Genomic DNA, 225,884 nt, shown 5'->3' on the forward strand with positions numbered 1-225,884 from the left:
AAGTTGTAGCGCTTTGACTGATTCATCTCCGTGAATCATACAGTGTCCTGAGTCAACTGTATCAAGATCACACTATAATTTGTCAAAGTCACATTAGTTGGATCCCTACAGCCACAGAAAGGAAAGCAAGCGCGTAGATTGAAAGACCAGACATAGTTTTCCAAGCAAGTAAAGCTTCCAAGGCAGAGTGCTGTTGCTAAAGAAAGCTGAGCAACACATGTGGAAACTGGTAGCCAGAGTGGAAACGGAAAGACACACACGTCCACAAAGAGTGGGCCAGAGGCTGCCAAATTTACCAGAGAACCTGGATGATGACATAAGCTGTAGCACTGGGTTCCTAACAGAAACGGACTTTGGTACAATTCTTGCCAATTCATGCCGTAGAGATGAGTTTCAGGGAATGAACGCAAGAGCCTTGCAAAGGATGTCTTGTAGGGGTCCACCCACTGCTACAGATTGCAAAATACAGTTGCTGCTAACTCAGCCTCCACCTCTTGGACCCTGTTTTCCACCACAGTGGAAGAGGGCTGTTTGAAGGGCAAAGATTGCGGCAACAATACAGCGGGAAGCAACTGGGCTTCTGCATGTGCAGGATGCACGTCTTCCTTGCTATATTGCTTTATCTATTGTTCTGTTGGTATGCATATGGACACAGTATGCTTTACTAATAGTTACAAGCACAATTTTTTAAAAGAAATTGAGTCATTGACTTCAATGTATGCATAGGCGATAAAGGGCTTGGATCTTGGGGAATATGCCAGCTACTTTTTAAACCATAAGCTTAAAACTATTAAGCAAAGATCATTGACTCCATACAAGCTAAGCGAAATATATCATGATGATCTGGATTACAGTCAAATCTTTAAAGCAAATTAAGACGCGGGAGGGGTAGACAAACTGCCTTCTGCATCTGGGTGTCAAAAAATGCTTCTCGGAAGCAGATATCAAGATATCTCCCTCTCTCTCCTTTTCTCTCTCTCTCTCTCTCTCTATCATGTGCACGCATGCATGCACGCACATATATACACACTGGCAAAATGGTGCATCATTTTTTGTGTTACTGATTACATTAAAATGTATTATTATGATTTGTTCTATAGATCTTGACCTCTGTACATTACCTAAATAGATTACTCTAATTTATGCATTTGTTGAATTTATTTTTTCATGTCTTAAATGCAGGCGTTCATGGTGGCCATATATGCCTCTCTCCCCCCATTTTTCCTCACAACAACAATCCTGGGAGGTAGGTTGGACTGACAGGGGAGAGTGACTGACCCAAACCCACCCAGTAAGTTTCTGTGGCTGGACTGGAACCTGGGTCTTTCCAATAAAGCCAGCATGCTTTATATATTATAGCATTGTTTAGCTATTCTGGGGAGCAGGAAGCTTTACTGATGCTACGTAAACATGCAATAGATTGTATAAGTCAGCAACAGTGCTTTGCAAGAATCAGCAAAAGTTTATTCTTTGGGGCATCAGCTGCTGACTCAAGCATCTTCCTATTTTACCTCCCATTAGCACATCTAAAAAGGCTTGTGACCATGATATGCAAAGCCTCCTTCTAAAACTCCAGCATATACCTGTGATCCATATGTGTGATCTGTTAGGCACATCATTTATATGCATTAAAGTATATTATAAGTGTGTATTGATATATATTGCATGTAGCACAAATATCAACACGTTAAGTTCAACATACATACATGCAATATGTATTGCATTCAATGATCCATACACAATAATATATAACAGTATATAAATAAGATATAAAATCATATATTAACCTCAACATACCCCACCTTTTTACATTATCTCATCAGTGACAGATAAAATGAACATGTCTGTGTAAGATCTGAGATAATAGGATAGTGAAAAAATGAAGACATACTATATTACTGGGAATAAATAAATAGATCACTGTACATATGCACTTGCTCGTATGACATTGAATATTTTCGGTAAAGAAGGAAAAGTAATTGCCACATTATAATTGATGGAATGTTAATTATCACGTTGACCATTATTCCTAGAACATAAATTAGTATATGATGTCTCAAAAAAAAAAAAAAATACAACACTGTTCTACTCTAACAGTATCTTATAGCTTATCTCCTAAACGTCAAACAATTCTTTCTTTAATTCTGGCACTGCCAAATTATCGGTGCAAACTATAAAGAACATTCTGTGGAAACACACAGGAAACACTGATTGCAATTAGACATCTATAAAAACTGCCATGTCTTTTTACAGAATGTGCTGTCAATATAGTTAATAAATTATTTGGCAGTATAATGTATGACTAGTAAAGGTTATCTATCACAGATATAGTTCACAGAAATACATTATTGCTCACCTATGCTGGTCTACGACTGTCATAAAGACCAAATGCCTGACTGATTAATATTTAGGTATCTATATCCACTGATATTTTTAATTTTAAGACTTATCTGCTATCATATGCCCATAATAAAGAGGCTCTGGAACAATGGTCCCTAATGTATTTTTTGCAAAGTACATAGCTGATTCAAAGTACAGTAATCAGCAGGGAAGTCTTGTTGGAAAAGTCAAAACTTTTCTAAGTCCTTATAGCCTCTTATTAGCCATTTAGAATGTGAAAAACATGCACAATGGAAATAGATTTTACCATGCGCGGTTTCTTTGCACTTTTATGTGTGTGGTTTCACATGGGGCCTTTGCACTATTCAAGAATGAGTTCCAGGCTTGTGTGCTGTCACATTGTCAGTCTCTTTCAGCAGCTGAGCCAAATCATTTCTGGTTCAGTGGTGGCGCATTTGAAGCTGAAGCTTTTCTTTGAAATCCTACCCTCTGTGGAGCTTAGAGACACTGCATTTCTCCAGTACAGTAGTGGAAAGTTTGGCTATATCCCAGCACCCATTTCCTGGGGTTTAGCCAGTCTCTGCAGTTTTGCAACTTCCCCTCATAGAAATTACTCTGCTTCCCCAAGTGAGAAGACTTGGACTGGCAAGGGCTATTTTCTGAGCAGTTTTAGGGAGTGTGAGTTGGGTGAGACTGCCCTTGTCTACTCCCCTCAGATACCTGCCATGCTCGCTGGGGGTGAGATTCCCTCTGCAGCTTGGGTGAGAGCAAAGGGGTTGGTGGGGAAGGCTAGGGATTGAATAGAGTGGAGTGGGGGGTTGGTAGTTTGGGTGATGTGGGAAGGAGAGGCTGCTGAAATTCAGACACTACCCAAACATAGGTGCTGAATGTCCACTGCTGTTTGTGTTTAGTAGGATGAGTCCCCTTGGTTTGCATAATGGGATATGAGAACAACCTTGAGGAACAGGAGGAAGAGCCGCAGCCAATACAAAGGTCAGATAAGAGAAATCTGAGTCTGGGACAGAAATGTAATTTCAGAAAGCATCTCAGACTTGACCCTCCCTAGTTCTCTTTCAGATTAAGACAGGGAGGAGAGAGGCGCTTTAAGACTTGCAAGATTCTGTTACTGTAACCCTATAATAAAAGTAGCTTTAGCATTCATGACTTTGGTTTCCTTGCCTGGTCTACCTCAAAGAGCTGGGGAGGATTTAGATGATGAAAGGGAAGAGAGGGCAGGGGAGAGTATTGCTGTGGTGACAGGCATGGAGAGATATGGTGGGAGATGGGATGACCGCCCTCAGGGAAGGCAGTGTCTAAGACAGATACCATGTTCTAGTCCCCTGTCCTCAGCCCCAAGACCCGGTCTCTGAAGTTTTGATAACGCTGGACTCTGGTTACTGCTACTTAGTGCTAGATTGGCCTGTAATAAAACTCACCTCACCCATGACTTGATTGTGGATGAGAGGGCTGACCTGGCATGTATCACCGAAACCTGGTCAGGTGCAGAGGTGGTGGTCCCCTCTCAGAAATGTGTCCTTCTGGGTTTCAGGCACCAGCTACGACACTGGAGCAGGAGTGAAGAAGTGGCTGTTGTCATCTGGGAGTCAATTTCAATTCAGTTCAGTATGTTTATTGTTTGATGGCTGGTCATAACAAATAAGATAAAATCTGCATAAAAGTGGCCAAACATTAATAATATAAAAATATGTAAAATCAGTAAGAACATTAAAACATTGTTATTATAGCAGATAAAGTAATGGAAAAACATTAGGAACTTTTGAGAAAATCATCTCTCTGGGTAGCAGCAGCCTGCAGAAAGCTTGCTAAACCTCCATAGTGTTGTTTCCTTATCTACTTTCATTAAATATTCAATTTTAAGTGAATCAGGCCAAATATCAAGAGGGGCTCCAAAACATTTTCACGTGCTGGAGTGGAAATAGGGTAGTACAACAGATAATGTGAAGAACCTTCTATGGTTTCCTTGGAACATGGGCAGAAGTGCATATTATATGGGATATTAAACAATTGTCTCTGGTGGCTTTTACATTCCTTGGTAAAAGAAATTATTACAAGTGGAAATTTGCCTTTTCTGCTCTTCAGCTCCTTGGCTTTAGGACAGAGAAAAAATCCAACATAACTAGAGATACTAAATATCCAGGATTTCAGACTTAAATAAGAGATTCCTGCTATTATATGGAGCGAGCTTTTTCCATTTGATTTTCCATTCCATTCTCCCCTTAGGGAGATATACTGTATGCAAAACGGAGGAGTGTTTTTCTTGGGATAAAGCCTGTTATTTGCCCAGGCAGTTTAGATTTTATTATATTGGTGATTATCTCTGTTGTTGAAGTTATCTACAGATTGTCTCTTATCAAACATTTTATGTATCGTTTATGCTATATTTTATTGTATTTTTATGTCATGTTCCTTGGACATTGCCATAGTACTTTGTGAACAAAGAGCAATTGCACAGTATCTTAAATTAAAAATAAGTGGCAGCAAATGAATTGTCTAAAACACAGGGGTACCATTGGGTGGTGTAGTGCAGCTGAGCCAGAAGGACACTGACTCAGCTGCCCCGGTCAGATGAAATTGGGGGAGCACAGCTGGGCAGACCAGTGTTGAGTGAGCTCAAATGCAGCATGCCAAGGAGACCTTAGATATAATTCAGCCATTCTTCCAGACATTATATAGAAAAATGTTTGCAATCCCTGAGATAATTTTTAAGTAACTGCTGCTGCCCAAGGAGCCAAGACTAAACAGCTACTGAAGATCTTTAAAATATACACTCTGAAAAGAAGTTAGTTAATTGTAATAGATCAGGCTTGATGTTCTAGTACATCTTGCTAAGAGAAAAAAGAGCTATCAGGGAATGGGGGTCGGGTGCTGCTGCCTAAATGGTTAGGTGTTTTTATGAGCTTTCCTTTGGACACCATCTTCTTTTTCAGCGAGTAAACCAGGAATCCAGAAAGATGTTTCTACCTGCAGCTAAAATTTTCAAGGTGGAAATCCAAGAAAGCTGTTGCTTAATATCAGCCATGGACTGGATGAAGACAAATGAACTGATACATAAGGCAGCTCATGCAGAGATACTTCTGGTAGTCAAAAACATATAAAGAAATTACTAACTGCTTTGAGGACTTTTTCAGAAGGAATTATTTATAATTGTTATTTCCTTCAACAATGCAATGCCTCTTGAGCCACCTTGCAGTTCACCTCTTGGCTCCAGTCTAGTAATCATCCTAAAGTGGATCAGGAACCTTCGCAATGGGGGGAAAGGGGGTTGACAAAAAAAGAGAAGACCCTAGTTTTTGAGGAGATATACTGTACTCCAAGGTCTACTTTAAGAGCGGAAGAGAGGCCCCACCCAAGAAGTAAGAAAAAGAAAAGCTTGCAGCCTTGTATAATGTTGTGCATAATTGCACCAGAAAACTCTCTAGCTCTAAATAAATTGCATTGTTATTACAATCAGCCTCAATTCCCTCGCTACATTTCCCTAGAAAGAAACAACAGCAACAGTTTTTAGGTCATCCAGAGTCAGAGTGTTTAAGTTCGGTGGCCATATAAATAAACAACAACAAAGCTAAGTGATTGAATAGCAAATATCAAGGTACACTGCAGGGCTTTTATACACCATTCTGTCCTTCAAAATGGGTGCAATTGTGAAAGTCCCACACAGTCAACCTGTACTCTTAAAGTCAACACTGGAGCACTTGTATTTGTCTCATCATGGAGACCATTATTAACAACCAGTCTGTCTTGGTCTACAGCAGAGCCAACATTATGGGATAAATTGCCACTGGAAGTGAAGCAAGCTTCCTCCTTACTACAGTTAGGAGGGAACCCACACTATATTTATGTTTCTTGTCTTCTAATACTATTAATTCTTATTTTAATTTATAACTGCTATGTTTGTTATTTTTATAGATGCTTCTGCTGTACTTTGTAAACTCTCTAGAACCATTAAGGGTTGTGGTAGCCTAGATATTTCCTAAATACATAAAGCTTTCCATCTTCATTCAGCCAGATAATGTGGAGGTAGAAGTTCTTGATGATTGAAGGTCTTTCTTGTCTATCTTCCTTCTCTTAAATTTTCCTTAAATTTCTTCTGAATGCTTTTCTTTTTCTTCTTTCTTTTTATACCTTCATTTGTTTTATCTACAGTCTCCATAAAGCAGCAGAGAAGCATTCTGATATCATCCCCCTCCATCAGTGGACCCTCCATTCCTCTTCTACTCTGTAGCTTCCAAAATTGGGGGAGTTTATTTTCTGTCTAAATCTTCCTTAACTGGTGGCATAATCAGGCCAGCAGGGCCATCAAGAATTGCCTTCTGGAAGACTGGTGTCACTCAAGATGCAGTTAGCCAGGTTTTAAGCTGAATGGCATTATTTATGCAACAACCCCTTCATAAATTATATAAGAAATACTGAGAGAATATCTCAAGACCTATAGCATAAAATATAGTCATCTCACTTTGGTTTTGGTTTTCATTTTAACCAAAGGAAGTGGTAATATCAAAGGCCTGTAACAAAATTAATGACTCAAGCAAACAGCCAAGGAAAGAGACACATAAGCTGTTGTAAAAAATAGGAAACCAAATCTGTTGGAAATGAAGATAACAGAAAAGCCTAACAGGTATGGTCTAGTAACTAATATAATAACAGATGCCAGATAAAATAAATAATTTGATGCACATGCAGCCGGGTTGAATTTATTTCTAACTGGTCGCTGCACTGAATTCCAGAGAAAGGTTTTAAGACTTTGTAGAAGTCTCTAATGCCCTCTTTGGATTCTCAGTTTTAAAAACAGTTAAATTTATCTTTGTTAAAAGAAGAAAGTTACTTAAGACAAGAATCAAATGTGAGGATAAATTCCAAAGTTTTCCATTAAATCATTGGTATGTGCATAAATATGCATACATATCTCCTTTATACCCTCCGTGCGTGTCTGTGTTTTAGCAGTGACAGCCAACATAACATAAAGTGCTTCTACTCTGAGACATTTAAATTCTATCATAGCTTAAGATAATGGAAAAGTTGTTTGAGTGAATATGAATTATAATAATTCAGTAAAATAGTGCATTCCTCTAGCTCTCAGAGGACTATTGCTGATCCTTGATCTTTTGATACAGTAGATAATGCTGCTTAATAATATCTGCTATTCAAGTTCTCTTTCAATTTCAGGCTAAATATAGAGTTAAGATTTTCGTTCTTTTAGATAGTTGCCTTTATGTATTCTTTAAAGAGTCTAATGCACTAAGGATGTTATGTGGACAACTAAATTCATCTTCATATGAAAGTTAAGAAATTGTCTTCATGAAAGGTAATGAATGTGAGACCTAAATATTCTGAATTACCCTCCATATATGGAAGTCCAATTCTCATGAATCTTCAGCATCATTAAGAGGGAGAATTTGCTCAACTTGCATACAAACGCCTCTAGTTCCTGTATCCTAATTAGCTCCTCTTTTAGCTCCCTGCTGCAAAGTATTTGAGCTTGGTGTGTGGTCCTGAAAGCAGATGACACACTTCTTAGGAAAAATCAGATCACTGGGCAAGCAACAGCACTTGAGCCAAGGCTGGGGAGGAAGGAGACAGAATGGTCCTCTTGTCTTAGGATCTTCTTACACCTCCCTTGTTTTGCTTGGCAAGGGAGAAGAAGAGGTAGCTCCTTTTTCCACCCCTCCTCCCTCCCTTCCAGCCTCTTGCATTCATTATTTGCAACAAAAAGTGACCAACATTACCTCCAACTCCATCCCCACCCCCATCCCTTTGCCTTCAGTGACACTTGTTTACCCAATTTGTCCACCTTCACTGCCATATTCTCAGCAAATATAAGGCACTCTTCTCATTTGAATGGTAAATGATTTAGGGAAGAGGAGTAAATATAGTAGACCCGTATCAGGATTCTACAGCAATTAGCCCCTGGCCATGGGAGCTGGCTATTGCCCTTATGTCCTGCCTATGGGCCTACAGAGACTGGGAGAAAAATGCTATATTTCCAGGAACAAGCCCACAGCCGCTAGTATTTAGTGGTCTGCTCCCTGGAGGTAGTACAGAACCTTCTTCCACAATCTTTTGGAAGAGCAGGGCAGTATTAGATTCTGCATTTAACCTGGCCCTATCATTTTTCACGGACTCCAGACTGGCCGTCCACGGGCAGCAATTCTGTGGGCAGGACATTTGCTCAGAAGGTAAATCTGCATTCCATGACTGCAGAAATTGGAAATGAGCAAGGACTTCTCATTACATTTTACTTTGAAGACAAGGGGGAAAGGAAGAGAAAGCTATTTTTATAACTGGCCTTTGGTAATACAGAGATACACCCACACCCACACCCCTTGTCAACTCAGAAAAGACATGTGTTTTCTCTTGCTCATCCTAAGACGGCAGCCTTTTTGGGTAAAACAGTCACAGGGAGTTGCCAGTGCCTGGGAATCCTCCTGCTACAGCATTTCACAAATGGAAACAGTGACTCATGTTTATTTGTATCACCTCTTTTCTTTTATCCTGTTTTGTCTCTGACCATTATTTTGGCTGATTTCAAAAATTTAAGCAGGGTCAGTGCTGATTAGTGCTGTAGGTTAGATTGGGAAGTTAAAAAAAAAATCCTAGAAGAAGGCAGGAACAAACTATTTCTGTACTATGGCTGGTGTGGGTCTTCCGGGCTGTGTGGCCGTGGTCTTGAAGTTTTGTTTCCTAACGTTTCGCCAGCACCTGTGACCGGCATCTTCAGAGTGCAGGAGCACAGACAGGAGCAGTTCTCCTGTCTGGGGGCACAGAGAGAATTGCTCCTGTCTGTGCTCCTGCACTCTGAAGATGCCGGTCACAGGTGCTGGCGAAACGTTAGGAAACAAAACTTCAAGACCACAGCCACACAGCCCGGAAGACCCACACCAGCCATCGTATGCCGGCCGTGAAAGCCTTCGACAATACATATTTCTGTACTGTTCGGAAGAAAAATTCAAGCTTGATTCAAGGGAGACTTTACCTTCACTGTATGGCAAGTGATATTTATGAACTCAGCAAAAGCTGATTGTGGACTGTGTTTTCTAAGCAACAGTTTATGGCTTAAAGATGTAATGCTGAATTGTGCAACTTAGACCCGCTTCTTGAGAAGGGCACGAGTACTTGAGGGAAGGTGTGGGTAATTTAATCTGAAGCAAGGTAAGGTGCAGATTGCCTTCTTCCAACATGTCATGCACAAGAACTCAGGGTAGCACTGGGATCCAGTGGCTCTGGACTGTCTCTGCCTAACTGAGTTAATGTCAGATCCTTTAGGCGAGAAGAGGCAGAAGAGGATTTGCTTGAGCCTTGCATGAGCAACATTTCTTAAGCTCTGGAGTGTTCCTCTACCTTCCTCATTCTTTGGACCCCCATCTGAGTTTATCCTTTGTTTTAGACCTTTTTTTTTTTTTTGTCAAGACTACTTTCATGTTGCTTTTGATGTCCTTCAGACCTCTGTTCCTGGGCTAACAACATTCCAAGTAGACATCTGTAGTATCTCTCCCAAAGGCAAAATGGGATCAATACTTTAGCCAGGACAGGCATGAAAAAATAGGGACTGTCCCTAAATAGACTCAACAGAAAATATAGGAACCTTCTGCAAGTTTGTTTTGTACCTCGTCTTCAACTGCATCTATAATACATCTGCTTCACTTCTTATCATTAGTTTTTACAAATAATCATATCCTGGTAGCTGCTACCTTTTTTCCTATTTGTAAAATATTAATGGATTTTTTTTCCTGGACTCCTTTAAAACTTTTACTAATTTGCTTCATTTTTCAGAATTACAGAAGCTTTTGTTAGTGGAAACTAAGCTCAAACATTTTTGTGGACCCTCATAATGACCTCCTTCTATATCTACCCCATCTTATCCCAGATATACAATCTTCTGAGTAACTGAAATTTCTGTTCTAAATCTGAAATTACAGTTTTCACCCTTCTGAAATCAAACCTTCAAACTTGAATCTTCTGATATTTCTCCAACTCATACCTTCTTGTTATTTGCCCATAACATATTGTAACATTCAGCGAGAAGACAAATCCTATGAACTTTGTTCATTGTTTACTAATTAGGAGGATGGACTAGCAATGGTATCATTTTGTTGATATTTTAATTTTATTCTAAAAGTGCAGTACATCTACACCACCCAGAGTCCATTGGAGTTGGGCGGCTAATAAATTTAAATAATAATAACAACAACAACAACAACAACAACATAAAAAAATCAAACAACTCATTTTAAAACTTAATTCTTTTCTGGTTTATTTAGTTAGTTATTTACCTACTGGGTTGCTTTGTTAATCCTTCGAGACAGGGCAGGTCAGGAAACAGAGCAAGAATTTCAAGAATGCTACTTTATTGTTGTAGCGCATAATGACAGAACCCTGAAAACCTGTCAGAATATCCCTCTACCCCATTTTATACCAAACAGACTCAAGGTGGGGTTATTCTGAGTTCCTTTCTCACACCTTTATTCCCAGGACTGAGTCGTCCTTTACTTAATGGCTCTTGCATTTCTTCTTTAAGATTATCTTCATACTCCTCTACAGGCTTACAAGTATTAAAACATAGAAAATCAACAGAACAAATGTCCAAATACTCATAGTATGCTTCATCCCTCTATCAACAGGGAGCAAAGGCTCAACAAAACAAAACTTTAGGTAGTTTACAGAAGGCTGACAGAATAGGGGCCATGCACACCCTAGGGTGAGGAGGGAATGTTCCACAGGGTAGGGATTACTAGAGAGAAGGCCTGCTCCCAAAGTCAATTAATCCTGCAAGTTTGTACTTAACAGACAAAGTAGGTGGCTTTGCTTCTGAACGGACATACTGTAAATAGTATTGCTATTAGGCCAAGAACTATTCATTATCTTTCTTGTTCTGTTCTAAATTTGGCTCCAACAAATCTCACATGATGTAGACAATAGGGACAGTATTGAATAATGACTATAAGTTATATACAGTGATTTTGGCTGAGGATCAATGTGGGTTTTAACCTAAAAGACAGTTAAAGGAAATGGAATACTTGGAGCAATGTCATGAAAAAGAAGTCACATCGATTTTTTTAGGCGCAGAGAAGGCCTTTGACAATTTGAACTGGGTTTTCCTGTTTAAAGTTTTGGAAGATATGAATTTTGGAGAGAATTTTATTAAATGGGTAAGACTGATTTACACTTCACAGAAAGCACAAATAATTGTCAATGGAGATCTAACAAAACCCTCTGAGATATAAAAAGGGGCAAGACAGGGTTGCCCATTGTCTCCTCTCCTGTTTATTTTAGTTCTTGAAATATTGAATAGAGATATAAGACAAGTTGAGAGAATTGTGGGAGTAAAGATTTAAAAAGAAATTTATAAGTTAAGGGCATTTGCTGATGACTTGGTGTTGGTTTTGGAGGATCTACTAAAGGGAATAGAAACATTAATGGGAAAATTAAAAGAATTTGGTACACTAGGAGGTTGTAAAATCACCAATCAGAAGATGTTAACAAAAACATGAAAATAGAGGGTCAAACAGAACTGATGAAGAAAATGGGTCTTAAGATTGAGAAAAAAGTAAAATACCTGGGTATCACTAGGACAAATATGATATTTGGATATGTTATTTCAAAAGAATGTTAAGATGTGGAATGAAGTTTAAAAAGATATGTTAAGATGGGAGGAGGTACAATTGTCATTGTTGGAGAGAATTTCTGTGATAAAGATGAATGTCTTGCCTAGAATGAAATTTTTGTTTCAGACAATACCTGCTTTGGCAATTGCTGTACCATTTAAATAGTGGCAAAAAGATACATCTAAGTTTGTATGGCAAGGGGAAAAGCCACGAGTTACATATAAGGTGTTACAAGATGCAAAGAAAAGAGGAGGATTGGATTTACCTTATTTGAAATTGTATTTTGCAACTTGCTTTTGGTTTGGATGAACGGATGGGTGTTGCTGAGAAATAAAAGACTTTTAAAGTTAGAAGAACATGACTTGAGATTTGGGTGGCATGGATATTTGTGGTACGATAAAATCAAGGTTAATGTAGATTTCAAAAATCATTATGTTAGACGTGCCATATTGAGAATATGGAATAGATACAAATTCAGACTGTGCCCAAAAACACCTTTGTGGCTCTCAGCACAAGCAGCATTCTATAGACGAGAAATAATAGGCAACACAAATGGTTAACATGTTGTGAGATACTAGAATTCTGTCAAGGGGAATATAAAATAAAATCAAGAGAACGACTGATGGCAGAGGGACATAGTTGTCAATGGTTCTCTTATTTATAGTTATCAGAAAGATTTAACTCAAATAAAAGAATTTATGGTATTGAACATTGTAAGACTGATTTTGAAACAGAATTGTGTACAAATGGTGAACATGTGATTGCTAAAATATATAGACTTTTATTGAAACTGGAAATAGAAGAAAAACAAGTTAAGGAATGTATGAGAAAGTAGGCTAAAATTTTGGATATAATACACAGATGGAACAATGGGAAAATATGTGGTTGAAAGGACTAAAATTTACATTATGTTATAATCTTAAAGATAATTTTTATTAAATGATGTACTGTTGATATATGACACCAGAAAAATTATCTAGAATGTATAAAGATACTTCAAATTTATGTTGGAAATGTGAACAATAAGAAGGGTCATTTTATCAGGCTTGGTGGGCCTGCAAAAAAGCTAGAAAATGTTGGGTTCAAATACATACTGTGATTCAGAAGATTTTAAAGATTAACACTCAGCTGAAATCAGAACTTTTCTTCTTGGGACTGATGAATAAGCTGTTGGAAAAAAAATCATGGAACACTGTTTATAAATATATGATAACTGCAGCAAGATTATTGTACACACAAAGATGGAAAGATTTGGCAATACCTACGACAGAGGAATGTTTGGTGAAGATGACCAAACTCGCTGAAATGGCCGAACTGACTTATTTGATTAGAGAAAAGGCAATATCTACGTTTATTGGTGACTGGAAACCCCTTATAGACTTTTTGCGTTAAAAAAAAAGAACTTATGATTTATGATTTTGATGATTAGATAGGATCGATTATAGAAAGAAGATATCGCAATGTAACTTGAGAGAGAGAGAGCTAAATTCATAATTGTACTTATAACTGCTCTAAAGAAGATTGGAAGCGACTTCTTTATATCTTTTTTCTTTCTTTTCTATTTTTCTGCTACTCTTTTTGCACCTTTAAGGTTTTGTTCTGTTTTTTTCCTTTTTTCCTTTTTTCCTTTTTTCTTTTTCGCTGTTTTACTTAGTATTAGTCTTACTCTTGTATTTAAAATGTACAATAAAATTATATGTAAAAAAAGATAGGGACGATAGGGACATAAGTATAAGGAAATAAATGCTCGTGAATCTTCTCAAGCATGATCTTCAATTTAGATTCCATTACCTTTTTCTCAAGGTAATAGAGCTATATAGAAGAGATACATTCTGTTCACCCTCGTCAATCTTCCTACCACCCAGCCCAATCAAACGGTCTGCCAGCATAGCCAAAATCTATTCTGTCATAAATTGCAGGATTTGCTGGAATCAACCACTTTGGCTACTGATGCAATTGCTTATTTGAGTATTTCTCCACTTAACAGCAAGAGCTGCTCAGCAACAGCAGGTATAAGAATCACTGGCAGCATTAGGGAAATCCTGCAGTCAAGGTTTTTATACCAAATACTGTTAAATGCAAAAAGATCTAATTCAGCCTCTACTTTTGGGGGCAGGGAGGAGAAAAGCAGCCTGTCAGGCTGCAATGTTGAAAAGAAGATGTGAAAAGGAGGTGCTTAACTCTTTTCAGCTGTTCAGGTTTGCACTCTAAATCTCTTCTTTCTCCATGGAATCCCAGATGCTACTTTACAAGAATTTGTAATCTTCTGGAACCTCGTGAGATGGGGAAGCAGCTGGAGGGGAATACAGTTTCTTTGAGTGATACCATCAGTGAGAAAAGAATTATAAATTTCAGCCTCCTAAAGCTGCTTTTCATTTTAGCAAGTCATCCCTTTGTTAGCCACTTTTCTCTGTAATGTGTAGAATACCTTGAACATAAAAAAAATATGCATGTGGTTGAGATATATGACCTCATACTTTCCAAAATTTCACATTTTTAAGTCCATCACCCACTTTTAAAAAAAAATTATACGGCTCTTTTCTTTTGTGATGCTGTGTCAAGCATGCTCCTCAAAGGTTGGTGAGGCCCATTGACAGTTGTACACCACTGGTACAGTCCCTATATAGTATACAAATATAACATAAAAATGAAGTGTAATTCTACTTTTTTCCATGTGTTTATATTGACTTAGTGGCATTATCTATTGACAGAATAGTAAGATTCACACAAATATGTGATTGTGATCATTTTTAAAGGGGGCATCGTAGAATACAAGAACACTAGCAAAGAAACTTTTTTCTACTCTTCTGAGAAAGAGGAAAATGTTCTTCCTCTTCAATCAACACATAAATCACTATTCCATAGAAATGGGAAGTGATTAACATTGTCCCTATACATATCTCTATAAATAGCAAATGTTTTGAAATGTCTTATAACATATTTAAAGAAAAATGTTTGAGGTTGTGGTTTAAGTATGGAGTTGAGATTCAAGAGGTCCAGATTCTATTTCTAGTTTTGCCCCAGGCTTCCTGTGAAAGCTGCACCAGCCAAAGAAACTTCCCTCTGCATTTCAGTCTTTAAATAGGGATAATTGTCAGTTATCATGTGCATAGCATTGCAAGTAGTGCTTGTACTGGGTATTTTTTTTAAAAAAATCTTCTGAAATGAGAACTGGGAATAAAGCATGTCCTGTTGTTTGGAAGATTATAAATACCGGTATGAAGCAATCTAAAACAATTCTAGATTGTAAGCCAAGACTGAAATTGTGAATGTCTTAAGTTACAACAGGCAATATTCTGGAGTAGATGGCCACATCTGGAATCTTATGACCATGTTCTGAGTGGGTGCTCACAAACTACTGCCATGGCAGTGTGGCTAATCACTGATCCATCGAAGGGGCTAAAGGAATTGTTGACGATAGAAATGACACTGAAGGCTGGTGCTCTGATCCATAGTATGCCAGTTTTGATTAAAAGAATATTCTGAAATACTAAAATCAGGTAGGACAGAAATCTGGCAGGCCATGGAAGATGTTCAGAGATATTGATCCTACTATCCTCACATTGCCTACTCCTTGCTTGTCTGTGAAATGATTATTGAAATTGCTTTCCCCAACCTTGTGTCTCCCAGATGTGTTAGGTCTAACATTCCTACATCTGGGGGGCTATGCCTCCCAGAATTCCCATGCTGACTGAACACACATGGAGAGCTTCAAATCTGCTATGGCCAATCAGCTGATTTATATGCATGTATGCACCCACCCACTCACCCAGACACATGCATAATGTTAGAGCTGGCTAACCTGGAAAACTAATATTAATTTTATTACAAGTAAGAACTGCATACTTTGAAAGGGATTTCTATAACAAAGAAAATTGGTCTAGAACTTAATATCAAAACCATCCTATTGCTGAAGTACAATTGTGTGGAGATAGCCTCCCAGGTGTTAACTTAAGGCAGCACACACATTAATTATTAGGGAATCTGATAAGTTGAAGTGGGCAGCAAAGTCATAGGACTATTGTTGCGAGGTCTGTCTTGATAGGAACAGCAAACAGTGAAGATTTTGCTATAGCTGAGATAAATAATTGGCAGTCCAAAGGCCCTACTATGTTGCAAAGCCTTTTTAAGCCAAGAACTATACTCGGCTTATGAGCAGCATGATGGCAGCTATGCTCCAACAAGTATTCAACAGTTCTTACGTTGACTCTTCATTTGGTGCAGAATACAAGGGTTCTGTCATTCAGAAATCCATATTGTTCAGTTGTGCAGACTTTACATCTACTCAGCTATAAGCCTGGCAGGGTTCAATGGGACTCTTGAAATTGTGTATTGGAACACAGTTTGAATCCCTTTTATTTAATTCAGATGCACTTTCCAAACAAGCAAACAATAAGCATTGCCTCTTATTATGTCTCTCTAAATGAAATGTCTCCCACAGCAGCACTGACCTCTCTGGCTTCTTATTTTTGCAGAGGTCCTGAATTTACTGTTGCTGTCTGTTGGCAACTGAACATTTCATCATTCATCTTGAGATTAATGCAAAAATAAATTGAGTGATTGTACAAACATTTGGCCAAGTTACAGGACTGCATTTTTTCACATCGCTTTTCTGTTTCCAAATAATATTCTTGTGAGATTTAAGGATATTGCCCTTTGGCTAATAATGACACACTATTCAGCTCTTATGGGAAAATACTGATAATCAATAAGAATGTGTACTTTTTATATAACAGCAAAATATTTTGTCACAAGAGCTGGCTGTTGTGAAATACACAATAGGACAACTAATCTGATAGAAAGTAGCCAAATATCCCCCCATCTAGCTAACGCTTATGGTCTGTTTGCTGCTGTGCTCTCATAGAAATGAGGATTTTCTCGGAGAATGACCCGAAGGATATTTAAACCTTTTTACCCTGAGCTACAAGTCATATCCAGGCCTAGGTCTTCCTGGGAAAACAAATGTTCCTTTAATCATGTTTACAACAGGATCAACTACTGAGGTGGTGAATCTTTTTGGGGGCTCTCCAGTGGTGGATGAAATGAAGCGAAATGAACCCGTATACACTGCCCAGAGTCACTTTGTGCAAGATGGGTAGCCATATAAATTTGATAGATAGATAGATAGATAGATAGATAGATAGATAGATAGATAGATAGATAGATAGATAGATAGATAGATAGATGGATGGATGGATGGATGGATGGATGGATGGATGGATGGATGGATGGATGGATGGATGGATGGATGGATAATCTGATAGATAAAAGTGGGTGGATGTTCCTCCAGCATTCTTTCTTTGTTGTTGTTGTTCAGTCGTTAAGTCATGTCCGACTCTTCGTGACCCCATGAACCATATTGCACCGGGCCTTTCTGTCCTTCACTGCCTCTCAAGTTTGCTCAGTTTCGTGCTCATTGCTTCAGTGATTAGAGTGATCTAATCATCTCATCCTCTGCCATCCTCTTCTCCTTTTGCCTTCAATCTTTCCCAGCATCAGGGTCTTTTCCAAAGAGTCCTCTCTTCGCATTAGGTGACCAAAGTATCTGAGCTTGAGCTTCATTATCAATCCTTCCAATGAGCAATCAGGGTTGATTTCCTTTAAGATTGACTGGTTTGACCTCCTAGCAGTCCAGGGGACTCTTAAGAGTCTTCTCCAGCACCACAGTTCAAAGGCATCAATTCTTTGGCGCTCAGCCTTCTTTATGGTCCAGCTCTCACAGCCATACATTACTACTGGAAAAACCATAGCTTTGACTATGCGGATCTTTGTCGGCAAGGTGACGTCTCTGCTTTTTAATATGCTATCTAGGTTTGCCATAGCTTTCCTCCCAAGGAGCACACGTCTTTTAATTTCATGGCTGCAGTCTCGTCTGCGGTGATCTTGGAGCCCAAATAAATGAAGTCTGTTACTGCTTCCATTTCTACACCTTCTACTTGCCAGGAATTGATGGGTCCAGATGCCATGATCTTAGTTTTTTTAATGTTGAGTTTCAAGCCAGCTTTCGCACTCTCCTCCTTCACCCTCATCAAGAGGCTCTTTAGTTCTTCTTCACTTTCTGCCATTAGGGTGGTATCGTCTGCATATCTGAGGTTTTGATGTTTCTCCCTGCAATCTTAATTCCGGCTTTTGATTCTTCCAGCCTGGCATTTCTCATGATGTACTCTGAATATAAGTTAAATAAGCAGGGTGACAGTATACAGCCTTGTCATACTCCTTTCCCTATTTTGAACCAATTGGTTGTTCCATGACTGGTTCTAACTGTTGCTTCTTGGCCCACATACAGATTTCTCAGGAGACAGGTAAGATGGTCTGGTACCCCCATCTCTTTAAGAATTGGCCACAGTGTTGTGATCCACACAATCAAAGGCTTTTGCATAGTCAATGAAGCAGAAGTAGATGTTTTTCTGGAACTCTCGTGCTTTCTCCATGATCCAGCGAATGTTGGCGATTTGATCTCTAGTTCCTCTGCCTCTTCGAAACCCAGCTTGTACATCCAGTAGTTCTCGGTTCACGTACTGCTGAAGCCTAGCTTGTAGGATTTTGAGCATAACCTTGCTAGCATGTGAAATGAGTGCAATTGTGCAATAGTTTGAGCATTCTTTGCCATTGCCCTTCTTTGGAATTGGAATGTAAACTGACCTTTTCCAATCCCATGGCCACTGTTGCGTTTTCCAAACTTGCTGGCATATTGAGTGCAGCGCTTTAACAGCATCATCTTTTAGTATTTTAAATAACTCAGCTGGAATACTGTCATCTCCACTAGCTTTGTTGTTAGTAATGCTTCCTAAGGGCCACTTGACTTCACTCTCTAGGATGTCTGGCTCAAGGTCAGTGACCACACCAGCATGGACATCAGGGACATTAAGATCTTTCTTGTATAGTTCTTCTGTGTATTCTTGCCACTTCTTCTTAATCTCTTCTGCTTCTGTTAGGTCCCTGCCTTTTTTGTCCTTTATCATGCCCATCTTTGCATTAAATGTTCCTTTGATATCTCCAATTTTCTTGAAGAGATCTCTAGTCTTCCCCATTCTATTGTTTTCCTCGATTTCTTTGCATTGTTCATTTAAGAAGGCCTTCTTATCTCTCCTTGCTATTCTCTGGAAATCTACATTCAGTTGCTTATATCTTTCCCTTTCACCCTTGCTTTTCACATTCCTTCTTTCCACAGCTATTTGTAAAGCCTCATCAGACAGCCATTTTGCTTCCTTGCATTTCTTTTTCTTTGGGATGGTTTTAGTTGCTGCCTCCTGTACAATGTTACGGACCTCCGTCCATAGTTCTTCAGGCACTCTGTCTACCAAATCTAAACCCCTAAATCTATTCATCACCTTCACTGTCTACTCACAGGGAATATGATCTAAGTCATACCTGAGTGGTCTAGTGGTTTTCCCTACGTTCTTCAATTTAAGCCTAAATTTTGCAGTAAGAAACTCATGATCTGAGCCAGAGTCAGCTCCTGGTCTTGTTTTTGCTGTCTGTATAGAGCTTCTCCATCTTTGGCTGCAAAGTATATAATCAATCTGGTTTCGGTATTGACCGTCTGGTGATGTCTATGTGTACAGTCGTCTCTTGTGTTGTTGGAAAAGAGTGTTTGCTATGACTAGCTTGTTCTCTTGACAGAACTCTATTAGCCTTTGCCCTGCTTCATTTTGTACTCCAAGGCCAAACTTGCCTGTTATTCCGATTACTCCTTGACTTCCTACTTTAGCATTCCAATCCCCTATGATGAAAAGGACATCTTTTTTTGGTGCTAGTTCTAGAAGGTGTTGTAGGTCTTCATAGAACCGGTCAACTTCAGCTTCTTTGGCATCAGTGGTTGGGGCATAGACTTGGATGACTGTGAGGTTGAATGGTTTGCCTTGGATTCGCACTGAGATCATTCTGTCGTTTTTGAGGTTGTACCCCATTACTGCCTTTCCCACTCTCTTATTGACTATGAGTGCTACTCCATTTCTTCTAAGCATTTCTTGCCCACAGTAGTAGATATAATAGTCACCTGAATTAAATTCACCCATTTCCGTCCATTTCAATTCGCTGATTCCCAAGATGTCGATGTTCAATCTTGTCATCTCATGTTTGACCACATCCAGCTTGCCTTGGTTCATAGATCTTACATTCCAGGTACCTATACAATATTGTTCTTTACAGCATCGGACCTTCTTTTCGCTTCCAGATACATCCACAGCTGAACGTCCTTTCGGCTTTGGCCCAGCCGCTTCACTCTTTCTGGAGCTACTTGGAATTGCCCTCCGCTCTTCCCCAGTAGCATATTGGACACCTTCCGACCTGAGGGGCTCATCTTCCGGCGTCATATCTTTTAGCCTTCTAACATTGTCCATGGGGTTTTCTTGGCAAGGATACTGGAGTGGGTTGCCATTTCCTTCTCCAGTGGACCACATTTTGTCAGAACTCTCTGTCATGACCTGTCCGTCTTGGGTGGCCCTGCACGGTATAGCTCATGGCTTCACTGAGTTACACAAGCCCCTTCGCCACGACAAGGCAGTGATCCATGAAGGGGATACTTTCTTTACCATATAAAAAACAAAACATAAAGAAAGAGGCTAATCTTCTCCAGGGATTGCTGCTTTTTAAACTGCAGGAAATTATTCTGAATGAAAATGAGTGATTCATAGGAGCTTTTGGCTGCTGATAGCAAAAGCACAGGTTTAACTCCTGTTAGGTCCCAATCTCTCTTGAAAGGGACACAAGTTCTTTGCTAAGTAGATTCTTCATACAACAAGATGGAAATAAGTATTTTTACTAAGGCACTGTCCTTTGATTCACTCAGACTTTTAAGACACTTATAACTGGTGATACTTGCTTCAGTAAACTAGGTGAACAGGATGTAACCAAAAAAAATGTACATGTGAATACACAAGTTAAGACAGTGCTGTTCTCACGACAGCTCCCAAAATCCTTGATACCCTCTTGAACAGCTTCCCCCAGAATTACTTAACATAAGATATTCACTCAGCTTCTCCTTCAATACATAACTTGTTCAGACTTCAGAATTGCAGAGTAATTAAAACCAGGTGGTCCCTTCCCATACTTAACAATTTAAACCAGAGGTTTGCAACTGCGGGGTGGGGGTGGCGGGCAAGGGTCAGACTTAGCCTTTGATATTTCAGAAGATCATGGATGGGGTCAAGCAACAAGTGAGTGCGTTTTCGTTTTATTTTCATCTAAAGTTAATTAAAATTAAATACAACAGATTCAATCTCTTTCTGTCACCTTAAAAATTACAGTTTGACTGCAACTTTTGGAAGTCTGCAGTGCTGCGCCTAAGGCTTTTGGAGGCCATAAAAGCTGTGACCTAAAAGATGATGCACAGAGCTTATTAAGGAGCTAGATTCTCATCCTTTCCTGCCATTGCTCTGTTAGCACCTGGCTTTTATCTTACTAACCTGGCATCTCCAGTTAAAAGGATCAGGTAAAACAAGAAGAAGAGAGCCAATCTGGTGTAGTGGTTACGGCATCAGGCTAGAGACCGGAAGAGCGGGAGTTCTAGTCCCGCCTGAGGCACGAAGCCAGCTGGGAGACCTTAGGTGGGTCAGTCTCTCTCAGCCCTGGGAAGAAGCAGGCCAGGGCAAACCACTTCTGAAAAACCTGGCCAAGAAAACTGCAGGGGCTAGTCCAGGCAGTTGCCAGGAGTCAAAAACTGACTCAAAGGCACCAAAAAAACAAAAAATAAAAAACAAGATCTTGGCCTGAAATCTTAGGCAGCCAGGTCAGTCGGAGTGGTTTATTATTTATTTAAGCCATCTCTTTATTATCCACCTTATGTAACAATATGACCCATGGTATAATAGAGCCAGGAGGAACATCCCCTGCAGGCCAGGGATGAGAAGGAATAACTTACCATTTGTATCTCTCAGTTTTGGTCCTTCTCTAAGCTTCCTAGAAACAATCATTATTTCAAGGACATGGTGCTTAGCTTTCATGTGACTGGTGTTCCCTATTGCATCTGGATCCCTCACTCTCTCCCTCTGGCCATACCCCCTTTTTCTTCAGAAAGGAGAAGTGGGGAGGGCTCTGCTGAAAGAATGAGGACCTCCTTCTCTCTTGCCATTCATAATCTTACAATCCACCAACTTTTCCAGCAAGTTGTCACGGAAATTAAAATGATATATATTGCACATGACAAATGTTCTCTACATTTGGAGTTCCACAAGGAGCCACAGGGCAGAAAGGAAAAGCAGGTTCATGTTATAGCTTTATTTGCAAAGCAACATGTTCTCTGTACAGTGAAAGGACATGTGGCTTTATTCTTTTGAGAAAGCCAGTGGAATTCACAGATGTTACCACATTCATTTCCTCACATACCGAAAATGGCTTCAACATTGGATTTAAATATTGCTTTGTGATTCAAAATTCCTTTTTAAAAAACTGATGCTTGTGTGAGTTGACTGGTGTTCTATTTCCTTTTTTCAAAGTCTGACATGAGAAATTATAAGTTCCCATGACAAATATACGAGTGAATATTTTTTTCTTAGTGTTGATTAGATGTTTTAGCTATCACAGTGCATTGTTCTAGAATTTGTTCAGTTGCTATGACAACCCTTTTCTGCTTCCTCATACCTTCAGCAAACACTGGTGCTGGATATGTATACAGACTTAGCACCAGCAGTGAACTGTTAAAGGCCATATTAAAATAAAAACAAAATGAAAAGGATTCTCTTATTGTATATAGCCTGGACTGTGGTCTGATGCTATATGTCAGCCATACCAACCTGGTGCTCTGGAGCTATACTGGGGCTACAACTCGCAGAATTCATGGGCAACATAACTAGTTCCAATAGAAGAGAATATCTGTAGCTCAGGGTTGAAGTGTAGAGTCCTTGGTACTCTCTGAGCTCGGTTGTTTGCTTTCAGATGTTTCATTACCCAACTAGGTAACATCATCAGTGCAAGTGAGTGTGGGGTTTGCTCCCTATCTGTATACAGTAGCTTGCCCTGTCATTTCTGGTGCGGGTGTGGTTTTCTCCTTGGTAGTTAACTGTTTTCTGCTTGATTGTTGGTCTGGTGTTAATCCTTGCTTATCTGGGTATAGACTGCTGGAGAAGATATGTTTTGGCCTTTTTGTTTCCTTCTTAGCTTTTTATTGTCTCTTCTGAATGGTGTGTAAATGTGGTTTATCTCTATGTGTCTATTAATGCCTGATTTGTCTGAAGGCCAAGCTTCCAGGAATTCCCTAGCATTTTTAGATTTAGCTTGGTCTAGGATGCTCACAGTTTCCCAGTTGAAACTGTGGTTGAGTCTGTCCATGTATTGTGAGATTAAGGAGTTTTCATTGTGTCTTCTGACTGCTGGTTGGTGTTCATGGATGCACTCTGCTAGTCTTCTGCCTGTCTGTCCTACATAGTGGCTGTTACAGTCCTTACACTGTATGTTGTAGATGACTCCTGTTTTTTCTAATTGGGCTAGTGGGTCTTTTGGTTTATTTAAGATGTTTTGGAGGCCTTTAGTTGGTTTGTGTGCTGTGTAGTTGTAATAGTCTGTTGGTTGTTTCTGAGATGTTTTTGATGTATGGCAGTGTTATTCTTTTCATCGCTTGTGTTGATTGTGCTGTAGTGGGTTGAGTGGTCAGGCAGTTTTTGATAAAGTTGTGTGGGTATCCATTTTGTCTGAGGATGTTGTATAGGTGGTCTGTTTCCTTTTTCTGGTGTTCTGAGTTGCTGCAGTGCATTCGTGCTTGTCTGAATAATGTTCTTACGTAGCTCCTCTTGTGGGAGGTTGGGTTGTTACTTTGGTAATGGAGCACTTGGTCAGTGTGGGTTGTTTTTCGGTATACTTCCATTTCTAATTTGCCATTGAATAGTTGGTGTGCAAAAGTATGGCCAATAACTCTTATGAAAAAGTGACTGATAAATTCCAAATACTCATTTCTCAAAAAAACAAATCACATTTTTATCGGATCTGGAAATATTATATAAGTTTTGCTAATAATAATGACTCTTCTACTGATAAATTGAGTGTTATACAGCATGTAACCTATGATTGAATGTTGACATATATTGTTCTGCACTGTTATCTTGTATTCTTTTTTCTTTGCCTTACAGAATATTAAAAATTAAAATTAAAAAAATAAGTGAGAAGTTTAAAGAAAAGAAGGCCATTTATGAAGGATAAATGGATAAGGATATGGTGGAAGGATATGGTGAAAGTCAGAATGCTTTGCAGATAGAAAATACGGGGAGCTGTAATGAAATGGTGTTGATGTAAACTAGATTTAGCTGTGTTTCCTTTTTTTCTCTTTTGATACCTTGGTGTTTTGGCTTACTATTTCTTACTCCTCTTCTGTACTCTACAAAACGTTGCTTATCCTGAAAGGAAACCATATGATTGGTATGTAGGTATGTCTGTTACAAAGCAAATCTGAGTAAGTCTGCATAAAAGTAAGCATTTTGAGGGATTATGCCTGGCTGTATATAGGTTTGCAGATAAAACCAATACACCAATCAAATGCAAATACACAGACACCTGACTTTAGCTGGTCCCAAAAAGAATGACGAATGCAGTTTGAGGAGGTTTTTCCAGAAAAGAGATGGCACTCCTGAGAGCAACCTATATCTCTTAGTGGTAGAAGTATATTTTTTTGTTCTTCCTGATAAAGTGACACATATTCAGGGATGCTCCCTCAGAGTTCAGTAGCAAAAGTGCTAAGGTAATACAGGTCCACAGTTAGCAACCACTTGTTCAGCGACTGTTTAAAGTTATGACAGCAATGAACAAGTGGTACTTACAACCGGTCCTCGAAGTTCTGGCCATCCTAGTACCCCTGCAGACACATGATTGCAATCCGGGCATTTGGCAACTGGCTTGCACTTACGACAGTTGCAGCATCCTGTGGTCACATGATTGCCATTTGTGACCTTCCCTGCCAGCTTCCCACAAGCAAAGTCAATGGGGAAGGCACCAGAGAAGGTCACAAGTTGCTCCTGTAAGTCACTTATACTCCCGCAGCTTTTTCTCCTGAGGAGCCTGGCTATGGAGTACGAGAACCCAGGGATCTCATACTCCGAAGTGCATGCACACCTGCAACAAGCCCCTGCATACCCTCCCCCACCCGGTAGCAGCCACCCCTGGCCCCAACACACTTGCACGGTGCCACAGCAGCCGCTTACCCACCTGCTGGCCTGCTTGCGAGCCGCTTGGGACTTGCAACTTCCTGCCAGCTTTCCCACTGATTTTGCTTGTGGGAAGCTGGCAGGAAGTTGCCAGGAGGTTCTCGCTTAATGACCCGTGATCTTCACTTAACAATGGCAACGGGGACTGCTAGGATTGCTGCCGCTAAGCTATGTGGTCATGTGACGTCGCACTGTATGTCCACATTGCTTAGTGATGGAAATTCCAGTCCCAATTACCGACATTAAGTGAGGACTACCTGTATGTTTCTTTACCTTCCAGAGCAGGGAAAGGAGGGTATCACCCCTGGGAGGGTGGGAGGGTTCAAGATGAAGATAGGAAAATATATGGAATCTGAAACACTGAATAAAATCACAAAAGATTTTGATGCACATTTTTTTCTTTATGGGCACTGGGATTCTTTTACGAACCTTACTGGCTAAGGTGTTGGACTAGGAGAACGTTTAGGTCCACCTTCAGCCACAGAAGCTCAGGAGGGACTTTGGACCAATCCCTCTCCCAGCTGAACCCATTCTTCCAACCCAAATTGGAGGAAAGCTTCCAAATAAAGAGTGAAATATAAACCTAAGTAATGGAAATTTCTCTCTGATTTTCATCTAAGTAAACGCTATGTAATTAGTAAATTCTCATTTTTCTTATCTGCTCATTTGAAACAATGAGATTGTCCCCATTCCTTCTCCTCAACTCCCATGCCAAACATAATACATCTTGCATACACTATACATCTCTTCTTTCTCAAGAGGAATTGTGTAATTTATTAATGAATCTCCAAGGAACTAACTCCATACAGTAAATGTGAAACGTGTCATTATTTCCTGTTTTAAGCTTGTCTTTTAGGGAGGCTACATTTTGTTTATTCCTGTTTCACAACTTGATTGAAGAGATGGAGATACCTATTCAATAAAATTCAGTGAGAGCATTGTCAGGAAATATTTCCCACCACCTTTATTGACTCATTTGCTTCTCTTTCCTATTTGAAACCTACACTCACAACTGGGGGTAACATGAAATAGCACTAACTTTGGCTGGATACGCAACCTACGTGAGATCTGCCAGTGCAATTCTAATTCTTTCCTCCTCCTGCTGCTACTGCATTCATCATAAAATATTTATCATCATCATCATCATCATCATCATCATCATCATCATCGCTGTATTTAATTTGGGGTCTGTGTGGTTTTCTTTCCGAATATGCTATGTGAAATCCTTCATCCATTTCTGTGACTTGTCTTTTAATTTTCCTCATTTTGTCCATATATCAAGCCAAATTTAATACAGTATTAAAATATATTCAAGGGGCTAGGACTGGAAAGTGATAATGGAATGGACCATTCTATAGTGTGGATTCCATTGACTCGGATCTCTCACTTTGTATGGCCCTATTCACAACCTTATTTATCGTGGGAATGTCCCACTTACAGTTTAATCTGAGGCATGTTCATCTACCACCTTGTTTAAAAATGGAAAGAAGTTTCAGGACAAGTTAAAAATCTACTTCAGATTTTGTACGTGGACATGGTTCTGTACTGGAACAAGGATTTGGGTCCTCATCTCCAGCCTTCCAATCATTAGCAGTCACGGCCATTAAGGAAAAGATTGTAAGCAGTTCAAAGAACTTTCTGGCTGCCAAGATAGAGTGTGGTTGGGAAAACAAACAAACATTCATACAACCCTTTCCCAAAAAAGCTTACCCTATTTCACACAAACACCCATTGTTGACCCTCTTCTGGTCATTTGGATGGCTAGAGACTCTAAATAGGTTTTTGGTTTTCAGTGTTAAGAGAACTCAGTTATGATTCTGCTCCTGGAATTATTTTCCTAGTCTGGCTCAACTTTTTCCCAGCAATCTGACTGTAGTAACTCTGTCCTGGACTCAGAAATGTAGCCCCACACTGGGGCCTGGGCTTGAAATGCAGTTGTTTTTTTGAACAGGAAACTGGAATGGTTCTTTATTCTCAAGGGAATGACAAGACTAAGTAATTGGGGTTGGGGGGGTGGGGGAAGGAGCAGAATACCATGGAAACTTTTATATTGTTTCATGCTCCAAGTATCTCCAAGCAGAAGGAGAATCCGGGGACAGCTTTTCTGTCATTTACTGTTGAAGAGACATTGCTGAAGATACCTAGGTATTTACAGATACTAAATACAAAGCTGAACAAATACTGAATAGGTTGCCAGATATAATAACACTACTGTACCAATTTCCCAAAAGCAAGAGAATGCAGACCTCTTGGGCAGCTTTTTTTAACAGCCAGCTCAGCAGTTTAGAACTTCTTCACCATTTGCTGCCACTAGCCAGACTCCTATTTCCTCCACCCACAAAGCCAAGTTGAATTCCCATGGAACAGATAAATGGGACCCAACAGTATTCCCTAAACAATATGGGCTCTCGTAGACTAGTTATCCTGTATTTCGATTCCATTTGAAGAGAGGAAGAGAATTACTACAACTCTAATCATAGAAAAGCCATTGCAGCCTACACCCATTCAGCCCAATGGGGAAAAGCAAACACCAGCCGTCCAGAAACTCCAAAACAGCTTCAGAGCAGGTGCAGTACTTTCAATATCTGTAGTTAAACAGTCCAAGCCCACCCCACTCCTGTTCAAGTGCCACCTGCAACATGCAGAGGGGAGGAGTCATGCCCCCTTGTACCTCTCCTGCATCAGAACCTTTGTAACATGACACCAACTGAATGAGGTCCAGTGGCTCTGGCAACAAGCTGCAGCCACCAGCCCCTGGCGATCACAGCCACCTCTTTAAGCAGAACACCCAAGAGGTAGAAAGGGGAGCATCTCACAATTTGCCTGTTCTTGACAAACTGGCTTGAGATTTTCATTAAGCAGCATCAACTTATTTACAAAACTTAATGTACTGACCCCTGTTCCTACTAAAAAGCCTCATTTCCCACCTAACTCCTGCTTCTATTATTTCTGGCTTCTTAACTTGTTGTGCAAAATATTGGTTCCTCCTTCTTCTCTTCTCTGATTAACATCTCATTTTACTCCTGGACCCTGGGCAGATGGAGAGGACACCTACACCTCCTTCGGAAAAGGGATGAAGTTCCATCAAATAAGACTAAATACTTGGGCTGAGCAGTCAAAGAAGGTCCAGGACATGTCAGAGAACAAATACTCACTTCCAGTGTCTGACTAACATCCCAGTTGACCAAAGACATCTTACTGTGATTTGGAAGCTACTTCTACTGATGTAGCCTAAAATTGCATTTCTTTTTTTGGCATTTGTGTCATACTTCGCATTCATATTTTGAATATTTGGAGATATATGGCAAACACAGGGATTTTCTTGGCTTCCACCACTGCAATCCCCACAAAGCAGTTTCCAAACCCCTTAGCCTCAGCAGCACAAAAGAAAGAGATCCATCATAGAGCCTTCATCTTTTGCCAGCCTTGAGTGATAACTGTTGGCCCCGAGAAAATTGCTGGAGCATCCCTGCCACCAAATCACCAGGAGTAGGGATTCCTCTTTTATTTATTTTATTTATTAAATTTTTAAACCGCCCATCTCCCCCCAATGCTTCTTTATATCTAGCAGTCCTAGACCTGTTGGAATGTCTGCAAGAGACAAAGGTCAACAATGTGTTAAGTGTGTTCTAGCATTATACCCTTTGTGTATAAAATGTCTTTTTCCTTGGTTTTCCCTTAGGAGCTGAAAGCATAATAATATAGCCAAATGACATATGCCTTGAGCTGGATTCTTCCTACATGAGGGTACTATACTGGTGGTGGCAGTGAGCTGAGATTCATGCCACTTGCAATATTTAGCCAAGGGAGTGTAGGTAGACTGCTTAATGTGTCATTCTCGTTTTTCCCTTCCAGTGGCAAGAAATTGTTTATTCTGGACTTAAAGTCTGTCCATCCCTTGGAAATTGAATGGAGAAATTTTCTTCCAGAGCAATGACTCATTTTAATCATTCGTTTAGCTGAATTCCATGACTGGGGAAAGAGACGCATGATAAATCTGAGATGTTCCATTGGCAAATCCAGGGCTGCAATATGGTAGCGATGTCTGTTTCACATTGCTGACAGGGATGTGATCTGTCACATCCTGTAATGGAATGTGAGAATGACCTTGGAAGATGAGGGGAAGAGATGCTGCCTAGGGAATGATCAGGCAAAAGGGGGAGGAGTCCCCAACTGAGTAACAGACAAAGAAAGAAACATAGAAAGGATTCACCTTAACTTTCAGGTAGTAAAAAAAGACGAAAAGAGATTTGTACTTTCAGACTTGCAAGATTCTGTTTATGTAGCTTTACAATAAAGTAGAATTAGTTCATTTTGTCATATTTCCTGTCTGGTCTACTTGGGAGGCTGACGTATCCTGTATAGACCTTTAGCCAGCAGAATATAACTCCGGAACTGTTTTGTAATTTGTTATTGTTGATATTTTCTTATTGCTTGAAATCAGGAAAAGGTCTTTGCTTTAGATGCATTCTCTTCTAAAAGCCATATAATAGAAATCTTCCAGAGGAAATTCAAATTATAGGGCAACCCTGTCCACATAAGCATGAATTTTTCAGGATCAAGGCTAATTTATTTCTTGTATTATACCATAGAACAACATTAGGAAGTTAGTTGAAAAAGTGACTATCCATTATTAATGCTCTATCAGATAAAAATAGGCTTTTAAATATTGGAATATACATTAAACATTTATATTTTATCATCAGGCCACTTAAGTCAAGATTTAAACCATGAATGTTTATCATAGGAGTCCTTTATTGATCAGTATTTGCAAATATTTTGCGTGCTTTGGAGAAAAACAAATTCAGGAACATACTGCTTGTATCCATGAAGCCATTTCACCAATATTTCCAGTGAAAAGAAAAGGAAGGAGAAGTTGACATTTCAAAGCTTGTTATAATATTCTTCAAAGAATTGGATTCATGCAAAGATACAAACAGAAATAGGCTACTCTGATTTGTGGTTTCCCACTCACAACAATTCCTTACTATGTTTATTTTCCAATTATTTTATGCATTCTAGCTCACACTGAGTCTGCTGATAAATAGCAGAAAGACCTAGACTGTACCTTCCAGTTTGCAATTTATAATACTTACATACCTGGGTAATATAACTGTAGCCATGAACCAATGCTGTGCAAAAAAAAGGGACGATGTACCAATTCTGTAATAGCAAAGATAAAGACAACATACATTGTTAACTTTTATAAAATTCTCCAACTAATGTTTATTTGGGGAAAGAAAGATGTGAAGCTGTCATTTTGAGTACAATAAGAAAGAAGCACGTTAACATTTTAAAAGGTATGGAGGCTATTATGCCTTCTCATTAGTAGGAAGGGGCATCTTCAACTACTTTATTGTTCTGTTCTGTAATGTAGGGATAGGATTTTATCTCTTCTTTGTCTTTCCTGATCCCCTTATATTAGTCATTACATGCACAGCATCAGAAAGGTCTATCAGTGCCTATAAGAGATTCCAAGTTCAATCCACAGTATCTCCATGAATGTCTGGGAATAGCTTCCATTGGAATCCCAGAACAGTCTTTGCTGATTTCTGTAAACCAAGACTGAACTTGGCAGACCAATTTTCTGACGTGGTTTTCATTCTCTCAATTTAGCAATTTGCCTATTGTTCAATGAAAAAAATGGTCTTTGGGTAACATACATTGGAGAAAAAAAAAATTACATAAAAGCAGTCAATTAGTAGCAAAAAAAAAAAGATAAAAGCAGTATTTTAAAATAAAAATCAATGGATTATAGGATCCATTTAAATACCTGGAATTAATTAATTAATTAATTAATTAATTAATTAATTAAGTACACACACACACATATATATATACTGTATGTGTGTGCATATATATATATATATATATATAATTTATTAAAGATTTTTTTAAAAAAATATAAAAACTAACACAAACTAACATAAAGTGAGAAAAAGAAAAGAAGAAAGAAATCGAAAAGAAAGTTAAAAGTGCAAATAAAGAAAAAAGAAAAAGAAAAATAGAAAAGAAAGAAAAAAGATACAAAGAAGTAGCTTCCAATCTTCTTTTCAGCAGTTATAAGTACAGTTATTAACTTACCTCTTACTCTATGGTTACAACATAGCTCTCTTCTTTCTACAATCTATTCTGTCTAATCATCAAAACTATAAATCATAAGTTCATTTTTTTTCTGTTTCACACAAAAAGTCTATGAGGGGTTTTCAGTCAGCAATAAATGATATCAAATATTTTTAAACAAATAAGATTTAAAATATTCACCAAACTCAAAAATGCCACATTATATGAAGCTGGAAACACCATGGAAAGAATGATTCAAGTAGGGGTCAAGCAGGCTGATTCCTAGACTGTGCTGTGTTTCCAAACCCAGCTGTATCCATAGTATCTCTTTAGGCAACATCCTGCAGGCTTGATGCCATAATCTTGTAAGGAGAACCATAGACAGAAGCCTGTTTCTGACACAGACCTCTCAAACTGGATTGAACTAAGTATAAATTTGAAAAAGAGACTGCATTAGACTAATTCAGGAAGCCTCTCTTAGTGCCCCACATTTCTCTAACTGTCCTACTCTTGCAGAGTGCAGGTTCACCATCATTCAAGCTACTGCGGCCTTTAGGATCAGCACATGAATTATTTTTGGCTCAAACCACTTCCTAGTTCATCATGGAAATTAACTTTTGGCATATGGTGTCCACATGAGCAAAGGAAGAATGAATGGAATTTTTGCCCATGACCAAGAAAACAAGATTCATGTTCCAGCACTGAGGTGCTAACAGATGCTCTGCTAGTGCATGGGGACCTCTGAGTAACAAGTTTTATAACTACATTCCTGGATTGAACAAAGTTCCTAAATTTACTCTCTTCAACCTGCTTACAAAAGATGTGGCATGAGAATGCTATTCAGTGGCTTGGAGTGCCTACATAAACCTGATACACAAACTTCATCCTACAGCATTTCAACTGCTTTTTGGCAATCCCATGTACTCCAAGCCCGTGCTAAATTCCAAATATATGCACACAGTTACATATACACAAGGCAAACGGAATCTAATAACTCTAAAAGCAAAGCATATGGAAATACAGCAAGCAAAACAGTTGCAGCATTTCTGACTCAATGAAAAGGAGACAAGAATCACATGGGAATTGTCTGACTTCTTGATGATTGCCAGGCCCCAAAAACTGAAACCATTCTGATATGATATGCTATATGATTCATCCAAAGACTATCTCTTTCGAGCCCTATCTTTATTTGCTGGCAGCTTCCTTCAACCTTCATGTTGGAAATGGTTTTATGTGTGTAGGTTAAGGAGGACGTATGTTTCTTCCCCAAAAGGTAAAAAGGGTCTGCAGAATTCAAGCAGCTGCCTGAAACAACCAGGTACATTGTGACTGTGACTGCAAGAGATATTATTACAATCCTCAGCTCCTTGTCTAATTATACTATATTAATGCAAGCATTCCAAGCAAGGAAATTAAAATTTAGCAAAATTGCTAGAGCACATCCCTAGTTTTTAAGAGAGATTCCAAAGCTTAAGGACTGGCATATATTCATACAAGTCCTTGCCCAATATACAGTAAATTATTATCCATAGAGGATCTTGGACCAGCCGCTTTCCTGAATCTATTCTCTTCTTATCTACAGCTACCCTGTTAATTTGCAATGAAATCCAAATTAGCAAACAATGGCTAGTGCCTACTTTGCAGTCCAGAGTCAGAAGCCCACTGCAGTTTATTGCAAGAGCACACAATGCTTGCTGAGTCACAGATCAGAGCCACAGTGGTGAATGTTAAACAGGGAAAACATTTGCGATTGGAAAAAAGGAACATGAGTCCATCACTCAGTTCTTGTACTTAAGGATGTTGCAGACTGACTGACTTAATTCATTGTAATTAGAACATTTAAAAACCTGATCCCCAATATATAGTTGAAGGTCATATATTTTCCCCACACACATTACCACCATGGGTCAATCCATGTGAAGTTGCTGATAATGTGGACTGGTAGATTTCTGGCACTGTCGAAGGAAAGGTAGCTTGCCTCTCTATTTTTATGACGGGCAGCCTTCATTAGTAGAGCAATGAATGGGACAAGATTTCCACTCTACTAACATAGCTGATAAACATCTGGAAATCCTGCTTTCTGCAGATGAAATTGCCATTTGTTTTATTGTTTTCAGGAGTGAAGCACTGATAATAAGACAGAGATTAATTGTCAGAAAAGAAAAATATTGTTGCAAAGAGACCTGAAATAAACATAGCACTAATTACATGTCCCAAAATACCCAGCAGAGCCTTGCCTCAATACTGGGTTTCTTTTGAACTAGAAGTACACAGTATACTCCTGAGGTCTTAAGGCTTTTTGAAACTCAAGTCCTAGCTCAGTTACTCTTCAGAGCCTAACTTGGTCTAATGTATTCTATAATACTGAGGAAATTATTACATATAAATAAAATGGAGAGATCTATCCTATCATTCGTACATCAGAAGAATGGGAACATGCTTGTTCTTGGCCTTGTCTCCCACACCATTTGGTATATATTGAGGCTGAGCAATCCCACTTCATTCATTGCTTTCCCTGTCTGAGGCATGGGGAGGGTCAGTAGGAATAAGCAGAGGGGATAGTCAGTGACCTTCTTGTCTCCTATAGGGAAGTAACTGTAATGATAACAAGGGGAACGCCAAAGCGTCCTTCCCAGCACTTTCAACCATAACCTTTCTCCAGGATGTCCACCTTTTCTCTGCTGACCTAGTCTTCCTTTAGGGTTAGGCTTTCCCTTAAAGTAAAGAACTCATTTGACACAAACAGCTTTATGAAGGAAAATGCAACTCTTCATTCCCAATTCTAAATTATTTTACATATCAATTTTACATATCAACTGCACAATTTTGCTTGGCAGTGTTTCTCATCCCTTTCCAGCCTCTGACACACTTCGTTCCTGTGTTGCTTAGAAAGCCAGAGTCCAGCTATTTTAAAGGAAAACAACAAGCTCAAAACTCAAAGACATTCACATTCAGTAAACAGACAGGATGGATTTAAAGTTAAAATCTTCAGAGGATAATATTCTCTTGAATTACATACCCAATACAAGGAATTTGACAACTGGACCATGTAAATGGATTCTCCATGCCCTTACTCTGGCCAAAAGACTGATATTGCAACATTGGAAAGATAAATGTATGGCCCTCTTCACTCAATGCATTGAAGGCCTGATTACACTTGCCACCTATAAGTGGATTGCCTATAGGCGTAGACGTTGTATGGACGAGTATAAAGAAGTATGGGACTCATTTATACAAAATATAGTAGGTTTAAAAAAAAGCATAATATTTATATAAGAATATTATAAATACATTTATACTTGCATAATATTTGTATTAAATAAGCATATATAGAATTGGAACTGTTTACTGTTATAGTGATATATTATATTTTGTTACTTTTTTTTCTGTTGCTTTTTTCCCACTTTTTTTAAAAGCACTTGTTATGTATTTTTTCCTTTCCTTGACAACGAAAGTACTTCTATCATGATTATCATTGTGTCTTGTTCTCTCCCCCTCCCCCCACTTTTTCTGTTATTATTTTAAAAACAATAAAAAACAGATTTTCTCTGCCCACACCACTGAATTGACAGCAGAGGCACCCAAATTCTTCTGGGAACACTGTCACTGCTGGGGAATCCCACATGTCAGAAATGCGATAAAACACATTCCATGGTATTTAGGCTTTCTAGAAAATATTCTAAAAAGTGATCCAATTCAAAATTTTAAGATCCATTTTGCAAGTTTCTGAACGCATACCAAACACTGTTTTAAGAAGTGAGGCTAAGCTATTGAAGGTTAAGGAGAGGATCTGGGCTGCCATGTTGAACTTTTAGTTAAAGTTAGATCCAGCCACTTTCAGTCGTGGTCCTTTAGTGCTGATTGGTTCCTATCAGTCTCCCTGGGGCTGCCATTTACAGGTTAAACTCTGTCTGTATGGCTTTTCACCAGGATCACTCTTGGCTTTAAGGTTTAATCATGCTAAAGGAAGCATTAAAGTGAGAGCTAATGAACCCCAAATAGATGTTTCTTTGGTTGTAAACTATTAGAACCTGTACAGAAGAAATTGCTTGTTTAAATCAGTTAAGTATCTTTATAACTAAACAGTACCCACACCTGGAAGAGCGTGCCAATTAGCAAGACATAATACCGTACTCTCTGCAGTGCTATATGGAAAATACATTGAAAGTGGGTTTCTTAGTGGGAGTTTGGGGGCTCCAGCATAGGTGTTTGTGTTTTTACTGAGCCTTGATGCCATTTTAGTTGTTTTTTGTTTTACTGTAATTCTTCTTTTGCTTGCTTCCCAGAGTTTCTCAGGTTGGTAGGTGGGTATATAAATTGTATTAATCAATAAAATAAAAATAGCTACATTTCATGCAGTAATTTGTAAAGTCAGAGAACAAAGACAACACTGATTCTAAGATTTACACTCATTTTAATTTTGAGAGAGGTTTTCTATTATTGTTGTAATAACTTTGTGATATGACGACTTTGCATTTTATATATATTTATGTTTTCAGATTCATGTTTCTTTTGTTCTGGGTTTCTACAGATGACTTATAATTAAAATAAACAAAAAATCATAGTAATCATCAAGGGTTGCCAATGTGGGCATGGGAGAAAAAGTGTCATGTGCATGAAAGGTCCAGTGTCAGAACAAGGACAGATAACAGAGTTTAACCAACACTTCAGCTTTACCCAGCATGCACCTACACTAGATTACTCTGAATCTCAGCCCCTAGCAACTCCTTATATGCCTGCCTGGGTTCACTGGTTACATTCGGAAACTCCTCCAGATGGCACTTCCCAGTGAAGTGGGTCAGGTGGCTTTAAGGAAGAAAGCCTTCTCCATGATTGACCCCTGCTTGTGCGATGACTGAAGCCCACTCTGATGCCCTTTCAGCCCCAGGTTAAAACAATTATCTTCTCTCAAGGCAGCATTCATATAGTTTCATAGCGGTATCTTTATTATGATCATTGACCGGCATTTTGTATTATCTCTGAAAGAGGTTGCGGGGCTCACATTAAAATACAAAATCATTTTCTGAAATTTTAATAGAGGTAAATAAAATGGTTCAGACTACTCAACACTGCAAATACAAAAAAACAAAAAAAAAGTAAGTCCTTAAAACTAATGGTCTAAATTATAGGACTACTTTGCAAATGCTGAAATATTAATGCATGGAATTGCTTAACTACTACTACTGGCATTCTGGAAAGCCTTAAAAACTTTCCAGGGCTTTGGTCGTGGTGGATGGAACCTCTGTCGGATACGTTTGGGGGTGTTGGTGTTGTTAGCTGGACTTGCCATCAGTTCTTATTCTTCTTATTCCTTATCTTTTTATAACTCTATTAAATTGTCTTTTCTGTTTTGTTTGGTTTTATTGTAGACCGCCCAGAGTCAGTTTGAAGTCAGGGGTCCCTAAGTTGAATCAATTAAATTTATTTAATTAAAATCAAGTGAGTAAGTTTGTTTATGTAAATGTGTATACAATTTTCTTATGCTCAGTGACAAGAGAGGCACAGAAGAAAACATAAAACAGAAGGGAAAGCGTAGAAAAAATTGTGTATTGGTGAAGTCTTAAAATTAGAGGATTTCCTGGCATAGAGCAATGACAGCTGAAATAAATTTTGTGACTCTCCTGGAAATGTCAGTGTTCCTGTCGAACAGTAAAAAGCAAATGAGACTCTCTTGAGAACAGATGGAGCTTCTGTTAGCAATCGCTGTTATGAGGGTAGGGTGCAAATTGTAGAAAGCACAGTTCTGTTGTCATTTGATTTGAGGCACCCTATTGAAGATTACATCATTTCTTTGTATCTATAAGCCTATCTGATCACTAAGGTACCATTGGTGATGGGAGATAAATGAAGGGAAGGGTCTTCTCACACTGCCTATATGTCTGTTTCCCACCTGGGTTGTTATTAATTAAATGAGTATCTAAGAGATAAGGAAGCTTCTTGCCCCCCGCCTCTATCTATCTATCTATCTATCTATCTATCTATCTATCTATCTATCTATCTATCTATCTATGATGTAGATTATACAGAAATAAGCTTTTTCTTTCCATATGTATTTTTTAATAAAACTACATTTTACTTTCAATACAACTAATGTTTGTTAGCATTCACTGATAACTAAGTCCATACCTGCATCCAAGTCAGCTATATTATGAACCATTTTCTTTTTTAAAGAAAAAGTGACGTTTTGCTACCAAGTTAGCATTCTTTCACCACTCTGCTTAGGTTCAAGAGTACACTATATCCTGAAAAAGAGCCAAAAAGAACTCCTACTGAATTTAAATCTCTGACGTGTCCATCATGAACCAGAACAGTACTTTTGATATGTTTACATCATTTCCGTGCTGCTTATTCATGACTTGTTATTGTTTGTATCGTTTTGTTGTTTTAAAAATATTTTAGTTTCTTTTAATAACTTTATATTTCATGTAGAGAACTTTGGTTATTGAGTGTATGATAAGTATACTTAATCAATATAGCAATATCATACTCGATGCTCTGGGTCAACTCTCTGGTCTAGATAAATAGCATATGCATTCTCAGATCAACTGCCTGCCATTCTTCAAGATCTTAGGATGAAGTTTTTCCAGCCTTAAAATGTTTTAAAATGGGGGCAGGGTTCAGAAGCTTAAATAAGCAAGCCACATTCAGCTATTCACTGTGATTTGTTATCTATGAAGCAAACAGATGTGTTATCTACTGTTCATGCTATAAGAACCCCTCCTACTTTTGATAAAGCAAGGTCTTCTCAGAGTTAATGCCATAATATATTTATTTATACTGAAGTTATTATAGAAACACCTATTGTTCTTGTACTCAGATAATCTTGCACTTTATCAGAGCAATGAATGAGTCATACTTCCTGTCATTTTCAGAATTATGGGCAACAGAAGAGTGGCCATGTTTCTGGCTACCAATAGGACTGCTGATGTAGGCTCGGTGGCTACCATGTTTATTTGTTTAGTCCAATGTTTTATCTGCTCAGATTGGAATTACTATTCTTTCATGCATGTGCATTTTATATCGGTCTTTAAGAAAAAAAAAAACAATCCTGCTCACAAATCCCCTGGAAGAAGCAGAAATTGGGGCAACCCATGGATGTCTGTATGGGGGATCAAAATCCGCAGTATGGCAGGCACAGCTTTGTGATCTAAGCCTGCCTCTTTTGTACATGCATACAACCTCATGAAACATGCAAAAGGGCAAGGCTTCTGTTGCAATCCCATGTCCAATATCTTGCAAATTTTGGCATATAGACTTGGTTGCCACTGGGCATACTTTCTTCCCATTGTTATTTAAGAAATTTACAACTTGATTTTAGAACGACCCCAATTTGGTCCATTTCTTAATTCCATAGATGGTTTCCCAATGCCAGTAGATATTCTCTGACTTGATTTTTCCTGCATGTGTAAATGGTATGCTCTTTTCCCTATTTGCTATCCTTTAGGTAAAATTGATATTTGAAAATTGTATTAAACAATTGCACAGGCTCAATATGAGTTGTCAAGGGGAAAAGAGGGGATTTGTGAGGGAAATCAGTTTGGAAGAAGAGCTGGAGCGTATTGCAGGTCTTCCACGAGTGAGGAAGTCATCATAGTATGGCAACCAGGTTGTAACAACCAGGTTATGACATCAGCTCATGGTTGTCCGTAATACTGTCTTTTTTTTTTTTTTTTACATTGCTTATATATTCTTTGCATCTGATGACAGCAGAAAAAAGAAGCTATATTTACTTTAAGATATACTTAGAAGTCTGTTTCTATAAGGCAAATCCTGAGAAGCACACTTCCTATTAGGCAAGTAGGAAATTACAACATCGTTGGATTTTTAATAACTTGCATCCCTTTTCTTAGACAGTTCTGGATGTTTCTAATATTTTCAGTCAATCAGCTGTATTTGGAACTCTGACCAGCATAAGCTAGTATTTTCAGGGAATGGAAAATCATATATTGCAAGATTGTTTTAAATTTGAGGAATACACACACACACACACACACACACATATAGAGGGAGAGAAAAAAAACTGAGACATGTTGCTTAATAGCGTGGCTTAAAGACTGTGAGCTTTCATACCCTTTCCTCTTAAGTGAGAAGCCTTTTAGATACCATAGCAACAGCAGCATCACATGGTTTTCTGTGATGCCACCTATAAGCAAATGTGAACTATGATGTCTAATAAAGTCAAAGCAAGTGTCAGACAGAAAAAAAAAATGCTCAGCCAGAAGCCTGCATCGTTTTGGAATAATTCATTAGTAAATGGTTCCTCACCTCCCTTGTTTCACATAGGCGATCCCCAAGCCACACACTAAGTGAAATTTAATTACTATTCTGCCACCGAAAAAGAAGCTGGCAATGTCATTTACATTCTGCAAAAATTTTTTGTTTGTTTGTTTCCTTCCATCATCCCTTCTGCATTGCTCTAAAACAATGAACCTTGATTTTATGGTTATTAGGGTACAGACCTTATAACTGCAGGGCTTCCTTTTTCAAAAGGATTATGCAATACTAGCTATTCTCTCAACACAAGGGTTTCAGATTTATTCGGGGTTAACCCAAGCAGTCCAGTATTTATGGACAAACTTCCAAAAAGCAGTTTGCCCATCATGACCTAACATACAGACTGCAGAGGATATAGATGTTGATTGTAGTACATGGGAACTCTTTCAGTCCCTCTGGAAATGCTGAAGGCCCACAGTACTAGATGACATCATTCCAGTCTTCTTTCATCCCCATGCTCTCCAAATGTGTTGTCCTACAACCCCCACCATCAACCAGGCAGCATGGTTGGGAAAGGCTGTTCTATAATATGAGTGTACCCAGATAGTGAAAGTCATTGTTTTCTTGTGTTAGGAACATATCTATTTCAAATCCTCCGTTAGCCCAACCCAGGGGGGGAGGGGCAGGGGGGAGGGGAGGGGAGGGGAGGGGAGGGGAAAGGACTTGTGTGAGTCACCATCTCTTAGTCTAAACATCGGAGGGAACCACCCTGAGTTCCTTAGAGAATTATTGTAATGAGATTTGTGGTGATTGCAATGATTATGGTGATGATGTTGATGTTGATATTGATGAAGATGAAGATGAAGATAATGATCTTCTACAAAGTAACTGATTCTACTACAGGTAGAAAGAAGTTTCTCCATAAGCAAATAATGAAAGTAAGTTTGAAGTAAGTTATTCATATAAAAACACTGTCATCTTAATTTCTATTAAATTTGATTTCCAGAATACTACAATGAAGGATGTGAGAGCCAGTTTGGAGCAGTGTTTAAGGCATCGGGCTAGAAACCAGGAGACCAGAAGTTCTAGTCCCGCTTCAGAAACAAAGCCTGAACCTTGGGCCAGTCACTCTCTCTCAGCCCTAGGAAGGAGGCAAAGTACTTCTGAAATCTTGCCAAGAAAACTGTAGGGACTTGTCCAGGCAGTCACCAGGAGTCAACACTGACTTGAAGGCACACACACACACACACACACACACACACACTTAAATACATATTCCATGTGTTTGCCTTGCTGAGAAAGAAGAGTTAGAGTCATGATATTCCTTGGGTCAGAGAATGGAAGAGAAATACTGTTTTTAAAAGTTTTTTCCAGCTGCAAATAATATACATTCCGTCCTTGTGGTGTTGGTAACCTGAGATCAATAACCTCCTATTTGGAATGGTGACTGTGTATACTGCAAATACTATGTATTGTGAGAAAATGGTTTCTTGATTCCTGACAAAATCCTAAAACTTCCAGAAAAAGGGATTAATGATCTTCTTTGCAAAGCTACCTTCATCAGAAGAATGTTCCTTTCAATGTTGAGAGGGCAAAACAATATTTATTTATTTAATTAATTAATTTATTTACTTAAAACATTTATATAGCCACCCATCTTGTACCAAACTCTGGGTGGCTCACAGCCAAAAGATAAAACATCTTTGTACAATAAAAAAAATATTAAAACCACCAGTATTAAAACCAAAACCAAAACAAAACAAAACCTGGCACCATAGCTAAACTTTCACATGCAGCCCACAACATGTTCATGTCATCAATCTTACCCTATCCCAGCACTTTAGGGGAAAAGCCAGGTTTTAAGTGCTTTTTGGAAGGTTAAAAGACTGGGGGCCTGCCAAACCCTTCAGGGAGAAGAGTGTTCAATAGGGCAGGGGCTGCCACAGAAAAAGCACACTTCCTGTGTCCCATAAGATGGCAACACTGAAAGGAGGGACTAGGAGCGTGCCCGGCCTATCCAATCTGATAGGATGGGCAGATGACCTTAGGGAGAGGTGGTCCCCGAGATAACTTGGTCCCATGCCATATAGGGCTTTAAAGGTAATAACCAGCACCTTGAATTGCACCTGGAAGGAAACTGGGAGTCAGTGCAGCTCGCACAACAGGGGTGTAACATGGCTAAACCTAGGGGCACCCATCACTGTGCGTGCCACCGCATTCTGGGCCAGCTGTAACGTATGGGTGTTCTTCAAGGGCAGTCCCATGTACAGCATGTTGCAGTAATCCAAATGAGAAATGATCACGTCATGAATGACCACAAGCAAGGCCTCCCAGTCCGGGAAAGGGCACAATTGGCGCACAAGACGAATCTGTGCAAAGGCCCCCCTAGTCACAGCTGCCACCTCCTCCTCAAGCAGGAGCTGTGAGTCTAGGACCCCCAAATTGCACACCAGCTCAGTCTGGGGGAGGGCCAACCCAACCAGAGTCAAAGATGGGCTATCACCTGGGTCTGGGGGAGCCAAAAACTCAGAGACACTCTGTGCTGCCACTGTTGAGTCGAAGCTGGTTTCTCCCCATCCAGACCCTTATAGCCTCCAGGCCCTCAGCCAGCACCGCAAGAGCATCACCTGTCCATCTAGAGGTGGAGATGTATAACATGCTGATGATACCACACCCCATGCGGTCAGATGACCTCCCCCAGCGGTTTCATGTAGATGTTCAAGAGGAGAGGCAAACCACTGGATATGAGATCACTGCTTTGATCAATCATCAAAAATGCCACTTGAACATTTGTAAAAAGTTAGAGGCTAGCAGATCAAAGGGATGTCTTTAAGACGAAGTAAGAGCGCAAGGATTCAAGACTATCAGGACGTGAGTAATGAGTGGAATTTGTTATCATTTGCAGTATGGTTTGCTCTAGATTCATTCAGCTTACACGAAACAAGGTGCTCTTCCAAAGATAGCTCTGCCTGCATTCATGATAGCTCTCAGGAAAAGAAAATGTCCCTAGGGAAGGAGTTTATTCATGACATTCAAACCTCCTCATTCCTCTGCAATCATTCTCATTAATAGCACACATCTCTTTCTGCTTGCTTTTTTTTTTTTTTTTAATTCCTGGAATTTCATCATAGCAATTTGGGCAGTGCAGTAGGAGGACTGCATTTAGCAGATACATTTGAAGAATCTGCCTGCCTCTGCTTGTTCATTCACCCTCTCTCCCTCTCTGGTAAATATGTAGCCCAGGGATTGTAGGCAGCCCACTGGCATGCCAGGATTGCCCCCGCTCCCCCCATTTCAGCTTTACTTTTCTTGTAGCTTTGGAAGGAAGGATCAGGAGTAAAATGGGCACCTGGTGCAGCCCTCAAACTGAAAAAAGCCACACATTACTGTCATATGGGGTAGAGAAGCGGCAGCAAGAAGAAATGGTAGAAAAAAACAGTTGCACCTTGGAAGAATAGACACTAACACTGTACAGCCATCTTCTCAACCCCCACCATTGTGCCAGTCAAAGGGAATGGTTAGGGAGAGAGTGAAGCCATCAGGCAAAGACAGGTGATCATCCTCTGCCTCTGTCTCTGCAGCAGATGGGCCCCAAATCCTACCTGTTGCAATGCCAGCTGGACCCATTTGCACCCTCTCATTTACACTGCTTGAAGGGCAAAATGGCTCATTTTTAGCAGCATGATCATTTTTGTTTTTCATCAAAAATAGGGATGAAAATGGAAGCGGGAGTCTCGGGGGTGCAAAGCACTCCTCCAATGGCCTGCAACTTTCCTACAAAATGGCCTGAAACCAAATTCCACCAGTGTTTTTTAGGCAGTTTTTTATCTGATGGGGGTTTTTAAGTTATCCCTTTGCCTTCCAGTCCCAGAGGCTTCCTTCTCCAATTTTCATCCTTACCTCTTCAGTAACATCACCTGTGGTCCTCAAGCTGGTCAAAGGAGCAAGTTGTGGCATCTGACTTTGGGAAAGCTGTGTAGCGCTGAACTAGAAGCTTGACACTTGATCTGAAAAGGTTGTTGATGGCCTTTGACAACACATGAAGAAAGGAACAATCCTGTATTTCCTATGTGGCATTAGTGAGCAGTTCATATCAAATGTGTCACATCAGATTTCTCACTCAGTTTGTTGTGATGTAATTGATGTGCTCTCTCTGGAGTACCTTGGGAATTACCTGAAAGAAACAGGCCACAACTGGATTGGGCCTCTTGTATGCAAGTAGAATTTGCTGGAATGAATAATAAGGCAGACTTGCACTGTGGAACAATGAAAGGCTTTGCATTCACAGTTAATCAGATAAAAGGGGATACAAATGACAAGACTCTTTGTGAATATTTTACAACAGGGAATCATTTCAGAACCGAGGGATTAGAAAGAATTGCATGGAGAGTAAAAAATGTTTTTAAAAAACCTATCTCTAATCCATGATACTTATATTCACATGCTCATGTCATACTACATACATTTAAAGCATTAATTAAAACTTAAGAACTGTTATACAATACATTTATCAAGAGAAAGAGGTTTAGGGTACATTCTTAGTCCGTAGGCATATTTAGTCGTTTATAACATACTGTAAACTACTAAAGAATGTTGATTTAAGACCAAATTAGATGCTACAATTGCTTGATTGCAGTTAATGAACATAGTTTAAATGGACGGTTGAGATGATTTCTCACAATCATAATTGTTTGAGCTCAAAAATGACGCAACTGATACACCAAAGTGATGAAAAACATCAGTGGAAAGATTTGATAACTCAGCAACATTTGTAAAGAAACTATAATTGTAGGGAAATTGTTTTAATTGGCTATGTGGCAAAACTGCAAGTTCCTTTTTTCTTTCTTTAGAAGAATATAAGCAAGTCCTTTTCTACAGGCTAAGATGTCAGTTACCAAAGAACTTGTGATCAGCATTTCTGTGTTGAGAAAATCAAGTTTTAGTAGGATGCTGTCATTAGTGAGTTCGCTAGATCCCAGCAGATATTTTAATTTATTCAGAATTATAATTCTATAACTATTTATTATATTTTTTTCATTTGCATAACATGGTGTGTATGTGTGTGTGTATACACACACCACACACACGCAGATTAATGCATACCATATTTAGATAATGAAAACCATCTATTTCAGCAGACATTGAAGACGGGTTTATTGACAATTCAGCCCAGGTCAAGAACGACATACATCTCAATCTTTTGAATGCTTATATGGCCGCCCTGTACAGCACGATTTCTCAAATTGTGGATCATAACCTCTGGGGGAAGTCATACCAATTGATTCCAAAACATTTTAAAAGCTGATCAAGTTTCGGCAGACTGTCAATATGAAATGTGACTTGCTCCCACATTTCCTGGGCAAGCCTGCAACAGGCTTGCACAAAGCAGGGAACGAAGACTGGAATGAGTTTTGAGAGATAGTCAGAACCATGGGTCTAGCCATTTCTCAACACATTCACCAATCATCCAACAGCCGATGGTTTCCCACCAACTGGTGACTTACGCCGTGGCAGGTGGTACTATATTTGTAGTCCCTGGAGGGTCTGTAAAAATGAACATATTAATGAAGTTCCATATATTTTTCCATTATTTTAAATTTCTAACCCTTCAGAATGGAAAAGGATGATAAAAGCCTAAATCAAGTATGATGGAGTTTTAGTAAGTAGAGTAATAGAGTTCCATTGGTCAGCATGGACTATATAAATTTGTCAAATAAAGAAAAGTATATTTCTCGTCCAACCCTGATCCCAATGAAAATAATATTCATGAGGGTGGCCATACAAATTCATTTCTCATTATAGAGGGGTCACAGGATCCCAAAGCTTGAGAATCCCTGATGAATAAATAAGTGTGGAAACAGTTGAGGCATTGTGTGCAATCTTTGTATTGAACTTTCTCCTGCTAATAAAATGTCTCACTGATTCATCTTCAATGAAATACTTGCACGGATCATTCAGAATTTCTGAGAATAAGATCATTAGCTGTCCAGTTACTATAAAGACAGGAGAACCATCATTTTGGCTAAAGAATTTAATTTTACAGAGGAGCAGGATGAATACTGGTGGAAATCCCAGGATGCTTAGGACAAGCAAAGGAACTGAGGCTGAAGGAAAAGTAGAGAGTAAGCAGAGAAAGGGGTGCAAAAAAAAAAAAAAGTGAAGGAAGGTTTGTTGGAGACAATTCAGGGAACAAGGAATTAAGCGGAAAAAATTGCTAATCAAAAGGGGGCCTTAAAATTTACAATGCTTAAATTCAAGATAGGCTATGGAAATGAAGGAGAAGGCTTGAGGGATTAAATTACAGGATGGATGAACAAAGTAAACAAGAGCTTAAAAGCAGGTATCTGAGGGAACACTTGGTAGAGAAGTTCTGGAATTTAGGAAAAGAGAAGGCAAGGGGAAAGGACAGCACCATAATTCTATACTAATTCAGAAATAATTCCCACAGAGTTCAAGGGCATCTTTAATGGAAATAAGTTATAAGATCACTGCCTAACTCTACAGAGGAAAGGAGATTTTGGAGGACTATGGAGGAACCAGGAAATGCTTGGCGCATAGAGTAGCTAGATCTATGGCACTGAGAGACAAACGTTTTGTACCAATGTGGTAGGTACATTAGAAACCAAGTTGTGCGCCCAAAGTCCTGCTCTTAACTGTTCAGTCAGCCTACTCATTACAGCAGAGAGTGCGTATTTGAAATGCTCAGGCCATGAAATGTTCAGGCCAAAATGGATATACTAATGAGAATATTGTTGGTATCTATGTCCTCTCTTTCTTACACATTTTGTAAGCAATGCAAAGGGCTGCTTTTCTCTTTGTAAAAAACATCCATTGAAATAGGGCTTTTAGAGTCTGTTTTCTCAGGGCTAACAATCCTTTTGCAAAGTGCTGCACTTAGGGTTGCATTCACTACAAAAGCCTAAGGACAGACAACACAGGTCATGCACTTCTATGCATCATCGACAAGCTTTTTATTTGATATATAAAGTACCAGATATGCCCGGATCAGAGTGGCAGAAAATGCCAAGACAGACAGAAATGCTAAGTGTTATTCATTTTGGTGTACTAGGTACAACACAATTTTAATTCTTTCCTGTCTTTCTACAAAGGATATATATTCTATTTTTCAACTCAAAGTTTTCTCAGGTTTCCAGTTTAAACTTCAACAGAGGTCCCCAAGCTATCTCAGCCAGTGGACACATTTCATACTTTGCAGGTGTATTTTAGGCATTTTTTAGGCATTCATCCAAAATGATTACTAGCTCTGTAACAAAACATTGCAAAAGAGCTGGTTTGGTGTAGTGGTGAAGGCACCAGGCTAGAAACCAAGTTGTGCGCCCAAAGTCCTGCTCTTAACTGTTCAGTCAGCCTACTCATTACAGCAGAGAGTGCGTATTTGAAATGCTCAGGCCATGAAATGTTCAGGCCAAAATGGATATACTAATGAGAATATTGTTGGTATCTATGTCCTCTCTTTCTTACACATTTTGTAAGCAATGCAAAGGGCTGCTTTTCTCTTTGTAAAAAACATCCATTGAAATAGGGCTTTTAGAGTCTGTTTTCTCAGGGCTAACAATCCTTTTGCAAAGTGCTGCACTTAGGGTTGCATTCACTACAAAAGCCTAAGGACAGACAACACAGGTCATGCACTTCTATGCATCATCGACAAGCTTTTTATTTGATATATAAAGTACCAGATATGCCCGGATCAGAGTGGCAGAAAATGCCAAGACAGACAGAAATGCTAAGTGTTATTCATTTTGGTGTACTAGGTACAACACAATTTTAATTCTTTCCTGTCTTTCTACAAAGGATATATATTCTATTTTTCAACTCAAAGTTTTCTCAGGTTTCCAGTTTAAACTTCAACAGAGGTCCCCAAGCTATCTCAGCCAGTGGACACATTTCATACTTTGCAGGTGTATTTTAGGCATTTTTTAGGCATTCATCCAAAATGATTACTAGCTCTGTAACAAAACATTGCAAAAGAGCTGGTTTGGTGTAGTGGTGAAGGCACCAGGCTAGAAACCAAGTTGTGCGCCCAAAGTCCTGCTCTTAACTGTTCAGTCAGCCTACTCATTACAGCAGAGAGTGCGTATTTGAAATGCTCAGGCCATGAAATGTTCAGGCCAAAATGGATATACTAATGAGAATATTGTTGGTATCTATGTCCTCTCTTTCTTACACATTTTGTAAGCAATGCAAAGGGCTGCTTTTCTCTTTGTAAAAAACATCCATTGAAATAGGGCTTTTAGAGTCTGTTTTCTCAGGGCTAACAATCCTTTTGCAAAGTGCTGCACTTAGGGTTGCATTCACTACAAAAGCCTAAGGACAGACAACACAGGTCATGCACTTCTATGCATCATCGACAAGCTTTTTATTTGATATATAAAGTACCAGATATGCCCGGATCAGAGTGGCAGAAAATGCCAAGACAGACAGAAATGCTAAGTGTTATTCATTTTGGTGTACTAGGTACAACACAATTTTAATTCTTTCCTGTCTTTCTACAAAGGATATATATTCTATTTTTCAACTCCAAAGTTTTCTCAGGTTTCCAGTTTAAACTTCAACAGAGGTCCCCAAGCTATCTCAGCCAGTGGACACATTTCATACTTTGCAGGTGTATTTTAGGCATTTTTTAGGCATTCATCCAAAATGATTACTAGCTCTGTAACAAAACATTGCAAAAGAGCTGGTTTGGTGTAGTGGTGAAGGCACCAGGCTAGAAACCAAGTTGTGCGCCCAAAGTCCTGCTCTTAACTGTTCAGTCAGCCTACTCATTACAGCAGAGAGTGCGTATTTGAAATGCTCAGGCCATGAAATGTTCAGGCCAAAATGGATATACTAATGAGAATATTGTTGGTATCTATGTCCTCTCTTTCTTTACACATTTTGTAAGCAATGCAAAGGGCTGCTTTTCTCTTTGTAAAAAACATCCATTGAAATAGGGCTTTTAGAGTCTGTTTTCTCAGGGCTAACAATCCTTTTGCAAAGTGCTGCACTTAGGGTTGCATTCACTACAAAAGCCTAAGGACAGACAACACAGGTCATGCACTTCTATGCATCATCGACAAGCTTTTATTTGATATATAAAGTACCAGATATGCCCGGATCAGAGTGGCAGAAAATGCCAAGACAGACAGAAATGCTAAGTGTTATTCATTTTGGTGTACTAGGTACAACACAATTTTAATTCTTTCCTGTCTTTCTACAAAGGATATATATTCTATTTTTCAACTCAAAGTTTTCTCAGGTTTCCAGTTTAAACTTCAACAGAGGTCCCCAAGCTATCTCAGCCAGTGGACACATTTCATACTTTGCAGGTGTATTTTAGGCATTTTTTAGGCATTCATCCAAAATGATTACTAGCTCTGTAACAAAACATTGCAAAAGAGCTGGTTTGGTGTAGTGGTGAAGGCACCAGGCTAGAAACCGTGAGACTATAAGTTCTAGTCCTGCCTTAGGCACAAAGCCAGCTGGGTGACCTTGGGCCAGGCCCTCTCTCAGCCCTAGGAAGAAGAAGGCAAGGGCAAACCACCTCTGAAAAACTTTGCCAAGAAAACTCCAGGGACTACTAGTCCACGTAACCGCCTGTAATGGTATGTGGGAATGACCCTGGGAGACAGAGCAACAAGGCACAGCCAAGGGAACAGTCAGGTAAAAGGCAGCTTAGCCCACAGCAGGAATGTAGATGGGGCAAGAAGCTCAGAAGAGACCCTCTCTAGTTTTTTGGGCTGCAAAGGGGATGGGGAAAGAAGTACTTTCAGACTTGCAAGATTCTGTTAATGTAACTTTACAATAAAATACAATTAGTCTGGTCTACCTTGTAAAGCTGACACTACCAGGAGTCAAAACTGACTTGAAGGCATGCGCACACACACACACAACCTCACCAAAACATTAGTTACCAAATATGGCCTGCAAAACTCCAAACGACCACTAGATGGCAGCAGTGGTCTTTGCTCCCATCCAGTGATCCTTCAAAGTTTTGCAGGCCAGATTTGATAATCCCACAAAATATCCAATGACAAGAAGGCCAATTGGTGAGTCACCCCATTGCTCCCTCTAGTTTCCCAGGGAGCTGTTTCCATTTTCCTTTCTTCTTTTTTTCTAGGCAGCTTCCCAGATTTTTCTTTCCCTTTTTTTAATCTAATCAAATAAAAATCAGATGAGGCACGGAGCCTGGCAGATTGCCAAGGAAAAATGCATGCCAGCACATTGGTGTCACGGGCACCATTTAGGAAATCTCCAATATCTCAGAAGACACAACACAGAAGGAAAAGAGTTGTGGAAGGAAAAGGAAAACAAGATAACTCAGTTTTATGGTTCCTGTAATTGCCCACTCTGATGGAAATGAGCTGCTTACAATAACAGTGAGAGGAGATGAACATTCCTCAGTGCTTTATCGCTTCCCTCAAGGTTTGAGGTTATGCTCGAAAAACCACAGTCTGCCTTCTAAGACAGGGAGATATTCTGCTCTTTCTTCTTCAGAAACGATATTTGATTCTCTGTGCCTATGCCGAGAATACATCGAAGGAGAGGTGCTTTAGCTCTGGGACAGTGCAGGTGTTCTGCATACAACAAAGCTCCTAGGAGAGTGGGAATTAAAAAAAAACAACCTTCATATGCTAGAGCAGGGTTTTCCAAGCTGCAAGAACTTGATGGGGTTCTGTAAGAGACTGAGGACAAAAAAGGAAAATTCATTCAAATGCAGCCAATTTTCTGTCACTAGAAAATTGTGAAACTCTCTTGATCAGGGCTTCCAGGGATTTGGGTTATAAAAAACTAACAGGTCCCACAGCCTGGAGACATTTGAATATCCTGTTCTAGACAACCATTGATGACCATTTTCCCCAACCCTTCCCTCAACCATCTCCATTTGCACACATATTCCCATGCACACAAGCATTCTTCTTCTTCTTCTTTCTTTTTTTTTTTTTTTTGCCTCTCCCTTGTATGAAACAAAAAGAGGTATTTGGCGGTGTTCTCTTTTCCATTCACTGATCATTCCTCCAAGAGGTGAGGCTTTGGGGAGAATAAGGAGCTGCCACACAGGCAGAGGCTCCCTGCCTCCAGAGTTGGGGGGTGGGGGGGCAATGATCTCCGTCACAGAAGGACCCAACCATAGCTATGGTGGGAGGCAGCAAGAGGCGATGGCACTCCTAGCCCTTTTCAAGCACCATGGATGTTGCCTTGATGTTGTACATTGCTATGGTAGTGCCAAAGAAGCTTGGTTCATAACAGGGTTACTCATGAGTGGAATTCATTTGCTTGCAGGCCAAAGTCAGTTATCTGGGCATAGTGTCCAACAGAAAGCATTTCCTGAAGTCTGTCTGGCCAACAATAAGACGATTTCAATATTCTTCAATATTCATACCCTTTGGTCCTTTACTATCATTCAGGAGAGGAGAACGAGCAGGATGTTTGTAAGGCCCTGCCTCTTTCAGTGGCAAGCTGAGCGTGAGCAGAGCATGTGAATGAAGTGGAAGAAAGTTGCACTTTTGTAATAGTGTGAACCATTGCATGAGTGACTTGGCCTCTCTGGATTTCTCAGAGGTTCCAAAAACTCTTGGCCTAGTGCAGTGTTGTCCAAACTTGGCCACTTTAAGATGAGTGGACTTCAACCCCCAGAATTCTAGGAGTTGAAGTCCACTCATCTTAAAGTGGCCAAGTTTGGACAACACTGGCCTAGTGGGTAGGCTAATTCTTAGGTCTGCATCTGCCTTTTCGTTCTGTATTTTTCTGTCATAGCTGTCTTGGAAAATTGCATTGTTTGAGTTTCGGGAGTAAATCTGATTTGTGCTACTGCTGTCATATGCAGAATGGTTGTGACCATTTCCTTCCGTAGTTTGGTTGAGATCAGTCTATGATGCACTTTGGCCCCTGCCTACACAGCATGAACCAAGGTCCTTATTTACGCACGTTTGTGGTTAATCCTTCCCCTCACCCCCACTCCTTTGTATCAGACATCTGTCAAATAAATTGGTCTTTTTTTCTTTCTTCCTTTTTAGGACAAGGCTGTTTTATAACTTTCCAGAAATCGTAAATGACTTATCAGCATTTTCCTCCTTCTCTTAAACCAAAAAGCCAAGTCCGTATCTCAGTATATATTTTTGTACTGCATGATGTAGAACCATTATTGGTTTGAATGAGCTGCTGGAAACCGACTATAGAAGAAAAATTGTGACGCTTTGCAAAAAATATCATAAAGTAAACTGAGCAACATATATACTGAGGAAAATGATGGTGCAGGAGTAAATAATATCTTCAAACTATTTTTTTCCCCTCCTCTTCTCTTTAGATTGCTGCCTTCTACCCTGTGTGACTGTGTTTGCCAAAGGACATTGGATTAGCCATTTTATGCATTCTGGTAGCCTTTCCCCATCCAATTGCACCTAACCTAAGCACATGAGGTTATTATTATATTATTATATTTAATATTTATATATATTTATATATTATAATTTAGGTTATATTAGGACTATGCATGCTTGCTCAGAAGCCTGGAAAAAATAAAAAGTTGGCTGCTTCACCATATAACACTCATGCAAAGTCCAGAGTGCTTCTTCCAAATCATTTTCAAAGTGTGCGTGTCTGATACATATTTCATCGAGTAAATAAACTTCTTTTCTCATTAAACTGAACATTCTAGGGCATTTTATTAAGAAGAAACAGCAGGGCTTACTTCACTGCAAGTAACAGTGAATTCTCAACTTTCCTAATCCCTCTCTCACCCAGGGATGAGGAGCTGATGTAGATGAGCCATTCAGTTGGTCAGAATAAATTCACATTTCTTGGAATGGGATAGAAAGCTTTTTAAAAAATAACATCACGAAGAACGTGATGAAGAACTGTAACTGTCCTCAATCTCACCTCTACCTGACTAGCCTTAGGCAGAGCTTAGCATTTTGGCCATCAAAGCACTCCAACAAAGGATATGGATTGTTCTGCCCATATTTTATAGATACATAGATAGCATAAATAAAAACAGAAACACAAAAATAGACCTATCAATAAATAAATACATATATTGGAAACTTTCATAAATAATGTCTCTATCCTTTGTCTTTTCTAAACTCAACGTAATTTGCATTTTGCATCCACTTTTCTTAGGGACCTTTTCAAGGATATTGAAATGAAAAAATTAATCTTCTCTCTGCAATCTAAAAATCAGCATCTGAAAAATCACTGCCTTGCCCTCTTTAGGATCACAGGTTTTTTTATTAAAGTTCAGAGAGTATGCTTGAGTTTCTCTTTCTTATAAATTCTATTTCTGAAGTTGATAATAGGATAGCCTGGCCCAGAGACTGCCCACAGCTTTCCAAAGTCCTCCAAGATGGCACAGTCAAAATTCAGCAGCAAAGTGGAGATTTTTGACAGTACACTGTTTTTAAATTTTACAATTAACATTGTAAAAGTGGCACATTAATCCTCTAAAATACTTAAGTCCTCCATTTTTAAAAAAAATAAAGTAGGGTTTCCAGAGGGGAAAAAACAGCTCTTCCCTGCTTTAAGAGTGAGGAAAATGCCATCTCTTTATGACAATTTGTAATCATTGTGCAACACACTTAACACTATAATATGGAAAACACACTCGCTACTTTGTGTGGGAGCTTCCTTGACAAATATTTTCACATTGACAGGAAACCCAACCAAAGAGGTCTGAGTGTGATTCTACATTGATATATAATACCAAAGAAAATATTTGTAAGGATATTATTATGAAAGCAGGGAGGAAATACCCACTTATAATTTGTATAAGAAAGAAAAGAAATAGAGTCCTTTTCAAAAAGGAATTAATTGGTTAAGAGAAGCTGGGCAAAACACTATATCTCATATAGGTGGCCAATCAGAGTCAATCATGCCTCTGTAATGGCTGAACTTTTAGCATGGTACTTCAAAATCAAGTATCCTTGACCGATGCAAGTTAAATCCAGAAAGTTAGCTTTAAACCTGGAAGACATGGTTGACTTTATATTCAGCCTCCAGAATGAATAATAATGGCCATTATTATTATTATCAGCATCTATTCCCTTCTGAAAAATGAATAAAGGGTAAACCCATTCAAAGTGTCTTTAGTTGTTGTACATCCTAAGAGATCAGGAAAGATCATCTGCGTATGGTTTAAAAAGCAGGCTGAGCTATTTAAATGTAAGCTAAATAAATAAATCATGTATTAAAGTCAAATAAGATACAGAGATAGCTCTAATTCCTCGGGATAGTGATCAAAGAGAATGACAGATATGATTTTAATTAGTTCAGCAGTGCTCTGTATTGTGTTGCATTTCTTTTGTGTTTAAAAAGATTTGAATGTTCTGCATTTGGGCTACGCATGCTGCATCGCTTTAGACAAGGAACATAATGGTTAGAAATATTTGGTTTTTTTAAAAAGCTATCCTTACAGGAGAATTCTCCCTTATTTCCCACCCACAGTGGTTACTCTCCTTACTAAAGTTAAATATTGTACAAAGGCTGGATTGTTCGTGTTGCCACCTTAATGGACTCCAGAGGATAATATGTCACTGAGCTGAGTCAGTGCATTTACAACCACAACAAAGCTAATTCTGGGCAACATGTGCTTCTTTCTATAAACCAGGTATACACACACACACACACACCACTTGCTAAGTCCACATCTCCACATTCTCTCTGTGTGTTTGCGGGGGGGGGGGGGGGTGGATCTGATAGATGATAATTACCAGAAAAGTTGGGAGGTAGCAAGCAAGGTGAACAAATGTCATCCTCCGATCATTTTCTCACATTCCAGACTTCCTACTTGTGCAAGATATATGCCAACCTTGAAACCAGGAAGCACTTAGAATAAAGTATTTATTGGTGAGCGAGGAAGTGGGCATGAGAGAGCAAAAGAAAAAGAGATGTGACAAGTGCAGAGAAAGTAAAACTGAATGGTTCTGCAGGTGCTTCATACTAAGATTGCCTGAGGGTACTGAGTACAAGAACAATGGAGCATTTATCCTCAACGCCTCCTTCATTTAAAAGAGATTTGAGAGTAGAGTAGCAATGATACAGAAGAGTGAAGACGTTGACAGGGGCAAGGGAACAGGGAGCTCAAGACTGGCCAATCCAAACAGCTGTGAAGAAGCAGAATGGAAATATCTAGCAGACAAAGACAATTTTGAGAGATTGGATTGTATTTTTTGCCCACAAAAGAGCCCTGAGGTCCACCAAGTTAAGAATCAGATGCAAGATGGTAGTGCAGTGAAACATATATAGAATTCAGGGTATCTCTGAATCCAGGAGGAAGTTTGTATGAAGGATGCACAGAAACCTTTCACATTGCTATTTTAAACCAATGAGAACTGGAAATACTTTTGCTCTGCTGCTAATCTGTTGATACATGACCTCCTTTCACCTTCCCCTAACTTACACTATCCAAAGAAATATCTTTGAAGGGACTTAGCCCAGTTCCATCTCTTTAGCTCAGCAATTCTTGTTCTATAAACAGCCTGAATAGGAAACGGCTGCAGAGCTGTATCATAGTGGACAAGAATGGGATATACTTTAATTTAATGTATTCAGTATACTGCGCTTCAGAAATAAATTATAGGTATGTTTTTGTCTTCATTGTCTTTTAGCAGATGGAGAGAGGGAGTGCACAAGTGAGGGGGAGAGAGATCACTTGGAAGTTTATATACCAGCAAATTCATTTAGAGATGTGGAAGCTGCTGCCCTCCAGATGCTGCTGAACTAAAATTCCCAGAAGCCCACAGTATGGCAGTGGTGAGATACAATGGTAGTTGTAGTTCAGCAATATCTGGACGGCTACAGGTTTTGTATTCCTGACTTAAATAAACAAAAAGCCCTCCATTAATTATTCCCTTCTTACCATTCTCTCATGCTGGATTAAAGGCAATGAGCGTGACATAAAATAGTAATATACTTTATTCTAATCTAGTCAATATCCACCTGGGGAGTGCAAAGCTATTTCCACACAGTATTAAATTGAGCTCGGTTGCAGCCATTTGTGACAGATATACTGTCCTTCTTACACATGCAATGAACAGAAGACATAGCAACCTAATGGCTTTTTTCTGCTCGTGTAGCACATCTGTCAAGTAAATGTGGAACTGAAGCATAACACTGAAGAAAATTCATTTGGATGCTGAGAGGACTTAGAAGGGAAGGGACTTACATACTGGGAATAAGACACTCTTGCCTACATGAAATAGTTTAGATCACAGCTTTTAGGTATTTTACAGTAAGTGTGTCAGTACATAGCATATGCCCCCTACCTTGTGGCATTTGTACCCAATTGCGCCCATTCCTGGACCAGGAGGCCTTGCTCACAGTCACCCATGGCTTAGTCACCTCCCATTTGGATGCACTCTACATGGGGCTGCTCTTAAAGACCATCTGGAAACTGGTTCAGAATGCAGTGGCACATACAGTGTTCGGTGCCCCGAGTTCACCCAAGTAACACCACTGCTGCATGAGCTACACTGGCTTCCAGTTGCTTTCTGGGTACAGTTCAAGGTGCTGGTTATCACCTTTAAAGCCCTACATGGCACAGGGCCAGGTTAGTTGCACGACTGCCTCTCCCTGAGGGTATCTGCCTGTCCTACTAGGCTAGATAGGGTGGGTGCGCTCCAGGTCTCCTCCCTTAAATGTTGCCATCTGATGGGACCTCCGAGGCATGCTTTCTTGATGGCCACCCCAGTCCTTTGGAACAGCCTTCCACCTGTGCTCCGAGGGATCCCTACCCTTTTAGCCTTCCGAAGGGCCATGAAGACCTGGCTCTTCCCCCAGGCATTGGGCTAGAAGGGGGGTTGAGCTGGGAGGGTGATTGGTCTGGTGCCTGGAAGGAAGGGTACTTTTGTTTTTAGCCAAATTTTTATGGGTTGTTGTGAGCTGCCTAGAGTCATTACCTGAGATAGGTGGCCATATAAGTACTGTAAGTAAGTAAGTAAATAAGTAAGTAAATAAGTAAATAAATAAATAAATAAATAAATAAATAAATAAATGCAACAGTGCCCTTACAGGACAGTCTCTAGATTAGAGCCCCTAGCTTGCATAGAGCAGCACGAACATGGTTGGAATAAAATTGGATTTGGCTGCACTTGTGGTAAGCTGGCCAAAATGTGCGAAAACTGACCTGTGCTGTTCTTACCATCAGCAGGAAATGCTTCCTGTGGCACCGGTACAATTAAGACTGGTAACGTACTCTGTACCTTCTTTTTCTTAGTAGGAAGCGCATATTTGGTTTACTAAAGCCATGATGGGCAGCCAAGATCAATATCCAGAGGCCCTTCTGTTGATGGCCATGGCATCATCAAAAAACATAGACTGGAATGAAAGTGGAATAAAGAGTATGAATTAACAAATTAAATGTTTTAAAAGTTACAGTGTATGTCTGTGAAACTAAAGGGAAGCAGAAGGATGTAATAGATCTGGATGAAGGTGGTTCAAACTTATGGAGTGGAATTGATGAACACATATAGGGAACCATAGGTGTAGGTTTAATTAAAAATGAGAGCCATAAAATGTATGTCATAAAGTATGAACTGGTGTCATCTAAATTGTTGTGGGTATATATGAAAATAGGAATTCATAAGTTGGTGATAGTTAACAAGCAGTTAACAAGCAATTTCCGAAAGTGATTAGAAAAGGAAGTATGTGAACCCAGTGTCCTTTCAATGGCACCATCCATGGTTTAAGCAAGATGGCTATTCCTTTGTCTCCCAGAGCTCTAAACTTGCCAGAGACTGCTGTCTTGTGGTCTCCTTGCAAGGAGCAGCAGTCTGGAGCACTTGTGGGCAATCTCAAGTCCTCTCCTTGTCTGGACAGGAATTACGAAGAGCTGGTCTACTCGCCGGCTCTTCATTCTGCTGCAGTCATCAGCTCCACTTTTTGCAAAACTGTCTTTCTTCCCCAGAAGTCCAGACTCGACTCTTTGATTTTGATTGAATGGGTACAGAGGTGAACAATTAATAATTTTGGGAAGCCTAGCATCAATGTGTGCCTGACAGAGAAAATGGTAAGTCAAATGCAGTAGGAAGAGGTCACTGAAGAAGTGTTTGTTGTAATAAATGTAGATTGAAATCCTAAGTGAGCGAGGGGAAAAGCACGTTGAGATGGTTTAGTCATAGCAAGAATGAATGAATGAAGACCGAATCACAAAACAAACATACGAAGGAAGAGTGAATGGACTGAAAAGAAGGGAAAGACCCAGAAAGTCAGATTGGATGGAATGAATGAAATCCTCAAAAACAGAGAGGCGAGAAATTTAAAGAACAAAAGCTAGTACATCTTTCAGAGTCTGGATATGGCAGATAGTTTACTAGGACAGAAAGGTAGGGGAAGGTAGTGTGTTAGCTTTAGCTATGTTTTCTTTCCCTTTCTCTTCTTTAATGCCTGTTTATTCTTTTGTCCACTGCTTCTCATTCCATTTCTGTGCTTTGCATAATGTTCCTTACCCCAAAAGGGAACAGTGTGATGGAGACGTACGCACGTATGTATGTATAGTTTTCAGACTGAATGGAAATCCTTGGACTGAAATTGATATCGACCTCACTTACATTAACCATTTTAACTGGTTTATGAACCACACAGTTTCAAACATACTTTCTTAAATATCTTTTATGGGAAGGTAACTTGTAGGAGCAAAATTTAAAGACAAAGGACTACCACTGTTGCATCACAGCCTTGATTACACCTTGTAATGGTGAGCATGTTAAGGACATGAAACTCTCGCAGTGCACATTTTGCCTTTTCCCCCCTCTCTGGAGATGCTGCTTTTGGAATGACTCTGCTTATTGCTCAGAAGAGGAAGTTATCAAGCCTGCATTTCAAAGCTCTAGATAATGATAATTGGAAAACGAGAGCTCTGTCTCGTATTCCATTCTCCTGATAATCATTGACACGTTGGCCTTTGCTATGGTATACTGTAGATCTTTCTCTGTCCCATATACAGGGTGTATGTGGAAGCATTGTTTTTGAAAGAAGAACTGATTCTTTTCATTGATGGCAGTTCATAAACCAGTCAGTGGAAACACAATTGATAAAACTAGGACTATATGAAAATATGAGAGAGGAATCTCCTCTGAGGCAACACAAGAGTGTTGTTGTTTTGTTTGTTTCTGTTTATGGTCCTGAGTGAAACTTTCTCAATTAAAGCAGTTCCATAGTACTGAAATGTATATTCCTATTCTGGCTAGAAATGGAGACGAAAGTCACACAACCATAGTTGAGCCAAAGGGATCCCTGTGAAAACTTGTTGTCTAACACCTCTCAAGCCACAAAATGTTATCACACAGTGATGGATTCCATTCTCTGCTGCCATTGCTTTGAAGCCCCAAGCAGACGTCCAGCACTGTCTAAGGCCGTGATATTGACCATCTGTTTCCTACACTGAACCTGATGCAATTTACACTGCTTGACTGACAATCTCACTGAAATTAGTGAATCTAAGCATTACAATACAGTACACATGGGTCAGGCATACCTGCCCATTTATCATTTCTAGGGTAGGGTGACGTTCCCACAGGAAATCTGAGTGATGCTGTGACTACTCTTTCGTGGTGCCTGGAGGCTGTGGGGGTCTGGCTGGGGAACAACAGGCTTCAGCTGAATCCTGGCAAGATGGAGTGGCTGTGGGTTGGGGGCTCCTCTGTATCCGGCATTCTTGGTTCTGGATGGGGGTGGCACTGCCCCAGACAGACACGGTGCACAATCTGGGGGGTCCTCCTGGACTCATGACTCCTGCTCAAAGAGCAGGTGGCAGTCGTGGCCAGGAGGGCCTTGCTCAATCAGCTGTGGTGCATCAGTTACACCCTTTCCTGGATCAGAAGTCCAGTCAGCCACTCATGTCCTAGTCACCTCCTGTGTAGAATATTGCAATGCACTCTACCCTTGAAGAGTATCTGGAAGCTACAGCTGGTTCAAAATGCAGCTGCATGGGCAATCTTCCTTGTGAGATGGGCGGTGTCTAAATTAAATTAGATAGATAGATAGATAGATAGATAGATAGATAGATAGATAGATAGATAGATAGATGGATGGATGGATGGATGGATGGATGGATGGATGGGCGGGCGGACGGACAGACAGACAGACAGAGACAGATAGATAGATAGATAGATAGATAGATAGATAGATAGATAGATAGATAGATTGATTGATTTTGGGTGCCCCAAGATGGCACATGTCACACTTTTGCTGCGCACGCTGCATGGGGTCCTAGTTTGCTTCTGGGTCCAATTCAAGGTGTTGGTTATCACCTTTAAAGCCCTACATCGCATGGGCCCAGGTTACCTGAGGGACTGTCTCACCCCCATTATATCGACCTATCCCACCCGGTCAAGCAGAGAGGGTATGCGGCGGACCCCAGCAACGAAAGAATGTTGACTGGCAGGGCCCAGAAGGAGAGCCTTCTCTGCCGTTCCCCCCGCCTTTGGAACATTCTCCCCCCAGAGGTGCAGCAGGCCGTACCCTCCCAGCCTTCCAGAAAAAATTGAAGACCTGGCTCTGCCAACTTGCATGGGGTGAGAAAAGGAGCAACCAACCCTGGGGTGGCTAGCACCTTGAAAATGCTCCCATATGTTAATATATTTTCGATCACCAGCATCATGGAAGATATTATTATTTATGTATGTATTTGGTTTTATTGTATACTATTCATATTCTATTTTAACTAAATATTAACAACTAATATTTATTTGTTGTTTTTATTGTAAACCGCCCAGAGTCACTTCCTCGTGAGATGGGCAGTGTCTAAATTTGAAATAAATAATAAAATAATAAATAAACAAAAATAAAAATAAATTAATTAATTAATTAATTAAAAAAAAAATCTGGGGGGTTGTCTGTGATTTGTTGGAGGAAATAATTGTGACCTGGGCTCCAAGGTATGCTTTCCTAATTATTCAGCTTATATGGCTAGTCTGACTGTGCTTCTGATGGGCACCACCTCCTCAGATTCTCTGACCATGCTAAATATTCCCAGTGCTAAGAATAATTCAAAAAGGTGTCCCTCCCTGCTCTTTGTTGCCAAGGGTGGCAACACTTGAGTTCCTCCAGCTGTGCTTTAAGTATGTCTAGAATTCTAGGGAGGGTAAAATTTCAAGGTTCAGAATAGGACATATGAATGAGCTAATCTCCAGTGATTGTGAAATAACTTGTCTATTAACTAAGGAAGTGAGCAATGGCATGATACTCAAAATAAATTTAAAGTTCCTAATATAGTGCTAGAGGGTAGGGTTGCACAAAAATCCATTTTGACAGGACAGTTTGAGTGTTTTACACTTAACCTCCACCCCCAACCCTCCCCATCCCCTTTGCCAAACCAGATAAGGATGGAAATTGCATTTTTTAAAAAAATTATAAAGTAGTCAAAAGGTCTCTTCTAGCTGCATTTCATTGTTAAGAAGACTGCCACACCTACTGCAGCACTGGTCAATATATATAGAAGCTTCTTCCCTTCTCTGTCATTTCCTGGAATAGCCATGTGACATGCAACATTGCTTTGTCACATGGTCAGTCCAGGAAGTGCCAGAGAAAGTGGGGAGGGGACTATCTGAAGAGCCTGGAACTGTTGTAAAGACAGTGGGATTCTAATGGGTTAAACAGGTCTAGAATAAATCCTTATGCTACCATGCACATTTTTTAAAACGTGCAACCTCCAAAATCCCCACAATTGAGTTTATTTAATTTGGGGGACAAAGGAAGAATAAATAATCTGAATTCTGTTGTGGCTGATGTTAGTTTATCATTGGTTCTCCTGAGAGCAAAATCCTCAAATAAACCCCCAAAGAAATATGTAGCACAATTTCTTCACATCGGTACTTAGGACCATTGGAACCAGATGTTTAAGAAAATGGGTATGAAGCAATTATCCTGCGCTAATAAGTGGAGGGTAATGGCTTTAATGATCTAATTAATAAAAGTGACTGTCTTATTTATATGATGCCAGTCATGTTCATGATGTTTTAAAGAGAATGATATGACATTCCCTGTCAAAGAGGATTACAATAGATAAAAGGATTAAAGGGAATGAAGAGGAGGCAAATGGAAATGAGGAGAAGGTAGGTGTTTTGCACCCATATAGAAAAGTGGGTTATAAATTTATAGATAAAAAAGCCAGAGAAGAAGACATAATTATTTCAGTGACACATATTTAGGCTTAGCTGCAACAAGCCTAACTCACCTGGGGATGGGGACTGAGCAGAAATTATGATTGCAGTAATGAAGCAAAAGCACTTATTTAAAAACAATTTGGAAAGATCTTAAGTAATCATTCCTAAAGAAAATCATCCATTAAAGCAAGAGAATAACATGATAAGTTGTTTTTTTTTTTTTTGATAAGGCAGGGGTAGGTTATCGTTAACATGTAAATATATATGCTCATAGATTTGACACATATACACATGCACACACACATATACAGGCTGTACCAAAAGTCAAGCCCCATAGAAATTTATTATGTAAATTACATTAAATTTTCAAATTGGTTGCCATTTTCTTCTAAACACTGCTTTACTCATTTGATGCATGGTCTTTGAACAGTAACATTTTCTCTGAAAAAATAAAATAAAACATATGGCGATTGGCCTATGGGCCTGACTTTTGCTACATATTGTATTTAGGACATGTTTCCTCAGATGCCAGTAAATACATTTCATTGTTTTCCTTGCCTTCCCTATCCCCCATCTTTGGTGTAATCTCAGCCTCTTCAACTGTTCTTTCCCAGCTGCACGCTCACATCTTCATCCATTTCAGTGAATCAACGTTTCCTCAGTCTGTCCTACAGTAGTGGTCCTAGAGCAACAAGCTCTAATTTAGCTGTTGTAGGATGACAAGGATTTGTCTGGCTTCAGTTTGTTTTTCCTGACTGGCCTCACATTGAAATACAGACAACATCTGGCAACTTCACATCACTAGAGACTCCTGTGTGATTCCCTCAGGGAGACTGGACCATGATTCCATGTACACGATGCAGATGGATCATTCAGTGTATGAACTGCCATGTCTACGTGGGAACGTGGAGAGTTTCCATCTCTTTCCTCAAGGCTCTTTTTCGATACTGGGCAAGAAAAGAGCAGCAGACTCTATCAATTCCTGTCTTTCAACATGGATGCCTGTTGGGGAGTTTTGCAGCAAGGGAAAAATTTACCCTGGACCCCCTTCTGTGAATAAGGCATGAGGGTTGTTCCTTGAAATAGAGCTGTTGCCCAGTGACACGGGAGAAGGAATGCCTTGCAGTATCCAAAGGGTTCACAATGCGGTTGCGTGCCACACAATCAACTACAGAGGGATTAGCAAGAGAGGACAACGATGTGTTGAAACCGGCATGCGTACTTTCCCACTTAGAGCACTGCAGAGGCTTCCACAGCTCTCGACAATGTTTTTCTTCCTCTGTGCCTGGTAACCGCATGTAAGCCTGCATTTCTGCAAAGAAGCATACTGAAGTCATTAATTTTGCATCTTGGACCCCCGTTGATGCATATTGGAAAATAAAACAAATTCCTCGAGAACATTGTTCAAATCCCCTCCTGTCACAGCTCTTAGCAGAGCAGTTGGCTTTTGCCTAGTTCTTCACAAATTAATGCTCTGTGGGCTCCCTTCTAACCGGGTGTTGTTCTTCTTTTTTGTTTCCATCCCCTCCCAGCAGCTTCAGCCTTATTTCGGTCTGGCACAGCTGTCTTCCCATCACTGGTAGGCTAGCATGCTCTTGGAAGACTCAGGAAATATTCCTCAGGGTACTGTGGAAGCGCATTATCACAAAATCGAAGCCATTTGTAGCTGTTGCTGTGAATGGAAGCCTCAAATACTCCAAACAACCATTGTAGAAACAGTTAAGGGAAAATGGGATATCCATGGGAAATACCATTTGGAGAACTGGGCGGGAGGGGAGGGTGTTCTGTGTCTCTTAAATTATACAGGTTCTCTTGGGATGCCAACTGGGCATGGCAAATTATTTACAGAAATCACTTGGCTGGAGTACTGGAAAGTAGAGTGTTGTTTTAGAGCAGGTAGGTTATTTGCCACCTGTATCTGGGAAGAAAAGAAGAGTAAAAGCAGTATATAAGGGATCAAAAGCAGAATTGTATCTGCAGGTTCTGCAGAACTGGGATCTCTGGTGCTCGGGGCCATCATTATGTCTATAGGCATTTCCCTTGATGCTAGCTAGGACTGCTGCCTTTTCTGATTTATTTATTTATTTAAACAATTTATATGGCCACCCATTTTGCTACTGCAACATCTTTAAGTTCAACAATAACAAAAAATGAGAACTTGGCATGCTGCAAAGTATCAGCCTCCAGTATCACCTTTATCTCCATGAATTCCTCAACAACCCAAAAAGGAGATTGTTCCACAGGGCAGGCACCAAGGACACCCACCTGGCTTCATGCCTCATGGGCTCTTAGTGTCTAGCTTGATGGCTTAACCACTGCACCAAACTGGTGAGGGAGGGAGGGAGAGAGAGATATGGATGGAGAACCAGTTTGGTGTAGTAATTAAGGCATCAGCCTAGAAACCAGGAGACTGTGAGTTGTAGTCCTGTCTTAGGCATGAAAGGTGGCTGGGTGACTTTGGGCCAGTCTCTAAGTCCAACCCATCTCACAGGATTGTGGTGGTGGGAAAATAAGAGGCCAGAGTATTAGGTATGTTTGCCACCTTGAGTTAGATACAAAGAAGGCAGGATAAAAACATCTAATAACAACAACACTGGCTCTATTGTAAGACTTTTTCCACTGACCTAAATTTGTGTGACTGTTTTAATTGTGTATTTATTAAAAAGTAGAAAATAAATAACTTTTTAAATGTCCCCAGAGTTTCAGTTATTGTACAGATCAAAAATAGGATAAATAAATAACTGGAGGAGGAGGATTTTTGCCATTGTAACACTTGGGAATTCTTCCTCCTGAGATCCCATTTTCTACAATGAAGAATTCTAGATGAATGAAAAAAAATGTCCAGTCATGTTTTTGCCCACTTGCAATCTAAACCCTTTATCACCTTAGAATTAAAGTACATCTTACAGCAAAACCAGTGTGCTTAGAAGTGGTCCCATCTCAGCCCTCTGTGAAACTATGGTGTGTGCTTGGTCCCATCTTTGTGTACAGTGGAGAAGCAATGATCTCATTGACAGTTAACTGACCCCAGAAACATGGCACAACCCCAAACTTCAGAAAATTGCCCTCCCATAAAGCTGTTGTTTGACTTTGGGTCCAGTAACAGCTTTGTGGTTAGATTTCTGGTAGAAAAATTATGTGGAAAAAATGGTTACACTTCTCCTGTTACTGTGATCCCAGTCTCTGTGGCTATTTTTTTCTTTAACCCACCCCCCCCACAAAAAAAGTTGGGGTTCAAAACTCCAGATGAACCCTGAATAGCAGCAACAAGCTAGAGCTTCCTATATCTCTTTGCTGTTATCTAGTGGTCATCCAGATGTTTGCAGCAGCCCACTTCTGGAAGGCCTAGACATGTGACCACTGCTAAGGACATTACATTAAAACATCTTAAAATAGCATATACTTAACATATGACAAAACAAAGTCAACCCTGAGGGGATAGGTAATTATTACCCTTCTTAGACACCTTAATAATTACTCTTACTCTTCTGATTATTGGATTGGATCCTTTTTCCAGTTTCAGCTTGTGTTTTCTATTTTTATAGTTGCAAAAGTTGTGGCCTGTTGTGCAATATTGAGGGACTTTGGCCTCAGCAGTGGGGGAGGGAAAAAGCCCTGCATCCTTAACATTGTCTACTGTATTTTGGAAGCTGCATACAATACATTTTTCTCTAATTAGCCTGAGACCATGTGTTAAGAATGATTAATGCCAGCCACAGCAAACATTTCCTGTTTTCAAATGCTTTTAATAAACAAAACTGAACTAAAATGAACCAAACAGGCATTTTTCTTTATTATACCTAACCACTTAAAAAAATGAAATTCTTCTTCCTTCTTGGGAAAAAAAGCCACTGCTTCCTTCTTCCCAGGGACACAGTAGGCCACCATTCTGACTCTCCAGATGCTGTTTGTTTGCAATTCCCATTATCCCTCACAATCCAGCTAGGAGTCGTGGGAGTTGGAATCCAACAATGTCCAGAGAGTCAGAGGTTGCCCACTCGGAGGTTCATGAAATGTGCCATGGTGAGATTGATAGTGTTAAAGGCTGCTTTGTGAGCGTGCCTGAGAGCAGGAATCCAACCTGAACAAGGATTAGTGATGCAGGTTTTACAACTATAATAGAAAGGAGCGTTATTCACAGGAAATGCATTACAGGGATAGGCAAATGCTACACCTAGCTGGGAGAGGAGCGCCTAAGGGTGTGTGATCTGCGCAGGGTGCATGTGCCTGGGTCAAAAGGCAGAAGGAAGTGATCTCAAATTAGCAATCTCTTAGATAAAGAGCAGGGACAGAGTCAAAGATAAAAGAGGGATATAGAGTAAATCCTTAACTCTCTATCAACGCTGTGCTGCCCCCTTTTTGGTCAGTAGGTCATGAAGTGCTGGAGATTTATTGCATTGGAATTTGACCTTAAAAGATGGAGACTTGAGATGATGTTGGAGCAGAAGAATGAATTCAGCCTGATTTCAGGTAGCTGGTGAGCTGTCAGAAAAGCAAGGAAACAAACAAGCTTTTATACTAGCTTTCCTCCCTGCACTAAGGCTTGTACCCCAGTTTTGTCCTTGGATTATACCCAGGACATTTCCTTCTCCTCTTCCTCCTCTTCTTCCTCCTACTCCGACAAAAAACCAAACTGGTGGCTATTCCCTAGAATGCAGTGCAATGCTAGGCAAAAGATAAAGAACAAGGAAAATTACTGAAACCAGAAATAAAGGCTTATCAACTAAAAAAACAACAGTAAGGAATAAATCACATAATTTTACAGCAGACACCATTTTCTCAATGTGCACTTTAACATGACGTAAAAAACATGTCAGTGAATAATATTTTCAGTTGGTAGTTTGACAATGATCACATGGTAGACCTGGCTGTAAAAGAGGGAGATTAAAAGCACTAGAGTAATTATTAGCATGTGCTATTTGTTATTTTTTTAGTTCAAGAAATACATGCCAGGAAGTGAAAGGTACCTGGCCAGGAGGACCCTGCATATCGTGATAATGCTGGCACAGGAAGCAAGCCAATAAGAAGCAAGAAAACCATACTTCAATCCCATGGCTTGAGTTGAGGGTATCCACCCATTCTTGACTCTGCTCCCAGTCACCTGATTTCGCCCCAAGTTGCCCCCGCCACCCAGAACATTTTATACCTCTTGGGACTACCATTGGACAACATTAGAATAAGAGAGAAAGGACTGTTTAATATTAATACAGCTAAGGACCGTTTAAGTCTGATTAAACCACTGGCTGGGGATGAGTTGAAGGCAACATCATGGGAACATGACAAAAATAAGATCTTGCCAAGGCCTATTTGTACAGGTGCAGAAGGGGAAATGGTAAGATCAATCTGAAGATGGTAAATTTACTCTGCAGCACAGAAGTCCACCAACAGTTGTAAACACTGTTTGTCAGAATGGGAAGGCCTGATATGACCATCTAAATCAGCTGTTCCCAACCTGGCACCTGGCAGATTTCTTGGGATTATAGCTCCCACCTGCAGGCACAAATACCTAGAGAGATAAGTCATAATAGACTGTGACACTGCTGCCATTTTCTCTTACATTCTTTCCCCATGTAATTTTCTCTCATTTTATCTTTCTACTTCCCATGTTATATGTTCAGATTTTTCCTACAAGGTGGAACTTAGTCTTTTTACCCATCCTTCTGATACCTTCTTCATTCATACCTCCTTCTTCATTCTTCTTTTCCTGCAAATACATTTAGCCTGTTGTGTTTTTTTTCTTTTTGAACCGTTCATTCTTTCTCTCATTGTTCCTTTCATGACATCAGTCATTTTGCTTCAGAACTTGACCTAGGCTCATCTCAAATTACAATTCTGAAACATTTATTTTTGTAAGTTATATCCCAACTTTGAAATAGTGCTCCAGGCAAATATAAATTAAAATACAGAATAGACAATAACAAGTTTCAAAATATAAATTTAAATGAATGCTCAGATGAAAATCCTGAAGAAAGAGATGTATGCTGGCTGTTCTTCTAAAGGGAGAGAGAATGTCCTTCCACAGCCTGGGAAAATAGGAGAGGGCCCAACATTCTCCAGATAAAAGGACTGTGACAAAGGGGGTTCTCCTCCAGCAGATTTTAATGGCCAGACAGATTCATAATGGGAGAAACAGATCCTCAAGTAGTTACACTCTTAGCCATTTAGAGCTTGAAAGATTCACACCACCATCTTCAATTGGCAAGCAGTGCAAATATTTCAGTACAGGAAGCTGGTATCTTATACTATAGTACGTAGCATCATAGCTGCTCATTCTTTTTCTGACTTATTTATGAAGGTTTTGCTAAAGCTAACATCTAAATAAAATAACAGCCAAAATAAAGGTGGGACTGAGTATGCGTATGATAGAGAATGTGAATACTGGCAGAAGGCAGAGTTGAGTATTTTGAAATCCCTTCAGACTGCTGTTGAAAAAAAACGTAGTTTTAAAGGAAAAGTGGCTAGTGAAACAAAGAACTAATTTACACTGCCATTACATCACTTGATTCCTCTGCCTGGAATTATTACCAGCTGAATACGGAAACAGGATGTATGGTGAGGGGGGAGTGTTAGGAACGCAAGTTCTCTTCTTGGTATTATATTTGTTAGGCTCTTTCATATATGCTAGACTTCAAGTGATGAATGCACATATGTGAACAATGCCAAGAGATCTAGCTGAAAGTGTATGCTTATGACAGGCACTAACAATAGAGAAATGAGAAGGTGTATTTACTACAGAATGGAATGGTGATTTTTCTCACTTCTTCACAGAAGGGAAGATTTCCAGATTCAGCTGAAATTAGGCCTATACTATACAGTATATGTGAGCCAGTGTGGTGTAGTGGTGAAGGCATCAGGCTAGAAACCAGGAGACTGTGATTTTAGTGCCACCTGAGGTATGAAAGCCAGCTGGATGACTTTGGGCCAGTCACTTTCTCTCAGCCCTAGGAAGGAGGCAAGGGCAAACCACTTCCCAAAAAAAAACCTTGCCAAGAAAACAGCAAGGATTTGTCCAAGCAGTCTCTGAGAATAGAACGCGATTGCATGGATTAAAAAAAAATACTATATATAAGGGAGATGTACAGCAGGTGCTCTTTTTCCTGCCACTTCAATATTATGGCAAGCATGGTTTCCATAAACTAGGAACCTAGAGCTTTGCCTTAGTGCTGATTGCAATAGATCTCTCTGTGGATCTTCCTATCCTCTTCCTATTCCTTTGCTGCCTACATTGCATACTCGCTCCTTCCCGTCTATAATTCTCTCACCTGTTTCACTCATCCCTTACTGTAACAGTATGTGGGAATGACCCTGGGAGACAGGAGGAAGAGCCACAGACTGGACAACTGGTATGTAAAAGGTATCTCAGCCCACAGAAGGGAGGAATGGGTGGGAAATGTTTCAGAAGGGACCTTCCCTTGTTTTCTGGAGAGTTAAAGGAAAGGAGGGGAGAAATACTTTCTGTCTTGCAAAATTCTGTTAATGTAACCTTACAATAAAGATGGAGTTAGTACTCCTGGCTGCGCTCCTAGTCTGGACTACTTCGCAGGGCTAACACTAATTCCACCAACTCTCTCTCTCGTCTCATATCCTATGAACCAGATGATAAACTCGGGCCTAACTTTTTGCTTACTGTACTTTTTAAAGCACCAAGTATCTTGCTTTTCCCTCCATCACCATCTTGTTTCTATTTGTGGCCATTTCCTCCACTGTGATTTATCATGTCTTATAGTACCATCTGACCATTGCTGTGCCAGTATAACAAAAACAAAGACAGGCTTTTTATTGCTGGAATGATGGGTGAGTGATGCTATTAAAGGGTCATTGAGTCAAGCTTGACTCTGAGACTATATTGACAAATGTCTGCCATCTCAACTTGTCTCTGGTGATAATCCATAGCTCTTACAAGGACAGAGATCTCCTGTCTCCTTGATCCCATCAGTCTTCAAGTGATGAATGTATCTATGTGGGCAGTATAAACAGATCTAGCTGAAAGTGTATCACCAGCACTAACAATGGGAAAGTGTGTTCACTGCAATAAGAAATGGTCTCCTTCTTCTCTCAATATGCTAAGCTCAGTGCCCAAAATATGCCCAGTTTTGCTTGCTGCCTGATCATTCACAGCCTACTTCACCTGTATGGATGAGTCACCCTGAGATCAAGGACCAAGTGATTAGTTCCTGCAGTCCATGGCACTCTTTGTAGCTATAAATCCATATTTATAATCCAGAAATCCAAATCCATAAAAATGGTACTTATCATCTTTCTTTGGTTCTTTTTCAAGGTCCATCTTTCACATCCATACATTATTAACTGGAAAAGCTATTGCTTTAACTGTTCTGGTCTTTATTGTCATAGAAATAACTTCATGCTTCACAGTCTTGTCTGTCTTTTCCTTCTTCTCTAGAATTAATCTTCTCTTTACATCTCTAGCACACCCTCCATCTTCCTCTATTCTTGAGCAAGAAAACAAAATTATCACCAGTCTTAATTTCTTTGCTATCAACTATGAGACCAATAGCTGTGCTGATTGACATTACCTTTGTCATCTTACTATTTAACAGTAATATTTTTCACATTTACATTCAAAATCAGCTGTTCTAAGTCTTCTTTATCTTACACTAACAATGTTTGCATTCAGTTGTCGTATGTTATTCTACTTGCTCAAGGTTCTTTTCCTACATCTTTCCATGGTTATCATGAGAGCCTCTGCTGAAAGCTACTTCCTTTGAAATTTTGTATAAAACTATATAAAGTGTGTGTGTGTGTGTGTGGAGAGAGAGAGAGGGAGAGAGAATGAATCTGTCCCTTACTTTGATCTTACATTCAGATTGTGTGTTCTCCATATCTGATTTTGTTGGCATACCTACTTCCTTTAATTTTCTAATCTTAACACCTAGATTTTCCAATAATTCATGGTCTGTTTCACAGTCTGCACCTGGAAGTGTTCTGGTTGAGTGGACTGGATTTCTTCATTACCTCTTTTTTACTAGCAGTAGATTTGTTTTCAGTATTGTCCATCTAGTGATGTCTAGCTGTAAATTCTCTGTTTAAATTGCTTGAGACATGTTATTAATATATGCTCTGCTTTACTGAAATTCAAATCTTTCCTTAATTCCAGGCTCTTCCATTTCTTCACCTCCATTAGAAGTATTATGTCCTTTCCAAATACTGCATTTAGCATTTCTTGCAATTTGCTACAGAATTCCTTAATGACTTTCAGTATCAAAGGATACACTTGTGTAATACTGCTGTTTGCTGAATATCCACTAATTCTGATTGCTATGATCCTGTCATTTATCGGGTTCCAACAGAGCATATACTTAGTACTGCAAGGTCTTTCTTGTATATCATTGCCACTCTAGTTCTTCATATGGTCTTATACCCTGAATGATATTCTGTAATCATCATCATCATCATCAATCATCTAATAATCTGAATTATTCTGGCCAATCATTCTGGCCCAATCAATATCAGTTATTGTTAAAATATCATATGTTGTACATTTCATTTTCACTTTGATGATTCAAAGTTTTCCTTGGTTCATGCTTTTCACATTCCATGTTCCAAACTTATATATCCTTGTAAAATGAGGAATTCCTCTTTCAGCACAAGCACCATCAGTGACCAAACTTCCTTGCAGTTTGGGTGTGGCCAGATCATCACTTCTAGAATTATTTATGCAAATCTGATTCTTTTTTCCTGTACCTAAAGAGGTGCCTTCTGGTCTGTGGGTCTCATAACCTGGCACCAAAACTTGTCTAAATGTTACAGCTTGCCCATACTGTTTTCTTGGCAACAATATAGAAATTGTTTATCACTGACTAATTTCAGATTTAACCTTGGACTGTATTCTTCTGTCAGTGGTTCTTAAACGGGGGGTAATTACCCCCTTGGGTATATCCTGGGGGCAATGGATCAATTTGTAATTGCTTGTTTGAGAGTCGAGGATCCAGTTTGGGACTTCTGCTGCTGAGACACTTGTTTAAAACAACATTGTCTGGTTGTTGTTGTTGTTTTGTGGGAGTAATGACATTATTCAAGACCAGGAAAGGGGGTAATTAGGTCAAATAATTTAAGAAGCATTGTTCTATGTGGAATGACTTCTTTCACACTTGCAAAGTTTCATTTGCCTATGTGGGTTGCTCTTAGCTTTTAAGTTTACAGGTGAGGTAGACTGTACCAAGAACTCACACTCACACAAGTGTGCTTAGTAGTTAAGTATTGTTACTATGGCAAACTCAATCTATGACTTCTTAGAAAGAAGTCATGGATTGACTTCATCTCAAAAAATGAATCTCAATCTATGAAGAACTTTGGATATATTGAGTTTGAATGTTGCAAAAAAGGTAATCACATACTGCTAGAAGAAGATTTGTGTGCCAGACTCCAAAAGATGGCTTAATGACATTTGTCAACATTCAACCTTTGAATTAGCAAATTATCAAAAGACAGGCAAAACCAGAGAATAAGATTCTGCATGATCTGGATTTAATTCATTGTTTATTTATTTTTTCTTTTAGATATAAAATATTTGTTGTTTGCCATTATTTCTTTATGATCATGATATGTGTTTCTTTTCTTAATTTATCTTTTCTATTTTTTTCTTTTTATTTTAGGTAAATATGGGGTTTCCCCCCCCCTTTATAATAGTTATTTTTTCCTTCTAAAATATATAGACTTTATTTAATAGTTTACATATAATATTACATATTAACATATAATGCATTTTTAAGAAATTTTACAGAAAAAAAATACATTTTAACTGTAATTTTTAAAACATTATTTAAACAACACTCATGCAGGTGTCATTTTCAGGGTCACTTGAAGCTACTGAGGCTTCCACCACATCAGGTTTGTAATTCCCAGGGAAGGAGTCATAATATAATATAAAATTCTAGTGAAGAAATGGCTAGTATGTGTACTGCTGCCTATACAATAGAACTTCAAAAATAGATTGCTAAATTGACCTCAACATTTGCAAGAAACTTAACTCATCAGATTGTGATTGGAAAATCAAGTGATTGGAAAATCAACATCAGAGTTACAGAGAAGAGTAATCTTGTACGGGCAAGAATTGCTTAAACATGATTCAGTGGGTGAGATTATGGGAAAGTCAGCTCTGAATGACAAATGCACTCAACAGATATGACAAGTATGTTCCGCAGCAACTTTTTGGAAAGGAGAAGAAACTTTAAAAATCTGCCAAGGTGGCAGTTAACACTAAGCACTGTCCTCTTTATTCCTTAGCAAACATTCTTCCCCAAATGAAACAAAACTACCTGCTTGATAAAAAAAATTCTTCTTAATGGCTGAATCCCACTCCACCTCAGTAGCAATACAGAAGAATTAGATAGCCATGGCATCAAAGATTACATTTGCAGCTCTGAGTTTTAGAATAGAACAATGCAAGGGACAATCAGACAATCAGAACTGTATCAGCTGATTGTGGGTGAAGGCCCACCAGATAAATGTGCATTGCCCAATGCCGTAGGCATGGCAACAGGCTTCTAGCTGATCATCTCTTGGGAGAGCCTTCCACAACCAGATATCCTGGATTATAATACATTTGTGTATGACCCTGAATTTCATGGGAGTTACAAGTGACACCTATTTTTGTGGGTACATATTAAAAATGTACGCGAGGTGCCTTCTATCTTTATTTAATATGAGGGGATGGTTAAATAATTAAATAGACTGGAGCTTGGCTGGGGGATGCTCTGATCCTGCAAGATTATACAATTAATTGAGAAAAAGGAGAGAGAGAACACTAAAGTGGAATAAAGAAGCACAAGTTTCCACATTACAAGCAAAACAAGTTAAAATCCTGAGGTGAGGGGAGAAACATTAGTATTCAGAAATCAGTTCTTGAAGCTTTTCTACAGACTTGTGACTAGAGATAGGGCAGACAGCTCTGCTTTGCAAAGGTCAGCTCAGAACCGCTGATGAAGAAGAATGAAACAGCAAGAATGAAGACGGTGAAATTTAAAGGCCACAAATTTATTAATTTACACAAAGGTTTGCAGGAATCCAATGACTGGGCTCAGTTAAAGGCCCCTTCTGCACACACAGTTCCCATTTCTGTTCTTCTTAATTTCTTCAACCTCTGTCTTTCCTCAACAGGCAGGAAATGTTCTTAGATCATTAATCTGCAGTTCCCACCAAAAAAAACCCCCTTCATTCAGTCCTACCCTGAACCATCTCAGTTCTTACCAAAACAATAACTCTTTCAACAGAACTCCACATTTTGTAGTGCAGGTACGCATTTGGTATTTGCTGTGTGAGGACACTACCTGGGCGCCCTGCTGCCACTCCTCCTATGTCTAAAACTCCACTGACAACTATATTGATGAAGAGACAAGAACAAAAGGGAGGTGCATGGCATGGCTTCCATCTCCTTTTCAGTACATGTGAATTTGTCTGTTAATTTTCTAGGCAGTAACTACTTATCGTTGCTCCTTCATTTAAATGCAATTATCACAGTAAAATGCTGAGTCTTCAGTTCAGGCTTTAGTAGTGGGGGTTGAGGGCAAGTGCAGGGGCAGTGTGATGGAAGACCCTCAGCCTAGACAACTTTCTGGTAAGAGGCAGCTCAGTCTGTAGGTGGGGGGAAAGCACGGGAAGCACTTCAGAAGGGACCCTCCCTAGTTTTCCGGAGATTTAAAAGAGAGGAAGGGAGAAATATTTTCAGTCTTGCAAGTTTCTGTTTAATGTACCCTTTACAACAAAGATAGTGCTGATGCTCCTGGTTGTGCTTCTTGCCTGGAGTACCTCAAAGGGCTAACATCAGTCTTGCAAGACTGAAAGTACCTGCAGACTGAGCTGCCTCTTATCAGGCCGTGGCCTAGGCAGTGGATTTTCCTCCTGTCTCCCAAGGCCATTCCCACATACCATCACAGGCAATAAGGGTTCATCCTGGACCATATCCACAGAGCTATTATCAAACACCCAGCCATGGACCCACATACTGGGGGGACCTATAGATGGATGCGATGGCAAGCCTATTGCCACCGAAGTATTAGGGCGGGGGGAGTTGGCCATGACATGCAGCAAAACAAGGTGGCATTTGCCCACAGCTTCTGCTGATGAAGCTCCTCCCTCAGCTAGAATTTGGTTCCTCTGCCTCCATTGTCAGCTCATTCCATTTGCCCCATTTTTAGCCTCCTAGTTCCCTTACCATTCCCTAGTTAAGTTGCAGCAGACACTACGCAATGGCTTCCTTGTGCCTGCAAGTTAGAAAGTGCAGTTGTGCACAGCAACTACAAGCCAGTGTTGCAAAAAAAAAAAAAAAAAAAAGGTCCAACTTTGTTCTAGTTTCAAATATTGGAACAGAGTAAGAAAAAAATTAACTCCACTTTCCAAATGCACTGTGTTGTGGGTAGGCTACTCAAGAGCTGCCTCTGGAGTGCTGCAAAGAAATGATGTGCTGGGGCCCTAAGTGACCATTGATATCTGAATCTTATAAATTGAATAGAATCACAACCTCCTTCAATCCAGTCTTATTATGTTCCTTCAGTCCAGCCGATGAGATTGATACAACTGATACTTGACGAGATTACCTAATCTATGGAGGTTAGCCCACAGATTGATGAAAATGTCTACCTTGGCATGGTGCCATCTCCCTTCCTTCAAATTCTGTCCTGAAAATCCATCTTTCCTCTGGAGTCATTGGCGCAACCTCCTAGTACCTATGCCCTACTACTCTAATCCTTAGAATTGTGTCTGTAGGCAGGAATGCTCAACATCATTGTGGCTATCAAACTCCGTGACCTTCTGATTTACTTTCTCAGATCAGTTTAATGTTTTGTTTTTTGTAAAACAGGGAGGGCAGGATATCTTCCAGTTTGGGAGGGGTTTTTTCACTTTATTAGAAAATAAAAATGCTAAATGACTTCAAGGAGGGAGGGAGGACAGGCATTATATACTTTCTCTTTTTTTAATGGGCCTTAACTTTCTTCCCATTACCTTGCTGTTTCTCATGGCTATTAATGAAAATTCTGGGAGTTGAAATTCACATGTTTGGACATTCCCAGAATTGGAAGCAGCTGGAACAGATTACTATTAAAAACTGGCAATATAAGAATAATTCAAAAAGTATCAGTGATTTTTTTTTTTTTAACTACCTGCTGAGACTTCTTATAATCTGAATAAGTTGACAGCTTTACTCTCTTCCCAAATTTTTCATGCATGGACATATAACTTTACAACTTTCTGAAGCCTTTCTATTTGTGATGGTAATAAATTCAGGAATAGTGAAATAAACTGCTTCCAAAATATGCAAATAACTCTGCCTGCGATGGCTGGTGTGGGTCTTCCGGGCTGTGTGGCCGTGGTCTTCAAGTTTTGTTTCCTAACGTTTCACCAGCACCTGTGACCTGCATCTTCAGAGAGCAGGAGCACAGACAGGAGCAGTTCTCTCTGTGTCCAGGGTGAAGTGACCCTTCTGTGGGTACAACTCTGCCTGCCATTGACACTGGACAGCAACTCCTGGGCAGATGTCTAAGCAGGAGCTGAACAAAATCATGTAGAAGAGAGCTTTCTAGTGGATCAGCCTCTCATGAGACAGATCCATCTCTTCTGTCTCACACTTTGCCACTCTTAATGGAATGCTAAATCTTGAGATCAGGTTGACTCTTCATGACCTCTAAAGTGGCCGCAACTCTTTTGCTCGTGTCAGCCACTTTACTGAAACCCAATAGATAAATCAACAGCATTTTTATGAACCAGAATACCAGCTGTCTAAACAAAATGTCATTAGATTAGGGTGATATGTCTTGCCTTAATGGAACTGTATCTCATTGTTCTTCACCTCACTCTCCAAAATGTACTTCTTTTGCTCTAAAGTAGATGGTGAAAGTCTAAGCATGTGTTAAGAAAATAGGATTATTGATTTACATTGTAGCTGCTTTTCCAAGGCCTGTTTTTCTCCTTCCAGTATGTTTCAATCTGTTCTGTGTAGCAGTTAAAAAAGATTTTTAAAAATACATGCTTTTATTCCATAGCAGTCTTTAGTAGTTTGTTCTTAATGTAGCTAAATGTGTACTGAAAATGAATTACAATAGAGAAGTAATGCAATGGGATGAGGAGTTTGCTATGATAGCTAAGATCCTTAGGCAAAGTGGATGCAAGTGAACTTCCTTTATTGTGTGTTCTAGCATCTCTCAAGTGGTTGGATACAAATACAAGTCCCTGATTAAAAAAAAAAAGAACATCTTGAGGACCACAGATACAGATAGCTTTGTATGGATATGTACTGTATAGCAGTTTGCCAGTCCAGTTTACAAGACTGGTGGTCACACTGAAACTCTACACAACAATGTTGCTGGTCAGTAGGATTGATCCATTGAGCCAGTTCAATAGACCATTGGAACAAGTTTTTAAACTGTGTAGTTGAGTAATCACTGCAGTTTTTGGCCTTCCTTTTCTCTTCCCATCTCTTTTGCTTCATAAGAACTTTGTGTCCCACTTCTTGATCCATCCTATGGAGATAGAATAAATCACCCTTTAGAGCTGCACTGTAGCCCGTGCTAGTTAGATGGACAGCTTGCATTTCCCAATGGAACAATCATTGCACTGAATTCTACAGTGCAGGCATGATTGGTTCATAACACAAATTTAATTTCAGATTTCAATTTTAGTGCAAAGATTTCAAAAAGTCAAGATATATTGTAACATAGAGATATCTTAATGAACAAAAAATATCCTAGGATTTTATTTTAATGCAACTACTTTTGAGATACAGTGAGAACACTATTTTAAAAAATCCTGGAAAGTGAGGTCATTGTTTTTACAGCCTCATTTGTCTGATTTTTGTCAGATGCTCTTGACAAGAAATCATGGATGTCATAGCTTGGTTTTTTGAATAAGGCCAGCAGTTTAAGCAGCTGCAAAAATGGGGACAGATGTTTGGCCAAATTTAAATAAGCAGATGAAAACTAGCTTGCATGTTCAAATTGAAAAATACTGAGATTTCTATTTCTAAGACAATTAAAAATAGAATTCACAATGAAGCAGATGAAAAAGATATGCTGAAAAAAGTCCATTTGAGGGCTGTGAGAAAAAAAGAGATTTAAATCTACTTGAAAAGAACCTCATGAGAAAGCTGCCTTTGGGTCAAAACAACCTAGGTCAGTTTATCAACTTTAATATCAACCAGCTTTAAATTGTTAGAAAATATCCAGCAAGATTCAGCTGTTTTATATACTTGAATGCTGAATCCTAGGGTAATTTGATGTGTTTCTAATGAAATATGGGGTTTGTGCCTTTTAAAATATGCATTAGATTTATATTGCTAGATAAAGTATGACTTCCCTCCTCCCCCCCACCCCCATTCCACTGTTTCTACCAATATGATAAATACAGAACAAGTTGGAAAGAGTGTGTGGTTTCTTGTGACTGCTCCTTTCTATGGTAAGAAGCCACAAAAAACAAAAAAACATGTTATTATATGATTGACTGATTATGTGCCATCAAGTCAGTGTCAACTCTTAGCAACCACATAAATTTTCTCCATGCTAATCTAACCTGGTCCTTCAGGTCTTCCAATGGCTCTATAATTGAGTCTATCCATCTTGCTGCTGGTCATCTTCTCTTTCCTTCCACCTTTCCCATCATTAGAGACAGAGAATTTGGTCTTCACATAATGTGTCCAAAGTATGATCATTTGAGCTTGGTCATTTGTGACTTGAGTGAGAACTCTGGGTTGATTTGTTCAACAATTCATTTGTTGTTGTTTTTTCCTCTTGGCTATCCATGGTATTCTCAGGAAACTTCTCAGCGAAGTTCAAAAGCATCAATACTCTTTCTATCCTACTTCTTCAAAGTCCAACTTTCACTTCCATTGAGTGTCACAAGGAAAACCACTGCCTACTCTGTTCTGATCTTCATAGGTATAGACACATACCGGTATCTGAATTTCTTTTCCAAGGTCTTCATGACCCTACTACATCTTAGAGTGTGACATATTTATTGGCTGCTGGTTCCTCTACTGTTGAAAGTGGTTCCTAAAAGGTAGAAACTATGTTCAATGTCATTGTTCATTCAAGGCTGGTTGCTGTACCTGTTGTCATTAGTTTGGTCTTTTTTATATTTAAACTTAGTCTCATTTTTTCACTGTGCTCCTTGAACTTTCATTACTAGAGTTTGCAAATCATTTGTATTTTCAGTTGTCACAGTAGTGTCATCAGCATAATGCAGGTTATTGAAATTTCTCCCTCCAATTTTAAAACTACATTCATATTCTTCTAATCCAGCTTCCCACAATATGTATTCCACATATATGTGGAATAATTCCTTTGCCGACATGGAACAAATCTGTTTCACCATGTTCTATCTGGATTGTGGCTTCTTGACCTGTGTTTAGGTTTCACAGGAGGACAATGAGATGTTCTGGGTTTTCCATTGTTCCAAACACATCCCACAACTTGACATGATTAACACAAATACATTTCTATAATCAATGCACATAATTACTTCTTTTTGGTATTCTTTGGCTTTCTCAATTATCCAGCATGTTTCAGCAATAACATCTCTTCTTCCTCGGCCTTTTCAAAAGCCAGCTTGAACATCTGGAATCTTCCTTTCCATGTAGGGTTCTAATCTACCCTGGATGATCCTAAGCATTATTTTGCTAGCATGTGAGTTTAAGGCTATTTTATGCTAGTTTGCACACTCTGTTACATCTCCTTTCATTGATATTGGTGTGTAAATTGACCTCTTCCAATTTTTTGGTCATTGTGTCATTCTCCAGATTGGCTGGCATCGTTTGATTAGAACATTTACTGATTCTTCTTCTGTTGCTTGCCACATTTCTGTAGATAGTTCATCAATTTCTATAGCCTTCCAAGTTGGTAATGACACTAGTGCTGAGCTAACTACATCTTCTAGTACTAGAGGTTCTTATAAGCAGGGAATATCTTCTAAAGTATCTTGGATGTTGACATCTCTACTGTACAGAACTTCAGTATATTCCTTCTATCTTTGTTTGATCTTCTTTGAGTCAGTTACTATCTGTCCAATGGCATCCTTTAACATACCAGTTTGAGATTGGAACCTCCTTCTGAGTTTGGAGACCTTTTGAAAGACTTTCGTTTTTTCCCCATGTGTTTCCATCTTCAGTGTCTTTACAGATGTTATTGTAATACTGCTTCTTGCTCTTCTAACAGCTCTTTAAAATTCTTTGTTAAGTTCCATCCTGAGATCATTGTCTTTCTTGGCTTTGGCTTCTCTTCTTTTCTTGGCAATTTCCATTATCTTTTCTGACATCCAGAAAATGCTTTCTTCTGGTTCTTACTCTTTGGTAGTCTCTTTTTATCCTTAACAACTTCTTTGATTTTGTTGCACAGTTCTTCTGGTTCCCTATCAGTGAGGTTCAGGACTTCAAAGCGATTCCTGATGTTCTCCTTGAAAATGTTGGGTATATACTCAAAATCATATTATGGGAATTGGTTGGCTTTCTTCTTCCACTTTAACTTAATTTTGAACTTGCACACTTGCACTGTGATTTGTTCCACAGTCAATCCCTGGCCACATTTTTGCTGTTACAAATGAGCAAAATAAGAATTCATTGGATTGACAAAGGTGGATAAGTTATCCTATTTCATTTCGGTTTCTTAGGTTACACAGTCCAACTACATATTTCTAACTTTGGCATTCCAGCCTCCAACCAGAAACAGCACATCTTGCTTGAATGTTCTCTCAATTTCAAATTTAACTTGATTATAAAATTCATCAACCTCCTCTTCTTCTGCATTAGTGGTTGGAACATAAACCTGGATAATCTTCACATTAAAGGGTTGTCCATAAAGCCTAATTGATAGTATTTGGCCACTGATTGCAAAGTAGCCAAGTATTATTGTTGCTATATCTTTCCTGACTATGAAAGCCACACCGTTCCTTCTCTGGTTTTCATGCCTTGAATGGTAAACAGTATGATCTTCTGACTGCAAATATCTAATTCCAGTCTATTTTAATTTGCTAATGCCTAAAATGTCAATGTGTAGCCAAGTCATTTCACCTGTCACTATGTTGAGTTTTCCATGTTCATGCTTCTTAGATTCCACGTTCCTACTATGATTCTGTCTTTGCAGCCTTGGATTTTCTTTTACAGCATGGCAACATCAGCAATTACATGTCCCGAAGGCTTTAATCTAGCCACATCATAAACATATTACATATTCCAAAGGATCTTCAACTCTTCCTCAGTAGCATGTTGATCTGGCACTATATCATCAGGCAATGTATGTTTTCTATCCATGTGGTTTTCTTGTAAAAATACAGGAATGGTTTACCATTGCATTCACCCGTGCAGTATGAATTGATCCTTTTGCCATTGTTACCAAAGTGATCATCCACCTCCAGCATCTTCCTGTATCCCCGCTGCCCAGTATAGGTGCCTGCTTGCTTTAGTTGGCAGCTGGGATGTCCTTCATGCCTTGGGTGACCCTGCTGGCATACACCACAGCCTTTTTTGCTCACCCCTCCCAAGAACACACCCTCCTCCACCATGATGAGGCCATGCAGCAGAATTTGGGGGGCATTATATAATATCCAAGGCTAAATTTTATAGTACATAAACATCAGCTGAAGTACATTTCAAAAACAAAGACATTTTGTCAGAATTAACACATCACAAGTTCCACCAAACCAGGTCATACAATTGCCACAGAACTATATGTAATACATGCTCACATTTGCTAAATCCTACCCAAGATTCAGGAGGTGAACAATCATCAGTATTAAGAGCCATTGACTGCCAGATCCTCCACGAACTTGCCCTTGTAAAACCATCCCAATTGGCTGTCATTTCCATCACAGCAAATGCTACCATTTCATTAGGTACCATGTGAAGAAAATATTTATGCTGGTCTGGAATCTCTCTGCATTTAGCTTCGAGCAATGACCCCAAGTTCTAAAACTGTGAGACGGGGAGAAAATAGAGTATATGAAGCACCTTGAACACTCTAGTGCTTTAGGAATGCTAATCATTCTTATTTAGTCACCACCACAGCACAATTACATTTGCCTTCATTATCTGCTCAGCTACTTCACATTGACAAACAGTTGCTGTTGGGTGTGTCTGTGTCTGGGCTGAGGGTGGTTGGCTTTTTCCCTAGTCCTGCAGGATATTTATTCTTGCCTGGGCATTGCTCCACAGGCGCGCTCTCTCTTGGCCAGCAGGCAACTGGTTCTACAGGGGTGTGTCTCATGCGTTGGCGCTGCTGGGCAGACTGCCTCTGAGCTGGCTAGAGCTAGACAGGGAGCTGCTTTCTGCCAGACTAACAGGTTGGCTACGGCTAGAGGGTTTTCCTTTTTGGCATCTGAACAGTGTCTCTATGTCCTTTTTATTGGTGACTCAGTTGATCAATGCCATTGCACGAATGAATGGCCCATTAACATCAACCAATATCCATTACACATATTCTCAAGCTCACTTCCTGTAACCTGACTCAGTATACAGTATCTAGAACAGGCTGGATATTTAATCAGGACTCTAGTTCCAATTTTGCCTCTCTCAGGAACTTACTAAGTATTGCCCTTTGGCAAGGCATCCAAGTCTCCAAATCTGCAATAACAATATTGATTACTGATATTGATAAAAATATTGATTTAATGTACAGGGCTATTGTGTGGAACACAGCGATAACAGATGGGAAGCATTTGTTCATATTTTATAGTTTTAGGCAAATGTTGAGCCTCTTCCTCCAACTTAAAGTGTACAGTATAATCTTCTGTGCTGATCTTTTGGTGTTTATGTAACTTACTTGTCACTTTGATCTGCGATGACCCTCCTAAAAATCCCTATTCAGTTTGTCCATTCCCTGATCCACAGAGTCTTCTCATTTTTAGCTTTAAAACCACCAAAACCTTCTTCCTTCCATTCTAGTATACTTCTTTCTTTCTTTCTTTCTTTCTTTCTTTCTTTCTTTCTTTCTTTCTTTCTTTTTCTTTCTTTCTTTTCTTTCTTTCCTTCCTCCCCTCTCCTTTGCCCATCCAACCCACCCACTCAGTTGTTCATTCCCTGAAACAACTTCATCCTTTCTTCTCAACTCTCTCTTCTACCAAGAGCCTCTTCCCAGAATACTTCCATATGCCCATCTCTTTTTCCTCTACATAATTCATTTCTGGGAAATCTATGAAAAAGCTATATCCTGTTTTAACTAACCCAAAGCACATGTAATTAAAATAATCACATGTTCTTCTCATGTTTTACCCTCATCTCTCTCTCAAACAGAATTCTTATCTGTTTTGGCAGGGCAAATTCCTTAGCTTAAAGGTCCCTTAATGCATCTTGAGAGTGGATTCAGTTTTTCTTTCTTCCACAGATACATGGTGGAGTGTGGTATAGCCTCTTAACAGGTGAAGATTACTATGCTGTGGGAAAACACCCAGCAAAACCTGCTTAAAGCAAGAAAGTGAACTTGCGAGACTGTGCACATTCAGACAACCCATTCATTATGGCTTATGGTTTGTTAAGAATACATCCAACCGTTTGCACAAATTTCCCTATGCAACTTGCGAACTGCCACAAATGCTTGTTCAGCATTTGTATTAGAGCTTTTGTAATATCTGTCAGTGACTTCCACCTTAATTAACCAAGCAAACAAGTCTAAGAGCAGGCAAAAGTTGTGGGCAGACAAGAGTACTCTAACCAACCCAGGAGCAGCCATTGGCAAGCTGTGTGAAGTTGCAGGCAGAAGCCAGACGCCATACTGCCCAGAGACACTTCTTCGTGAGATGGGCGGTATCTAAATTTGAAATATAAATAAATAAAAATAAAAATACTGAATGAATTCACAACAGCTATAAACCACAATGATTGTGATGTCTGAACCCAGACTATGTCCAACTACTAAAGAAATAAAAAATTTCACACACCCTCCCAAAGCATGAGTTCTTCCTTCATTAGTATTTTCTTCCCTCCTGGCTCCTATGAACGTGGCAAAAAAGAAAAAGAAATCTTGGGAATGTTTAGTTCATTCCCAGAAGAAATGCTACCAGAACTTTCCCCTCCATTTGAGTTTAAAGTAATCAACAAAGCAAGATTGGAATGTTGTCAAAATATGTAACCCACTGTTGTCACAGAGTGCAGGAGGTGCCAATCTGCACGTTAGGCTTCAACACCACTAATTTTTGTACTGTACACACCAGAGATGCCAGAGAAATATTAGAATCTGAAATACCAGAACTCTTTCCCCACTGTTGTGATACTGAGTTAGCAATTTTTTAAGGGACTGCATACATTCAGAGGGGAAAATATGCAACAGCAGTAACAATCCTTTTCTTTTACAGCATCTAAATCATGTAACTCAGCTTCAGGCAAACAATGAAGACTTTAAAAGTCTGACATTTTGTTTTGTTTGTCATCCCTATTTTTCTCCTTAAATTATTTTATTTTGCTTTTCTTGTACGTAATAGTATTCGCTTTTTTAAAAAAATTGCACGTGAATATTTGGGGAGAATTTATTTTTTTAAAATGCTATTAGCGCATAATTCAGTTCATCATTTGGATCAGCTGATTAGATCAGAGCACCGCGGTCTAATTTACCCTCTTTGCTCTTTCCTCTTATCCATAGGTGTGCAACTTGCCCTCCCTCCCAAAGCCTTGGAGCTCCTAGCCACCTCCCAAAGCGCTAGCAAGCTGCAGTTTTAAATGTGTCTAAAATACTAAAACCAGAACTACATCCGCTGCATTTACTTAATATAATCATTTTTTTCGTTGTCCTGCTTCACATGCTTTTTTATCCTGCCCGTTTTTTGCACGCCACCCCAGATTGCCAAAGGTGGCCCTAGCCTTGAGTGGCTGCTAACCCGAAAGAGCTCTACACATGCCCAGAGACGCTCTTTTCTTCCCTTGCGCTTGCCCAGGGCTCGGGAACAGTCTTCTGGTGGCGGGAGAGAAGCCAGAGGGGCCGCAGGGCTTCGTTTGAATGGAGCTAGGCGGGAGCTGGCCGCTCTCCCTCCTGCAGCGGCGTGCAGGAGGAGGAGGAGGAGGAGGAGGGAGGCGCGGTGAGGCAGGCGAGGCCTGCGCGCCGGAAGTGAGCGCCGACTGCGGGGAGAGGAGAAACCCCGGCCGGTTGGGGCTCGCCGACGCTTGCGGTGGCTGCGGTTGCGCCGAGGGAGCGCGCGGCGGAGAGGCGTCTCTCGCGCGGAGGAACCTTCGTCTGGCTCCGCTTCCAGCGCGAGCGAGAGCAGCGCAGCCGCAGCGGGAAGGGAAGGGAAGGGAAGCCGCCTGCTCCGCCACTCAAGCCAGCGGCCGCCGGTAGCAACAAGGGCGTTGGGAGAGGAGGAGAAGGAGGAGCGCCGCCGCCGCCGCCGCCCCCGCCGCGGTGAGCACCCTCTTCCCTTCACCCCGGGAAAAGGAGGGGAGGGCAGGCCAAAGCACCCCGCCTTCCCCCACCATTTTCGCCCTTGGAGGCTCCGCGGAGGAGCCCCTGCCGTCTCCAGGCGGCTGAGCCCCGGGTGGGGTGCAGAAAGCCGAGCTTGGGTGGCTGCGCCGCCGCTTCGGACCGGGGAGGCTCCCCCAGACGGGCAACGAAGGTGTCGGCGTGAAATCGGCGCCTGGGGTCGGGCTGTTCTGTTTTTTCTGACTCGGAGATGGGGGGAAAACACCCATTTCCCCCCGATGGGGCTGGGCGTACATGTCCATTCATCCAGCTAAGCCTTGGGGGGGAGGGAATGCAAATGGCCCACCCCATCTCTCCCCGAAGTCTTGGTAATACACAATTTCAAGATACGCAGGAGCGGGGTTGAAGGCTAGTCGGCGTGCGGGGTCTTCTCTTTATATGAGGAGTGGGGCGAAGAGCGCTGGGGTAGTTACTGCGCATGTGCCTATGGAAATAGAAGCCCTAAGGACCCATAGGAGAGATACTTTACTGGGGGGGTAATTATTCCTTCACTCTGCACTGAGCTGGAAAGGATAGGCTTGAGGCGGAAGAAGCATTAGCTCCTTTTCTCATTTATGGGTGTATTAAACAGCTGCTTGTGGATCCAGCTTCCCCCCTTTCACAGCTTCCTTCTGGAATCAGTTATGTTAAATGGGTTGGTCTCCTCACTGCTTGGGCCTCCTCCCATCTGAAATCTCTTCCAGTGGCATTTCTGGTGATAGCTGTCAAATATGCAGAGATTCAAGCATAATAATAATCAGAAAGCAAATGCCACTTTCAAGGGGGATTGTCCCGCACTGAAGCAGAAAAAAGATTGTACAGTGCTGAGATACTGAGATGTTGTTAGCTCCAATGAGACTCCACCCTGTGGAGCTTGACTGAATATAGTTTCCATCTCCAGCTTCCAATAAGCATATGTAAATTTGCATGGAATTATTCAGGAATCCAACACCAGTTAAGTGATAAGAACTAATAAGTGTTGATTGCTATGCACCATGCCTTTTAGAATGTCTTCACATAGCTGTTTTTAAAAATAATGATGTGACAGGTCACTGAAGTATCTTGCAAGTGTAGCTAGTGACTTTTATTAAAACTAAAAGAGACTTTTAGTGATTAGTGAAAATTGCTGGTAGTGGTAGAGAAATAGATTATTGTCTCTTAATATTTGTCCTTGGCAGTGATGATTTTTGAAGTGTAGTAATATTGGCCTTATGTACAAAAAAGAATAAAATGAAGTTTTTTTAGGCAAGTTTAATGTAGATCAGTTTCTTGAATGCCGTTGAGTAACAGAATAACAGAACTCCCATAAATCTGTATACAGTTCTGATGATGGATCAGTAAAATAAGTTGACATTTATTTCTAAAATTGTTTAGTTTCCTAACAGTCTCTCTCAGCCAACACAGCTGAAATCAATACAGAATCATAGCAGAACAATAATTGTAACAGAATCTAAAGTAGCAGAGAAAATCCCCCCCTAAATAAGAGTACTGATTGCAGCAATAGTATAGGCAATTAAAAGGGAAAATTAAACATTTTTTGCCTGGGGCTGAAAAAAAATAGCACAGTTGGCTTTTCTCAGGAGCATATTACATAGCTGGGGGTTATGAGTGCAGGCCTTTGATGATGATCTCAGATAGAAAAATATGGGAAGAGATAGTCCTTGAAACATTGCAATGAAGGTTAGCACTACCATTTTGATTTTGGCTTAGAAGTTTACTAGGGGAAGTGAAGATACCATATTTTTCCAAAAGGAAGATGATCCTGTATTTATTCACTCCTCTACAAAAGGCAATATAGTCTGCCTCCATTGTCATATTTTCAACAAACCTAAGATGGTAATTCTATTTTAAAGTTACCGTAAATAATTTGGGGGAGGGGGGTGGACCAGCTTTCCTTTTAGTAAATATTATTAAAACTTAGTTCCAGACACTATGTAACATTTTCAGACCATCTTCAAGGGCAACCCTACACATAATGTGTTGTGATCATCTAAATGAGAAGTTGGAGATCACAATCGTGGATAACAAGCTGTTTCCATCTAGATAAAGTTGTAGCTGGTAAACCAGTCTAAGCTGTTAATGGCAGTCTACGCTACAGAAGACACTTCCACAACAGACTGACATCTACATAGATTGATGAACCACTCACTAACAGTATTGCAGTCTTGTCTGGATTAAACTTTAATTTATTGATCTTCAGGTCAGTGTAGTATCATAATGATTAGGTACTTCCACTGCCTCATCAGGAACTGATAAAAAAGAAAAGCTACTGGCACTGCATTTTAGATCTTTGAGCAATTTAACTTTCATTAGCTGTTAAATAACATGAGATAGAGCTCTGCAGAGCCCGAAAGAATAAACGCCATAAGCTTGACCAGAAATCTCCAGGCATAAGACAAACCTCACACAGCAATATTCCTATTGGACAAGTTTTCTAGAAGGGTACCATGGGTGATAATATTGAACGCTGTTCGGATTCCAAGGAAAATTAAGAGGATTGCATTCATCAGTCCCATATGATGATGAAAACAAAGGTGATTTCAAGACTGGGCCTAACATTAGTTGAAATGTATCAAGCAAATCGATTTAATTTTAGAGTGTCTGGATATTTTAAATGGTATTTGTTAAAAAATGGTGAAATACAAAAAAAAGTTTACGTTAAACAGTGAATGTACAGTAAAGGAAAAAAAACCTTCTAAATATGTTATAGTAATTAAAATGAGCTAAACATAACAAAATAACAGAAGGAATGATCCATATGATAAATATAAATACCTATGTCACTCTAAGGTTAGGATCAACTGTAGTGGGAACATCTGGTTGTGATCACCTACTCATGAATCTTGCCAAATAAAAAATCCAAACTAAAATTAACTTTAGACTTAAATAGCCATGATCACAGTCATGTATAGTTTGGTTGTACCAAACATTCTAAGTCAATATTAAAACACTACTTTAAGCCAACTTGAAAATCACAAAAATGTATAAGATCTCAAAATCTCTGAATCTCTTCATCAGTCAAGATGTTACAGAAAGCAGAATGGAGAAAAGCCAACTTGGTACTGAAGACATGATAAAATTAAGACTTGAAAAGGCTGTATGTTTGATAAGTAATTTATATGGATTTTTCTTGTAGTCCACACAGTTTCCTTTATTTTTCCTCTCAATATTCATACTTAAAACTTGTAATCACACAGCCAAAAATGGATACTATGGCTCAATTCAGTTAAGTGTGTGTGTGGATGGATATATGCATGTACGTGTGACAGAAATACTATATTTGTAAATGGTTTTGTTGTTCATTGTGTAGCCTTGTTCAACTATGGCCCTCTACTTGCTGAAAAAGTCTATATAAATGAAGGATGAAGAGAAGGATAAGAATGTGGAAAATGCTGAATCAGAATCTAGTGTCTCAAATGTTTTTTCCTCTTTCCAGTAACAACCAACAGTGTTGGCTGTTAATCTGCATATTTTCTCTTATGGTTTTGCATGCAGAATCGAGCACTAATGGTTTTGCTTGCTTCACTTAGCATGCCAAATTGGTTCCAAGCAGATATTCCAAGAATGATTACATTTGAAGAAAACAAAAGTAGGGAAAGGTTCCATTCTTTAAGCATGTGAATAGACAATATGGCTGAGAAGGACTGGGGCTACATTCCAGTGTATACTTTATTTGGTAGTAAGGTGTAAATTCCACTGGATACACATGCATAGGATCAGAATACAAATATATTGATTTTTTTATGACATTTTAAAATATTTAGAAAAGCATACAAATATTAGCTAATTTTATCTTTTGATAATTGATAAGAATACTAATACATTTCTGTTCTGTTTTAAGAAACTAGATATAGCTTTGTACCTTCAGCCAACATAATACTTAGGCTAAAATAGGCCATGTGTACGGTGCAGGATAGTGGCCTGTATGTGATACAAACAAGCGGGGTGAATGGTGACGGGTCAGAATGTTAGTCACAATTGGTTTAAAGGGATTCTGCAAAGCAAGGGGTGAAACTTAGAGAAAAGGGAGCAGAGGTAAACAATTCTGCCTTTAGCGTCAAATGCTGGCTGTCTGGCTATTGGTGTAGTTTACAGTGTCCCATCTGTGCTTCTGTCGTTAGAAGTTGAATTGTGACCAGAGGGACTTGCATCCAGGGGGTCTTCTGACAGATCCAGAGCTTGAGTCTGGAATCATGATACAAATGATCTAGAATAATACACATTTTCCTTCAAGAAAAAGACAAACATGGAAATTGCTGTAAGACAATTATAGAAAGCAAATCCCTTCCCAATCCACCTACATTTCTTGGAAGACATGAACAATTTGTTGAATATCAGTTCAGATATATGACTGCATTTGATTATGAGTTTGACTCTTAAAAAAGATTTTGAAATCAGAGGCTTGCCTTCTTTTATTCTCCATGTTACATCCTCTCTTTGTCGTATGTGAAAGTTCATAACTGATGTTCCCATGCTCTCATCATTACTTCCTTACATTCCCACCGCTCTTGCAGGACACAGCATTCTTCAGTCTTAGGGGCTTCCTGTACATTGGACTTGTCAGGCACAGAGTGTGAACTTAGATGTCACTTCCAGTGCATATTATACATTGTATCTAAGCATTATTTTTACTAACTCAAAATGTACCTTAATATGCAGTTTCATTAGTAGCATGACATAAACTTTATATCATGTATGCAAGGGCATTGGTTGATTAATTAGTTTGGTTGTCTTGTATAGATTTCAGGAGAAATTGCATTTGTTCTGTCAGGTATTTTGTACCATGAATCTGAATGTTTTTTCACCATTGGGTTATTTAGGATGATTTGTTTATTTTTACTTGTTGTGACAATTTCAGAGTACTCTCCCATGCACTTCTCTTGGCATATAATGTTTTTCACATCGGTAGAAACACATATATGTTGCAGCAACTCTGTATGTTCCTTCTGTTAAATCTTCCAGTAGGACTATAGAGATTTCTGTTTTATTTTGCTGATGCCAATTTTTCTTCCAGAGAATCTTCTTAGGCTCCTGTTGTTCCTGGAAGTATATGGTACGGACCAGTGGATTGTTTTGGATTGCCATCTCTGTGATCAGGGAGAGAGACCTAACCTTGGAAAGAGAAATCCGTGGTCATAAATCTCCTGCCAATCTGAGACTCCTTTGTCTCAAAAAGGGCAAAAGAGAAAGAGCAGAAATTGCAGATGTGCTCAGAAAGGCCAAAGGCCAAAGACCATATATGATCTTGATCCAGGGCTATCCCACCTCTGGCTGTGCTCCCAGCATGGGAAGAAATTTGTACCACTCTTCAAGCTGTTGCAGAAATGATCGGAAATCAATTATGTTCTGCTGGGCTCACAATGGCTTTAAATGCCTTTAGTTTTGCAATATCATACCACTCCAGAGCGAATGGTAGAATGGCTCTGTAAATTGAAAAGGCTCACTGTTTCGGGAGAAGCAAACTTGGTTTCCTAATAAACTGTGTCTTCACTGAGGACTTTCTGATTATATGAGGATGACCAAATTTCTCTAGACCTATTTTGCTATACAGTTTTAATGTTCATTTGATCTTGCTTACTATTTTTCTCTCATTCTTTCTCTGTTTGAAATTTTTTACCAAATCAGTATCCTCGAAAATGTTTCCAAGAGCCAATTTCCATGGAACACAAAGATCAGCTGCCCAAAGCAAAATGTGTAAATGTTGTGGATCAATTTGAAAGAAAGTACACTTCTTTATTCTGTGTATTTTTATGTTTGAGGTGCACACCTACACTGTGTTTCTCTTGTATATACCAATTTGATTCCTCCATTATGGTAGTGGCCCAGAATACTTACCAATCCCACAGTTCCTTGTTATTAACTAAGTAGATTAGGGCTAGTAAGAGTTGGTCCAAAATGTCAGGAGGGTATCAGGGTTACGTCTGCTATTTCCAACATATATTTATAAGCAAATAGATGTTGTGCAAATATTCGTACATGGAAAAAAACATGTAGGAATGATTTTAACTGCATCAGATGGTCTTATAGGCCATTGTGTGTGCATCTTTCTTTAGCAGATGCAGTCTTTGTTGCTTTTCTCTTGCAGTCTCTATCCAAACTTGATGTTGAGGTCGCATGTCCGCAATGCCATATACCTTTCTGCATTATATTATCTCCCTAATTTCTTTGATGTATAGCTTGAATTGAATATGTAGGAAGGGGGAAGGGAAGGAAGGAGGATTTTCTTTTAATTTTAAATTGTTCATATTTGTTTCAGGCACCATTACTCACTTAAACGATATGATACAAAACAGAAATATTACTGGCCCTGTAATTAATTTCTTCTTTGTATTATACTTACATTTACAGAGAAGTAAGTCAGATAAATTCTCCTCCTAGCTAAACCATTACTGATATTCTGGAAATAATAGCTGCATGTGCTGACATAGATATGATTCTATATATGGGTAAATAAAATCCTCTTAAGTTGCACCCAAAAAGAAGTTCTTCTGAAAAATTACAATGTTATTTAAAGTGTTAAAAATTTCTATAAGCATTTTTTTTAATCTGTAAAACCATAAGATGGAATTCATAAATAATTTGGCAATATTAAGGTCCACTATTCCAGCTTACAGCTGGCACTTAAAACCATACTGAGTCTAAACTTTGTAAGGTATGTGGGAATGGCCTTGGGAGACAGGGGAAGAGCTACAGCCAGAGGAATGGTCAGACAAGAGGCAGCTGAGCCCACAGAAGGAATGTGGGTGTGGCAAACGACTCAGAAGGGACCCTCTCTAATTTCTTGGCCTGTAAAGGCAAAGGGAGATAAATGTACTTTCAGACTTGCAAGAGTCTGTTAATGTAATCTTACAGTAAAGTAGAATTAGTCCATCTGGTCGTATTTCCTGTCTGGACTACCTTGCTAGGCTGACAAATGTATAGAAATCCTTGGGAGAAGAAGAACACCTTTGCATGATGCTGAAAACTGATATGGTGATGACCAGGCATGGCTCTGCGAGGGAGGGTATTCCATAAGTGCGATTTCATAACTCAAAAGGTCCTCTCCATTGTAGCTCCCCCACCCTTACTTGGTAAGGGCATCCAGAGGAGATTACTTTTTATTAGGCCAGACTGGATATCTGAGGGAGCATAGTCATAGGAAAATCACATCAGCCTGTCTTGAGTTACTAATCTTGTACATCTGTTTTGATCTAACTAAAGTTTACAAACAATTGTCAAAGGTTGTCCACATACAGTACATTGCAGTAGTCCAGCAAAGAGGTTACCAGGAGTGAAAAGGCACTCCTAGCTTCCAGTGTGAACAGTGTGAACCCCACTCACCTGGATAGATGGACCATTTATCAATGCTGTCTTTGTCTTGCCTGGACTGAGCATCTACAGCAGTGTTTCTCAACCTTGGCCTCTTGGAGATGTATGGACTTCAACTCCCAGAATTCCTCAGCCAGCCTTGCTGGCTAGGGAATTCTTGGAGTTGAAGTTCACACACCTTCAAGCTGCCAAGGTTGAGAAACACTGATCTACAGCATCCTCAACAGATGGTCTTTCAGTCTTTCTTAAATGCCTCCAGCACCTCCCAGCAGAGTGTTATACTAAGGAAGCAATACAGGTAGTTCTCTCTTAACAGTGGTAATTGGGACTGGAATTTCCATCACTAACTGATGCAGTCGTAAATCATGTCACATGACCACATGAAATACTGACAGTGCCTGTTGCCATCATTAAGTGAGGACCTCATGTGACCACAACTTGCAACTTCCTACCAACTTCCAACAAGCAAAATCAGTGGGGAAGCCTGCAGGAAGTTGCAAGTCCCAGTCACAACAAGCCTTTCCTTAGGTGGCTCACAAGCAGACTAGCAGGTGCATGAGGGCTACCGAGTGTGGGCGGGCCAGGGGAGGAGCAGTGTGGCAGTGTATGCAGGTGGGCGCTGCTTAGCTGTAACTTAGCTCTAAGTAATTCTTAGTTGAACTTAGAGTTGAGAAAATAATCACTACTCATTTAAAATTCAAATGAAAGCTCTACTTTATTAATATTATCTGTCAACTATGTTTATACTGCTGTGGTATTGGTGCCATCAATTGAAAATGAAACATCTGGGCTTCTTTGAATTTCTTCAAAGTAAATAGTAGTGATGGTAAAACTGATTTGTGAAAGCACTTCACACAGTTTTGAATTACGTTGCTGCATTCTGAAGGCCTTAATAATGGGATAAATATTACTGAAATTCAGTGCCCATCTTCTGCTGACAGAACTGCTTATGTCAGCAGAACAAGGGTAATAATAATTCTTTCCCTTTTGATGCTACGGAAATTGTGATTGTAGAGGGAGGTCATTCCGCTATGAATCCACTAGTAGAGGACTGGCAGGGAATTCCATATTTAGTCATGCTTAGACAGTCAAAATAAACAAGACTTAAGTCATGTTTTAGAATAAATCTGGATTGAACCCAATGTATCCCATGCTTTTACCTACCTTAAATTCTATGGAAATATGTTTTTGTGACAAAATGTAAAGGTCAAACTGTGCTATATATTAATAAAATTACTGTTCATCCACAGATTTGTAGAAGAAAGAAACTACAGATTAAAGCAATTAATATTCCCAGAGCATTTGTTTCTCATGTTATTTCCAAATTTCATTTATAAAACCTTTATTGCCTACTCAGTTTGGGGACACTGGAAGAACACTTAAAAATACAGCTTTGCAAATACTATCTGATTGTAACAATCATAAGGAAATTACAGCATTCATTTGTAGTTTTCAACTGCTTCCTTTTACAAATTCACATGATGCATGTTATATCCAATATTATATGTACGGATTTCCGCTCATACAATAGGACTTCCTTTTGCTCACCTCCCTTGTGTACCACCCTGTGTACTATTTCACCAGATCCCCTAACGTTCTGGATCGTATGTGGGTGATGATGGAGTGGAGTGATATGGATTTGTTCAGAATTACAGTCTGTCAATGGATAGGCATGGTTGGAATACAATCCATTAAATCTAAATCAAGACTGAATTAGGTACAATTCATTAAAAACCGTGATCAATAGAAACCGTGTTGTTTGCATAGGGAAAATATGGAACAGAACATGTAGGAAATATCTTGTCAGTCACATACTAACAAAAACATCTCTTAATAGTTGTAACAGTAGCAAGTTTTTAACATTCTGCTACCTTGAGAAGGTAGGCAAAAAAAGTTCATCACTTTTGTAGGTAAAACTATTAATTTTGTCCTCTTGATTGCTGAGCTTCTTTCTTTCCTTAGGTTTACAAAATTTAATTTTGTATAAAAACTGATTAACACTTAGATATTGGTTTAGAGAATTTACTTATTTTGGACGGAAGATGTTCTACAGCTCTTTCTTGAGAATGAATACTGTACTGCTCTGCAGATGATTGTTTCACAAGAGAAAATTGTTTGGCAGAAGTATTTCCCTTGTCATATAGGAAGATGTCTATTTTTAGCCTTGCTAGATAAAATCTTCCAGCTGTATTTAATTTAAATAAAACATGGATGTAATCCCTCATAGTGAAAAATTTCTATCAAGATCGGTCTTTTGTTGCCACTTCAGTGTGTTAGCAATTCATTCTAATGAAAAACTGCTTAAATTCCAATGATCACTGCACTCAATATAATTATGCTAGTGGCAGCTTGGTTCACAGAATATGGTAGTATGTATTTATATTATTAGATTTTCTACTCTTTTATTTATATTAGAGACTTTTCTTGACAGAGTTTAAAATGTTTTTTAAAAGTTGCTGACATGGAACATCCACCTAATATTTTTCAGTATTTTTCTTGATGTGTATTTGGCACATGTGAACTTTGAAGTGTGTTCTTCCTGAATAGCCTTAGAGATCCCAGAGGCACATAATGAACAGAAGAACCTTTTTAATGTGTAGTATGCAAGCTATATAAACCAAAAGCAGTATCTACCCCTCAGGAACAAATGGCTGTTTTGCATTTCTGTTGCTATTAGAATGGTTGAGCCAAAGAGCCTGTAGTATTTGTAATGTAAGTTTAATGAATGTGATGCTTACCTCAGGGTTAGATAGTCACTAGATTAAGTTGCACCATACAAAATTATCCTTGGACACTGACCATGATGACTAGGACTAATGAGAATTGGGACTTCAGCAACATCTGGAGGAGCATAGACTGTCACCCTCACTTAGCTCTAAATTCAGAATATGTCCTGTGGTAAATCTTTTGTTAGTCAATAGTGCAAAAGAGTTTCTCTTGTCAGTGTATATCCTCTGAATAGCAAATTGACTGGATTTTTTTTAACGAGCAGACCATTTTTTCCCAACTAGACAAGATGATGGAATATTTCAATTATTGTCAGATGGGTTTAGAAGACTCTAGAAGATAATGCAGGCAATGAAGAACTATTTCATATATTCTTTTTTGTGGAAGAAGAGAGTGTATGTGGTCTAACTGCCATATAGACAGTCATTTCTCATTGTTAGCCCTTTGAGGTAGGCAAGGTCAGGAAACAGGAGTTCCTAGGAGTCTTGGAAAGTAATGTCCTTAAGGTATGATAACAGAATCCCTGTCACAGTCCCTCTCTACTTCAACTTATACTGTACCTAATGCAGTTGAGGCAACATTATTTTGAATTTCATTCTCTTGCTTTCTACTTTCCCAAAACTCAAACATCTTTTCTGTAATGGCTTGGCAATATCCTCTCCTGCTCTGAGTCTACCCAAAATGCCATCACACTCATAGTTGACTGACTAGTCAGAAGAGCATGTAAGACCAGTAGAAAAGTTCGGATAACTTTAAAAATAAACAAATGGGCAGACACCTAATAATTTCCGCTTCCAGTTCTGTCTTTATGGACTTCATATGGAACTATTGGAACAATTTTAAAAAAGGGATTACCATATTGTGCATCTTCACTGTCATTTTTTAAAAAATAATGTCTTATGGATGGCGATAAAAATGCATGTGCAAATTATCTAAACTAATCTATAATAATTTGAAGCGTCTTCTTCTAAAGAAGATCTATTATATGTGTTATCATTTTATTAAGCCAACATATGCACCATTATGGCCATTCAGTTCAGCTTGGAGTTATGTACTTCATACTGTAGTTTTCAATGTTAAAACTAACCTGAATGTCTGTACAGCAGGTCTTAGAATTGGCTCATGTAATTCGTAGCACACCCATGTCTTCATGCCAAAGAAGATATTTTTGAAGAAAGGAAAATAATTGTTGTTTTGGGATGTTATTCACACACAGTGTCTGTTAACCATGCCAATATTTTGCACAGCTGCTAAAATGACATAATAGGCTTTTTGTTTAACCAAGAGTAAGAACTTCCTTCTTTTTTAGTATTTCTTTCAGCTAGATGTGGGATAAAGATTTTGGGATGAATCATTATGAAGTTACTGTCCACTATAAAACAGTTTTTGAAAAGCGTTGTAATTAGCATATCTTACTATACAGATACTGTTCTGTGTCACTGGGCAAAAATCTCTAATTTATGCATACTTGATTAGAGGCTAGGTAACTATATAGAGAAATAGAAACTGGACTAGGATAAAAAGAAATTGGAATTAAACTTGCTGGGGAAAACAACAACTTCACTTTGATGGTTGGAAGATTTAAGAAGTTTTTTGTTAAAGGTGAAAGAAGAGAGTGAAAAAGCTAGTCTGCTGTTCCGTATTTTAAAAACCATGTCAACAAGCCATGCTGTCCCAAAGCAAATAGGTGGAGAATTAGTTGAAGTAATAACAGACTTTATCTTCTAGGTGTAAACATTCACTGAGTTGATAATTGTAGTCAGGAAGCAGATATGTCTGCTACCTGGAAGAAAAACTATGACAAATGGACACACAAAAGACATTTTGCCAAGTCCATGGTTTTCCCAGTTTTAATGTATGGCTGTAAGATGGATCATCTGAAATGCTGACTAAAGAAAAATAGATGCCTTTGAATTGTGGTGCTGGTGGAAATTGTAGAGAATACTTTGGATCTCAAGAACAACAAATCATTCCAATTTTTTTAAAAATTTAAAGATTTTAAACAATTATCTGGATCTCAATGTACAATCAGGACTTTGCTTTTCTACTTCAAAGAGACAAAATATAATTTGATTTTTGGCTAGTCACACTACTGCATTGTAAACATTACCAACATTTTTGTTACTTTAGTAATCTATTAGCAATTGAAGTATGGACATCAGTGACAAATTATTTTTAAATAAGTACACTGTGGGATCTTGAAGTGAGTTCCAGTTATTGTTGATTTGTACTGCTGTAAATGAACCTTACACAGCACTAAGTATTTCCTTTCTATCTTGTCTCATGATATGCTCCATATTAGTTTTACATCTATATGATGTCAAGACTTTGCCTATCTACATAAAGATGTACCTGCTCTAGAGGTGTAGCTAACCCACACTGGAGTATTCAGTAGTATATACCAGGACATCAATAAGCACGTGAGCAAGAATCCACTTCTTGTTGGGATTGCATATCAAGTGAAGTCAAAACAGCGTGTGAACTAATACTTCATTACTCCATTGCTTTAATCGTGTCAAACAATTTTTTAATTCTTGAGCTAGCACAAGATTGGCATGATTAGGGCTGTGTTACGTTAAATGAAGAATTTAATTAAATATAATAAAGAATTCCCTTTGCCTCAAGCAGAATAGTTCAGTTGCAACATTATTATTGTTTAACGATTACCTAAGTAATTATGCAGAAAAGCTTATTAGCGCATTACAAGTGAGAATTCAAAATTATACGTGTTGTGTTCTAGCATCCTGATGTTTTTATTTGTTTATCAAATCAGGTGTTGTCAGTCAACCATATTTTGGATTTGCAGATCATATTATGTAATATATTTTTTCATTTCTTTACTAAGATCTCTACATATTCATTATTTTTATATGGAAATTGCTCATTCTGAAGAATCATCATCTTTGGCCTGGTCTAGGCAGTCCAGTACTAAAGGAACTTGTGAATACAGACACCAGTGCATTTTCTGCCTTCCTTGTCCCATCTAAAATATCAGTATGCTGGCAACTTAGTTGTGGAACAAGATATTTGTTCCAGATGCAATGCATAAGTATGTTTGGGACTGAAAAGCTGTATGCAGACTTGCACTAATGGTTAGGGTGAGGGTGTACACAAATATTTAATCCAGAAAATGTGTTCTTTCTTGATTCTAAAATGTGCATTTGTGTTCATATTTTTAGATTAAAACATATTCAGGCTGTGCAGCCTAGGGGCGATTTGTTTCCTTTCAAGAATGATTGTGAATGTTTTCACATATACATCTCCTATAATGTATATGTGAAAACATTATAAAATGTTGCACTGAATGAAATTGAAAGCTTTATCAGTTGCTCACATAGTTAATGTTCAAGCCTGCTTGTTCTCTAGTACTTAAAAATGCAGCAAGACCTAACTCACATTAAGGACTAAGGCTGAACTCAGTTCTGTTTATTTTCAAGTAAACATGCGTAGGACTGGGCTGTTAGTTTTATAACTGATGTCTGGTAACGGTAGAAATATTTTTTCCCATGGCTCATAGGATATAACAGAGATTCACATTCTTTGTCATAGTCTGGGAAATGCTTCATTTATCTCTTAGGGAAAAGGAAGGGTGAGTCTTCAAAAATTTCAGTGAAATATTTTTTTAGAAAATATTTCTAAATATCCTTAGCTGTATTACATTTCTTCATGTTGAAGAAATATATGTAAATTTAGAGAATTATTTCCTGGGCTTTAAGAATGTCTACTGGATCTGACCCTTTGACTTATATACTCTCTCCTTTTTCTCAATAATACCTAACTTCCTGGTTCTGATGAACCATAGCTTACTGTTATGCCAGAATTGGCAAGCTGTTTGGCCCTTGATGTTCAAACCAGAAGTGGTTTTTCTGTGCCTTTCAATTATGCTTGAAGAGCCAGTGTAACATACGGTTTGTCAGAGGAAACCAATAACATCTTAAGATGGCTCCACTATTGATATCTTCACTCTCTCTGTGCCCATGGTTTCTATATCTTGTTTTTAATATATTTAGATTTTAATAATTATTGTTTTATATTTTTATAATGATTGTATTTTAATTGTTTTTATTTGATTGTTGTGCACCGCTCAGAGTCACTTCATGTGAGATGGATGGCTATACAAATTAGATAGATAGATAGATAGATAGATAGATAGATAGATAGATAGATAGATAGATAGATAGATAGATAGTCCTGTAAGAAGAGGAATGGGTCCTTTGACTGAGGCTCAGATCCAGGGTGCATCTATTCCACTGGCAGTTTTTAGTCATAAAAGATTCTCAGTTAGCATTTTTACAATATTGGTACCTATGCTTGCCTTCAGGTAAGCAAAACATTGAGCTTATCATAGAGCTAAGCACTAGTTAAGTCAGTGTTGTCCAAACTTGGCCACTTTAAGATGAGTGGACTTCAATGCTGGCTGGGGAATTCTGGGAGTTGAAGTCCACTCATCTTAAAGTGGCCAAGTTTGGACAACACTGACTTAAGTGCTTAGAGGAATGGGCACACTGAATTATAGAGAGGAGAACCCAAAATCCACTTGTTCACATTGAGTTGGAGTAATCCTTTCCCTCCTTCCTTAAAATCTTATTACACACACGCACACACAGACACTTTACCAAAAGTCAGGCCCCATAGACATTTTATTATTATTGTTGGTCACATAGTCAGCCAGATGTTTAAACTGGATTTGACATTTTTATCCACCTATCAAGTCCTTGCCAAGGACCTGGGATAGGCAGATGTTGTCATTTGATGGTGTTAAAGGTATTGTCACAGGATATAAGCTGTTCCAAGAAAAGTTGCCTTTTGCAATTGACTGATGGTGTTTTTGTCAATGTCAGTGGTCTTCACATGGTGTTCCAGATGTTTTGGGATTGCACCCAAGGCACCTATAACTATTGGTACTATCTTTGCTTTCTTTTGCCACATTCGTCCTACTTCTATTTGCAGGTCTTTGTATTTTGTGATTTTCTCCAGTTCTTTCTCTTCTATTCTGCTGTCTCCAAGTATTGCAGTGTCCACTATTGTGACTTTTTTGTCTTTTTTATCAACAATTGTTAAGTCTGGGGTGTTATGTGGCAGGTGCTTTATTGTTGTTATTATAAAAATTGTTATTTTATTACATTAAATATTTAAATTAGTTGCCATTTTCTAAGCATTCCTTACTCGTTTGATGCATCACCTTTGAAGATTCCTAAGTACAATAATATTTTCTCTGCAAAAAAAAATGAATAAAATCTACTGTGATTAGCCTTTGGGGCCTGACCTTTTGTGCACCCTAGACATAGATACAGGTACAGACCCATACATTTGAATTCACTTCAGTAACTATGTATTGCAGATTATAAGATGTTATTAATTTTTTTTTCAAGTGTCAGACAATCCGGAAAGCCAGATTTATTAAGCCTCTGATAGGCCATCATACATGGTCAGTGGCCACAAATTGTGAAAGCCTTTTCCAAGAACTCTAGAAAAGTGTTGATTGAGAGAGTATTGCCTTCTGGTCTTTATAAAAGTGGAGATAGGCTAGGAAGTGGGATGATTCTTGAGAAGCAAGGATTTCAAAAGACTTGGGTCAAGTTAATATCTAGACATGCTGAAATATGAATGGCTGCAGGGAAAGAGATCTCAGACTGAGGGCTGAGAGTGAGAATCATTAGTAATGCAGTGTTCTTTGCCGTAATTTGTTAAAAATCCAATTAAGGGAGCCTATGCAAATACAAGCAGGCAGAGTCTACACTATTCTTTTTGCTAGTTCCTTGAAGCATTTGTTTTATAGAAATGTGTAATAGCTGTAACTCAGCAAAAATATGAACCGTTAATGAAACAAGAATTCTTAACTGGAATCAGAGCATCGTTGGCTTTAGCCTTAGTGGTAGTTGGTTGTAATTATATATACACTATGCATGGGGAAATGTTTTTACTGTAGCAGCTAGAAGACTGAATCTATCTTTATAAAAACAAAAAACAAGCCACAGTTGAAATGCTGATACTGAGTCCTTGTTGAAAGGAATTTGGCAGCTCCTCTGGAGTTTTACTGGATAAGTACCCACATTGTACAGTTCAACAATGTCTCTTATGGCAGAGAATCTAAAAACTGAGCACTAGCATAATTGCCACTTAAATCTTTATATAAAGAGTCCCTTCAGCAAGAATAAGGAAGTGTTTATTATTGCTGGCTTTTCAATAATGCTAAATCTTTATACATTTTTGTTTAATAGATTGAGGCCATGTTTCTTTAATACTATCATAAATAGATAACTTTTTTCCATCAAGGAATTAATCCAAACTATACCTTCTTAAAACAGAAGTTTATTTTTTTAAAAATACTGTGTCTGTGTCTTCATATTAGTGGCATCCGATAGGATAGAAAACAGTGCAGGTGTAAGCGATATAGTGTAACTGTGGGTGAAGTCTGTAGATAGATACAGGCACAAAGACAGAAATAGGAGGAAAAGTAACAAAGCCAGTTAATTCACTCCCTACCCTTTTCTTATTGCAAAGCCTCAAAAGACACTTGAAGCAATATAGTGCAATTACTCACTTCTTTCAGTTTAACTAGATCAGTGTTGTCCAAATGTGGCCACTTTAAGATGAGTGGACTTCAACTCCCAGAATTCTCCAGCCATGCAGGGGGGGGGGAATTCTGGGAGTTGAAGTCCACTCATCTTAAAGTGGCCAAGTTTGGACAACATTGAACTAGATACTACCTTACCTTGGTTTGGAATGGTTGCATACTGTTATACTTTTCTGAGTCAGGAGAAAAAACTTAATCTGTGGCCTTCTGTAAAAGAAAAGTATATGCTCTACTACTACTATACAGTTTCAAACTACAGCAAGAATATGCATCCCTATCATGAATGGATTTTTGCTCCTTCTATAAGATTTTTTTTCCCTTTAAAACTAGAATTCAGAACACTTGTATAAAATTGTTGGATAGTACATTCAGAAAGAAAAGAGAGAAGACTTTGCGTAACCAGAACCTACAGTATTTGTAAAATTTGCTCAGAAAGATATAGTCTGTACTGGCTATTTGGCTTAGAGAATTTTTAAAGCTATGGAAGAGTATTCTGTTAATATACAGTATCTTTGCTAAGGTTACTGTATAGATCTTCCAGATTCAGAGGCAACTTATTTATAATTATGATGAGAATGAAAGAGAATGAAAGAAAAATTAGGAAAAAGAATAGCCCTCAAAACCTTGCTTATGGACTTCCTGGGACTAGTTGGTCATCAGGGGAAAAAGATTGCTGGAGTTTTATTTGAGCCGGCATTTCTTAATTAAATATGGTTGATATAATTGAAATAGCTCTAAGAAAGAGCTGCTATAGAACATACCAGCTGGTAGATCAAGCACATGTGGAGCAACCAGAGATGGGGCTGCCCTTAGCTGAAATGAAGCAACTACCATGATTGGCAATCTGGGAAGGGCATGAACTGGAGACAAGTTTCACACATATTTTTCCCTGATCTATTGCCTAAAGAAGGTGGAACTCTAAGTGGCTAACTACTCCTTCAGTTCCCCTATAAGCATTGCTCTGAGGGCATGCATAAAGAAGAGGCTAGACTTTCTGTAGTCTTGCAGGACAAAAAAGCACTAAAGATATAAACAAAAATATATGAACATGTTACTAAAGGATTACTTTTAAAAACCAAAACAACCTAAAGGAAACAAACTCAAACCCTATATAGTAAAAAAAATTAGTCCTTATTAGAGAAAAGAAATATTATCTTGTAAGCAACATATTTTTGCTTAAAATTCATATTTTACCAAATTATGAAAGCATTAAAATAAAAGAGCAGGAAATAAAATCAAGAACTTAAAAAATTCAGAGGTAGCTACTATTGACTGCAGGCATCAAACGAGTGGAGAGGAATCTGAATTAAGAACCAAACCGCAAGGATGAAAATGTGGATCTAAAAGAGCCTAAGAAAACAGAAAGTTCACTTGGCTGAAGTTGAAGAATTGGTAAGTGGATGTCAGCCAGGTTTCCCTAAGAGAATTCCAAAGCCCATTGTGCAGTATATATGTATAGTAGGATGAGCATTACTGAGAAAGTCCTCTTTTATAAAGACAATCTCCAATTTTTTTATATAATAAAAAACAATACAAACTAAAAAAAGAAAAAGAAAAAATAGAAGGTGCAGAAAAGAAAAATAGAAAAAATAGAAAAAGAAAAAAGAAAGAAAAAATAAGAATATGGTAAAGAAAAAGAAAAAATATATAAAAAAGTGTCTTCCCACCTTCATCACAAGTATAAACAATTTTATCACCTTCTCTTAAAATACAACAAATGACCTCTTCTTCCCCATATCCCATCTCTTATCTATAAACAAATCCTTAAAGCCTCATCATTTCAGTCCTTATGTCAGCCATGACATAACCTTGATCAAATAAACCAATTTTATATTCATTTTACTTCTAACAATCTTGATCTTTAGTCCCTTCGAATAATGTCTTAGAACTTGTTTTATTTTCATTTTTTCTTTGTCCCTCCTCATGAGATTCTGCAAAAGTTTAACAAGTCTCTTTTGTAAATCCAATATAGGAAAATTATCCAGGTCACTCTCTTCATTTATTGTTTGTATATCCCTTCTAATTATTAAGACATCAGCTGGTTTCTTTTGTATGTCCAGTGTAACATCTTTTTCAATGTCATTCTTGTACCCTGTCATTTTAAAATCCACTTTCAAATCAATCTCAATCTTGTTCCTCTTCCATAACATCTTTTAAACACAGTCTGTCTATAGAGGCAGACGCTCTTAAAATTAACTTCTAGGTCCATTGTTCAAAACTACCCTTCAATATGTCCACTGTTAAAATATTTTGCTTCATTCTGTATTTGTAAGTCGAGTTTGGGTGTTCTTCTTCTTTAATTGTAATCTTTAGTTCCTTCTAGTTTCCTCTAGTGTCCAGTTTTTTAAATCTTATGATGTTTTTAAAAGAATGCGAAACAAAATCATTTTCCCACAGGAAGGATTCTTTATAATTAATTCCAAAATCTTATTTCAAATTTATCTGGACCCTAGCCCATTTGTAGCTTTATAAATTCAAAGTTTTAATCACCCTTTTGCTGTTTATTCCCCCCCCCAAAAATTTTAAGTCCTTAAACTTGTATTTAAAAATTCTTTTGCTAATGATTGAAGGAAACGCATGGTGGTTCCTGATAGCCGAAAAGCAGTTAACAAGCAATTTCCTAAAGTGATTAGAAAAGGAAGGATGCGAACCCAGTGTCCCTTCAAAGGTGCTGACTGAGGTTTCAGCAAGATGGCTATTCCCTCATGTCCCAGAGCTGAAAATCCACCAGAGACCACTATCTTGTAGTCTCCTTGCGAGGAGCAGCTTCCTGGAGCACTTGTGGGTGATCTCAAGACCTCTCCTTATCCAGAGAGGAATTATTGAAGAACCAGTCTCATTCCACCACGGTCATTGGCTTTGCTTTTCACCAAATCTTCAGTCTCCCCCATTTCTTCCTCCGGAAGCCAGGAAGGAACTACTTTTTACCATGGAAGAGAATTAAGGAGTAGTAGTATTTATTAAAACATAATTTTCAGCAAGCTGCTTCTTTACGAACCCTGCAAAACCATCCTCATGTGCTTATGCAATTCAAAGGAAAGTATCTTCTTTCTCTGGCCAACTATTAATACATATTCTACATTCAAAATGAATCAAACTCTATGGGAAATAATTATCCAGACTATCGCATGTAAGCAATCTTTCTGAACATGGAAGCTTCAATTAAAAATATTTAGAATGAGACTTAGACCATAAAGTTTCAATGCCTCTTGGGAAATTTTTATTATCCAACTACAGAAATAAGTGACAAATCATATTTTTAAATAATTTAAATAATAAATGTTACTAATATTCCAGGTTATCACTTGCCTGAATAGTAAATGAGGGGAGAGAGAATTAGTGTAGAACTAAACATCCCTTCTTAAAGAGTGTTTTGATGCTGAAACCCCAATCATCCTCTGTATTCCAAAATAATTTTTTAAAAATGCATGCATGTGTAAACAGGCACAGCACAATTCCACCCATAGAAGAAAGGGTGCCCTTTCTTGGTGTGGCAATCATTATTTTATTGCAGGGTGTACAGGTAATATGCATTGAAAGCTGGATTTAACAAACTCCATTTAGCAAACTTCAGATGCAACAGACTAATTTTCAGTCTGGAAATAAATATAATGGACAAGTTGATTGCACCTGAAGTAGTCTGGTTGAGACAGTTAAATTTACATTATCATTTGCATCAGTTTATGTCATTCAGTTAATGATGTCATCACGTGAATGATGCAGTTTGGGAGTAACAGTCACCCCTTCCTTCAGTCTGCTGAATTGAAGTTTCACTGTAATTCCTTTCTTGTTTTCTCAGACAGTGGACTGTATGGTCTCCAACGCCTTACATTCTGTTTTTTGGCCAAGTAGTGTCAGGTCTGTACCCAAAAGCATCTGTACTAGGATTGTTCTTGTATTAATTAGTAGTTAGAAGGAAGAAATAGTCATTGATTCTCCATGGAGTATGGGACCTGATATTAATGGGCAGCGAGAGTGCCTGTGATGATATTAAGAGTACTTTTTACCTCTTAAAGTATACTTTTATGTAAAGGCTTTCCAGACAGTTGGTCTCAGAAGTCTGATTGTGCTGATTTAACCAATGTTTTAAATTTATGTGTGCAGTATAATTTTCAAAATAATTCTTTGAAATGTTTGGCCCTATGTTCATTATATATTTTTGTACAATATTTTTATAAGTTTTTATATAAAGAAATATAAATACAGTATTAATGTGCTGGAATGTCAGATGTTTAAAACACGATGCATATAAGCAGCCTGTAATAACTTTTGTTCCACACTCCTAAAATTCTGCTGTTACAGTTATCCTGGTAACCTTTGGACAGAAACTTGCAAATCTAGCATAGTCCATTTTATTTGGCAGGCAGTGTTTTATTTGGCAGGCAGTGTTTTGGATGTCATTATTCAGAGCTACAGCTCCTGAATGTTAAGTTGGACCAAATGTAAAGCTGTATAGACTAATTTAAAGCTTGAATTAGAAAAGGGAAAATCCAGAAATTTGGTGACTGAGTCTGTGAGACTAATATGTAAGTCGAAAAGCATATTTTTTATTTTAGATTGCGTAACACACCTTGAATAGTCAAAGTTGTGTTTAAAGGGGAAGGTTATTTTTAAGACATTTAAATAGGTAGTCCCCAGTTTAAGAATGAGTTCTGTTCCCAAGATCTGTCCTCAAGTCAAATTTTTATGTAAGCCGTAAACTGTATAAGTAATATTGTGTAATGAACTCAAACCATTGTGCATTTAACTTGAATTTTGCTATAATAGGCTCCATTCTTAACTATGGGTCATCCTTAAACCGGGTGTTCTTAACCCAGGAACTACCTGTAAATATAAGTCTTCTAAGTGTTCTGATTAAGCAGTTCTGCGGCTTGGGTGAGTTGACCTCTTGGCCCCTCCTATCCCAGGTTGCTCTTTCAGCCTGTCAGAAGGCCTCTTCTGATAGTTTGGGGAAGATCCTTGAAATTCTGGTAGCACAAGGCATTGTTTATCCAAATAAGACCATCTTTCAGCAGTTGCTAAATAACCATGTTGTTTGGCTTTTGAATTAAAGCTCTCACTTAAAGATCTACTGTTTTCCTTTCGTATGGATAGTCTAGCTATCCCAGTTATCTGTCTCATTTTTCTAGTTAACTGAACGGCTTTTAGGAAAAGACTAAAAAGAAAATAAAATTTTTAAAAGAACATAAAAGATAACCTAAGAAATCCAGCATCCAAGTGCTACTGCACTCTTGTCATAAGTCAGCTTTCCTTTATAAAGCTTTCCCTTGTGTAAATTTAAAAGGTAATTAATTATTTTGTACAGTTACAGATTATACCAACTAGTATTTAACCTTCTGGGACTGAGTAATACTTTCTTTTTGTAAACTGGCATCAGGTAATTTTCAGTTCCATTTCCCCCAGCATGTTGGGTCTTCGGATAGCAAGATTATAGGCACAGTCTGCCTGGTTTTATTTCTGCTTAGCGTCCAGGTTGTAGCACTTAATAAAAAGTAGTCAGATTGAACGGAGCTGCTACTGTTTTATTTCCCAGGAGTAATGTCCTCAGAGTATTTTGGCCTTAGGTTTAACCTTTTTCTCCCCCCTGAGAAATTCTCATAGGCAGCCCTGCCTAGTAAGTACTGAAAGCTAACCATCCCTTCCCTCTCTCTATATGCCTTGGTACCCACAGAGAGTCCAAGAGGGTGCTAGAGAGAGGAAATGGAGATGGTAGTTGCTTGCCCAAGTCCTTCTCCAAGCCACTTTGCCAGGAGTCGTAACCAATTTCTCTCAAAGCAAAAGAGGAAAGGGCCTGCCTTCCACTATGTGAAATACTGGACTAGCTGCAGGGATTAGTGTATGTTTTAATGCAGACTGGCATTAAATGTTGGAATCTAGGAAGAAAATTATACCATTTTCTCAGAACGGATTCGTTGAATCTGGTATACTCATTTGATTATCCTATACCCATCAAGAGGCAGGGCTTGCATCATGGCTCCATGTCTGCCCTGTTGCCCATTTTGACCACTCCCCTGCAGATGCTGATACCGTGGGCAGCTGCAGCAAATGGTGCTTTTGTGAACGTGACAAAACTTGTGTCATGACATGTGCTTGCATGCAGCGTCCTAAGGCAAGAACAAAAGGGGCAAAGCAGGCATGGCAACACGTTTGACCATCCCCCCTTTGTGCAGTTGCCCATGGCTTCTGCTATGTGGCAAATATGTATTTTTTCAGAACATTAACACAATAGGTGAATGGTTATGTTGCTTGTTATATAGATATTAGATTTTTAACTTGGATGCAGAAGAAAATTAATGGTAATAAATTATCAGTAATAAGTATTAATTAACATTAGTCTAGGAAATAAAGCAGTGGAATAGGTGTTATTTACATGTCTAATCCCTTTTCTACAGCAGTCTCTCTCCTTTCCCTTCTCTTTTGTTTCCCTTCTCATTTGATGTATTATGTGTTTTAGGTATATTTATAGTTTTAATGTTTTCTGTAAGTCGCCCAGAGTCCCCTATTGTGGGGGAGATGGGCGGGGGAGAAATCCAATAAATAATAATAAATAATAGGTGAAAACAAGGGAAGCAAACACATTCAGCACACTGTTAGTAGCTTTCCAAGGAAGGCAACAGGATTCAAGCATGAACAGATTTGCCTAGGTTTTCTTATAATCAATGAGACTGGGCTTTGCTTCTTTCTCCTTTGCGTAATTAAAATAACTGTAGTGTATGCCTGTTGGGTCAGCTGCTTGGTGAAGTTTTTAGAGGCAAGAGTACAGTGATGGGATGTGGGGAATAGGGTCTCTGCCCTCCCCCCAACTTCAGGGCAGCTGGTGATGTATCCCAGCATGAGGTCCAATCTGGTACCATTTTGGGGGGGGGGGGAGTAAAAGTTTAGGTGTGCTAAAAGCTTTTATAAATGGTAGCCAAAATTAAATGTATGCTTTCCCCTGGACAAATATATTTGTAAATCCTTTGACCTTTAGAAAAACAGATTATGGACCTGGCCAGATAATATTAGTTTTGCAGCAGCCAGTATTGGCAACATGTGTGTCTCCTTCAGATTTTAAACCTGTTTACATATATTAAAAAGCCAAAGGAAAGGTTTTATTTAGTTATCTTTCTGTTAAAGAAATCTAGGACATTTTCGACCAGTTATATTAAGCTGCTTTGCCATTGTTCACTTGGTTATTACCTGCATTTTGAGTGCTCCCCATTCTTCCCTTTCATTAACCTAACACAAATTATTGAGGAAAAACTATTCATTTGGTTTTAAACATGTATTCCTTAAGACAATAATCATAATGTCCTGACAAGATAACACATCTGTCCTCAACTTGAAACAAAGTGAAATGCTCCCTTAAATACATGTCTTGCCTGAGCGTTTTTTGTTTTGTACCAAAAATAATACTCTTGGTGTATTTCTGTAAGAAATAGCTCTGTGGCTTATTAAAAAAAAAAGCAACGTATAGATGGATGTTCCCCTTAGAAAAGCAACAATTCATTTATATTAATGCCAGCAAAGACCCAATATGGTCTGGTGATTAAGACTGGAACAGGGAGACTGTGGGTTCTGGTCCCGCCTTAGGCACGAAGCCAGCTGGGTGACTTTGGGCCAGTCCCTCTCTCTCAGCTCTAGGAAGAAGAAGACAAGGGCAGACTACTTCCGAAAATGTTGCCAGGAAAACTGCATGAACTTGTCCAGGCAGTTGCCAAGAGTCAAGCCTGACTTGTAGGCAAAAAATAAAATAAAATCCAGCATGTTATTAGAATAACAGACACTTGGATTCTCTGGCTAAGAAATTTAGAACATTTTGGATTTGAAAGATGCAGGGGTGTATAAAGATGTATTGCGGACATGTGTAAATGTTTTCATAGAAGCTTAATTTTATTTGGTTGTGCGTTTTATCTGTTTTTATATTGGTTTATTTTATTTGCATCCTTTTTTCTTTGTAATTATGTATCAAAATAATTTTTAAAAGGAGCTAGCAAAGAACGCATTGGCTATTCTCTCAAATTGGGCATATTTGATTTTGTTAGAAAATAACTTGTTAGATTGTTTTGAATAGATCTGAAAATTGATATGCTTTAATAATCAGGTACAAAAACATACACTCCATCCTATTTTGTCTTAGAATAACTATATAAATATTGGTGTTATATATTCATAGTTTTACCCCAGTCTAGCATATGTTTAATGTTTTGCTTAGAAATTGACTTGGAAAATTTTGTATCTTACATTTATATGAATAACATGTGAAATACCTTAAAACAATTTTGAGTCCTTACAATTCAGCACATTTATTTAATTATTTAAAATATTTTACATGCTGGATTTAGGGCATGTTCTTGCAACAGTATATAACAGTGAGATCAAATATGTGAAGATGTTAATCCATTAGAAAACTATTCTGACAAAGCACAGAGAATCAAGAATCCATATTATCGCATATAGTCAAAAAACAGCAATCTAAAATTGATGAGTATTTGGTGTACATTTGAAGTTCTGTCCTATAGGGTCAGTTCTTAGTAACATACAAAGGGAGTCCCATAGCTGTGGAGCAACACTGGGAACATTCTTTCTAATATCCACAAACAAATTTTATCATTCTGAATGCAAAAAAACCCAGAAAGCTTAACTTAATCCAGGTAATAACTTCAGTAACTTTCACTCCATCAGTAGCTTGAACATAGAACAATCCATAGGATAATTTTCTGGACAATAGCGTGAAACCAAACAGAACCATATAGTCAATTGACTATTCCATACATTCACATGTCTCTACCATGTATATATGCCAAGTCCATACCTGTTCAGATCTAACAGTAGAGGCTCATAACTAATGGATTTAAATCCAGAATTTCTCAACAAATATCCACCAAATGACATAAAATAGATTAACAGGGGCATGCTGGTTTCCAGGAATAATCATCTATAAAACTAGCCTGGTGGGATGTTGTGGGGGAGGGAAATAACAATTGCTATCTGCTACTCCCAACTAGAATCACTCAACTGCATCATTCTGGACAATGACTCTTCTCTTTCATAAATGTTGTACAGTAGTCCTTAACTTGTTTACTGACAGCCACTTAATGTAAAACAGCCAACGGTTAAGAGAAAGAAGTGGGAACCATTCCAGTTTTTAATATGCCCTTCTGTTACTTTAGTTCTTATCATTTTAACCTGGGCTGTTCCTCATTTTCCCCAGGATTTTGGATATATTAGCATTTTAGTCCATTCAGTCTGATAAAGGCCATGCAAAATAAATAATTGATTCTCGTGTGTTACTCGTGTGACTTCTCAGCAGCATTTGTGCCCATTGCCCGTAGGGGCTGGTGCTGATAAGACTTTGCATGTAACAGCATTTGGAGGGAATGGATAGAAGAGAACACACATCCCAACATTTGGGAAAGCCAGGAAAAAAATAAACAGGAAATACTCAGTGAAGAGACAAGAATTCCAGGGAGGTAGCAGATTGTCCTGTTCTGGATGGAATTATACTGCTCCAGAAGGAACAAGCATGCACTCTGGAGATGCTTCTGGATCTTATTTCCTACACTAAGGTAACTGCCAGGTGTGCTTTCTATCAGCTAATATGCCAACTGTGACCTCCCCTGAAAGGAAATGTTAAAACAGTAATACACTGGTTTGTACTGTCCATACATGAGTAATGCAGTACACTCTATGTGCAGTTTATAAGGAATATTGGGAAAATACACATGAAGTATTTTGGATATTTGAATGTTTCATGTGTATCATTTAAACCATTGGTTCTCAACGGGGGCGGTACCGCCCCCGGGGGGCGGTGGGAGGATGCTGAGGGGCGGTGAACTTGTTTTGGGCGGTAGGGGGGCGGTGGGCATGTTTTGGGCGGTAGAGGGGCGATGAGCATATTTTGGCATTCGAACTTAATTTTAAAACTCCCCAAAAAATTTATTAAATCGATTATCCGGTTTACACCATTTGTACCAGCAATAAAACGAACTTATGCGACGGGTGCCCTCACACACTTCTAAGAATGGTGAGACGAATTTGTATTCTAGGTAGGCTGACCTTGAAGATCTCGACACTACGATTCTTCTCCGATCCCAACCAGCACAGCGCATGCGTCAGCTGTCTTCCCGCGCGATTAATCGCAGTGCGTGCGTTGAGCGTCCTTTCAACGCAGTGCGTGCGTTGAGCATTTTTTTTGCATTAGTCATTTTAATTTTAATAAAAGGAATGCAATTACCTTCCAGGGCAAAAGTATCGAGTTAAATCGAACAAATTTGGTGTGTAAGTCTACTGAAAAAAATTACTTAAAATGTTTGCCTTTTATAATTCAGTAACTCCCCCCCCCCCCATACCCTAAATTACAGGATTTTCACAAAGGGTGGCGTTGAAAAATTTTCCGCTCCTTAGGGGGGCGGCAGCTTCAAAAAGGTTGAGAATCACTGATTTAAACAGTGAATGCTGTTAAAAACACAGATGCATTAGTATTTGTATTTAAGAAATTTTTAAAATATGCCTATGAAGATGTGCATAGTCTCTGAAGATTTTTTACAATGTGGTTAAAAAAAAAAACCTCATTGTTTTAATGACAAAATATTTCTAACGTTAAGGTCTCCGTCATTTAGATTTATTAAGACCAGCAGCAGTTATTCCAGTGCCAATATTGGAAAATACAATTTTTTTTATTTTTTATTTTTTGCCAGTCTTTCTCTTTTGCCCAAGCCAAAGGGACATAAGGGTTTTCTTCAAGCTTACAAGGCATTTACTTGACAATCAGTAGCAGTGAAATGTTGTCAAACTCTAGCTGCATTGATAGGTTAATTTCCAGTCTCAAGTTCTCTTTAGTACTAAAGGCACACAGTAAGAAATATTTCTTTGAATGTGGAAGGGAATCCAAGCTAGTTTAATCTTTAAAAAGCAATATGTATTATTATCTAAACATCCAAAGAAATCCAAACTAGTTTAGCCTTTATATAAGGTTTTAAAAGGTGGTGGTAGGCAAACTCTGTACTAGAACATTGTTCTAACTAGCTTTGTATAGTGAAGGAGCGTCTGCAAGTCGAGTAGGGTTACTCGAGGTTCATGTTTCAGGAAAATTGACTTTAGTTAAGCAAATAAATCAGCTAGGAAAGTCAGAGAATAACAAGGAAACAATAAGGCACAAGGGCATTTTGCTAGATAGGGAGACTTCTGCTTTAGTGGGACAGCAGTTTATATGGGTAAAGTAAAGGACATTTAGCATTAATGAGAACAGGTGAGGAAATTGCAAACCTTTTCATTAGTTGTCCTGTGTATCTGAAAAATTGTATTAGATGGGACATCACTATGGAAAAGTAGGAAATGGAACTGCTACCCCAGCCATCACAAAAGAAGATTGAACTATCATGTGGCAATTCATCTAAAAACCTTATAGGAAGTGGATTATCCAGATCCCTTTTAGTCTAGTTTCTGAGCTGGGTATGGGACTGAGTCAGCATTGGTTGCTCTAGTTGATAACCTTTGTTGAGAAATGGATGGGAATGTGGGCCCTTCTTGGTCATTTTCAACCTCTCAGGAAGAGAAGTAGAAGATATTCTGCACCATTGAAACTTGGAAAGTGTTTGTTTATTTATTTATTTATCAAATTTATATGGCTGCCCATCTCACAAAAAGTGACTCTGGGTGGCATACAACAATTCAATAAAACAAATATATATAATATATAATCATTACACAAAATCATTATATAGTAATTATTAAAAATATTAAAAACTATAAAACAGAACTAAAACAGAAAAGAAAATAATAGGTGAAGGGATGTTAATAATAGAGCCACCTCACTAGTTCACCTATCCCCTGGGGTCCCCAGGCCTGCTGACATAACCAGGTTTTGAGGGGCTTTTGAATACTCAGGAGTGATGGGGCTGATCTCATCTCTGGGTGGAGAAGATTCCACAATGCGGGCGCCACAGCAGAAAAGGTCCGCCACCTAGGGCCCGCCAAATGTAGCTCCCTAGACAACAGAATCCATAACATACCCACTTTGCTAGAACTAGTGGGACAGGCAGATAAAATCGGGGAGAGGCGGTCCCTCAAAAAACCTGGAGAGGGTTCCGTCTTGTCTCTGGGGACTGGCTGAAAATGCCCTGTGCCAAAATCCTGCTTGGAATTTAGCATGGAGCTTTTTCAGCCAGCCAACAGAGATTTCGGTATGGAGCTTTTTCAGCCAGCCCCCAGAGATGAGAGGGAGTCCTCTCTGTAGGTGGCAGTGGCTTGCAGCCTTCCCTGCCAGCTTCCCCACTGATTTTCTGGGGAAGCCAGCAGGGAAGATTGGAAATGGTGTCACATGATCATGGGACGCTTGGCAACCGATCCTAAGTGCAGACCAATTGCCAAGGGCCCAGATTGTGATCAAGTGATCGCGGAGGTGCTGCAACGGCCGAAACTTCAGGCATGGGTCATAAAGTCCCTTTGTTCAGCAATGTCATAAATTTGAATGGTTGCTGAACGGATGGTCGTTAAGCGAGGACTATCTGTAGTCCCTGGCAGATGAAACAGGCTTTGAGCATTCAGAGAAGAAAAAGAGATATGGAAGAATGGGAAACAGAATGCTGGTTCCCTAAATTGCAGAGAGGAAGCAACTGTGCCATAAAGGAATACAAAGAGAAGGACAGTGGTAGTTTTGGCTTGCTATTGAAATAAATACATGCTGATTAGACTCATTGGCTCATGGAATGGGCAGTTTGCCAGGAGCAAAAATCAGGGATGAGCAGAACAACTTCTAAGACTTCTCAACTCCATTGATAGTTATCCATTCTTGCTAACTCATGTGGGAACAAATGATATGGCAGATAACAGCTAAAGCCTTTAAATTTCTAAAAATCATTTTCTCTTTTAGATGGAGCAGCTCTCAGATGAAGAACTTGATCATGGTGCAGAAGAAGATAGTGATAAAGAAGATCAGGACCTGGATAAGATGTTTGGAGCTTGGCTTGGAGAGTTGGATAAACTCACACAGGTTAAAGTTTGTTTATAATGTTATGAGATACAAACAGTAAAAGAGATTGCTCTTTCTTCCTATAACAGCTTTCTATAACTTGGTACCCTCAGAGTACAGTGGGGCAAAAAAGTAATTAGTCAGCCACCAATTGTGCAAGTTCTCCCACTTAAAAGATGAGAGAGGCCTGTAATTTTCATCATAGCTATACCTCAACTATGAGAGACAAAATGGGGAAAAAAATCCAGAAAATCACATTGTCTGATTTTTAAATAATTTATTTGCAAATCATGGTGGAAAATAAGTATTTGGTCAATATCAAAAGTTCATCTCAATACTTTGTTATATATCCTTTGTTGGCAATGACAGAGGTCAAACATTTTCTGTAAGTCTTCACAAGGTTTTCACACACTTGCTGGTATTTTGGCCCATTCCTCCATGCAGATCTCCTCTAGAGCAATGATGTTTTGGGGCTGTCGCTGGGCAACACGGACTTTCAACTCCCTCCAAAGGTTTTCCATGGGGTTGAGATCTGGAGACTGGCTAGGCCACTCCAGGACCTTGAAATGCTTCTTACGAAGCCACTCCTTCGTTGCCCGGGCGGTGTGTTTGGGATCATTGTCATGCTGAAAGACCCAGCCACGTTTCATCTTCAATGCCCTTGCTGATGGAAGGAGGTGTTCACTCAAAATCTCACGATACATGGCCCCATTCATTCTTTCCTTTACACGGATCAGTCGTCCTGGTCCCTTTGCAGAAAAACAGCCCCAAACCATGATGTTTCCACCCCCATGCTTCACAGTAGGTATGGTGTTCTTTGGATGCAACTCAGCATTCTCTCTCCTCCAAACACAACGAGTTGAGTTTAGACCAAAATGTTCTACTTTGGTTTCATCTGACCATATGACATTCTCCCAATCCTCTTCTGGATCATCCAAATGCTCTCTAGCAAACTTCAGACGGGCCCGGACATGTACTGGCTTAAGCAGGGGGACACGTCTGGCACTGCAGGATTTGAGTCCCTGGCGGCGTAGTGTGTTACTGATGGTAGCCTTTGTTACTTTGGTCCCAGCTCTCTGCAGGTCATTCACTAGGTCCCCCCATGTGGTTCTGCGATTTTTGCTCACCGTTCTTGTGATCATTTTGACCCCACGGGGTGAGATCTTGCATGGAGCCCCAGATCGAGGGAGATTATCAGTGGTCTTGTATGTCTTCCATTTTCTAATTATTGCTCCCACAGTTGAATTCTTCACACCAAGCCACTTGCCTATTGCAGATTCAGTCTTCCCAGCCTGGTGCAGGTCTACAATTTTGTTTCTGGTGTCCTTCAACAGCTCTTTGGTCTTGGCCATAGTGGAGTTTGGAGTGTGACTGTTTGAGGTTGTGGACAGGTGTCTTTTATACTGATAACAAGGTCAAACAGGTGCCATTCCTACAGGTAACGAGTGGAGGACAGAGGAGCCTCTTAAAGAAGTAGTTACAGGTCTGTGAGAGCCAGACATCTTGCTTGTTTGTAGGTGACCAAATACTTATTTTCCACCATGATTTGCAAATAAATTCTTTAAAAATCAGACAATGTGATTTTCTGGATTTTTTTTCCCCATTTTGTCTTTCATAGTTGAGGTATACCTATGATGAAAATTACAGGCCTCTCTCATCTTTTTAAGTGGGAGAACTTGCACAATTGGTGGCTGACTAAATACTTTTTTGCCCCACTGTATGTGCACGATAAAATTTCCCTCAGCTCCAGACAATGTGGCTGTTGTAATCCACTAGCAGATTGGTTTAGGCGACAAGGTAATGGACCAGAAGAGGAGATGGACAACAAATTCCTCATTTCCCTTCTCCAGTGGCTCGCCCAATTCCTCCCACCATACCTTCTCCAACCTGCCACCTCTGGAATGCATTTGTCTTCCAACTCCCTTTCAGATCGTCTCCACTCCTCCCCGGTCTTCCAAAGTAGCTCCTACTAGTCACTGCAGCTCCAGTCCTGCCCTCCCACAATTAATACACTTCCAACCACTAGGGCGGTATCTGGCCAAGCCACTTGTACCACTTTTCACTCCCTCCCCTTCCTCCTACCCTCTCTGTGAACCCCCACCCTGGCTCCCATGCTTATTTGAGGGCCTAGGCCACACACACAGAGCCATATTCTCGTTCTGGGGGGCAGGTAACCACCCATACTTCCCAACTTTTCTGGACCAAGACAGTCCCTAGTGCCAAATCACCAGTAACTATGGCCCTATATCATAGACATCTATATTGAATACATTTTTCCTTGCTTATATAGAGCTCCATAAAAATGTTTTATTTTGAGATAGATTACTTTAATTATTGGTAAGCATTAAACATTTTGTACATACAAACATTTCTAAGAAAAATTACCTGTGGATGTGAGTGGACTAGTAAATATTTCCTTATGTTCATTTATATATGATACAGTTCTTGATTATTTTCCCCAATTCATTTATTTAGAGTTTGGATACAGACAAGCCTATGGAACCAGTAAAAAGATCCCCTCTTCGCCAAGATGCTAATATTGCCAATTTCTCTTACCGGTTTTCCATGTACAACCTGAATGGTAAGATTGATTGCTAAATTACTTCAGCTAGAGAAAAAAAATTAATTCTGCTGCTATTACAAAATGAGAGATTTAAAAATTATTATGATACAATTAACATTAATTTTTTGTGTCACAGATTATCACACTGGATGTAAAATAAAAAGTTTCTTCCAGTTAATGAATGGAGATGAGTTGGTTGAACTTGATTCAGGGTTCTATTTAGAAAATACAGATGATGATAAGTGTAATGTGGGAATATGAGTCAACGTATTACGTGTTGTATGTTAGACAGTGTTATAGAGTCAGTGCTGTATAAGATGATCTTCACAGAGGAAGTAAATTGTGTTTATTCATTGAGCAAACAACTGTTTGATAGTAATAAGATATTGGGGATAAAGTTTTATAAGTTATAAGAAATCATACACTAGGCTTTCCATGGCAATTGAAGATATTCCTCAATAATTTTGAAAGTGCAATCCCTAAACTTGATTCGTAATTAATATTAATTTTAATAATATCAACCCTGACTCTTCTCATCCCATCTTAATTTAAAAAGAGAACTGAATTTTTAAAAATTGGTTATTTAAAGTAAAAATATTATGTATTTGAATACAAAACAAAGAAAAATCCTGCTAAAACCTATTACTTTTTCTGTAAGTATATAGTATGTATGATTTTTCTAAAGAAAGTGTTCATGTCAAAATTTTAAAAGTATTGATAGAACTTCATGCAGCAGAATTTTTTTAAACTCACATCAGATAAATCAGTAGTTTGACTTATACATAATCTAAGCCATAATGCGATTGATTTGTTTTTGGCTCAACATGATACATAAACTCGGCCCCAAAATAAACTATGGCTTATTCTTGGTAGCAAATTACTTTCCATAAGCATTGTTTATTGGCATATGAATTCTGACTTGTTCTAACTATGGCTTGATTTATGTTTGAATCCAGAATAATTAATTAATTTGTTCTCTGCCCATTTCTTCTGGGAAGTGGCAGAGATGGAGAAAACAAATTAGGACATGAGGAATTTATGATGACTTTGCTCATCTACAAAAATAGCATTAACTTGTTTATCAAACCATGGTTAAAACAAATTCATTCTTAGCATTATGTGTAAAAGCAGCCCATGTGGTAAAGATAGAAAGCCTGACAATAATTTCCATAAATTAATCAATAGCATCATTAAGGCAGCTACATCTCTTTCCAAACTGCTGCTGTCTTCACATGCATGTGTATGCACAACTACTTCATAATTTTTTCCCAACAGCATAAAGAGGCTGTGCATGCATGTGCCTTCAGAGACACCTGTGATCAGCTTCTGAACTTGCTGCATGAATCTAGAAAAAGCAGAGACAGCTGCTTTGAGAAAAAAATCCCAAAGAACCTCTTTTGAAGGATTTGCATGGTCCAAGTAATTCCAACGTCTGAACTAAAATATCTTTAATATAATGGAACTTAATAGAAATTGGAATATTGTTTATGTTCTTGTCATTCACTGCAGAAGCCTTGAATCAAGGTGAGACTGTAGATCTTGATGCTCTTATGGCAGATCTTTGTTCCATAGAGCAGGAGCTCAGCAGCATTGGATCACAGTCCGCAAACAGTACATCAATGAAATGTTTTCCCGCAGAAGGGAAAATGACTCAGAAACCGCCAGGTGGTAGCCGACTCCCTACCAAGCATGGTAGCATGAAAGGATTGTCTTCTTCATCTGGTCGAATAACAAAGCCTTCACATGCTATCTTCTCTCTGGATGACATTACTGCACAGTTAGAGAAAGCATCTCTGAGTATGGATGAAGCAGCTCAGCAACCGATAACTGAAGATAGCAAGCCCGTAGTTGCTACTCAGCACAGGAGGACGGCATCAGCTGGTACTGTGAGTGATGCTGAAGTCCGTTCTATCAGTAATTCCTCCCGATCTAGCATCACGTCTGCGGCATCCAGTATGGACTCCCTGGACATTGACAAGATGACACGACCTCAAGAGTTGGAGTTGACTTCACAGGGGCAGCCCATCAGTGAGGTAAACTATGATCGATTACTCGTAGCCATTGAGCTTTAAAAATACAATTTATTGGTTCATCTTGGGCCCTTTGTAGAATAAAAAGATGGTAGCTTTTTACAATTTTCCTGTTTCCCTCTTATAAGTTGCTATATAGGAGTTTTCTGGAGCGGGCAGCCATAACAAATTTAATGAATAATGATGATGGTGATGATGCACACTACGATAATAAAGGACTTGTTAAATGCTTAGATGTCTAAAATATAATAGCAAAGTGATATTTAATCTTGCAGTGACTTTTTAATAATACTGCTTATTTGCTTGCACAGCTAAGGATTTGAATATGGGCTTCCACAAGATATATAAGCATACATTTTTATGGTATGTTTATCTGAAACTGGAAAATATTTTGGTGTTACACTAATACACTCTACCTTGCACAGCCCTCTGGTAGTGGCTAAGCTATTCTTAGGGTACAGAACTTTCCAATGACTCAAGGATCAAAATTGCAAAGGAAAAGAACATAATCATTCAGCAAGGATGGATATTAATTGAGTTCATAACCTTGTATGAGTTCTGTTAAAATGGAACCATGTAGAGCAGATGAAGGATTGGTAAACTGAGTTGTGACTGCAAAGAGGAAAACTAAAGTATGGAAAGAAATAGAATAAATAATGGAGAATGAGATATTGTCTGAGGTAAAGTAGATTAAAAATTTGGAAGCCTGAAGAAGAGACTTAAGTATAAATGGCCTGGAATTTGAGAGTGATTAGGTTGCACTGAAGGAAAAATAATCCCAGTCCTGAAGGGGTCATTAAGAGGCAGTGAGGTTTTGGTATTCTGTATATGCTGAATTTGATATGCTATTTGATTACCAAACTTTTTTTTGGCTCCAAGCTGTTCTTAGGGAAAACAAAAAGGCCTGGGAAATGACATCACAAAGAAAAAAAATCCAAAAAGTTTGACCAAATAACTTGAAAGTCTACTTTTCTAAAATAACTTATTTCAAATGTTGACAACTAATACAGTGGGGCAAAAGAGTATTTAGTCAGCCACCAATTGTGCAAGTTCTCCCACTTAAAAAGATGAGAGAGGCCTGTAATTTTCATCATAGGTATACCTCAACTATGAGAGACAAAATGGGGGGGGAAATCCAGAAAATCACATTGTCTGACTTTTAAAGAATTTATTTGCAAATCATGGTGGAAAATAAGTATTTGGTCAATATCAAAAGTTCATCTTAATACTTTGTTATATATCCTTTGTTGGCAATGACAGAGGTCAAACGTTTTCTGTAAGTCTTCACAAGGTTTTCACACACTTGCTGGTATTTTGGCCCATTCCTCCATGCAGATCTCCTCTAGAGCAGTGATGTTTTGGGGCTGTCGTTGGGCAACATGGACTTTCAACTCCCTCCAAAGGTTTTCCATGGGGTTGAGATCTGGAGACTGGCTAGGCCACTCCAGGACCTTGAAATGCTTCTTACGAAGCCACTCCTTCGTTGCCCGGGCGGTGTGTTTGGGATCATTGTCATGCTGAAAGACCCAGCCACGTTTCATCTTCAATGCCCTTGCTGATGGAAGGAGGTGTTCACTCAAAATCTCACAATACATGGCCCCATTCATTCTTTCCTTTACACGGATCAGTTGTCCTGGTCCCTTTGCAGAAAAACAGCCACAAAGCATGATGTTTCCACCCCCATGCTTCACAGGTATGGTGTTCTTTGGATGCAACTCAGCATTCTCCCTCCTCCAAACACGACGAGTTGAGTTTAGACCAAAACGTTCTACTTTGGTTTCATCTGACCATATGACATTCTCCCAATCCTCTTCTGGATCATCCAAATGCTCTCTAGCAAACTTCAGATGGGCCCAGACATGTACTGGCTTAAGCAGGGGGACACGTCTGGCACTGCAGGATTTGAGTCCCTGGCGGCATAGTGTGTTACTGATGGTAGCCTTTGTTACTTTGGTCCCAGCTCTCTGCAGGTCATTCACTAGGTCCCCCCATGTGGTTCTGGGATTTTTGCTCACCGTTCTTGTGATCATTTTGACCCCACGGGGCGAGATCTTGCATGGAGCCCCAGATCAAGGGAGATTATCAGTGGTCTTGTATGTCTTCCATTTTCTAATTATTGCTCCCACAGTTGATTTCTTCACACCAAGCTGCTTGCCTATTACAGATTCAGTCTTCCCAGCCTGGTGCAGGTCTACAATTTTGTTTCTGGTGTCCTTCAACAGCCCTTTGGTCTTGGCCATAGTAGAGTTTGGAGTGTGACTGTTTGAGGTTGTGGACAGGTGTCTTTTATACTGATAACAAGGTCAAACAGGTGCCATTCCTACAGGTAACGAGTGGAGGACAGAGGAGCCTCTTAAAGAAGTAGTTACAGGTCTGTGAGAGCCAGACATCTTGCTTGTTTGTAGGTGACCAAATACTTATTTTCCACCATGATTTGCAAATAAATTCTTTAAAAATCAGACAATGTGATTTTCTGGATTTTTTTTCTCATTTTGTCTCTCATAGTTGAGGTATACCTATGATGAAAATTACAGGCCTCTCTCATCTTTTTAAGTGGGAGAACTTGCACAATTGGTGGCTGACTAAATACTTTTTTGCCCCACTGTATATATCAACAGTTCATTGCCACAAATGAAGTATAGATTTATTCTTCCAGGATTCAGTATTATGTGTCAGTCTGTCTGTCTATCCACCATTTCTTGTTTTGTTTTATAGATTCCAAGCCCTAAGATGCAATAAAGATAAACATATTACTTAATAAACGTATGCATTTTTGACATGCAACATGGTCTACAATAATGTTAACAATCCTATGGAATGCTATCCCAAATTGGTAATTCTAGGACAAGCCCACACTATATGAGTTCATGTTCCAATTTCTGATTTGCATTTCCAGTAGGACAGCAATGGCAGAGAATAAACATTCTCTGAATTGTCCTCTGTTACACAAACAAGATTTTAAATTGTACTGACCTCATTTTAAGATCAAAGAAAATTTCATATTCTTGCAAGAACAGGACAAACCTGTTATATCAGTGGTAACATGAATTATTAACATCAATTTCCTCAAATTCCTTCACCTATTTATAAACAGTGGTTACAGAATTAATCCTGATCACTGCACTGTGAGCTGAACCCACAAACATGGCCTTTTCCAGCTGACCTGGTGAATGAGTTGGATAATATTGTACATCCCATGCATGTTTTATTGTTTGTATTGATGGGTTAGTCTGTTTTAATTTTTCTTTGTAAGCTACAGTGAATCTGAATAGAGTTTGTGGTGTATAAATCTAATAAATAAATGGGCATTCCTCCATTCCCCACTTTCTCCATTTCCTGTTCCACATTTGGGGGGAACTGATAATTCCCCAACTTTCCAGAAAAGTATTGTGGTGGGGAATCTGAGAGCCTTAAGTTGCCTTGAGTTTACCAAAAGCCCTAATTCATGATTCTCCTCTCCATCTTTATGTGCTATCAGTACTCCATGGATCTCAGTGATTATACTGTCATTTAGATGCATTTGACCTAGTTTGCTAGGAAGAGAAAGTCATTCCAGATCCTTGTTTATTTTGTAATGTATACCATACTCTGTGTGTACATGCACACCTTTGAATCAGTCTTGATAGCTTTGTAGCTTTTAACCTTTTTTGATTCTCAGGTCTAATGACCATTTCTGATGCAGTGATTCTTTCATATAAAATAATAATAATCTCCTAATATGTCCTGTTTCTATTGTATTGGAATGTATTTTTCATTTTTTGAAAACACATATTTTAGAAATATATGCCCCAAATGAATTCACATACTTGTTTTCACAAAATTTTAAAATTGGGCAAGGCTACATTGACCAAGATGATACTTGGACTCATCGATATATAGACTTCTATTTAGAAAATAATATTTCCACTTTATTCTACATTCCTTCTTTCTTAATTAAAAATGTTCTTAAATTCCTAGGGCTAATATAGGTGATGTTATCAAAACTGCAGTGGCATTCAGTTCTCATACTTGGATTTTTGGTTTAGCTAAATATACTGCAGGTTTTGGAGAAAAATATGATTGATATGATATGATATGATATGATATGATATGATATGATATGATATGTATAGGTAGTCCTTGCTTAACAACCATTCATTTAGCGACCGTTTGAAGTTATGATGGCGCTTTCAAAAGCAATTTAAGACCAGTGCCCAAAGTTTCGACCGTCGCAGTGCCCCTGTGGTCATGTGATCGCGATCCAGGCACTTGGCAACCAGCTCACATTTATGACGGTTGCAGTGTCCCAGGGTCAGGTGATCACCATTTGTGACCTTCTCAGCCAGCTTCCGGCAAGCAAAATCAATGGGGAACCATGTGATTCACTTAATGACCATGGTGATTCACTTAACAACCACCACAAAAAAGTCATAAAATTGGATCAGGTCATGTGATGATTCACTTAACAACCACATTGCTTAGCAACTTAAATTCCGGTCCTAATTGTGGTCGTTAAGCAAGGACTACCTGTATATGTTACCATTTAAAAAAAAATACCTGCTTGCACAATAGATATTTTCCCTCTCCACTGCAAGCTCTCATGTTTCCCCTAATCCTATTTCTGAGGTTTCCGTAGTCCTTTGAAAGGAGATCCTTTCTACTGATGGAAGCAGTTCTATCTGCCCAATTGCTTGATTTGATTCTACTTCTTTGCCTTTTATTCATTTTTTAAGCTTTTATAGAGAGGGGTTTTGTCCCATTTATCCATCACTCCTAAATTACTAGATTTCCTTTGACCCAGAATCTAGGTCAGAAGAGGATACGGGAATTGTAAGATTTATGTTTTAATTGATTTTCTAAAAATTGAATTGCCATATGCAGTAATTTTGTTAATTTAGAAATAAAATGGAGAAATGTTATCATATTTGTAATTCATACTTGTATTAATGTTGGGAATATGATTATTAATATTACTTTGACCTACAGCATTTTTGGCAACATGAATGTCAGATGTTAGGATCTATTATTCATGCAACTCAAAAAGATAGATCTTTCACTCTTGGAGCAACTGCAGTGGAATTCAGAATTATCCAACAACGTGTAACGTAGAGATGGTTAATGAAGAAAATGTTCCTCAGAAGTGTGTGGTATCTTTTTTTGAACCTGTTATTCTACAGAAATAAAATTTTAGCAGAACTCTTACATGGAGAAAATTTGACATTTGATTCTTCTTAACAACAGGAGTTATATCCAATTATGCAAGCCCATCAACCAAATGGCCTCTCCTTTTCTACAGTCTCTAGATCTGCTTTCAAGATTTGAATTACCTTCTGGAGCAAATTTTAGCAGGGCTACAGAAGGGAAAGAGGGAAAGGGTAAAGAATATTCTGAGTGGCAGTCCACTTACATTGTGATGGATATTGCCTAGTATGTTTTAAACCTGTGATTTTATTTCTATATTCTCTCTAGTATTGTTGGTTCCTGATCAGAATTGCTCCCCTGCACTTTAAAAGACGTTAATGAGAGAAGATGTGATTCCTGTTTTCTTTTTCTTTGGAGAAAAATCATCTTAATTTCCTATTAGGAGTGGTGATAATGATGGAAGAGTACTTAATAATATGAGAGGGTCAGAAATATATTCTATATTTTCCAGTGTGTTAAATGATTTTGAATTGTAAAGGACCCTGGGAGAAAAAGGCAGCATATCAGTAAACAAAATAAGTAACTGAGGCAAAGAAGTAAAGGGAAATCAGTAGGAATGTCAGCCTAGCAAGTGAGAAGCATTCTTTACTTTCCTCAGTATGTAGTAGCTAAATAGTAGTAGTGGAAATCAGAACTGGGCAATTTGTCAAATGAGCAAGTAGGAAGAGGAAGATGAAAAGGAGGGAGGCACTGGAGGATTGAGTGTAGCTGAGAACTACGCTATGTCCTTTGAAGGACTATGTATATCCCTGGTTTGTAAGCACAAGAGAGTTGCATTGGGTAGGGAGGGGGAGAAGAATACCAAAAATGTCATGCCATCATAATACAAGCCCCACCTCTTTTGTCTGTATGTCATGACATCACACATACTCCTAAAATGGGCAGAGCTTGTGTAATACAAGTAGTCCCCAGGTTAAGTACGCCCGGTTTACGGACGGCCCATAGCTAAGAACAGAGCCTGTTGTATTCAGGTTAAATGCACAATGATTCGAGTTAATTACACAATACTACTTATACAGTATTACACAATAATAGCGTTCCAGCCTACATACAAATCTGACTTAAGGACAGACCTTGGGTAGGGAACTTGTTCTTAAACTCGGGACTACCTTTAGTTTAACACTGCTTTAGTCATTTGGATGAAATCGTTAAGTTTTTGTGGATGCCCATGAGTGCAAATGTACCAGGGAAAGAGGACTTCTATCCCATCTGTAATCTGTGTGAGGAAGGGATGGAATTGAATATAGCAAAGGTGTGTCAGGAAACAATCATCTGTGTATTCTCTTCTGTCTTTCTTTCAGAATTTCTAATTTCTGTGACTTTATTTGATAGACATTAATAAATTGTAGTATATCAAGGTATATAATGTCATTGTTGACCATTACTTGATTTACAACAATAATTCAAAATCTAATACAGAAGCAGCAAAATATAAAAAGAGCAGATTGGAAGAGAAACTACTAATACAGGATAAGACGTTTGCAAATTATTTAATAATACGACTTGTTATTTATTTCTGTAGTTGGATAATAAAAAGTTCCCAAGAGGCATTGAAACTTTATGGTCTAAGTCTCATTCTAAATATTTTTAATTGAAGCTTCCATGTTTAGAAAGATTGCTTACATCAGATAGTCTGGATAATGATTTTCCATAGGGTTTGACTCATTTTGAATGTAGAATATGTACTAATAGTTGGCCAGAGAAAGAAGATACTTTCCTTAGAATTGCGTAAGCACATGAAGATAGCTTTTCAGGGTTCGTAAAGAACCAGCTTGCTGAACATTATGTTTTAATAAATACTGCTACTTCTTAATTCTCTTCCATGGTAAAAAGTAGTTCCTTCCCAGCTTCTCAAGGAAGAAATGGTAGACTGAAGATGGCTCTGCGAAAAGAGGAACCGATGACCACGGTAGAATGAAGCCAGCTCTTCAGTAATTCTTCTCCAGACAAGGAGAGGACTTGAGATCACTCGCAAGTGCTCCAGATAGCTGCTCCTCCAGACAGTGGTCTCCAGCAGGTTTTGAGCACAGAGACGAGGGAATAGCTATCTTGTTCAAACCACAGACGGTGCCTTTGAAAGGACACTAAGTTCACATCCTTCCTTTTCTAAACTTTTCTAGGAAATTGCTTGTTAACTGCTTTTCAGCTATTAGAAATATCACTTTGGATCAACAAGTTTGACAGTACCGGATGAGTTTCCTTCAATCTTTAGTGAAAGAAAGTTTTAACTACAAATTTAAGAACTTTAAAAAAAAAAATTTTTTTTTTAATAAACAACAAGAGGATGATTAAAACTTTGACTTTAGAAAGTTACAAATGGACTAAGGGTCCAGATAAATTTGAAATAATATTTTGGAATTAATTATAAAGAATCCTTCCTGTGGGGAAATGATTTTGTTTTGCATTAAAAAAAATAAGTTTTTAAAAATTGGACACTAGAAGGAACTAAAGATCACAATTAAAGGAGAAGAACGCAAACTCAACTTACAATCACTGAATGGAACAAAATATTTTAACATTGGACATATTGAAGGATATTTTTGAACAGTGGACTCAGAAATTAATTTTAATAGTGTCAACAGAGACATCTGCCTCTATGGAGAGACTGTGTCTAGAAGATGTTATGGAAGAGGGACAAGTTCTACCTGACAAGATCGAGACTGAGTTGAAAGTAGATTTACTAATGACAGGCTACAAGAATGACAGGGAAAAAATGTTACACTGGATATACAAAAGAAACTGGCTGACGTTTTAATAATTAAAAGGGATATGCAAACAATAATCCAAGAGAATGACCTGGATAATTTTCCTATATTGGATTTATAAAAGAAGCTTGTTAAACTTTGAAGAATCTTGTAAGGAGGGACAAAGAAAAAATGAAAATAAAACACGTTCTAGGACTTTATTTGAAGGATCTAAAGATCAAGATTGTTAGAAGTAAAAGGAAGGGATTTAAAGTTGGTTTATTTGATCAAGGTTAAAAGAGATATGTTGTTATCTCTGGTAACCCTTAATGGACCTTTGTTGACACCAGGACTGAAATGACGATGCTCTATGGATTTGTTTATAGATAAGCAATATGGGAAGAAAAGATCAATTGTTGTATTTTAAGAGGAGGTAATAAGTTACGGAAATTGTTTATACTTGTGATGAATGTAGGAAGTCACTTCTTTATATATTTCTTTTCCTTTAGTATATTCTTTTCTCTTTCTCTTTTTTCTTTTCTGCATCTTCTACTCTTCCTTTTTATTCTCTTTTTTAGTTTGTATTAGTTTTTACTGTTGTAATTATAATCTTTAATAAAATTACTATCACAAAAAAAAGGAATTCCTTCCCTATTCATGTTTGTTTTCTCCTGCCCTGTCCTCTTCCTCAGACAGTCTAATAGCATATTGTTTCTGTGGAACATTCCAACATGCAAACTAAACATTTCATGGATTTTTAAGAAGTTTGGTTGGCTCTTGAGAGCTGTTAGTGAACATGGGGTGCATGTGTGTGGATATGGTGTGATTCCATAAATAAAGGAAGAAAAGTCTGTAACTGAACTGTATATTTAGAATTATGTGCTTGGCTACAGTTCAGGTATTACACAATAGAAATTATAGTACAGAAAACAGATCCATTTTTCATTTTTATTAGAAATACAAATTAAAGCTTTAGTTAAACATAACATAAAAATGTATTATACTAGCAATGGGAAATGTTTAAGGAACACACACGAACAATAGCTGTACGCCGCCCAGAGTTGCTTGGAAAAAGTGAGAAGGGCGGCTAATAAATTGTATAAATAAATAATAGGAACCCCACCTGAAGTTGTTGTGATAATATCTAATCAGCAGAAGCATCTGCATATACAATGAATAGTATTTCTAAGTTTTAACAAAAAGGAAAAGGAGGGTTTCTCTTTTGACTCCTGCAAAATATTTTAGCCGGAGGACTGACACAAATTTACATGTGCTTTCCAATGGAAACTGTCTTTCCAAAATCATATTATTTGCATATTTCTTCTAAATGCGAATTTATTGCTAAGTATCTCATAAATTAGGGCTTAATCTTAATTATAAAAAACTTGAGACCCTGTCTTTTAGAATCATTTGTTGCCACCATTAGGCCAAAAAACAGCAGGGTACACAGAGACACACACACACACTTAAGATGTAAATATAAAATAACAAAGTGTAAAATACAAAAAATACAAGATAAAAATGCAGTAATGATCATGTAAAATAACATAAAATTCAAGCAAATAGATGAATGTCCACATCTTTAGCTACAAGTAAGGTGAATAGAACAAATAGAGGCACAGAACTAGGCAACCTGGGAGGATATACTTGAGTTCTTATCAGGCAGGAAGAACAGCAAATAGAACTCATGCTCTCTGCCTGGAAATTCTTCAGGATGGGTAGATGAGGGACATTCAAGAGTCCTTGTGAAGGGAACAACAAAGGAGGAGATGGCTCAGAAATGCTATTGAGCCATCTCCACGGGGGCATAAGCACTGGCATACAGAGGTATCCTTATAGCATCCAAGGAAGACTGGTGAGGACATTGCCTTCACCCTAGCTAAGGTGTAAATGACCTATGAAATGTCAGTACTGTATTGTAGTGGATGATAGATAGGAGGCTGGCACAAACCCTTTTGGAAGAATCCCCCAAAATGTAGGACTAGACCCTAGCCTTAAATTGGTTTGAAGGTCAGTGTCCCAGATCCATTGCTTGAGAGTACTTCTGGCATTTTCAAAGCCTAATGACCAGAGGCTCTCCATAAGACACCCAATGAGTAGATATTGTCAATAACTTTTTTTAAGCCACCTTCAAACAGTGTTTAAAACAGTCTCTAAGGAGCAAAGGACCAAACCTAGGGGGAATCGGTTCCTGAGAAGACATCTCCTAACTTAAAATTTTTTATGTATGTTTTTGTTTTTGTTGACTTGCAGATAACAAGTTCTTATCGTGTTTATATTTTATATGCTTTTTGCTTGTTTGGTTATAAACAAAACATTTTAAGCAGTTTTGATTGTAGATAATAAGTAATCAAAATAATACAGCTCTAAAACTCTTTACTCCCGCATAATTTTTTCTGAAGCCTTTGCCTTTATTCCAGTATTTTGCTTTTAAATAATATCCAAGGAAACTCACTCATAGGGGTTTTTGGTCACATATTAACATGTCACTGTCAGACTTCCATGCAGACTTGAGAAGCTGAAAAAAGGCCAGAGAAGGATTGACTGCACCTTTTTTAATTCACCGACATATTATTTCCCATTAAATATTTTCAGTCTTAGCATTTCTTAACAAAGCACGTTCTTCAGAAAGCAAGTCAGCAGTTTCTCAATAACCTTTCTAGCAATTTCAGTATAACTGATTCAGCCTTTATTTTAAAATATGTGTCATCACCATTACAGGGTGCATTTAATGAAGTGGTAATTCAGAAGAAGGCATGTTCTGCTTTCTTTCTTAGAATTCATTATGAAACAATGAAATAAGCATTAAAAGAATCAAAGCAATGAGTTAAAAAGTTAACTCAAGCAAAAACCCAAATCCAATGTCAGCAATGGGTACTGTAATTAAATTTTTAAAATTTAACAGCAACATGTAAACCAGAAAATTGATTTAAAGGCCAAGGTGGATACCATGTTTATTTTGTCTGGTATATAAAGCTAAAGATGTAGATAGAGGTGCTCTAGAGCTAGAGTGCATCCCAGAAAAGGCCACTCTCAAAAAAATGGTCTCATAGATGAGGACGGTCTTGAGAAGAATCTCCCCAGATCTCAAATTGCAGGCAGGTTTTTATGGGAGCAAGCAAGCAAACTTGTAAAGCAGGGCGGCCAATTCCTTTGGTGGCTGGGCCTGTGGTTAACACTTTTGAGGGACAGAAGGATGGAGTGATAATTCATGGTGGTTGGAGAACACACGGGACAAGGATTTTCTGGTTCCCTTCCCTGCCCCTGGTTTGAGACGGGATGAATGTTTGGTTTTCTTTCATTTTTTAAAAAAATAATAAGCCTATTTATTTCATACGGGTTTCATACAGGTTTTGCCTGTTTCCTGTGTAGCATAATACTTTGCTGAATTTTTGGCAGCTATGGTCAGAGGGCTATCCAGGAGCTGCATGTGGCTTTGTACTGCCCACTCCTGCTATAAAATCTTAATTGGTTTAGGAGTACAATAACATTTGCCCTTCTCATCCTGTTGAACCACTTGAGCTGCTTAGATTGAGTAAAATTACGATAACTGACTTAAAATCTATAACGTGTGTAGATGGAAGTGCAGTTTCTCCACTACAGTTCATATCCCAAAAGGATTAAATTATAAAGTATGGGAATCTTACTTGGCAAGGTTCTGTTGGTGATGAACAAACTGGTGAAATCTGGCAATCTTTCAAGACATGTGTTGTGTTGTAAGTTAGCAGCGTTGCCATTTTCAGCCCAAACAGCATTTCAGACAGTGGTTCTCAGCAAATAGCCTCAGTAGCATGTGGCCACGCGCTGCCTGGCTTGGAAACTCAACCAGGAAGTCAAAAACACAACCTGGAAGAAAGCACTAGCAAAACAGTTCTGTACTGCGGCCAAGAAAATTGCCTCTTTGCTGATCCCTCAGCACAGGAGAGCACCTTGTTGCCTGGGCCAATCAGACAAATTAAGGATGGTCAGCCTTGTCTTGTTTTTGCCTGGGGGATGTCTTGGGAACTCCAGGTTTGTTAGCAGGACAAACTGCTTCTGTAATGCTGCCAAGAAAATAGCTGGGATGCAATACCCAAGGGTTGAGCTTGAGTTCAGCATGCCTTTAACTTTGCCTGCTTCAAATAGTAGTTTTGACAGGGAGGCCTTTTCCGCTTCAGCCAAAATAAGATCTAGTTGAGAAGCCGGCACTTTATTCTGTGCTTGAAAAGTTGCCGCTGACGTTTTATTTGTCACCATATGAAACAAGTATAGATTGTTCATTCTGAGGCTTGTGAATGTTTTGCAATGCAGGATTAGATTAAGCAATTGTGTCAGGAGTTTATTAATTATCCAAGGCACATTACTGCCATCTCCTGTCTAGAAAATAACCTGAATTTGTTGTCATCTAAAATTGGCTAGATAAATGTTTTAAAATAACATTTACGTGGTGGTGGTGGTGTTAGTAGCAATAGTACCTCTATTTATTGTGTATCTATAACTAAGCCCAATACAGACATAGCTAGCTGCATATTAAGGTACTTAATATTTTTACACTTTTAAAACTTTATTTTCAATTATTAAAGTAACATTTAGCACATCAGTGTCAGCAGTCTTTCGGTGCTATATGTAGGAGCAGTGTATTTAAGATACTGGTAAAACATTTCAAGGCATTTCTAATAGATGATATCTTCTAATAGAAGATATCATCCAAAAACATAAAAAGGCTAAGGGTTTTTTTAAATTAAAATCTTGAAGCGAGCATAGGCAAAAACATAAATTACTTAAGTATGCTTTTAAACATTTCCAGAAAAACAAGATTATAGTTATGGAACTTGGTTACTCTATTGAACTTTTTAGCACTTCCCCTTAAAATGTTTGCTTGCCCTCAATTGCTCTAGTTGGCATAATTTCACAACTAAATCTGGTTATTTAACACCGTGATTTTAATTAATTCATTGCCTGACTTGTTTACCTAAGAAAGAAGCAAAATGTAGGTTTAAAATGGTAACAACCATAATGAAAGCAAATATTTTAAATAGTCAATAATTAACATAAAATGCAGTAATATGCAATAATAAAAGAGGAAGACCTTGATTTCTGTCTTTCTGCATTTTATGCTCCTCCTTGCAATAGTACTGTACTCAATATATTGCCAGACAGAAGTATGCTACTTGCTATGTTATTTTGGAATCTTTGTCTCCAAGTAGATAATTTACATAAAAGTCATCCAGCATACCTGGAAATTTTGTGTTAAAAATGCTGTTGTTATCCCTTTAGAAGAGGCAGTAGACAAATATACACAGTGTGTTTCTTTTGCAGTTTCCCCACATGGGCATTTTTTCTCTGAGCAGAATGTTTATCTGCCCTTAAAAATTGCTGAAGGGAGTTTTTAAAAACATGCAAGGGTGCAGTGATCTGCAAAAATAAGCTGCTTAAGATATTGTGCCACCTGGAGATTATTTAACCCAGTGTTGTCCAAACTTGGCCACTTTAAGATGAGTGGACTTCATGCTGGCTGGGGAATTCTGGGAGTTGAAGTCCACTCATCTTAAAGTCGCCAAGTTTGGACAACAATGATTTAACCAAATCCTGTCAACCATGCTTGCAGAAATTCTACCCAGTCTTCGTCTATGGCCATATCTTTTAAGTGTCTACTTCAGCATCTCTCTCTCTTGGTCATTGCCCATTTCTACCAACATCTAGGAAAAACACCCACTCTGTGGCAGTTTGCTCTATCTTTGGTTTCTGGAATACATGGAAATAGTCAACCAGCCTTGTGATGAGAAATTCAGCTTTAACCAGAAGTTAAATATCCTCATCCAGGTCCTCGTTTCAGCCTTTTTTAGGCCTGCATCTAGTGCTGTGTTGAGAAAGCAAAACACTTTTTGAGGATACTTTCATCTTTACCCCTCTTCTACAGAGAGCAACAGTTGCGCCTAAACAGCAGTAAAACTAAAGTCATAATATTCTCAGAAAGTCTAAGAAGCCGGACTTAAATCATTAAAGGGCAGAAGTTCAAGTAGACTACTTGTTTTAACTCTCTATTTTCCATTCAACTGAAAATCAAATACCACTTTTTTTATATGCAACTCAGAAGACCCCAGGGAGCTTTGCAGCTATTTTGTCTGTCTTCTATACAAGGGGAGCTCAGTATATTCCCTCTGCTATTATTTTTGTGGATAAACGTCCAGCACACCATCCTTGTAGATGGAAAGTTAGAGTCTTCTATTAGCAACCATTCAGACAAAGTTTCTAAACAAAGGCTTCCAAGTGGTGTTTTGCAGGCCTAAGAAAGGCCAAAATGAGTACCTGGATGAGGATATTTAACTTTTGGTTGAAGCTGAATTTCTCATCATAAGGCTAGTTGATTATTTCCATGTATCCCGGAAACCAAAGGTAGAGCAAACATGCATTGCTGAATTGTCCTAGCTCTTGTGGAAGCCAGCCTGAGGTCCCTACCACAGACGCTGGCTCTGAGTGCCTAAGGGTCTGCTACAGTAACTATCATGAGAATAGCAGTAGGAACAGATTAAAGTTGAGCACTCTGTATAATAAATTCCTGAATGGAGTTATTAGATTAAATTGTTTTTCAATGGTTAAAATACTTGGTAAGCATGTGGGTGAATTTCTGGCTAAAAATTGTATGCTGGCATGGTCATAAATTCTAGAATATTTCTATAAAATTGTTAAGTAGCTCCTACAAGAATTTCAGGATTGGGGGGGGAAAGGAACTCATAGATGTTTTTAAAACTCAATTGCACTAGCATACATAGACTATCCTGACTGCTTGCTTATACTTGGCTTAAAATATACCTAGAACCCTATTTGAGCTTCAGATGAAAGAGAGAAGTTGCTCTTGTCTATTGCTCATGCTGATCATACACTATAAAATTACTGCACTGGCTTTCTTTTGACTTAATTTCTGTTCTTTTCTTTTCTTTTCTGCACAAGCACTCCTATTTGGACAGGGAAACCTCCCTCCTTCTGAGAAACATTGCAGGAAAGCCTTCTCATTTGCTGACCAAGGTGATATGCTACTTACTTCCCACCTGCATGTGACCATTTACTTCTAGATAGAAATGGAATTTGTGTAGTGTGTATCTGTGTAAAATTGGACTTTGTGTCTAGTAGTTTGTGTTTTATGAAAATGACTATTCCTCTGGTCAAAGATGAGCAAGGCTTCATGAAATACATTTGGTTGGTTGATAGTTGTTCAGATATTCTTTTGTAAATCAGCACTTTACAGACTAAGATATGCTAGAAAATATCCTCAGAGCAATAAGCCATGTCAGGTTATGCTGTTCATATTGACAGAAATTAGGACACAAAGATTTTAAAAAGCATTAAACTCATTTGTGGTAAAATAAAACAAAAGCCTTTCTACTTTTTTGTTCTGTGTCAAATAATAGTCTCTGACCTGTTCATAATCTGTGGCCTCAACCATGTCTCCCAAAATGCTGCAATCTGCCCCATTTCTCTCCCAGGAGTAAAATTATGAAAAGCAGGGTAAATTAAGTTAAATAATTTGGTATGAATTGTATTCATCACTTGGTTTTAATGAAGGCAGAATGTAATTGTTGCATGGCTTTATATGGCCAGAGGAGAGAGGTCATGAATTAGAGCTGCAAGTTAAGGACTAAATCTCTCCAGCAAATGAAAAAACTGTTTTTCAGTAGTAGGTACATTTCTCCTTTTGTACATCGAATTTATCACTGCAATAGAAAATTACTCTCTTTGTTAAATCAGGACATTATATTGCCTACAAATGCAGTTATTGTTGCCAGATTCAATAACATTTTATATTGGAATTACAGAAATCACATAGCTTTAAATAACATCAACATATACCTAAAGATCATTTAAGGAAATCTGTCTTTGTAATTAATGTTAATGCTTTCAATCAGTTCTCATTTTAAATCTTTGTGTGTGTAGTTATCATTATATAAAATTATAATCCATAAACTGCTGTCAGTCAACAAGAAAATAGATTATGAATGCAAGGTATAAAGTCATTGATTTCCAGTAGATAAATGAAGGCAACCATAGATCAGATCAAATCAAAACTTTATTATGGCTAAAGGCCAGCAAGAACAACCAGACAAGTAATTTATATGGAAGGAAATTAATCTTCAAGATGCATCATTTGGCACATTCTTGATGCTACACAACAAAGGCAACCATAGAGATTAGTCACTGATATATGAGAAGTTGAAAATCTTGTGTATCTTAAAATCGAATTCCTTTTATTAGAGCATAAGCCTTTCTGAATTGTAGCCTACCCATAGGTGGGAAGAAGATTAAATAGTAAAAGAGGGTTACAGGTAAATGAAATACTGTCAGTATATTCATTGCTGTTACTTGCCAATAGAATCTGTGCACATATTGGTTCACTGTGACACACATATTCTTGCACCATTGGGATAAAGTATTCATGAAGTTTGATCATCTTTGTCTCTGTTTAAGCAATGGAAATTTTGTCTCAACTATTTTATCATGAAATAAATTCTTATTTATTCATTAAACATTTGTCACCTTGAGGACAATTACAAAATATCCATTTTGAAGTTTGAGTATTCTGCTGTTGCTTTGGGGAAATTAAAATTTCTGATGTTAAATTTGCAGCTGTTTCCTATATTTTCGGTATCAGTTTGTTCTCTCTAGAGTTTGGTGGGGTATTAGTGAGAATGACGCCTACGTTGCAGTGGATGATAATCAGATCTGTGAATCCTTGCTATAGTTAATAACATTATTACGTAACTATTAAGGTTGTCAGAGTAGGTACAGGAACAAAGTTAGCATCTCAGTCTGTGGAAAGGTTTACTCCTCATGGTTGTATCACTATATCTATTGTCATAGACAGATAAGTCTTCCCCATGACTTATGGGGAAGGAAGTATCATAACTTCATGTGGACTATAATTCATAAAAGCTTACACTGCAATAAATACATTACCGTTGAAACAAGATTCTGCATGACATTTGTCATAGCAGATTAAGATGACTCCTTCCCTTCCCGGGAAAATTAAAATAGTAGTTTTTCTTTTAGCAGTGACTTTCCATTCTAGAGAGAAGCTGGCATTGCTTAGAACTCTGCTGAATGGCAACCCCGATAGAACATGAATAATTACTGCGTGATACATAGGCTTCCCTGGTGTTTGATGTTGATAACAAAAGTACATTCAGTAGATATTAACTTGTGCAAATAAAGACAGTTTTTAAAAGGTATAATTTATTTAAAATAAGTTGAAATAAAGAACACTCTAAACTTATATGTCTCTTCTGTTTTGCTATCATAAAAGCCCCATACAGGCATTTGCACCAAATGGGGAGAGAACAGCATACATAGGTTTTGCCCCTGTTTCTTTCTACTTATGCATGCTCAGTCTTAAGAGGAATCCACTTGGGTTTGCTTGAACATGAGGACAGCTGCCAGTGCCATCTGTGAACGTGCTATATAGCATTCCTGAAGTTCCAGAGAAATATCCCCACGTTTGAACAAACTTGAGTACATGTGTACACCCTCTATGATTCTCTCCACACATGGTAAATGCCTGAATGGAACTGCTGAAAGGGACAGTTCAAATATAATAGGAAAACGTGCTTCCCTGCCACATGAAAAAGCCATAGCACAAGAATGAGTCACAATCTACCGTGTTCCTCTTACATGCACTTGGAGTTGAGAACAGTCCAGGATAAAACTCTGATTTCAGAATTTTCCTTGTTGAACGTAATTTACCAAACCACAGTTTCCTGAGTTCAGCCATCACATCCTAGCTTCAAATCTGAAACAGAAGCTTCTGATGTCCTTGTAAAAGACGATAAAAGAGGAAAAGAGAATTTGCAATCGAGGCTTACTGTGTTTAATTTCAGCAGGCCTAACTGAATATTTGATTTAGTAAGTTAAGCTCCAAATCTGTTCATTTATTTTAACTTAAATTTGAGGAAAACTGATTCTCTGTGCTCTGGGTTTCTCCCTGTCAGTTGAAATGGATGGATGGAGTGCAATCCAGCAGCTGAACTTAGACCATCCTTGTGGTTAAGTATGCTGCTGCTTTGCCACATAACATTTCCACTAGGCTGCAGCAGTCTATAAAAGTTTCAGTTCCATACAGAAACAGTCATTATTACATAAAGTAAGTGACAGTATTTTTAGAGGCATAATTGATCAGATCTGTTCTTCAGCAGAAAGTATTAAGACAGTCTTGAGATTTTCTACTTTATGCAATCACAATTTTAATAAGAAGCTAATATGTTTACAATTAATTTGATTTTCAAAAAGTTCATTAAACTGTGTCAGTTTGATAAGTAATCTTGAAATCCACAATATATCCTTTTTATTTGGATGTTTATGGTCTGTGATGTTTTACCATATGGATCCCCCAGATGTAGACGCTTGCTAAAATATTATTTTTCTCATCATAAATACTTTGTAGCAAATAGAACCCGCATTCCAGAACAAAAGTCATTTTCTGCTATTTCACTGTCTCTGCTTTAAATATAATTCATCATTTGTGCAATTTAAATAGTGGCATGGTTTTAACATTTAGATGCACGTTTAGATGCATGGCTTTGGAATAAAAACTAAAATTTTAATCAAATGTGTTTCCAGTAAATACATAAGCTAATTTGTGAAAGCTTGCTATTTTAAAAAGTTTGCTTAGAAATAACACTATATTTTAGTGATAATTTTTATCTTATGCATTTGATTAATACTAAAAATAAAATGGGAAGATCCATATAACAGTATAACAAAATATTTGCTTTGTTTCATCTAAAAAATAGCATATGGTATCTAACAGTGTTTGGAGGAGTAACTTAAAAATCAACCTCCTGTTGTTGATTTACTTTTCAATAAATCTCAAAAACTCATGTGAAAATAATTGCCAGGATTCAAAAGAGTTCCTTAGGCTTATACCAAAGGACAAGATGAATATGAAATTTCCAATTTTGAAATCAGCTTGCACTTCAAGTGGGAAAAGTGGGAAAGAGAAGTATAAAACCAATTAATATAATTGCATCATTCTTTTAATACTGGCCCATGTTTAATAAAGGTGTTGATAACGAAAAATGCGTATAGAAGAACAAACTGGTATACTAGTAATCTGCACTATCTTAAATTATTTATTTTTCTGTAAGTAGCAAATATTTATATACATAATAAATTAAAACAACTTTTTCAGTCATCATAGTTTTTGTTCCAACAGTCTTGTAAACATGTTTCTAAAGAGGTGAATTTCATAACTAATAACCATAACTCTTTACAACAAATACTAGCTTCTTAACTTCAGCTTTTTTAAGAATATTGTTTATTTTACTAAAGTTTGAAATGTATTCTGTTGGTTAAATAACAAGTAAGCAAACTCCTATTTAATTAATGCTTTCAAAGAGTCAAAAGAATATTAGTCTAGAATGACAAATTAGAAGAGGAATTATTCTGAGTTTCTGAATTCTTGAAAAGAGTTTTTTTATTAAAAACCATGGATTACACATACCCCTTTAAGTGATATAAGGACTATAGGGAAGAAGCCATATGTCATACCAAACTGTAAACCCCCCAAAAGAAGTATGTGACTATATCAAGTTTTGTGTCCATCAGGTTTCTAAAATAATAAAAAGAATGAAAGAAACAGTCCTATTATGAAAAAGCAATTGCGCCAATATGTTTGAATTCACCATCTTCTCTTCCCACTTTTTTGAAGAACCAGGACTGGTCAATTCCGATTGGTTTATTTGAACAAGTATCATTTTTGGAGATGGTCTCGTTTTTATCTGCTAGGTTTCTGATAATCCTTCCTTCCTTCCTTCCTTCCTTCCTTCCTTCCTTCCTTCCTTCCTTCCTTCCTTCCTTCCTTCCTTCCTTCCAACTAGAGACAGGAAGAAACTTTTTTAAACATGCTTCACTCACTGCTACCTGCCATTTTACATTCCTTGTAACAGTCCATTAAAAGATCCAGAGAGCAACCACAAAATTGGCTTATATTGTTTACCATTATTGTTGCTTAGACTTAAGCAGTGTTTGAACAGGGAAAGCAATATTGCACTTGGAATTCTTATCAGTTGCATTCATTCATTAATTCTTTCATTTCTTGCAACTGTGTTGGACTCAGTTTATCAAACTATTTTGTAGGTGGGAGTGCGGGGGTGGGAGAAAATATGCATGTGTGCATTTTATCTGATCATGCAACTTAGCTGCTATAACCTTGCTTCATTCTGAGGGGCAAGGTCAGTTTGTTCAGAAAACAGACTGCCTATGATTTGTTTGCTCCTCATATTTTGTAGCGTACAGAATGTATAAGCAAATGTGTTAAAAATGGCTTAGGGGCTATTGTCAGTTGAAAAGGAGAAATGTAAAAATCTTGTTTTATTGACAAAGGGTTTTTTAATCCTTTTTTGTATGTTGCCTTGAGTTGCTTTGGATTATATAGTTTTTATTTATAGAATAAATACAGACTGAAAAACATATTCTTAGTGGTGAGATGCTGATTACATTTTTAGAAGCATATAGAATTTAAAGCAATTATTTACCCAATTTTTTTTCAGAATAATTTCCATCAAAAATGTAGTAATAATCTTAGTATCAAGCAAACAGGTATGTACTTATTAAGTCATTACAAGCTGATTCCTCTCCAATTTAGTAATTATAAATTTTGAAGAATATTTTTGCCATGCAGTGGTAGAATAGTTATCAACTTTTAAATTGGGCTAATATTCTTATTCTGGCTAGCTAGTTTTAATAATCAGTATTATTTTGAGGAAAAAATAGAACATTTTTTAATTAAATGTTTTGTTCATGAACAATTTTTTAAAAAGTCACAAATTAGCACAAGAAACTTAAAATATTGTGTAGGTGGTAAATTCAGTCTTCACACCTCACTTCTTTTTTATTCACAGTCCAACAACAACCATAACAAAAAGACAACTGTTCCTACTTTTTCATTCTAAATTATTTTTTCATTTTGAAGAAGTCACTCCAAAGTGAGAAGGGGAGGGGAGAGTCTTCATCTGAAGAAGCTATTCCTGTTAAAAATTGGATTGCTACTTCACTAAAGTCTGAATATAAATGTTTAAGTGACTTCCAACAATTGTATGACTTTCTTTGGAATGTCAGCAACAAACATGTATTACTTGAATGGCATAAAATGAATTATAGTAGATATTAATGGAGAAATGGTAGCTGGTATTGTTTCATATCCAATTCCTCTGCAGCAGTTAAGGATTGACCTTAATTCTGAGCATTGAAGAAATTGGAAGAAAATAAGCAGAGATATGCTGTTGCTTTGTTTTTAGTAATTAATTCTGTCATTGCCTCTTCCTTTCTTCAAAGTTATATTCAATTCTTTCAGACTAAAAGTATCAGAAATAAAGCATGTCTTTCACTGCACTTTGTTCAAGGCCACAGAAATAGGCTTTAGGAGAGTTATCTAATATTCAGTGGTTCTCTTTAACTACATGTTGAGACACTGGCTCTGACAGTTCCTTCTGTTTCTTTACAATTTTGCTATTTGCAGACCTATAATATTTTCTGAATTTCTTTCTCATCTTGGACAAACATACAATATTATCCATGATAAAGATCTATAATATAGATTTGAAATTCTTTTTATAGTTCATTATCATTTTTCCTGCTGCTTCTTAATATTTGTGAAAAAGCAACTGATTTCATATCCCCCCTAAATTTCCCTGTTCAAAGAACTCTTGGACGTTAACCTCTATAGCATTGTGGACTTGCATGTTAATAGCAAATTAGAGAACACGAAACACAAAGATTGGATATATTATAAAATGATATACTTATGATTTACAAACTATATCTAAGGTGGAGAGGATGAAACCAGTAGGTGCTATAGATTTTTTGTGTAAAGCTTGTCTGTTAAGTTCATGGCATTCTTCATGTGGCAACCAGCTTTATACTCACATACTTTTTCTTTGCATGTTTTATTTCTTTGAGTTATTTCATTGATTGATCAGGTTGTGATTTGCTGTTGGATCCAGACTGGTAACTTATGGCATGTGCCTATTCTGCAAACCATGTTCTTCAGCTGATTAAGTAACCTGTTTGGAAAGAGTTAACATAAACTATTGTTTATCAGTTTGGATTTAATAGTAAACTGTGGCTTGATTAAGCCAAGAAATAACGAAACTAAAGCAAATGCATAAAAAGTTGGGTACATTCTAAAACGAAATTAGTGCTTGCTACTTAATACCATCAGTCTTTTTATTTAAAAGTTAAATATTTTTAAAAATAGAGAACTTTAGGAAAAAATAGCTAGAACAACCCTTTCCTGTAGGCTTTCATTCCTATAGAGAGAACATAAATGAAAAAGGGAAATGAAGATAAAACAGGAGAACTAACAAACTGGGATAGCATATTGGATCTCTCTTCTGCAGGAAAAACAACCATTACAAAAGAAGTTGTTAGCAAGGCTTACACAAATTGTGGCCAGGTTTTATAGGGATACGGTCACTCTAACGTCTTCAATTATTCTGAAAGTAATCAAGACTTGTCTATTCTACAGTCAAAATGCATCATTTTAAAATATATCAGGAGACCTAAGATATTTGTGTTTGGGATTTAAAATAAGGTTGTAAAATTTCTGGACAGCTGTGAAATACTTTGAAGAGGCAGTTAATAAATAAAAATACTTTTATTTTAGCACCTTTTACAGAAATAAAAGTGGTTGTTATTGTAGGAATTGATCATAAAATTATCATGCTTGATGTATCAATAGTAAAAGTGTGGTTGATTCATAAATTAAAATATGATTGGGTGGGTAGTTTTGTCTCAAAATGTCAGATTAGAAAGAATATAATTTCCAAAAGATATGAATATGGTAAATATTAATATACTGATAAAATGGACTACAGTATGTTGAATTTAGATATACTTCAATTCAATGAATTCAAAGCTCAGAATGATAAATGTACACGGCTGACTCAGCCCTAATTCTCATGGCCAGCAAAATAAAATTAAACAAAAATCTGAGCAGTGTTGTCATAAGAGTCTCTTCTAAAAGAAAGTAGGAGAGATACCAATCAGATGTTCTTCCAGAAAACAGATCACTGAGATAATTTCTGTACATAAACCTGTGCATAAAGTCTGATCATCCCAAATGTAAAAAAAACCCTTCATTTGCGGCGTAAGATATTCTTATTTTGTATACTAAGTGCTCAGTTGTTTGGAATATTTTTCCCATTGAAGTCCATATGAAATTTGTACTACAGAATTATTTCTCTAATTTTTATTTTCAAGCTATACGAAACCATCTTTGTGTTTGATACGATGGGCTTTTATACCACCTTCAGAATGTTCTTTGTTTCTTGTGTAATTGATTATTCAGATAATGTTTCAGGCCTCATTTATCATTGCTCTTATCAATTTACTCATTACTTTCATTGAAGGTTATTATGTTTCTGATGAAGAAGGCCATTTCTTTTGCCAGCTGTTGCCTTTTTCACTATTAATTGTAACACAGACTGAACTTGATGAGGCAGGCGGTAGCTCCAGGGAGCTAGGAAAGTATCCAGAAGTCTTCATGAGGATGGGAAAAAGCAGCATAAATGTTACTATGCTGTAACATGCCTGTGCCCAAACAGGTGCATTTGAATAGCACGTGCTTTTTAAGTATAATATTTTAAAATGATGGGAAGTTTCCAGTAAATATTAGAGGAGCATGCAATGCTTTTTATATACTTTGGAAGTACTTTTATAGTAGAAATGCACTTAACGGAATTCTGTCTTTTGTTCTTACAATTCTGTTCTTTGAAGTACTCTGTTAGACGATATAATTGGGAAGGGGGGAGATGGGAGGAGCACATGATAGATTTTAAGGGAAAAAACAAAGTGTCTAGTGCTTTAAATGGTTTTGTCGTAGAAGAATATATATCAGTCCAGTCCAGTTATATGCCCAATGTTAAGCCAGAAATTATTTTCCCTAGGAGGAACAGGCTGCTAAGCTAAAGGCTGAAAAGATCAGGGTTGCTTTAGAGAAGATTAAAGAAGCACAAGTTAAAAAGGTAAGTTGTTCTTCTTTTACATTTTTTAAAGTCAATGCAAACAGTTCATTCCTACTGAGGAAAATGCAGCATTAAGACTCTCGTTTCTTAGGTTATATTCTAGTTCTATAGTTTCTGTCACATTGCAGTTCTAGTTATCAAGCAGTGTTAATATGTTCAGCTTGGGGTATGGAACAGAAAGTTCCTTTTTAATGACTCCAGGGTGTGGGTTGTATCCAGTTGTATCCATTCACCCTATCTCCCTTCCTCTCTAACTCCTCCACGGCTCCCAGTCTGCAGCATAGGCCTCAGGGAACCTTTGCAGGGCATCTAAAGGATACACAAAGATATGAGCTAGGGGAAAGTGTAGAATCATCTCGAACTAACAGGAGTTGGAAATGTTAAATTATACTTCATCCCATGTAAAAATCATATCAATGAAAATTCTTACAATCTAGTTCCAGTAGTCCTTGCTTAACAATGGTAATTGGAACTGGCAACTTTGTCACTAAGCAATGAGGTCATAAAGCATGATGTCAAGTGACCATACCAACTTACGATGGCAGTTGCAGCAGTCCCAGTTGCCCTCGTTAGGCGAATCCTGTATGGTTGTAGCATCCTGCGGTCCCGTGATCACCATTTGCAACCTCCTGCTGGCTTCCCCATTGACTTTGCTTGACAGAAGCTGGCAGTGAAGGTCACAAATGGCGATCACATAACCACAGTATGCCGCAACATCGTAATTGCAAGCCAGTTGCCAAGCGCCCAAATCGCAATTGTGTGACTGCAGGGACGCTATGACAACCACAACTATGAGGACCCATCGTAAATCCCCCTTGTTCAGCCCCATTATAACTTCGAACAGTTGCTGAATGAGTGGTCATTCAATGAGGACTATCTGTACCGGGGTGGTAATTCTGTTGTGAAATTTCGTCTGCCTTATGTTTAATGCTTTCTCCTTTATCTCTGCTACAGCTTGTGATAAGAGTCCACATGTCTGATGACAGCTCCAAGACAATGATGGTAGATGAAAGACAGACAGTAAGACAAGTGCTAGACAACTTGATGGACAAATCACATTGTGGATTTAGCTTAGACTGGTCCTTGGTAGAAACAATCTCAGAATTACAAATGGGTTAGTAATGCAGATTTCTTGATTGTATCAAACTGTTTCAGAATTTTTATGATGTATGATCTTGTCTGAGGGTTCTTTACTGATTTCTGAGTTCATATGCCACATTTTAAAAGACAGCTTATTTTGTCTGTCAATTGTGGGTGGGAAAATGGATCTTTTTTAGATTTCAGAGCAACATGCATTGTGTGTGCGTATGAATGATGAGAGCTAGGTTCTAGTCCTTCCTTAGGCGTGGAAGCCAGCTGGGTTACTTTGGGCCACCCTTTTCCTAGCTTAGCAGTTTTTGTAAAGATCTTTTTATAATTCTGGGAGTCCCAGGTTTGCTAAAACTTCTGTAATCTTTGGGTGTTACCACTTCAATTACATAAGCACAAGCTTTCAAAGGACCAAATCAGAAATACAATAATAGTTAAAGTAGTTGAGGCTTAGTTTTCCTTGGGAGTTGTAGCATATCAGACTGGATACAGACATATTTGCATGGTGTTTATACCATACTGCTTTTACCTATACAAGCTGTTATCCATATTTTTATTTAAAAGTCAGCAACATATTTATTACAAGTGGTTGATGTTAGACTTGCTACTTTTGACCTGTTAAAAATGCCTTGATATGGATAGAGCCTTTGGATTATAACTTCAGTATATAATTTGCTTTCATCATCATTTTGTATATAAAGAACATTTTTTGTATTTATTTAAATATTGGGATGCCTTCTGAATAGAGCAACATTTCAAATATGGTACAATCTATTGGTTTTATTTTTATTACAGTACATTTCACTCCACAGAATTAAAATATTATTTGTAATAAGAATAATTCCTGTTTCTGTACTCTTATATGTGAGTATTCTTCCCCCTTTTAAAAATGTTTCTTTGTATTTTTCATAATCGTGGAGTGATAGCTCATTCCACTGATACATGAAATCAAATCTATATTGATTTTAGATTGCAGGATAAAAGCAGACAAAATCAGGTTTCATACAAGAACCGTGCAGTTGGACTTCACTCGTGGTTGAAATCATAGCCTCCTAATTCCAGAAAGTGAATAGAATGTTTGATTACATACACACAGATTCATTTGTATGCAAAATAGATCTGTAGAATTTGTTCTTACAACAAAAAAACATATTTATGCATTACAAAAGCCATAATAATGGAGTGATAGTTCATAGTAGTAGTACTAGTAGTACTACATAGTACTAGTACTACTACTACATAGATAGTAGATAGTAATTGGAAAATAGACTTTTTCCTGTGTTTGGTAAGTATGGAAGATATATGTTCTTCTGTTTTATCATTTATCATATGCATCGTCATATGACATCAGGGAAAGGACTTCAGACTGTAAAATTAGACAACCTGACTTTGAATGTAAAATGTTTGTTATATTTCCTGTAATTATGCAGAGAGAATTTTTGAAGACCATGAAAACTTAGTTGAAAACCTCCTGAACTGGACAAGAGATAGTCAAAACAAGCTTATGTTTGTTGAACGTATAGAAAAATACGCACTTTTTAAAAATCCCCAAGTGAGTATAATGCTATTTTTTCTGCATTTGACCATCCATTGAAGCTTAAGCTCCCTTTGTGATGGTTGTTCTTACGTGCTTAATGCTCTAAAATTCATTGAATATAATTTATTGAAGTAAAAATTAACCATGTCCTGAAAGAGAGTTGAAGTATTTCTTAAATCTGTTTTGATGTTTCTGTTCCCCCTCCTCCCATTAAAATTCTGGGAAACATTAAAAATATATCTGCATTTAAATTTCTGGCCAGGTTTTTGTATCTGGTAATAAACATGCCTGCCAGTATTTCAGTGCTGAATGCATGTACTGTATATGCTTTGTATATAGTATAATACTCAGGGTAGGTCAAAAGACTTCATATTATTCTCATAAATTTATACTTTTTTCCCATATAGAAAAGCTCTTTATTAGCATCAAGAAAATATGAGAATTTTTTTTCTTCTTGATAGTGTCTTATTTTTGAGTTTTGTTTTTGTTTTTCTTTTGTTGTTGTTATTAATTAAAAAGCAATAAAATTTTATTTTAAAAAATTGAGACTAAGATTACTATTATTTTACATTCTTCAACTTTAGCCTCAATTTCTTTATTGCAGAATTATCTTCTAGGGAAAAGAGAAACCTCTGAAATGGCAGATAGGAACAAGGAAGTATTACTGGAGGTAAGTCTTTCTACAAAGTGATAAAATATAAGAAACGTTTCACTATTGCTTCTGTCCACAAAAGAGAAAGCTGCTGTGTGAATATCTTGAAATAGTCCAGGACCCACCCACAGAATTCAAAATTTAAATCTATCTGGCACATGAAATATAATGAAGAGTATTGTAATATTTATCTGCCATAATTGAGAACTTTTATGAGGAAGTGTCAGTTTACACAGGAATAGGACCAAGCAGAAATTTGGAAGGAAAATACTTGGAAATCTTAAAAAACAAATTATCCAACAAAAGTACGTCGTAATACTAAGGCCTGCTTAAACAACTGAGAGTCTTTTATACTAAACCAGGGGTAGGGAGCTAGATTTGTTTTCCCTGCTTGAGTCATCCACAGGCCAAAATAGCTGTCCTTTTGGGCTGAAGTTTCCCCATCCTCTCACTCTGAGAGACAGAAAAGGAAATGCTGAAGAGACAAGCAATACAAGAAATGTTCTTGTGAATACATAAAGTTCATTTTTCACATTTGCTTTACCCCTCTGTTCTAGGAGTGCTTTTGTGGAAGTTCAGTAACAGTGCCAGAAATTGAGGGAGTCCTGTGGCTGAAAGATGATGGTAAAAAATCCTGGAAGAAGCGCTACTTCCTTCTGCGAGCTTCGGGAATCTACTACGTTCCAAAAGGAAAAGCAAAGGTGACATCCCTCTCCGGTCTTATGTCATGGTCACCTTTTCAAACAGGCATGATTGTGACTTTTACTAGAAAAAGCACAGTAAAGCACGCTTTTATGATTCATTTACGAGGCAGGCCTCGAAATATCATACGACACTGGGAATGTTCATGGCCTGAGCCTTCACTAGCGTTCTGAAAAGCCTTCTGAGTTTGAAACTATGGGTTTCGGTTTTCCGTCACCAATGTTATAAAATGTTGTCCTGAGCCTGGACAAAACAAGCATGTTCATGTTCAAGCAACCACAATAGAAATTACAGCGGTAGGGAAAAAAATAGAACCCCAGGACTCACTTGGGGGAGTACACGTATACACATTTGCCAGTCTTCCCTTCTAGTTTACTTTCCTCTGTATAATCTCAGTTTTTTAGTATGTTTTTATATTTTGAGGTTTTTAGTAATTTTAAGTATTTCCCATCACCACCCTCAACAGAGTTTTCAGAGAACGAAAAGCATTTCTTTTTTCTTTGGGTAGCTATGATGTTTGTGCAAAAGAGTACAAGTGATAATTATTGATTTACTTATTTTCAAAGTGAAATTGCATCTTTGTGGGCCATTGTAAAAGATTTAACATAACGTTTCTGAAAGAACCTGTTCCCAAAGAAACAAATCTATGTTGATGCCTCTGCAAATTCAGCAGTGTCTGTCTAAAGCAAACACACACCATTGATAGAACAAATTCCTTCTCCCCCCACTGGAGACCCTTTGTGTGCCCCAAAGAGAACAGGAAGGCGAGATAAAACCTACTTGCAAGATGCTGGTCGTTGACCTTTTGAGCACCTTTGGGTATTTGAGTAAATGTAATCCAGTGAAGCCTTTCATCTTACTGGCCCTCCTATAAGACTTAAACTGAGAATGGAAATTTCTAATATATATTGATGAACTACTGTTTTAATATCAAGCAGTAGTTCATAAAGACACCGTTGTATCCCTTTCCTGTAACTGTTACGGTGAATTAATTCTGTTCTGGTTCATTTCCTGCTGATCTCTGTTGGCATATTGCCATATAAAATGTTATATACATGAAGGTAATTGTATAAAACTAATTGCACTTCCTTGCATATTTGACAGGTTCTAGTAAAATGCTTTATATTGGTCTTACAGTAATCCTCCCCCCACCCATCACACACCCATGGCATATAGTATTGATGATTTCTTCCAAAGCTGGATCTGAAAGTTAGGTGAATTCTTAACTCAGAGGGAATTAAGATATCGCTAAAAGTCGACAGCAGGCACTCTGATGGTACTGATTGGCAATTACTGTTTAGCAGGATACATCATTGGCGTGTGCTTAAAGAAACTCTTTTTAGGAGACTTCAGATGCACCTGACCAAATTTCTGCCCAAACCTCCTCCCAAAATAATGGACAAGTCTGTTGCATCCAAAGTAGTGCAAACAAGGCAGTTAAATTTATATTAATGGCATGTTATATTTATGTGATGATACCATAATGCAAATCGCTGTGAAGGATTGTCATTTGCATAATGGTATACTAGAGAAATAACAAACGTATGCAGATGATGTAATATGCAGCTCAGTGGACATTTGGGAATAATGGACAACCCATCCCCCCATATTTTGGAGTGCCAGGGTGAAGTAGTGGTTAAGACCGGGGAGAGCTAGGTTTTGCTCCACCATCCATCACAAAAGCTCACTGGACTGGTGACTTTGGGCCATCATTCACGCTCAGTCCAACCTACCTCACAGAGTTGTGGGGGGAAAAGGAGGCAATGCTTTATATGCTCCTAAACAAAAGGATACGATGTAAATTTAAAAATAAACAGATACAAATAATTGGTCTGTTATATCAAGATTTCACTATTCATTCAGTTAAGCATGTATAGAAGCAGTAGCCTTGACAGAATTATGTTAATGTGATTTGTAGATCTTTGTCCAAACCAAATGTGTCATTATTGATAGGTCTCCCGAGATCTTGTCTGCTTTCTTCAATTGGATCATGTTAATGTTTACTATGGACAAGATTATCGCAACAAGTACAAAGCTCCTACAGACTATTGTCTAGTACTAAAGGTAACTATTGATTAATACTTCTGATATGACAAATTAATCAACATCAGAGAAAACTGTCTATAAAAAGTAGTTGAAATGCAACTTGTTTCTATGTGCCATGGATTTCATAACATGGCAGGTATATCATCCAGTGCTGTTTCGTTTAGGGGGTTTTAATGTTCTTTTAAAATTAACCCAAGTACAGATTTTAGTTCCCTGTTAGAGAAGATGACAATATCTTCATTTTATTTGGAGGATTTACTCTAATCTTTATATAAAAACGTAACATTAAAGAATGTTTTAATGAAATTCCTTTTTTTGTAATTACAGACAATAGTATCAATTTTGAATATGCTTTAACTGGTCCCCATTATGATTCATTTTAGTTCTGAAATTACTTCTTTTTTTAATCCAATCAAAATAGATTAAATGTTTCTCTTTTCAGCATCCCCAAATTCAGAAGAAATCCCAATATATTAAGTATTTATGTTGTGATGATATCAGAACCCTTCATCAGTGGATAAACGGCATCCGTATTGCTAAGGTATTACCTCCTTCTGTTCATGTTTTTATTTAGCATTAATCCTATATCAGAATGACTATTAGTTTTATCCACTGCAGTTTTGGGAAACACTTGAACAGAATTTGTCATCTGCTCCTGGTTTGTCACCCTGTTGTTCCACTCTTAATAAGAACTGGTTAATATTAATTAAATCAAGCCAGTACCATGACAGAATATAATTTTCTCTGAAATATGCATCATTGAGAAACAGAAACAACCAAGGAATAAATATACTGTTGCTTTTTTTCCCCTTGGGTGAAGAGGCAGATAAAAGCCTGTATTTCTGTATTCTGGATGGCAATGAGTATCAATTTACAAGTGTTCCCACCTATGACCCATAGCAGTCTCACTCACAATAATAAACTCACAATAATAAAGAATCCAGGGTGTAAAACAGAATGAAATGAATATGATTAAAATCAACGTTGACAATAGATGTCTTACCAGCAACTGTCTTGGCCATAAAAAAAATCCCAGAAAGTTTAAATTGGCTAATCCATCTTTGTCCTCTAGACTTCCTGGCTATCAGCACACTTTCACTGCAGCTTCCCAGTATCTCTCTCCCTGCCCTTTGATGCTAAAATGCATCCCCCATTCTACCTCTAACGTCCCAAGGGACTTGAAAGAGATCACTTAAATAGCTAACTGTAACTTTATGATTAATGTCTTTCATGAATGATAAGTTTGCTATACTTATGCGGTGTATTTGTCTAGGAGCAGAATCTGAGGCATAATCACACTGCCCATATATCTTTTCTTTTTTAAATTTGCTGTTTTTCTTAACAGTGCAACTGTAAAATCAGAAGTCTGTTTGACTCAGCCTATACCTAGGCAAGATGAATTGAAGGCAGTGTCAGAATTCTGGAAGCAAAGGAGGGGGGAAATTCCTGTGGCAAATTTCAGGCAGCTTCCTGTACCCCATCATGCTGAAGCTAAGGACCACACGGCCCATTCTCTTCTGAGGATACTCATCTTTCAGATGAAGGGAAGGGTTGCTCAGGTTGCCTTCTGCTTGTGCAACCAATGGGTGGAACCCCTTTATTTATTCTCAAATATGTTCAGCTTCCTAACATTTTTATTTAATTGCTTCTTCTTAGTGACACTATTCAGTTGATCTGTAATTGTAACCCTCTTTTTAAAATCTTTGTCAGAATAAACAGTCCTAGGGGCCTGATGTGCATGTATATAGCCTTAGTTTTATTTTGTTAGCTAAATCCATTTTTGAAACCAACTGTTGCTGGTTTACTCTTCATGAATTTATTTATATTACTATGTTAATATATACCTACATAAGTCTAAGATAGGTGTCTAGAAAATTATCATTTGGTATGTCAGGAAAGAATTATTGCTTGGACCTAGTAACTTAACGTAAGTTATCAATTTTTGTTATAGTTTGTGTATGTCTGCCCATGTTACTGAGCCAGTTATTTTACAAAAAAGTTGTTTTTTTAGACTTTTAGCCAAATCAGAGTTTAAAAAAAAACATTCCAGTTCTTAATCCAAACCCAGACAGTCCTGCTACTGTTAAACGTGCTCTTGTAGAATTAGAGTATGCAATGTGATTGACGTGGCTAAGCTTGGATTTGAATCATACTGCTGGAAATGGTATAACCAAGCAGCATTCATATTTTGTGTAGTATGGGAAGCAATTGTATGTGAACTATCAAGAAGCTCTGAAAAGGACAGAATCGGCATATGACTGGACTTCTCTGTCCAGCTCCAGTATTAAGTCGGGATCCAGTTCATCTAGTCTGCCAGGTAAGCCCCAATAAACCAATTGATACAAATAGCTATTTCTGTGCGTAATGCGTATGTATTGATTCAGGGACTAGTTCAAATATATGCATTTCTTTTTCTCTCCCTCATCCCCTTTGGTATGAAAATTATGCCTACTGTCTAATGTGGAAGCAAAATAAATGCATTATTAAATGGAAAGGAATGAATTAAATTACAGACCAGTTATTGTGACATGAGTACCTGGGAACAGTCTAGAGCAGATAATAAAGTAATCAATCTGTAAGCATATTGAAAGCAGTTCAGTTATTAGGAGAAGTCCTAATAACTTTTTAAGAAAATGTTTTGCTAAAATAATCTTAATTTCATTTTTTTATTAGTTAATTGCCTTAGTAGATTTTGGGAATGCTGTAAGCATAAAATGTCCTGACTTCAGCAAAGCATTTGTCAGTTGACTTGGAAACCTACTGAAAGATATTCATCAGTTGTTCCACATCAAAGTGAAATGAGATATCAATAATATATTATCTGATATTTTCACTAATGACGTAGATGAAGAAGTAAAGAGAGTTCTTATTAGATTTGCCAATGACCAAAACTGGGTGGAACAGGTAATTGTTTAGAAGCCAGACACCAACCTTAAAAATAGCTCAATAGATGAGAGGAAAGGGATAAAAATACAGAATGGATTTAATAAAGACAATAAATTTATTTACAGTCGAAGACCAAACACAATGAAAGACCAACACATAACGCAATAACTATAAAAAGAAATTTTAAAATTCTGAGAAAATCCTAAAGCAATTAGCATCTAACAATTAATGCCATGAGGGAAGAATCAGACGATTTCTAACAACTATAGCTATTGATAAGAATTTTGCAACCTTCTTAGAGGTTTCTGAAGAGTGGTCAGCTAGGGGAAGAGTAACAGCTTCTTGGTCACAATGGCAATTAAAGTTATTAACAATTGGAAGTATTAAACTTGATTGCCATTGGGTATACATTTTGATAGTGCATGTGAAACAGATTCTACCTCTGAGTCTGAACAGGAACAAGTTCAGCTTTCATATGGGAGGCTTATATATCTACTAGTTGTTGCCCCAATTTAGGCCAAAGTAAATGATCTCCTATGTGGAACATATAAGATGTTAAAGAAATATCTAGAGACAGACCAGGGAGGAGGAGCAATTGTGCTATTAAAGGGATGGGAGAGTTTGGCTCTGTCATTTTGAATATCTAGATCTCAAATCCTCTGCTTTAGTTCGGCCAGGGTTTTATCAAGGTAGTGCTGACAAGGTAAGGCCACAACATGCCAAATCATCATTAATTTGTCTTCTTAGGTTGGAAGAGAACCTGTCCAGCAAGGTGAGATGAACTAAGGAAGTTCCTCAGTAGACTTGCTTCAGCCAGAATCTGAGAAAGTCTTAATCAGGCCCCAAGGGAAATGCAACCCAATTCTAGTCATGTTAGGGCATTAGAAGTTGAATAGAGAACTTGTAGTAAGATTTTCAAGAAAGTTGATTAGATTGCTTCTAAGCTAGAAGATTCCTTATAAGTACACAACTGAGCACCATATAGCATCAAACCCAGGCTTTAAACAGTTTAATAGCTGCTGGGACATAATTGTTACCAAATTAACATGCAAATTTAGCAATCACAAGGGAAGCTTAATAGAGAGAGATGTAGAAGTCCACCAAAGAAAAAATAATTTGCTCAGGTATAGGATGAAAGCTGACTGGCTTGGTAATGGTACAGTGGGGCAAAAAAGTATTTAGTCAGCCACCAGTTGTGCAAGTTCTCCCACTTAAAAAGATGAGAGAGGCCTGTAATTTTCATCATAGGTATACCTCAACTATGAGAGACAAAATGGGGGGAAAAATCCAGAAAGTCACATTGTCTGATTTTTAAAGAATTTATTTGCAAATCATGGTGGAAAATAAGTATTTGGTCAATATCAAAAGTTCATCTCAATACTTTGTTATATAAGCTTTGTTGGCAGTGACAGAGGTCAAACGTTTTCTGTAAGTCTTCACAAGGTTTTCACCCACTGTTGCTGGTATTTTGGCCCATTCCTCCATGCAGATCTCCTTTAGAACAGTGATGTTTTGGGGCTGTCGCTGGGCAACACGGACTTTCAACTCCCTCCAAAGGTTTTCCATGGGGTTGAGATCTGGAGACTGGCTAGGCCACTCCAGGACCTTGAAATGCTTCTTACGAAGCCACTCCTTCGTTGCCCGGGCGGTGTGTTTGGGATCGTTGTCATGCTGAAAGACCCAGCCACATTTCATCTTCAATGCCCTTGATGATGGAAGGAGGTGTTCACTCAAAATCTCACGATACATGGCCCCATTCATTCTTTCCTTTACACGGATCAGTTGTCCTGGTCCCTTTGCAGAAAAACAGCCCCAAAGCATGATGTTTCCACCCCCATGCTTCACAGTAGGTATGGTGTTCTTTGGATACAACTCAGCATTCTCTCTCCTCCAAACACAACGAGTTGAGTTTAGACCAAAACGTTCTACTTTGGTTTCATCTGATCATATGACATTCTCCCAATCCTCTTCTGGATCATCCAAATGCTCTCTAGCAAACTTCAGACGGGCCCGGACATGTACTGGCTTAAGCAGGGGGACACATCTGGCACTGCAGGATTTGAGTCCCTGGCAGCATAGTGTGTTACTGATGGTAGCCTTTGTTACTTTGGTCCCATCTCTCTGCAGGTCATTCACTAGGTCTCCCCATATGGTTCTGGGATTTTTGCTCACCATTCTTGTGATCATTTTGACCCCACAGGGTGAGATCTTGCATGGAGCCCCAGATCAAGGGAGATTATCAGTGGTCTTGTATGTCTTCCATTTTCTAATTATTGCTCCCACAGTTGATTTCTTCACACCAAGCTGCTTGCCTATTACAGATTCAGTCTTCCCAGCCTGGTGCAGGTCTACAATTTTGTTTCTGGTGTCCTTCAACAGCTCTTTGGTCTTGGCCATAGTGGAGCTTGGAGTGTGACTGTTTGAGGTTGTGGACAGGGGTCTTTTATACTGATAACAAGGTCAAACAGGTGCCATTCCTACAGGTAACGAGTGGAGGACAGAGGAGCCTCTTAAAGAAGTAGTTACAGGTCTGTGAGAGCCAGACATCTTGCTTGTTTGTAGGTGACCAAATACTTATTTTCCACCATGATTTGCAAATAAATTCTTTAAAAATCAGACAATGTGATTTTCTGGATTTTTTTCCCCCATTTTGTCTCTCCTAGTTGAGGTATACCTATGATGAAAATTACAGGCCTCTCTCATCTTTTTAAGTGGGAGAACTTGCACAATTGGTGGCTGACTAAATACTTTTTTGCCCCACTGTACATGTGAAAAGGTCTTGATTATTGTAGCTGATCACAAGCTGAATATGATTCAACAGAGTGACCTGTCTGCTAAAAAGGCAGATATAATTTAAAGCTACAAGAATTGAAGTATTCAAGTCATGGATATTCCACTAAGTTCTGCTTTGACTATATTCCAGCTTGGTTCTTCTGTTAGGTTCTAGGCACCAACTTTCATATTCAGAGAAATTAGAACTGTTTCAAATAAGGGCAGTGATGATTAGAAACTAGGTCTTATGAAGAGAAACTGAGGAAAGTAGAAAATTATAGTATTTTTCAAGAAACCTGAAGGGTGTCACATAGAAGAAAGTCAAGACGTGTTCTCTATCAACCTGGAATTCAGGACACTGATTAAATTACATTACAGGAAATCAGATTCCAGCTCGTTATTGGGGGGGGGGAGGAATCTAAAAACATTTTGAAAATAGAACCAATGGAGGAGGTAAGTTCCCAATAATGGATGAGTTTAAGCAAATGCTGGAGCAATTTCAATCAGAAATACTTTAATTTAGAATTCTGTGTTGACTTTGATGGCCTAAATGACCCCTTTTAGTTTGGTGATTAAGTGAAAAGAATCCGTAAATTGAAAATATGTTTATATGATTGGCATCAAAATAAGATTTGGCTTCTACTTTGTCTTGCACTCTTTTTTTCCCCCAAATTAGTAAGGTTTCATTATATGCCATCGGTTCACAGCCGCAGTGAAGCGTGAAAGTGCTCCATCTAAGCAGGTGTAGTTGTGAATTTTTTTAAAAGTAGAAAAATAGCAAACACTTTTCAATATTTCTTTCGACAGAATCTCAGTCCAATCATTCCAATCAATCTGACAGCGGAGTTTCAGACACCCAAACAGGACATGTCCGTTCCCAAAGTATTGTTAGCTCCATCTTTTCAGAAGCTTGGAAGCGGGGAACTCAGTTGGAAGAGTCCAGCAAGATTAGCGTAAGTATAATCATTGTTGGAAGGGAATTTTCTGTACAAAATCTGGCCTTGCTTGAAGGTCCTGATTTTTATTCATGTAAGAAGCCAAAGTGTAAAGTGTAAACCAGCAAAGCCTCCTGACTTCTGAAAATGTGTCATGGTGGGAAAAAGTTGCTTGAAGCCCCCCATTGGTTTCCCTGTCACTTGATCCCCTGTGTTTCATGCTGTGTTTTTGTTCTTGTTTTTCCCGTTGCCCTGCAGTCTCATGTGGCAAAAGCAAAACCTGGAACAGCTCTCAGCTCCACTGCAGTGATGGCTTAAGCAGGGGTAGCGTTAAGGTCAGGGGCTTTGTTTGAACTATTAACCTGGGGGAATGATGCAACCCAAATCATGCAGACTAACTTTTCCAGAGTTCTAATCCTTAGATATGTTGATCAGCTCACAAGTGCTTGAACCTGTAGTATTGCAATTTGACCATGTCATGCAGCCCACATTAATCTGTGTAGTTCTGGTTTAGCCTAGGTTCCTGGGACACATTGCCCAGAATGAAAGATCTCAAATAGTGCTACTGCTTGCCAAACCTCAGATCCTTTTTGCAATGGAATTCATGGCTTTATCATATTTAACTTAAAGCATTGCATAATCAGGAGGGCAAGGCATTCTTTAATGTGGATTTGCTTATTTTGGCTCCATACATTAATACAACCATACTGCAAAGTAAATTACCTTAGCACCTTGACCAGAACTCATAATACCTTCTGTTTTGTTACTCTCTTTGACTACTTGTTTTCCCCCACGAAATATTTGTGCATGCCTTTCCTATGCTGTGATATGGAGGTTTTGATAGTTTTCACTCTGCGCTCACTGTATTGATCATAATTGCTTGTTCACATGCTTTTTCAGTGATACCTTTCAGCTCTTACACATATTTTTCTTCTAGAATTGTGAAGGAATTACACTTTGAAATGTCCCAAAGGGAGATTTTTTCCAATACCCACGCTCCTTAATGGAATTGTGATCCCACACGAGATGCTGTGTAGTTTTTTCTGCCTATTACCCTTATTTGTTAGTTAAATGACACCTTTTCTTCAATATTTCATAGTTCAACTTAGTTATGTGTATTGAGCACACAGGATCATAATTGTCTAAAGAAATGATATTTGCATGAATCTGTTTTTTGAACATTTTGCTCTCATTTTTCCTTTAGGCTCGAATGGACTCAATAAACCGACCCTTCACTTCACTTGTACCGCCTTTATCTCCACAAACTAAAACAGCTACTCCATACACAGCATCACAGCCCTCCCCTCCCCTTCCACCTCCTCCGCCTCCCCCTCCTCCCCCGCCGCCTCCTCCACCCCCACCTCCTCCCCCTCTCCCTGGCCAGTCTGTGCCATCTGGAACTAGCTCAGCAACAGTATTTGTGAAATACAGCACTATAACAAGACTACAGAATGCCTCTCAGCATGGCGGGCTTCTCTTCAAATCACCTATCACGATACAGCAGCCGCCATCCCCACTTCCACCTCCAGGGAAACCTCAGAATTTAGTACCTCCTAATGGTGTAGTCCCTCCCCCGCCACCCCCTCCTCCTCCCCCTACCCCAGGATCCGCAATGGCTCAGCTCATGAAACCTGTGCCTTCCAACCCTTCGGTACCACAGTTCACACCCCCACCTCCTCCTGCTCCCCCTCTCAAAATTCATCAGGTTCATCAGAACATCGTTCAGTCTGCAGCTTTGCCACCGCCACCTCCGTCTGTGCCAGCACCTCCACCTCCACAAGCTCCTCCTAAGCCTGCTGTGACTCTCCCTACACAAAACAGTGCAAAATCCATCTCGGCAGTTGCGCCACATCCAGTGCCACCACCTCCTGTTCCTTCAGTAAAGAAGCAGCCAAGTTTCACCACCCCACAAATGCCATTATCTCCTGCCTCGCTAGGTCCGTCTCCTCCACCCACTCTGCCCAAGCAGCAGAACCACTCTAGTAAGCTTCCTCCCTCCCCACAGTCGCCTGTGCCATCAGTTGTGAAGCAAATAGCCAGCCATTTTCCTCCCCCTCCCATGCCAGTTTCAGAGCCCCAGCCTTTAAAACCTGCCCCTCTGAGTGTACCACCCCAGTCTCCTCCAGCAGTAAAAGCCAAGCCAAAATGGCAGCCGACCTCTGTTCCCTCCCCTGATTTTCCTCCTCCACCCCCTGAAAGTAGCCTAGCATTCCCTCCTCCACCTTCTCCTTCCTCTTCTCCACTGATCGTCTCCCCTGCCCCAGATAAGTCAGGAGGTTCTCCAGTCAAAAAAGCTAGTAAGACTTCCAGTCCTGGAGGAAAGAAGCCTCCTCCTACACCTCAGCGCAATTCCAGTATAAAATCGAATAGCTCGGTCGAGTCCAGTGAACCTAAGAGGCCTTCAGTGGACATCTTGGTTAGCAAATTTGCACATGCCCCCGAGCCCTCCGGGTCTCCTGCCAAGGAATCCCCAACTCCACCCGCGGCTCCTCCAAAGCCAGGAAAGCTCTGTCTGCCTGTCGTTCTCCAGCAGGCAGGCATTTCAGCGAAAGCCCCTGCCACGGGAGCACCGGGCAAAGGTGCCGTAGAGGAATTTCCTTCTCCTCCGTCAGATTCAGACTTTCCCCCTCCGCCACCTGAAATCGATCTTCCTTTGCCACCCGTAGAAATCCCTGCTGTTTTTTCAGGCAATACCTCGCCAAAGGTCGCTGTGGTCAATCCCCAACCCCAGCCGTGGTCTAAGTCATCTGGGAAGAAAGCTCCCCCTCCAACACGTCCCAAACGCAATGACAGCACCCGTCTCACGCAAGCAGAAATGGTGGAGACGCAGGTGGTTGTCAGTGCACAAGTGCCCACCTCGCCCAAGTCTGGCCTTAGCGTTCAGCCTGGTTTCCTGGCTGATCTGAATAGGACTCTGCAGCGTAAGTCCATCACTCGACATAGCTCCCTCTCCTCTGCCCGGATATCCAGAGCTGAGCCGACTGCCACAATGGATGACATGGCTTTGCCCCCGCCCCCACCAGAACTTCTCACAGACAAGCAGAAGACCAGCAGCTTTGGAGGTAGTCATATATTAGGCTATGCAACCTTACGGAGGGGCCCACCTCCAGCGCCCCCAAAGAGGGATCAAAACACCAAACTGTCTAGGGACTGGTGATGTTTCGTGGACCCTCTTTGCATTGCCAGCAAACCCTACGTGCGATGCATCTTGTACTGAGACTCCTGGTCTTAATAGCCGTGATCTGAAAAAGTCTGTTCTAACAATAGCTGTGGGTAGTGACTTCACTTCCAGAAACAGTCCCCAAAGTTCTGCTATTTGTGTTCTGTGTATTGGGGTGAAGGATGGGATGATTACTACTTCAAATGTTCAAATACTTCATAAGGATTGGACCAAAATCTTTAACACTATTTTTTTCCTGCTGTTCAGGAAATAACTGTTGTCTGTCAGTGTGGGACATGTTGGTGCATGTATTATAAATGTAGGTATATAATATATTGTGAAATATTTTGTTGGGATTGTAGAGGCTCACCAGAATGTTTTTGTACATCTGTATTTATTGTTTCAGTCAACTGACATTTTTATCAGAAATTAATTGGGTTACCTATTAGAAAAGTCCTTTGCTTTTGAAAACAAAAATGTTGGGGCACCTTAGATCATTGGAAACCTCTTTGGGCAGTTGGTGACGGGTACGCAGGGCTGACCAATTCCGTCAGTCTCTCTGCAGAATCAATTGATTGAAAAATTCAGACACAGTCTACCAAAACATTCTGGTTGCAATACTACTGAAATATAAATCCATATATAGAAAAGAAAAGTGCTGTACAATGGGGCTGCAGTTAAATATATTGGGTAATAAAGGCATTCTGTTCTATAATTCTTAAGGGAATAAGCCCCTTAAAATATAGCGGGACATTCTCCTGAGTAAACATGCATAGGATTTGACTGTAAACCTAGCATTTTAGGCACACGTTCTAAGGAGGAATGTATAACGAATTGAACATAGCAAAATATTGTGCATTTGAAACAGAGCATCATCAATCCCCAAACCCTCAATGGAATGATTTGGACTGGTGATGCTGTATGTGATGCACAACGTTTAATTCTTTTTCACTTACATGTCTGTTTTGGTTAAGTGAACGTTGTGTATCAGAAGGCACTCTAGACGTGCTGCCGTCATGTCTGACCACAGTCTCTCTTAACTGGATACATGGTGCTGCTCATCAAATTGCCAGTGTGCAAGTTTACACATAGTGGGTGCATCTGTCTCTCTCTCTTCAGAATGAAACTTAATTACACATGCAAATATTGCCCTCATTGTCACAAACTTTTAAAAAGAAGAATTCTTTGGGCATTCCAACAGGAGATAGTCAGGATGCTCCAGAGGAGAAAAGAACGTGGCAGATGAACACCATGGGGGACACAGCTTAAATCAAAGGAAAGTATCTGGACAAGCAACCGTAGCATTGTGTTGAAGGGGCAGGGTTGATGTGCATTTGGGTATAAAAACTGAGAAGCATTGGTTTCAGCCATCTCATTGATTTGTGGGATTTAAGTGAAATAGCTCTTCTTCATACCAAGATTTGTGGGTAAGTCAAATGCTAATTACAGAAACACTATTTAACCAGAAATATCATAGGATGCATAAAATAACTTAAAATCATTACTGTGCATGTGCTGTCCAATACAGTGGATTGTAAAAATGTCTTTTTATATTGGCAGTTGTAACTGATGGATCATGAAGGCAACATCACTGGTTTAAAAGGGGACCTGTAGTTACTAGTTTGAGTTTGAACCCCCAAAGGTTAGCACAGCCTCGTCTAAATATTTTAAGTGTTTGTGTGTACCAAAAGTTACTTCTGAAGATTAGTCATTTCAAGTATGTACACACACTGACACACAAACACCTGGACTTCTGCTTGAATTATGAAGAGAGGATTCATTCAGGAAGTGTTTGCCCTAGAAAGAAGTAAGAAAAGGTGACTTTTTTTTTTTTCCTTTGTAGAACTTAGGTCAAAAATGATCCTAACAACAGGAAAGTGGTGCTACGTCATCTAATGCTGAAATCCTAGTGGATGATTTGCTCTGCCCCAGATGTGTCCTGTGTGTCCTGGGCATATTTTTCCTATTTGAGAATACTTTACCTGAGCAATAATAATACACCATTTTGTGCATTTTTAAAGCACTGCTATTAGAAGGCACTTTTTTTGTATCTGTCAGAGCATTTGGAATTATAAAGTGTCCTTAGCTATTAACCACATTTGCATTAGTGTACTTTAACATGTTATATTTGGCTTACGTCTTACAGTATGGTGTTTATTTTTTTTTCTTGAGAAGGCGTTGGTGCTCTGCCTTTGCGTCCCTCCTGCTGCTGCTGCTGCTGCTGCTGCTGGAGCCAGTGACTGGCTCTGGAGGAGAATGCCTCGTTTTGGGGGGTACCAAGCTGAGTGATAGGAATGAGGGAGGTGCCGTGAGGCAAAGAGGTGGTTCACCTTCTTCCTTGGACCTTTCATGTTCCTTCGGAGACAGGGAGGGTTGAGGCACAGCCTGGGTTCACTAACCATGACGAAATAGTGTCAAATGCAAAAAAAAACCTAGTACCTGCCTGTGACAAAAATCCTTCTACACGAGTTAAATGTCTGAGGCCATCAGGTTATGTGCCCCACAGATGTCGATACAGAATTTGACCCAGGCAGCAGGAGCCAGGGGATGCCCTTCTACAGGCCTTTGGTCTTTTAAAAAAGAGATTAATGTAGAACTTTCTTTCCTGGATGCTCCCATTTTGCAGGTAGGTTCCTACGCTTTCTCTCTCTAGTGAGGTTTGCATCTTTTACCAACATAACGAGGTGTCTTGAGGTACTTTCTTTACCCCTTTTGGCTAATCTCCTCCGGCTTAGTGCATCACCGTTTCTGCCCTTATGGCTCTTACCCTTTTCAACCCTTCTCAAGGGCTTTTGGTTAAGTATCTGAGAAGCGGTGAAGCATCACAGGGCGGCATCAGGTTGATCGGTTTTGAATCGAATAGGTAGCCTGCATTTTCCATTACAGTCATTGCCCTGACCTGGTATATCTGTAATTTCTTTCCAGAGGTCTCAGTTCCATATTGTATCAGACTGTTCAAGCATTCATACTTGGTTTTTGAATTAGGATGCTAAATAGGTTTAATACCTATACCTCAGGGCTACAGTTTTCTTCAAAAATTTCCCCCAAAGGCTCTGACCCATGGGATTATGGCATATCTTATTAGACTTCCAAACTGAGAAGTTAAAAATAAGGTAAGAATATTTAACCCAGAGATGGTTAAATATCTAAAATATAATGAGAAGAATGTTCTGAGTAATTTAATTAATGGCTCAATTAATGGCTAATTCACCTTTTGCTGAATAAACAATCTCATTTCTATTGGCATTTCCTTTTTTTCTTTTTTCTTTTTGGTTCATACAATTTGAAAAGCCTTTTGTCCTTAAAGATTTAATTCTTAAAGGATGTAAATAGGGTTTCAGATTTAAACAAGGTTAGACCCAAAAGCAAATTTCTGGTTATAATCCTTTTATTCTGCAAGCAGGTACATCTAAAATACATAGCTATTGTCTAATAATAATAATAATAATAATAATAATAATATGAAATAGTTCTTCACAGTATTTTTAAGTGACTTCTATATACCCTCTAAACTTATTAATAAATTATTCTTCTGAATGATTCTTGAAAATGTATAAAAGCTAAAAATATTTTTAAAATAGGGCCAAACTCTATTAAATTTGAAAGGATTGTGTTCACTTAAAGTGGAAGCAAGGCCAAGGGGAATTGGTATCAATCCCTGTGGCTGCCCACAGTTGGGCTGAGGACCATGGACAGGAAAGTTGTTCATCACAATTCTCTCTCTCCTACTATTTACTAAGTCTGTGTGTGTGTGTACTCCATGTGTGTGTGTATACCTCTAAATTACATGGATGGATGGTTTGGTCCTATGATACATTGCAGCTGAACTGATTTTCATCTAAAACTATAGATCTCATTTTGTTAAACCATAATAAGTTTGCCATTATGATTATGGAAGTTATCATTAGATAGTCAACCATTTCAGTGATCTGCAGTCTTATGTGATGTAAAAAATGTTATTAGGTATCTGCTCCCTCAATGTAGGGCTCACTTAAAATTGGGGGGGGGTTCCCCCCTTCAACCAACTATAGATACTATATTCTTCCCCAGCTTGTACATTCAAAGTTCACAGAAGTTTGGCAAACATGACAGGAAGGAGCATCTGGCTCATATAGTATTTTCTTGCATTGTTGTAATGCCTGGGCTACTCTGCCTGGTGGAAATCAGAATGTGTAGATTGGAGAGGTTAAGAGAGATTTTATAGACATGCTTTATAGACATGCTCTCAACAGTGAATAGGATAGCCCCATAATATTGGGGATGACCTTGTCTACCAAAGAAAAATAGGATAGCCTGTGGTGGTTCTCTCAAGGACTGCTTACATCTTCACAAATTCAGGCCACAGTACAAAAGTTTTGGAAAACAAGGTTTCTGATCGGAATGTGTATTGCCTTTGTTTTACTGTGGGGTGCATCATTCTAAGATACCTATTTGTGACTGTGCTGCGACATACTCTATCCCCACATCTTTGTATTTTTGCCATCAGAAAATGGGTGAGGTCAACACTAGTCTGCTTTTCCCTGCTTTTCCTATTTTGTAATTGTAAATTTTAGGATTGTAAATTGTGAGAAAGAACATTTTATTTGTGTTGCAGCCATTGGACGGAGTCAATGGTGGTGATTCTTGTATCTGATTATGCACATGTAAACCACCAATGTTATAGCAATGATTTTGTCTGTGTAGCCAATGTGTGCTATGTGCTGTAAATATATCCATATGTTTACCGCTTTACAGGAAAAAAAAATTGCACATTCTTTCTGAATGGGACTGCCTCCCCATATTCTTTCAAGAATGAAAGTTCATTGCAAGTAAAAACTTATGGTTGAGAAGAGCTGTTCTATATAAATATTCTATAAATATGTATAAATATACTTTTTTAAAGCATGGGTAAAGAAAAATGCATTCATGGAAAGTACTAAGAAATCATTATACAATGGAATATGCACAAGTCAATAAAGATATAGTTAAATTTGTCTGAGATTGTCTCGAGATAATTTGCCTCTGCTTTAGAAGGCATCTATCTGGCAAAACTGCCCACCAGTATTCAGGAATGTTGTATATTCTTTCATATGAAGATTCCAAGAAAAAAATTTAGACAGGTTCCTTCATCAGAGATGGTGAATTAATACTGCATTCTACAATATTCAAGTTTAGTTTCAATAACAGAAAAGCAGGTAGGGCAGCAAGCTGATCAAGGAGGCTGTAGCATTATTTGCTGCATAAATCTCTGAAAAATAGAAACAAAGCATCACTGCTGGTATCAGCTAGCTTGTGCATAGAAATCAGCCCCCACCCCCGTACAGCTCAAAATGAACAGTAAAAGACTTTGCTGTAATACTGTACAGGTTGAGGAATTTCCACATGGTGAAAGGATGTTTGAGCACTCAACTTTTAGATGTTCAAGCAGTTCTCCCCTTTCTTTGGCCATTCAGCTGGATCTTCTGGTATTGGAAGTTTAGCAAGGACTAGATAGCCATAGCTTATCCACCCCGATATTCCAGGTTGCTCAGAATGTTTAAAATGTGTGCAGGTTTCAGTTTCTATTGATTGAAAATTCTTGTAGGCAGTGCTACAGTTCTTAGACATTGCTCTGGGTTTAATGAGGAAAGGCAGTATATAAATTAATGAATCATGAAACGTATTTAGCCAACCAAGATTGCAGCAGAGAGAGGGACATGTTTTCCTCCAACAGTTAAGTGTCAACATCATGGGAGGGGATGAGCCTGCACACTTAGTCTTTTTTGAGAGGAGGGGTTCTTTTAGTACTAACTTAACTTAAACCCCCCCGAGGTTTAATATATTTTATACCCCCACCCCCTCCAAATATGGGGAAACACATATCTAAAATGCTTACAAAATTTATGATCTTCACTGAATGTGTTCTCTTTCCAAAAACAGGGCAGGGGATTGCATGCAGTCACCCCTGATCTAGAATTGGAAGGCTCAGAAGCCTTTCTCTAAGTGCACATACCCAAATGCATACACTAACCCCTCCCCTACGTTTACTTTGTTAACACTAAATAGAAGCTTACATATGATCTTGCTTGCACGAACGTAAGAATTTGCCTTGTGGCGGGCCAGATAATTTATCCATGCAGAATCTGGCACTATCAAATCTAAGATGGACTACATGCAAAGCATGTGCTGTTTATCTCTGAACTATCAGATCTGTTAATGAATCTGGTAAAATACTTTATTTTTACAGCCATTTAAATTTTTTTAGTATACATTCTCAACACTCAAGTAATTCTGTATATTATACATTGCAAATACTGAATCAGTTGCTCAGCCACAGTATCTGAGTTGATTGTGCATTTAACCATTTCAGTATACTCTTTAACCATTCACAATGAGCATTAAACCTTAATATCATCTTAATTACTTTGGCTTTTCACCAGTAGGATTCACCACATGAAGAATTTATAATAGCAATGCTAGGAGTGCATTTTCTGCAGGTTCTAGTCCATCAATCACTAGATGCTTACCTGAATTGGCTTCCATTCACTCTTTTATCTAGGACAATACCTTAAATTATCCCCAACTTTCTATCTGCCAAGGGATCTATGATTCTCACCAATGTTGAATTTTAGATTTCTAAACATGGAATACTAATATCTTCTTCCTAATCATATTGGGGAGAATATTTTGCCTGATGAAGCTCCTGGAAATGTGAAAGCTTGCAACCATTTTGTAACTGAGGACACATCTAGCCTCTGGGTAGGCACCTCACTTCAAAACAGATGGGGCCCACAGACAGAAATGTGAAGTGACCGGACAAACATGTAATAGCATTTGAAATAAGTTGAATGCAATTAATATAATTTAGCTGCAACTTGGAAAGGTTCTGGGGTTACATCCTAGGCCTCAGGTTGTGTGTTCTAACCCCACAAAACACTGACCTCATCTGCTGTGTATCAGTGTCCTACTCTCTGCACCACCTCCAAACCTTCAGCTGGCCTAATAACAGACACGGTCTCAACTTGGCATTTGGAATTCCTTAGTAGGATAATCTCCAAGGAAATTAAATTAGCTTAGTTTTTTATTATCTTGTATCAAAGGGAATGTGATTTTTGGAAATGCCCTGATATTTATACACCTATATTTAGGTATCCCCAAAACAAAAATAGCACAGGATAGAGACTGTGCAACCCCACTAACAAGTGCTTTTACTTAAGTATAAAATACTGTCACTGTTCATTTCTTGTGCACACATTGTAAAGAAAACAGCTGATACCAAATAGCTGACAATCTGGACAACAGTATTTAATAATTAGCCTGCTTTAGTCAGGTCTTAGGCATAACTGTTTTAGAGGTGATATGCTAGTACAGCACAGCATCAGAAAACTACCTGTAGCTGATGACTTTCAGGTAGCTACTGTGCACCAGCCTGTTCATGCAAATATTCAAACCGATGAACCTATGTCAGAAGTACACTGACCACACCCTAGGTTGGCAGTTCACTACATCTAATTTCTTCCTCTTCCAAACTCTCTTTAAGGACAACAGTGTTTACAAGCACACATCATACTATTTTTAGACTTAAAATATTTATGAGAGCCTTCATTTTAATTCTTGGACTACTAAAAAGAGATGCACATATAAGAAGCCAGAAACCAATAGGTTTTAAGTCTAGTAATACTTTAAGTGCACAATAAGTCATGGAAAAGTTCAAGACAACTGTCAGGAGGGCAGTGCAAGTTTTGGGGGATTTATTTATTTATTTATTAGGACTCGTAACAAGAGGGTTTAGTACACAGCAACAGTTAATTCCAAATACAATTTTAAAAAAATTAAAAATTTATGTCTCCTCCCCACCCCACCCCCCCAATGGTTTAATGGTACACACAATAAAACAACCAGCAACGCATCCTTCCCTAAAATCCCACACTGTTCTCAACCTACTGGGATACTGTAAGAGCTCAGAGCCCATGGCCACTACTGGTAAAGTGCCTCATTTTAAATCAAATGTCTATTTCTTATATGATAGCAAATGAGGCTTGCCACACAAGCAACGAGGCACATAATTCAATATTTGAAAAACAGCACCTAGTTTTTATGAAATCTCAGCCAGAAATCTTCAGGAAGACTCCCACTGAAACCACTCTGTGCTATTTCCCATGTAGTATATGAAGAACATAATGGAATCTATGAGCAAAAGAGCAATAGTACTGCATAAAGTTCACACTCCGGGCCCAGGCAGGACTGGTCACGACATTTTTTGCCCTGAATTGCTGCCTATTTAGCTGCACTAGGGAAAAAAGGCACCATTCTTCTATAGCATGGATTTTAGCATTGCCACTGATCTGGTATACACACATTATTAGGTATAGAAGACTTTACAAATTCTCTTCATAGGTACACCTAACAGCTCCTCTGAATTTCCTATGGGACTCATTTGTCAAGTTCAGCATATAAAAAAAAAATGCACCACTCTAAGACCTTTGATTTGGGCAACATCACCTTGTGTTTCTATACTGCAGTACCCCCTGTCCAGTGAAAGTGATACAGAATACTATGTATGTTGGACAGGAATCACATATAATCTCTGAGAAATCCATTATCATAGAGAATTTCTATATTTTTCTAATCTGGCATGTCAACTTTTGCAGATTTATGTATCGAAGCTCAAAATCTGTCATTACATAGCTAATTTAATCATACTATCTAGATCATCATTCCCTTCATTGATGACATTTTCAAATACTGCTATGAACAAAGGTTGCTCCAACAACCCAAAACTGGAAGACATGCTGTTGTTACTGATTCAACACACTTCATTTCCTTTACATTTTAACTTCTGGAGCTGTGCAAAACCATCTAACCTAACTATACCTTTGATTTTTCTCTAGCAAAGCATGCCTACAGTCCTGTACACCAGAAACACATTTTAAGTCCTTTTTCTTATGTGAGAAAGTTTAACGCTTCATTTTTCATTCCACACCAAAATCAGGGATAAATGAGAAAAAATAAAGTGTAAACCACATCACAACCTGTAAAGGTTAGACCTCCCTCCCTCCTAACAAAAGCTTACCTGTTAGAGATCACACAGAATTTTCACTTTCCAAAATAAAAGGTGATCTAGATAAAGATTTTTTTTTAAAGAGAATGAGTTGACAATCATTCCCTTGATCTTTTTTATTAGAAAAAAACATACAGAGCTAGTTATGTACAAGGCAAGCAGCTGCCTGTTTGTTCCCTTCCAAATCTTCTGAAAAGCAGGCAGTTTAGCCAGTATTTTTACATTGCTCTGTGATAAAAGATCTGCCATTATAGACTTCAGCTGACAAGCTTGTCTTCCAAGGCTTGCATGCAAGGCTAAAAAAAAAAGACAAGGGGACTATCGAGTATTCTTCGAGATGCAATGGGGCCACAACTACAAAACCACACTGAACAAAGATCATCCACTCACAGGACTTTAATTCTCTCCACACTGATTATTTGTAGTTTGAAGAATTTCAATATGGCAGTAAGACCTTTGCAAAACTTTTCTCATTAAATTCTCCTTGTCCCTTCCAATTATTGCCAGTTTAACCAAGGTAAAACAACAAACCCATAAGCAATACTTCAAGAGTATTCACATCTTCTCTGGGCCATCCTTATAAACCATGTAAAATTCAAGCAAAAGAGCAGCTAAACGATATAATAGACTGCAGGCCATACCCTTTGCCTCTTCCACCTGTAATATGATGCTAACTCTCAAATGAGGAAAAGAAATTCTTTAATTTCTACTGAAGGAGAGCAAAGAAAGCCCCTGGAAAAGACAATCCTTAGGCCTGAAGGCACCAGATTATTGTTCATATGCTAGACAAAAAGTAGTTTCCTGTATGGAAAGATCTGACCCTCCAATACAGCAATATTTGAAGGCTCAGGGCCAAAGCTCAGCTTTCCAACCTTCTGGAGGGCTAGAGGAGCCATCTGGTGTTCTCCCAGAAAGGGCAGAGCCAAGAGCTTTGATCTGTGGAAATAAGAGCAGGAGAGGTGAATTGCTCCTATCCTTGCCCTCAATATATCCAAGGCCCTACATAATGTGCCCAAATCACCATTTGGGAGGATGTTGAGGGTGGAAAGGTAGAGTTGGGATCATTATGCTTCTCACTTCCATTCATTCCCACCCTTAATTTGGGGAAACCCCATCTTAAATTCAGCCATTTTGCTTCTGAATTTTGACAGCATGGTCTCAAAATGGTGGGGGCTCAGACCATGAGCTGCTCACTCATACCATAGCAAACAAATGTTGGTCTCTAAAAGAAGCAGGGGAATGTTCACGAAGAAAATGTGGGTACATGTGCCATAACTGCATGGTTGGAAAAATGAGTGCTGAAGTAATCAAAGCCATTTTATGAAGAAAGAAAAACTAAATAATTTGACACTGAGCTCTTTTTTATCTCCCCACTACGTGTTTTTCCCCACAAGATATTGAAACAGAATGTGGAATGTTCAACATATTTAATAACTTGATAGCAAGATTTGGGGAAAGGGGATACAAGGGAGGAATCCAGTTTCCCAGGCCCTCCCTCTTCACCCCTTTTTCTTAATTAAACACTAGTGAAAAAAATTGGGGGAAATAATAAATGGTATTTGAAAAACCACTCTCACTGTCTTGATATAACATGCAGTCTATGCAACATTACATACACACAGAGTCTGATTACTTTGGGCCTTGTACATAGCATCATCCATAGACATTCTACAGAATTCAAAATTGTACAAAATAAAAAATAAGCATAAAATCCAAGGATTTTTTTTTTCACAACATTAGTATTGCAGACTAAAAGCATTAAACCAGCAGGAGGCAAGGAATCTGTAAACACCCTCTGCAGCAGTTTACAGGAAGATGATCTTGGCCTGTGAAGGATGCAGGGAGCAGTCATACAATCAAAGAGCTCCAAACTCTTATGGGGAATTGTGGCCCTGCCTTCCATAGAAGCTGTACAGTCTCTCCCCAGACAAGCAACTGAGTAGCGCCTTATAAAAATCATGTGAAGCTGAAAGCATTTTTAAATAGGAAAAACACAAAAATGCTATTGATAAAAACGCAAACCCCCTCCAACTATTTTCATAGCCAGGAAACAGTCAGGATTCAATTTATGTTCTGCCATTGAATCATCATCCAACTTCTCCAGTATGTATTTGTTCTTGGAATAAAACTTGGTGGATTCGGCTTTGCAAAGAGACAGAGTTAAGAATTCACATTATTGATTTTTCAATATTAATATTCAATAACCAAAAACAAATATGACATTTCCCAGAACAGCAGAGAAGACACCAGATGTGAAGGATTGTTAAGGCAACCTGTTTCTGGAAAAGGAAAATAGGATAGTTGGGCAGGAAAAAGGTGCTCTTCAAAAGTTGATGGAACCATAAAAAGCACAGTACCATAAGATAAGTTCATCAGTAATGGCAAAAAAACAGAATATGAAAAATAAAGTTGGGAGAGAGGAAACTCAAACAAGCTGTGTTGTTATGCTGCTTTTCTAATCATCTGCAGCTCAGGTTACCCACACTAAAAATTGTTTGCAATACAACTCATAGCCTGCAGGCACAACACACATGTTTAAAAGGGCAAATGTTAACCTAGTTTTTCAGAACTGAGTCTACAGAACTCCACAAAATTTGTCCAGAATAATTTGCCAAAAGCCCTGATCTTTTTTGCTCATCCTCTTGGCAGGCTCTATAAAACTCAGGAGAAAGCAGGATACCACTGATGAACAGTCTTTGAAGCAGAATTATGCTCCAAAAAAGTATTAAAATTGCACGTTCAACTTCTTAGAGCAGGATCTTCTCTTAGCTGGGTCCCCATGGAGCAGTGGCAGCTACTTATGACAAGCATATTGATGGAGGCTGCATCCCCATCTTCATAAAGTAGGCTGTGTCTCAAGGTTGTACACCTTAACACCACACATAAAAGATATTACACAGTAATACCTGTATGCATAACCATACTCGGGCCTTTGTAGAAATCTACTATCCTTTGTCCTAATAGATCAGGCCCTCATAGCTCATATTCTCATCTGGAGGTCTAGTGTTTATGCAAGAAGCTGGCTCCAGTACTCCAACACCCACAGATACAACCAATTTTCAGAGACACCACCCCTCCTAGACAAATCAAATCTGGATGCCTTCAAACAAGCCAGTTCTCAGTGACCCTTATCCTACGCTATAAGCATTGGCATCTGCTGGGGATGGGGTGCCAAGAAAGGCAAGAAGGTGGTCACAGCAATGCAACTGAACTCCCACCCCTCCGTACCTGTACAACATCGACACACTTACAAAAGGGGTGCAGCTTTGATCATCATCTTGCTTTTTTGGGATGCCAGTGACAATAAACATTATCACAGTGGGCTTCTAGTTTTGAAATAGCAATCTCTGAAGGGACTTGGATCTCATTAGCAGTCCTACCAAGGGGAGCTACAACAATCGATGCCAAGTTAATGACTTTTGGTAGCACCTGAGGTTTATTAATGGCACAAATAAGCAACAGAGGAAGCCACAGAAGCTACACCAACATAATCTGTATAACTCAGAAAGCGGTTAGTAAATTTATGGCTAGCTTATGTGAGAAAGGAAGGCTGACTACTACAATCAGTGTTCCAAGTACATGATTACTGAAACATTATTTTGAGCAATATACCCAACAAGTCAGTACAATCCAACTAAGAGTAAGAAGAAGGAATATGAAATGTTTTAATGCCTTTTTAAAAGAAATATCTTATTCTGTTATCTGGAGGAACTTTTATTTCGTTAATCAGCATGGAGGAATTAGACTGGGATTGTGGTACACAGGTAGGTTTAATTTCCCACAATACACCACAGAACTAATGAAAAACCCTTCAGGTTCTTCTCATAAACCCCCCAATTCAGCTGCTACCGGCGTAAAAATAGCAGCTAAGCAAAAGCAAGCTTCATAAGGACTATGGTTTACAGTATAGAAAAGAGTTCACACTCTCCCACCTTACTTCATGCCTGAACCTGATAGCTCCATGACTGCTAGTTAGCAAAAATAAAAAATATTTTGTATATCCTCTAGTTGGCTGCTAAAATGCCTGAAGTCATTATAGCAGATTTCCATTCACATGTTGGAAAATCACCCACATATTTACTGATGGAAGAAAAAGCAGCTAAAGCTTTTGCTAAATTAGCATTCAGAGAAAACCAACAGCCCTTGGAAATCTTTGGGCAATCTTTGTCTGCTTACACAGGTCCTTCCTAATATGTATCAAAATCCGAAATAGAACGAAGGGTCAATCTCACTGGTATACACTTATTCTGAGCTGAACAGGCTATCTTCAGCTGAAGCATGCTAATCAATTCAGACTAAGCCTTTCTCTATAAAATACTTAATTCTGTCCCTTTCTAACTCCCAAATTATAAAACATGAGGTAATTTTAGAAGGCTGCTGCCAGCCTTTGTGAAAACAACCAGGGCTAAAGCCTGATTGAAAGCAGTTTTTGAACACTGTCAGGAGGCCAGGTTTAAACCATTTCACAAATATTTTGCATACTGGGGGCTGAATAAGGCTGGCCACAGAGAGCTATAATTATATGAAGGACAGAGGCCATTTTTAAAATGTCACGCTTTATCGTCCCTCATGATCTTTAGTCCAACTCTTTAAAAATAATTTAATGATACAAAAGAGGCCCAGTTTATGACTTGGAAGGCTCAATATATTGGGAGATTATCTCTGATGTCACATCCTCCTGTAAGAGGAAAAAAAACAGCTCCTTACATGCCTAGATCAAGCTATATGTGAAAAACAATTGCAGAATTGCTTTATTAGAGATGTAAGGAACCAAGCTGAGATCCAGTTGGTCTGTGACCTCAGAATGTTTGCCAGTACAATAACACACATCCAACAGTAATATGTGCAGAACAGGGAGGGGGGAAGAGATGGCAGATAGCCTATCAAAGCCTTCAGCGCTGGCATCCAAGATGCCCCAATACCAGGCTTGGTATTCCTGAGAAAAAAAATCCCATATTTTGATTGAATGGGTCTCAATTTGAGTAATGGATCACTTCACTGGCAAGTTCATTACATCTCTGTATCTACATGTCGATCAGTCAGCTCATTAATATTAGTCATTCAGCTTGGCCGCTGCTGGCAAATGGAAGAGCCATTCTTCAAAACAATTCAAATCACCATTTTATAAAAAGGGGGGAAGGGGAGTGGTTTCGTTACAATGATCCTTCCTTCCTTCAGTTGCCCAGGTTCCTCCAAGCTGCCAGTGGGACCTGGGCAGCCCAACAATCTCCTGGTTCTGCCTCTTGCCACAGTGGTCTTCATTCCGAGTAGTGCATGATGGACTCCACATAGTTTCCAGGGAAGAGTCCAGTTACTCCATTCATCACACCTTCATACCACCCATCATCATTTTTCTTAATGACGTAGATGATGGCACCTTCCTGAAAGGAAAGTTCATCTTCCTTGTCTTTAGTGTAATCATAAATTGCCACCACTAGGAATAAGGAGAAAAACAAAATTAGGATTTCAAGCAAGCAGTTGGGCAGAAGGCAATTACAATTTTCAGTTAAGTGGTCTCTCTTCTCAAAACATAGGCATTTTCTTTATTGATTACTCATTTAAAAGTTTCTTCCCATTTACAGAAACAGGTGAACACAAAATTGTAAAACATGTAGACATATACACATATTTGATTCTAAAATGATGGAATTCTAAACAAAAAGAATTAGGAGACAGCACATTATATTATTAAGTGACCCATTCCTCAAAACTGTCCACTGATGGGGCAACAGCTTCCCTTTAACACTGATTTTTCAGGGTACGTAGTGCAGGATTGCTAACAATGCTTTGGCAGCTGTATGCAACTCTATTTCTCATATGGTTGAATGCACACAGAGTTCCTCAGTTATGATACAAATTTCACTGCTTCATTTAATAAGAATCAAACAGAAGAGGCCAAAATTAGTTTTACATTATGCTTAAGCTGAGAATATCAGTTGGCCATGTCAAATAATTATTTTGTTTATCAAACTTTTAAAGAATACCCACAGGTCTATGGGATGGCATACAAATAAATTAAAAGCATAAATACAAAATGAAACAAATAATGAAGAACAGAATAAAACAAACATTAAATCAGTCATATAATATAAAATCTATAAAATCACATTAATATCACCCTCAGAATATGAATTTATTAAAGCACTAAAATGATTTAGTGGACAACTTTTCAAAAAACTCTTTGCCTTGTGCCCAAATACCAAACATGGATATTAATTGAGCAGTATTCAGAAGATAATCTGTGCTTTAAAGTTGGCTTCCAAACTTTGATTTGCTTGAAAGTATAAAACATAATTCCCACAAAATGATTAACTGTAGGTTCCTGCTTCTATATTCACTCACTCAAAATGAGTGATAAAAAAACAGTCAGGAGCTATATACAGGCACATGGAGCTCGTGCATATAAACCAGGCTAAAAAAAATTCTGCAACGTAATGACTAAAAGAATTCCTTCATGAACAAACTTCATTTCTTTCCTTTCTAGGAAAAAGTGGAAAATTGAGTAAGTGCTTAGTTATGACTATCAAAAGGAATAAAAACCACATATTATGTCCCTGTGGTTTTCCTTAACTCGCATTCTAATATCTCCTAGGAAATACAGGATGCTAGAAAATATAACAAAAATGCATTTCTCCAGGAATCTAATTCAAATAACTAATAATAATACTATAGAGCCAGTTTGGTGTAGTGGCTAAGGTGTCAGGCTAGAAACCGGGAGACTGTGAGTTCTAGTCCCGCCTTAGGCACAAAGCCAGCTGTTGACCTTGGGCCAGTCACTCTCTCTCAGCCCTAAGAAGCAGGCAGTGGCAAACTACTCCCAAAAATCTTGCAAAAAAACCCTGCAAGAACCTGTCCAGGCAGCTGCCAGGAGTCAACACTGACTCAAAGGAACCAAAAAAAAAAAAAAAAATACTATACAGGTAGTCCTCAACCTACGACCATTTGAAGTTACAACGGCGCTGAACAAATTATGGTTACAAGCAATTCTCAGAGTTCTGGCCATCCCAGTACCCCCCACAGTCATGTGATCACAATCTAGGTGCTTGGCAACCCATTCACATTTACGACCGGTTGCCAAGCGCCCTGCGATCACATCATGGCCATTTGCAACCTTTCCTGCCAGCTTCCCCAGAAAGTCAGTGGGGAAGCTGGCACAGAAGGTCACAAGTCCCTGGGGTAATCTCCCCCACCCATGCACCCTGCCCCATCTCCTCTGCACTCACATTGTGCCAGCCACTCGCACATCCCCACACACCCTCCCCAACCGTGCCTCTCACACACCCTCACGTACCCTCCCTGACCCGCACCACACCTTCATGCACTCCTTCACACCCTCCCCAACCCACACAGCACCTCTTCATACCTTTTCACACCCTCACACACTCTCCCTGACCCTCGTGCACGCCCTCGCTCCCTCCCCTACCCAGCAGCAGCCACTTACCTGCCTGCAGGCCTGGGACTTGCAACTTCCTGCCAGCTTCTCCACTGACTTTGGCTGTGAGAAGCCGGCAGGAAGTTGCATCGCCTAACGACCATGAGATTCAGTTAATAACGGCAACCGGGACTGCAGGGATTGCCATTGTTAAGTGATGTGGTTGCGCTTTATGACTGCACTGCTTATCGACAGAAATTCCAGTCCCAATTACCATTGTAAGTCGAGGATCACCTGTACTTCACATGACACACACATGATATGGAACATGATCAACAGTTATTAATGACAGGCATAGAAATCATTTTTAAAAACTGAATGCAGAAAACGAGATTTTTAATCCACATTCATATCTGGATGTGGCTTGGGGTTCTTGGATAAGGAAGCCAGTAACTTTTCGTTTAAGAGAAGGTGGAGATGGCTAATAGCAATTTTATTTTGTTATCACGCCATAAGTCACACTTTGAGACACAGCACAAGGAAGCAAAATACTCCCCTTGTGCTATTATTTGGCAAAATGTAGAGAACCTGTAAATCTCAAGTTCTCAGGATAAAAAGACATCAGTATAATCAGTACTGCATGAATTCAGACCCAATGAGTGAGACAGACTTCCACTCCTACTTCCAGCCAACTAACCTTTCTCCAAGTAGGTTCTTGGTGCCCATGGTGGATCCTCTTCAGCATAAGGATCGCTGTATTCCACCACAGCTGCTTCTTCTTCTTCATAATCTTCTGGAGGAGGGGGCGGCGGTGGAGATTCATCAAAAACAGCTTCGTCTACAGGGGGTGGAGGGGGAGGTGTGTCTGAAACTAAAGAATAAACATTCATATTCAAGTTTCTTGAGTTAAATGTTTACATAAATAACATAAAAAATAACAGGACATATTTGTCCAGTTTATTTTATACATAAAACCCAAAGTGGAGATACAGAGCTGCCTAGAGATTATGGTTCAAATGTTTCTTCATCTTTCAAAACTTTTACTGATGAGTAAAACCACAAGTACACAAACTTGTGCATAATGAGGCTGCAGATAGTGAGAGCTACCTATATACATCACATTTGTGTAGATTCTCTTGTAGCCAAGAATTTGCAAGCTTCCTTTGCTTCCCTCCTTCTAATGTAGGTAATCTGTTTAATGGAGATAATCAAATAAGTTGGTATCCACCAAATACTGAAACCTATTAGCATCAAGGATTATGTCATTTATAACCCAGCACTATCTGAAAGGCAGAAGGTAGCTTGCTCTAACACAGGCCAGGGTAGAGAGGGGGTTACCCTATTTTCAGACAAAAAAGACTAGAGCAACACATGCTATGTCTTAGCTGCTGCCTGAAAATTTGGGCAGAATTTACCAGATAAATCTGATCAACATATCTAAACATGGAACTTCTACCAGATTAGGCGTGAATAGAATGGCATGGCCATACAAAATTGCCTGTTACCCAGAGATCAGTCAAGTTAGTATATACAGGTTATTTAAGGTAAGAACAAAAAACTGAAAGGTATCTACTCAAGTCACAGATCAATAAAAAGGCAAACTTACTATTTTCCTGAACTCTGGCCACAAATCCCATTAATGGTAACTGAGGAGTTACCTGTAGGATGGAGGGAGGTGGTGGTGCAAGAGACACTGCAGTGAAGGAGTACAAATAAGACAGTCTGATCAGAAACACTGTATAGAAACATGAAATACTCAGATGGTCAATGTGGCATCTTACTAAATGCAACAGAGAGACCAACTAGATAATTCAAAAACTAGGTAATATTAATTGTGCTGAACTTTGAAAACAGATACCCAGCTTTTTTATGTAAAAGAAATCCTTTACGATGATGTGAAACATCTATGGTATCTACAGAATAATATTCCTGAAAGAGCCTCATTCAAATCACACATACTTTATTATAGCAGATAAAATGTCCCACAATATTATTGTGGCAAACAGAAATATTCCCACACTATTAATGCTGCCAAGAACAAATGTTTTTTCTTCCACATTTAGAAATTTGGTATAAAATAAAGATGGATGCTTCACCCATTTCCACTTAGCTTAATCAGAATTCGTTTAGGGCTGAGATTTTAACTGCATTTAAAGAGTTTGACTATATGACTAAGTTCTGAACTGCACTTACTATATCCTCAACAGATCAATTTGAGACTCTCACTTTACAAGGACAACACGAATAATAAAGAAAATCATCCAAGAGCTACTTAAATAATCTCTCTGCCTCTATTTTCAGAAATTTTTCTCTTATGTTGTATATTCATAGTAAAATCAATCCACTAATTTACCAGAAAGAATTTTGATTCTTGCTTTATAATGCCAGTTCTTCATTGTTCTGGCACTATGAACACCACCTTGTTTCCATTATCATCTTTCTCCAATTCTTCAGAATTCTGTTATTTTATTCCTCTTTACTTGGTATCCTATATGGACAATCTATATTCTCTTTAAGGACCTAAAATTCTACAATTACATATTAATAATTTCTTACCAAAATAGTTGTATGTTGTAAGTTTACAATTAAAGGAAGCAACATCTTTAAATTATTATTTTTTTCTTGATTAGATAAACTGAATTGGGATAAATGACGATGATGATAATGGTGATGATGATGATGATGGTTGGTTGGTTACACAGTCAGCCAGTTGTTTAGACTGGATTTGGCATTTTTATCCACCTATCAAGTCCCTCCCAAGGACCTGGGATAGGCAGATGATGTTTGATAGTGTTAAAGGTATCGTCACAGGATGTAAGCTGTTCCAAGAAAAGCTGCCTTTTGCAATTGACTGATGGTGATTTTGTCAATGCCGATAGTCTTCAAGTAGCACTTTAGATGTTATGGGATTACACCCAAGGTGCCTGTTACTATTGGTGCTATCTTTGCTTTCTTTTGCCGTAGTCGTTCTACTTCTATCTGCAGGTCTTTATATTTTGTGATTTTCTCCAGTTCTTTCTCTTCTATTCTGCTGTCTCCAGGTATTGCAATGTTTACTATCTAGACTTTTTTGTTTTTCTTATCAACAATTGTTAGGTCTGGGATGTTGTGTGACAGGTGCTTGTCTGTTTGAATTCTAAAGTCCCAGAGCACTTTGGCTTCTTCATTTTCTATTACTTTGCCTGTTTTGTGGTCCCACCAGTTCTTGCTTGCAGGCAAATGGTATTTCTTCTTCTTATTATTATTATTTATGGTTGGTCGCAAAGTCAGCCAGATGTTTAGACTGGATTTGGCATTTTTATCCACCTATCGAGTCCTTCCCAAGGACCTCGGATAGGCAGATGATGTTGTTTGTCTATCTACCTATCCCAGGCCCTTGGGAAGGACTTGACAGTTGTTGTTGTTGTTGTTGTTATACATTATTTAGCACCTTCCATGATATCTCAACAAGGAAAGGCAACAAATTTCAACAATTTATATTGCAAAGTATTCCACCAAATATACTGAATAGCAAGAAAATAGGGTTTTTGCAGAAGAAAAAAAATGTGTCCAATCTTAAGGCTACTTACTTCACATGTTTAAAAAGTACGTGCAGTTTTGGGGGGTATATGTATCTGAACATAACATGTATGTACATGTACATATATACTTTTCTATCCACCGGCATTGTAGAGGCATTATGATGAATCACATGCCTTTGCGTACTGTGTCAAGAGGCACTTAAAGCCAGTGAACTGGGTATTCTTGGGTTTGATGTTTCCACTACCAATTGCTTAGTGTAAATGTTATACTAGAAAGAATAGAGCTAGGACTAGTTACATGCTAAAACAGATACATGGTTCCTGCTAGCCAACTCCAAATATCTCTGTACTAACATTCTTCTCTTCTTCAGTTCTTCTTTAATGGATCAGAGCTGCGAATTCTATAGGGGCCTCTCTTACCTGGATTCTGGCTATAAAACGGTCCTCCATTGACCTGGCTTTGAAGGCTGTTCTGTGAAGTGATGGATGGAGGACGCCTGTATGGCAAAGAGCCCCCTATTGTTGGAGGCGTGTGCCGGGCAGCAGGTCTGTTCATGCTGTAGAACTGAATGGGATGACCTATTTTGACAGGGTAGAAAAATATAAAACTTTGAGCAATGCATTTTTAGATGAAGTAATTCAACTTGGGCAGGGCAATTCAAATTAAGTGTTTAAAAGGACACATGCTTCAATCAAGTTCTCCAATGAGAAAAAAAAAATCCTATGTGGATGAGAGTACATTAAACAAATTTAAGAGGAAAACATTCTCGGAAATTATTCTCTTTAATTCAGAAAAAAATTGGCTAAAAAATAGAAGTACACAACTATGCCTGATTTCCCAAAACTTGGCATTTGGATATAATACATACATAACATGCATGTTGATTACTTAATAACCAGCATAGGTGAATGACTTAATATGAACTAAATGTCTAATCCTCTATTCTTTCAGCCACAGTGCTTCTCAGTGAAAATGACATTCTTAGTAAAGAGTCAGAATGCAGAAGAATCTCATGTCAGATATTATGTGTGAAGCAGCTGGGTGTTGCTCCAAGTATGAATGGGCTTCACTAATTACAGAATTCTGAATTTCTCATGCCTGGACTTTCCCCAGTTGTCTCTGCACGCATTTGTATGCACAACTCTTTCACTGGTGCTCCAAGAGGAAGTACTGTCTGTGCCAACATGCTTTGCCAAGTGTTCTTTTGAATAGTTTCCACAATCTTATTATTGACCAGCTTGAGGTCACTCCCTCACCCAACATTTCAAGACCACTGGTGGCTCCTGGGGCTATTGGAGATATTCTCTCGGTTGATTGCCAAAAATAATTGAAAAAAATAAAATGGCAAAAATATTGCCAACTGTCAAAATGTTGGCGTTCTTGATTATAATTTCATGCTAATTCAGCATTATCATTCCAAATTTTGTGAGATGTTATGATCTTGAACATTCTCAGCCTTTTTTATATAAATATGTCATCACAATTAATGAACAGTTGTTAAAACAGTTAATAGAAGAAAAATGAAGTACTGTAATGCAGAGTCCTATGCAGGTATGATGAGAGTTTCTAGGAGCTATAATCTAAAATGTTTGGATTCCATGTAGCCTAATAGTGCTTTAGTACATGTAAGGCTTTATTTTCACTACAGACTTTTGTACTTCATATGTAGGAATGCAATAAGCCAAACTCATACCAGAAGCTGTACCATATGAAGCTGAGAAAGAAAACTGCAGATAAATTTAATAGCATGAGCTAGAGCATAACCCAGAGAGTTTGCTATTCACAGAATTAATCTGGCAAAATGCCTCTTGGTTGATTTTAGCTTCCATCTTTTTAAAAAGTGTTCTGACTTTTTCCAGAACATCTGGAAAGCAAAAGCCACTAGCTCCAAAATAAATAATCTTCATTCTGATGTGGTCCTAGGGGGAAAAAGCATTTTTCCTCACTCAAGAAGGAGAAAGAGAAATAATGGAAATACCCATCTATCTAAAGCTCAATGCATGTGATCATCTTTAGGCAGGAATTGCACTTCTTTGCAGTTGCCAGCAACGAGCAGCAGAAACTCACCTGAAGAAGGATTGGAAGAGGCAGCAGGGGGAGTTGGAGAAGTGAAGCCATCAGCAAGGGGCTGAACCCCTGCAGCAGCAGCAGCAGCAACATCTGGGGTAGCAGAGGATGGGGCAGTAGCAGGAGCGAGAGGGGCGGGAGCAGAGGCAGAAGTAGCAGGAAGAGGAGAAGTGCCAGCTGAGCTGGCAGGGGCTATGTTGAAAGAGGAGGAAGAGGCAGCATTAAGGAGTAGTTCAGGTTAGCAAGGAGGAGAAAAGCTTTTTGAATAATTGGTGTTAGATTTTTTATAACTCCTTTAAAAATTAGCAAAAAAATGAGACAGAATAATGTGTTTACACTGAGAAAGGGGTTTGCCATTAAGTATGCAGCCAAACACCAAAGTAAAAAAAGGAGCAGGGATGCATTTGATACATAAAAACCTCACAAATCTAAATAATATCCTATTTAGGTGTTGCTGTAGAACAAGAGTGCAGTGTGGTCCTCTACAGCCCCCAGAGAAGATGGGACCAAAATTTGTGAAGGTTCTTTTTGTATGTGTTTTGCATGTTAGTGTTTTAGTGGACAAACTAGACCTACTGCACCTTTTATGAAGCCAATCCCCCCACCCCCCAGGCCAAATTTTCCTATTAACTATTTGACTCCTAAACACATTCAACAAAAGCCAATCCCAAAATGCAAAATAATATTTAAAAAGCAGATATTTTACCCCCCTTCTCTGATGACTTTCCTCTTTTGCTTGCTATTATTTTTCTGTTTAAAAAGAAAGAAGTAAGGAAAACAGGGAGAGCTTGGTTTCTGGAATTCTTTCCAACCTCTTTAACTGCAATAGCCAGAGGTGGCATCTGGACCTTTTTCTGTGTAACAAAGTAACATGGTATGTGTATGTTTCTCCACTCACTACATGTTGCATCTATTTGTGTGTCTCTCAGGGTCTAATCAGAGTGGGTGCATGTGCATTGCCTGTGTGCATGAAAAAGAGGGTCTAATTAGGGTCACTGCATATATATTGCCTGCTTCTGTATGTGTGTGAGAGAGCCTAATCAGGGTGGGTGGGTGGGTGGATGGATGGATGTAATGTTGCAACTCTACACGTGTCTTTCTGCCCTCACTTCGTGTTGTATTTGTACTGAACAGCACTGGGTAGGCTGCATTTACGCCCCACTCTGAGTCGTATGACTAGGAGGCAGGACAGCGTAGAACAGAGCAGTCAGCAGCATTCCGATCCACTGCCCGACTGTGGGAGATGCGCTGGGGGAATTTTTTTCTGGAATGTATTTCTCTGCAGCCTCCAGTCAGATCCAGCCCATTTTTGTACTTAATTGTTCTTCTGCCAGTTTCTCTCCCCGTACCAATTTTGGTGGTGTTCTGTTCTGTCCTCTAGGAACTATCCTGCTGATGGACAGACACTCAGAGTCACAAACCCATTTCCAATTTTTTCAACATTCTGTTGGATTGGAAAGAATAAAAAAAGAAAAGACTGCAGGTTTTTTCTTTTCATCAGGCAAGGGAGCCATGACAGGAAACCCAGTCTTACTATCAACATGCCTGCCACCAACAGTGGGAAAAGCTGCAGGTTATTTTGGGGGCGAGGGGTAGCATTTTGCTTTTACCAACCCCCCCACCCATCAAAATAACATAAAATTAAGAAAAAACCTAGTTCATTTACTTAATTCAATAAAATTAGATTTACTACAAAAGAAAAATATTATAGATGCTATGCACAGTTTCAATCACAACTAAGATTTATTTTTCAATAAAAAATACATATTTTTCTCCATGCATGGAGAAAATCTTTGTCTTTTGAGCATGCAGAAAATAATTTAACTCATCACTTCCCTTGCTTTTTCTCTGCAAATATTTTGTAGTTTATCAGTGAATTTTTCAAAAAATCTTAAGGCCAGAGCTGTTTCACTGTATTCAAGAGTATTACCATATTCTGAAATGTAGAATGGAGTCAGCTATCCATTCCATTATGTTAGATACTGTACAACTGATAGACTGGCTCCAGTGATTCAAACAAGATATTTCAAACTATGCCAATAACTTGTTAGAATTCATAGTTCTGCTATGTTGCTGTAGAGAAGAGAATTCAAATTTAAAACAACTGGGTTACAGGTAGTCCTTGACTTCAACCACAATTGGCACTAGAACTTCTGTCACTAAGCGATGCAGTCGTTAAGTGAGTCACACCCAATTTTACAACCTTTTCTGCAGCCGTTAAGCGAATCTGGCTTCCCCCACTGACTATGCTTGTCAGAAGCCCCCTGGGAAGGTTGCAAATGGCAATCATGTGACCCTGGGAGGCTGCAACCATCGTAAATACATGTCAGTTGCCAAGCATCTGAATTCTGATACTGTGACTGCAGAAATGCTGCAATGACCGTGTGAGGACCAGTCACAAGTTTTTCTTGTGCCGTCATAACTTCAAACAGTTGTTAAACAAATGGTTGTAAGTCGAGGACTACCTGTACCTATATGAGACAGATCAGCCAGCACTGTCATTACTTTGCATGATGAATGTGGATATGAATGAAAGGTTTCAATGTGGCTACTAACTGTTTTGTAGGCAACTGTTCTGTAGGCACAACACAACTGTTGTGTTGTCTTTAAATGCTAAAGTTCTAAACAGCTTAGGACTTGATTATTTGTAGACCAGTTGCTGCTGTGTTGCTGTTGTTATTATTACTACTGTTATTATTCATATGGCCATCTCAGTGTGACCAACTCAAGGCAATCTATACAAAAAAGGTTTAAAAATATAATGTAAAATGTTAAACAAAGAAATTATTCAAATAACCATCGCATCAGGGAAATACCATAAAATTTAAAATATCGCAACATTCATATGAGGTCACAAATCACCCTGGCCCAGGGCATTTTGGGAGAGCCGGGTTTTTAAGTTTTCCTCAATGACAGAAGGACCAGGGCCATAAGGACCTCAGGGAGAATGATATTCTAGAGGGCAAGAGAACTAACTTTCTCCAGATAGTAACTAAAAGATCTCCAAATATTAAGATGAGAAAAGGGAGTCACTCTTAAAGATGCTCCCACTTTCTGAGATTCATTTGTCAGGAATGTGAGAAAGGGACTTTTATGTTTCTTTGTAGCTCATTCTTTTTGCTTTTAGGAAAGAAATCAAAATTTCCTCTTCAGCCAAGCCTTTTCAGTGTGAATAATCTTAATAATAGTTAAACGGTTCTCTATGAAATGTTAACTTTTGTTTTATACATTATCATTATTCACCTCTGTCTCTGGGCAGAAACACAGAATATAAATAGCAATGTTTTAAAAAATAAAATAAAAACTGGTTTTCTCCTCATACTTACAGTGGAATGTGTATTCAAAGACAAAGAAATCCAGTAAAATACATGTTTTGAAAATACTAATGCAACAAGCCTGCCATCTCATAGTCTAGCAGTTATATTAGTGATAAACTGAAAAGGACTGATTAGGAAGATAACTGATGAGGTGATTCAGAAAGATGAAGTGGTGATCAGCTATATAACATGCCCTTCCCACCTTGCTAATAATGTTAAATATAAATTGAACAAAGTTAGCAAAGAAGCATAATTCCAGGCAAACAGTCCCAGATTAAATATACAGTATCCTTTAGGTATGAGTGAGAAAGATTCCTATCGCCAACTCTATAAAACTACTGTAACCAGTCAATAGAGATAGTTCTGATCTGTAATGTTTTGATTAAGACAGTATTCTGTGTTCCTAAATTAACACTATGCTGACTATAATGGAGGAGAACATTTATATAAACTATAAACATATTTATAGTTGTACAGATTCTAACCTTATTGCTATTTATTATATAAATCTTCTAATGTACAGATTTTAGATTCATACATATTCACCTGTAGTCTTTAATGTACAGATTGTAATCTTAAAGGTGTTTTATGGTTAAAAAAAACTTTACATTACGAACACCAAGCACTATAGCTACAAAATCAATTTTGTGATTCATTTTGTATTGTTTATTTTATCCTGTATGCTAATCAAATACCAAAATAAATAAAATTTCACAAGAGATAGCCACTTATATTTACCAATGGTAAACTGTGCGCATTTAAAAGGAGTATACATTTTTAAATTAGGATGCAAGATATATAGCTTTTTGCTGCAAAAAAATTCAAATTTCTTAATAAATAAGCCGGCGCAATAAGTTTGTGCACTACTAGAAATTTGGGCATGCAGTTCCATATTCAGTCTCACAACCAGGCCGAAACAAACACACCAAAGACCAAAACAAACGTACCAAAGAAACGCTTTAGATAACCAGGTGATTAGACAGAAACATATACAGTATACAAAGTATCAGTTACCAAGATTGCTAAATGGTTAGAAATCTCTTCTAGGGACACCTCATGACTTCTCAGCTAAAAGGAAGACAGAGTATGTTCCCCTCCTCTGAAATGGCTCAAGAATGGAGTAAGAAGAGCATTTACTAGGTTGGATCGCCAAACCATACAGAAGGGCCACTATTTCCATTTCTGCCAGCAGACAAGGCAAAGCAGGGAAACCACTGAATCCTCCTAACAGCAAGGATGGCAAAACATTATAGTGGGAAAAGGTAAAGGGGTTTTTATGGAATAGGCAAGAGATATTTGCTGAGTATCTAGCATGGGAAACAGACTCCGAAGAAGTTCCCCTTCCATACAGCACTGGGGGTTTGCTTAAGCCAGTGTTGTCCAAACTTGGCCACTTTAAGATGAGTGGACTTCAACTCCCAGAATTCCCCAGCCAGCCATTGTCAGAATCTGCATCACCCAACTGTTGTTGTTTTCCATTGTATTGCATTCGTTGGGAGTTGGATTGATTTGTTTCTGCCACTTGTAACTAAGGAGAGGGGGGTGGCTGTTAATGGTTGTAAGGGGAGTTGGGAAGCAGCTTAACCATATATGGGCAATTTAGACTGGCTTGATTGCTGGCCAGGCAGCTGGGGCCCAAAGAGCCCGGAAGAGGCTCGGGAGGAAGGAGAGAGGTCAACAACAGGTGAAGAGGAGTTACAACGCCAGGCAATAAAGGGAGGGGGGATAAATAGAGGGAGGTTTACCCAAGGCGTTAGTTTTAGCAATGTTCTGTTTACAAGCTACATGTACCTCTTAATAAAGAAGTATTTATCTGACCCAAGCCTGGTTGGGTGAGAATGCTTCAGAACTGAGAGTTGGACATCGTGGACTTGACAGCCATGCTGGCTGGGGAATTCTGGGAGTTGAAGTCCACTCATCTTAAAGTGGCCAAGTTTGGACAACACTGGCTTAAGTCATGCCAAGTATCGTTGTCGAGGATGCTTTGCTTCAGATCAGAGGAGCTTCTCTCAGGGCTGCCCAAAGTGAAGTAGTGGGCTGACAGCTCATAATGTTTCAAGTTTGTGAGAATACTCGACTTCCATGAGAACACATTGTTCGGCTGCCCCCCTCTCCCAAAGTGCCATTTCAAGGAGCAAAGTGTCTCCACGTCTAAGTCTCCACAGAAATTAAGCCAGATTAATGAGATTCCAGTCTCAGGAAAACCCCAAAAAGGAACTCATAGCAATGCTCTCAAAAATTTAGATTGAAATGCCTCCACAGACCTCTGTAGACCTTAAAACAAATCTGTGTGCTGTATAGCAGATAGGTACCTTAGCTCTGAAAATTTTAATTGCAGCAAAAACATGTTTACTGTCATTGTGGTTGGCAAAGTGCAGAAATTGCATTTGAAAATATATGACCCCAGTGGTGATATAACAGGACTTGTTTTTCCTAAGAAACCAAAGAAATACTTTATAGAAGTCATAATGTGTTTCTATTAACTGTAACAACATCTCACTGGATTAAACCAGGATTCTGCCTCTATGGCTCCAACCAGATGCTTAAGAGAAGCCCATAGACAGAACTTGAAAGTATAACATCCTCATGCCTGTGTTTTCCAGTAAGTGGTTTTGAGAGACATATTGCCTCTAATCCTGAAAGTAACATAAAGCTAACATGACTTACAGACATAAATAGGAAAAAAAATCCTGGAGGATAAGGCTAAGCATGATTCAAACTGGTGATCATTATCACATCTTCCCAATCACAGCTTAAATATCAATGTCCTACCATTCATATTCATTGGATGGCTCTACATTCTACAATTATGAGAGAATCCCCAGACCTTAAGTATCTGTACCAGGCCCTTCTTATTCTCTTTTTTCCCAAGTGAAAAGAATATGCTGTTTCCTCAAAGGGAACTTGACCACATTGCTGTTCATTCTTACATCCTGATTAGATATGAAGAAAATGTTCCAGTCCCAAAACAGTTGGTTAGGGAACCCCAGGATCAATTTATTCTTAATCTTTGATTCCTGATCTTGAGCCAGTTACCAACCCATAAGAGGTCCTCTCTTCTCTTCTCTTCTCTTCTCCTGAATGCTACATTGGTCAAGAGATTTCAGTGAGGAATTTTTTAAATTCAAAGTAAGCAGTATCTACTTTGTAATACCTAGCAAAATCTAGCTTTACAGTATCTGCTATTTGCCTCATGGAGTAGTGAAACAAAAGAGCTAAGATTTTAAACAAATCTAAACATTCCAAACATTATATAATGTATAATATTCACTTCTATTTAAACAGTACTAAGAACAGATTGTAGACAGTTCATTGTCACTCCAAGTCACTAGATAAATGAACACACGATCAAAAGAACACCAAAAGGGGTTTGAGTAGGAACTAAAGGGGCATTACCTGGATACACACTGGGAGGGGATGGAGTAGGGACAGCAATAGGGACACCCACACTTCCGCTCCCGCTGTTCTCTCGACTGCTGCTCCTACTGCTGGGATGGCTCCCTCCACTGCTTCCGCTGCTGCTAAAAGAAATCCAAACCACCAAAGTAACTATATTCCATTCCCTGACAGACAAACCACAGCTACACGACGTTACAGAAGCTTGCTACGTTTGCAGTTTCAGAGGCCAATAAAAACAGGGTATGCTTTTAAAATGCCTTGGCAATGCCTCAGCTAAAATTGGGGTACACCATTCAGGATCAATAGTACAGGTTCAATGATAGGAAACAGTTTCAAGAGCGTTATCGAAAGATCCTGGCAATATGGACCTTTGATCAAAAGAGAAATAATCTCTTAGAAAGCTGGTTTCATCTAAAGTGCATAATGCTCTTTCAAATAAAAACACCTATGTATAAAATAGTTTTTTTCTAAGTGCCATGAGAGCTCTTCAGTGTAGCCTAACTTTTTTTTTCCTCCTTGCGTACTGCTGACCTGCTCTCAGGTTGATTTCCATACTACCAAAACTATGTTATCAAGGCTATTTTTCTCCTGTTATAATATGCCTTCTAGGAGTTCAGAGAAATAAATAACATTAGCCACATTTCAAGTAGTCAACTGAACTACACAATTGTTCAAAGTTGGAAGCACTTTCACAAGCATCAACATTTCATCACTTCATAATTTTGAACATAAACTTCGCAGTTGCATTATTCTTGTTAGCAGGCACCACTTTTTAGAAGCTGTGTATCACACCAGTTATAAACAGAAGGTAAGCAATAAAAATAGATACATTAAATACAATAGTATTTCTGTTACACAATGCAGTAGTGTACTGTATATTGCTTTTGAACAAAACAAAAAACTGTTCCTAGACAAACAACTTCACACTACACAACATGTAGTATAAGCAGCATGGTTTCTCTCTATCTCCCAATGGATTTCCCAGGAAATCACATGAATTTATGAAGCTCTAAGTGGAGGGGTGGGGTGGAGTGGGGTGGGGTGGTTAAAAGCAGATTGCTATAAACCAAGTTGTCTGTCTTAATTATTGTTAATATTTTGTGCAGGAGCAGAGTGAATACCTGTAAGTGCGATTCCTCTGATTCACAGAAGCTGTTCTAACAGGGCTCTGCTGCGAGGGAGCGATATTACGGGTAGGGCTAGGTACATAGTCATTTGGTACCACTGGAGGACGCACTGGCTCCAGTGTGCGATAGGGAGAGTGACGCCTACACAAGAAAAACATGTATGGAAGCAATTTCAGACAATGAAATACAAAGACCTTTTGGGCAAGGCAGTGCAGAAGTCTTGCTAGATTGTTCTGCTTGAAAATGCACAGGGCTGGATCCAATGAACTGCAGGAGTAGCATCTGTGGAGGATTTCCTTAGGCTCAACTTGGCCCAGCTTTCCCAGCTGGCATATATGTAGATAACTCAGAAAGAGATCCATGCATGCCTGCCATAAACTATCCCTCCCTCCCTCTTTCCTCAAGATTATTTGTGTACCGGAGCAGAAAGGACAGACGGGATAAGGTTATAAGAGGCATGCACAGAGTTCCTATTCCCCTTAATGGCCTGTCATGCTACGTGTAATAGGCATCCCTATGAAGAAGAAAGGAAGAGAGAACAGGATTCTTTGGAGCTAAAAAATCCCCACATAATGGTACTGGGCCATGAAATTTTCTATTCATCTAGTATAGGATATTCAGGCTGGCTACTTTTTCCAGGTATAGTGTACAGCTATTCATACTGCAAGCACAAGCCCAAAGGCTCCCACAGAAAGAATGTCTCTTATACTTTCAACGACTAGGCAACACTTCTTGGTGATATTATGGATAAGTTATCTGCTTGCAAGAAAGATGCCTTCAAACCCCAGAATGCAACTTTTAAGCACCTCTATGCCAAGCGACAATTGTAAAAGTTAAAAAAAAAGTTTTATCTTTCCCTTTACATTCTCCCCCTCCACCTTCTGATGTATATACACTTATACTTACCCAATGGTTCCTTTCCCTGACATTGGTGGACTGGGTGGTTTCTGGGTGGGCGGTGTGGTACGAGGCAGACCACCCATTTTCATATTCTGCGTGCTAACCTGTGTAAGAGGTAATGGGAAAAAAACCAACCTCACTGAAACTCTTCAAGCTTAAACAAGAGTCTTTTGAGACCACTACTACATTAAAGAGACAAGAAGATGTGCAAAAAACCAAAGCAGTCATGCATATATGTGCTATTTCTACCCTTGTTAAAGTTTATTAGATGCATTTAAATTGTGGTTATGTGGTGCGACAGTGTGTCTGTTTGGACGGCGTTTGCCTTAGGCCACAACATTTAAGTTTAGATCACTGGCAATGTGGCACAGAAATCTATCTCAATGAAAGTTGATGAGCTTTCTGGGCTTAACTTAGGAGCATTAGACAAATTTCCATTCCAAGAATGCAGTACTACATTTGTCTCCTCCAATGAGATTGAAAGGTAAGTGTATCTGAAACACTATACTGGCTATGCCTTAACTATATTATGTGCGTGGGAGTTAAAACAGGGATTTTTCAACTACATGCAATGAACTACGGGCTCAAAAGCTGGTTTGGAGCTTGGCTTCTCACTACACATACTCATGGTAACAAGTACAAATTTACAGCTGCATATTGTATGAAAAGCCCCTCTGAGCAGTGTCTTTCAGGAACAACTCCTTTCATGAATGCCTTGCATGGAATTTTACTAGCTATGCCTAGAAAGTCCTGAAATATATGAGCTCTCATAATACGTTTTGTAATAACACTGGAATGAGAAACATGAATCTAATTATCTTTTCAATCCAATTAATCATATATCATCATGGGGGGGGGCAAAGGTTTGCTGGAATCAACAGCAACAGGAGGTAGTGATAAAGCTTAAGTACTGTTTCCCTTGCTTTTTCCATATAAGGTTCTTTGTGTCACTGTGATAAGAATTCCATTCAATCCCTCTCCCTTTATACAGCTTGTGGGAGCTACAATTAGTGGTATAAACCTTCATAACCCATTTCCCCAAGAATCACTGAGGTGTGGGGATTCTTTCTTGGCAAAGAGAAGAATTTGACCCAAAGAACATGTACTAAATTTAATTTTAGTTGCAATTATATACAACTGATGAAGCCACACTTAATAAAACAGAATTAAACTGAGTTGTATCACTAACATCATACAGTCAAAGCACAATTAAAATTTCAAGCATGTAGCTTCTGAAGGGACTGTTCATTCTGAACTGTAGGATTAAATAATCCAATATTGCCCCAAAGAAAAAATATTTAAGTAAACCTTGTAATAGTTTTCATATGCATTACACATGGAATATACTTGTAAACTTTAATATTAAACTTACATTGACATTACTATCCTTCTGGAAGCTTTTAAAAATTGAATTCTTCTAGAAATCATATTATGATGTATTATTAAGTAGCAAAAGATAAATATTTGTGTTTATATTATGTTGCTGGGATATTATTATTCATTTTGTTTGTTCTTAACTATTTTACCATGAACATTTTAATGTATAATTGTGTTGTGTTGTTGCAGCAGTTTACAAATAAAATAAATAAATAGTATACCAGACTTTAAAAAAATGAAATGGTATTATTCTTACTTGACAGTAAATACAAAGAAAATCAACAGTTCTTATTAGTTCATTAATCACCTCAATTTTTAAATTTATAGTAGCTATTTTACTGGTCAGTCCAATCTGATTATATAAATGATGCTATAAATACAAGTTATGAATAATTAAATGTCTCATGTTCAACCGCATGTTTTAAGAAATAAGCAGGATTTTCATCAACCACAAATATGACAGAAATTGTGATTATTTCTCTGTACATAAGAAAAAAAGCTTACTAACTGAAGGAAACACTGGAGTGTAAGTCAATCTAGGTTTAAGAATTAGGATTTGACATGGCCTTTGGAAAGTTATTCAACCATATTTCCTTACCATAAGAGCAACACTAATAATACATTCACAGTGACCGTGAGTTTTATGGGACAACCTAGAGTCTAAAGGTTCTGCCTCTTTCTGAAGAAAAAATATGCAGGGAAGGGGATACTTTTACAAGAAATAGTCCATGAGGCACGGCATTCTGCAAACAGCTACCATCATAATGGAATATTAAGACACTTAGAAGTGATGGATGCTGTAGTCTAATATTTGGATGGCATCAAGTTAGATAAGGTTGTCAGTGCTTCAAAATAGTTATACACATGCAGAATACATTTTGGTAGCTTTAGACTACCTATTCTCAATATCCAGGGATTCCATGCTAAACACACAGAAATATTAATTCAAGATTACTGCAAAACTTAACATGTTCTAAGATTTTTCTAGAAATCTTCCAGCAAGCGTAAATGCATACAAGTTGCTACACTATTCCACACACCACCAGCAATAAAGGAGAGAAGTAATAGTGGTTGTGGTAATCTTAGGAAAGGGCATGTGTGGCAGTTATGGCTGTGCCCACTGCTGACATGCAGGCGTTTATAAATTACCTTGGAAGGAAAGAAGTTTTCAAGGGGGGATAATCCTCCTTATTCTTACCTTTGGCAGACTGGCTTTAAGCTATTTGTTAGACATGTGATATATTTACATTTTAAGATAACAAACTGGCAATTTAGAATTTGTATTCATCTTCAGAAAAAATGGTAAAATGCCACAAAGAGGAATGCAAATATTCAGTATCCTGCCAACAAAATATTTACTTGCTAAGACATGAACAAATCAAGAGATTTAAACACAGTTCCTCAGCTCAACTAATCTTCAAAAACTAAGGTGAGTTTGGCATAGCTGTCTTATGGACTGAACGCTCTACAGTCCAATTTCTTACCATCAGTTATGTTATTTTTAAAAAATGGTTAATTTCCACATTATTAGACTACCAATCCCTCCAGGGCAAGGATAATATCCATAGGCACCATCCCATTTTAGACCTACAAGAACTTTGTAAAGTACATTTAAATGAATGTGTGAGTGGCTGAAGATTATGGTTAGCACAGTACGGATCTGAACTCCAACTGCACACACTAGTTATGTTCAGTTAATTAGATGATAGAGGCCACTATGTAAACACACCAAAGTTGGCCGCACATGCTGTTCAGTACCAAGTCTCATCATATGCAATTCAACACAACTTTAGGGACTCTACTGCCACTTCATCTCTCATCTGCCTCTCTTATGATTAGCCACAGGGGACAAGTTACCAGCACTAGGTTGAACTTCCTGAAGACTGTTCACATTCTTAAAGCAATGCAAGGTTACTCATAAAGTAATAACTGAAGGGCTCAGGATAATTAAGATATTTATTTTGGTATTTATTATATTGTTATATCTATTCCTACTTGAGCCTTTATATCCCTGCAAAAAAGGGAAGAATTACTCAGTGTATGTCTCTCTCCACCCATTTGCAGACAATTAGCTCTGAGCACTCAAGAGGGTGATTTCAAATGGAGTTTGGGCACACATATTTTTTCTGTTCTGTACTACTTAAGTGTAAACACCTTGGGCATGAATGAATGTATTTTAATAAAAAATACTGAGAGCATTGAAAGCATTAAACTTTAAATCCTACTTAATATAAGGGAGACAACAAAGCATGGCAGAATCTATATAAATGTATATATTTCCAAAGGAACTATATAGATCTGCAACACCAGCCTAATAGCAGGACTGGTGTAGCAGTTCAAAAATCTGCTTAATAATTGATAATATAATTTTAAAACATATAAAATAAACACACCCCAAGTTATTTTTGATTTTGCAAAATAGAATAAGTTTGCAAATTCAAATTTGGCTCATAAATGAGATCAAATCACATCATATAAAGTATAATATATTATTACACAGGGGGAGAGAACACCTGTCACAAACTTACATTTATATTTTCTCATGCAAAGTGTTGATTTCTGAGGGCCTTGCTAGTTATCTAGTTCTTTAAGCATTTAGCATACTTTTAAGTCCCAAGAAACATATGAAAGATTACATTCTTCCCATCCAGCCTGGCAAGAAACAACATTCTCCCCATATGTAATAGTCTCAAATATAAGAATGAAATCCAGCCCTGATGTTTCTTACCTTAAATCTAAGCAACCACTTAATGCATAAATGAAGCAAATAAAAGAGGTAAGGAAGAAAAGCATTGAAAGGTTAGTTGAAATTTCAGGATATGAAGAAAGAAGGGGAAAAAAAGAAAAGTTAAGCATTTAGCATCAACTAAATAATGTATCAATAGATCATAGAAAGAGTGATTAAAGCAGAAGGTGTTATGAATAAAGGTTTTCAAAATGAATAACGTTTAAAACGTTATTAATAGAATTTGTTAACAAATCTGTTAACAAATAACAATGATAAATTGAATTCTAAATTATTATTTTGCACATATAGCATATTCACAAATCTTATACAATGCTAAAAATACTGAGAGAAAAAGTTCACCCAATATAGATTTTATGGTTGTGCATCTTTCAGAAGTAGTTCAGCCCATGCAGGAACAAAGCTCTCTTTGGATCATTAAAACAGTGGTATCTTTTTCCAGGCTCACATACCCTACTTCAGAAGCTGTGCCAGCTATCTCTATATATCTCCTGCACATGCCAAGCCATTTCCCTCTGCTTTTTTCCCAGAAACCCAAAGTGGTTTGCATGCACACACATGCAGAAACAGCTGAGAACAGCTTATGAAGCAGCCACGAGTGTATAAAAGGACACGCCTGCTTTAATAAATCAAAAAGAGATTCTTTATACAGGGTTCCATATATTCTGAAGTACCTCTTTGAAGAGATTTATTTAGCTATAAGGTTTATGCTATGTATCCATTCTTCCAATGGTAAATCTATTAAATATTCTGATGAACTACATATTCCTACCCATGTGTAGACTCAAGTACAAAGTTACTTTTAAATTACAATCCTTTAATTAACTTCCCTTGATTAAAAAAGCCTGGCAGCTTGTGACCAATAGGGCTTTGCAGCACTTCAGATTTGAAGAGAAAAAAGATGCTTTGGAGCACGTACATCTCTCAGCAGCTCCTTGAACCAGGGTTGTCAAGCAGTGGGTTGGGTCCCCATGGGACAGGGGCCACAAGTATCACAAGTAACTTATAGATTGGACACAACTTCTGTTTAAAACCTGACTGGCCTTGCACAGGTAGAGCAGGGCACTGTCAAAACTTGTTCCGACTATATTGTTTTCCACAAATATTTTTATTTCTAAGTATTTTTATTCTGATCTTCTACTTATAGTATCCATATTACAGAATAATTAAATTAAATTAAATGCCTGTATACCCCTCAAAATTAGGTTTTATTTGGTCATTAGCTCCACTATTCATTGTCACCATCTTGGAAGTAGGGGCAGTGACTGAACTGCATTTAATCATTCTATCCACCAGCACAAGAGAAACTGTTGGCAGATTTCCCTTTTCTGAGTGCAGCAACCCACATTCCTTAATTTGCTTTAGAACACTGGAGAACATTCCAGAACAGATTTAGAGGATACAAGGAGGGTCAGGAATGAACATTGGATAGAGCTCATAATGATTACCAAAGATGATATAACATGGATATGTAGTTTTGTTATTGTTGTCCTTACAAATTAAACTTGTATTTTAAACATTCTCTTTCAGATAGTACAAACAAACATACACACATTTGATATTGCTGTCTGGCTCCACGATGGTTACTTTGAAAGAAAAACAGAACCAAAGATGCTATCCCATAAATCAAAGGTGCTACGTTGTTTCTACAGTCCAAATGTAAATATGTGTAACTGCTACAGAAACTCTAACTCTGTGTTGGTTTTATAAAACCTGAAGAGATGAAAACTGTAAGAAAAATAACTGTAGTGTATTCTACGCATCATCTTCACAATAGGATTGTCATATGCATCAATTTTTAGAAAATTCACTAATGTTTAAGTGAGAATTTCATTCAAAGGTTATTATGCACTTTCAGAATAGTTCTATATTATAATCAACATGGTAAATGTTTTCACTGAAGAATGATGAATTACAGATTTAAATATATTTCAGATTTAACATACTTCACTGAAGAACTTGAATCACTGCATTCTGGATTGTGAAGTAATGAATAATATAGGTAGTTCAAGAAAAACCACAGAAACAAATGCATTTCTTTGCAAGTTAAATAATTCTCCAAAAAATACCACTTCATATTATTTTGTCATTTCTGCTAATATGCTAACTGAAAATGCTGTAGGTATTGTAAATTGTTCCTTTTCACATTACTTTTTCCCTTCTCAGTGGTATTTTCACAACTTTTAATTACTTCATATATTTTAAGATTGCATTTCAGAGAAGGCATGCAAAAAAATGAACAAACTTTAGACATGCAATTAAATGTGTAGCTACACAATGCATGCATACAAATTTAATATATAATTCTACCTGTAATTTAGCAACATTTAAATCATACTATAAGTGTTGTTAGAGCCACATACCCAGTGGAGCCTAGATATTTTTCTGGTTATCTTACTTTTCTGTTTTAAAAGGGTACTCAAAGATTAGCCTCTTAATTTTGCTTACTACACAAGTCTGGGATTAACTGAATCTAGAATCTAGAGAGTAGGCAGCAGTCAAATCCATGTAATAAATATACAGTAAATAAATAAATTGGCTTGATTTAGGGAAAGATTAATGTCATGCTTGCAATGGTATTGTAACAAGATTTTAGTTCACAAGCAAACAAAAAAGGGAAAGTAAGTATTATATTGTCACTCAGTACTGTTTGATAACCAAGTCTAAATCAAGAGAAGGGTACCAAATGAATTCTATTTTATTTTTTGGTTATTGAGAGACAAAGAACAATACAGGGTCAATAAGATAAAAGGTAGGAAAAACCATGCCATTAATTGGAGAATGCAAGGGAGCCTGTCTACACAAACATTTTTGCATTCTTAAAATATACAGGCAGATTAATACATTTGAATTATTTCATCTCACCACTTACCTTTACCCCATGTCCAATATCATCAAGAATTGTATAATCAATAGGTTTCCTGATATAACGAACAGGTCGCTCCAAGTTGGCTGGTGCAATGATTTTGTGAGTTCTTGAAGTGTTTTTGTTTGTAGTCAAGATGCCAATTTCTCTTCTAGCCACTTTTTCCTTATGTATATCAACTGTCTGCAGGCAAAATGAATATACATATAGTAGTGATTTTTTAAATAATCATTAAAGATTAAACAAAACAGCATCATTACAATTGTTACATATTTTATCTGTTTCAGTATAATAAAACATTTTTTCTTATTTCATACAAAAACTTTTGGGATATACAGAATAGCCCTTATACTAATGCTGTATTATTAAGTAACGAAAGAAAAAAGCATAACCTTTTAAAATACTAATGACAATGATCATTTATAATGGTGACATACATTTTCATAACAGTTACATTTTCCCCCAAATAAGACATTAACATTCCTTGTGAGAAAAAGTAACCTGGTAAGTGAAAGAGATATTCCTTCTAGAAACATGAGCCACACCTATGTCCGTGAATCCTCCCTTTGATGGTCTCTCTAGAAAACCTACAGATTATTCTGTATGATTAATAGTATTACACCATGGATTTCTTCTGTACATTTATCTCCATGTATTATAAATACCTAGTTTTGCGGCTCTCTAAGATTATTACAAAAAATTAGCATTAGATACAACTGTGCAAAACATACTACCTCCGCTGTACTGTCCAGTATGGACTTCATGGAATGAAAGGAATGATTTTATGTCATGCTTGGTAATATTGCTTTTATCTCATTGTGAAACACAGTATCATGGAAAAGAGTGCATAGGGTTATATTTTCAGCATCTTTCTAGAAAAACTTTTATTATTTCAGGTTCCAATAACTTAATGAACTCACTGCCATAATTGATCATATAGCATTATACAGCACTTGTTGCAATAATCATACATTTCAGGTATGAATTTTACATTGTAAAGCTGGCTAATGAAGACATTTTTTATTCAATGTAGGGTCAATGAACTTGACATTTCAGGTTGGTTTTAATATTCAAGGTTCTAGAAGTTTTGAATGAGTGCATATTTTATTTCCTGCAAGAAAAATAATTTTTTCCCTAAAAACTAAAAGACAGCCTACTGTAACTGCCTACATGAAACAGTCCAATATCATTCACTGTATTATACTGAGCCTTAAATATAAAGTGAGTAAATATCTTACTTGTGAAATGTGGTTGATTGAAGATTCCATGCGCCTAAGCTGGGATGCCTGGATATCCAACATCTGCAGAACATTATTCGCCAAAGTGTTGATCAGATAGGCTACACTAGCTAAAGACTGAGTTGTGTATGCTTTGGTTTCTTCTAGGGCTCGTTGTTTATCTGCTGACTAAAGAAAAAAATAAGAATCAGAACTGTACATTTTTCATATAAATTATAAAACTTACAGTATTCTGTGCATCTTCCAACATTTTAAGACAATACACACAGTATAGTCATTTCTCACAATTCCTTTCCTAGGTCAAATTGTTCTTTCATGGTATTTTAGTATATAAATTGCTGGCATGGAAAAAGTCATCAGAAAAGTAGAGGAAAGATTTAAAAAACTGGGCTGAAGGAAAAACTGCCTGATATACGTGATGAGCAATAAGCACAATCATGCAACCATGATAAAAAGTCCAAATCAACAGTTCTTCAGAATTACCTGCAAATCTTCACAAGGGCCAGATAACATATACAAAATCCATACATGCAGGCAATTTACTAGATGTTTCTGAATTTGCTCATATTTTTGTATATTAATTTATTGATTACCCAAAACATGTTAAGAGTTTCATACCTCTAATTTATTTCAAAACATTTATGAAAGTAACAAATGTAATCTTAATCATACCCAATAATGCTGAGCAACCACCAATTCATTAAAATGCAAAAAATGATCTATTCAGATCTATTAAGAACTAGTCCTAGATCTAGTATTGTTCATTGTCTGAAAAAAAAAAAAAGCATTCCTAAAAACCCTATTTTTAACCGATATATTCATTTGTTTGTTCTCTGTTTTTAGTGTATATCATCTTAAAACTACTTATATGAAATGTTAACATAACTTACAACATTACGATGCCCATCTTTTGGATAACTGACCTTGTCAGCAAGAAGGCAGTGATTCCAGTGCATGATTATACTTCCACTTCAACCAAGGTCAAGTGTATTCCTGCTGCTGCAAGCTGAATATCTGAAGTCAGCTTCCTTGTATTTCTGAATCACTGGCAGGCATTTCTGAACAACACTGATGTTCTTCAACACAAAATGCACTGCTGGTACCTAACATTACTATAAGTCCTTTTTCAAAAAACTGAAGCTGCCCTCCATTGTATTACTTCTCCACAGATACCAGACTAATGTATTTACTGATTTTAGAAAAGCTGCTATACCTCTACACTATCCAATTTGAGCTCGCTTTTTAGCCAACTGAAAATTACTGTCTCTGCCATAGGAAAATTTTCCTTATGCATGATCAACTTTTCAATTCCATAATACAAACCTATACATTTCCAGGGAATTTTGAATTGACCACATAGCTCTCAGCTCTTCATTCCAAGCACAATGTTTGTTTGTTTTATTATATTTTATGGCCATCCAATTGCATTGCGACAATCAATAAAATAACCATATTGACAACAATTAAACAGCATTATGAGCATAGAGCAAAGACTGAATAAAACAAACTATCATCACACTAAGCAGGCTCATCCAGTACGTAGGCCCAATGTGTGAGTATTTATTACACCCTTCCTTCTCAGATCTACCATTCCAATCAGTACCAGATATACATCATCAATAAACCGGCACTCTACCATATTTAAGAAGAGCAGCATATCAGCAAAAAGCTAATACAGTACTGTAGTTATCTTTCAATTTAGAGCTACTAATTTGCTTTATAAAGTAACTGGTGAAAGCAGTTTTGGCAACAGAAGTAATTTCACTGTTTTAGCAGTTAAAAGTTGAAAGGATGACCATCTGGCTATATAACTATAAAACACTGATTTTATCACCAACAACTGGAGGATTTTGGTTTCATGTGTTGCATCCTACAGTGTCCATTTGCTGATAGAATGGAATATATTTTCCCTCTGGCAGCACCATACTCAAAGCACTTTTCCAAATCTTGATGGTCAAAAATAATTGTCAAAACATTTATAACCTCTTCCCTCTGCAAGTTCTGGATCATTTATACAGTTTCTATCGGAGTACATCTCCCATTTCCCAGCCAATTAATACTGAATAGTGTCAGCTATAATCCAGCACAATTGGAGAGCACCATATTAAGGAGGGGGGGAGAGGGAGAGGGAGAGGGAGAGGGAGAGAATATATTTGTGACATTCCTTAATATGTAGAGGTTTATATAAAATATCTTTAAATAGAGATAAGAAAAAATATCCTAAAAAATTGTCCAACAACTTCTTGTGACATGAAGACTTACAGGACATTGAAAAAATCCATTTAGGATTTTAAATGTCAAAACTGGGAGGTGGAGTCAATAAAAATACAGTGAGAGAAACAGAAAAACTGTGGACAGGGTGCATAGTAATCAAGTCACTTGTTTATAATAATCAGACAAATCTGAAGCATCTTACTTTATTTATTGATCTTTCAAAGGTGCTTTTCAGGATGGGGCGGGAAGGATGCAGATGGTAACATTTTGCTTCCCAGAGGTCTTTCATCCCATCCCTAAAGCATCCCAATAAAAGTAAACCGTTTTGAGATTTGAGGGTACTCTTAAATTTGAATAAAAAGCCAAAAATATTATATCACCAAAATCTGGGCATTTTGCTAACAACTTTAAGAAGCACAATTTTTCAGTATAGGAGGGGATATAAATGCAAAATTGAAGGGCTACTTCAATTATACTATATTAGAATCCACCCTTCACTGAGGGGCAACTAAGTAGCTTCCATTCGTATGAGATTTTCATAAATTCCACTTTAACAGATAAAATCAAATCATAATAATAACTGTATCATATTACACTTCTTCTTACAAGCTCAGTCATACGTGTTATATAACTGGTACAAACTACAGCAAAATAAGCTACAGCGGTACCTCGGTTCACGAACTTAATTCGTCCCACGACTCTCGTCGCGAACCGAATTGGTCGTGAACCGAATCAAATTTTCCCATAAGGTTCAATGTAAATATGGTTAATCCGTTCTGACCCCTACAAATATGGTCGCCAACCGATTTTGGTCGCCAACCAAATCAAATTTTCCCGTAAGGTTCAATGTAAATACGGTTAATCCGTTCTGAACCATATGTATTTTTTTTTAAACCACAAAAATATGAAACAAAGTACAGTACAGTACAGTATGAAGAGAGAGAACACTAACCTTGCTTGAGGCGACTTCTGGCGTGGAGGACAGGAAGGCGGGTGGGGAGGCGGTTATTGTTTGGAGGGAGAGTCTCCCTCCAAAAGGACATTGGGGAGATCTCCTTCAGAGGTTTCCTCTCTTCTTTGTCTCTTAGCTGCAGGCTGAGTTTTGGCGAAAAATCTGTCTAATGTCACTTGCTTTTTCCTGCGCTGCATAACCCTCCAGAAGAGCCCTGTTTCATCGAAGTTGAACACTTGATGAGCAACGTATCCTTCTGCCTTCATGAATTCCGCGAATTCTTTCTTGTAGGTTTCTGCAGCAGCCTTGTCAGAATTGGAAGCCTCACCATGTCTTGTCACACTGTGGATGCCACTTCTCTTGCAGAATTTACCAAACCAGCCTCTGCTGGCTTTAAATTCTTCACTTGTGCTTGTAGAGGGTTTTTTTTTTTTGCAGTAAGTCACTGTGTAATTTCCTGGCTTTTTCACAGATCATAGCTTCACTAACGCTATCACCTGCCAGCTGTTTCTCATTCAACCACACTAACAAAAGTTTTTGCACCTCTTCCAGCACTTGTGTCCTCTGCTTGGTTAACATTGTTACTCCTTTTGCCACATCAGCTCCTTTGATGGCATCTTTATTCTTCAAAATAGTCGAGACTGTCGACTTCGCCATCTTGTACTCCGAGCCCAGATCAGTCACACGAATACCACGCTCATGCTTTTCTACAATTTCCTTCTTCAATTCAATGGTTATTTTCTTCAAAACCTTATTCTTACCATTCTTGCTCTGCACTTTCTTTTTACCACCATGCTTGCTCTGCACTTTCTTTGGAGCCATGCTAAAAAGCACACCAAAAAGCTTCACAGCCAGTGTCTGTCTGCGACTCCAATCTCACCTACAGGAAGCCATGACCACATGTCACAGCAGGGAAAATGGCCGTGGGTCATGTTCGTCACCCGATGCAGAGTTTGCGAACAGAAGCAAAATTTTGCGAATGGTGCTGGTCGCGAACCGAATTGTTCGTGAACAGAAGTGTTCGTGAACCGAGGTACCACTGTATAATCTTCATCACTTCAGGGTACACGTCTATTTGCATATGTATTATAGCAGGGGCAATGGAAATACTCTTATCTTGTTAGAACTTTTATTGTTTTAATTACAATATATTGGGGAAACATGAAAGTAATATTTAACAATGTCAAAACTCACTTTTTTTTTCTTAAAAAAATCCTGTATGGGAATAAGAGACCTGGATATAATTTCAGCAAGTCACTAATGCTTTTATTAATTTCATATTTCTTTGCAAAGCAAACCAAAATATTCCCTAAAGTAGAGTGTAATAACAAAGTACTTCTGGGCAAATTAAAGACTGTTCACTTTTAATGCACTCTCAGTATTAAACTACCCCTAATGTGTTTGTCATAATAAAAATACTCTCAATGTAAAATATTTTTAATACAACAGTCTAATATGCAAAGATGGAGAAATTCTCTTCTTCTTAGAAAGAGCTGGCCCCTAAATAAACAATACTAGCTCCTTAAAAACATGTATAGGAATCTAGAACTTGGAAATAATGTTTACATCTTTAAAAATAGTTCATTATATTATCTGACTTTGACAATGATGAAAATAAACAGTCTTCCACAGAACGACTGGCCATATGCCAGAGACAAGAATATCTTTGAATCAGGAAGTTAGAAAAGGCAGATTTCCTACAAGAGGTTACATTACAGAAGGTAACTCTCTCAAAAAAGCCATAGTGTGGTTTTGAGGTAAAAATCTCCCTTCCCTAGTTCAGACTATATTAGCAAGGGTTTCTTTTCTTTTACCCATTTGGTCCTAGAAATGTCACATAGTTTACTTAAATATCTTAATTCTATTTTTTTAAAATCACAGGTTCAACTTGTGTTCTATTTTGTATATTCTTATTTTTCTAAAATGGCATAAATGAAAATGTGCTTATAGTCAATTCCATGCATATCATTTGCCTGGAAAAGCTATAGAACTTTGAACTTCAAAACTCTCTAGTTGTACCATAGGATATTATTAAGAATACCACAGGAAGTCCTCACTTAATGACAATAGGGACCAGAAAATTGGTTGTTAAGCAAGTCACTACATGACTGGACCCAATTTTACAACCACTTTTATGACAGCCATTAACCAAATCACTGCAGTCATTAAGCAAATCACATGGTCATTAAGCAAATCCAGCTTCCCCAAGGGACATTTTTTGCCAGAATTCGCTTAACGACCACATGATTCGCTTAACAACTATCTTAAAAAGGTCGCAAATCATGATCATATGACGGCAGGGATGGTGCGATGGTTTATGATGGTTGTAAGTGCATGTACAGGCCATAAAGCACCTTTTCCAATGCTGTTATAACTTTGAACCATCGTTAAATGAACGGTCATTAAGTGAGGACTACCTGTAACACAATTTGCATGTCTTAAAAACTGCAATTAAAATAAAAATACCCTGCCACTGATCAAACTGCCAATCTCATTGCTTACAGACACTTTCTTTGGTGCTACCAATCTCCTTGCATAACTCACTCACTTTTTTCAAATGGAAAAATGGAAAATGGCAAAATGAAATATAGTTATATAATATTATATACTAAAAGGTAGACAGCTGTGGCCCAGATTTTTCTTTGGAAATGTGCATAATTGTCCAGCAATGGGAGAGAGAATGAAAGCTGGGGAAGTAGTTACTAGCCAGAGTGGCTCTAGGGGACAGGCAGAGAGACAGTTCTCTTTTGGTCAGTGATGGTTTGTAATTTGCCCAGCTAATAAAAATAAAAAAGAAGATCATGAAAGCCTAAGAACTATCTCCCCCAATATATGGAATATTTGCCAGAAATTAGATTCTTAGTTTCTAAAGATACAATTATCACATTTATAACCTAATCCTTTTTACTGCATGGAAGAAGAGAAACAGGGCTGGCATAATTGGTTTGCAGAAAATGGAAATGTTTTCTTTTTTGTCATACTGCATTTTTCCATAACATTTCACTCACTATCCAGACCGAATGTAAATTGTCTAAAACAAGTCATCTTTACTGTTGCAATAATGTTATCAAATACACAATATCTAGATAAATTCCAACAAAAAATATTAATGAGTTAATTGTCAGCAAAGTAATTAAAATTAAGAATTCAGCTTTCCTAGATTGCACTCTATCAGCTGAATAGCACTAGGTATATTCAAACTGAAGCACAGCTTAGGCAAAGACTGTTATTTAACTATCATTTACTGCTCAAAATACTAATAAAACTCAAACAGGCTACAGTGATTAAGGTTCTTGAAAGCACAATGCATGAGCAACTGCACATAACTGAGAATACAGACAATCCAAAGAAAAAGCTTATTTGAATAATAATTCAAATGCTTGTTGGTATTAGTTTTTACTCTGAGGATATAATTCATGAACAACACAAAATTATTATTTAACTGTACCCTGAAAAAGAATACATTTCTAACAACAATTATTCATATTTTCCTTTTTGTACAACAGTCATTTACAAAGTTAGATGCCAACCTTGATCATGCTGTTTCCAATGAAAAACAGCATATCTCTTGTAGTTTCATTTACTATGGCCAGCTAAGTATATTGATTTACTTAAAAATAGTAAAACATAGCACTCAGAAGATTAAAGACTGAGTTACACTCCTCTTCTTGTGGGAGGAGAAATCTGGACCTATATTAGAACTAGGGACTGCCTCAATTTAAAATCTATGACATGCCAGATTTTACTGAACTTTTTTTTTTAACTTTTAAGGAATAGTTCAAAGATGAATTGATCAATATAGGATGTATGCTGTTTTTGTGAGCAGTATTTTAATCATGAGTGACTGCTAACTGTTATTTTGAGATATTTTCTGTCAATTTACAGAATGTTTATATATTATCTGAAATAATAATCATATCTAATTTCATCAGGTACAGGTGGTGAGCAACCAATAATTACAGTTTCCTACAGGCCTGCTGTAATAAAAAGCATTTACACATTTGTCATACATGACAAACTACAGCATAAATTACAGATTTGAGCTCCATGCCTGCCCACCGCTGGGAGGTTTCCCGTTCCCCTGTCAGTGGTGGGCAGGCACGGAGATCAAATCTTCAGGATTTGAGCTCCGTAACTCTGCACTGCTGGGAGGTTTCAGCAGTGTGAAGGAACGGAGCTCAAATCCTGAAGATCTGAGCTCTATTCCTCCAGCCCCAGGGAGGATTTCCCCTCCATCCATGGAGAGGAAGGCAAACCTTCAGCAGGCTTTAGGAACATTTGAGAGCGAAAGGGCTGCCTGCCAGGAGGATATCAGCTCTGTGTTGAGCTGCAATCCTTCAGCAGACAGCTCTTTCACTCCGTCTGCTTAATGACCCGGGAGATCACTTAATGACAACTGGTAGTGCCCAGATTGCAGTTGTTGAGCAAAGGAGTCACATGGGCATCTTGCTTAATGACTACTTCACTCAATGACCAAGATTCCAGTCCCAATTGTGGTCATTAGGTGAGGACTACCTGTATAATATTATGACTAATATTTTTTTATTATTCTCCCCATGACATCTATACCTTTAAAAAGAAAAAGAGAAAAGTCACAGTCTGTTCACTTCATTTATTTCTTATATCTGCTGTTAAACAGAGATACAGATTAGGGTTTCTATACAGGTAGTCCTCGACTTACGAAAATTCATTCAGCAACCATTCAAAGTTACGACGGCGCTGAATGGACTTACGACCCAAGCCCGAAGTTACAGCTGTTGCAGTGCCCCCACAGTCACATGATCAAAATTTGGGTGCTTGGCAGCCTGCCTGCATTTACGACCACAGGGGCGCTTCAACTCCCCCCACCCACCTATCTCACCCCCAACTATGCCTTTTTGGCACCCTGCCACCCTCTGCTCCACTGCCCCAGTTCTTGCTCCTGTTGCTGACAAAGTGTACCCAGCCTGGCTGCTGGGTCAGGCTGGGCTGGGCTTCGGCTGTGGGGGGGGGGGGAGCCACGGCATGCCAAAAATCCCCTTTGCAAAAAGCTCCTGGGTGGGGCGGGGCTTCACATTCCCCCCCCCAAAAAGCCAAAAACAGCCCCTTTCCAAAGAGCTCCTGAGTGGGACTGGGCTTCATGCTCCCCCCCCAAAAAAGCCAAAAGCAGCCCCTTTGCAAAGAGCTCCTGGGCGGGGCAGGGTTTCAGGTTCCAACCCCCCCCCAAAAAACAGCAAAGACAAAGGGGCTTTTTGGCATGTCATGGCTCAGGGACTGCTTTTGGCTATTCCTCTTTTTCTTTTCTTTTCTTTTTTTTTTGCAGCACAAAGCTTAGCCCCAGCCCAGCGGAGCACAGGGCAGCAGTGGTCTCAGCATGCAGAGTGGGAAGAGCAACTACAGTTAGGACTGGGCTGGGATGGCTGCAGCTTCCCAGGGCATGGCAAGCAGCCCCAAAGCCATACAGTGCTGGGGCTGCTTGCCATCCCACAAGGCAAGATGCAGGGCAGCCAAAAGGGCAGAGATGGGGGGACATACGCAGGTGGGGGGAGTTGGAGGCAGTCCCTTACCTTACCAAGGAGGTAACTGGTTTGGATTGGGGTGGGTACTCACTTAACGACCCGCAAATCTCAGTTAACAGCAGCAATGGGGAGTGCTGGAATTGCAGTTGCTAAGCGACGCAGTCATGTGACATCTTGCTTTATGACATCACTTAGTGATGGAAATTCCGGTCTCATTTGTGGCCATAAGTCAAGGACTACCTCTACCCTAATAATTCTACAAGCCAACAGTCTCCCTGTCCAAACAGGCTGAAGTGGTTTTCAGCAATGTGCTATAGAGCTCCAAAACACCCAGAGACTATAGGACTAGGTTAGGGCTTTACAACAACAATGGGATTGCCTCAAACTGCTATCAGCCCAGCACTTTTAAGAGTATAAAATAAACTATTGTCCTGGTGTTTTATGCAGAGTACGAAACAAAGAGAGTTCTATGAGAAACAACATCCTGGTTTAAATTGATTGCTATTCCTCTCCACCGGGATGGTGGTGAACTAATTAAACTAATCTACCAAGAGAGACATGTTAAATCCAATAGATTCTTAAACGTTCTTGGCAGTTAAAGTTTTGGTCTCTCCTCAAAATGGTGAAATGGAATGTTAAAGCCAGCAAGAAACTACATGAAAGAAAACAGATTAAACTGTGAAAACACAGATTGTTTTAGGTACAATAAACACAAATGAAAACACCATCTTATGGCTTGGGCAATGCTGTCCACTATAATGAGTATTCATCCAGCAAAGCTTTCCCAAGAGATTAATTAACTACTAAAATAAGTTCTTACTGGAATAGTAGTAAAATACTTGGAGACCTTCTATAAGGTTCTCTGAAGAAAGTATTATCTTCAACTTGATGTATTTTAGATCTTTGTATATCTTTTTTTTTTTTTGTCTGCGCTCAGTCATTACTAACCCTGCAGTGACTGCTTGGACGAGTCCTTGCAGTTTTCAAGGCAATTGTTTCGGAAGTGGTTTGCCAGAGCCTCCTTCCTAGATCAGAGCCCAGCTGGCGAGCGCAGGAGGCGGGGTTTCCGTTGCTTCGCACCCTTTTCGGGCGCGCACGGTTTTTCGCGCTTACCGGCAACTGCTCCCGACTCCTTTTTTGCAAGGCGCTGCCAGCATTTTTCCTCCCACCCGAGTGAGAGTACCCATTTATCTACTCACGTGAGTTTTCAAACTGTTGGGTTTACAGGAACTGGGGAGGAAACAGGAGCTCACCCTGCTAACACGAAGGCTGGACTCGAACTGCTGAAGCGTCAACCATTTCTGGCCAGCAACTTTCAGTGTCATTAAGCCACTGCGCCACCGCGTCCCCCTTGTATATCTTGGCTTTTAACAATTAACTAGACCTTCCAGGGAAAAGACATTCTATAACCAAGACACTACAGCTGAGAAGATTCTTTTCACAATTCCAAATTACATGAAGGCTCTAAATATGGGACATAAAAAAGTCCCCATAACCAGTCTCAATACTCTGAAAAAAGTTGTCAGGCATATGCTCAATTCAAGGGCTTTAAATATTAGCATTAACAAATTGAACTTGGACTAGAAATGTTTTAGAAACCAATTAAGTTTTTGTAAAATTGCTATTCCAGTAAGATTATTCTCACAGCAATCTAACCACAAATCTTTTGCATCATTATCAATGTATCCATACAGAACATTAAAGTAACCTAGAGCAAGGACCACTATGATCAGCTATCCCTGTCCATAAACAGTTGTAATTAGTGGGCCAATCAAAGCTAGCCAAAAGTACTCTAGCATACTTGGGCCTCCTGTATCTTAAGAGTACTTCCAGACTATGTACATGCTCTTTCATGATAAGTACAATCCCATGGAGGGCAGGCTGCTTACCCAATTCATGGAGCTGAGATCCAATCTTTCCCATCTTTATGAGATGGTTATAATCAGTTCAGTTATGCCACCCAACTCTGTATCCCTTGATGACTTCATCAAGCAGTTTGATACAGATGCTCAAAGCCATTTGCAGTAGTGCAGCAAAGAAATTTCAGCAAAATAAAATATAAAAAATACAAATGTTAAGACAGCACTGAGAACAGAATGAGTAGCCATGAGCAGAATATATGTAATTAAAAACTATTTCTAGAATCAAGCTACATAAAGGATGGAACCACACCATGCCTCCAAATCACAGAGCCAATCCAGTAAGATAATAGCATCCAAAGCCAAGCAAAGTATCAAGGAAAACTGTCAGGCCTACTCTTCTTTTGTCCCTGCTCTGGAGCAGATCCATCTGTCAGGACAACCAAAGGCAATTTCAGAACCAAGCTCTACCCTGAAACCCAACTGGAAGGATATAATCTATCTACAGTGGGGCAAAAAAGTATTTAGTCAGCCACCAATTGTGCAAGTTCTCCCACTTAAAAAGATGAGAGAGGCCTGTAATTTTCATCATAGGTATACCTCACCTATGAAAGACAAAATGGGGGAAAAAATCCAGAAAATCACATTGTCTGACTTTTAAAGAATTTATTTGCAAATCATGGTGGAAAATAAGTATTTGGTCACCTACAAACAAGCAAGATGTCTGGCTCTCACAGCCCTGTAACTACTTCTTTAAGAGGCTCCTCTGTCCTCCACTTGTTACCTGTAGTAATGGCACCTGTTTGACCTTGGTATCAGTATAAAAGACACCTGTCCACAACCTCAAACAGTCACACTCCAAACTCTACTATGGCCAAGACCAAAGAGCTGTTGAAGGACACCAGAAACAAAATTGTAGACCTGCACCAGGCTGGGAAGACTGAATCTGCAATAGGCAAGCGGCTTGGTGTGAAGAATTCAACTGTGGGAGCAATAATTAGAAAATGGAAGACATACAAGACCACTGATAATCTCCCTTGATCTGGGGCTCCACGCAAGATCTCACCCTGTGGGGTCCAAACAATCACAAGAATGGTGAGCAAAAATCCCAGAACCACACGGGGGGACCTAGTGAATGACCTGCAGAGAGCTGGGACCAAAGTAACAAAGGTCATCAGTAACACACTACACCGCCAGGGACTCAAATCCTGCAGTGCCAGATGTGTCCCCCTGCTTAAGCCAGTACATGTCCGGGCCTGTCTGAAGTTTGCTAGAGAGCATTTGGATGATCCAGAAGAGGATTGGGAGAATGTCATATGGTCAGATGAAACCAAAGTAGAACGTTTTGGTCTAAACTCAACTCGTCGTGTTTGGAGGAGAGAGAATGCTGAGTTGCATCCAAAGAACACCATACCTACTGTGAAGCATGGGGGTGGAAACATCATGCTTTGGGGCTGTTTTTCTGCAAAGGGACCAGGACGACTGATCCGTGTAAAGGAAAGAATGAATGGGGCCATGTATCGTGAGATTTTGAGTGAACACCTCCTTCCATCAGCAAGGGCATTGAAGATGAAACGTGGCTGGGTCTTTCAGCATGACAATGATCCCAAACACACCGCCCGGGCAACGAAGGAGTGGCTTCGTAAGAAGCATTTCAAGGTCCTGGAGTGGCCTAGCCAGTCTCCAGATCTCAACCCCATGGAAAACCTTTGGAGGGAGTTGAAAGTCCGTGTTGCCCAGCGACAGCCCCAAAACATCACTGCTCTAGAGGAGATCTGCATGGAGGAATGGGCCAAAATACCAGCAACAGTGTGTGAAAACCTTGTGAAGACTTACAGAAAATGTTTGACCTCTGTCATTGCCAACAAAGGATATATAACAAAGTATTGAGATGAACTTTTGATATTGACCAAATACTTATTTTCCACCATGATTTGCAAATAAATTCTTTAAAAATCAGACAATGTGATTTTCTGGATTTTTTTCCCCCATTTTGTCTCTCATAGTTGAGGTATACCTATGATGAAAATTACAGGCCTCTCTCATCTTTTTAAGTGGGAGAACATGCACAATTGGTGGCTGACTAAATACTTTTTTGCCCCACTGTATCTATGTATCCATGTATCTATGTATTTATTAAACTTGTCCCCGCCCATCTCTCCCCAATGGGGGATTCTGGGTGGCTTACAACATATTAAAACAATAAATAAATATACAGTTAAAATTTATAAGAGGACACATTTACAAAGAATAAAGGGAAAAGGAAAAATCCAGGCCGATGGAAGCAACACCAGGCCTCTAGAGGGCTAGCCAACCCCATATCTGATGACCTCCCTCCCCACCTCAGGCCAGATGGCAGAGCCAGGTCTTCAAGTCCCTCCGAAAGGCCAGGAGTGAGGGGGCCTATCTCACCTCTGGGGGCAAAATGTTCCAAAGGGTGGGCCTGCCTTCTGGACCCTGCTAGTCGGAGTTCTTTTGCCGAGGGGGTCCGGAGCATGCCCCCTCTGTGTGATCGGGTGGGATGGGTTGAAATCATGGGGGAGAAATGGTCCTTCAGGTAACCCCATGCCATGTAGGGCTTTAAAGGTGATAACCAACACCTTGAATTGGACCCAGAAGCAAACCAGTACCCAATGCAGCTCATGGAGCAATGGTGTTATATGGGTCCTTCTTCAGACCCCCAAAATAGCTCGCGCGGCTGTATTCTGGACCAGCTGAAGCTTCCGGATACTCTTCAAGGGTAGCCCCATGTAAAGCACATTGCAGTACTCTATCTGGGAGATAACAAGGGCATGTTCGAAGGGCATCCCGATCCAGGAAAGGGCATAATTGGTCCATATCCCAGAGCTGTGCAAAAGCCCTCCTGGCCTTTTCCTCCAAGAATGTCTGAAACTACCCCTGTGCCAAACATCCTGTCCCAAAAAGCTGTATTACCAACAGGACAATAATATACTGCAAAAATATGACATGAAAGGAATGTCAACATAATACATTTTCATAAATCGTTATGATAATAAAAAACTCCCTAACTCTGTAATACCTCTCAATATATTATTTTTATCTAGATGTCAAGATATATAAAGTGAAGATTATTTTGCTGTTATTTGTGATCCATGTACAAAGTATCAGGTATGAGCAAGGCTTCAGAAACATCAACGATATGCATAGATGCTATAGGACTGATCAATATATACAGTCCAATTTCCATGCAATTACTATAGCCATAATCATCATTTGGGGGAAAAAACAGTACTACAATCAGACCAAATTGGACTTCTGGCTAAAATGACAAGATCCCATCTAGTTCCTCCCTCCCTCTGTGAATTGCTGAACATCATACCAAAGCTGCTTGTTAAAAAAAAAATTGGCAAGCAGAAACTTTTATTAAATTGTTGTCTATTTACTTTGGAATTTTGGAGCGATAACATGCCTTGTCAGCATAAGAAACAACCCTCCCTGCTGGCTCACCCACTTGGACAGCACTGTTTCCTTCAGGGTCAAAAAAACTCTTTATCAGTTGTTGATCCAACTTCTCATTGCCAGAGTATTTGGCTACTTCTGAGGAGGTAACAGTTTTGGCAAGTAGCCGAACTGATTATCAGCAGGGAGATATTCAGGGAGCTATTCTGACATTTGAGTTACTATCTGGGATTGAGCCAAAAGGAGTTATACATTTTGAGTAGTTGGTTGTGCTGCAGTCACTAAGTAGGAGACTTTCAAAATAGGCTTTAAAGTGTTTGAAAGAAAACACTGTACAGAAAGATTGCACTGCAAAAGATTCAAAAGAGGTTAGAAATACAAAGTTGGAATCCCCCTCCCCCATGGACAAAAGGATTCAAAAGACAGTGGCGAAAGACACAACATTAAGAAAACAGTTGGCAGCTTATCAAAATGAATTGGCTCAGGTTCAAGGTCAAATCTCTCTAAAACATTCTGTATCTTAAACTTTCCTTATGAAGAAGATGAGCTACCTCTAGTGGCTATCACAGAGAAATGCTTCCTGGGGTTGTTTAATCTGGATCACAGAGAATTTCTAAGTCACTTATCAAATATAAAGTTTAAATCTTATTGTACCCCAATTCCTGTTTGGGGGAAGGTTTTGCTGAGAATATGACAACAACAAAAATGGCGATGATCTTTCCATAACTGCCTTCTAGAGTTATTTTAAAAAGCATAAATAATTCAGTCAAATGTGTAACATCAGGATAAGACAAGGAATAAAGATCTTTTTCCTCCATCCTTCACTTTTCTATTTATCCTTGGATAATGAAGTGAGGAAATTCTATGATACTGAAACTACTGCCAATTATTTAAAATGGTCTGAAACCCAAAGTATTACTGGAATAACAGCAATCCTTAAAACTAAAAGGCAGGAAGACTATTTCTGTTCTTTTTTTATATCCAAGTATGAAGAACAAGATGTTGTTTTTGAAGTTTGAGGTTTACTAGATTTTCAGCTGGGAGGGTAGTAGTAAGTCTATGCTCTAGGCATGTCTCCACAAAAAGTCTCTCCAAGAATAGTTTTAATACAAACACCCATGTATGTGTATTTAGGTTTTTCATCAATTTAAGTGTGTATCTAAGGCATGAGTGTGCAGTAGAGACAATGAAGCGATGCCTTAAGGACAATATTCAATCAGATCTGATGTCCCTCCCTAAAGACATATTTTAAGTAGCCCTCACACCCTTTCCAGACCTCCTAGATTCTTAAGTCAAACTATTGTCCCCAAATTCAGGATGGCCCTAAATTTGGTGTGATTCAATGCACTCCTATCAGCAACTCTAGAGGGGAGATATGAGGGATTCCATTCAAATCTAGACTGTGCCCATGCAGAGAAGGAGCCACTGAAACCATTACACATGGCTTATTATACTGTTTGTTTTATGCCAACACCCTCTGTGAGCTGATAACCCCATATCTATCCAAATTCCCCCGTCATTCTTACCAGTTTATTCACAGCTAATACTTTCAGATTTAAGTGATTCAATTTCTTTAAGTGTGGCCAAATTTTGTCACATAACATGTAAAATAGGCAGAAATTTGATTCACGTACTTAATTTCATAACTAATATTTGTTTTATGTTCACAGTGGTGTTTTATGGACTGGTTATTGACTGTAATAAAGTATCTATTTATCTATACATACACATATTTTTTTTACTTTTACATTTATCATTTGTCTCTTTTGTTTTCATTTCATACTATTGTGGATTTTTCTACAGCTGTTTTTTTACAATACTTTGGATCTATTTAGCATTATGGTTTTTTTAAAAAAATTGGTTATTTTGATAAATATGAACAAGATTCAGGTTTCTGAAAATTATGTAGTCTTTCTTGTAAGCCTGATCTGGGATCACACTGGGTCTTTCCAACAGAAAATTATGTATCTTCAACTTGTTTTATTTGCAATGGTATCATTTTTGTACTATGGAATGTCTGTACATCTGAGAGGAGATTTTTTTTTTTTTTACAAATTGATGATGAAATCAATAATAGGGGTCTTTTTTGCAAGAAACTCATATTCTCCATGAAGAAAAGCATTTACTTAAAATGAATTGGGTTGATCAGACTCATATAACCTAACATTCAAATGGATAAAAAAATGGCTGTACCAATTAAGAACACTTCAAATTTTATAGCTGAACCCAAAATGGTGGATACTGACAGGTATTTCATAATTTTCGTTGTTACCAATGATGATTGTCAGATGGCTCTGATAAATTTTTATATGCCAACTGGAGATAAACCAGACATTTTGAATAACTGTTTTACAGAACTTTTTTGCTTACAGGTGAACTATGTAATTGTAGCTGGGGATTTTAATTTAGTTTTAGATCCATCAATTGACTGAAATAAAGTCCCCAAGAAAAACTTGTTTATACAGGAAGAGAATTGTCCATGCATAATTTAATTTGGTTGATATATGGAAATTTAACGAAACAAGTATCTTTTTTTTTAACTTTTCATGGCATATGTTCTCATTTAGATTATATTTTAAAATTTCAATCTATGGTTAATTTGGTTCAGAATTGTTTTATAGATTGTATTATAATATCTAATCACGTTCTGGTAAAAAATATTAATAGTATTTTGGTAATGAAAGTGAGTACACAGTAGTAATTTAATATATCATTCCTCAGTTGATCAACAATTTTTTTCAATCATATAGTTAACAGATGTGAGGATCATTTGTGATGTGTTTTAAGCTTTTACACAGAGTAATACTGTAGTGCATATCTCGCAGAAGAAGAAAATAAAGATCTTTACTGTAGTAATTTAGAAAAAAATGTAAAGGAAGTTTTGAAATCATATGCTGGAATTCATATTTTAGAACTGTAGGGTGCTTTTATATCCACTAAGATTATGCTTGATCAATTGTATACCTTGAATATGACATTCATTAAGCTGAAATACTGGGATCAGGTGGGAAAAGCCAGGCAAACTCTTGTTTCTCAGCTGAAACAATATAATACAATAAATGCAATCAGAGACTCCATAAGGACAATATAGGAAGAGTCAAGTCCAATTAATTCTCATTTTTTGGATATTTATATTGATATTTACAGTACAAATGTTGAGAAGATAGCTTTTAAAATGGAGCAAATTATCCTAACATTTCTTATCACCAAAAAGATTTAGCTGCATCTCTACCATTACAGAAGATATTTGGTACAATTCATCCTATGAAATCTAAGATGAACCCTGGCCCTGATATACCGTTCTATTTCTTATAGAATGATATAAAAATAAAAAGAGCTTGACTACTGTATTGTCTTGAGATATATAATGAGCCTTTTAAAACAGAGACACTTTATCACTTTAGATGCCTTACATCACAGTTATTTTGAGAATGGGTAAAAGAGCCTGCAAACTGTACAAGTTATTGCCTGCTATCTTTCTTAAATATACAGTAGATGGAAAAATTTTCATTGCAACTTTGGCAGGAAAATTGTACAGGATGAATTACTGAATACTTTCTGCAATCTGGTTTTATGAAAGGATAGCAAGCTTCTGATAATGGGAATTTTAATTTTCCTAATTTTAAATTTATTTATTTATTTAACATTTTTTGTGGCTTCCCATCTAAAAATACAACTCCAAGGGACCCATAACAACAATAAAACCCAGAACTATAAAATCATGAAACATAAAACCAAAACAAAACATTGCACCTCATTCACCTTCTTGGGATGCCCCACAACAGACATCCGCATTCTACCTCAGCACCTGGGTAAAAAGCCAGGTCTTGATGGTTTCTTGAATTTAAAAGGGTGGGGGTCTGCCAATTCACTGGGGGAGGATGTCCCATAAGGTAGGGGCAGCCACAGAAAAGACACACTTCTGAGGTGCCACTAGATGGCAAGATTTCAGGGAAGGGACCTGGAACATGCCTACCCTATCCAATCTGGTAGGACAAGCAGATACTCTCAGGGAGAGGCGGTCTCGCAAATAACCTGGTCCCGTGCCATGCAGGGGTTTAAAGGTGATAACCAGCACCTTGAACTGCACCCGGAAGGAAACTGGGAGCCACTACAGCTCACACAACAGAGGTGTAACATGGGCAAACCTAGAAACACCCAATATGTGCACACCGTTGCATTCTGGACCAGTTGTAGCTTCCGAATGGTCTTCAAGGGCAGCCCCATGTAAAGCACATAGCAGTAATCCAAATGGGAAGTCACTAAGGCTTGAGTGACCATGAGTTTATTATATGACTATTATAATGCTAGGCATATTTGTTAACTTTTCTATGGTACTGAAATGAAAATAACATTAATTATGTACTGCTATGGGCACACCTGGGGAGCTGTTATTTGGCACTTGTGAAAGGAAAGAATTTAATTTTCAGTGTTATAGGAAGCTTAATATATTTCCAGCACTGAAGGTGGTCAGACATATTTTAACAGTTTTGGGGCACAAATTAAAATGTAATCCTTGCTCTCATAGGAAACTGATCTTTTGGAAGAATCCTGATTTTAAAAAATAGGGGATGAAAAAAAATTTTTTGATGTGGGTTGAAAATTAAATAGTTACACTTAATCAGCTAATTACAGACATTACTTTCAAAACTTTTCAAAGCTTACAAAAATAATATAATCTGCAAAAAATGAATGAAATCATGCAACTAAAGCATTTAAAGATGTTAATGTGTTGCTAAATTATATTCCAAAATGTCTCTATCCCATCATATTTCCTTACACCCTTAAAAAAAAAGAATTCTTAATGATAGGAGCGTCTGAGTTTCTTTTTGTCATCTCTCAAACTTTGAGAAACATAGGGACCCATAATCATTTAATGTTCAGGCTTCAAATATACTCAGTAGCTGCTTTCCCTCTCCATGACCATTATCCATTCCAAAATATTCAGGGTACAAAGTGGGAGTCAATAAAAACTACAAAAAATGGTTATTGACTGCTAATTCCTATGGACCCTAAATTATTTGCCTATATTTACTACAAAAATCTGTAACAAAATTTAATATTGCTTGTACTACAATACAGCAAAATTAACTCTCATGTAACAGATCTGTTAAATCCAACAAACTGTTAAGAAGATCTACCAAAATCAATCAAAAACTGATACTAACCCTCCTGATGGTTTAGAAAGAATGTACTAACATGTACCCTACCTTTGATAAAAAAGGTTTCTCCTTTTTAAAAGGTCCAACCTTTAAATTTCTCTAATCATTTAAATCAAAGCTAGTTTGCATGTTTTTGAACTCCTAACTCTATACCCAGTATGTCCAATGTCCAATGGTACGAAAAGATGGGAATTGTACATCACCATCATACAAAAGGCTACACACATACACACACACTCATCCATATGCACCAATGGTAGGAAAGGGGAAACAATAAGAGAAAACATGAAAGATAGGCTGCTGCCAGGCCTTTGAGGTCAGCCAAGTCAGGAAATAGACACTGGAGCTCTACTTTACTGTTGTAAGGTATAATAACCAAATCTTTAAAGCCTCAAAGGGTTTCCCTCTGTCCCCTCTTACACCAAAGAGAATCAAGGTGGAGTACTCTTGAGTTTCTTTCTTAGGACTGAGCTAATGTTTACTTAACCGCTCTTGCATTACTTCTTCAAGATTATCTCCATACTCCTCTATAGCTGCTGTCAGATAGTAGCACATAACCCATTGGAAGGTAAGCAAGTATATATTCCCTGATACTGTAGGTGACATTATTAAATACTGCAATAATGCTGCCACGGGAAATGCCAACATCTTTATGGCTGACTAATAACAGAGAGATGAGGATTTATGGCAACATCTCTTAAATGTCTTGTACGTTAAAAAAATTGGCCAATCTCAGTATAAAAGAGTAAAAGGATACAAATCTGGCACTAGAAATGGCAATATCCAAAAATCAGTTAGGGTACTTTTAAAACATTTTGTCAACATTCAATACCATTTCTCATGGATTAAAGAGAGACTAAAATTCTTAACAGATTATACAGAGTAACCAGCTCATCAAGACAAGAATATCGAATATCTACATCCATGCTATATGTTATGACCTGTGACTACAAGAATAAACTTACTATAACTACATCAGATCTGTTGTTAATTCTTACTATCTATTCAGCATCTTATCAAGTTCCCTTCCCTTTCCTTCCTATTGCCCACTACAGTCCTGTGAAGAAGTAGAATACAATCCACAAAAGCTAATGCAACATGAACTGATTAATCTCTTAGATGAAACAAGATTTTTTTATACTAGCTAAATACTAACCCTTTGGAAACTGTTCATTTTTTTAAAGCAAAACTAGAGCTCCTCTGCAGGAACCTGATTGGCCATAGTAATATTTCTGCTAGCAGCATGTGAAATTGTTGCCTTAAAAGAGAAAAAACAGCAATAAATTCTAAAGTAATCATTAGTGAAGCCAATGAAAAGCACCAGAGCAAGTCAACTGTGGGCTTATACCAGCCAAGGCAGAAGGCAAGGGGCAGGTCTCCCAAACTGTTCATCTAATGGATCTATGTATTTACAATTCTGCACATGGCATTAACAGTAGTGGGAGAATTTTAGCTACATTTGCGGGACTGGCATCATGACCACTTGGGGAAAGTACCTTCTCACTACCCTAGAATAATTAAAAGTGCATTTTAAATCATCTTTCTTTTCTCTCTCAACAAAGGAAAAGGAAAGGCTATTTTTCAGGTGCATAGTACAAATATTCAGGCACTAACTTTATATGGTACAAATCTGTGTGAGGTAGAATGATTATTATTCTTTTGTTTAAAAAGAGCAAACTTTCAGTTAGCTGCATATGAACTGATAATCTAAATTATAAACCTTCATAAAAACCGAAAGATTTAATTCTATGCTATTAACCCATGCTTTTCTGCCTAATATTTTCTATTTAAAGAACTTCTTGGACACATTCACATGGCATAAGCATAAATTACAATTAGTTAAAAATGCCTTATTGGACCAGCTAGCTGTTCCTATCACTTCACATGCCTCTCAATAGCCACCAATGGCTAATTCAATCCTTTATCATGTCATCTGCACTGCTGCTTTCACTAACTGAAAATCAAATCTAAAATATCCTATAGCTCGATTTAGGTTACTTCCTTTATTTGGTAGCACATGGGAGTCATAAGCACATGACATGATAAGCTTTAAACAAGCCAGTGGCAGCCACTAGAGAGGCTTTCCAGAAAGCAGGGAGAAGCTAGCAAGTATAATCAAAAACATCATCACCAAATATCACCTTTCACAGAATAGAATGTTAAGAAAAATAATTAATAGTCCAGACTTGATGAAGATAGAATTTTCTTCAACTTGAATCCTGATTATTACATAACATAGACAAAAAAGCTTAGATCTGGTTATGCCTTAACATAGTTTCCTCCCTGGAAATTCATAAATTCAACAACCTAGGATTAAAATATCTATTTCCTTGATAAAATCTGACATACTTAGATCAATATTAAACATTTTAAAACCTGCAAGTTTATATACATTTTTTCAAATAATGTTAAAAATAATAATTGAAAATATTTTATTATATATGCAAGCAGAATTTACATAACTAATCAGTTTCATAAGCAAATTCTAGTACTGTTAACAGAAGTCTTCAGTTCTTACCCATACATTTTTAAATATTTCCTTAAATAATCTGGTTTTGCTACATATCTCTTTATCTGTATAAGACATTTTCTAATATTTTCTAAAAATACATGCATCTCAGAAAAAGTATGAAGGGCATATGGATGTATAAATCACCACTTTTTCCTTTAAAATACAGCTGAGTGGAAAACAGAAGATTAAGTTTTTACTTACATATGTTATAAATGAAACAGCAATACATAGATTTTTTTTAAGATACAGAAGTACCAAACTTCATTCAGAAACAGCAACTTTTTTCAATACGTGAGGAATTCTTTTTTTTTTTTTAAATATCCATTAATTGGTATGTTTCTAATCCCATGGTAATACAGAAAAATATTTTAATGGACCCCAATTAGCGAATTTCACATACAACAGACAATTTTTTTCATTTGGAGACCACCCCCATTTAATGTTGAATGTGTGTTAAATCAAAGATCTGTCCACTAAATAGCTAGTTTAGCAGACATCATATACAGTGAAAAAATTTTCTGTTCACACTCTATCCAACTCGATGTCTACTGCCTGTAAAATTGAGGGTTTAGCCATGAAAATGAGGGTTTAGCCATTAAATCAAAGTTTTACTGCAAATGAGGCCATTTATGTTAATTATATAATTACACAAATGATGTAAATTGATGCAGATGATGTAAATTCAGATTTAAAAGGCATTCAGATTTAATGAACACCTCACATCCATTCAACTGATACATTAAATTGATGATTTACTCTATAAAGATTTTAGTACACCTGCAACATGCAATAAGTCTGCTTTTGAGTAAAAATGCATTAAATACAGCTCCATATCTGAGAAAACATTGCATGAGAAAGTTCAAATACAAACTGAAATCTAACTTTCATATCTGGAAAATTCTTTTCTGTTTAGTTAAACTGAAATGCCAGGAGTCAAAATAAATGAAGGCAACAACCCAGGTTCAGGCTTTTTTAGTTTTGCTCATTTAACATGAGAACTGTATTACATAACTATTATCAATTTATGACATAATTTTGATTAAGATGTAATGTTTTTCTCATTTGCCTAATAATGCAAGGGAAAAATAGTACCAGTAGCTTGCCATGTTTTCCCCCATGATATTACAATCTTATTCCCACAACACGGCACTTCATTTATTATAAACAAGTAAATAAATAAATAAACAGCCCAATTGCCAACGCTTTCTGGATCATTCACAATAAAACACCCACCTAAAAATCAATTCAAGTTCAAACATATACAGTAAAATCAAAGTCATTTGCCAAATTAATAATGAGCCAGTAGCATGTCATAATTTTTCAAAATTCTAATTTATCTAGAGATGTAAAGGCTTGGAAAAAAAATAAAAATATTTTTTAAAGATTTTTTTTCCTGTGCTCTCAGACTATGTATCAATAGCTGCCTTTAACTCTTCAGGTGGTGAGATACAGACAAGAGTATATTGGCTTACAAGAAAATCTATAGGTTAGAGATGCAAACTTGTTCACTACAGTATGATCATGCTTGGGGTAAAACAGCTCTGACTGCATTTATGACATAGACACCAAAATGTGCCAAAACTGATCAGTACTGTCCTCAGCTGGGAATGCTGCATGTAATATGGGTATAATTAAGATTGGTAACTCAATGTATATCTTCTCTATCTTATTAAAGCATCACAATGAGTGGCAGCAGTTAATATCTATGTATCCAACTGGTGACAACAATGGCATATGGAAGTGGTAAAGAGCATGAATTCAAGGAAGGAAGAAAGAAGGTTGTGTGGTTATGAAACAAAGAGATACAGGAAAATTGTAATACATTGAGTGAACAGGGCCTGATCCTGTGGAGTGTTTTGATGAATACATGCAGGAACATGGTATGGGTACAATTATGAGTGAAAATACCAAAATGTATATCATGATGAATTGGTATCAAGGTTGTTTGGGTGAGTATCAACATTGGAATCCATAGGTTAGTGAAAGTTGTATGTTATGTTCCAGTGAATGGAAAAACAAGAGGTCATTTTTTGGAAAATTGTAAAACATTTTGAATGAATATGATCTGGGAAAAAATGTTCTTCTAGGTTACCTGAAGGGATAGGTGAGAATGAAATAGAAGAGTATTCAAAACATAACTAGGCCATTCAGAACCAGGAATGAATGGGAAAGATGACTGTTTAATAAGTATGTGCTTAGGAAAAAGTCTGTTCCTTATGAGAGAGTTAATGAAGGATGCAAGACAAATGATCTAAATGCAGAGCAGCCCATTTTTTTTATAGTGTCAAAAGTGCAACTTGGGGAAAATGGGCATGGAAAAAATAAGGAGGTGAGCGAAAGAATGACTTCATGAAAAGAAAGCATGAATCCCATATGAAAAACTTTTAGAAGATAATAATCTCCACCAGATAAATGGAGAGTGAATGAAAAAAAGAAGCTGCTTGAAACAGATTGAAAATAATGTGCTACAGAAGTACAGACCAGATTTTGGCTTTTCAGCAGGTAACTTAGAAATAATCTAAAGAAAGCTACTCACTCCTGCACAAACATTTGCACAAAAATTATTGGAAGGATTTATTTTAACATTCTAACTAGCTAAAATATAAAGTGCTATCTAAAACTGTTCAACTATTATCCCTTAAGTTCTACATTTTTCATTGGCATGCTCCAAGACTATAATATCATAACATGTTGATAAAGATTCCCTTGGCATATCACATCATTTCAGCAAAGTCTTTCAGAAATCCAATTATCCCAGTTCAGGTTAACAGAATACATCTTTAAGCATTATGATTAAAATCAAAACCAATACATAATAAAAAAAAATGCAACCCTGATGGCTCCCAACAACTTTAAGCAAAATATTTTATTCATTTTTTATTCATAAATAAAAAATATTTTATTCATTTTATGAGTCAGTATCACAAAGAAAAATTTTATGTTCACCCTGGACTAAAAACTCACTATATATAAAGAATACCACAATGAAGCCATACATGCCCCAAGACAGACTAAGTACAAAAGATTTCAGATTATAAAATTCAATATCCAATTCAGGAAAAACAAATCACAGTGCACATTTCTAGTGCTTTTTAAAATGTTTGGGCCTTCTCTTGATCTTCAAATATGTACACTCATATGCATGAAGATATAAACTGCTTATGAATATGCTTTGCTTCCAAAAACTTGTTTTTATTTATTTACACCATACACAGAAAAAGGAAAGTTCTAAAACTTCAGAATTTTTATCAGTGCCACATACATTTTAATCTTCAAACCAGAAACATGTCATCAGAACGATATGTTAAAAAGTAAGGAAAATATTACATAAGAGAGAAAAGAATTACCCATCTTTTCTTCACTTATTCCTTAAGATCCAAATGTGTTGAAATGGATTAAATGAAAATTTAAGCTTTACATACAAGATCACAGATAGGTAGCTAAACCAATTCACAAGCAATAAAAACCTATGTGCTAACCAAAAAAAGCAACTGCAATTTCATAACTCCCCCATGAAGCAAGATCACTGCATTCAATTGTTCAACACATCCTATTACTTCTTTGTCAATATGGAAGCCATAGTTAAATCTTCATTTACAACGATCCATCTCCCCAGCAAAATCTGACTGATTTTTTTCTGTTGACATCTTCTCAGAGTTCAGTAATAATGCTCTAACTGGTCAAACCAACTTCTCTGAAAAAAAATTTTGAAACAGAATTCTAGCCACCAGGTAGAAAGCTACTAAATTATATTACCACATATTAATAACACTGCACATTGAGTAATAATAATACGAATACTAAGAACATCACTTGTTTATAAATGAGACAGAAAGGCTGGGATGAGGCCACCTAAAATGCATATAAAGTTCTAAGCTAAAAAGATTATGATTTCAATTTGAATACTAAAGCATCATGTCAGTCTCTAGCCTTGTTTATCCAGAGAAAATCTTTTTTTTTTCTTTGAAGAATCAGCAGAAATATCAGAACAGTAATCAGATAGCCAGCCATATATTTGGCTTATTACCACATCACAGTAGCAGCCTTGAAGCTGAGTACAGTTTGACATCACATTCAGAACTGTTGCCAAATCACAATTTTAGCAAATCAGGCAGTCTGGTAACTTGGGCTTTGAATTATGTGATCAACTAGTATCTTCTTATAAGGAACACAGCATTAACATTACTGTAGTTATTAAATGGAGCACACCTTCCAAGGAGAAAAAAGAAAGAAATCCTTAATAAAGCTACATCTAACAAACATCTCTTGAGGAGTAGCATCTTCACATGTGGGGTCAGGGTTAGAGGATTTATTCTTGTCACCTGGGTAAAATTTCCTTTTTCACATTTTGCCTTTATTTTCAAAGTGTAGCAAGCACACATATAGCACAGCATTCCAGTCACAGAACGGGAAGCATTTTATGCTCTCAGAGATTCCCGATATCTGCGGAGTTCCAGGCGTTATCAGCCTGTGAACAGGACACATCTTTCTGAAAGGAAACCTCTGGATTAGGGGCACCTCTCTCAAATCTATACCCAGCGGCTTTTTGCGTGGGCATTAAACGAGCACCCACCTCTTCTCCGCTTCTCTCCTTCTCTCACTCACATACCATTCCAAGCTCCTTCTAGGCCTCAAAGGCCAGCTGAGATCCCTTGGATGGAGAGGAGAGGGGCATCGACATTTCGTATGACATGCATGCATGCATGCAAGCATACATGCATACACGGATACGAGCGCGCACTCAGAGCGTTCATCCCCTCTTTTTCTTTTGTTGCAGCGAGGGAGCAATAGGAAAGACAGCGACCGCACCGTACCTGGATATAGTTGGTCTCGCAGTATTCGGCGACCCGTTCGAGGTTGGTGTAGCTGTCGAAGAGGGCCCGGCGCCCTCCCGGGATCTCCTCCTCCAGCAGCATCTGCAGCTCCGCCATCTTCACATCCTCGCGCGCGCGCGTGCGCGCTCAACCCCGCCCCTCTGTTCCCCCCTTTCCCCCTCCTCAAAAAGCCAGGTGTCCTGCCTTTTCTCCACAACGCCTGCTGCAGTTACGTCCGCGTCCTCCGCCGCTCGCTGTGCGCCCCGCCGACCCCCGGCTGGCCGCGGGGCTCACGTTCACTCTCTGCCTCCCACCTACTGACCAGTCCTCAGCGGAGGCGCGGAGCAACCGACCAACAGTAGCGGCCGCCACTGCGCAAGCGCCAAAGCTTTCCACGAAAATTCTTTTCCGCGCGCCCCCTTTCCCGGCGATTCCCTCCCGCCGCCGCTTTCTGTCCCCACTTCCGGTGCCTGCATCCCGGCCGGGGGGCGCGGGGGGGGGGATGCCCGGCAAAGGCGGTGGCGTGCTCCGTCCACTTGCCTTTCTAGAGGAGAAAGTTGCGTGGGGAAAGATTGCGGGGGAATTGTATCAGACTGGCGTCCGACGAGTCACTAGGGTACCAGAATAGTTGACTGGAGAGGAGGCGGGAGAAAAAGAATGTCTCCATCTGTCTATGTTACATTTGCCCATTCAGATTTAAGGCTTTTTATTCTTAGCACAATTCTGCATGTAACCTGGACTCACTAGAGACTTCAGAATCCAATCTTCTTTAATCATTCCTTTATTAATTTTTTAAAATAACCCATCAGACATAAGAATCTTGAGACATTTTAAACAAAATGATATGTGACACAGCCAAAAATGAGCAGATTGATTGTGACCTAAAGTTTTATAGATAAAAGACTGCTTTGTCGGAATTTATGACATCTAGTGACTCTCATGCTTTCAACCATCTGATGAAGATGGCTATATTCCACAAACTTGAAACTTAAACTTTATTACTGCCAAAGACCAGCATCGAACAATATAACATTAAAAAAAATCAATAATCAAGTGATGAAGAGGGAAACACACAAAGCCAATCAGAATATAGTTTAAAATGCCACAATAAATACTAATACACAAAGGTTTATATCAAAGGCTTCAGAGTGCTACAATCTTCAGATCATTGCAATCGACCAATGTATCAGAAGGAACCTAATTTGAAGAAAACTGCTTGAATTATTATACCAACTGCAGTGTTGTGTGGGTCTACTGGAGACCTTAAAACTCTACCAATTTCTGATAGCTGTGGGGTTTTTCAAAAGCTAGATTATGAATCATCATCTGAATCTGAAAACTATCATATTATTAAACAAGAGTATATAATTATTGGGGGGGGGTAGCTTTGTATGTTGACTTTTGTTCAGGAGCTCAGGCTCCTCTTCTTTTTCCCCCACAGCAACAACCTTGTGAGATAGGTTGGGTTGAGAGAGACTGACTGGCCCAAAGTAACCCAGTGAGCTTCCATGGCTGAGGGTGGATTAGAACCTGGGCCACCCTGGTGCCAGTCTAATGCCTTAATTACACTAGTTCTCAAAAGTGACAATTTGCTTTAGGTGTTCAGAGACTATGAGAACATTTCTAGATGAGCTTGTTTGGAGGTTCTAGCAAGGGAGCGCAGCTATCGTATACCCTTGACCCAAGATCGGTACACTCCTATCTGGGGTGGTCGTCCTCTTCCACCAAGCGCACAGCTTCGGGAGGAACGCACATGGAGCGGTGAGGGAGGAAGGGGACACCCACCTAGCAAGCCAGATCAGCCGAATCAACCCTGGCGATCAATGGGGTAACAGATGTCCCAGCCAGATCACCCTCACATCCCATTTCTA

General features: G+C 38.3%; 2 protein-coding genes across 7 annotated transcripts; one reads left to right on the plus strand and one right to left on the minus strand.

The window, feature by feature from the left end:
* Positions 1–84,467: 84,467 nt before the first annotated feature.
* Positions 84,468–164,337, plus strand: RAPH1 (Ras association (RalGDS/AF-6) and pleckstrin homology domains 1). 2 transcript variants are annotated; one of them, XM_088135646.1, is made up of 15 exons: positions 84,468–84,782; positions 114,305–114,424; positions 116,879–116,984; positions 118,476–118,999; positions 133,792–133,866; positions 142,776–142,853; positions 143,808–143,967; positions 145,373–145,494; positions 146,084–146,149; positions 146,689–146,832; positions 148,787–148,897; positions 149,322–149,420; positions 151,076–151,196; positions 155,345–155,490; positions 156,677–164,337. In XM_088135646.1, exons 2-15 carry the CDS (start codon positions 114,305–114,307, stop codon positions 158,627–158,629), a joined length of 3,825 nt encoding a protein of 1,274 aa, XP_087991772.1. In that variant the 5' UTR covers positions 84,468–84,782; the 3' UTR covers positions 158,630–164,337. The 2 variants fall into 2 exon arrangements, with proteins under 2 accessions (XP_087991772.1, XP_087991773.1); XM_088135647.1 differs by lacking the exon at positions 133,792–133,866.
* Positions 164,338–164,811: 474 nt separating this feature from the next.
* On the minus strand, positions 164,812–224,363 carry ABI2 (abl interactor 2). 5 transcript variants are annotated; one of them, XM_007431048.4, is made up of 11 exons: positions 224,014–224,361; positions 197,583–197,750; positions 196,351–196,527; positions 189,362–189,459; positions 188,450–188,596; positions 187,326–187,447; positions 180,613–180,804; positions 178,965–179,123; positions 176,630–176,716; positions 175,721–175,894; positions 164,812–173,085 (listed from the first exon to the last, which is right to left on the minus strand). In XM_007431048.4, the coding sequence occupies exons 1-11, from the start codon at positions 224,128–224,130 to the stop codon at positions 172,910–172,912; spliced, it is 1,617 nt and encodes a 538-aa protein (XP_007431110.1). In that variant the 5' UTR covers positions 224,131–224,361; the 3' UTR covers positions 164,812–172,909. The 5 variants fall into 5 exon arrangements, with proteins under 5 accessions (XP_007431110.1, XP_007431109.1, XP_087991775.1 ...); XM_007431047.4 differs by having other exon boundaries at positions 187,326–187,450; positions 224,014–224,358; XM_088135649.1 differs by lacking the exon at positions 224,014–224,361 and adding an exon at positions 200,749–202,383 and having other exon boundaries at positions 187,326–187,450.
* Between the last annotated feature and the right edge of the window lie 1,521 nt (positions 224,364–225,884).

This window comes from Python bivittatus, unplaced genomic scaffold, assembly GCF_059951505.1.
Source record: "Python bivittatus isolate LINGU-HERP-01145 unplaced genomic scaffold, Pbiv_v1 ctg000200_np1212, whole genome shotgun sequence".
Taxonomy (NCBI): domain Eukaryota; kingdom Metazoa; phylum Chordata; class Lepidosauria; order Squamata; family Pythonidae; genus Python; species Python bivittatus.

Coding starts and splice junctions, on each gene's coding strand:
- RAPH1 (XM_088135646.1), top strand. CDS start 114,305: ATGGAGCAGCTCTCAGATGAAGAACTTGATCATGGTGCAGAAGAAGAT. Junction 142,854..143,807: donor AAGAAGCACAAGTTAAAAAG/GTAAGTTGTTCT, acceptor TCTCTGCTACAG/CTTGTGATAAGAGTCCACAT. Junction 155,491..156,676: donor AAGAGTCCAGCAAGATTAGC/GTAAGTATAATC, acceptor TTTTTCCTTTAG/GCTCGAATGGACTCAATAAA.
- ABI2 (XM_007431047.4), bottom strand. CDS start 224,130: ATGGCGGAGCTGCAGATGCTGCTGGAGGAGGAGATCCCGGGAGGGCGC. Junction 196,528..197,582: donor CAATCAACCACATTTCACAA/GTAAGATATTTA, acceptor TTTTGCCTGCAG/ACAGTTGATATACATAAGGA. Junction 173,086..175,720: donor AAGAACCTACTTGGAGAAAG/GTTAGTTGGCTG, acceptor CCTTATTCCTAG/TGGTGGCAATTTATGATTAC.